This window comes from Moschus berezovskii, chromosome 12 (genome assembly GCF_049115385.1).
Source record: "Moschus berezovskii isolate FMDL1 chromosome 12, NW_MosBer_1.0, whole genome shotgun sequence".
Classification (NCBI taxonomy): domain Eukaryota; kingdom Metazoa; phylum Chordata; class Mammalia; order Artiodactyla; family Moschidae; genus Moschus; species Moschus berezovskii.
The window spans coordinates 97,051,744-97,329,495 of NC_142471.1; the positions used below are offsets into that span (position 1 = coordinate 97,051,744).

The 277,752-nt window shown below is 59.0% G+C and overlaps 3 protein-coding genes across 4 annotated transcripts in view; 1 reads left to right on the forward strand and 2 right to left on the reverse strand.

Moving 5' to 3' along the window:
• The first annotated feature begins 28,183 nt into the window (after positions 1–28,183).
• On the forward strand, positions 28,184–182,479 carry INPP5A (inositol polyphosphate-5-phosphatase A). Its single transcript, XM_055424373.2, has 16 exons — positions 28,184–28,534; positions 87,837–87,878; positions 104,665–104,765; positions 108,048–108,135; positions 132,747–132,810; positions 141,811–141,914; positions 146,522–146,574; positions 148,216–148,335; positions 156,871–156,955; positions 167,457–167,552; positions 167,884–167,958; positions 172,273–172,346; positions 177,619–177,730; positions 180,099–180,167; positions 180,932–180,968; positions 181,106–182,479. Exons 1-16 carry the CDS (start codon positions 28,460–28,462, stop codon positions 181,153–181,155), a joined length of 1,245 nt encoding a protein of 414 aa, XP_055280348.1. The 5' UTR covers positions 28,184–28,459; the 3' UTR covers positions 181,156–182,479.
• Positions 182,480–184,156: 1,677 nt separating this feature from the next.
• NKX6-2 (NK6 homeobox 2) lies at positions 184,157–185,535 on the reverse strand. Of its 2 annotated transcripts, XM_055424376.2 has the most exons (3): positions 185,042–185,535; positions 184,782–184,954; positions 184,157–184,562 (listed from the first exon to the last, which is right to left on the reverse strand). In XM_055424376.2, exons 1-3 carry the CDS (start codon positions 185,445–185,447, stop codon positions 184,305–184,307), a joined length of 837 nt encoding a protein of 278 aa, XP_055280351.1. In that variant the 5' UTR covers positions 185,448–185,535; the 3' UTR covers positions 184,157–184,304. The 2 variants fall into 2 exon arrangements, with proteins under 2 accessions (XP_055280351.1, XP_055280349.1); XM_055424374.2 differs by having other exon boundaries at positions 184,157–184,954.
• A 16,394-nt stretch (positions 185,536–201,929) lies between these two features.
• The window catches only part of CFAP46 (cilia and flagella associated protein 46), a 105,622-nt gene continuing 29,799 nt past the window's right edge, over positions 201,930–277,752 (reverse strand). The window contains exons 12-59 of the mRNA XM_055424372.2: positions 272,421–272,649; positions 272,218–272,338; positions 271,454–271,577; positions 271,198–271,328; positions 270,555–270,682; positions 269,566–269,699; positions 268,270–268,482; positions 267,111–267,276; positions 265,457–265,606; positions 264,118–264,225; positions 262,925–263,091; positions 255,420–255,551; positions 254,933–255,095; positions 253,266–253,350; positions 250,180–250,318; positions 249,575–249,758; positions 246,346–246,535; positions 245,375–245,574; positions 243,977–244,114; positions 243,225–243,374; positions 240,046–240,194; positions 238,546–238,644; positions 237,278–237,410; positions 236,451–236,597; positions 234,875–235,075; positions 234,686–234,792; positions 233,451–233,627; positions 232,636–232,771; positions 225,631–225,819; positions 224,766–224,954; positions 223,322–223,453; positions 223,037–223,216; positions 222,442–222,612; positions 218,131–218,228; positions 217,644–217,720; positions 216,849–216,979; positions 216,443–216,567; positions 215,617–215,696; positions 214,904–215,065; positions 206,418–206,488; positions 206,236–206,296; positions 206,131–206,166; positions 205,567–205,669; positions 204,839–204,951; positions 203,859–203,940; positions 203,190–203,326; positions 203,011–203,091; positions 201,930–202,217 (exon numbers count right to left, since the gene is read on the reverse strand). Of these exons, the coding sequence (XP_055280347.2) occupies positions 202,093–202,217; positions 203,011–203,091; positions 203,190–203,326; positions 203,859–203,940; positions 204,839–204,951; positions 205,567–205,669; positions 206,131–206,166; positions 206,236–206,296; positions 206,418–206,488; positions 214,904–215,065; positions 215,617–215,696; positions 216,443–216,567; positions 216,849–216,979; positions 217,644–217,720; positions 218,131–218,228; positions 222,442–222,612; positions 223,037–223,216; positions 223,322–223,453; positions 224,766–224,954; positions 225,631–225,819; positions 232,636–232,771; positions 233,451–233,627; positions 234,686–234,792; positions 234,875–235,075; positions 236,451–236,597; positions 237,278–237,410; positions 238,546–238,644; positions 240,046–240,194; positions 243,225–243,374; positions 243,977–244,114; positions 245,375–245,574; positions 246,346–246,535; positions 249,575–249,758; positions 250,180–250,318; positions 253,266–253,350; positions 254,933–255,095; positions 255,420–255,551; positions 262,925–263,091; positions 264,118–264,225; positions 265,457–265,606; positions 267,111–267,276; positions 268,270–268,482; positions 269,566–269,699; positions 270,555–270,682; positions 271,198–271,328; positions 271,454–271,577; positions 272,218–272,338; positions 272,421–272,649 (6,544 nt within the window). The 3' untranslated portion in view covers positions 201,930–202,092. The remainder of the gene's footprint in view (positions 202,218–203,010; positions 203,092–203,189; positions 203,327–203,858; positions 203,941–204,838; positions 204,952–205,566; positions 205,670–206,130; positions 206,167–206,235; positions 206,297–206,417; positions 206,489–214,903; positions 215,066–215,616; positions 215,697–216,442; positions 216,568–216,848; positions 216,980–217,643; positions 217,721–218,130; positions 218,229–222,441; positions 222,613–223,036; positions 223,217–223,321; positions 223,454–224,765; positions 224,955–225,630; positions 225,820–232,635; positions 232,772–233,450; positions 233,628–234,685; positions 234,793–234,874; positions 235,076–236,450; positions 236,598–237,277; positions 237,411–238,545; positions 238,645–240,045; positions 240,195–243,224; positions 243,375–243,976; positions 244,115–245,374; positions 245,575–246,345; positions 246,536–249,574; positions 249,759–250,179; positions 250,319–253,265; positions 253,351–254,932; positions 255,096–255,419; positions 255,552–262,924; positions 263,092–264,117; positions 264,226–265,456; positions 265,607–267,110; positions 267,277–268,269; positions 268,483–269,565; positions 269,700–270,554; positions 270,683–271,197; positions 271,329–271,453; positions 271,578–272,217; positions 272,339–272,420; positions 272,650–277,752) is intronic.

The following is a 277,752-nucleotide window of genomic DNA, read 5'->3' on the forward strand; positions in this document are numbered from 1 at the left end:
CAACGAGATTACCACTCAGAGTGGGCTGGTGGGGGCACCTGGGCACCCCAGCCCAATCAGAGGGCACGAGCTCCTGCTGATGGGAACGTGCTGCTTCCTAAATGGGAGACACTGAACCTGGTCCAGTGATGCCCGGCCCTCCTCACACCGTCCTCCCCAGGCCCCTTGGGACCCCCTGGCTGTCAGCCTGGAGTGGGGAGCACAGCCCAGCTGGAGGGGGAGCACGGCCTGCCTGGAGGGGGAGCACAGCCCAGCTGGAGGGGGAGCACAGCCCAGATAGTCTCCTCATGTCTTCAAGTGAGGGTCACCCTGTGGGCCTTCTGGAGGGGGCTGGACAGCTGAGAGCAGCAGGAATCCTGGCCCACGTGGCCTTGTCACCTACATATTTACACGTTGGCACTTGAGGTCCACCTCTGCATGGATTACACCGTGAGCCACTGTGGCCTCTGACTTTCAACAGCGCCTGAAGGGGCTCAGGCGGCGAGCAGGACTGAGGGCCTGGGCGCAGGCGGGGATGGTAGGGACCTGGCAGAGCAGGCCTTCGGACGGTGAGGTGTGTTCAGGAGCCGACTTTATGAGCCGGATTCTTCTATCTCCTCCAATCTAGAAAAGCACTAAACTCCTTCACGGTGACACCTGCTCCTCGTGACTCACAGAAGCGTCACAAGACTGGCTGAAACCTGCATGCGTGTGAGCTTGGTGGCACGCACCCCCGTCACCAGAGTCACGTTTGTGCTGACCTCCCCCCGCCCTTTCGGAGCCGGCTCTCGGTCTGCGGCAGTCTCCTGCACTGAAGTTCTCATTTTGCCCCAGATAAAGCGTAACTCCCAGACCCTTCTCCGCCCCCTCGCCACCCCCGTGCCGGCTCTGGGAGCAGCAGAGGCCGGGGGAGTGGGGCTGGGGTCCCTCTGTGCAGTTGTGGGCCTGCCCTCCATGCCCAGGGCACCCAGGGTGGGCAGAAGCCACAGTCCTGGGTTTGCCCCAGGATCCGGGCCTTGCATGTGTCCCTGGCCGTCTGTCCGCTCCCGCCCCAGCTCAGTGCCCCCCATCTCCAGTGGGTGTCCCCCGCCGCAGCAGCGACTGCTGGTCTGTCTTGTCCCTTCCGTGGGGCCCCTGCACAGGACCCGGGAGAGGTGGACACAGTGGGAACAGGACAGCCGCTCCCTGAGGGTCCCTGGGCTCCATGGTCAGCTCCTGTTGGTCCCCAGGACCTGCTGAAGTTTCTTGAGCCCACCCAGCAATGCCCACCCCCAACTAAGCAGGATACCCCCACCTCCACCCCAGGGCTGGGTCCTGGTGGCATTAAGCCCATGGGGCATCCCCAGGTTCCAGCATGTGAGCCAGCAGGCCCCACTGGACTAGTCTCACTGGGAACAGAGGCAGAAGCCGGCTCTCCTGTCCTGTCAGAACCTGGCGGCTTGTGGCCTCCAGGCCCCCAGCCTCCCCTGGAGCCGGAGGCAGGGCTGGGGGGCTGGGGCCTGGTGCTCGGGAGCAGCTCCAGCAGCTCGCGGCCCTCCCACCCTCTGCCACAGAAGGCCTCCCGCTGGCCAGTGGGCCGGGCTTCCATGCCTGCCTCGGGGCTAGACCGTGTCCTGTCTCTGAACGGCGGAAGCCCCTCCCCCGCCGGCCATCAGGCCACTGCTTCCTTAAACGGGGTCGTCTGTCACTCGCCTTTTTCTGTTGTTAGTTTTTAATTGAAATGACTGGCTTTCAGAGGAAGACCACTCTATGAAAAAAATCTGGTCAATACATAAACCAGCAGGAAGAACACACGCGCCCACTGGCAGGAACACGTGTTGTCACCCGAGGGGGTCAGAGTGCGTGGATGGCGCTGAACGTGCCGACTGACAGCTTCTCCCCTGGTCGTGAAGGGGACACACGCACATTCCAGAAGGCTGGATGCCACAGGAATGAGCCAAGCGGGAACCCGGCGCTGCCCTGGAGCGCTGGCTCAGCCCTGAGTCCACACGCGCTTCTCTGGGGTCGTCTCGGGGGCTGTGCTCCAGGTCAGCCCTTCGGCCAGATAAGCGTGAATGTATCCACCATCCAGGAAGGGGGAAAACGAGGATGAGCAGGGAGTCAGGAGACCCTGGTCGTGGCCTTCCATTCTCTGTGAGTGGAAGTAAACGCACACTTCAGCGAGAGCCTCCATGGGGCAGGGCCGGTCCTTCCCAGCTCACAACCTTTGCAGGAGCTGGGCCCTGGGCATAGCCCTGCCTTGGAGGGGGCCGTGGGCTTGTGCGGTGCTTCTGCCACCAGGGTCTCAACCACGGGAAAGGTCCTGCTGGAGCTGGGACAGACAGGCTGGCCCTGAGCCCTGGGGTCCAAATGCAAAGGGTGGGGGTGAGGGTGGGGGGTGAGGTGCAGAAACGCACCCGCAGATCTTGCCAGGCCAGGAGCGGGAGAGGACGCTAAGCAGCCTGGCTCTGGCTGAAGAGCCTGGGGGCGTGGGGAACATGCTGATTCATTTCTCATTTGGCTAAAGCCTGTCTTCAGGGCCGCTTGGACAGCGTTATGAACCTTATCACAATCCTTATCATTGCCCTTCCTATACTGATAAGTAAAATACATGTGGTTTTATCAATAATAAAAGTTATTGTTGTTTTCTACCTTAGGGATAGTGTAATAGCTATGTTTGTAAATTTGATGGGTGTGCTTGCATGCGTGGTCACTTTAGTCATGTCTGATTCTCTGCGACCCCAATGCCTGTAGCCCTCCAGGCTCCTCTGTCCATGGGATTCTCCAGACAAGAACACTGGACTGGGTTGCCATGCCCTCCTCCAGGGGATCCTCCTGACCCAGGGATCAAACCACATCTCTTATGTCTCCTGCATTGGCAGGCAGGTTCTTTACCACTAGCGCCACCTGTTTGATGGGCAGCGGCTTGGTGTTTGCAACGTGCTGAGGCAGACTGGATCGGGAGTCATGTTACCGCTGTGCTGCCCAGCATCCTCTCCAAGGGACATGGAAGGTGTCCTCCACCAGCGGAGCGCCTGGACGCTGGCTCCTGCTTCTCTGCGGACAGTGGATTTGGCGCCTCAGATGCCGGACACTTTGTCCCTGGACTGGTCGCTGGCCCTGGAAAGATCCCTGGGTTTGCTCTTCACACGCAGGGTCTTCCTGGCTGAGCGTGCTTGTCCCCTGCCCCGCTGGTCCGCCCTCCGCACCGAGGTTTTCCGCTGAAGCCTCCTGACCGGCTTCTGCTGCCTGTCTTTCAGCGCGGCTGTCTGGAAGGCGTCTCCCACCCCGGGTGGGGCTGGGCCTCCCACATCCTGCTGTGAATGTCAGTTCTCTTCTTGTCTTCTCATCTTCAGAATGACGCTCCGTCTCCTGTTTTACTCTTTCCCCGTGGTCCCCTAAGACCCTCACTCTGCTAGGGGCTGGCCAGACCACCGACGGCCCACCCCAAGGTGAGGGGGCCACAGAGCCTCCTCCTCCTTGGTACGGGCCCCCCGCCCCGCCTCCTTCCCACCACATGGCGCTGGGCTGTGACTGTCGCTTCCCCTGTCACCCCCACCCTTGGTCCCCAGTTCCGTCAGACCCAGGTCCATCAGCCAACCCCTCCCCGGGGCCCGGGCAGGCTTGGCGCTGCCTCTGCAGGGTGACCGTACTGAGCCCTGATCTCTTCCTGCCAGCCATCAAGAGCCTCCCACACGGCGTGGCAGTCTCAGAGCAGGCGGGTGCTGGGCACCTCTGCGGAGAGTGAGGCTCACCCACCTCAGGAACCTGCCTTGGTCCGGGGGCCGGGCCCGCGCCAGGAGAAGGCTGGGCACAGAGTGGGGATGCCCACCACTCAACATCTACGCTGCCCACCTCTTTATGTTAAAATAAAACTCAGATACAGAAAACCACACCAGGAAGACACGCGGCTGAGTGAGCGTCAACTGGGCATCCTCAGAACAATCACCCCAGTCAAAGCAGGATGCAGCCGGCCACCCCTCAGGCCCGGGAAGTGCCCTGCACCTCTAGGACCCCCGCCCCAGGACACAGGGAGGGAGGCATTCCGAGCACCAACCCTGGCACCTCGTGATGGGCTCGTGGTGTTACCAGGACTTCGGGAATAGGGTGGTGGTTTGATTCCAGGGAGGTGCTGAGGAAACCCACTCCTGGGGATTCGTGGGCCTGGAGACCCAGGGAGGGGACACCTTTCGGGTCGCTCCTCAATTGTTGCTTCTTCAGAAAGGCCATGCAGACCCCCAGCCAGGTCACATCCCCCCACCCCTCGAAGAGTCCCCTGCAGCGGGGACACGCCCTGTGGGGACACATCCTGTGGGAACATGTCCTGCCATGTGGGGACAGGTCTGGAGCTGGTCCCATCTGGCTGATCTGGTTTCTTAGGGTGTCTGGGAGCATCGTCGCCCCAAGAAGCTGGGAGGAAGGTTCTCGTTCCTCCCGCCCTCCCCAAGGCCACACACCAGCTAGGGCCCGTCTCCTCCAGGACAGACAACCCAGGCTGAAGCAGGCACCCTCGGAGTGAGCTCTGTGGTGGGTCCAGGCCCCGGATCAGTTCTGCTTTCCCACAGTTACCCTTAGGAGCCGGGCAGGCCTGGTAAGCAGACGGCTGGAGCAGCCACAGACTGTCACTCAGGGAGCCTTCGTCCCCCTGTGTGGGTGGGGAACCTGCCCGGATGCCCCCAGCAGGCCTGGCTGCCTCCTCCCCACCCAGTGCCCCCTTGGGAACTTGGGCTCCACCCTGGCCATGTCTGGCCCCACACATACCAGGGCCAGAAGGGGACCCCCGCTGGAACCCGGGAGCTCCTGGAGCTTGAGTTCTTGGAACTTGAACAAAGATGTACCAAGTGCACGCACGTCCTGGGTGCAGGGTCGGGGGGCTGTTCAGAGATGAAGTCAGAGGAGGTCTGTCATCCCAGCCACGCCCGGAGCCTGCACTGCAGAGACAGTCGGTCAGTGTTTAGGGCGGGTGGTCCCCAGAGGGCAGGTGTTCCTGTTCTGGGTACGAAATGTCCTGAAAAGGACGGTGGTGACCATTGTGTGTATCTGTGAACACACCGAAACCGTCGAACTGTACGCTTCAGACGGATGAAGTGTGTGTGCTGTGGGTTACAGCCCAGGAAGGCTGTCTTATTCATTTCTTTATTTTGAAGACAGCATTCCAATAGAATTTTCTCAGCAGATGTTTCTAAGGGCTGGCATTGTGCAGACAGGATCCCAGGCCAAGACCCAGCCTTGGCACCCTGGTGTGGAGAGGCTGGCCTGCGCCCCCGTGGCCTCACCTGCCTGGCCTTCCACTGAGGAGCCCGCTGCGGACGGGTGGCCGCAGGGCGCTGGGCCCGCCTGGAGCAGGCAAACCCCTGCTCCGCGCGTGCAGGAGTCTGTGGACTCCGGGTGTGGACGACAAGAACAGTCATGGAAATTTCCCACGATATTTAGGCCAAGATGACTCAAAGGCAAGGGAAACCTTTTTTTAGCTTCATCCCTCCTAAGGATGACTTGAAAGGGCCATTGTTAAGGATATGCACAGATAACGTTTTTTTATGACTCTCACTCAGAGTGAGCTTGTTCTCAGCCTCCATGTGAGGACTGGGAAGCAGTGTGTGTGTGTGTTGGGGGTGGCACTTATCTTTCATTGTTAAGAAGAGTCTTCAGTAATGATTCTGGGGGTTCTGATTTTCCTTCCAGGAAGGCTTGGAAGTTTCCAGAAAGCAGCCTCTCCCACAGCAGCGCTTCGGATACAGGGGGTGGGGGCTGCCTGTCTGTGTGCACTACCCTGGTGGGGGAGGCTTCTGGCTGGACCTCTGGGGATGAGGGCTCCAAGACCGCGGGCCCCCCAAGTGGGCTCCAGGGGTAGACTGCCAGCACCCCTGAGGGGTCCCCGTTGTGACCTCGGAAACCAGCCCTTTAATTCTTGGCCTCCCTTCCCTGGGACACCGTGTGGTATGGGGGCTTGGCTGGCCTTGCACACACTTGCCCCAGGAAGGGCCCAGCCCAGCTCAGGTCTGCGGACGGAGGGTGCGTCCCACGTGCTGGCCAAACCAGCTCCGGGAGCTGCTCAGGTCAAGAGTGCTACTGCCCTGGGTTCAGAAGACACAGCAGCTGACACCCCCTCCCCACGGACCCCCACCCCCATCCTGCCTGCAGCCCTGGCCTGAGAACAGCCACTGCCAAGTGGACGTTTCCGGGGAAGCGTGCCACCAGCGTCCAAGGCCCCGTCAGTGCAGCCTCGGAGGCTCGGGCCTGCCCATGATGCGGCGACACCCACAGGCCCTGGTGGCCCCGGGCTTCCCCAGGGCTGGCCGAGGCTGGTCACCCGTGGAACCCTCTGCCCAGGCAGCCCGTCTCTCAGAGCGGGGGTCCCGGGAGCCGCCCTGTGGGCTGGACTCGAGCTACACGGCTCATGGCGGGGGGGCCCTTTTGACGGATGGTGAGCGGGTTCAGGGGCTGTGCCCTCCCCAGGAGTAGTCTCTGCTTTTGGAGACAGTGGGAGCTTGTTCTCGGTGGGCATTCTCTGAATCACCAAACGCAGGTAAGCCGTTGTGTTCAGGCTGGTGAGCATGGCTGGTGGAGCTCGGGGCCTAGAGTGCGGCCCAGGCTCACGGCCACCACCCCCTGCAGCCCGGCTGCCTCCTTCCGAACCGGGCTGTGCCCATGCGGCCTTCTAGTGTGCGCCCTGGAAAGGGCCACCTCTATGCTCATCCCTGGTCATCCCTGAGCCGGAGGGGCCGTCCTCACCAGTGAGCTCACACACACACCTGACCCTGGAGGGGCTTGTGTCCATGAGGAGGGGGTCGGGGCCGTGAGGGCTCAGGCTGGGACGGGGCCCTTGCGCTGAGCTGAGCCCCGGGGTGTCTTGCTGAAACCCCTGGCCCTTGGCTCTCTCGTGTCCCCCAGGCCCAGCCTCTTCGCATGCCAGGCCAGGCCAGGACCAGACCCCTGCCCCCGTCCCCACGTTAACCTGGGGCTCGGGGCCCTGGGTCCCCGTGGGTCACACCCAGAGTGGACCAGTCACAGCAGAGAGTGGGCCTGGCCCCAGCATGAACTGCTGCCCGAGGTCAGCACCCCTGGCATGACCACCGAGCCCCTCCTGATGCGGAGGCGGCCGTGCCGTCCAGGGAGCAGTCCTTCCACCGAGCAGGCGGTGTGTCCCGGGCAAGACTGTCCTGATTGTAAGTAGGTGGCTCACATTTCAATTTGGCAAGAATATTACAAGACGTCCCAGAGGAGGCCGCCAGAGGCTGGGCAGGGGAGCTGAGGCTCTGAGGAAACCCTGGGAAAGAGGGCCACGGGGTCTCCTCTGGTTGGGCAGGGCCGTGCTCTGTGCATCCAGGAAGGCCGTTCAGGGCCCCCACAGGCTGCAGCAAGGCAGCAGCAGGAGCATGAAGCCTGCGGCCCTGCTGGGGTCTCCTCCCCTGAGGGTAGGTGTGAGAGCAGCCTCTCCCAGCCCCTCCCCAGAGTGGCCTGGGGCCCTCGCCTCACGGACAGAGCAGCCTCGTGTCCCCAGAGACCCACCTGGACCTCGACCTTCCAGCTGGCGCCTCGCTCCAGGCCACCCGTCACCTCGAAATGGAGGCTCTGGCGCTGCCCTGGGGGGCAGATGGCGGACCTCCTGTCCTCTCCTGACGACCCTGCGCCATCTGAGTTGACTGAACTGGAGTGTGAAGTGACTCCAGGAAGGCTAGGGGAACCAAAGGGGCCACAGCGAGGGGGGCCGTGGTAAGGGGGGGCCCTGACGTCAGCCAGTGGTTGGGCTCCTGGGGCCTCGGGGAGGCGTGAGGAAGGCGTGAGGGTCCTCCACGGGCAGGTGTGAACTCCTCTCAACTGTCGTCATGGGCCCCGGGCTTTGTCAGAGAGGGGGGCGCTCCCCGGAGATGGAGAAATCCCGAGTCTAGGTCTTGCTGCTCCGGGGGGGCCCCGGCATTAGCACTTCTATGAAGGGGCCCTCGTCCTCGGGAAGCCGGACACCTTGCAAACTGACACAGATGCCCACACCCCGACCATGCCAGAGCTCCGGGCCTTGTGAGCAGCCGGTAGCCTCTTGGGTCACCAGGCCGAGTCCGGCAGGGCAGACGGGAGTTCGAGGCTCGAGGCGTCATGCAGGCCGTCTGGCAGGGCCCCACAGCTCAGGCCTCGGAAGCCACTGGATTCTCAGAGGCCACTTCTAGGCCCAGCGCCCCAAGAACCCATCTCATGTACCTGCCTGGAGCCGACACCGCAAAGCCCAGTCCCGCCTCTGCCCAGCAGCCCCAGGCGGTCCTGGGGAGGCTTGCCGCAGGCCCAGAGGTCAGAACCGGCTGGCCCTGCTCACCACCTGCCAGTCCTGGCCAACATGAGTTTATAGTTTACTGTGCAAACCAGGAAGAAACCCTCAGAAGGGTCAAAAGCGTCCTGAGTCAGCATGCGAGGGGACCGTGGCCACCTGGAGAGATGGGCCTCCTGGTGGATCAGAAGAGGTCAAGCTCTAGACAGCGACCAACCACACCTGGGTCAGCAGGGGCAGAAACCAAAGCGCTTTCCACGTTCACTTCCTCGAGCCTAAGGGCTGAGACGGGGCGTGCCCTTGGGGTGTCCTTGGGGATGTGAGTGAATGGCCCCAGCCCTCTCCATAGGAAGCGAGCTGAGTCCCTGGCAAGACCCTCAGAGGGCGCAGCAGAGCCCGGACCTGCTGCCCTGGCCGTGGACGCTGGTGGGTCAAATGGGGAAGGGGAATTCCCCACCGGAAGACCGGGGGCCTAGGGGCACACCGCTCCCCTGAGGCACGTTCGCAGCCCCACCTGACCCTGAAGGTGGTCAGCCTGCAGACCCCTGGACCCTTCGGGGCTCCAGACTCTTGTCGGCAAACTGGGATCCAGTCAACAGCTCTCCTCCACGTGGAACTGACCTCCCTTCTGGAGCCCCCGGGACAGTCTTGGCCCCATGCCTCACCCGTGGGGGCAGGACGCACACGGGGCAGATCCAGTCCTGCTGGGACCAGCCGCTCCCAGACATAGGGGCCTTGCCCTGCTCTCGGGGCCCCAGGGAACCGGGAGGACAACGGTTGATTTTTTTCTGATTTCATAGTCTTTTCTTCTGGAGTGATCTCCCCCCAAGTTTATTTTTAAGTTTATTTTACTGCTTCTAGATCTTCAGTCTTATTTAGAACAGCAGCATTTAGGTCCATCAGTTTCCCCTGCGGATAGCTGTTGGCACCTCTCAGAACTGCGACAAGTAGTGTTTTCCACTTCACTGTGTTTTACACACCCTGGGGTTGTGGTTTTGCTGGTCTCTTTGACCCAAGAGCTACTGTGGGGGATTCTCTTTAATTTCTAGCTGCTGGGGTCTCCATGTGAGCTGTCAGGGTGGCCCAGTCCACCAGGGAGGAGGGCTCAAAGCCCAGCCCCGCCTTATCCTTGGGTGGCTCTGGTCTGGGGCCAGGCCCCTCCGTCCCTTCTCCTGGGGGTGGGAGGCACCGGGGGTCCCTTCTCAGAAGTGACGGGTCAACATACCTGCAGCCTGGCCCCAGTGCACGAGCTTAAGCTACTTCACGGCTGTTATCAAGTTGTCATCTATGTCTAGTTCATTTCCTTGCAGGGAAAATACATGATCTCTGTAAAAAGTTCTTTTTGGAATTACTGAGGTCTAGCAGGTGGCACTGGCTTCCCTGGTGGCTCAGAGGTTAAAGCGTCTGCCTCCAATGCGGGAGACCCAGGTTCGATCCCTGGGTTGGGAAGATCCCTGGAGAAGGAAATGGCAACCCACTCCAGTACTCTTGCTTGGAGAATCCCACGGACAGAGGAGCCTGGTAAGCAACAGTCCATGGGGTCGCAGAGAGTCGGACACGACTGAGTGACTTCACCCACTAGCAGGTGGCACTAGTGGTAAAGAACCCACTTGCCGATGCAGGAATCATGACATGCGAGTTCGAACCCTAGGTCGAAAAGGGGCCCCGAAGGAGGGCATGGCAACCCACTCCAGCATTCCTGCCCGAAGCACCCCGTAGGCTGAGGAGCCCGATGGCGGCCATCCATGGGGGTCACACAGAGTTGGACATGAATGAGCGACTGGACACACGCGCAATGTACAGACACAGTTTAGAAAGCGCTCAGTGTGCTCGCAAGCGAATCTATTCTTTACGTGACACGTGGCATTTGGTGGAACAATTGGTTCTACTTCGTTATTTAAATGTTAATCTCCCTCAGTGTCATCATCTCCCAGAACAAACGGGCCCTGTAGCCGTCTTACTTGATACGTTGCTCGAACCCAGGGCTTCGTGCCTTCATGCTCCACCAGGTTCTGTTACATCCTGTCTCCACTCACCTTGCCGGCTCCTCCTCCTTCATGGAAACCAGGGCTCCCCTGGAGCGTACGGCCTCCCCGACTACCTGCAAGTCATTTGACTGCACAGATTTGTTCTTCTGAGTCACGAGAATGGTGGCGTTGTGTCTCCTTATCCAGGGCTATGGTGTGAGCTCTCTGACGTGTTTGTGTGTTGTCAGTGGTGTGTGACGGTGTGTGTGTGTGCCGTGTTGTGGGGGGCCCACCAGGTGCCGTGGGGCTTTGCGTTCCTCGCTGTCTTTAGGGGTCTCTTACTGGGACGTTTAAGAGAACACCTGAGGCAGCGAGTAGCAGCCAGATGTTTTTAATGGAAGCCTTTTCTCCAAGTGATTTTGAAGTTAATGAAAAACAACACAATGTTTTCATTCTAGAAAATGGGTTTCATAAATCTTTCTATTTTCTGTTGCTTCATGAAATACACACTTAGAAATTTTTAAAAAAAGATTCAGAATCAACAAGGTATAATTTCCTGTTATTATCCATCTTTAGAAAGCAATTTCTTCCCTAAATATAACAGCATCCTAACACTTGAAGCAGGGAAAAGAACCCGCAGACCAGGCGAGGGCTGTGAGTCCAAGGTCAGAAACAGCAGGACCGTCTCTTGCTGACCTCATTCTGGGAAACACAGGACCGCGCGCCTGCAGCTGGACAGCCCTGGGCGGCGGGGGGGACCAGCAGGTCGATTGGGCCGGGGCAGGGCCTCCGCCTCCTGGCGTCTGCTTCTCATGTTTGCTGAGGCAAAGGCAGCCAAAACCACAAGGAACTGCTGGGAAGTTTCAGAGTCAGGGCTTGTGAGAACTGCCCTTTCCGGTCAGAGGGCTCTGGGGTCTCGGTCCAGCTCTCCACGTCCACGCTCACTCCCAGCTCCAAGTGGCCGTCGGCTCAGGCCCCGCCCAGCACAGAGTCGCCTCGCGCCCCGCCACTGACGAGCCCTGTGCTCCCCCAGAACTGCTGCTCCCGCCCCACGCAGGCCCTGGTTTCAAGTGGTCCTCCTCTCCCCCTCAGCCCAGGGGCACTGGGAGGCCTGGCCAGCAGAGTACTGGCCGTGCAAACCTGCTGTGCGGGAAGAGCCAGTGAGGGGATGTCCCGCAGGCTGTTTCCCCTGGCCCAGAAGATGCTGAAGAAACGGCAGTTCACTCCAAAGGACCAAAGCACCCACACACATGAGTGAGCACACACACGTGTGCACAGCATATACACATGAGGGAGCGCACAGTGTGCACACACATGCCTGATCATGTACACACGAGCACACACACGTGCACGCCCAGCGCCCTCCCCCCATTCCACACACGCGTCCCCCGGGAGGGGAGGGGGATGCGCCTCCACACCATCCAGGCAGTCCAGTGACCCAGTGCAGGGACAGGAGGGAGGCTTCCCGGCTCCCCTCCGGCCAGGTGACCTGCTCCAGAAACCCTTCCAGTAACAAACCTCCCGGCCTGCCAGGCTCACACAGAAACTGGGCTGTTGGGGGCAGGACCAGCCTGGGACACTCGGGAGGCACCTCGGGTGCTCAGCGCCAGGGAGAGATTACCAGATGCCGTGCGGCCAAGGCTTCCCTGGGGGCTGGGGAGTGGTAGGGGTGGGTGGCCTCCAGGACTCCCAGAGGCCTGCAGGGAGGGGGGACTCAGGTCTGGCCCCCGTGGGGCTCTACGCAGCTCCGCAGGAGGTGAAGGTCAGGTCACGTTCTTTGCTGAGGCTGGAATTCTGACATCAGATTTTCCATGCTCTGCTTGGGGGAGGAACTGGCAGTGCAGGGCGGGAATAGCGGGCGGGGCGGGGTGGGCAGGGGCCCGGGGGCTGCCAGGCACCCACAGCTCAAGGCCCGAGGGCTCCGCTGGCCCCAGCCTGACTGTGCCTGAGCCTGGGCTGCCCACGCTCGGCTGCCTACACTCGGCTGCCTGGTGCATCCCGGCCATCGGCCAGCTTGCGACTTTCTCATCCTAGCAGGGACCTTGCTGAGTCACACGGGGCTGTGTTAGGGACTCTAAAAATAGCTTGATGGCCGGGCCAGTGCAGAAGTTATTAATAGGCTGGGACAGAGCCCCTCCTCCCTGGGGGCCTCCCTTCTAGGGGCCGGAAGAGCTGGCCGTCCCGCCCTGCATGCTTGAGCCCATCTACCCCTCCGGGGCCAGGGCTTGTTGCTCCTTCACCTGAACACACCCCCCCGACACCCTCTTCTCCCCCTAACCCCACAGCGGGCCCTGAGTGTGCTCTCAAAGCTCAGAGTGCCCCAAAGCACCTGCAGACGGGGGAGTCCCTTGTTCAGATGATCGGGGATCTCGGAGAGAGCCCAGAGCTGAGGAGCTGCCCCAGCTGTGGCCATTCCAGGATGGGAGGGGTCTGGAAGCCCCAGGCCCCAGATCGTCACCACACCGGGGCAGGGGGTTCCCTAACAGCCAGGCTGCCGTTTGTTCCCACAGGAAAAGCAGCTGGCTGGCAGCACCTCTCAGGCCCCAAGCTGTCCCTGTGAGCCCATGGACCTTGGTGTGGCCAAGTCCTCCAGCGCAGGAGCAGGGACCTTCCCCCCCGCCGGATGCAGTCTGCAGGCAGACCCCAGAGAAGAAGGCTGTGCTCCAAGCCCCTTGCTGAAGCTCGTGGACTGAGCCCCCAGACAGGGGGCTGACTTGAGGGCAGGCTCGCCGGGCCTCCTGCGGGCCAGCCACTGCTGGGCAAGAGGACCACTCCCAGGCTCCAGACGCTTCTCCCTCCCCCCTCAGTCACCTGCCATCTGACCTGGGACTTTTGTAACCGGAGGCTTTGGCAACTGGGAAAACCCCAGTGCAAAATCAGCCGCCGCACCGCCCATCCTGGGGCCCCAGGTGGGGCGCCCACTCCCAGGGCTGGACTCTGGGACACTGGGGGGGGCACTCGCCCCCAGGGCTGGACTCTGGGACCCCCCCAGAGGAGTGCCCACCCCCAGGGCTGGACTCTAGGGCCCTGGGAGGGGTGCCCGTCCCCAGGGCTGGACTCTAGGGCCCTGGGTGCCCACCCCCAGGGCTGGACTCTAGGGTCCTGGGAGGGGCACCCACCCCAGGGCTGGACTCTGGGACCCCGGGAGGGGCGCCCGCTCCAGGGCTGGACCCTGGTCTGGCCCCCAGCAGGCCTGCCCTGTCCCACCCACACGGTCATTGTGGGGCTCACGCTGCCTGCAAGCAGCGGTGCAGAAAAGCGATCGTGCACAGAGTGGATCCCTGGACATGGCAGGGCGGAGCCGACAGCCAGGGGCACAGCCCTGTGCTCCGTTTCCAGAGAGAAAAGGAGTGAGGTCCACGGGGCTGGGGGGGAACCAGGAATCTGGGGTCTGGGCGGGGCCTGCTGTGACTTACAGATGCTGACAAGGGGAGCCCCTCAGTCAGGCTGCCGGAGAGGGGCTCAGCCACCCCCAGGGAGGCAACCTCCAGGGAGCCCAGGACAGCACCTGTCACACCTGCGGAGTCATCCCCAAGTGCCCACGGCCACCCCGGGGTGAGACACAGGAGGCTGAGGGCGGGGCGGGCCCCACGCTGGTACTGTCCTCGCCCCACTCCCATGCTCAGCCACGACGCACAGTGGGGCCTCCCGGCGAGCCGATGGGCCCTTCGACCTTTCAGAAGTGAGCATTTCCACACTTGCCTCCCAGACCTGGCAAACGCGAGGCTTTTCCTCCTGAAAAAGTAATTTACAGCCTGAAAGGGGGTGCGAGCTGCCCCTGCCATCCCCGCACCGGGCCGTGAGCAGTGCACGTGCGGGGTGGCTATGTAGCCCCCACCTCAGCTAGCCCCCTGTCCTTGGCAGGGACCCCAGGGGTTGCAGCCACTGCTCTGCGGGCAAAGGTCACTGTCCACGTCCCACCTGGGCTCGTGAGGCAGAGGATTGGAGCGGATGGGATGAGAACAGGTCTGTCCAGGGGCCCAGGGCTGCCCAGGGCGCGGGGCACCCACCTGCGAAAGGCTGTCGTCACTCCCCTGCCATCTCAGGGCATCGCCAACCACAGCGTGTCTTCCCAGAGGTGGAGGGGATGCGGGGGCCCTGCCCCTGGCTTCCAGCCGGTGTCCACACGGGGCCACCTTCCCACGCGTCCGGCTCCACCCAGCACCCTGTGTCCCCCCGGCTCTCAGCCTGAGTGGGGACCTGTGGCAACAGAGACCCTACAGGAGGGGGACCCTGCCACGGACATCGCCCTGCGTGAGTGGCACAGCCTCAGGACCCGCAAAGCCAGCACCCCAGGCTGCAGTGCCCGTGGTGTGGGAGCCCGATTTCGGACGCGGACCTGCCCACGCCCGCCCTTCCAGGATCATGGGCGGCTCCCCAGAAGGAGCCGGGTGGGTTCTGAGCCCGCGGTGGAGGAGGGGTGGGCGGCCGGGGCAAGCGGGCGTCTTGCCCACATGCCCACAAGCCTGGAGGGAAGATGGAACATCCACATCCACCTATTTGATCAGAGTAAGTGCTGCCCTTGGAGGGGAGACTTCAGGGGAAGAGAGGCCTGAAAAGGGGGCAGGTGGGACACCCCCTGCTAAGGTCAAGGTCTTGGCCCAGCAAAGGGAGGCCACAGAGAGGAAAGAGAACAGGCCGGGGCTGGGGCCACCTGCCCGCGGGAGCTGGGAGCCCCAGGGGGCTGAGGGCCTCCCCGGCGGCCCTGATACCCACCACGCATCCAGCCCTAGGGTCCACTGGCCCTGCCTCGCCAGCCAGTCGTGGAGAGAGGAGAGCGGATCGCAAGGGCTGGTCCTCCTCCAAGAAGAATCGGAGGGCGGGTTGGGGGTCGGGGTGGGCTTCTCCTCAAGCTTTGGGGGAGGGTCATCGTCCCGCTGATCTGGAAGTCTGGGGCCACGTGAACACGGGCATTTCCCCTCTCAGCGCTGGATTCTGTTTTAGAAATCCTGCTTGCAGATGGACTCCGGGAGGGCCGCTTTCTCGAGGAGGCCAGACAGGGCCCAGAGGGTTTGGGGCGGGGGGCGGGCATGGGAGGCTGAGACCTCGGAGACCCGGGGGCCGTGGGGGCCCGTGGGAAAGCCCAGGAGGAGACGGAGCAGGACAGGAGGCCACCCACTGAGCGGTGTGCCCTGCCTGTGTCCCCCCGCCAGGAGGGGGCCTGGACCTCGGAGCAGGGGGTGGCCAGGCCCCGGGGCTCGAGCTGGGTGGGGCAGGGGGCCACTCAGCAAAGAGCTGCTGCCTCTGGGGAGGCGAGAGGCTGGCAGTCAGGCCCATGGGGGTGGGAGGGAGTCCAGTGCCTGGGGCCAGAGACCCCTGGCCCAGGAGAGAGTGACCACCTGGGGTTGGGGTCCCACCGGCCCCGAGCCCCTCAGTGAGCACAGCTGAGTAGGACCCAGAGATGGGACCCTCGGCACCGACCTAGCCCTGGATGTGGGAGAAGGGTGGTCTGGGGACCTGCAGTTCCTAAGGCCTCACCTCCCAAGCCCCACGGTCTGCATCGAGGTGTCCAGCCCCAAACACGCTGGATGAAACGTGGCCATTGGGGACCCTGCAGTGGTGTGGGGGACACACAGAGGGAGCAGGTGGCCGAGGATGCAGGCGCCTGGCGGGGGAAGAAGGCAGGAAGGGTTCACAGACCCCACTGGCGACCGCAGCTGCAGCCTGAGGCATGGTCCAGGGGAAGGTGGAGCCACTGGGGCCTGGCCGGCCCACAGAGGGTTGGGGCAGGGCTGTGCTCTCTTTCCTGAGTCCCAGGGTGGGGGCCCACTGGCCACTCCTGGCCTGGCCTCGGTCCAGTGCCCACGCTGATGAGCCACTGCCCCTCGGCGCTGACGGGCCTGCCAATACGGGCTGCCTGCCGGCGTCTGGCCACACCACACACAGAATGGGGTTCCCGCAGAGTCTGGACGCTGGGCTGCTCGGCCGGTGGACGGGCCTGCAGCTGCGCCGCCCCAGGACATGGACGTGTTCCTAAAACTGCTCACACTGCAGCTGCTTTTACTTTTAGGCCTGTGCTTAAAATAGCCTGGATCGGGCCCCTCTTCAAGGTGGAAAGCTGTCCACTGTGCAGGCAGAGGGGAGTCCGCGGGGAGGCCTTCTTCTCCTGTGGCCCGCGGCCGTAACACTTCCAAAAGTGGGTCTGGCTGGCAGGTCGCTTTCTTTGATGTGGACAGAGGGCCACGCGGGGCAGGGGCCGGGGCGGAGGCTGCTTCTCCCACACACTCTTTCAGCTCGGACCAGGGATGGACCCACACTCGGCCTGGCACCTGGGCCGGGGGCTAGCTGGGCCCTCACATGCCATCGCGTCCTTGCGGTGGTTGGGGCTTCTCTGCTCTTTGCCAAGGTCCCTCAGGGGCTGAGGAAGACACCCAGAGGCCCGTACCTCCTGGTCTGGCCAGGACCATGTCTCTGTGGGGATGTCCCAGGGGGCCACCAAGCTGCACCTCCTCTTTCGGGGAGGGCGCAGATCTTCCCATTGACCCTGGAGAAACAGGCTGCCCACAGGGCGCCGCCAGGCTCACCCCATGCTGGGGCTCACCTCCCAGGGGAGCCCAGCAGAGCACTCTGGGGTCCCTCAGGCTGGGCAGCCCAGAAGTCTCTGCAGGGGCAGTGGCCACTGAGCTGGCCCCCTCGGGACAACGTGGGCACCAGCTCCAGTTCTGCTGGTCGCCAAGGAGACTCCCCAGGCCTGCAGCTGAGGGACAGCCAAGGCCCAGTTTAAATCAAGAAGGTGCACCACAGGGTGCCTGTGAGGGTGGGTTCAGGCCCAACCAGCGGCTCCGTGCCACCAGCCACACAGGCAGAGAATCCCTGCAGGGTGCCTGAGTGTCCACCCAGGGTCCCCCCCGCGAACCCCGGCTGGAGGCAGGCGGCTCTGCGTCCCCTCCCCGCCCATCCACTTCCCTTTCCTTCCTGCCCTCCCCGTGGCCCTGGGCTGACCGCACCCAGGTCTTTCCAGGCCATCTCTGGGTCTCGCCCCCTTGAGTCCTGCGGCTCAGCTGGTGGTGCTGGCAGCTGCAGACCCCGCTGGGCCTACCTGCTGTCTCCCCTCACTCTGCCCCCCGGGCCAGCCCCCTGCCCTGGCTAAGCCTGCTGGCTAGGGCCCCCTCCAGTGGGCAGAGAGCCCGGCCTGCCAGGAAGAAGAGACGTGGTGTAGACGCAGTGTGGACTGGGGCCCCGGGGGTCCTTCCTGCCCGTCTCGGGGGACCAGGCACCGCTGAGCAGAGCCCCAAGAGCCGTGATATCAGAGGATCGCTGGGAGCCCATGGAGAGCGTGGCACCCCCGGAACCCGGGTCACAGCGCCGGAGGACCTCAAGGGTCCCTGCGGAAGGGGCCTGGCCTCAGGCACGTTGCTGCCGGGTGAGCCGGGACCTTGAGGGCAGGTCCCAGGCTCCGGGCCTGGGCCCGCCCCGCGGCAGGTGCAGTTGGCCTCCTGGTCGAGGGGTCTGTAGGGAAGTGAAGCATGGAAACTGGTTCTGGGAGTCTGACCTGTTGTCACGTGCGAGGGAATGTGAGCCCGCCCCAGGGAGGAAGCCGGCCAGCGGGAGAGCCCATTCCCCCAGAGCTGCTCGGCAAGGACCCCTGGGGACTGGAGGGCCCCCAGAAGTGAGGCCTGGCCGCTGAGCCGGAGGACGCGGGGTGCAAACCTGGGCTGTGGGTGTGCCCCCTGCTCACACTTGGGAGAGGCCTTATGAAGGACATCGGGGCAGGAGGGGACGCTCAGTCCTCATCTCCCTGCTGCGGCTCAGAGGCTGAGAGGCTGAACTGAGGCCTGCCCGCGGACCTCTGCTGCGTCCAGCCTGTGGGCCGCCCCGGATACGACGACAGGGCCCTTCTCTTTGCCCATCCTTCTCCCCCCCTGCAGGACCGGTCACCTTCTGTGCCCAGGCCTGAGGGCTTCCTGGGGGACCTGAGCTGAGATCCCAGCTACACGTCCTGTGCGTTGGCACAAACGCGGCTCATCCTGTGAGCAGGTCTCCTCCCACGATAATTCCATTCTCATGAAGGCTTCATCTCTGCTCGCATGAATATTTCATTCTGAGCTTAGTTAACGTCGCCCTTTGTCTCCGGACAGAACGAACCGAGCGGCTCCTCGATGCGCACCACAGCCCAGCCCTTCTGCTCCTGCTTTTGGTCTCCAGGAGGAGCCTCACAGTCGCAGTCACTCAGGCCAGCGGTTGGGAGCCTCGTCCCTGCTCCCCAGACGTGCATGTAGGGCCCCGATGTGTTGAGGGTCACCCCTGAGACCCTGCCCGGGTGGGTCCTCCGAGGGGTTGGGGCGAGGCTGACCATGGTGGGCATCTTGCTGGACGGTGCCTCCTGGTCTGGGTGCTGGCGTGCTGGAGCTGCTGGTGGGTGGCTGGGGCTCCAGCCCCGCCCGGTGACGTCTGCTGCCCGACGGTCTGTCTCTGCCTCTGAGGCGCTGGCTGTCCCGGGCTCCTGCCTTCCTCCCTGTCACGGGGAAGTTTGCAGAAGCGGCTCCAGTCCATCTCGTCCTCCCGTCTGGGGACGTGGAGCCCCTGGACCCTGCACTCCCACGAGAGGACAAGCGCAGTCATTGACACGAGCAGAACAGGAGAGGGGGCCCCCAGGGGAGGGGGCCGGCAGACCCTGCGTCCTGCCAGCCTCGAGGGGACGAGTGAAGGGAATGGGACTCCGTCCTGCAGACCAAGAGCAGGCAGGGCACCCAGAGGACCGTGGAGGGGGTCCCGCCCCAACTCACGCCCCTTGGAAGCCAGGCTGTTCAGAAATCAGCCAGGAGGTGTAGGGGGGCTTCCCAGGCCTGCTGGGAGGAGCTGGGAGGAGCCAGCGGACTCTGAAGGATGACAGACAGAGGGGTCCAGAGGCCATTTCCCTGTCCCTCCCTCCCCAGGCCAGGCCCGGCGGGCGCCCACGAGGCCAGGGTGGCCTCTCTCTCAGCGCCCTCCGAGGCTGGGGATCAGCTGCGTTCTGTTCCTTAGAGGAGGAGCCAGGTCTGAAAGTCCTGCCAGAGACACACGGTGGTGCTCGGTGCCAGGACCTGGGTTCTCTAAACCACTTGTGTGTTAGCAGAGTGGGCCTCCCTCTCCGCAGGCTCAGACCCAGCCCTGGGAAGACCCCCTGCCGCCCCCCACAAAGCAGCCCGCATGACCAGAAGCCCGCCGCCCCGCAGTCTGGGTCCTCTGGGGCAGCCTGCGGTCCCACCAACCCTGGGCATGACCGGCTCCCCTAGGCCTCCCAGCAGCACCGCTGGCCCCAGTGCCTGGATGCGGGGAGCGGGGGGTGCGGGACCGCTGCCCCAGAGCCACAGGGGTCAGGGTGGGAGTCCTCTGTTTCCCCAGAGTTTCAGGGGCGCCTGTGTTTCCTGGACCTTGGCTGGAAAAGGCAGGATAAGCCGCATTTAAGCAGGCTTTCAGTTTTGAATGAATCTTGTAACTAGCATGATGGTGAGCTGGCCCTGGACTCCCTGTCAAGGCTGGAGGGTGAGGGTGCCTGGGGTAGCCATACCCTCTGCACTCGGCCAAGTTTGGGGCAGCTTCCCCTGCCGGCTCAGAGGTCACCCGCAGAAGGTGGCTGCTGAGCTGAGCACGGGCAAGCCAGGCCTCAGGCTGGCCCTGGCCCCACCCCGCGCCCCCGCCCCTCCAGCCTCCGCCAGGCCAGTGGGACACTCCAGCAAGGTCTTTCTTCTGAAAGAGTTGCTCGGAATGGTTTATTACTCAAGGAAGGACATTTAACACGTTATGGTAGGACACGTTATAAAGTAAATATTTCACTGGGCTCATTTCAAAAGCTAAACAGTTTAATTGAATCTATTTATGGTTTGAAAAACTATCTGTCACGTCTTTTCCATCCTTGGGGGATATCGTAATTTAGCTTTAAATAGCATTAATGCCAAATCTGTCCATGTGACTGCCTGCCTGAAAAATCCAAGAGAATGTCTAATAAGTAACTAAAGAGAGAAAACCAGAAGCAGTATTTTTAACATTTTAAGTGTATATTTAGACTAGGTTAATGTTTCTGTTTACAAACCACACCAGTCTGACTATGTGACTGAGGCTGTCACTTTGCTAATGACAATGCAGAAGATTAAAATACCCGGAATAAGTTTAAGGAGTAAGCATGATGCGAAAATTTAAAAAGGACGTTATACAAAGGATATATACGAATCCTTGCATTAATGGGAAAGCTTGTTTTTTATATTGACATATTTTAACTTTATAATTAAGACGATAATAAAAACATCTTACCAAATAAAGCAATACATTGTATGATATCAGAATACTCTTAATATTACTAATGATATATTTAATAGAGGAACCAAGAAAACATAAATACATATAACAAGAAAATGAAATATCTGATCTTCAGTAATTTTTCTTCTTAGACTTGAGTTTCCCTAAGATATGAACAAACGGTCATGCAATGATCCAGGAGGTGAGCCTGCCTTAATTTTATTAATATCCAGACAGCCCTGTTATTAGGTGTGAAGCTGTTTCAATATTGCCAGCGATAAATAAGTAAATACTCTAAATGAAAGAAGGCTTGAAGACACACGGCCTTTGTAACAAAGGTGAGGCCAGTGGCTGGGGTCACCCTAAAAGGACCACTTGCACTGGGAGGACGCTGGAGTGATCTTCAGCCTTGAGAAGGTAGAGTCTGAAGTGACTGAACTGTCCTGAACGGGTGGAAAACTGTTTCAGGGGTCGTGGTGACCAACTCTTTTTCTTTTTCTTCCCTCTTTCCTCCCTTCCTTTTGTTAACTCAGAAAAACTAGCTCTAGAGTGCAGCCCTGCGATGCTGGCCTGCATAGGAGAGCACTCTCCCCTGACCAGAGGGCGGTGGAGGGGCTGCCCTGCGCTTCCTACCATTTTCCTTAAAACCACAGGCACAGGAAGTGATTAAGGAGGATCCAACAAGAAAGGTGTAGTGGGCTGGCGGAAACAAATCACCGAGAAGCTCATTTTAATAGAAACATGTAACCGTCGTGAGAAGTGAGGTTTGAGATGACCAGGCCACTGCTCCAAACGATGGCAGCATTTAATAGGGTGGTGTCGTCTCGTTAACCCAGCCCCACCTGGGGGCCCTTTACTCCTGTGCTTGCCTGCTTGTCCACCATCCATCCACTTCCATGGCTGCCCTGGTGGTTCAGCTGGGAGAGAACCCACCTGCCAATGCAGGAGACGTGAATTCAATCCCTTGGCTGGGAAGAGGCCCTGGAGGAAGAAACGGTCCCCGACTCCAGTATTCCTGCCGGGGAAAGTCCATGGACAGGGAGCCTGGCGGGGTGTGGTCCATGAGCTTGCACAGAGTCAGACACGGCTGAGCGACTAACGTCAGCTTTCACTTCCATGCAGGGCCCCGTTTCCACGCTGACAAATAAAACCAACAGGACCCTCTTTATACAAAGCTCAGAAAAACAGGGAGAAGAAAAAACAGAAGAGAAGACAGGTGTGCTCACAGACTGCTGTTGATTGAGGGCTCAGCGACTTGTGGAGGGTTTTATCCTATAAAATAAAGTTAGGGCATTTTTGAAGGGAAAACGGAGATGAATCTTCATAAAGCTGATTTCATAAATACAAAGTTGCAAAATAGAAATTACAGTTGGGCTGAGAATCCTTAAAAAGTCGAGGCTGTGAATGGCCCTTTTGAGCAGTGCTGATTATCAGAGGCGGAGTCTGCGAGTCTTCAATGCCTGGTCAGCGGGAGAAAGAACAGCCTCTCTTTTTACCCTCAAAAGGAGCCGACGCGCCAGGAGCTCTGACACCTTTAAAGGCGTTGCCAACGCTGACACAGATTTTCCTCAAACAATTTGTCTCTGTTATCGTTCAGGATTCAGCGATTCTGGAACCAACTTGTCCTTTGACTACAGGGGGTTAATTAACCCTGGCTGGTGGTCTCTTGGCCTGGGCAGCAATACCCTGGGAGCCCACCTGACGGATGTGTGAGCACTTGCCTGCTGGAATCACAGAAAGGCCAGCATTTCTGTCTGCGTAATTTTATGTAAATAACTTGGCCCTGTCAGCCATCTGTTTCTGCCAAGGGGGCGGAGTTTAACCCTCCCTAGACAGCAGGCCTCGCTGAGACTCTGCCTTGAGAAACCAGGGTTCACTCTGATTCCCCCTAAAGTCAAGTGCCAGGCTCACCCTTAGGTCAGGCCACAAGGGGAAGGTCAGGATGGGTCAGCATTTGGGGGTGAGTGGCCAAAGGGTCCAGACTGAGAGGCCTACGCCAGCAGGTTGCCCCAAATATTAGAAGTTTGAGAACGGTGATGGCATTATTAATTTTACGGAGCGGACGAGAACAAACCAAAAGGAGGCGCTTCAAGGGCCTCTGAAGTCAGGACAGGCTCCCAGATCCTCCTCCCAGCCCTGAGGGGTGCGTCCTGCGACGCTGGAGCCCGGGGTAGCGATCCCCTTGTTTGGAGGCTCCGTTTCTTTAGCGGAGCTGTGCTGTTGACACTGCTTTGGGCCCCAGGCTGGTCTCACAGCCAGGTGCCCCTCCGCCCCCCACCCCCAAGGTGCCTGCAGCTCCTCGGGCTCTGATCTGATCAGACCCCTGGGAGGCTGGGGGATGGGGCGGGTGGACAGACAGCAGCCTCTTGCTGTTCCTTTTCCAGAGGCTGGAGTGCATTTTCTAAGGATGAAGGTGCAGGTCTGAACCGGTCTGTCTTCTCAGGCGCTGTCACAATTCAGGCTCCATATCTCTCACCCAAAACCCTTGGGACCAGATGGAATTTAGGTGCAGCTTTTAGAAAGATTTAGATTTCTGCATACCGCACATATTGCGCAGCTGGAAAAGCAGGGGTGGGAGACCCACGTCCGCATGGGAGACACACAGAGGGATTCTCAGCCTGGGAAGACTCCAGCTTGCTGTACTTTCCAGGGTATGCCAATAAACAAATTAAAGAAGAACGTACCAGTTTTAGAGGATTTGGGTTTATGTTATCGTGCGTAAGAAATTGCAGATGGGACTTGCCTGGAGGTTAGGAATCCGCCTGCTGATGCAGGGGACAAGGGTTTGACCCCTGGTCTGGGAAGATTCCACATGCCGAGGGGCAACTGAGCCCGTTCGTCCTAGAGCCCACGCTCTGCATTTAAGAGAAGCCCCTGCTCTCCACAGCTAGAGAAAGCCTGCCTGCAGCAGCGAAGACCCAGAGAAGCCAAAAATCAGTAAATTAATATAATTTTATTAAAACAGTGAAAATCTTCAAAAAAGAAACTGTAGATGTGCATGATCATAGCGGCCAGTCTATTTTCCTTCCCAAATGATTCAGATCCCCCTTAGTGAAGTTTTCTTACCGTGAAATGCACGCGTGTTCAGTGGACAGTTCTGTGAGTTTCACAAATGTATACAGCGCCTGTCACCACCACTGCAGTCAACATCAGGGATGTTTCCTTCCCCCAGCAAGCTCCCTCGTCTGCCCCTGGCACGCAAGCCTCTCCCGCCCTGAGCCCCGCAGCCACTGGTCCCCTCTGCCACGGGGGCAGAGGCGCCCTTTTCAGACGCCACAGGAGGAGTGACTCCGTGCGCGTGCGTGTGCGTCGGGTGCAGCTGGGCCCGCCTGTGCCGCCTCTGTTACTGAACATCATTCCGCCGTGTGTGGGCACCAGGATTCTTACCCTGCCCATTCTGACGGACGCTGGAGCATTAAAAGGGTGCCTCTTTCCATTTCATCAGCATTGTTTCTCAAAGAGCACAGTTTTAAAATTTTGATAAAATGCACTTCCTTTTCTCTTTCGTTTACAAGCAGTGTGTTCGGTGTCCTCTCTAAGAAAGCCTGCACAGCTCCAAATCTCAGAAATACCCTCCAGTGTCCCTGGAAACTTTAGCTGTTGTGCTGGGTCTATGATCCATTTCGAGGTTACCTTTGATATGTGCATCAAGCTTTATTTTGCCTCGTATGGATGTCCGATGGATCCCAGAACCGTCAGTTGAAAGGACAATCCTTTCCCCATTGATCTGGCTCCTTTGTCTAAACTGATGACCACACAGATACGCGTTCTCTGTCCTGCCTTCTGACCGACGTGTCTGTTCTTCTGCCGACGGAGCTGTCTTCGTGTCGGTAGCTTCATGGTCAGGCTTGAACCAGGCAATGTGAGGACCCCAGCTCTGCTCTTTTCCACAACTTTCCTATCTAGTCTATTTTACCTTTCCATATATATTTTAGAAGCAACCTGTTAATTTCTAAAGAAAATCAAACAAAAAAACTCTTTCTGAGGTTAGAGCGGGATTGCATGCAATCTGTGCATCAGTTGAAGAAAACTGACATTTTCACATCTCAGAATTTTTCAACTCACGAATACGGTGTATCTCCCCATTTACTTAGATGTTCTTTAATTAAATTTTTTGGATGTAGATCATTTTTAGAGCCTTTGTTGAATTTATTACAACGTTGCTTCTGTTTCATGTTTTGTTTTTTTGGGGCGTGAGTTGTGTGGGATCTTAACACCGCAACTAGGGATCGGCGTTCACCCCCCATTTACTGGAAAGCGGAGCTTCAGCCACTGGAGCTGCAGGGCAGCCCCGGACCTTCCTCACAGTTAATTCTCGTGTTTCACAGGTTTCTTGTACACCTTTTGCTACATTTATTCCTACACATTTTCACTTTTCCACTATTATAAATGGAAACGATTTAAAATCTTATTCCTCCAATGTTCATTTCTGATATATAGCTATACAACTGATTTTTGAATACTGACTTGAATTCCATGAACTTGTTAAATTCACTTTTTCAGTGTCATGTTTTGTAGATTGTTGACGATTTTCTATGTAGATGATCAAAGGCAGAAAGCAAAGGCAGGCGGGCCAGTCCACTCCTGAAACTTGGCAGAACTTCTTTCTCCTCCTCCTTCTCCTTATGATCATTACAAACGTGACAAACACAGAACAATGTTCAAAAGGCAAAGAAGGGCATCGAGCAAAATCGATTTCACAAATGTGGCTTCTAACACGGGTGGTCGCCCTTCAGCTTCACTCTGGAGGTCGGGCAGCACTGGGCCGGGCACGGAGACGACGCCTGTGTGTCATCGACCCACGCGATGCGTGTTTCTGGAGTGCTTCTCTGTGACAGGCTGTGCCAAGTGGTGCGGGAGGGGAGGCAGTCGACAGGCCAAGGGGACCGGAGAGTCTGGTTTCCATGGTGAGGTGGGTGATGTGATGTGGATGTGAGGGGTGCGGCGGCAGGGCTCAGAGGGGTGTGGCAGCAGGGGTCAGGGGGTGCCATAGCAGGGCTCAGAGAGGTATGGTAGCAGGGGTCAGGGGGTGCCATAGCAGGGCTCAGAGAGGTATGGTAGCAGGGGTCAGGGGGTGCCGTAGCAGGGCTCAGAGGGGTGCAGCGGCAGGGCTCAGAGGGGTACGGTGGCAGGGGTCAGGGGTGTGTGGCGGCAGGGCTCAGAGGGGTGCGGCGGCAGGGCTCAGAGGGGTATGGCGGCAGGGGTCAGTGGGGTGCAGCAGCAGGGCTCAGGGGGGTGTGCCGTAGCAGGGCTCAGAGGGGTGCGGCGGCAGGGCTCAGAGGGGTGTGCCATAGCAGGGCTCAGAGGGGTGTGCCGTAGCAGGGCTCAGAGGGGTGTGCCGTAGCAGGGCTCAGAGGGGTCTGAGGCAACCAGGGGCACTGAGAAGTCTGATGAGCCGGAAGAAGCTGGTCAAGTCACCCCTGGGGCACATGGTCTGGACCCCGCCATGGTCGCGGGTCCGAGACAGTGGGAATCAGGAGTCTGTGGCCACATGCTGGGTCTGAGATGGCCCTGTCCAGTGAGGCACCCAGGCACATGGCTGAATTAGGAGACCGTGATTCACAGTGAGGGTGCCTAGTATGCTCTGAGGGCCTGGGAGGGAGCAGCCCACTGGCCCTGGGGAGAGATGGCCCGACTCTAAGGACCGGGTCTGCAGCAAAGGGAGCGGACAGAGGGAAGGAAACAGTGACTGCAGAGCTGGCGGAACCACGCGGGCGGGGCGGCCAGAGGGAGAAGGAACAGGTGCCAGAGGCCTGCTGACCCAGTGGGAACACCTCTGACTACAAATCCTCCCCTGATGAGGGTCAGGGCAGCTCTGGGCTGGAGGACCTGTTGACAGCTTGGAGCGGGAGGGGAAGGGGTGCCAACTTGGAGTGATGGGGGCACGAGCGGCCAGAAGGCCTGGTGTTCAGCGTGGACCCCTGAGGTCGGTGCGATGTTGGCTGGGGGCACGGGGTGAGTCTCTCTAGTTTTCCCTAACCTAGGCACAGGCTCCGAGTGAATGTGTGCGGGTGTGCACACATGCAGTGGGGTTTGCTCCTGGACTGCGGTGAACTGGGGCAGGAGGGAGAAAACAGCTGAGGTAGGGGGTGATGCCACTGCCCAGGAAACAGGCTGTGGGCGGCAGTGAGGCTCCAGACCAGCTTCTGTGAGGGTGCCCTCGGCATGGGCTGCTCCTGTCAGAAAGTACGAGAGACACAGCGTCAGTCAGCTCCCGCTGCTGAGCCCGAACACCACAGCCCTGCGCCTAAGTGACAGCGATTTCTTCTCTTCCAGTTCTGTTTCTGGTTTGTGGACGGCCACCGGCAGGCTGTGTTCCCACGCCCTCTTCTTATTTTCTGTCCAAAGTGGGAGCTGGTGGGGGGAAGCGAGTGCCCTGGGTCTCTTCTTATAGAAGCAAGGCCGTTGAGAAACAGTCCCACCTTCATCACCGCCTGTAACCTTAATTAACCTCTGGAGGCAGATCACACAGGCGGCCACACTGGGAGTGGGTCTCACCTGGGGACTTTGGGGACACGTTCGGTCCACAGCCAGCTGCCCCAGGGACTGGACAGGCTTTATGCAAGCAGGAGGGGATGCCTTCCCCACAGGGCCACGCCTTGCCCTGTGTCCCCTGGACACTGTTTCCCTGGACATGCTTCCTGGACACTGTCCTCCTAGACACTCCCCTGGACACTGTCCCCCAAGATACTCCGCCTGGACACTGTCCCTTGGACACTGTCCCCTGGACACTGTTCCTCCTGGACACTGTCCCCCCGGACACTACCCCTGGACACTGTCCCCCCTGGACACTGTCCCCCCTGGACACTGTCCCCCCGGACACTACCCCTGGACACTGTCCCCCCTGGACACTGTCCCCCCGGACACTACCCCTGGACACTGTTCCCCCTGGACACTGTCCCCGTGGACACTCCCCATGGACACGCCCCCTGGACACTGTCCCTCTGGACACGGCCCCCGGACCCCAGCGCCACGGGGAGGAGGCCGTGCGGGCAGGAGTCTTCAGAGCCCCGGAAACCACGCGGGACCCGCGTCGGCCGCGCGGACGGCGCCCAGCGCGCCTCCCTGCCGCCTTTTCCCGCGTCCAGTCTCCTCCGCGGACCGCCGGGCGCGCGGCGTGCGCTGGGGGACACCACTGGCCCGGCACGCCGGCGGCCCTCAGCCCGCGGCCCGGCGGCCCGGCCTCGCCGCCCTGCTCTGCGCGGGTCCGGGGCATTCGCACGGGGCCACGCGCTCCCGCCGGAAGCCGCGCCTGAGGGCCAGGGGGTCGCGCCGGGCAGCAGCCACGAGCAGCGCGCGGCCCCTTTAAGACGCGCCCCGCGGGAGCAGGGCCGTGACGTCACGGGCTGCGGGAGGAGTCTGTGCGCAGCCGCGGCGCGGGGGAAGGCGGGGCGGCCGCTGACTGACAGGAGCGCGGCGGAGGCTAACGGCCGAGCGCCCCCCTCAGACCCCGCCCTTCGGGCCCCGCCCTGTTTCCCTTGCCCCGCCCCACCCATGACCTCCCCGCCCTCCGCTCAGTCCCCGCCCCTTCCCCGCCCCGCCGCCCTCATGCCCCTCCCCTCCAGTGCCCGCCCCGCCCCCCGCAGGCCCCGCCCCGCCCCTTGCACCCTTGTTCCTTCTTCCTCAGGCCCCGCCCCTCGCAGCCCCGCCCCGCCCCCAAGAGCCCCGCCCCGCCCCTCGCACCCCTGTTCCACCTTCCGCAGGCCCCGCCCCGCGCTCGCCCCGCCCCGCGCTCGCCCCGCCCCGCGCTCGCCCCGCCCCGCGCTCGCCCCGCCCCCGCCCGGGCGGGCCTCGCCTCTGCTCTCGGCGGCTGCGGCGCTGCGGGAGCTCCGGCGGCCGCGAACCTAATGGCTGCGCCCGGGCCGCGGTGATCGCGGGCGGAAAGCGTCGGGCGCGGGGCCGCGGAGATCAAGAGCGAGCGCGGCCGGACCCCGGCCCGGCCCGGCCCGACCGGCCGAGCCAGCGATGCGCGCCGGGGCCGGCCCTCGGCGCAGCTGACGCCGCGGCGCGCGGAGACCCCGCCGGCCGGCTCCCGAGAGCGGCTGCCCCGGCCCAGGCCGCGATGGCGGGCAAGACGGCCGCCCCGGGCACCGCGGTGCTGCTGGTCACGGCCAACGTGGGCTCGCTCTTCGACGACGTAAGTGTGGCGCCGGACCCGGACCGCGGACCCCGAGCCCCGGGACCCGGATCTCCTTCCCGAAGCCCGAAGTCCCAGGACCCAGACCCCGAGTCCTGAGCCCGGGACCCCGGGACCCGGGCCAGATCCCTGGCACCGACTTGAGCGCCGGACCCGTGAGCCTAGCCCCGTCCCTGGAATCCTGGTTTCCAGGTCCAGTCTTCAAACTCCATGGGTTGAACCCAGAGACCAGTCCCTGAACCCAGGTCCCTAAATCCTAGTCCTGATCCCTGTCCAGGGTCCCCAAATCCTGACCCCAAACCCCAGTTCGAGGGCCCCACACCCTGGTACCCAGTGTTGACCCAGGAAGCTTGACCCTGAACCCTGGTTCCCAGACCCCAGCCCATGTCTCCTGGGCCCCAACCTCTGACTTCTGGCCGCTGACTCCCAACCCTCCAGTCCATGGCCCTGGCCTCTGCTGGTCTGCCTGTCTCCCTGCCTAGCGTCTCCCTGCCTAGCCGCCTGTGGCTGCCCCCAAGTGTGGGTGCCCTCATTTTACCTTGTAACTTAGTATCTGTCTAGTTCTCAAACAAGGGGCTTCTGTTGGAAGCCTGGAGGACTTTATGTTTCTTGCCTGTTAAAAAGAAAGATGCGAGAAGCTTTTCAAGGCCAGAGAAAGGATGCTGACTGTCCAAGGCCTTTACCTTCTGGGGCCTCCCACCCGGCACCCGAGGCCACTGGGAGAAGAGTCAGCCAAGGCCTGGTGCTCCCCCGGCTCCGGAGGCAGGCCCAGGCTGACCTAGTTCGCGTTGCAGCCGCGGTGCCACCCCGCTGTTGGTACTTACACTGCCAACCCAAATAAAGCAGAGTGCGGCTCCAAGCGGCGTGCTTGTTTAAGAAAAGAGGGTGATGGCCCAGATGGAGTCCTAGGCACCCCTGAACTACACCCCCCCACCCCCGCGGAGGTGAGCGGTGGAGCAGCCCCTTGACCAAGCAGACCATGGGGCAAACATGCCTTCCACCCCTGCCTTCCTTTGCTGGCTGGCAGTGAGCATCAGTGAGGTGTTTCTTAGGCTAAGTTCATGCACAGGCGAGCAGTGATTTTATTAATCAAAGGTAGGCGCTATTTTCATTTTAGCTTCCAGGCGCGGTGTTTTATACTTCCCTGCGGGAGGTGAGCTGCTTGCTCTCTGGCATGGACAGGACAGCTTTATCTAGTTTCACGTTTGATCATTTTCTACAAAAGTGCCTGGTCTGGGTGTGTGTCTGTATATTTAGCATTCTATTCTTGGCTTTCCAGTAACATCCACTCTAACATGGTTTTACTCATATGATTCAGATCCGTTAGCTGTGGCTTCAGAGCCTCAGAAATGTCAGGAAAATTAAGCACGGTGGGGTATTTCAGTCTCAAAGGGAAGAGAATTTTGCTGTGCAGACATTCTTCCCAATAATTTTTTGATTCTGAGTTCTAGTGTTTTTGTTGTTTCAGTTGTATGCACACGCTTCCCTCTGTGGACGTTAAAGTGGCTTACTTGGTTTACTTTTGGTTAGCACCAGACTCTCTCTGACTTTCCCTTCTTCTGAAAGGCTGTGTGGAGTGCTGCATCTTGTTTGTTTCGGGAAGGAACCTTTGTTTTGGTAAGCAGTGCACAGGTTAATTCTGCTCGGTGGCTTTTGACTCAAGGGCCAGGAGAGACGTATCTGTCCTCACCCACATCTTTCTTAACATGCGCAGCTTGGCTGGGGACCGTCCCTCCTCAGCGGCCTGGAGAAGCAGGGGTGGGTGTGGACCGGTCCCCTGGTGCCTGGCCGGGGAAAGCAGCCGATGCCTGAGTAAAGGATGTGTTGACGCTTCGGTTCGTAGGAGGCCTCAGGAGGGCTGCTCTGCGACTCTGCCTTGTGTGGCATGCACCCTGCGCACTGACTCTGTTCAGATGGCCCAGTTCCATCATCTGGAAACCAAGCTCCACCGTGTGGCTGGGCTGCACAGTGGGCGACATAGGCCCCCTCCTGGGGGATGTGGGTGGGTGGGGGGATGGCCCTGCTGGGGTGGGCACATTCTCCTTTCGTGCTCAAGCGACAGGTGATTGTGTTTGCTTGTGCAGCGCTGTGGGCTCCCCTGGCTACCCCTCCCCGTCCAGCAGTGACCCTATGGAGCGCTGGATGTGGACTTCCATGTGGCTTGGCCCTGACACCCTGCAACCGGCAGAGCATCCTGTCTGTGGTCGGCTGTGTCCTCGCCTACCCCCGGGCTCCGTTGGGTCTGGGATGGCTCAGCACCTTGTCCCCGACAGGCCCTCAGGTTGCTCCCTGGTGCAGTGCTATACACCAGGGGTGGACAGAGTCCACAGTATAGTGGTTCACAAACTTTTCCCTTAATTATGGAGAGCCCGAAGAGTCCTCGGTCAGGTTGATCATAACCTCCAGCCCCTACCGGTCAGTCTGGAGAGACTGAGGATGGCGGAAACTGAGACTGCTGCAGGTGCTCTTAGAAGGAAGATGTCCTCGCACGTCACAGCCCTGGTAGGCCCTGCCGGTCATGCAGGAGATGGTGGGATGGAGCATGAGCCCTCGTGTTCTGCTGTGGACAAAGCTGGGACCTGCCGCTCTCCTGGCCCCCAGGGCCTCTGTCCTGGCTGGGGGCGAGCCTGCAGCAGGGCTACCCTCCGGCTGGGGCCTGGCATTGGCTGCGCGGCCCGCCTGTTCTGGGTGCCCCTAGGGAGCCCGGGGCTCTCTGAAGTCGCCAGTTGGACTCCTGCTGTTGCCAGCCGCTTGCTGGCAAGTGCTCCTCACCTGACTGCTTTGCTTGAGATGGCTGGTTTTTAGACAAGTGAGGTTGCTAGGTTTTGGTTGTTTATGTGGTGGGCTTTTTTTTTTTTTGCTAGAAGTTAGCTGGGAAGGTGGATTCTTGCAGCTGTGGCTTCAGAGCTCGGTCCCACCCTTACATGGTAAGGCTGCTTCTGGGAGGGAGACAAAGCCAGCAGCGGGGTTCTGAGAGCGCGGCTCGCTCCTGGGTGTCTGCCTGGAGCGCCGGCCCTGCCGTGCCTTCCTGGTCGCGTCAGCCCTGAGCCGCTTCCCGTCTCCCCTGGTCTGCTCGGGAGCAGCCCTCTCTGCGCCTGGACCTGGGGCTGCCGCCGGCTGTGCATCGGGGTCTGGGAGCCCCTGCGCTGGGCTGGGCGCCTCCGACACTTACGTGTCTCCCTCCAGCACCGTCCGTTTGCCCTGTAGCCCCATTCCCATTCCGTGCTGAAAGCCCCCTGCCCTGGGTCCCCCTCCAGCTCTGTCTCCCCCACCCCAGCCCTGTGTGCAGGGCCGCCCCCTCCAGCCCAGGGCGCGGGGGGCCTATGGGGGCCTCGTGCAGGGCCGGCCTTGGTCCTGGCCCACTCGCTTGCTCTGACGGGGTGGGTTCTCCCACTTTTTCGAGGAGTTGCATTTGGCAATGACTTCACCAAGGCGTCATTCACGTACACGGACCTCACTCCTGCGAGGTGTACAGCCCAGCGGTTTCTGGTGTCACACAGTGGTGTGACTGTCCCCACAGACAGTGTAAACTTGTTTTCTACCTGGGAAGGACACTCCATACGCCTTAGCGGCCCCCTCCCCCTAATTCCCTCAGTCTCCCCGGAAACCCCCGGCCCCTGGTCACCGCCTGTCTCTGCCTGTCCCGGGCATCTCACGTGAGCTTGTAAAAGCAGTTGGCTTGGTGTTTGCAGAGCTCAGCAGTCGGATGTCAGTGTGTCAGTCACTCTGGTGGCCGAGGACCATTCTGCCGTCCAGCTGTGTTTGTCCCCCGCCGGCGCTGAGTGTCCGGGCGGCCTGCTGTGCATGCTCTGCCTCTCCTGGGCCCGTTCCTGGGACGGGGGTCAGCCAGTCCTGTGGTGACTCGCGTTGAGCCTTTTGAGGAACTGCCGGCCGTTCTGCAGCGTCGCCTGCTCTGTGTCCTCACCAGCCCAGCTCGAGGGCTCCGATTTCTCCACATTCTCCAGCGCCCAGCATTCCCTGTCATTTCTCAAAGTCTTGTGCTGGGCCTTTTCCCCGCCTCACAGGAGCTCGCCTCTCTGGACTCTGGTCTTTAACGAATTCTCTACACGGACGCCCAGGAGGGAGGAGGAGACCCCGACCTCAGGGACGGTCCGGAGCATTTGGCCAGAGCTGAGGACTGGTGGCCAGATCGTCTCAGTTTCAGAGGCCGTGCTTCCTGCACTGTCCCTTCAGCCCCGAGGTCCCTGAGGGCTGTGGCGCCAGCCAGGGTGAGACTGAGCCCCGCGCCTCTCTGCAGACCTCTCCCAGCCTCCCGGCAGCATGGGGACGGCCATGGGGGAGAGACGGCCAGCGGGAAGGTGTCTCCACGTCCTTCTGGCTTCACTGCCTCTGACCTGGGACCTCCGCGTACTTCCCCTGTGGGAATTTGGTCTGTGTGCCTGAGTTTGGGTCTCTCTGTAGACAGGGTCCCGCCTGGCTCCGGGGTGGTGGGGTTCAGCCTGGTGGGGTTTTGGGGTTGCTCCCCCAGGTCAGGAGGCTGTGCCTGCACTACACACCACCTCGCGGCTGTAGCGAGCTGCCGTCCCACCGCCGCAGTGCGCCTGGGGTCTGCAGCCCATCGTCCGTCCACAGGCGCCGTCCCCGGCTGGCTGCTGCCCTGCACAGTCACCTGTGGCCTTTCCTGCTTTATCAGCGCGGCAGACGCTGGGGGAGGGCGGAGGCTGCTGTGGTGGAGACACTGTTGAGCTTTAACATCTCAGATGTTTTGTGTGTTTTGAACCCAGTGGCGTGAGCCCTGCAGGGCAGCCGGGGGGACAGCCCTGAAGGATGGGCTGCCTCTCAGGCCACGTCCCTCTGCGTGGTCAGGCTCTGGGCTCACGTCGTGCACTCCGTCAGCACATGGACCGAGCCTTCCGGGGAAGGAGGGGCTACCGCTGCTGACTGGGGTTGTCTCCGGTGGGCGTTTGCCTCTGGGAAGGGAGCCCCCGCTGGGGGCGATTCCACGATGTGTCAGGTCTGATTCGGAAGTCACAGAACTCCGACCAGGCCTGCCCCCCAGGAGATGGCCCTCGTTTGTGGAGCCCGCCATCTAACCCAGGAGCAGGGATGAGGAAGCAGGGAGGCTGCCTGGGGGTGGGGGCAAGCCTTGCTGAGGAGCCAGGGCAGGACGGCTCCTTCAGTGTGGACCCCCAGTGCCTGCCCCAATGGGCAGGGGGCGGGAAGCGGGGCAGCAGCATCTACTGGGGGGGTGGGCCCGGTCCAGGAATGGGGTCTCGTGGGGGGCAGTCAGCACGGGGCCAGGAGGCTTGTCCGAAAGGCGGTGGCAGGTCTGAGGGGCGTCTCAGCCCCCATGCTCTGTGTCTCCTTGGCCACGGCCCTGCTCACTCCGTGTGTGCGGGGCGAGGGCCCCTTCCCACCTGAGTGAGTTTCAGGGGGGTGGTCGTGGGCCCGGGTAGGGGCGAGACTGTGGCACGTTCCCCAGTGGATACGGAGGTGGCTGCCTCAGTTAATTGCGGTGCAGGACACTCCACCGATGAGCCCGAGGGGTGACTAGACATGAGCTCTTGTGCCAGCTGGGTGGGCAGTACACCCTCAGAAAGGCTCTGAGCTCACGGGATGGCCCACCCTGGGGGACACGGGCTCTGAGCTGTGGGACAGCCCACCCCCAGGGGACACTGCGGGGGTCGCCCAAGGCGATGCGTGCAGGTGAAGGGCAGGTCCCCGGTGCGGCTGAGACGCGGGGTCAGCACAGGGCTGCCGGCTGTCGGGGCGTCACCGGCACTGTCGCTGTGAGACGGTTTCTGTAACTCCAGGGCTGGAGGGTAGGGGTCGCCGGTGTGTTCCTGAGCCTGTGGGGACACCCTTCCTTTGCCCGTCTGGGTGCGGCTGGGCACGCGTGGGCCTCTGTCTGGGGAGCACCCCGGATGTCCTGGGATCTTCCAGACCCTTCTTGAGTCACGGTCCCTGCATGCCTTTGGTTCTGGTGGTGAGACCTGTTTTCTAAAACAGGCCGTGAGGACAGCAGGTTTCTTTGGAGATGGAGGTGGTGCTGGGCCAGGGGTCCCTGCGGGCCACTGTGCGTGCGGGGACAGGGTGGCGTGGGGCTCAGGCTGCACCGCGGGAGGAGGCGAGCGGGCTGAGCAGCGGGGGCCGCGGGTGTGGGGGCACCCTGCACCTGACCCGGGACACTGCCTGCTCAGCGCCAGACCCTGAGCTCCTGGAGTGGGTCGCGGTGGGCAGCCGTGCACACGGCGAGGGGTCCTGACCATCAGGTACACACGCGGCGAGGGGTCCTGACCGTCAGGGAAGCACGTGGCGAGGGGTCCTGACCGTCAGGGAAGCACGCGGCGAGGGGTCCTGACCGTCAGGGAAGCACGCGGCGAGGGGTCCTGACCATCAGGTACACACGCGGCGCTGCCCAGGCTCACGGAGCTTTGCTTTTCCCTCGAGTAAGAAGCCCAGCCATCTTGGGAGCAGGGCCTTGGGTCAGCCTGGGTCCTCGTGACCCTGGACTGTGTGCGCCTCAGGCAGGGAGGAGGGACAGTGGCATGGTGGCTGCCGGGGGTCGTGGGGGGACAGACGCCTCGGCGGGCGTGGGGCCCTGGCTCTGGCCGGCACCACGAGGCCTGAAGGGCCGCAGCCCCGTCCTTGCCCGTGTCCCGGGCTGGTGGGCCTAGTCTTCCTGGCAGGCCCCTCAGCACGGGTGTGGCCAGCAGAGCGGCCCAGCCGTGCCCACACGCTGCTCCCAGGGGCCCCCAGGGGCGCCTGCAGCGACACCTCCTCTCCTCCGGCAGGACGCGCCCTCCCGTCTCCGTGCTTTGGCATCGGGCCAGGAGTCCCGGCCCCTGGGGTGGCAGACACACGCCCTCTCGGCACGGGTCGCTGTCCCCAGCTCTGTGCCACCTTCTCTGCCCCCCGTTAATTACAAGCTCTGGACTTTTGTCAGGTTTGGGGGTGATCGGGTGTGCTGGCCTCTGACCAGCGGTGCGGGGCCAGGATTTGGGGTCCTGCCCTGATGGCTGTGGAACCAGACTTGCAGCCAGCCTACTGGCCAGCAGGACCCCATCAGAGCTGGGCAGGGGCTGAGTTGGGGAAGATGTGTGCCCTCCTGCTTGGCACCTTGCGGGCCCCAGGGCCCAGCGTCAGAGCTGTCCTTGGTGGTTGATGGACAGGTGTGGCCGTCAGGGCATACAGGACTCGCATTTCCGGTGGCTCGCCCCGCGAGAGTGGAGCCCCGGGTCTGAGAATGAATGTTTGCCGCTGTGCAGCGGTCCCCACTGTCCAGCCTGAAGCCCAGCCCTCCTGGCCATCTGCAGGGCTGAGCTCCCAGCTGCTCACCCCCGAGCTGCCATCACTGCGGGTCCCACGGCTCAGGCCGTCTGGGGTCCTCCTGCTGAGCGCTGCTCTGCTGGGTGAACAGACCAGCTGGCATCCCAGGTGGACAGTTTGCCATGTTTCACTGATGGTTTTTGGCAAACTGTTGACTGTGTGGTCGGCAGTGGATCCTTGGGGGTCGCCCTTCTCAATCCCTGGTAGAGGAGCAGAGGGAGCCGGAATCCCCCACGGGAGGCCTGCTTTGCCCAGACAGCAGTGGGTTATGACTGGGACGCCCCTCTGAGCAGTGTCTTATGGGGGCACAGGGCCACTGTCTGGGGCTCTGCTGTGGCTGGGGGTGACAGACAGCGCCCCTCCCTATGGGGCTGGCGTGCTGGCCGTGTCCCGCGCCCTGCCCGGGGACGGGCTGCTCAGTCTGTGCGAGGGGAGGGCCCGGGCGCTATCCCTCCTGCTGACCCCGATGTGGGGCACACCGCCCCAGGTTAGAGACTGACCCCCACTCCCGCCCCGCTGCCTTCTCTCCTGGCAGAGGGACTGTGAGCCCAGCGTGGCCTCGGGTCAGCTCCGACTGGCCTGCGGGTGCCTCGCCTGCCCCTGGGGTGCAGGGTCCCTGGGAAGCTGCCCCAGGGGCAGCCCCGGGATCATGTCGCTCCTGCAGGCAGTGGCCATGCCCGTCTGGGCTTGAGGGCCAGGAGAGCGATGTTGTGCAGGGCAGCAGGGCACGGCTAGGTGCCCGTGTTTCTGGCCACTTGGTGCTGGAAGAGCGGGAGGCGGCCCTGGGGCCTGTGCCCCCTTTAGGGACAGCGTCTGCCTCTGGTCCCCGTGTGGGGGCAGGTGTGCAGGCTCCAAGAGGCCTGCCCCCAGCCCGGCCCGGCCTCTTGCCGTCTTTGTCCGGCCCGGTGGTCATTTCTGCTCGTTGGGCCTCTGTGGAGGCCTGTGGGGTACGGCGGTCCCTGCTCAGGCCTGCGTCCCCGGGGAGGGGTGCTCTGGGGTCCACCTGGGCTGGACCAGAGGCCTGAGACCCGTGCTCCAAGCACCTGTCCTGCCTTCAGGGGCTTCGGGGCAGCGTCCGCATGGGTGGTGGAGAGCTGGGCGGGGTTGCTCTGGCCCCGCGGTGACCCCGGGCGTGGGGGCAGCCCCGGCTGTAGCTTCAGCACTGCCAACACCCTCGTGGGCTCCTCCCGCAGCGTCGCTGGGGCCCCTGCCCTGGGAGACCGCCAGGAATGCCCCGGGAGGCCCACCCGCCCTGGTTTGCCTGCTGGCGTCCCGGGCCCTCTCCCCTGCTGCGTCTCTTCTGCCCAGGGCTTAGCTGGGGCGTCTTGGGGGCACACGCCCGGTCCAGTGCAGGGCTGTCTGCCCCGCACCGCAGGGCGGAACGCGCCGTGTGGCGGCTGTGCTGGAATTCGCGGTGATGTGGGCTTTCCTTTCAGTTGGGTTCTCTCTGTCGAGAGCGACGTCTGTCCGAGTCACCAGCGCGTCTGTGGGGACGGCTGTCTTGCTTTTGTTTTTTTTCTTCTCCATCTCTGTCACAGTTTGCAGATCTGTTGTAACTTCCTGTTTTTGCTGAGGCGCGGTTGCTTTTCTCCCGGCTGCCCGCAGGGCGAGCGGCCCAGGCGGGGGGCGGCAGGCTGGCGGGGACGGGATCGTGGTTATCAGCGCAGGTGGCAGGACGCGGGCCCATGGCGGGAGCTGGCTGGCGGGGCAGACGCAGGGCTGTCTCAGCAGAGCAGGTGGCGGCTCGCCTCGGTGGCCGAGCAGCGGCCCCTGGGACCTTGGCCTTGCGTGCGTGGCCCCGGGGACATGGGGGCTGCTGGGGGCATGGGGCAGGGGTTGCAGGCAGCTTGGCACTCCCGGGCCTTGGGGCCAGCCTCCACCGAGCACAGGGACGCGGTGACAGCCGCACTGCAGTGGCTCGTGTTTGAGGGTGGTTAGCACAGCTGCCCACCCAGGGGAGCTCACTGGGTGCCCTGTAGGTGGGCCCCTCCTCCAGGGCCTGGGCCTGAAGGCGGCGCCCCGGGCCCCCTCCCCACGCCATACTCCCCCCAGCCCGACCCCCAAGCCTCTCCAGCGCCTCTGAACTGGCGGCCTCCTGTGAGCTGCCCCCGGCCCGACACCCCCCATGCCTGCCCCTCCCGTCCTTGGCTGACAGAGCAGGGGTCTGTGGCCCAGGGAGAGGCTGGGCAGGTGGGGGCCTGGAGGGGCAGGGCCTGGGAGAGGCGTTCTGGGAGTGGGAGGGGTGTTTGGAGCAGGTTTCTGGGGGTCCCGAGGCTCAGGGTCCAGGAGGCCCTAGGAGCCCTTGGGTCTGCCTGCACCTAGCCTGCGGGGCTGGCACGTCCCCCGGGCGTTGCCCTCTGGGTCCGGGCTCCCGCCGCCCTTTGCTTACAGGGCAGAGGGCGCACTGCCCTGGACCCCCGGCTCACGGCTTGTGCGTGGTCCCAGGCCGCCCTTGCTGCTGAGTGTGAGCCGGAGACCTTCAGGGGCCTCGGCAGCGACTCGCTCGGGAGACGGCCCAAGCACAGAGACCACGGAGCACCTCCTGGGCCGGGACGCAGGGCTGCGTCCCGGAAACTCTGGGACTCGGGAGTCGGCCGGCGAGCTCAGGTGGGGTGGCCACTGGGGCCGTCGTGGACAGGAGCCGGGCCTGCTGGGGAGGCCACGTGGCTGGCAGGTGGTGTGGCCGGCATGGCCTGGCCTGGCCTGCGTGGGCGGTGAGCTGGAAGCTGGCGCTGCAGGATGGTCTGTGCACCTGATCGTGCCGGAGCCTGGTCCTGGGCCCCAGGCCCTGCAGGGGATGCACAGGGGCCAGGCCTCGGTGTGGACGGTCGGCTCCCTCCTCCAGGGAGCTGCCTGTGACCCATCTGCTTGTTTAACAGCTGATAAGAGTCGGCGCGGAAGGGGAGGATGCGGGAACTCAGGCCCGGGAGGGCACGCGCTCTGACCGCTCGGGGGTACCGCTGGAGACTGCCGGCCCCTGGAGGTGCGCCAGGTGCAGGGGGTCCCTCCGGAGGGCTGCCCGAGGAGCCCAGGGTGGCAAAGCGGAAGCAACAACGTGTGGCCTCTCCACTCAGAAAGTTGAGAATTTATCCTGGCTTCCAGGAGGAAATTGACGTCTCTGCACCGTGATGACCCTGAGAGTTTGTTTTTCATGGGGATGGTCGCCTGGCGAGCCCCGGAGTCCCCTGAAGCTCCGCCTCTGCTTTCTGCAGGGCACTGCCTTCCAGCCGCCGGCCCAGGCGGACCCCAGGGAGACTTGAGGGTTTTGGGCAGCTGCTGCGTCGTGGACCTGTGCTGTGGACACACAACGAGGTTCTGATGATTAGTAAGAGAACAGAGCTCTCACTGCTGGGTGGAGCCCGCCCGGTGGGGCCGTGGAACTGGGGCCCTGTGCTGGGTGTGCGTCTCTGGAAAGGGGTGGGCAGGTGCGGTACCCCGTCCACAGCCTGTCTGCGTGTCTATTCATGTGTCCTGGCAAGCGGAGCTGGGGTGGAGGCACCTCCGGGCCAGTCCTGCCTTGTTGCGGACGGGCTGCTGAGTCCCTGGGCCTGGACTCGAGCTTCTGGTCTGTTTGGAGGTGGAGTGGGTCCTGGATGGCACGTCCTCACAGCCCGGTGCCCTCTGTCGGCCGAGTTCTGGGCACTCGCAGGGTCCCTCCAAGGTCCACCCCCCCCAGGGCCCCGGCCGAGGCTCTGCGTGTCATCGCGGGGTCCCCACTCCCGGGAGGTGCCAGGGCCCACAGCTGCGTGACCTCGCAGGGAGCAGGCACTCAGCATCCCCAATGTGGGGCCTCTCCTTGCTGCCCCTTCAGCCCCAGCCTGGCACCCTCGGGCCCCCGAGTGGCCTCTCCTCCTCTTGGGGTCCCTGATAAGGACCTGGTGAGGTGCTGCTGAGCCAGAGCGGGTGGTGGGGTCCCTCCTGGCTCCAGAGGAAACCCGCTTAGCACGCCTGGGGCGCTGTGCTCTGGTTTTTGTGCTTGCTGTTGATGGCCCCTTAGGCCTGGACCCCCATCCGGGCTCGCCCCCCCGGCTGCAGCCCACATGTTGTCAAGTTTCCCTACAGCAGGAGTCCATCATTCCGCTGGGGTGTCTGCACTGGCTGTATTCATTTGCTGTTATTATCATCCATGAGAAGGACATGGCCGCCCACTCCAGCATTCCTACCTGGAGAATCCCAGGGACAAAGGGCCAGATGGGCCACAGACCGTGGGGGTCGCAAAGAGTCGGACATGATTGAGTGACTAACACACACACTCGTTATCATCTAAACGTTGAGACAAACTTCAGACACTGTGAGCCTTGCTCTTCTTGAGCCTCCCGCTCAGCATTTTCACGTATTCTACGGGCTGAGCAGCCGCCACACTCCCCTGTTCTTGGGTGTCTCACTGCCCGGGAGGCATGCGGCACCAGCGGCGGTCACTCCCGCCCCCCCATCCCCAGACCCTGGCCTCCACTGGTCCACCCCGTGTCTGTGGATCGGCCTGTTCTGGATGCTTCCTGCACGTGGCTTTGGGCACCTGATCTGACTCCTCTTTCCTATCCTGTGGTCAGGGCTCATCCACGTTGTGCATGAAGCAGAACCTTCCGTGTTCACGACTGAGCGCCACCTCGTAGAAGCACAGACCACAGTCCGTCCGTCCAGCAGTTGATGGACGTTTGACTTTTACGAATCGTGTGGCTGTGAACATGTTTTAGATTCCCTTGGGTATGTATCTAGGCGTGGAATTGCTGAGTCGTAGGATAGCTGTATATAACTTCTCGAGGAAATGCCAGACTGTTTCCCGGAGTGTCTGCACCATTTTGAATTCCCACCAGCAACGCACAAGGGTTCTGGTTTTTCCACATCCAGAAGCAACACTTGTTATTATCCGTCTATTTGAGTCTAGCCGCCCTGCTGAGTGTGCAGCGCATTGATCTGCGTTTCCCTGACGACTGATGACCCTGAGTGTCCCCCTCCCCCTGCCCTGTGCTTCTTGGGTGTTTGTTTGTTTGTTTCCTACTTTGGAAAAACGTTCATTTGAATCTTTTTCCCACTTGGACATTCGTTTTGATTGTTGACTTTTTCTCTGTGCTTCTGGGTGCAGACTCGCATCATCCTCGCGGTTTGCAGACGTTCTCTCTCTGTGTGCGTTCTCTTCACACCCCTGAGAGTGTCTTTCTGAAGCACCGGCGCTCCAAACATTGATGAAGTCGTTTGTTTGTTTCTTCTTTGCTTGAGCTTCAGATGTCACATCTAAGAAGCAGTTGCCAACCCTTCTCCACTGCCAGGGGGAACGTGAACTGGTCTAGCCCCTGTGGGGAACAGTGTGGAAGTTCCTTATAAGTTAGAAGCAGAGCCACCGAGGGCCCTGCAGGTCCACTCCTGGGCATGTACCTGGAAAGATAAGAGCTCCTCAGGCAGAGGCCTGCACCCTGGCGTCATTCACAGCATAGTGTTCACAGCAGCCAAGACACGGAGGCAGCCTGTGTGTCCATAGACAGATGAATGGATAAGGAAGGGGCGGTACATACATACGTGGGATACGACTCAGCTGTAACAGAGAATGAATCATCCCACTTGCAGCAGCCTGGATGGACCTCGAGATTCACATGCTGAGTGAAATAAGTCAGAGAAATACACATATTTCTCATCTGTGGACTCTACAATGTGGTACAGACGAACCTCTCTATGAAACAGAAGCAGACTCACACACACAGAAAGCACAGTTACGGGTTACGAGGGGCGGGGGCGATGTGGGAATTTGGGATGAACAGGTGCACACTGCCGAATACAAGGCTCCCCAGGGGCTCAGCGGCAAAGAGCCGCTGGCAACAGACGCAGGGGTGCGGGTGTGACCCAGACACCCTGAGGAGGGCAGGCAACCCACTCCCGTACTCCTGCCTGGAGAATCCCGTAGACAGAGGAGCCTGGTGGGCCACAGTCCACGGGGCCGCACAGAGGCACTGAGTATGCACTGCTGAATATAGAAACATAAAACAACAAGGCCCTGCTTGCAGCCACGTGGACTAGATTCAGAATTTTATTATAATCTCTAACAGAAAAGAATGTACACACACACACGCACACGGGCTTCCCTGATGGCTCAAACGGTAAAGGAAGTGAAAGTGTGAAAGTGAAAGCTGCTCAGTCGTGTCCGACCCTCTGTGACCCCATGCTCCATACTGTCCATGGAGTTCTCCAGGCCAGAATCCTGGGGTGGGCAGCCTTTCCCTTCTGCAGGGGATCTTCCCAACACGGGGATCGAACCCGGGTCTCCCGCACTGCAGGCGGATTCTTCACCATCTGAGCCACTAGGGAAGCCCAGATGGTAAAGAATCTACCTGCAGTGCAGGAAGCCCACAGGTTCAATCCCTGGGTCTGGAGGATCCCCTGATGAAGGGAATGACTACCCACTTCAGTATTTTTGCCTGGAGAATTCCATAGACAGAGGAGCCTGGCGGGATATAGTCCAGGGGGGTTGCGAAGAGTTGAGCATGACTGAGCGATTAACATACACACACACACGCACGCACGCACGTAACTGAGTCATTTTGCTGGACTCCTGAGACAGTGTCAACCAGCTATACTTCAGCTTAAAAAATACAGGGAAGACGAGGGAGAGCGAGCAGGGAGGGCAGAGCCCATCGCCAGTCCACGGTCAGGAAGCTTTATTCCTGTCTTTCTTCTAAAGCCAGTAGTTTTAGCTCTTCCATGCAGATTCTAGATTCACATTGACTTAGGCGGCTCAGACAGTAAAGAATCCACTTGCAATGCGGGAGACCTGGGTTCGATCCCTGGGTCAGGAAGATCCCCTGGAGGAGGGCATGGCAACCCACTCCAGTCTTCTTGCCTGGAGAATCCCATGGACAGAGGAGCCTGACCGGCTGCAGTCCACGGGGTTGCAGGGAGTGGGACGTGACTGAGCACACACAGCACGCGGCTCCTGGATTCATCCTGACTTCGGTTTTGTACGTGGAGTGAGGTGGGCGGCGGCCTCATTCTGGGGCGTGCGCGTGTCCCACTGCCCAGTGTTTGCTGGAAAGACTGTCCTCCCCGTTGCTCCGCCTCGTTGGCTCCTTGTGACTCTCCACCTGAACTGACCGCGACGCAGACGTTTCCTGGCCCCTCGTGTCGCTTTTCTTCTCCTCTTGTCTGTCCGTGTGCCGGGACCAGAGGGTCTTGGTAACTACAGTTCGTAGCGAGTTTTGAAATAGGAGGCGTGTGTCCTCCAGCTTCGGTGTTTTTTCAAGTTTCTTATGTCTGCCCTGAGTCTCTGCGTTTCCACGTGAATTCTGGGCTTCGTTCGTCCCCCGAACTGGCATTCTGATGGTGGCTGCTGGTGGCAGCTGGTTCTGACTTCAGGTCCCCTTCCTGCATGAAGAGCTCCGGGCAGTTTTCCTCTGCGCCTAGCCCCGGGCAGGGGGCCCTCCCTGCAGTTTGCTGGCTGTGCCTGCTGCTCGAATGAATGCAGAGCAGGGCCCCCTGCACACTCTGGCGTCCCGGGCCCCACGCTGGCAGCTCTGAGCCCCTGAGGGTCATCATGGGCTCGCTTCTTGGTGGGCTCCCTCTCTGACACAGGCAGGCACAGTGTGTCTGGGGTCGTCCGAGTCGACCCCAGGGGAGTCTGTCCAGACTCCTGGTGGCCTAAGGAGATCTCCGACTGGGAGGAGCCCACGCGGCTGGCTCTGGGGGCTGCCCCTGCAGCCAATCCTGGTCCCCCACGAGTGCGGACACCCTCCACCTCAGGTGGTTTCCTGGAGCCCGTGAGGACCAGAGGTGGCCTTGAGCCCTGCGGCCATTGCCCCGCGTCCCAGGAAGGAAGCGGCTTCTCACAGCCACACAGGTCTGGCATCATCAGTGTGAGCAGGGGGTTGATATGAGAAACAGCTTCCCGTGGGACTCACCAACCCCACATGCCCCCCTCCCCACTCTCCCTGAGGCTGTTGGAGGCCCCCTGCTGCCACTCAGCCACCTCATGGTTGCCCGGAGCCCTGAAGGTCAAGGTCATGGTTCCCAGGACAGAGTTGCTTTGGGGGGACCCAAGAGAGTCTCAGCTCTGGGGCTTGCTGGAGTGCTGGGCTGGCTCTCGCCGACCACACTCTGGACCCTGCCTGGGTGGGAAGAGGCCTGCCTTGGCCTGAGTGGTCGGCCTGGCATCCACGCCGAGCTCACAGGGTCCTTAGGGGTCCATGGAGACTCTTCCATCCCCGCAGAGACTGAGCTCTGTCCTGGCTCTGTCTGAGGCGAGTGCCGGGCCCTCCCAGGGGCGGAGGCTGCTCTAGAGGTGGCGTGGCCGTGCTGACCCGGGTCTGAACCCCACCGTCTGGTGGCAGGGGACCTCGGCCGGGTTACCCACTGTCAGCCCCGGGTGCAGGCACCGGAGGCAGAGCTGGTCTTGCTCGTCTGAGCGGAAAGGGAAGTTTAACAAGCAGGCGGCTCCTCTGGGCCGAGTTCACCCTCGAGCTGCTGTGGGGCAGAAGGCGGGACGCAGGCCTGCCCCGGCGGCCTGGGGCAGCAGGTCCTTGGCCCCGCCCTTGCCGAGGTGGGCGCTGGCCGGCCTCCTTGCTCAGCTCCGGGGTGGGGCCTGGGAGCCGCCGGGGCCCTGCCTGGCCGGGGCGCTGTCCCCCGGGCTCGCCGGCTGGTAGGTCTTCACACGCCCCATGTGAAATTCTGGTCACTGTGAACAGCAATACTTTGGCCTAAAATATTCTTTTCCAGCAGCTTGTCATTAGCAGCCTAAAAAACGTTTTAGTCTAAAACAGAAAAGGAAGAGCTATTAATAGAACGAAGGGCAGGAAAGCCTGGCGCGCTGCAGCCCGTGGGGTCGCGGAGGTGGATGTGGCTTAGTGATGGGACAAGAGCGTCAGCAGAGGGAAGGCTGTTCGTGGCTCCTTGCTCGCGGCTGTGCCTGAGCCGGTGACCCCGGGTGAGTGCAGGGCTGGGTGCTTGGGGCCAGGGCCGTGAGGGCCTGCAGGGCCCAAACTTGGAGCTGCCCTCCTGTCTCCTCTGCCACTCCAGCCGCTTGAAATCTGTCTGCGACGGGACATGGCGTGTTTATCTGTTTTCCTGGAGAATTCTTTTTTAAATGGCCCTTGCTGGATGTTTATGGCTCTGAGATGGAGACCACGTGAGTGTGTGTGTAGATCTGACACGTCTGTATGTTGACAGGCGTTGTCATAACATAAACCCCCTTCCGTTTATTGCTCCTTCGCAAACACTGGTTTTTAGAAACACAGGAGCAGTGAGTGCTGTGGTCTCTGTTGACTTTAAGGAGGGCGTTGACCACACAGGGCCCCTTTCCTGAGTCTGAACTGCAGGGAGGAGCTGCTGGCCAGGGCCTCGCGGACACCGTCCTGGGTTCAGACACGGCCCGGGGACTGCATCTGAGCGGCGGGGTCTTAGACGTTTGCCCGGGCCGCTGACCGTGAAGGAAGAGGGAGGCCCCCGTGCGGGTCAGGGTCTCTAGGCGCAGCAAGGCCCCTGCAGGACCGGCCCTGTACGCGGGCCCTCCCGGGACCGCCACAGACGTGGCCCCCAGCCCCACACCCAGCGCCTCCAGGCCCTCTGGTCCTCGAGCCCGAGACGCCTCCCTGCATGTCCAGGCGTCGGGCGGCCGTTGCCAGCTTAGACGCCATGGGAGGGACTCGGGCTCATCCCGCTGCATGTGCTGGCCAGCCTGGATGGTCTGCCGCCCACCCTTGAGGCAGAGGGCAGAGACACCCTGGTCAGGAGGGGACAAGGGGTGGTGTCCCTGAGGAGCAGGGCCCCACGGGGCTGTGCCGGCCTCAGTGCACTGGCTCCTCTGAGGTCTGCCGAGGCTGACCCACTGCCGGCCGCCCTGGGCCTTTCTCAGCTACGAGGGCACCCACCTGCGGGCTGGCCCTGTGGGCCTGGCACCGTGCTGCCCGTGCGAGTGCTGGGGAGGCCCTCAGAGGCTCACCCAGGTCTGCCGGGCGGTTCCCAAGCTCTTCACGCCTGGCAGTGCCGTTGTCGGCGGGGGGTCCCGAGCCACCACGGCTGTCCGAGGCGGACAGTGTCCCCCTTCCCCTGATATCCACGGAGATGCAGCTGTGTGGCGGAGGCTCCCTGGCGCTGCCTGGGCTGGGGCTGAAGCAGGGCTGGGGACGCGGGGGAGTCTCGGACCCCGGCCACAGTGATGGGGCCTGTGTCCTTGTAGTCTCTGTGTGTCTTCTCTCTGGACCTCCTTTGGCCGTAGGAGCAGGGGTGACGGGGGCCGTCGGAGCAGGGGTGACGGGGGCCGTAGGAGCAGGGGTGACGGGGGCTGTCGGAGCAGGGGTGACGGGGGCCGTAGGAGCAGGGGTGACGGGGGCCGTCGGAGCAGGGGTGACGGGGGCCATAGGTTCAGGGGTGACGGGGGCCGTCGGAGCAGGGGTGACGGGGGCCATAGGTTCAGGGGTGACGGGGGCCGTAGGAGCAGGGGTGACGGGGGCCGTCGGAGCAGGGGTGACGGGGGCCGTAGGAGCAGGGGTGACGGGGGCCGTCAGAGCAGGGGTGACGGGGGCCATAGGTTCAGGGGTGACGGGGGCCGTCGGAGCAGGGGTGACGGGGGCCATAGGTTCAGGGGTGACGGGGGCCGTCGGAGCAGGGGTGACGGGGGCCGTAGGAGCAGGGGTGACGGGGGCCGTCAGAGCAGGGGTGACGGGGGCCATAGGTTCAGGGGTGACGGGGGCCGTCGGAGCAGGGGTGACGGGGGCCATAGGTTCAGGGGTGACGGGGGCCGTCGGAGCAGGGGTGACGGGGGCCGTAGGAGCAGGGGTGACGGGGGCCATCAGAGCAGGGGTGACGGGGGCCATAGGTTCAGGGGTGACGGGGGCCGTAGGAGCAGGGGTGACGGGGGCCGTAGGAGCAGGGGTGACGGGGCTGTTGTCTGAATTGGGAGCCTGGCGGGACCAGGCAGAAGCATGAGCTCAGTCAGAGTCCAGGCCGTGAAGCCCCGGGCCCAGAGCTGATCTCGGGCTTGGACCTCGTACTGGGGTCTCCTCTCTGCCTCTTTGGTGGCCCCTGACCCCCAGCCCTGGACTAGGCTTCTGGTTCTGGGATTTCCACCGGGCGAAGCAGCCCGGGACCCCTGTGAGGCCCAAAGTCAGGCCCTCCCTGTGGGGGCGGCTCCGTCTTTCCTGGTGGATGAGGGCTCTCTGGTACGGATGCTGGCTTCGTATTTAAGCCAGAAATTAACAGGCGTGTGTTCCTGTTGGCGAGTTTCACAGGAAGGCTCAGGTGTTGTGTGTTAGTGAACGAGCGTAAAATGGGCACAGGCAGGGACGCGACGGGAGACGCCCGCGGTCTTAGGGGGCCGCCGTCACACACCGCGTGGCGAGGAACTGTAAGATCAAAGGCCTTCTTTCCTCTGCGCTGCTCCTGAGAAGCAAAGTGTGAGGGGTGTCCCTCGAAAGAGGCCGCAGAGCAAGGAGCGGAACGAGGGAGACGAGCACAGACCCGCAGCGGGCGGCTGGCCGTGTGGCGCCACCGTGGCTGCTGCTCGGGCCTGGCCCGCGGGCTTCAAGTGTCCAGTCCTCACCACTCCGTGTTTCGGGAGGCAAGGACGTCCATCCCCTTGACGCTCGCCAGCCAGGGCCCCAGCACAGGCTTGCAGACCCCGTCTCGAGAGCCGGCGGGCCGGCCGGGCACAGTGGCAGGGCTCCCGCCGCCCCCGTGGGCTCCTCCGCCATGCACCACGCCCCTTCAGCTGGTGCCCTGGAGCCCGTGAGCCCGTGAGCCGCAGCCGGAGAGTAGCCCCACCTGCTGCAAGCAGACAAGTCTCCACAGCAAGAGAGACCCAGTGTGGCCAAAATAATGAATAAGTGGATAAATGAAGTAAAAACGGGGCAGTTAGCAAAGTCAGCAGTGGATGGCCGGGGTGAAGAGGGTCCAGGCTTCTAGGTGCCCAGCACAGCTGGCGGTGGGGTGACTCCCCTTGGGACCCGCCCCTTCCAGCCCGCGAGGGGCTCCCTTGGGGTTGACTCCCGTGGAGTGTGTGTACCGTGTGCCCGCCGTGTTCTCGGCCCTGTGCGGCCCAGGGGACGGTGCCGGTGGGTGAGCTGTGCTCGGAGGCCTAGCTGGCCGAGCCTCGCGGGCAGCCCCCGCCCTGGCCCTGCTCGGTGGGGAGCGGCGTGGACACCCACACCCCCACGGCGTGCCCTGCAGCCTCAGCCGAGTGTGATGTCCCCACACGTTTGTGTCATGCGGTGCCTGTTTGAAGATTTATTTTCATTCCAAATCTAAAAACTGAAGAAGTGAGCCAGACTTTCCTTTAGGCACCTTTCACCTCTCCGTCTGCGGCATCCAGCCCGCTGGCGTGGACGACGCACATGGTGTTCATGGTCTGCCATGATCTGAGCACCCGCTTCGCAGGCGCCCCTGGACTTGAGAGTTGCATGGGGGCGCGGTCGGGGCTGGGGTGCCCGTCTGGCCCGCGTACAGCTCCTCCTCCTAGTCGCGGGGCTCTGAGATTGAGCCTGGGTTGTGGAGGCAGCTTCAGCGGGTCTTGGGAAAGGGACACGGCGGTCACTGGCCTCGTGGGCAGTGAGGCCGCGTCGTCCCGGCCGGCCTCTGGGAGCAGTCATGGCGTACCTGTCATCTGCCCACCAACAGTGACCCCCTGAGTTCCCCAAGGGCCCTATCAAAAAGAAAACGTCTTTAAGGTGTTAATTTATTCAAACATGTCCAAATAACTTTGAAAAAACTGACGAAAGGGATAGTTTTCTAGCAAAATATATGTGACCACGCTGATTCTGGAGAAGAGAGAAAAGCGGAACCGGCCAGTCATTTGAGCCAAGAGATCAGCGGGCTTGTGAGGGCCCGGCCCTAGGAGGCTCAGGCGCAGGTGTCCTGGAGTGGGCCCCGCCGGACACTCCGGGAGCCCCACCTGCAGTTCCACCTGAGCCACCCACGAGGCCCCGGGGCCATGGAGGCAGTGCCAGACTGCTGTGGGTGGGCCCTTCTGCCCTGCCGTCGGACGGCCCTGGGTTGGGGGTGGTCAGCAGCAGATCAGGAAGGTCAGACCCAGAAAGGTGGGGCTGGGCAGTTGAGCTTATTAGAGTTAATAGTTTTATTAAATTACTGTATTTATTTTAATTGGAGGAAAATTACAGTATTGTGGTGGTTTTTGCCATACATCAACATGATTGGCCGCAGGTATGCATGTGTTCCCCAGCCTGAACCTCCCTCCCACCTCCCTGCCTATCCCATCCCTCTGGGTCATCCCGGAGCACCAGCTTTGTGTGCCCGGCTTCATGCATCAAACTTGCACTGGTCATCTGTTTCACGTATAATATACATGCTTCAATGCTATCTCTCAAATCATCCCACCCTCGCCTCTCCCATAGAGTCCAAAGTCTGTTCTTTACATCTGTGTGTCTTTTGCTGTCTCGCATACAGGATCATCGTTACCATCTTTCTAAATTCCATACATATGTGTTAGTATACTGTATTGGTGTTTTTCTTTCTTACTACTTCACTCTGTATAAGAGGCTCCAGTTTCATCCACCTCATTAGAACTGATTCAAATGCATTCTTTTTAATTGCTGAGTAATACTCCATTGTGTGTATGTACCACAGCTTTCTTATCCATTCGTCTGCAGATGGCATCTAGGTTGCTTCCATGTCCTGGCTATTATAAACAGTGCTGCGATGAACATTGGAGTGCATGTGTCTCTTTCAATTCTGGTTTCCTCGGTGTGTATGCCCAGCAGTGGGATTGCTGGGTCGTATGGCAGTTCTGTTTCCAGTTTTTTGAGGAATCCCCACACTGTTCTCCGTAGTGGCTGTCCTAGTCTGCATTCCCACCACCAGCGTAAGAGGGCTCCCTTCTCTCCACATGGAGTCAATAGTTTATCAGTAGGAAATCCCTTAGTGGGTCGCCTCCATAGATGCTAAAGCTATATTTGATAAAGCTCAGCGTCTCTTGATAAAATCCAAACCAGTAGCTGTATCCTTAATATGATTTTAAAACATGGAATTCAAGCATCTCCACTAGATTCAGGGAGTAAGACAAAGATATTTGATGTCAGCATGATTATTTGGGGGTTCCCAGGTGGCGCTAGTGGTAAAGAGTCTGCCTGCAGTGCGGCAGACACGAGAGATGCGGGCTTGATGCCTGGGTCGGGAGGACCCCCTGGAGAAGTGAATGGCAGTCCTTTCCAGTGTTCTTGCCTGGAGAGTCCCGTGGACAGAGGAGCCTGGTGGGCTACAGTCCATGGGGTCTGAAGAGACGAGCATGAGTGAACACACAGCCACACGCACACACACGATCATTTAACATGTTCGAGAAGCGCTGGCTCGTGTCGTCAGCAGGTGAAGGAGAGGAGCGTAGCTGTCTCAGTGTCAGCGCGGACTCGGTGATGCATGGCTGGAAACACTGGAGAACCTTCTGAAAGCCTCCAGTACACAGTAAAGGCGTTCAGTAGTGAGTGCAATGCCTTCTTATCCATCCAGACAGGGAACAGAGGCGGTCCTGTGTATGACAAGGAAACACACAGGACCCAACTGTCACGTCGGGGCTTGACCCCAGTGGGACCTCGTGCCATGATGCTGGCTCCTGAGTGAGCCGTCTGTGGGGGGCTGACCCCGGCAGGACTTGACTCCGTGATGCTGACCCCGTCTCTGGGTAAGTTGGTGCCGGCGTCTCCCCATTGTCCCATCCTGCCCTGCTGGTCACCGGGTGCCGCCCACTCCCGGGGGCGTCCACATGTCGTGTCTGAGTTTCTCCTAGTTCTTCCCGTTTGCTCATTGGTTCAGCTGTCCTTTAGCGTGGACTCACGGGCTTTCATGTGGTTCCTGAGCCACAGCCGTCACTGTTGTGCGTAGGGGTGCCGTCACTGTTGTGCGTAGGGGTGCAGGTGCTGGCTGCGGGGAGTCTTGCAGCCGGCTCCGCGTTCATGCCCATCCTGCTGTTTTCTGAGCGCTTCCTGACTTTGGGCCCAACGTGGTGCTCCCAGAAGCTCATCTTGGACTTTCCCTGCCCAGTCCTGGAGTTGGCCAGTTCTCCAGAGTCTGGCTCTTTCCTTGGAGACAGGGTCTGGGTGCTTATTCTTGGGGGTGTCACGGGAGACTTCCTGTCACAGACAGAGCCTGCCTGGAAGGCCCCCCGGGCCTCCGGTCTTGTCCAGACCGTCCAACTGCTCAGGCCAGCTGGCCTGCTTACAGGGACCCGGGGCCACTCCTGGGTGGACACGTTTGCCCCTAGACCAGCAGCACTGCTGGCAGGTCTCCAGGTAGGGCACCTGCAGTGGCATCCAGGACTGCTCTCAGAGGGGTGAGCGGGCACTCAGCTGCTGGTGCAGTGGGGCACACGCCGGGGACTCAGGCAGTTTGGAGCCACCGTCGGGAGGTGTCAGGCGGCCACGGTTCACACGGCCGTGTTGTAGACTTGAGCGCTGCCAGCAGAGTCGGGGTGTGGAGGTTAGACTTTGTCTCACGGGGAGAGGCGTGACCCTGTGAGCTGAGCGGTCAGCGCCCCTGCTGCAGTGGCCGTCCTGCTCCACAAACAGGTGTCGGGTCCTCACCTCGTACCCCTGAGAACGTGTGCGACACGCAGTGTCCATTACGCCTCCAAGAAGCTGGGGACAAGGTCTGGGGCACAAAGAACCAGGAAGACCCAGAAGTGCACGCAGACTTACCCTCCGAGCCAGCGGGGCTCTGCAGTGTCCACAGCGGCCTGGCGGCCCGCGAAGCGCGGAGCTGAGTCACACCGACTGCCGTCCCCAAGCCCGAGAGCGTCTCTGGGGCGGGGCACCTTCACCTTCTGCGCTGAGTTCTCAGGAAGGGCCCAGGAAACCCCTGTGGAGGGTCCCCAACCGTGCCCTCGCTGAGCAGACGAGAATCAGGCAAGTACCAAGGAAGTGAAAGAAAGCGAGAGCCGCTCAGTCGTGTCTGACTCTCTGTGACCCCAGGGACTAGACGGTCCATGGCATTCTCCAGCCAGAGCACTGGAGTGGGTAGCCTGTCCCTTCTCCAGGGCATCTTCCTGACCCAGGGATTGAACCAGGGTCTCATGCATTTCAGGTGGATTCTTTACCAACCGAGCCATCAGGGAAAGTACCAAAGTGAGCCTTTAAAAAATCCAGGCATAGAGAAGACCTTACTGAGTAGCACGCACACATGAGTACGTGCCAGCACACACGCGCTCTGCACACACGGGCTCGTGCACACACTCTCTGCACACACACGCTCTGCACACACGCGCTCGTGTACATACTCTCTGCACACACACGCTCTGCACGCACGCGCTTGTGCACACACGCTCTGCACACACACGCTCTGCACACACACTCTGCACACACTCTGCACACACGCACAGAATCCACAACCATCTTCGCACAGGTCAGAACGTCCGTCCTACCATGTTGGCCTGTCTGCCCTGCTGCAGCCTCGCCCTAGGCTCTGGGGAGAAGCTGGTGAACAGGACAGAGCAGACAGCCCACGTGTCCGAGCAGCTTGCTTTCCAGCCAGCGTCTGACTGACGTTCATGTTCAGAGTGTTTGCTTCCACTTAAGGCGGCCTCGCGAGGTGATTGCACAGCCACACCTGCTCCCCAGGCCCTGCCGTCTGCCCCGAGGCCCAGCTGACCGTCCCCCGTCATCATTTCACTGCCTGTTTACTGATGATGCGTTATTAGTTTTCTCTAAATGCAAAGCTTGTTGTGATGTGTATTATGCTCCCCACTCTCTTGTCATCACACGATAGGCTAGTGCTCAGTGACAACATCTGGAAGACATTTCTGTAACTTCTGGTGAAAGCCCAGCCACTCTTCCTCGTGTTTGCTCTCCCTGTGCGAGGTCCAGATGAGGTTTTGCATGCAGACCCTTGCGAAGACCACTTTCGTCATCGCTGATAGGGAGGTCTGTCCTGGAAGTTCAGAAGTGTGTCTGGCAGCCCCATGAGAGCAACAGACTTTTCAAACGATTTTAATTAACCCTCGAGCTTTCCATTTCAAGCAAATCTTTATGAATTTTGTGAGACAATGGAAGCTTAGTTAATAAAGGTTGAAATTTTATTGCCAAAAACAGTAAATGTGAATTCATCACATATATTTGCAAAAATAAACATAGATTGCAAGTGATATGTGTATGTTTTGAAGATTCTTTTCAACACTGGGCATCCAGAAATGTCTGATAAATTCTGATCATGCAATAAACAGTGTTAAGTTCAGACACTGCATCTTTTTCTTTCAGATTGTCATTGACTCTCTGAGGTTAAAAACAATTTCAGTTTTACTTAGTTCAGTTCAGTTCTCTCAGTCGTGTCTGACTCTACGACCCTGTGGACTGCATCCTGCAAAGCCTCCCTGTCCAACACCAACTCCCGGAGTTCACTCAAACTCATGTCCATCGAGTCAGTGATGCCATCCAGCCATCTCATTCTCTGTCGTCCCCGTCTCCTCCTGCCCTCAATCTTTCCCAGCATCAGGGTCTTTTCCAATGAGTCAGTTCTTCGCTTCAGGTGGCCAAAGTATTGGAGTTTCAGCTTCAGCATCAGCCCTTCCAATGAATATTCAGGACTAATCTCCTTTAGGCTGGACTGGTTGAATCTCCTTGCTGTCCAAGGGACTCTCAAGAGTCTTCTCCAGCACCACAGTTCAAAAGCATCAATTCTTCGGCGATCAGCTTTCTTCACAGTCCAACTCTCACATCCATACATGACCACGGGAAAAACCATATTTTTGACTAGATGGACCTTTGTTGACAAAGTAACGTCTCTGCTTTTTAATATGCTTTCTAGGTTGGTCATTAGCTTTTCTTCCAAGGAGCAAGTGTCTTTTGATTTCATGGCTGCGGTCAGCATCTGCAGTGATTTTGGAGCCCAAAAAAATAAAGTCTTGTCACTGTTTCCACTGTTTCCCCATCTATTTGCCATGAAGTGATGGGACCAGATGCCATGATCTTAGTTTTCTGAATGTTGAGTTTTAAAGCCAGCTTTTTCGCTCTTCAGTTTCATCAAGAGGCTTTTTAGTTCCTCTTCACTTTTTGCCATAAGGGTAGTGTCATCTGCATATCTGAAGTTATTGATATTTCTCCTGGCAATCTTGATTCCAGCTTATGCTTTATCCAGACCAGCGTTTCTCATGATGTACTCTGCATGTAAGTTAAATAAGCAGGGTGGCAATATACAGCCTTCACGTACTCCTTTCCCAATTTGGAACCAGTCCATTGTTCCGTGTTCGGTTCTAATTGTTGCTTCTTGACCTGTATACAATTTCTCAGGAGGCAAGTAAGGTGGTCTGGTGTTCCCATCTCTTAAAGAATTTCCCACAGTTTGTTGTGATCCACACAGTCAAAGGCTTTTTAGTGTAGTCAAAGAAGCAGAAGTAGATGTTTTTCTGGAATTCTCTTGCTTTTTCAATGATCCAGCAGATGTTGGCAATTTGATCTCTGATTCCTCTGCCTTTTCTAAATCCAGCTTGAACATCTGGGAGTTCTCAGTTGATGTAATGTTGAAGCCTGGCCTGGAGAATTTTGAGCATTACTTTGCTAGCATGTGGGATGAGTGCAATTGTGTGGTAGTTTGAGCATTCTTTGGCGTTGTCTTTCTTTGGGATTGGAATAAAAACTGACCTTTTCCAATCCTGTGGCCACTGCTGAGTTTTCCAAATTTGCTGGCATATTGAGTGCAGCACTTTCATAGCATCTCATCATCTTTTAGGGTTTGAAATAGCTCAGCTGAGTTTTACTTAAATGTCTTATTTTAAGAGGCTAACTTAGGATAGTCTTGTAAAGGCTGCTCATTGAGCCCCATTTGCACCAGTGCGGTAAGCCGTGGCAGCCTGGACCCCCCGGGACCCAGGGCGGCAGGACGCCCCCTGTGCCCCTGGCCGTCAGCACAAGCTTGGGGACTGGTGTCACTGGGTGGGGAGGGTCCCTCCAGATTCTGTTCAGAGACTCTGCCTGGTGCCCGGCGCTTCCGGGCAGTGTCGCTGGCTGCAGGGTGAGACTGGGGAGAGGGAGGACCCCTGGGGCTTCTCAGACCCCGCCCCACGCACTTCATACTCGTACACGTCCTTGTCTTTCTGAGCGCCGACACCCTTGCGTTTCCCCCACTCCAGAGCACTAAGAGCAAACCGAGGCTCCAGCCGGAGCAGCCGGAAGGGCAGTGACGGTGGAGTGGGGCGCGGACGTGGGACTGCGGGAGGCCGGCTGCCTCGGCTCTCAGGACAGCGCAGGGCTCGCACAGCCGTGCCCGCGGCCCCGGGGGCAATGGGCGTCCCCGTCCCTCTCAGCCAGGCGGGGTCGAGGCGCTGCCTGCTCTGCTGAGGGTGGCCGCGTGGGGACCTGGGTCACTTCCTGGGTCAGTGGAGACGAGTGTCAGCCCAACTGAGTCTGTCTGAGCGCTGCTGTCCGCAGACGGAGCGGTGGACGTTGAGCTCGTGCTGGACGTGGCCTGAGGGGCGCTGTGCTCCCCTCTGATTTAAACGGGGCTGTGATGGCGGCTTCCGTCCAGTGCACTCAAAGCTGCGGACTTGGGGGTAGGGCAGGAGGGCCGCCTTGCTTTCCTGGCAGGGAGCCTCTTGTCTGGAAGCCTCGCCGCCAGGCGACGATGACCAGTGCAGAGCACGACTCAGAGGCTCGGTCCGTGGACAGGCGCCGACGCCGTCTCCGTGTGACCCGGGCCTTTTCTCTCCAGCACGTCTGCCACAGAAGGGGTCTGCTCCCGTGGGGCGGTTTTCACGTTAACTCACGAGGGGGTTCTCGGGCTCACTGCAGCCGTCTGGGCTCTTCCGTGAGAAGGCCCGTGGTCTCCCTGCCGCCCGGGGCCTGCATATCTCTTTAGGACTGCCTGATGCCTGCCTGCCCAGCTGCAGCCTGTGGACGGTGCCTGCTGTCCTCCTGAGTGTTGGTGCTTCTCCCTGACCCCTGGCCCCCCTGCAGACGCCTTCTCCGGGAGCTCCCTGGGCTCAGAGCAGGTGGGCTGCACAGGCAGGAGTGAGCCAGCGCCCTCCACAGACCCACCGTCGGCGCGTCCGGGGGCTGGACGCTCAGGCGAGTAACCACATCCAGTCATGTGGAACCAGCGAGAAAGGGAAAGATCGCACCGTTCACTTCCTCACCAGACCACAGCGGGCGTGTATTTACTTCTAGGCTTTTTCCTGCAGAAATCCGTTTATTTGAAATTCTGAAAGCTGTGTTTACACTGGCGAGGAGCGATCGAGAGGGAACTCGAGCCCGTGGCTTGCGGGGGCCTCCGCCGTTGGCCCTCAGAGTGGCCCTCCCTGCAGCCCCGCCCGTGCCTGCACCCGGGTCCCTGGGGGGAGCCTCTTCTTGTTACTGTGCTGGCCTCAGGTCCCCCGAGGACCTGCCCTACTGTGCTGGTCACGGTGACGGAGCTCTGGGTTTGTAGGGTTTGGATTCTGTTTGCAGGGTGAAGGGTGGGCTCAGGGTTGGGGTACGGACGTTTCTAGCACCTAGTCCTGGGGGGATCGGGGGTCCTCCGGGGATGCCTCCTCCTCCTGCCCCTCCATTCCCCCCCGCCCCTAGCCGAGCCCCGAGCCTGCACTGCACGATGTGGACACCTGCCTTCCACTCTGCTGGCTGGCAGTGCGCCTGTTGGGATGTTAGCTTGGACCGTCCGTGTTGCTTCCAAGAGCTGTGTTAGCTGTTGAGATCACGGGGCCCCCTTGACAGGCCCAAGCCCCGCTCCTGCTGCCCGGAGTGCACGCTGTCCTCTCTCTCAGCCCAGGGCCTGGGGGAGGCCTGGCCAGGAGGTGGACTGCACTCCCCAGTCGGTCTCAGAGGCCCTGTCTCCGAGGGCAGGGCGGCGTTCCTGGCAGGTGTCCCGGACGCTGGGCGGCTCTCCATCCCCCCCGTCCCCCTCAGGCTCTCCCCTCTCTCTGGTTCATAGGTCGCTGTTGAGCTCCTGACAGGGGAGAGAAGCGTGGGCTTTCAGGCCTTTAGGGGCTCCGGGGCTGCTCCCTGGGCGAGCTCCGCAGGGCGGGCAGTGAGCGACTGAGATGTTGAGGTTTCTGGGTTATTTTAGTTGTGGGGGTGTTTGCTGAAAGTCAGCAGTCTGGCCTCAGCATCTGTTTTGAGATTAGACTCAATATTGAACTTGCATCAAAAGCAGAAACTAGAACCCTCAAACTAAATAGAAGGGGAGAGCTTTGTACCCCTCAGGGGCTGGTTATACCCATGGCAGAACAGGCCTGCGCGCACACTCGGCTGCGGTGGGCAGGCCAGGCCCCCCGACCTTGTGTCTGTCCTCAGCTCGGTGGCACGGGACCCCTCCCGCCCCAAACTCCGCCACTGCACATTGTTAGGGTGGGCTTCGCAGCACAAACAAAACCTCGTGGAGGTGCATGTGTGGGGTACGCAGGGAGCATGGGGGGCTTTGGTTCCCTGCTGGCCTCTGGATGCCACAGGGAGTGAGACCTGGTGGAGGGGCCCTGCTGGGGCAGGGTGCAGCCTGTCGCCCGCCTCCCAGGGAGGTGCGCAGAGAGCTGGACGGCAGGCCCCGCGAGGGTGGGTGGCAGCGGGGGCCAGGGGTCCGGCAGGGTAGGCGGTGTGGGACTGGCCCAGTGCGAGGGTGCGGCCGTGGGGAGGGTCTCCAAGGCTGCGGAGGAGCCCGAGAGCCACCGGGCCTGTGGGGGTCCCTGGTGATAGTGTGACGGTGGGGTGTGAGAGGGTCGCTCTGGAGTGAGCTGGTGGGAAGGGGGTCTCTGGGGAGGGCACCCGGGGGTCAGGTGGCCTCCAGGTGACCTTGGGGAGGATGGAGACTTGCAAAGGCGAGAGACCCCGCAGGCCTGCGGCCAGGTCACTGGAGGTCACGCCTTCTCCTGGGGGGGGGTCAGCAGTCCTGGAGGGGCAGGGTCTTCTGCAGGAGCGTGGAAAATAGTGGGAGAGGCTGCTGTCCGCAGAGTTGTCCGGGAGGTCGGGTGGCAGGAAGCAGAGGGAGGTGCTTGATGGTTGGGGGTCGTGAGGGGCCCCATCGTGTACTGACTGTCTGGTTCTTTGGGAACGACACCGTGATTTGGGGAAAGCACAGATTGTTTTCCAGGCCTGTGTTCAGAGCCGGACGGGGGGAAGCCAGGTGCTCGGGGTTGCTCGCTGCCGCTGTGTCCCTGTGTGCTGGAGGCCGGGCCGCCGCCCCCGCGAGGATGATGCGGGCAGAGACGACCTCCCACGCTTGGGAGCCCCGCGGGGTGGGCCACAGGAGACTGGGAACCCCGGCCCGCACGCCAGGGACACGGCTTCGTCCTCGCCAGGCCTCAGGCTCCTGGCTGCCCCCCGCCTCAGTCAGCAGCGGGGCACGTGTGTTGGGGGCAGTGGGAGTCTGTGTCGGCTGCGGGCAGCCTCATGTGGGCCTGGAGGTCTGTCCGCTGAGTGCCGAGGGCCCCCAGGTACTGTGGCTCTGGCTGCGGGCAGGGCAGGGGACGGGGCCCACGAGGCACTTGGGTCTCAGGCTCCCTCACAGGGGGCCGGGGACAGGGGGAGGGCGGGGCCCTTGGCCTTCGGGGTCAGCCGCCTTCCAGGCTCTGTCTTCCCCGGGCACACCGCTGGCGCCCACCCTGCCAGCTGGGCTGGGGGGACTGACTGGTGCTGGTGGTGGTGGGGGGCATCTCCACGCCCCTCAGCCTGGCCCCCGCTCCCTGCGCCCTGATCCCTGCCTGCCACGCACGCGCATGTGTGTGTGTGTGTGAGCCAGCCCTGCCTCTGTGTGTGTGTGTGTGTGTGTGTGTCTGTGTGTGAGAGCCAGCCCTGCCTCTGTGTGTGTGTGTGTGTGAGAGCCAGCCCTGCCTGTGTGTGTGTGTATGTGTGTGTCTGTGTGTGTGTGAGAGCCAGCCTTGCCTCTGTGTGTGTGTGTGTGTGTGAGCCAGCCCTGCCTGTGTGTGTGTGTGTGTGAGAGCCAGCCTTGCCTCTGTGTGTGTGTGTGTGTGTGTGTGAGCCAGCCTTGCCTCTGTGTGTGTGTGTGTGTGAGAGCCAGCCTTGCCTCTGTGTGTGTGTGTGTGTGTGAGAGCCAGCCTTGCCTCTGTGTGTGTGTGTGTGTGTGTGTGAGCCAGCCCTGCCTTTGTGTGTGTGTATGTGTGTGTGTGTGTGTGTGTGTGTGTGAGCCAGCCCTACCTCTGTGTGTGTGTGTGTGTGTGTGTGAGAGCCAGCCCTGCCTGTGTGTGTGTGTGTGTGTGTGAGAGCCAGCCCTGCCTGTGTGTGTGTGTGTGTGTGTGTGAGCCAGCCTTGCCTCTGTGTGTGTGTGTGTGTGAGAGCCAGCCTTGCCTCTGTGTGTGTGTGTGTGTGAGAGCCAGCCTTGCCTCTGTGTGTGTGTGTGTGTGTGTGTGAGCCAGCCCTGCCTTTGTGTGTGTGTGTGTGTGTGTGTGTGTGTGTGTGTGTGTGTGTGTGAGCCAGCCCTACCTCTGTGTGTGTGTGTGTGTGAGAGCCAGCCTTGCCTCTGTGTGTGTGTGTGTGTGTGTGTGTGAGCCAGCCCTGCCTTTGTGTGTGTGTATGTGTGTGTGTGTGTGTGTGTGAGCCAGCCCTGCCTGTGTGTGTGTGTGTACATGTGTGTGAGCCAGCCCTACCTCTGTGTGTGTGTGTGTGTGAGCCAGCCCTGCCTGTGTGTGTGTGTGAGAGCCAGCCCTGCCCGCGTGTGTGTGTGTGTGTGTGTGTGTGAGCCAGCCCTGCCTGTGTGTTTCTGTGTGTGTGTGTGTGTGAGCCAGCCCTGCCCGCGTGTGCGTGTGTGTGAGAGAGCTAGCCTTGCCCATCCTGGGAATCTTGGGGGACCCTCTCCAGGGCTGGGGCCCCACGGAGCTTGGGGGGCGCTGTGATGCCCGGCACTGCTCAGGGGCTAGCTCCCTCACAGTTGCCAGTGAGAAGGAGAAGGGAAGCTGGAAAGATTTCGAGTGTGTTTATTTTGCAGGGGCCCTATTTTTAGACTTCAGTTATTCTGGATCTGAGTTTTACATTTTTCAGAAGTCTCCCGAGGCGCAGAATTAGCGCGTCTGATGGCGGCAGGATGCTCTGCTCGTTGCTCCCTGACCCTGCCGGTCTTCCCGTGGCTCCTGCCTCCAGTCTCCTGCTCGGTCCCTGCTGTTGAGGCTCGCAGGGCCGCTTGCTGTGTCCCCCAGCCTGGACTGTGGGGGGCCCCCTGGCAGGAAAGGCCTCCCCGCACCACGGTGTTCTCCTCCTGCGGGGACTCCGTGGCTCTGGGGTTTGGGCTGGGTCAGCTTAAGGCCGTGGCCTGCGGGTCCTGGGGACAGCAGGTCTGCCTGCCTGCTTCAAGCAGAGAGGAGTTCTGCTTGAAAAAAAGCAAAGCAACGTCTGCTTCGTGGCGGAAGTCACAGAAAGGACCTCGCAGACCGCCGGCTTCAACCCTGTGTGTTTTCTTTCAAACTCGTTCCCAGCGTTTTACGGTAAAAGTGCCAGGAAGAGAATCAAGTTGAAAGAACCTTATCGTCAGCACTTGTGTGCCACCCGTCTGCACGCTGTCGCGACCGAGTCGCTAGGCTTCTGCCGCGCCCTCCTGCTCGCCGTCCCCGTCCTCGTCCCTCTCGCCGTCCCCGTCCCCGTCCCCGTCCCTCTCACCGTCCCCGTCCTCGTCCCGCTCGCCGTCCCCATCCCCGTCCTCGTCCCGCTCGCCGTCCCCGTCCTCGTCCCACTCGCCGTCCCCGTCCTCGTCCCGCTCGCGTCCCCGTCCTCGTCCCGCTCGCCGTCCCCGTCCCCGTCCTCGTCCCGCTCGCCGTCCCCATCCCCGTCCTCGTCCTGCTCGCCGTCCCCGTCCTCGTCCCGCTCGCCGTCCCCGTCCTCGTCCCGCTCGCGTCCCCGTCCTCGTCCCGCTCGCCGTCCCCGTCCCCGTCCTCGTCCCGCTCGCCGTCCCCGTCCTCGTCCCGCTCGCGTCCCCGTCCTCGTCCCGCTCGCCGTCCCCGTCCCCATCCTCGTCCCGCTCGCCGTCCCCGTCCTCGTCCCGCTCGCGTCCCCGTCCTCGTCCCGCTCGCCGTCCCCGTCCTCGTCCCGCTCGCGTCCCCGTCCTCGTCCCGCTCGCCGTCCCCGTCCCCATCCTCGTCCCGCTCGCGTGTCACAGCCGTCAGGTGGTGGTGGTTCCGGCGCTCAGTCGTGTCCGCCTCTTTGCGACCCCGTGGACTGCGGCCCACCAGGCTCCTCCGTCCGTGGGATTCTCCAACTCACTGGAGTGGGTTGCCATGTCCTCCTCCAGGGGCTCTTCCCAACCCAGGGATCAAACCCGGGTCTCCTGCATTGCCGGCCGATTCTTTACCAAGTGAGCCACGAGGGAAGCCGCCCTCTCAATACTTCAGTAGGAATGTCATTGGCTAGAGTTCATTATCGGTTTAGTTCTTTCTCTGAGACAAAATTTATGTACAGTGAAATGTACACATTCAGGCATACATTTGCTGAGTTTTCAGGAATGCTTATGTTTAACCCAAACTGTTATCATAATATAGAACCCGACCATCACCCTGGAAGGCTCCCCTTCCGTTTCCCTGGCTGCCCCCCCACCCACCGCCAGGCCCTGGACTCTGATTGACCGCTTGCGGCGAGTTCTGCCTGTCCTAGGATGTCCTGTCTGGGGTCCTGCCTGTGTCCCTACTCTGTCGGCCTCAGCCCATCGGGGAGGGTCTTGACGTTGGCTGAGGGTTCTTCCCCGTCTTGGCAGTCAGATGCCCTGCCCAGTGTCCCGAGTGCTGCAGTGGCTTTGGCACGTCAGACCTTATGGGAACAGCTATCGAACCCGCGTCCCCTGCGTTGGCAGGCAGGGTCTTAACCACTGGGCCGCCAGCCAAGTTCTGCTCGAGCCCCAGGAGTTCTCACCATCCTCAGTCGTGAAGACGGACTCCTCGCTTCTTTTAGGAACTCTGGTTTTGCCGTCTATATTTCAAGGCTCCGTCCTTCGCAGCTGAGTTTTGTGTGCGAGGTGAGCTGGGCTGCGGTGTGCGGTCCACCACCTACTGTTGTGATTTCATTTCTCCGGGCATCGCTTGGCACCTTTGTTGAAAATCACTCTCCGTGTGGCTCTTTCCGGACCCTGCCCTGCCCCGCTGGTCTGCCCAGTGAGGTTTGCTCCTGGACCACCTGTCGACGAGTGTAGCCTAATGTCGGCCTTGGTGTCGGGGGCGGTCCCCCCACTGTTACTCCTACCGTGGGCATTAGAGGCCTGCTGCATCTCCAGGCACGCCTTGGAGTCAGTTTGTCAGTTTCTACAGATCATCTGCCGAGATAATGGCCAATGTCACACTGGATCCACAGGCCAGTGTGGGGAGAACTGATGTTTCAGTGATTTCATGGCTTTACTTTCGGACGAGACGTCACTTCCTTTATTTAGGTCTTTAATTTTTCCCACAGCATCTTGTGGTTTCCAGTGTGGAGGCTCGCGTGGCTTTTGTTAAACGTATTCCTGTGTAATTTGCTTTTTTGGATGCTGCTGTAAATGGTATTTTTAAACGTTTCATTTTCCCATTGTTTGCTGTTGTTAAATAGAAATGCAAATAAGGTTTGTGTATTAATCCGGTGTCCCGTGACTTTGCTAAACTGTAGCTGTTCAGGGAGGTCAGGACTCTGTGTCGGCGTCTGCAGGCAGGCCTGCTGTCCATCCCGTTCTCGGCCTCCCTGCCCGCTCAGGACCGGCCACGCCACGGCAATCAGGCAGCGAGTGTGGGCCGCCGAGCCTCTCAGGCAGATACTGACTAGCCCATCAGTAACTGTGGTGGCAGCTGGAGGGCTTTTTCCTCCTGTTTTCCATTGTCCTTTATCAGACTGAAGACTTTGCCAAGAGGCTGGTTTTTGTTTGGCCATGAAAGGATGTCGGGTGCTGTTAAATGCTTCTTCTGCAGCTACGGAAATGAGCCTATAGTTTTCTGTCTAGTCTGTGAATCGGTGGACCGCGTCGCTTTCAGACGTGAAACCGAGCGACTGCGCTCCTGGGCTGCGCACTTGGCCACGCCACGTCCCCTTCGTGCATTTCTGCATTTGGTTTCCGTATGCATTCGTAAGAGACGCTGGTCTGCAGTTTTCTTCCTCTGCCTGCTGTTAACGGCTTTGGGCGTTAGCGGCAAGTTGGCTTCTTAGAAGACATTGGAACGTGTTCTGTTTTCAAAGAACGGAGTGAGCTGGGAGTGTTTCTTCCTTAAGTGATCAATGGAGCTCGCTAGTGCAACCGTCTGTGTTTTGTAGGAAGGTTTTGGTGCACACCCAGTCTCTTTAACAGATAAAAGCTATTGTTTCATCCTGAGTTGCTTTGTTTTTAAGGCGTTTGTTGGTGTCATGCTCACGCTCTCCTACCGTTTGGCTCACGTCTGTGTTGACAGCCGCTTCCTGATTCTGGCGCTGGTCCGTCGTGTCCTCTTCCGGCTCCTCGGCCCAGGGCTTTTCAGTGTTGCCAGTCTGCTCCCGCTGCCCTGGCCAAGGGTGGCGATGGTGGCACAGGGGGCCATGGGGCAGCCTGTTTCCGCCCAGGGCTCCACGGCCCTGTGGGGTCGCTACGCCTTAGTAGGTTGGGGCGGAGGGTCCCAGCCCCACTTGAGCGTTTCCCGTGTGCGGTGCGGCCTGCTCACCAGCCAGAGTGCGTCCAGTGCTAGCCCTGGGTGTGGCCTCCCTGCCAGCCCACCTGTGGTCGCTCCCAGGGGCTGTCCTGCCTCCTTGCAAGCGTCTGTCTGCACTGCGGCCTGAGCTGCAGGGGGCTGGTGGACAGGCGCTGGCTGGGCCTCCGCCCAGGCAGGGCGAGCTCTCTCCTCGCGCTTCCCCGTGGTCCTGGGCTGCGATGTGTCTTTAGACACCCGCGCTGCCCTCCCCGGAACTCGGCGTCTCTGCAGTTCTCCTAGGACCACGCTCCTCTTGCTGTGCCTGTCTGCACCCGCGGGCCTGCCGGTGTCGGCCCTGCCCCGCAGACGGTGGTGTGTAGTTGTGGGGCGGTATCGTGGGCGGGAAGGCCTGTCCCGGGCAGTGGAGCCTGTCCTTCGGGCTCTCCCACAGAGGTGGGCTGCCGCGCAGGGCCCTGAAGGTGGGGGGGCGCCGTGGGCTGCAGAGCTCCTCCTTCCTGCACGTCTCCCACCCTCCCAGACCGTCTCCGCCCCTCACTGTCCTGGGTCCACCCAGCAGGGGTGCAGGGCACTCTGGCTACTGGAGGCTGCTGCGGAGTCCTGCCCTCGCGACTGTTCCCTGGATGGTCACCTCCGGGAGAGGCACCTGCCTGCCCCGCAGGGAGAGGCACCTGCCCGCCCTGCTCCCACCTGCTTGTGGCCCTGCACCCCCCCACCCCGAGCCAGGTGGGGGCCCCTCCCAGCCCTGCCCGGCGGAATGCCCATCGGTCACCTGTCCCCTGGGCTTGGGAGGCCGCCTGACAGAGCAGCTGCAGTGGATGGCCAGCTGGGAGGGTGGGGGCCCCAGAGGGCGGCAGCTTGATTGTATTTCTGGGCCCCCTCTTGCTGAATTTCCCCCAATTTTTGAAACGAGTGTGATTCTCTTTTGAAAAGAAACCTCTTTTTAGATTTTCTTTGAAGTTGCCAGTTTTATTTAAGACTTTACACATATCTGAATAGTTGGTTAGAAAGGAAACGTTCACCATTGTAGAGGCGCACAAATAGGGAAGGTAGTAGCTGGCTGGCCAGATTCATGTGACGTGAGGCCAATTTCCTTAAATTAAAAAATATCTGAGTTTTGGAACCCGGGGTCTAAAAATAGTGCTTGGAATTAATCCTGTTCTCGGAGTCATGGTTTAAAGAAGTCACTACGTTTTATTTCTTGATGCTGTAGATTTAACAGCGTATGGGTTGAAGCGTGTATCTTCTCGCAGGGGTTGGACATCGAAAGCAGTTCACATGCGTAAACTTAAACACGAAATGCACACATTCAGCTATTATGAAACTTGAAACAAATACAAACTTTTTAACTTTCCAGAGGGGAAAAACAGCAGTATTAATAAAGAGTGGTCTTTTGCATCATTTTCAAAAATTCTTCCTGCTTTACTTCTCCACCCCATCATGATCAGCCTCATCAAGCATTTCCTGAAATTCTTCCCCTCGCTCCTTAGCAACCCTCTTGATGTTGTGCGGTGATACACTTCCTGTGTCATCATCATCAAACAATGTGAAAGCCTTCCATAGTTCACGCTTTTCACTCATTTTTACACTCATTATTCCCTGGAGGAGGGCAGGGCAACCCACTCCAGTGTTCTCGCCTGGAGAAGCCCATGGACAGAGGAGCCTGGCGGGCTGCAGTCCGTGGGGTTCCAAGAGTCGGACACGACTGAGAGACGAAGCCACAATCTTCAAAACTGATGGTGCCACTTCCTTCCTTGTCAGTCTCAGCTTTCATCTTTCTAACTTCTTCCTTCTTTGGCTCAAATCCGAAGGCCTGCATTGCAGTCATGTCCCCAGCCGGCGCCCCGGCCGGGACCTCCTGACTTTACCCGCCTGCCACACTGCCCAGCGGTAGTTCACCGCCCGCGAGCCGTTGCTCAAGAAGCGTCTTTATAAGTCAGACAGAAAGGCATTGGTGCAGCTCACGCTTCTCCCCATGCGCCCCCTCAGGGCTTTTCCCGTTGCCCTCCCGTGTTTTTGGGGCCTGGGCTCCTGTGAACTGCAGTCCCGGGGACCCAGGCCCCACAGGCACGGTGTCCTCGGCCCAAACGTGTGGCCTGCTCTCCTCTTGTTTCTCCGCCTTTTTCTTAGAAAAGAAGCGGGATCAGTGTAAGGAAGAGAGCACGTGCAGGTCTGGAGAACAGGGCGGGCATGCTGGGCGGCGGCTTGGGTGGGTTCCCCCGCGGATGCCTGCGATGGGGCAGGACAGAGGCAGGCCTGTGGGGGCAGGGTGGTCTGGGGCCCAAGGTGGAGCCCACCCCTCCTCTGCCACCCCTGGCCCGGGCGGGGGTCTGGCACACCCTGTTTGCTGTTCCATCCTGAAGCGAGGTCATGGAAGGACCTGCGGGGCCAGAGGGAAACCTGCGTCCTGGGAGGAGCGCCCAGGCTGAGGTCTGCGGTGCTGACACACTAGGATAGTGAGACTCGGTGCGTTTCCACGCTGACCGTATACCTGCCTCCGATGGTGGCCGCCTGTCAAACCTGTTTCCTTCTGCATCTGGTGCCAACGGTCCAGCTGGACAGGCCTCTGCTGAGAAATGGGCTCACACCTGGTCTTAGCCCTGGTGGCTGACTCAGAGATGGATCATTTCAGTTTTCATAGGCTGTCATTTCTAAGTTAAGCTTGCTTTGTTTCCCGGAATTTGACCCTGTTAGATGAAGCGTCTGTCCTTGCGGGTGCTCAGTCGTGTCCAACTCTCTGTGACCCCATGGACTGTAGCTCACCAGGCTCCTCTGTCCATGGGATCCTCCAGGCGAGAAGACTGGAGTGTGTTGCCATGCCCTCCTCCAGGGATCTTCCCGACCCAGGGGTCGGGCCTGTGTCACCCATGTCTCCTGCATTGACAGGTGGATTCTGTACCAACCACACCTCCTGGGACAGTTTGCCATTTAAATACATGCCGTCCAGGGCGCTCTTTAGTGGCAGATGTCTATTTTGTCATAAACGTCGCCGGGCCGTCCATCCCGGTGACTCAGGTTCTCGAGTCCCAGGCCTCTGTGAGGGGCTTGGGCAGCGTTTGTGGATGTGAGCTGGCTCCGTCTCGTTCTTCATTAAAGAGGGGGGTGCTGCTGGGCTATCTGTCGTGGGAAAGCCTCCCTCGCTGTTTGATCCTCATCTTCTTCCTTATTGTCATCTTTTCCTTATTTTCATTTTTTTCCTTTTGTTCTTTCATTTTTAAGCTCTGCAGGGTTTATCTAAAGGCCCAACATGCAGAGAGGACAGGCGTACTTCAGGACACGCTCCCCGCCCGCCGCGCGGCGTGTCCCACCGATTGGTGGCCGGCCCACCGGCACTTCCTCTGCAGAGCTATTCTTAGCCTGCACGTTTGTGCCTCCAAAGACAAGATTTCCTTTCTCGGGAAAGGAAACGGTTTTCCGTAGGGATAAGCGTGCAGCGCAGGGCAGGATTTCCTGAGGAACCAGGGCAGCTCAGTGCCCAGAGGCCTCGCTGCGGACATGGAGCAGGGAGCCTGGGGTGCCTGGGGAGCCGTTCCTTTTCAGTAACCTGCCCTTGGTGGCTTTAGAGTGTATTTGAGAAAGATGAGCGTCCGTCCTCATGTTCACGGTCCTGCGTAGTCACTGTTGGCCTGGAAGGAGGGTGCACTCACCTCCCTGGGGGCCGGGTTTCTGCCTCCAGGACCCTGGGGCTTTGAAGACCCTGACTCCGCATCGCCCCAAGCCCAGGCTCCAGGCCACAAGGCCGCTGGGCACCCTGCTGTGTCCCAGGGCAGCTCCCTCAATCCCAGAGCCACCTTCCACAGATGCTAAAAGCACATTTTCCACATTTTTAGCCTCTGAATTCAGACTAGGCTTCAAAGTTTGAAACCTTATGGGATGGCTGACACAGTGCCTCTTGGACGTCTGAAAGGGATGGTTATCGCTGGTGGGAGTGTGACATGCTGAGGGGCCTCTCAGCGCTGGTGGCCGTCTTCTGGGGCCTGAGTCTGACCTTCAGGAAGAGGTTCCTCACTCCTTTCCTGGTGGGGACCCTGGCTGGGGAGCCATGCCTTCCTGGGGCCCTGCAGGGAGAACTGCCGTCAGCCCTTGGCTCCCCGGGCAAATTGTCTCAAGTACACTCTGTCGTTCACAGTCTGGTTCCCTCCAAGAAGCGGGGCCCTGGCCCACAGAGAACAGGAGTTTGGCCCAGGCCAGTGGGAAGCAGGCACGTTTGCCTTGGAGTGCTAAGTGACGTGGAGCAAAGGCTAACAGAGCTTCGCCGAGAGAAAGTGAAGTGAAAGTGAAAGTCACTCAGTCGTATCCAACTCTTTGTGACCGACCCCATGGACTTTGTCCATGGAATTCTCCAGGCCAGAATACCGGAGTGGGTAGCCTTTCCCTCCTACACAGGATTGGATCTTTCCAACCCAGGGATCGAACCCAGGTCTCCCACATTGCAGGCAGATTCTTTACAAGCTGAGCCACAAGGGAAGCCTAAAAATACTGGACTGGGTAGCCTATCCCTTCTCCAGGGGATCTTCCCAACCTAGGAATTGAACTGGGGTCTCCTGCATCGCAGGCAGATTCTTTACCAATTGAGTTGCCAAGAGAACACACTGGTTATAGCAGACATTCTCTTTCAACAACACAAGAGATGCCTACACATGGACTTCACCAGATCGTCGGTACCAAAATCATTTTGATTATATTCTTTGCAGCCAAAGATGGAGAAGTTCTATACATTCAGCTAAAACAAGACCTTAGAGCTGACTGTGGCTCAGATCATCAGCCCCTTATTGCAAAATTCCAGCTTTAAATTGAAGAAAGTAGGCAAAACCACTAGGCCATTCAGGTATGAGTGAGTGACAGTTGCTCAGTTGTGTCTGACTCTTTGAGACCCCATGGACTGTGTAACCTGCCAGGCTCCTTCTTCCATGGAATTCTACAGACAAGAATGCTGGAGTGGGTTGCCACTTCCCAAATCTCTTATGATTATACTGTGGAGGTGATGAACAGATTCCAGGGATTAGATCTGGTAGACAGAGTGCCTGAAGAACTGTGGATGGAGGTTCAAAACATTGTATAGGAGGTGGTGACGAAAAGCATCCCCAAGAAAAAGAAATGCAGGAAGGCAACGTGCTTGTCTGAGGAGGCCTTACAGCTGAGAAGAGAAGCAAAAGTTAAAGGAGAAAGGGAGGGACGTACTCGCTGAATGCAGAGCTTCAGAGAATATCGCGAAGAGGCGAGAAAGCCTTAAGTGAACAGTGCAAAGAAATGAAGGGAAGCAGCAGAGCGGGAAAGACTGGAGGCACCAAGGGAGCGTTTCATGCGAAAGTGGGCGCGATACAGGGCAGCAGCAGCAAGGACCCAACAAAAGCAGAGGAGAGTAAGAGGAAGAGACGAGAATACACAGAAGAGCTGTACAGAAAAGGTCTTCATGACCTGGGCAACCACGACAGTGCTGTCACTCTCCTAGAGCCAGACATCCTTGAGTGTGAAGTCAAGTGGGCTTTAGGAAACATTATTATGAACAAAAGCTAGTGAAGGTGATGGAATTTGAGCTGAGCTATTTAAAATCCTAAAAGAAGATGCTGTGAAAGTGCTACACTCAATATGCTAGCACATTTGGAAAACTCAGCAGTGGCCACAGGACTGGAAAAGGTCAGTTTTCACTCCAATCCCAAAGGCAATGCCAAAGAATGTTTGTATTACCATACAGTTGCATTCATTTCATATGCTATCAAGATTGTGCTCAAAATCCTTCAAGCTCAGCTTTAGCAGTACATGAACTGAGCACTTCCAGATGTACAAACTGAATTTAGAAAAGGCAAAGGAACCAGAGATCAAATTGCCAACATTCGTTGAATCATGGAGAAAGCAAGGGAATTCCAGAAAAACATCTACTTCTGCTTTTTGACTATGCCAAAGTCTTTGACTGTGTGGATCACAACAAACTGTGGAAAATTCTTTAAGAGATGGGAATAGCAGTCCACCTGACCTGCCTCCTGAGAAACCTGTATGCAGGTCAAGAAGCAACAATTACAACTGGACATGGAACAACGGACTGGTTCCAAGTTGGAAAAGTGTGTTAAGTCTGTATGTTGTCTCTCTGCTTATTTAACTTATATGCAGAGTACATCATGCAAAATGCCGGGCTGGATGAATCACAAACTGGAATCAAGATTGCCAGGAGAAATATCAACAACCTCAGATATGCAGGTTCAGTTCAGTTCAGTTCAGTCGCTCAGTCGTGTCCGACTCTCTGCAACCCCATGAATCACAGCACGCCAGGCCTCCCTGTCCATCACCAACTCCCGGAGTTCACTCAAATTCATGTCCACAGAGTCGGTGATGCCATCCAGCCATCTCATTCTCTGTTGTCCCCTTCTCCTCCTGCCCCCAACCTTTCACAGCATCAGAGTATTTTCCAGTGAGTCAACTCGTCACATGAGGTGGCCAAAGTATTGGAGTTTCAGCTTTAGCATCAGTCCTTCCAATGAACACCCAGGATTGATCTCCTTTAGAACGGACTGGTTGGATCTCCTTGCAGTCCAAGGGACTCTCATGAGTCTTCTCCAACACCACAGTTCAAAAGCATCAATTCTTCAGCGATCAGCTTTCTTCACAGTCCAACTCTCACATCCATACATGACCACGGGAAAAACCATAGCCTTGACTAGACAGACCTCTGTTGGCAAAGTAACATCTCTGCTTTTTAATATACTAACAAGGTTGGTCATAACTTTCCTTCCAAGGAGTAAGCGTCTTTTAATTTCATGGCTGCAGTCAGCATCTGCAGTGATTTTGGAGCCCAAAAAAATAAAGTCTGACACTGTTTCCACTGTTTTTCCTTCTATTTCCCATGAAGTGATGGGACCGGATGCCATGATCTTTGTTTTCTGAATGTTGAGCTTCAAGGCAACCTTTTCACTCTCCTCTTTCACTTTCATCAAGAGGCTTTTGAGTTCCTCTTCACTTTCTGCCATAAGGGTGGTGTCATCTGCATATCTGAGGTTATTGATATTTCTCCCGGCAATCTTGATTCCAGCTTGTGCTTCTTCCAGCCCAGCGTTCCTCATGATGTTCTCTGCATATAAGTTAAATAAGCAAGGTGACAACATACAGCCTTGACGAACTCCTTTTCCTATTTGGAACCAGTCTGTTGTTCCATGTACAGTTCTGACTGTTGCTTCCTGACCTGCATACAGGTTTCTCAAGGGGCAGGTCAGGTGGTCTGGTATTCCCATCTCTTTCAGAATTTGCCACAGTTTATTGTGATCCACACAGTCAAAGGCTTTGGCATAGTCAATGAAGCAGAAATAGATGTTTTTCTGGAACTCTCTTGCTTTCTCCATGATCCAGCGGATGTTGGCAATTTGATCTCTGGTGCCTCTGCCTTTTCTAAAACCTGCTTTGAACATCTGGGAGTTCACGGTTCACATATTGCTGAAGCCTGGCTTGGAGAATTTTGAGCATGACTTTACTAGCGTGTGAGATGAGTGCAATTGTGCGGTAGTTTGAGCATTCTTTGGCATTGCCTTTCTTTGGGATTGGAATGAAGATTGACCTTTTCCAGTCCTGTGGCCACTGCTGAGTTTTCCAAATCTGCTGGCATATTGAGTGCAGCACTTTCACAGCATCGTCTTTCAGGATTTGAAATAGCTCAACTGGAATTCCATCACCTCCGCTAGCTTTGTTCGTAGTGATGCTTTCTAAGGCCCACTTGACTTCACATTCCAAGATGTCTGGCTCTAGGTCAGTGATCACATTATCGTGACTATCTTGGTCGTGAAGATCTTTTTTGTACAGTTCTTCTGTGTATTCTTGCCACCTCTTCTTAATATCTTCTGCTTCTGTTAGGTCCATACCATTTCTGTCCTTTATCGAGCCCATCTTTGCATGAAATGTTCCCTTGGAATCTCTAATTTTCTTGAAGAGATCTCTTGTTTTTCCTATTCTGTTGTTTTCCTCTATTTCTTTGCATTGATCACTGAGGAAGGCTTTCTTATCTCTCCTTGCTATTCTTTGGAACTCTGCATTCAGATGCTTATATCTTTCCTTTTCTCCTTTGCTTTTCACTCTCTTCTTTTCACAGCTATTTGTAAGGCCTCCTCAGACAGCCATTTTGCTTTTTTGCATTTCTTTTCCATGGGGATGGTTTTGGTCCCTGTCTCCTGTACAATGTCACAAACCTCCGTCCAGAGTTCATCAGGCACTCTATCAGATCTAGTCCCTTAAATCTATTTCTCACTTCCACTGTATAATCATAAGGGATTTGATTTAGGTCATATCTGAATGGGGTCTAGTGGTTTCCCTACTTTCTTCAATTTCAGTTTGAATTTGGCAATAAGGAGTTCATGATCTGAGCCACAGTCAGCTCCTGGTCTTGTTTTTGCTAACTGTATAGAGCTTCTCCACGTTTGGCTGCAAAGAATATAATCAATCTGATTTCGGTGTTGACCATCTGGTGATGTCCACGTGTAGAATCTTCTCTTGTGTTGTTGGAAGAGGGTGTTTGCTATGACCAGTGCATTGTCTTGACAAAACTCTATTAGCCTTTGCCCTGCTTCATTCTGTGCTCCAAGGCCAAATTTGCCTGTTACTCCAGGTGTTTCTTGACTTCCTACTTTTGCATTCCAGTCCCCTATAATGAAAAGGTCATCTTTTTTGGGTGTTAGTTCTAAAAGGTCTTGTAGGTCTTCATAGAACCGTTCAATTTCGGCTTCTTCAGCATTACTGGTTGGGGCATAGGCCTGGATTACTGTGGTATTGAATGGTTTGCCTTGGAAATGAACAGAAATCATTGTGTCATTTTTAAGATTGTATCCAAGTACTGCATTTTGGACTCTTTTGTTGACCATGATGGCTACTCCATTTCTTTGGGACGGGAGAGCCTGGTGGGCTTCCGTCTATGGGGTCACACAGAGTCGGACACGACTGAAGTGACTTAGCAGCAGCAGCAGCAGCCCACAGTAGTAGATATAATGGTCATCCGAGTTAAATTCACCCATTCCAGTCCATTTGAGTTCACTGATTCCTAGAATGTCTACGTTCACTCTTGCCATCTCCTGTTTGACCACTTCCAATTTGCCTTGATTCATGGACCTAACATTCCAGGTTCCTATGCAATATTGCTCTTTACAGCACCGGACCTTGCTTCTATCACTGGTCACATCCACAACTGGGTATTGGTTTTGCTTTTGCTCCATCCCTTCATTCCTTCTAGAGTTATTTCTCCACTGAGCTCCAGTAGCATACTGGGCACCTACCGACCTGGGGAACTCCTCATTCAGTATCCTATCATTTTGCCCTTTGTTACTGTTCATGGGGTTCTCAAGGCAAGTATACTGAAGTGGTTTGCCATTCCCTTCTCCAGTGGACCACATTCGGCTGTGGTCCATGTGATCAGATCGACTAGATACGCAGATGACACCACTTTCATGGCAGAAAGCAAAGAGGAACTAAAGAGCCTCTTGATGAGCGTGAAAGGAGAGTGGAAAAGCTGACTTGAAACTCAGCATTCAGAGCATGAAGAGCATGACATCCAGTCCCATCACTTCGTAGCAAACAGCTGGGAAAAGTGGAACGGTGACAGATCTTATTTTCTGGGGCTTCAGAATCACTGTGGACAGGGACTGCAGCCATGAAATTAAAAGACACGGCTTTGCTCCTTGGAAGAAAAGATATGACAAATGCAGACAGCGTGTTAAAAAGCAGAGACGTCACTTTACCGACAAAAGTTGGTGTAGTTAAAGCTACACCATATAGAGTCGTACTGTAAAGAAGGCTGAGTGCCAAAGAATTAATACTTTCGAACTGGCATCACCAACTCGATGGCCATGAGTTTGATTAAACTCTGGGATCAAAGTAATGGTGAAGGACAGGGAAGCCTGGCGTGCTGCAGCTCACGGGGTCACAAAGATCGGACATGACTGAGGGTCTGAACAAGCTAGAAGCAGAGGCCCCTCCATGGGCGCCAAGGGGACGCTGCGTGGGCTGTCGAGCACTGTGGGCAGCATGAGTCTTGGAGACAAGTGCTCTCCCCCAGGCTGGCCAGGCGGGGAGCCCTCGGTGAGCACAAGGGTCGGGGTGCTGCGGGCTCTGGAGACCCGCTCACAGCTCTGCCATCTGGGCCCACGCACCTGCTCCTGCCCGCCTGTGCCTTCCTGGTCCGGCAGCTGGCCGCTGACCACCGTCCACAGCCAGGCCCCTCCTGCGTGCAGAGGGGCTGTGGGCCGGGGTCGAACCTGTCTAGAGAGGAGGTGGCAAACAGCCTGCCTCCAAGGCCAGTGCCCGTCCAACCACTGTGGGCTTTGCTGCCACGAAGCTACCGGTTGGACTGAGTCCCATGGCCCAGCCTCTCCCACGTGTTGCCTTCCCCAGTTTCCCCGTGGGCCTGGGGTCACGGTTTTCTCTTTCAGCCCTGCCCCACCCCTGATCCTTCTGCCGCTGACCATCCTGGAGGCTGGTGTTCTGCAGGGTGACTGCTGTGTGGGTCCCTACGTGCCCCCCTTTGGTTTCCAGTTGGACTTTGGGGTCCAGGTACCCCCCTGCCCCACCTTGGGAGCCCGGCCCCTCCAGTCTAGGAAGCAGGCGACCTCTCTCCCACGAGAAGTTAGTCAGATGTCTTTTCTGTGATGCTTTTGGGTTTTTTCGTATTTTGCCTTTTTCTCCTGGACTTTAAATTTTTCTTCAAACATTAGGAATGTAAGCTGTTCGCCTCTGATATATGTTACAAATATTTTCAACCGGTTTCACAGTTTTTGATTTTAGTAATTTTTTTGCCATGCAATTTTTAAAAAATTGTGGTTGAACACATGATTCTCTTTAAAAATGGTATTCGAACTTTGAGTCATGGTGGACTTTAGAACCGCTTATCTGGTGGAGCTGGGTGGGGTGGGTGGCTCACTGGGGGACCAGCCCTGACGCTTCGTCGGAGTCAGGCTCTGAGGACCGCGAGGCGCTCTGGTGACTCACGTCTGACTCTCGTCTCTGCCAGGACTGTCTTAACGCTTTTCTCTTGTAAAATTGTCACATTTTGAAGTTTATTCCTCGCTGGTGCCTCTTCTTATGCTGCTGTTATAAGCGGGGCTCTCCTCCCCACGCGCCTTCTCTCTGGCTGTGGCCGTGTTTATGGCCGCTGTCGGGTGTATCCTGCCATTTTCCCCGCGTTCTTCTGCCGTCTGTCTCAGCTTTACCACGTGCTCTGGCCGCTGTCGGGTTTTGTGCGTTCATCTTTGTATCCTGCCATTTTCCCCGCGTTCTTCTGCCATCTGTTGCAGCTTTCCACCTGCCCCGCGGGTCTCCCAGACGCACTCACGCTCTGCAGAGTGGGCAGCCTGTGTCCCGTTCTGCTGCGACGCCTGTGGCTGCTTCTCACGTGATGCCATCCTCTTGGGCCCTGGTGGTGTGGACGTGGGAATGGTGGGCACCTTGCCAGGTGCCTGACCTTTCCAGGAGTGCCTGGCGTGGCTGGCTGTCCGCAGGAAGAAGGGATTGGCTTCAGGATGAGGTGCAGAGGTGTGCGTGCTGTGGCATTTTTCTAATAAGTATACTCTGTGATAGTCAAAGTTGTGATAGGAATAGAAATAAAGAAAACACTTTAGTCAAAATAAAACCCAGAACTATGCCATGAACTGAAGGAACGTGGGAAGGATAAACATGAATCCAAACAGGACCAAGTGAGAAGCAGGAAGAGCCCAGGAAAACAGTGAACTAAGGAAACGTTGTGTTGTTTGTTTGAATATGTAAGTGAAATAAGTATTTGATGAGGCTGATTATTGGAGGGAGAGAGGGAGGGACGCACAGACAGACTGGCCATGCGGTAGCAACTGGGAAGAACGGCGACTCATGCAATTGAACCTTTTGGATAACGCTGTAAATCACATGACTCCAGAGTAAAATCAGAGTGGGGAAGAACGTCTGAAGTAGCCCGGCGTTCATTTTACTGTACACACACGTGTGTTTGTGGGTTTTCCCTGCTGTGTGTCAGGCCATCGTGGACTTTGGGTTAGCTCAGCGCCTCCCTGTGTCCCTATTCTGCAGGGTGGAGGGTGGGACACTGAGCTGGGTCCCCTTCTCGGGGACTGCCTGCTCATCTGGAGCCCCCAGGAGGGACAGGCTGCGGGTCAGCTCCCCAGCCTGTACAACTCACGGCGTCTTGCTTCTTTGGGGCGGCAGAGGAGAGGGAGATCCTTTGCTTCCAGACTCTGACCCTTAGACCCTTTAAATGACTCACCTGATACCAGATAAGGTCAGACCTACCTGAGATAATCCCCCTTTTGATTAACTTGAAGTGAAGTGAAGTGAAAGTCACTCAGTCGTGTCTGATTCTTTGCAACCCCATTGACTATACAGTCCGTGGAATTCTCCAGGCCAGAATACTGGAGTGGGTCGCCTTTCCTTTCTCCAGGAGATCTTCCCAACCCAGGGATCGAACCCAGGTCTCCTGCATGGCGGGTGGATTCTTTATCAGCTGAGCCACAAAGGAATTAAGATCCACTAATTTTGGAATTTCATGACCTCTGCAGAATCCCTTCCACCTTGGCCATGTGTTAGCCAGTTGGGGGACTGGCATCTTACAGAGTGACCCCCGCCCCATGCGGGAGTGAGCGCCCAGGTGGGGCCCTTGGAGGCTTGTTGGAATTCTGCCTGCTCAGGAAGCACTTACCAAATCCTGGTTGGTTATGATTTTATGATAAATGTCGCTTCTGCTGAAGAACTTTTCAGTTAATTTTTTTTTAGCCTTCGTTTCTGTCTTCCCCTTATTTGACCCCCTTGCTTTATGTACCCGTATGATCTCTTTCTCCCTGAAAAGCTTCTGAAGCCACTGCTTTCAGGTTCCCATGTGCTGGTCATGAATCTCCTCGGTTTGGTTTGTCCGAGGTTAAGCCCGTCTCCCCTTTGCTTTTGGAAGATAATTTTGCTGGGTGCGTCCCTCTGGGTTGGTGTCTGGTTTTTCCACCACGCGAGGCCCTTCGGTTCCCTCTCCCTGCTCGTGTGCTCTTTGCCAGGTTCCCTGTAGGTCTCGTGCCGGTTCCTCTGTAGATTAGGTGTGTTTGTTTCCTTGCTTATATCAAGGTTTCTCCTCGTCTTTGGCTTTCAGCTGCTGCTGAGTCGCTTCAGTCGTGTCCTGCGCCTAAATGTCTAAGGTGAGGCTAGACGTTTCAGTGTCTGTGCCGCTTGGAGCTCCGTAAGCCCTGGGGGTCTGCAGAGCTCTTGGCCGTTGTTTCTTTAAACTTCCCGCCCGCTCCCTCCCCTCTCTCTTCCCACGTCGCTGTTTTATGTACATTTTACCTTTTGAAGTTGTCCTGCACTTCTTGGATGTTGTGCACTTTTTTTCATTTTTGTAGTCTCTGCGTTTCCGTTCTGGAAGCTTCTGTCGCCACATCCCCGCACTCACTGTCCCCGTGGCTGTGTCTCAGCTGCTCATGAGCCGTCGAAGGCAGTCTTAATTTTTGCTAGTGTCTCTGATTTCTAGTGTTTCCTTTCTGTTCTCAGAGTTTCTGTCACTCTGCTTATCTTACCCATCTGTTACTGAAAATTGTCCACTTTTTCTGTCACAGTTACGTTTAATTCCCTTTCTGATAATCCCAAAACCTGTGTCATAATTGAGTCTCATTCTGATGCATTTTTTAAAATGTCTTTAGGGAATTCCCTGTAGGTCCGGGGATTAGGGGGCCTTCCCTGATGGCTCAGCGGTAAAGAATCTGCCTGTGATCCAGGAGTCTCTGGTTTGATCCCTGGGTCGAGAAGATCCCCTGGAAGAGAGCATGGCATCCCACTCCGGTGCTGTTGCCTGAGCATCCCATGGAGAGAGGAGCCTGGCGGCCGCAGTGCCCGCAATCACACAGTCAAACAGGATTGAGCGTGCGTGCTCGTGACCAGGACTTCGGGCTTCCAACTGCCAGTGGCCCAGGGTCTCCCCCTGGTTAGGGAGCTAAGATCCAAAAGCTGCGTGCTGCAGCCAGTCGATAAATATAAATCAGTCAGTCAGTCATGTTAAGGCTGATTTTTCTCTTGCCTTGTAATTTTTGTTGAAATCTGCACGTGATGAGTTGGGTCATAAGGACTGAGGTCTACAGTGTGGGCTGGGAGTGGAGCTGTGTTTACTGTCAGCTCTGGCTGTGACATCAGAGGGTTTGCCCCCCACCCCCCAGTGTCCTGGTTTGGGGGGCCCTGTGTCTTGGGTTTGCCGCCCGTGTCATGGTTTGGGGGCCCCTGTGTCTTGGGTTGCCCCCCACCCCCCATGTCCTGGTTTGGGGGCCCCTGTGTCTCAGTTTGCCCCCCTACCCCCCATGTCCTGGTTTGGGGGCCCCTGTGTCTCGGGTTTGCCACCCATGTCCTGGTTTGGGGGCCCCTGTGTCTTGCCCTCTCCTGTCTGGAGTCCACGAATGTTGCCCTGGAGCCTCCTCGTGTGGGGGAAGGAGGGGCGAGGTGATCTGCAGTCTGTGGTGGCGTCTCTCTCTGCTGGGGGGGCTCTGCCGCTGGGCTGTGACCCTCACGTGTGTCATCTCCCCCACCCCCATCCCTGGAACGAGATGGGAAGGCTCACAGGGGAGGCGTCCGTCCACAGGTGGCGGGGCTCCGGCCAAGCGCTTCCTCTGCCGAGTTTCCAGGTAACTTCTCGGTCACTGTGGAGATTTGCTTTCCTTCATTTCGTTGGTCTGTTGCTTTAGAGGCTTTCCTCACACTGAACTGTCCGTTCCTTTGTGGTTTATTGCCCTTAGTTCTGACTGTGACTTTTCTATCTGCTGCTGCATCTGCAAGACGGGGCGTTTGCACTGCTTTGTGGGATCGACGTGAAGCTCCCCCGCTTCTGTACAGTGTCTTGCTCTCCGTTCTGTCAGTCAGTATTATATGCTTTTTTCATGATAGACCTCAAAGTTTTTCTTCCTTGTCTGTTATCCAGAGCTATACTGTCTAGTAATGGCTAATTACATGTGACTCATACTGATTTAATCAAAATTAAATAAAAACTTAAATTCAGTTATTTAGTCACAGCAGCCCATTTCAAGTGGAAATTCAGCTGGTGCAAATAGAGAACGTTCTTATCATCACATACAGTGATTGGACAGTGCTGGTCTTGAGTCAGAGAAGTTTCCTGTGTTGATGGAAACGTTCTAAAATCTGCTCCATCCAGGCCAGTGGTCACTGGCCACAGGTGGCTTTGGGCAGGTTTGTATTTGTGGGGTGTGTGTGTTTGTGTGTGTTATGTGGTGTGTGTGTGGTGCGGTGTCCGCGTGGTGCATATGTTTGTGGTGTGGGGTATGTGTGTGTGGGGTGGGGTGGGTGTGGTATCTGTGTTTTTGTGGTGCGTATGTGTTGTGTGTGTGTGGTGTCCGTGTGGTGTGTGTGTGTTTGTGGTATGATGTATGTGTGTGTGTGTGTGTGTGTGTGGTGTCTGTGTGCTTGTGGTGTGTGTTTGTGGTGGAATATGTGTTGTGTTGTGTGGTGTGTGGTGTGGTGTGTGAGTTGTTGGTTTTCTGACTTATTTTTGTGCAGTGATAAACAGATGAGCCCAATACCTTTCATATAAGCTGCGAATACTTTGCTCTGTTTGTCATTTGCCTTTTTTTTTTTAATTGTTTATAGGGAATAGTGGTTGTTTCAAATGTTGCCAAAGTATTCTGAGAGCTTTCATTGTTTTTCTCTTCCTCAGGCTTTTAAAATTAAGAGTTAAAGATATGAAAGTAATGTAATTATAAGCATATTAAAAAGGACATAAAAGAAGGAGAACTTTCTTCAGATGCGGCCACGCAGAACTTTGGTGCTCTTTTCCCAGTCTTTTCATTCTGTGCTGGAGAGTTTAAAGCTCAGCTGGCCAGAGCGCGCCCACAGCTGCCTTCACGCAGCCCTTCACTCCTCGTGGACCGCGCGGGCTGCCCAGCTCGGCCCAGGGGAGGCTGTGGTGGGCGTGGGGGCCCGGTCTGCAGGGGCTTCTCAGCAGGCGGGTGTGCTGTGTGCTGGCCTGGTCCTCGCTGTGGGGCCTGTGCATGGACATGGGTTCGTGTGCGCTCCTTCCATCTCCGTTAAGGTAGAAACTGCTTCTGTGTTAATGTGTGCTCATCAGATGTTGTGTAATTTTTTTTTTGGTAAAATACACCTTACCCTTTTAGCCTTTTGTAAATGGCGTTACATCCCGTTTGCGTTGCTGTGTGAGCAGTACCGTGTTTGTCAGTCCAGTTCAGTCGCTCAGTCGTGTCCGACTCTCTGTGACCCCGTGGACCGCAGCACACCAGGCCTCCCTGTCCGTCACCAGCTCCTGGAACTGCTCAAACTCATGTCCGTCCTGTCGGTGATGCCGTCCAGCCGTCTCACCCTCTGGCGTCCCCTTCTCCTCGTGCCCTCAGTCTCTCCCAGCATGTTTATACTCAGGACTTATTTACCATTGCAGGAATTTCTTTCTGTTGCCGCCTCCTTCCTTTCCGCAGACGGCCCACGTGACTTTCTTTATTGGTGAACTCTCTGTGGTATTCTTAACTGTAACTCTTATAAATAATGTCATCGTGAACTTCTTTGTGTGCAGAGCATTTTTGTTGTTTAGGATTACTTTTTTCTAGGATCGACTTCCAGAAATAGAATTTCACATTTGGGAAGAATGAGTGTTTTTAACACTTCCCAGTGTGCTGTGACGGGGAAGGCAATGGCAAGCCACTCCAGTACTCTTGCCTAGAAAATCCCATGGACGGGGGAGCCTGGTAGGCTGCAGTCCGTGGGGTCACTAAGGGTCGGACACGACTGAGCGACTTTACTTTCACTTTTCACTTTCACACATTGGAGAAGGAAATGGCAACCCACTCCAGTGTTCTTGCCTGGAGAATCCCAGGGACAGGGGAGCCTGGTGGGCTGCCGTCTATGGGGTCACACAGAGTCGGACATGACTGAAGTGACTTAGCAGCAGCAGCAGCAGCATGCTGTGACAATCTCTGCTGTGCAGACAGGGTGCCTGAGAGCTCAGGGCGGCGTGTGCTTTCTGTGAGCGCACAGAGCCAGCTTGGCCCAGGCTTTGGGCTGAAAGGAGAGCATTTCTCTAAGAACCAGTATGTGTGTTTATCTGTTATTCTTACTTTAGTGGTTTTAGAAATAACCTGCATTAGCCAAAGACAGGCTGCAACTATGGGGAGGCCTCCAGACCTGGCCAAGGGCAGCTCCTGGGGCAGAGGCGAAGGACAGGTGGATGGAGGAGCTCGGGAAGGGCAGGGGGGCGCAGGCATGTGTGAGGGAGGGCATGCGTGTGTCAGCGTGTGAGTGTCTGTGGGTGTGAGCATGTGTGTCTGCGGGTGTGAGCATGTGTGTCTGCGTGTGCACATTTATGAGCTTGTGTGTGTCTGCGTGTGTGTGTCCACATGTGCACATGGGAGTGTGTGAGCATGTGTATCTTTGTGGGGCTGTGTGAGCCATGTGCCCACATGTGCACATGTGTGTATGAGTGTGAGCATGTGTGTATCTCCGTGTGTGTCTGTGTGTGAATGTCTGTGTGTGAGTGTGTGTGTCTGCATGAGTGTGAGTGTGAGAGCATGTGTGTCTACATGTGTGTGAATATCTGTGAGTGTGTCTGCACGTGTGAGTGTGAGAGCATGTGTGTCTACATGTGTGTGAATGTGTGTGTGTCTGCATGAGTGTGAGTGTGAGAGCATGTGTGTGTGTCTGTGTGTGAATGTGAGTGTGTCTGCATGAGTGTGAGTGTGAGAGCATGTGTGTGTGTCTGTGTGTGAATGTCTGTGTGTGTGTCTGCATGAGTGTGAGTGTGAGAGCATGTGTGTGTGTCTGTGTGTGAATGTGAGTGTGTCTGCACGTGTGAGTGTGAGAGCATGTGTGTGTGTCTGTGTGTGAATGTCTGTGTGTGTGTCTGCATGAGTGTGAGTGTGAGAGCATGTGTGTGTGTCTGTGTGTGAATGTCTGTGTGTGTGTGTCTGCATGAGTGTGAGTGTGAGAGCATGTGTGTGTGTCTGTGTGTGAATGTCTGTGTGTGTGTGTGTCTGCATGAGTGTGAGTGTGAGAGCATGTGTGTGTGTCTGTGTGTGAATGTCTGTGAGTGTGTCTGCATGAGTGTGAGTGTGAGAGCATGTGTGTGTGTCTGTGTGTGAATGTCTGTGAGTGTGTCTGCACGTGTGAGTGTGAGAGCATGTGTGTGTGTCTGTGTGTGAATGTCTGTGTGTGTGTCTGCATGAGTGTGAGTGTGAGAGCATGTGTGTGTGTCTGTGTGTGAATGTCTGTGAGTGTGTCTGCACGTGTGAGTGTGAGAGCATGTGTGTGTGTCTGTGTGTGAATGTGTGTGAGTGTGTCTGCACGTGTGAGTGTGAGAGCATGTGTGTGTGTCTGTGTGTGAATGTCTGTGTGTGAGTGTGTCTGCATGAGTGTGAGAGCATGTGTGTGTGTCTGTGTGTGAATGTGTGTGAGTGTGTCTGCATGAGTGTGAGTGTGAGAGCATGTGTGTGTGTCTGTGTGTGAATGTCTGTGTGTGAGTGTGTCTGCATGAGTGTGAGTGTGAGAGCATGTGTGTGTGTCTGTGTGTGAATGTCTGTGTGTGAGTGTGTCTGCATGAGTGTGAGTGTGAGAGCATGTGTGTGTGTCTGTGTGTGAATGTGTGTGAGTGTGTCTGCATGAGTGTGAGTGTGAGAGCATGTGTGTGTGTCTGTGTGTGAATGTCTGTGTGTGAGTGTGTCTGCATGAGTGTGAGTGTGAGAGCATGTGTGTGTGTCTGTGTGTGAATGTCTGTGAGTGTGTCTGCATGAGTGTGAGTGTGAGAGCATGTGTGTGTGTCTGTGTGTGAATGTCTGTGTGTGTGTCTGCATGAGTGTGAGTGTGAGAGCATGTGTGTGTGTCTGTGTGTGAATGTCTGTGTGTGAGTGTGTCTGCATGAGTGTGAGTGTGAGAGCATGTGTGTGTGTCTGTGTGTGAATGTCTGTGTGTGTGTCTGCATGAGTGTGAGTGTGAGAGCATGTGTGTGTGTCTGTGTGTGAATGTGAGTGTGTCTGCACGTGTGAGTGTGAGAGCATGTGTGTGTGTCTGTGTGTGAATGTCTGTGTGTGTGTCTGCATGAGTGTGAGTGTGAGAGCATGTGTGTGTGTCTGTGTGTGAATGTCTGTGTGTGTGTGTCTGCATGAGTGTGAGTGTGAGAGCATGTGTGTGTGTCTGTGTGTGAATGTCTGTGTGTGTGTGTGTCTGCATGAGTGTGAGTGTGAGAGCATGTGTGTGTGTCTGTGTGTGAATATCTGTGTGTGTGTCTGCATGAGTGTGAGTGTGAGAGCATGTGTGTGTGTCTGTGTGTGAATGTCTGTGTGTGTGTGTGTCTGCATGAGTGTGAGTGTGAGAGCATGTGTGTGTGTCTGTGTGTGAATATCTGTGTGTGTGTCTGCATGAGTGTGAGTGTGAGAGCATGTGTGTGTGTCTGTGTGTGAATGTCTGTGAGTGTGTCTGCATGAGTGTGAGTGTGAGAGCATGTGTGTGTGTCTGTGTGTGAATGTGTGTGAGTGTGTCTGCACGTGTGAGTGTGAGAGCATGTGTGTGTGTCTGTGTGTGAATGTCTGTGTGTGTGTCTGCATGAGTGTGAGTGTGAGAGCATGTGTGTGTGTCTGTGTGTGAATGTCTGTGTGTGTGTGTGTCTGCATGAGTGTGAGTGTGAGAGCATGTGTGTGTGTCTGTGTGTGAATGTCTGTGTGTGTGTCTGCATGAGTGTGAGTGTGAGAGCATGTGTGTGTGTCTGTGTGTGAATGTCTGTGAGTGTGTCTGCACGTGTGAGTGTGAGAGCATGTGTGTGTGTCTGTGTGTGAATGTGTGTGAGTGTGTCTGCACGTGTGAGTGTGAGAGCATGTGTGTGTGTCTGTGTGTGAATGTCTGTGTGTGAGTGTGTCTGCATGATTGTGAGTGTGAGAGCATGTGTGTGTGTCTGTGTGTGAATGTGTGTGAGTGTGTCTGCATGAGTGTGAGTGTGAGAGCATGTGTGTGTGTCTGTGTGTGAATGTCTGTGTGTGAGTGTGTCTGCATGAGTGTGAGTGTGAGAGCATGTGTGTGTGTCTGTGTGTGAATGTCTGTGTGTGAGTGTGTCTGCATGAGTGTGAGTGTGAGAGCATGTGTGTGTGTCTGTGTGTGAATGTGTGTGAGTGTGTCTGCATGAGTGTGAGTGTGAGAGCATGTGTGTGTGTCTGTGTGTGAATGTCTGTGTGTGAGTGTGTCTGCATGAGTGTGAGTGTGAGAGCATGTGTGTGTGTCTGTGTGTGAATGTCTGTGTGTGAGTGTGTCTGCACGTGTGAGTGTGAGAGCATGTGTGTGTGTCTGTGTGTGAATGTCTGTGTGTGTGTCTGCATGAGTGTGAGTGTGAGAGCATGTGTGTGTGTCTGTGTGTGAATGTCTGTGTGTGTGTCTGCATGAGTGTGAGTGTGAGAGCATGTGTGTGTGTCTGTGTGTGAATGTCTGTGTGTGTGTCTGCACGTGTGAGTGTGAGAGCATGTGTGTGTGTCTGTGTGTGAATGTGTGTGAGTGTGTCTGCATGATTGTGAGTGTGAGAGTATGTGTGTGTGTCTGTGTGTGAATGTCTGTGTGTGTGTCTGCATGAGTGTGAGTGTGAGAGCATGTGTGTGTGTCTGTGTGTGAATGTCTGTGTGTGAGTGTGTCTGCATGAGTGTGAGTGTGAGAGCATGTGTGTCTGCATGAGTGTGTGCATGTGAGCACGTGTGAGTGTGAGAGCCGGGAGGGCAGAGGAGCCCGAGGTCCAGTGGCCTGGGGTCATGGTCCTACCCCTCAGCATTCACAGGGGGCTGGGGGCTCCGGAGTTGGGGAGGCCGTGAGGAGCGCTTGTGAAGGGAGAGGGACGTCCCCATGTGGAGGTCAGGGGTGAACGGACAACCTCCAGGGACCCAGAAGGGCTGAGGGGCCAGCAGTCAGCTGGGCGGGTGAGATGCTGGCCAGGTAGTGCCCGGGTCGGGTCAGTGGGCGGGTCAGCGTGGCCCGATGTGCAGGTGGGCTGGGTTCTCTGGCCACTCTCGTCCCCTGTTTTCTGTTCAGAGCTGCCCTTTAATTATCCCACAGCCTCTGGAGGCCTCTCTAAACATAAACACTGGTGTATCTTTGTTTAAAGCACTTTTATTAGGACTGATGGGTTAATGGTTTCGGGGAACCCACAGCCGCCTGGGTTGAGAGTCATACTGGTGATCTAAGTGAGCTGGTGACCCAGAGTCCAACTGGAGGAGCCTCACGTCCTGCCGCCCCTTCCCAACGTGGCCGCCCTGCAGAGCGTCCCTGCGCTGCTCTTAGGCCATTGACCTGGCAGGACTGCCCCCGGGCCGTGGGCCTGACCATGCATGGAGGGTTCTGATCCGTTTCACAGGCCTCAGCAGGGCACCCAGATGACTTACAAGCTGCTTGGGTCCGTGGGCCCCTGGAGCAGGTGGGCTTCTGTGTGAGCCACTGTGGAGCACACTCTGGTCAGTGTGGCCAGGACCTCCTGAGCGGTGGCAGAGTGGGCACCCACTTCCAGAAGGCTGTGCACCACTTCCAGAAGGCTGTGCACCACTTCCAGGAGGCTGTGCGCCCACTTACAGGAGGCTGTGCGGGTCTGTGATGGGGGGAGGGCGGGCCATGAGCCGTGCTCTCCGTCCCCACAGGGCCAAGTCCAGTTGGTGGTGTGTGTACACATGCACATGTGTGTGCACTCACGTGTCTGCATGTGGGTGTGCATGCGTGTGTGGGTGTGCACTCGTGGGCACGCAGGTGCATGTGTGTGTGTGTACTCATGCGTGCACATGTGGGTGGGTGTGCGTGTGGGAGTGTGTGTGCTCTCCGTGTGCACGTGTGCTGTGTGCACATGTGCGTGTGCATGGCTATGCAGGATCTGGCCCAAGTTCTGAGTGCCCGGTAGGGATGGTAGGTGCAGAGGCCTGAGAACCGGTGGCTGCACTGAGGACCGAGCCCAGGCCGTGCGGAGAGACCTGTCGTCTCGGCCCCAGGGCCTGTGCGTGCGGTTGCCATTACAGAGAACACCGCAGGCCTCTGTCCCCACATTGATTCCAGTCAGCGCCGTCCAGAGTCATGCAGGGCAGCCCACTTTGTCCACATGCCCGTGTTCTCCTGGGGACCCACCGGGCAAGTGCATTGCCTGCGGCCAGAGTCCAGCCTGTCTTGGGAGAGGGAGGCCCTCCGGCCCCAGCGCTTCACTCAGCCCTTCCTCGGTTCAAACATGGGGGCATTGCACCCCCAGTGCGGCGTGAGCCTACCTGCTTTCGGGGGCCTGACTCCCCCTGCTCTGTGCCCACCCCAGGCCTCTCCTCCGGCTCCAGACTCGAGCCCCCCACCCCCACCCCCCTCCTGTGCAGCAGCTCTGGGGCGCCTCCTGGAGGGAGTGAGCCCCGGGTGCCCGAGGTGGCAAGCTCAGGTTTAGGAAGGTGGGTGGTCCTCGCCCTTGGAGACTTCGCGGGCCCACCTGGGCAGTCATGTGGGTTGGATTCTGGGCTGGGGACAGGATGGAGGGTCCCGGTCACGCCTGTCCTGTGGGTCGATTAGGAATGTGGTGAGGGGTCTTAAACAGCAGCAGTTCAGCTGGTCCTAAGGCCTCCCGTCTCCTGCCGAGGGCTGCTTCCTGCAGGGTTTTGGCGAGGATGTCGTGGACACGTGTGTGTCAGGCAGGGCCGCGGAGTCAAGTGCAGGAGTCTCTCCTTCCTCTGTCTCCAGGCCGAGCCCACAGGCGCTGGTGTGGAAAGATTGCTGAAATGCTGATGGGGCCCTCTGCACCCCCAGACCAGCCTCTTTGTCCTCAGTCAGGACTGGGGGTGGAACTGGGGGCCTTGCCCTGAAAGTCCTCTTGTTTTGATCGCTGCGGGGCCCGAGGCCACCTGACCGTGGTCCCTGCCCCTGTGCTGGGTCCCTGGCTCGGTGGGGTCAGAAGGGTCTGTGGGAGAGGGGCCACACTTCAGTGCTGCCCCTGCTCTCAAAGTGGAGCTGCCCTCCCCGTGGTCAGTGCAGACCGGCTCCACCCCCCGGACACCGGAGCTGGCAGCGGTCTGCCCCATCTGCAGACCTGCCGGCTCCGGGCGCTGTGTAAGCTGCAGTCTGGCCTCTCCCACTGAGCACGGTGTTTCTGAGGCCTGTCCACGTATGGCCCGTGTCCATGGCTGCCGTGGAGTGTGACCACGTGCCTCATTTCTCCATCCCTGAGCTGATGGGTCTCTGGGTGGTTCCTGCCTTTCGGCTCTTGGTCTGCTGCTACGAGTGCTCATGGCTCTATCTCTGTGGATGAGCATTTCCGTGTCTCGTGGGCACATCGCCGGGCCACAGGGCAAGTCCATGCTGTCTGCCATGGCGTCTGCACCCGCAGCTGTGCCAGGCTGCCCGCGCTCGCTGTTCTTTGCCTCCCGAGGACGCAGGCCGCACCTCTCGGCTCAGACGTGCGTCTCCCTGAGGCCCAGTGGTCGGCATTCAGCCTCTGCCGAGGCTTCTCCGGGCTGCTGGCCTCCTGCTGCCGTCTCTTCGCTCACCTATGGGGGTGGTGGAGGGGGCGGGGCGTGCCCCCTCACTGTTCAGATGTGAGGCTGGGGGCCTGGCTCCCAAACCTGGCCTTGAGGACTGGAAAGCCCCACGCCTGGCTGGACTGCGGCCGCGTCTTTGTCCGGCCGGTGCCTGGGACGCCCTCCGCCCCCTGCTCTGTGGTCTCTGAGGCTCTGGGTCTGCAGCCATTTTTTCTCTTTGTTCGTTGATTTGTCCACAGTCCACTCTTCCTGCTTTTCGGGACGTGTGGAAACCTCCGCTGGTGGCAGCCCCTGCCTGTGGCGCTGCTGCTGCTGTGTTGGGCCCGGCTGGGGTCAGCCCGGCCCCTGGCTCCGCCCGCAGCCTCAGTGCCCAGAGCCCTGCTTGGATCCGGGGTGTGAGTCCCGGGGGGTGCTGGGTTGTCCGTTTGTTCTGAGTTGTGGCGGATGACGGGCGGCGTCAGATGGAGCACGTTCCCCGTTTCTGAGTGTGGCCCAGCGGCGCTGGACATTGCTACTGTTGTCGCCAGCTCTCGGGGGCTTCTTGTCTCTAGGGTCTGAAGCTCTGCACCACCTATTAAGGGTCCCTGTGTGTCTCCCGTCCCCATCTCAGTGCCTTGACCATGCTGGCTTGGCTGGGGCCACATGCCCCACTCGGCTGGCTGGCCTGAGGGTCCAGGAGCCCGGTGGGATGTGTGGGAAGAGGCGCACCCCCATTTTCTCAGGGACCCTGTGCCAGCTCTTTCCCAGGGCCTGCAGGCCCAAAGCCGACACTTGGGGCCACGCAGCTCTTTGTCCATTTTCAGGCCAGTCCTGGGACCCCATGCCTCTGGGTCTTGCCCGATGCCCTGGCCTGGCTCCAGGAAGCCCTTCCAGGGACCCCCCACTGCTGAGGATGAGCAGGGCTGGGGTCAGCTGTGGGTCCAGCTCCAGTGCCTGCCCCTCATCCCCGCTGAGTGGCGGACCAGGCCCCTGTGAGGAAGGGGCCCCCACCCCATTGTGCCCCAGCCCTGCAGTGAGCACGCAGACAGGCCATCACGTTCGCCTCTGCTCGTGGCTGCCGGCCTGTGTCTCAGGCCTGACCATCTTCTTTTTTGTCTTTAATTTACAGCCAGAAAACCTCCAGAAGAACTGGCTTCGGGAGTTTTATCAGGTAAGAGCCAGGTGACAGCCGGCCCACGTGAGGGAGCAACTCAGGCTGCTGGAGGCCCGGGTTCACCCTGCAGCCTCGCTGTCCTTGGGGTGTGGGGCGGGGGGGTGTGGGTCAGGGGACACGGTGGGGGGGTTCCCACTTGGGGGTCCCCCTGGGAGGGGGTCCCAGGGAGGGGGAGGGGCTGCGGCCTCGCTGTCCTCGGTGGGGAGGCGGGGGGCGCGGGGGGATTGGGGTGGAGGGTCCCCCTGGGAGGGTGATCCCACCAGGGGTGGGGAGGGGGTGCCTCCCACTTCCTGGTTCCTCCTTGGAGGCCCCTCCCTTCTCAGATGCCCCTGGCTGGGGCTCTGCTTGTCAGCGGGGACCTTTGGGAGGACCTGGGGTGCAGGATGGAGGCAGTGAAACCTGTGTGCGTCCCGAGGTCTCGGCAGGATGCATGCTGACGCTGGGCTGGACACTGGCCGGAGGCTCCAGGCGAGGCCTATTGGGCGAGCTGCCCCTTCCCGGCCCCCTGTGGGGCCCTGCGTCTTTGCTCAGCTCTCTCTGGGATGTCGGGGTCAGCTCTGCAGGGTCGACAGAGGGCTCTGCTCCTGGAGCCTGTGTTCCCCGGGTGGGTGATGTGTGTGGGACCCCCCTTGGGGCATCCGAGAGGCCACTGTGAATGGGTGGGCGAACGGCATCCTGCTCCACCAGGGCTGCCGGGGGACTGTGGCCCCTGGAGGCTGGTGGGGCCGCAGACCAGAGAGCCGGGCGGGGACAGCGTGGCCGACGGTGCGGGGCACTTCTGCGGTGGGTCTGCGGGGTGGGCGCGGGTGCTTTGAGGGCAGGAAGAGGTGCGGGAGTTGGGTGGCCCCAGGCCGCTGAGCCGCAACAGGTCCACTTGGGGGCCCTCTGTGTCCCGCTGTCCCCTGCCTCTTGCCATCCACGCTGGCGCTGGGGGCAGCTGCTTGTCCAGTCTGCTGGTGTGGGCGGTCCACACCCCTAGATGAGCTGGCCACAGTGAGGGCCAGGGCGGGGCAGCAGGTCTTCCCTGGAACCGAGAGGCCCAGGGTCCAGCAGGAAGGGCCTGGGCTGTCGGAGTGGGTGGTGGTCTTGGCCAAGGGGGACAGGTTCCCACCCAAGGCCCAGGAGGGTTGGGAGGCTGTGAGGCTCCAGGGGAGCATCTGGTGGGGCGTGGGCCTTGTTCCTGTCACGAGGGGTTCTGAGCCTGTCCTTCCCCACATTTCACATGCCCAAGTGGGCACCGGCCGAGCTGTGGGCTCAGCTCCTGGCAGGCAGCTGGCCCAGTGGGGTGGGCGAGGCCCCTTTCCTGGAGAGGGTCACCTTGGCGGCGTGCTCAGGCCCCAGTGGCTGCCCGGCCTGACAGTGGAGTGAGAGGCCCTGGCGTATGGAGCCTCTTCTCTGCCGTCTGCTCCCTGCCCTCCGTCAGGTTCGGCCAGAACCGCTGCTGTGTGTGTGGGTTTGCTTTTCATAGCTGGCCCTGGCGTGTGTGAGACGTGGTGGGAGCACGTCGGGGTGGTGGTGGGTGGCGGGCCTGGGTCTGGGCTTAGAGGGGTCCTGGTGGTGACGGCCCCACAGGAACAAGGGGGAGGCCTGTGCAGGCACGGGCTGCCATCCCAAGAGCCCCCGGGGACCGCTGTCCCGAGAGCCCCCAGGGGCCGCCCTCTGCGAGAGCCCCCGGGGCGGGCGGGAAGCAGGCTGGAGGCCTGGGGCTCACGTCCGACCTCCTCTGCCTCCGTTTCACTGACGACCTAGAGTCACCATCAGCTCAGGACGCTCAGTGTCTGGTGGTCTGGGGGGCGTTCAGAGCCAGGCAGGTCCACTCCTCGCAGCTCTGAGCCCAGAAAGTGTATATAAGAAACACTGGTTTTTAGATCTCAAGCAGTGGGCAGCACAGGACAGTGTGGCTGAGGGGATCTGAGGCCAGGCTGTACTGGCCACAGTTCAAGCCCGAGAGGATGCCCAGGCTAGTGTCCAGTGAGCTGGAATGCACAATTTGATGTTTACAACCAATAAAAAAAATGAGCAGGCAGGCACAGATGCAGGGACATCAGACCCTTCTGTCAACGGTATGGTCAGAGGTTTACCAGTTGTATGACCTCAAAAGCAGGACAGCCTGCTTTTGACTTTATTGATTCTGTCAGTTGCTTTCCATGTTCTTCTCACTGTTTTCTGCTCTCTGTTTTCTTCCTTTTTCTTGATTACTTTCCATTTAATTTGATCTTCTATATCTAATTTCTGAAAGTAGAAGATAAGAATGATCAATTTCAGAAATTTGACATTGGGGAATGGTCACTGAAAATCCTGCAGACAATAAAAAGATAGTAAGGGAATTATCATGAACAACTTTTTGCCAATAAATCTGGATACTTACATGAAAGGAAGATGTTTTTGGAAAAGCAAAGGAAGCTAAGTCGAGAAGAAATAAACGAGCTCTTTATTAAAGTTTTGCTCAACACTGATAAGTTCTGTCAAAAGTCTAAGCAAGACACACTGATGTTTGTCGAGCTTTTCAAGAAGGTTGAAACATCTGACGCTGTGATGCAAGCAGTGCACTGACAGCAAAAGCAGACAGAGTCGTCTCAGTGAAAACACAGGTCTGTCTCCTGTGTGGAGTAAACGCCCAAGTTCAAGGAACTTCAGCAGATCAAACATGTAAAACTGTTCATGTGTGTAAGAATGCATGCAGTACACACGCACACACATGCACACACAGACACACACGGGGACACATGCATGCACTCGCGCACACACGCACACACATGGGGGCACACGCACGCACTCACACGCACACGTGCACACACACACGCGCACACACTTAGAAACAGCGGCGTATCAAAAAGTTATGCGTGAGCACCAAGGGGTGCAAGCCTGGCTCAAAATTAAAGAATCAATAAACACGATCACCCAAGTCAACTGACTGTGAAGAAAAAACACACGATCATCTCCGCAGATGCAGGAAACCCGTTTGCTGAAATTCTGTAACCATTTCTGATGAAAGCTTCCGGCAAGCTGAGTGGAAGGAGCTTCTGTAACGAGCACTCATGCCCCAAACCTGACGGTGCAGCTCCTGGGAGGTGAGATGCTTTCCTGCCAGGACCCTGGAGTGGGGCGGGGGCGCAGGGCCTGCCTGCGTCCTGCCCGGCGGTGAAGGTTCTTGCTGGTGTCGCTGGCCAGAGAGGAAGTAGAGTCCTACAGACTGAAGGGAGGGAGCCGGCCTGCGTCTGGGCAGAAGGTGTGACGGGCTATTCAGGAAGCCTTGAGGACCGCGCAGCGATGTGATTGTTAACTGATGTAAGGGAATGCAGTGTGTGCGACACACGGGCACCCTGAGAGCGTCGTTTACATTACATGTGAGCACACACGGCGCCACCAGAATGGAGAAGTGGCCACTCAGCTGATGAGACAGCTCAACGTCTGTGCGCAGGCCGGGTTTAGAGAAGGCAGGAACCAGAGATCAAATTGCCAACGTCCATCGGATCATGGAAAAAGCAACAGAGTTCCAGGAAAACATCTACTTCTGCTTTATTGACTCCGCCAAAGCCTTTGTGTGGATCACAACAAACTGTGGAGAATTCTTCAAGAGATGGGAATCCCAGACCATCTGACCTGCCTCCTGAGAAATCTGTATGCAGGTCAGGAAAATACAGTTAGTACTGGATATGGAACAACAGACTGGTTCCAAATAGGAAAAGGAGTACGTCAAGGCTGTATATTGTCACCCTGCTTATTTAACTTATATGCAGAGTACATCATGAGGAACACTGGGCTGGGGGAAACATGAGCTGGAATCAAGATTGCCGGGAGAAATATCAATAACCTCAGATATGCAGATGACACCACCCTTATGGCAGAAAGTGAAGAAGAACCAAAGAGCCTCTTCATGAAATTGAAAGAGGAGAGTGCAAAGGTTGGCTTAAAGCTCAACATTCAGAAAACTAAGATCATGGCATCTGGTCCCATCACTTCATGGCAAATAGATGGGGGAACAGTGGAAACACTGACAAACTTTATTTTTTTGGGCTCCAAAATCACTGCAGGTGGTGATTGCAGCCATGAAATTAAAAGACACTTGCTCCTTGAAAAAAAAGCTATGACCAACCTAGACAGCATATTAAAAAGCAGAGACATTACTTTGCCAACAAAGATCCGTCTAGTCAGGGCTATGGTTTTTCCAGTGGTCGTGTATGGATGTGAGAGTTGGACTATAAAGAAGGGTGAGCACCATAGAATCGATGCTTTTGAACTGTGGTGTGGGAGAAGACTCTTGAGAGTCCCTTGGATGGCAAGGAAATCCAACCAGTCCATCCTAAAGGAGATCAGTCCTGAATATTCATTGGAAGGACTGATGTTGAAGCTGAAACTCCAATACTTTGGCCACCTGATGCAAAGAAATGACTCATTTGAAAAGACCCTGATGCTGGGAAAGATTGAAGGCGGGAGGAGATGGGGACGACAGAGGATGAGATGGTTGGATGGCATCACTGACTCAATGGACATGAGTTTGAGCAGCTACAGGAGGTGGTGATGGACAGGGAGGCCTGGCGTGCTGCGGTCCACGGGGTCATAAAGAGTCGGACACGACTGAGTGACTGAACTGAGCTGAACATCTATACAGTGATGAGAGCAATCAGGAAAGGCCTGAGGAAGCAGGGAGGTGTCCCTTTCCAGGGAGACCAGAGGCGGGGTCCCCGCTGCTCTCTTCATCAGCCTCTGAGTAGCCAGGCTCATGCCCTGGTTTGCTGGTGTGGGGTGTGGGGCAGGAGGGAGGTGTTCCTGCGGGATGGAGGCCGGGCGGGGAGGCAGGGGCGCAGGCAGTGTCCCGTCCCCTCTGCATGGGGCCCGTCCGCGCCTGCCACTCTCTGCTCTGGGCTCAGCCTGAGTCTGCAGCTTCCCCCTGTGCCCAGCCTCCTCCATGTTGGGGTGTGAGGTCCTCCCTGCAGACCCACCGAGCCCGCGACAGGCTGCTGACACTGCTTGTCTGTGCTGTGCCCGCAGACGGCAGCCTGCCCTCACGGTGTGTGAAGAGGGCACACTTCCCGGGGGGCCATGGGGGCCCGATGACAACCCTCACTGGCCTCGAGGAGCTGCTTGCCTGCCGGGTCAGTGTGGTCACGTCTAGCAGCACAGCCGGGCGGGGATCAGGTGTGCCGTCTGCCCCAGACGCCCCGAGTTGCCCCTGTAAGTGCCCGGCGCACTCGAGTATCACATCTGGGTCCTCGGACCCCCACCCCCACTGCAGCCAGAGCCGCGGCTCCATGTCTGCCTCTGATACGGAGGGAGGTGGGCCCCCCGAGGTGGATACTGGGGGGCTCGCTCACACCCATGTCCCCCCCGTGGTGGATACTGGGGGGCTCACTCACACCCACGGGGCCACCACGGCCCAGCCCCTGGGTGGGATGGACCCTGAGTGACGGGCAGAGCTTCGTGGTGCTGTTGGCTGTAAAGACGTGAAGGAGCCACGGGCTCCAGGTGACCGTCCACCGTGGCTGCCGTGTGGCAGGATGAGGAAAGGGAGGTGTACAGGCTCCAAGACCTTGGGGCGCGCTCGTGGGGCAGCATCCCGCCCCTCCTGCTGAGCTAGGAGAAGGGGACCTGGGGGCACGCGGCCACGGGAGCGGGCTCAGGAGGTGCTGCAGCGGGTGGGGGGACGTGGGGCCAGTGTTGGAAGCGGGTCTGGCGGCCTCCCTGGCTCAGGACCGGGGAGGAGGGGCTGAGGGTGCAAGCGGGTGGGTTCCGTGGGAGGGGCACCACAAGACAGCCTGTGCGTGGCAGGGAGGGCGCTGCTGCGTGGGTGGGAGGCGTGGGGCCCCAGGACCCGGGGTACGAGGCTCATTCAGGTGCTGGCCCGAGGCTCAGTGACTGGAGTGAGCACGTGGAGGCTGGGAGCCACCCGGGGCCCGCGGGGAGAGGAGGAGGGCCTCTGGGGGCCGCGGACTCAGAGCTCAGGGTCCCCGTGGGATGGGGGCCCGGGGGGAGACAGCCTGCAGGGGTGGCTGAGGGCCGGAGCTCTGAGGAGCTGCCGCGGTCAGCGTACACAGGGGGTGCTCTCGGCAGCCTTTCGGCCCGTGGTCACCGTGTGCATCCCCGTGCGCTGGAAACCACCCTAGGAAGCGGGCGGATTCGGGGAGGAGGTTCCAGGGCTGAGACCAGGAAGCTGTGGCTGCCAGCTGGCCGCGGGGTCCGTGGGGAGAGCCAGGCGGTGGGGGGCACCCCGTCGGCTCAGGACCTGCTTCCATCCTACTTGCCCCTAGGCGGGGAAGGTGCTTCTTAAATGAAAATCGAGTCATTCTTAGAGACCTCTGATGTCCCAAGCAACAGGCAGTATTAAGAGCAGACCAGGCTCCGTATTTCTGCCCCTTTGAAAGGAGCAGTCTCATGTTCGTCTGTCCAGATCTGGGGTAAAGCCACAGTTCGCCTGCTGGACGCTGCTTTAGCCTTGCGGTCGGCGGTCAGGCACGCCTATGGGTGCCCAGGGCCAACAGTCTCACCAGGAACCCTCCAGCCTCAAGGACTTGGAGCGGCCCTCCTGCCCACACAGGGCCCGGGAGCCGCCCTCGCTGCTCAGATGGCCAGGCCCCCTGCCTGCTGGCGAGCTCACGGAGCCTCGTGCTGCCCTGGGTGCCGGCCGGCAGCGGCTGTGGGGCCTGGGCTCTGGGAGCGCGTCCGGTTGGGGCTGCCAGGAGCTGAGCCTGGGCCCTCTCGGGGGGCAGGCCCCCGCCTCCCCCACACCATCCTGGGGCGGAGGGCGGGCGGCTGGGCACCCAGAGGACCCCCGCCTCCCAGGCTGAGGGTCACAGACGTCTCTGCAGGGTGTTCTCAGGCGTAGCTGGTAAATAGCAATCTTGCTTCTGGAGAAATTCCTTTGTCCCTTTTCGGCTCCTTATCTCGGCTCTGCGGCCTGCACTGGGTTGTTTGTAGGATGTAATTCCTTTTTAGGTAACTCTGATACTTGTCTTTGGAGGAGGCCTAACAAGGCCTGGCCGCTGCTATTTTTAGCAGGGCCGGGCGGCTCTGCGTGTCCTGAAGGCCAGGGCCGCCCTCTCCCACCACCTGCACAGCGTCAGCACAGGACCTGGCTTTGTTTGCCCGGGTGGTGTGTTTTTGTTTTTATTTTTAATTCCCTCAGCTCTTCCTTGCCAAAATTTCTGGTTCACTCTTTTCCAACATATTTCTCTTGAGCCTTCCTATGAGAGAACCCACGCATTCCTATCAGTTGCCTACGTCCCCCCCAGAGTTCGCAGAAGCTCCTTTTTTTGGTAAAGAATGTTGGCCCAGCAGATGTGAGCAGCCACCCTGTCTCAGGTGGGCAGGATGGGAGCCAGTTAGAGCCCACTCAGCGGAGGCCCCGACCCCGACCCTCCTGGAGCGAGGAGCCCCCTGCCCGGCCAGCTACTGCTTCTCTGAGCTCCTTCCCACCACTCGTGGCCTGAGCTCACTGCCCACATCTTGGAGGGACTTTCCCGTCCACCCTCAAAACAGCCATGCCATCCTTCCCGAAGGGCTGTCCGTCTAGGCTCCTTCTCAGAGGCAGGGGAGGTCTGCAGCTCTGACCTCAGCGGCCCAGAGAGCTCCAGGCCGGCGCTTTCACAGCAATTCCCGGGGTCCCCTGGGTGACAGCTGGTCCTGCCCTGGCGGCGTTTGTGATGGTGTCGAACGGACACGCTGTCAGGTGCTTGCTCTGCATCCGTCCTGATCACAGTGACCGGACAAGGCAGGCACGCGCGGAAGAGGCACCCCGAGAGCCTGGGCAGAGCTTGTGGTTCAGCAGCGAAGTCGTGTCCCACTCTTTGCAAACCTGTGAACCGCACGACACCAGGCTTCCCTGTCCTCCACTAACTGCTGGACTTCACTCAAACCCATGTCCGTCGAGTCGGTGACGCCATCCAACCGTCTCATCCTCTGTCGTCCCCTTCTCCTCCTGCCCTCAATCTTTCCCAGCATCAGGGTCTTTTCCAATGAGTCAGCTCTTTGCATCAGGTGGCCAAAGTGTTGGAGTTTCAGCTTTGACATCAGTCCTCCCAGTGAATATTCAGGACTGATCTCCTTTAGAATGGACTGGTTGGATCTCCTTGCAGTTCCACGGGACTCTCAAGAGTCTTCTCCAACACCACAGCTCAAAAGCATCAGTTCTTCAGCACTCAGCCTTCTTTATGGTCCAACTCTCACATCCATACATGACCACGGGAAAAACCGTAGCTTTGACTAGATGGTTTGTTGGCAAAATGATGCTTCTGCTTTTTATTACAATGTCTAGGTTTGTCATAGCTTTTCCTTCAAGGAGCAAGCGTCTTTTAATTTCATGGCTATAGTCAGTATCCACAGTGATTTTGGAGCCCCTCAAAGCAAAATCTGTCATTGCTTCCACTTTCCACCTTTCTATTTATCATGAAGTGATGGAATCAGATGCCATGATCTCAGATTCTTGAGTATTGAGTTTCAAGCCAGCTTTTTAAAATCTCTTTCACCTTCATCAAGATGTTCTTTAGCTCCTCTTCACTTTCTGCCATTAAAGTGGTGTCATCTGCATGTCTGAGGTTGTTGATATTTCTCCTGGCAATCTTGATTCCAGCTTGTGCTTCATCCAGCCCGGCGTTTCACATGATGTACTCGCGGAGAGTCGGACACGACTGAGCGACTGAACTGAACTGAACTGAACTCTGCGCAAGTTAAATAAGCAGGGTGTCAGTATACAGCCTTGTTGTATTCCTTTCCCAATTTTGAACTACTCAGTTGTTCTATGTCTGGTTCTAATCATTGCTTCTTGACCTGCACACACGTTTCTCAGGAAACAGGTAAGGTGGTCTGGTACTCCATCTCTCTAAGAATTTTCCACAGTTTGTTGTGATCCACACAGTCAAAGGCTTTAGCATAGTCAATGAAGCAGAAGTAGATGTTTTTCTGGAACTCCCTTGCTTTCTCCATGATCCAGTGAATGTTGGCAATTTGGTCTCTGGTTCTTCTGCCTCTTCGAAACCCAGCTTGGACATCTGGAAGTTCACGGTTCACATACTGTTAACCCGAGCTTGAAGGATTTTGAGTGAACCTTATGTGAAATGAGTGCAATTATACAGTGGTTTGAACATTCTTTGGCATTGCCTTTCTTTGGCATTGAAATGAAAATTGACCTTTTCTAGGCCTGTGGCCACAGCTGAGTTTTCCAAATTTACTAGCATTCTTGAGTGTAGCACTTTCACAGCAACATCTTTTAGGATTTTAAAGAGCTGAGCTAGAATTCCATCACCTCCACTAGCTTTGTTCGTAGTGATGCTTCCTAAGGCCCACTTAACTTCACACTCAGGATGTCTGGCTCTAGGTGAGTGACCACACTATTGTGATTATCTGGGTCATTAAGACGTTCCTCGGAGAAGGCAATGGCAAGCCACTCCAGTACTCTTACCTGGAAAATCCCATGGACGGAGGAGCCTGGTAGGCTGCAGTCTGTGGGGTCGCTAAGGGTCGGACACGACTGAGCGACTTCACTTTCAGACATTGGAGAAGGAAATGGCAACCCACTCCAGTGTTCTTGCCTGGAGAATCCCAGGGACGGGGAGCCTGGTGGGCTGCCGTCTATGGGGGTCACACAGAGTCGGACACGACTGAAGCGACTTAGCAGCAGCAGCAGCAGCAGGACGTTCCTCTGTGGTTCTTCTGCGTTGCCACTTCTTCTTAATCTCTTCTGCTTCTGTTAGGTCCTTCTGTTTCTGTTCTTTATTGTACCTATTCTTACATGAAATGTTCGCTTGATATCTCCAGTTTCCTTGAAGAGATCTTTGGTGTTTCCATTGTTGTTTTCCTCTGTTTCTTTGCTTTGATCGCTGAGGAAGACTTTCTTATCTCTCCCTACTATTCTTTGGAACTCTGCATCCAGATGGGTGTGAATGCATCTCCTTTCATTTCTCTTCTGTCCTCAGCTATTTGTAAAGCGTCCTCAGACAACCATTTTGTTTTCATGGATTTCTTTCTCTTGGGCATGGTTTTGGCTGCCTCCTGTACAGTGTTACAAACACCGTCCATAGTTCTCCAGGCGCTCTGTGTACCATATCTGATCCCTTGAATCTATTTGTCACCTCCGGTGTATAAACTTGCGGGGTTTGATTTAGGTCACACCTGAACGGCCTAGAGGTTTTCCCTACTTTGTTCAGTTGAAGGCTGAATTTTGCAATAAGGAGCTGATGATCTGAGCCCTAGTGAGCTCCCAGGCTTGTCTTTGCTGACCGTGTGGAGCTTCTCCATCTTCGACTGTGATCCCTGAAAGGCCAGGCAGCAGCCTGTGGTTTGTTCTGTGGCGTAGCGATGGCCTTTTCTGCCGAGTGGGCCGTATGAGAGGGTGCGCCCCACGTCCGTGCTGGGCTGTCTGTCAGGGCAGTGTCCGCACGCGTGTATGTGTGTGCACGCACGTGTGTGCATTGCCATCACTGGCCGTGTACACGTGTGCGTCTTCCTTCCGAGCCCCCTGTGGTTGTCCTGTGCTCTTCGTCCTCTGGAGCCCCCTCCGCTCACTGAGGCGCCTCCCCGCCCCTGGGGCTCAGGCAGCAGCGTGGCCTTGTCTTGCAGAACCTTCCTTGGTGGGCGCGCTGCTCTGTGCTGTGCGGCGCGGCCAGGCAGCCCTGCCGCTCAGTGCCGCCCAGACCGTGAGCGTTCCACGTGGCAGCGGTGCGGCAGGTCTGGGGCTGCCGTTGTGTTGCCTGTTTACACCTCCTTGTTTGTGCCTTTGTTTTCCCATTTCTGCTTCCTTTTGGATTGTTTCTCTTCTCCTCTCACATCCATTTGAAGTTGTCTACTGGCGTCTTGCCTTCCATGAAGTGTTTTCCTGGCAGCTGTGGGTTTTGCGTCGCCCGTCTCTGGTTGGCATCCTGCTCCTTCCGTGCCACGTGGGCACGCTGGGACCGCGTAGGTCTCTGAGCAGCATGTGCTGTCCGTCCGCCTGCACTGGGGACTCCAGCCGGCGGGTTATGGTTGCTGTAAACTGTGATTTGGAGATCGATCCTGGGTGTTCATTGGAAGGACTGATGCTAAAGCTGAAACTCCAATACTTTGGCCACCTCATGCGACGAGTTGACTCACTGGAAAAGACTCTGATGCTGGGAAAGGTTGGGGGCGGGAGCAGAAGGGGACGACAGAGAATGAGATGGCTGGATGGCATCACCGACTCGATGATGAGTTTGAGTGAACTCCGGGAGTTGGTGATGGACGGGGAGGCCTGGCGTGCTGTGATTCATGGGGTCGCAAAGAGTCGGACACAACTGAGCGACTGAACTGAACTGAACTGAACTGATAATTGCTCCTTTAAATCAAGGGTCGGCACCCCGTCCCCGCCCCTCCCCTAGCCGGTCCGACCTGCCGCTTGGCTTGCAGTCAGGTTCCCAGGGGCAGCCTTGGCCCCTCGCACGGCCTCCACACCTGCCCAGCGGCGTTGCCTCGAGGCTGCTGGCTGCAGGGCCTGAGTCTGCCCTGGTTCCAGGTCAGTGTCTGCCCAGCCTGCTCTAGTGGAGCTCCACGCGGGCTTCGGGGACAGAGCCTACCTGAGTTTACTCATGAAAACGCCCTCTCTGGCTCTGACGTTTGAAGGACAGTTGGCTGAGCTGTGTGATTCTTGGCTTATGCTTGGTCGCACTGAGAATTTTTATATAAGGTGGTTCTGCCGCTGCTCCACTTAGACGCTGGTTCTGGTGTGGGTCTCTGGCTCTGTTTCCTGGGGGCCTGTCTCTCGCTGGGACGTGTCTGGGAGCCCGTTGCTCTGGGGTGGGTCTCTCTGGTGCTCAGACGCCCCTCGGTGTGGGTTCAGCTCCCCCGGCCTTGGGAGGTGTCCCTGGGCCCCGCGTTTAGACGTGCGCTCCGGGCCCTGCCTCGCCCTCTCCCCTGGGGCCCGGGCGCAGGGTTTCCCGCTCCGCCCCTGCCCTCTTCCTGAGGCTCTCTCCACTTGCTTGGGTTCTTCTGGCCCGTGTGGCCCTTGCTGAACGTGCCTCGCAGTTGGCTCTCCCTCGGGCAGTCTGCGACGTGCTCGTCTTTCCTGCGACGATTTTGTCCTTCTCCCCGTTTCTGTCCTGAGGTTGACCCTGCGTCTCTTCCGAGTCCGTTTCTCATCTCGTTCTGTGTTTCCAAGCGTTTCTCCTCCCCTGGGCGCCTGCTTGGATGCAGGAGGCTCGCAGTGGGCTGTGCCTCTGTCGAGGGCGGGCCTCTTCCTGGGGGTGCTCTTTCCTCGCTGGCTGCAGCCCTGCAGGGACGTGCCCTTCCTCTGCCCGCCCCCAGCGGCCTCGGCGCAGGTCGCATTCCTGGCCTCACAGCACCCTCTTCTGTCCGTCAGGCAAAGCTGTGGGCGAGGGGGTGCCTCCCCTCCGTCTCAGAGCGCCTGCCTGCCCCCTGCTCCCCCGCTCACATTCCCGCTCCAGCCCACCCGTCCTCCCTGCGGCCCTGCTCTGCAGAAGCGGGGCCTCCTGACGCCCTGCAGCCGGGCCCGTGGACCCCACCGGGCTGAGCATTTCTTGCTGTCACAGCCGCCTCGGGCCTCCCCTGCCCAGGGCCGGGGTGTGACTGTGCCATGTGGGCTGGTCGCCGGGCTGCCTGGTAGATCCAGCAGCTGTGAGCCCAATGACCTATACCCCGCCCTCCCGCCCCCTCACCGCCTGTGTCTCCAAGTTCAGGCTGCTTCGGATTCTGTCTGGGTTGGAAGTTGGTTTGGGTTTTCGCACGGGGGCCTCCCATCTCGGCCGGAAGCCCTGGGTTCCCATGTGGCCGTGTGGAGTCTAGTCCTGGAGCTTCTCCTCCGTTTCTTGGCTTGACATTTCCCTGAGGGGGGCCCGCCCTCCCATTTCCCCTGAGACGCAGGAGGTAGGGAGGGCTTCATTCTCTTCATCCACCGGTTTTCAGAGCAGTGCCCTGACTCCACTCTGACTGGTGCGGGGGGCCGGCGGTTAGCATCGTCATGAACTCGTGGATCTCAGTGTGTGTGTGTGTGTGGCCTGTCCTGGGTGGAGCGGGAGTGCTGGTTAAACTGTGACGTGGCGTCAGGCTCCTCTCCTGCTTCCTGCAGGGCCCCCAAACCCCCTGCACACCCCCACCCCGATGCTCCTTGCGGAGGCCAGGCTCCTCTGAACCCACTGTCTCCCCCGAGCCCCGTCCCCGGCTGTGCGTGGGAGAGCCTCTGTGGACCCCATGGTGTGCAGGGCGCATGGTCTGAGGTCTGCGGAGACGGGCGCGCAGCTGCTCTCCCTGCTCTCCCAGCGTGCGGGCCCTCCCCGCGGCATCGTCACTTTCCTCCCCAATTGCTTCGTGATGAGGACCCATCATTTCAGCGCCGTCTTTCTCACGCAAGACATGCCTTTGTCTCCTGCTGTCCACTCCTGCATGAGCTCGTCCCAGCGCCTCATCGTGGCTTTTGAAGCGCCCTCTCCCGTCCTGTGTGTGGAGGGGCCTCCCCATCGGACCCTGCGGCGGGTGTGCTGGGCCTGTGGGCCGCCGGGGGCTCCGCGATGTGTAGGGGGGCGTCGGTGGGCTATTTTTGGATCCCTTATTTTTTTGAGATTTGCGGGGTCAGAGTCAAGTGTTTGAGGAGTTTGATGTGATGTGAATAGTGAATTCTGTGCCTTAAAAGGCCACTTCAGTTCAGATCACGACAGGGTGAGTGGTCTCGTGAGGGAGATGCATGCGGGCATGAAGGCAGGCAGCAAGTCCCCACCCAGAGGGACCCGCCCTGCCCGAGGTGGCTGCTTAGGGCGTCACGTCCTGGCCTCCCTGAGTCGCTGTGGGGCGCCCCTGGAAAGCGCCACTCGGCCCTCCCTGGGGACTCGACCATGGTCCCTGCCACACTCTGGTGACCCACAGCCTCTGTGCACGGCGTGGCGGTGTGACCTGCAGGAGCCACGCAAAACCCCTGCCTGTCTCTGGGGTCCTTCTGCCCTTCCCGCCCCCGGACTGGAGCTGAACCTGAACTGCAGGACAAGGGGGGCTGGGCCCAGAGGAGGCAGCCCTGAGCAGGGTCGTGAGCCGACAGCTTCCTCGGGGTGGCCTGCGCGTGTCCACGCCCCTCCCCGTCTGTGCAGCTCCCAGCGTCCCGGGAGGGTGGAGCCCTGGGCCCCTTGTGAAGGTGCCAGATGCGGTGGGTGACAGCCGCACGCATCACGCAGCTTCTGGTGGTTTTCACACGACTGCGCTGTCCTGTCACTTGTTCCTGGGCCTGAGGCCAGGCCGTCTGGGGACCTGACCCAGGCTGCCCAGGGGCCCCTCACGCCCTTTGCAGCCCCGGGCCCAGGCCCGGAAATCAGCCTGCAGTCTGCCCTGGTTGTGGAGGTGATCTGCTGCCCGAGTGCCTGGATCCCTGCCCGGCTGTGGGGTGTTGGGTGAGGCACCCACTGCGAGGCATGCCACCTGGTTCCCCGAGCCCTGAGGCTGGAGTCCAGGAATGGGGGGTCCGGGCCTGTGTGAGGGGGCAGTGAAAGTGCCCTGGTGAACATCCTGTACCCTGCTCAGACAGAGCGCGTGTGTGAGTCGGGTGTCACCGCGTGCCCTTCCCTGAGAGGGCACGCCCGGGTCCGGGCACGCTCCCTGAAGCTGGACGTGCCGCCTGCCACCTCGGCTCAGGGGGCAGCTGCTGCCGAGCAAGGCTTCCTCCTGCCCCTGCCTGGCACTCTGCGCTCTGCTCCAGGGCCTGTCCCCACGTCCCTCCCCCGGCCCTCTCTCTGGGCAGCTGGCTGAGCCCTGGGTGCAGTCCCTTCCCATCGGGCACCGCACTGCCCTTGTGCCCAGAGGAGCCGTGTCTCAGCCCATTGACCACGGCCTGTCCGTCCACGGCTCACTGGCCTCTGGGCAGGACACAGTGGCGGAGGCTGGGTGTGGGCGGTGTGGGAAGTGGCACTGTGGCCCTGGGCGTGGGTCACCCGCTGCGGGAGGCCAGCCTCTGTGATGGTGGGCAGGGGAGGCCAGGTGGCTCCAGGGTCTTGGTGAGTGCTGCCGGGCCGGCCGTGTTGCTGCGCCAAGGGAAGCGCAAAGCAGAGGACAGGCGAGGCGCGGGTGTGGACAGCCGGGGGCCCTGCTGCTTCTCCAGTGCCACCCTCACTGTCCGTCCCAGCCACCCTGCCCTGGCCGTCTCCCAGGGGCCTACCCTGGCCGCTGCCCCCGCCCATCTATGTCCTGGCACCACCGCTCGCTCCCTCAGCTGTGGGCGCCCCGGGGGGTGGGACTGCAACCTCCGGGTCCCTGCGTGAGCCCATATGGGTCCACACCTGCCCGGGTGACCTGAGGGTCGCTCCCGACGCCCAGTCTGTTTCAGGGCCTAGGGGAGATGCAGGTCCGGGCTGCTGTCCGTGTCAGGACCCCGTGCGGGGAGAGATGCAGGGCGGCCAGGCTGCTGGAGAGCTCCCCCTCAGGCTGGCTCTCCCCTCTGGCTGGCTCTCCCCTCAGGGGGGCTCTCTCTCTCAGGACGACTTTCTCCCTCAGGACGGCTCTCCCCCCATCAGGACGGCTCCCCTTCAGGATGGCTCCCCCTCAGGATGGCTCTCCCTCACAGGACGGCTCTCCCCCTCAGGAGGGCTCTCCCCCTCAGGAGGGCTCTCTTCCCCTCAGGACGGCTCCCTCAGGACGGCTATCCCCTCAGGACAGCTCTCTCCCCCTCACAGGACGGCTCTCTCCCCCTCACAGGACGGCTCTCTCCCCCTCACAGGACGGCTCTCCCCCTCACAGGACGGCTCTCTCCCCCTCACAGGACGGCTCTCTCCCCCTCACAGGACGGCTCTCCCCCTCAGGAGGGCTCTCTTCCCCTCAGGACGGCTCCCTCAGGACGGCTATCCCCTCAGGACAGCTCTCTCCCTCAGGACGGCTCTCTCCCTCAGGACAGGGCTCCCCCTCAGGAGGGCTCTCCCTCTCAGGACGGCTCCCCCTCAGGACAGCTCCCCCTCAGGGCATTTCCCCTTCAGGACTGCTCTCCCTGATCAGAACAGCTCTCCCCCCATCAGGAAGGCCCCGTCTCAGGATGGCCCTCTCGTGCTCCCAGCAGAGCCTCCAGGCTGCCTGGCCGCAGCTCGGAGGACGACTCCGTGGTCGAGGTCTATTGACAGGAGGGAGGCCCAGCTGGGCGCCGGCTTGGGGCCAGTCTGGTTGGTGCCTGGGGGGGACCCTGGTGACCAGCAGATGCTGCGGGCCTGGCCCCGGGGCCTGGGGCCGAGCCGCGCCTGGAACAGTGGGCCCACCGGCTCTGCCACCTGCCCCTGCGTGGCTGCATCCAGCCATGCTGACCGCTACAGCTGTGTCCACCTCCGCAGGGGCTGGGCTGGGGCTCCAGTGCATGTCGGGCGTGAGACAGCGCCCGCCCTCGTGGCCAGCTTTGCTCTCCTGGGCTGTGTCAGTCGCTCAGGCATGTCTGACTGTTTGTGACCCGGGACTGTGGCCCTCCAGGCTCCTGTGTCCGTGAGATTCTCCAGGCAAGGACACTGGGGTGGGTCGCCATTCACTTCTCCAGGGCATCTTCCCGACCCAGGATTGGAACCCAGGTCTCCTGTGTTGCAGGCGGATTCTTCACTGTCTGAGCCTCCAGGGAAGCCCTGCTCCCTCCTGGATGGTGGGAAACACACACACGTGTGCACAGCGCCAATACACGCATACATCATGTGTGCACTTGCACCCCCGTGGGGCCACGGCACATCAGGATGGCTGTCTTCTGGGCTCTGCCTGCTGCTCTGTGGCTGACGTGGGACCTCCCGTCGCGGGGGTCGCCAGTGTTCCTGAGAGACCAGGAGCTCCCTGGGGACCACGCCCCAGGGTCGGGACCGTCCTGACGCCTGCCTCTGCTCCACAGGTCGTCCACGCTCACAGGCCGCACTTCCTGGCCCTGCACTGCCAGGAGTTCGGAGGGAAGAACTATGAAGCGTCCATGTCCCACGTGGACAAGTTTGTCAAGTAAGTCTGGGGGCAGCTGCTGGCCTCCGCCTCCTCCCGGGCGGGGGTGGGCATGGCTGGGGGCGGAGGGCTGGGGTCGGCGCCCTGCCAAGGAGGTGGCGTGGCCCGGGGTGCGGGTGCGGGGCTTGACGGGGTGGCTGCGCCCCACGGGGATTGAGGCAGTGGCACCTGTGGGCTCAGAAACGTCAGCCCCAGGTCCAGGCCGAGATTCCACCATGTGGCCTGATGGCTGTGAGCCACCTGCTGCTGCTGAGGACAGACAGATGGACGGACCGATGGACGGATGGACCGGGTGTCCACTCAGAAGCTCACAGCTCGTTGCTCGCAGTGGGATGGGCACAGAGCACCATCGCCTGTGGGAGGCGTGCCCCGTGGCTCTGTGGGAGTCAGGCCCACCCAGAGCTGCCCAGCGCCGCCCGGGAACAGGGACGCAGACCCAGGAGCAGGACGCAGGGGTGGGCAGGAGCAGGCCGGACAGCAGGCGCCTCTCTGCTCTGTGTCCCCTGGGGTGGGTGCCACCCCCGACCTGGACTCCAGATGCCGTGACAGCTCCCACTGGTGGAGGGGGTGGTGACGCCTCCGAGGCAGCTGTGGGGGTGGGCACCGGGCCGGGAGGCGTCCAGGCTGGGGCCCAGCCCGAGGCCGAGCCGCGCAGCCGCCGCCTCGGTTCCCCTGTGGACGCCGTGAGTCACTGTGTTTTCAGCTGCCACGCGTTGTGCAGTCATTTGTTAAACACACAGATTTTTTAAAACTGCCAGATTTTCCCCAAATAACCTATAACTTAAAGCAATTTCAGTCAAAATGTTTTTTCAGCGCTGAAACTACTAGAGTCACCATAGAGCAGAGGGTCAGGGCTCACCACAGTAATTCTGCAGCTCAGCGAGGCGGGCATCCTCACTGCCCCGGCCCGAGCCCCCTGGAGCAGAGGGTCAGGGCGACACCCAGTGGGCTGTGCAGGAGCCCCCCACGTCGCCCCCTAGTGGCCAGTGGCAGCTGGGTTGGGAGGGCACCACAGGGTCCTGGGCCAGGAAGCCGTGAGCCTGGGTCCCCTCCCTGCCCTGGTACCCCCGCCCCGCCTGGGCTGAGTTCCAGCTGTCCCAGAGTGAGGGCTAGAGGCCTGAGGGTGGTCCAGTGGTACGAGGGTGAAGTGCAGGAGAGCATCCGGGCAGAGGCTTCTTCAGAAGGTGCACAGGTCCAGCAAAGGAAAGACAGACAGGTTGGGCCATGGTGACATTAAAGTCTTCATCAAAAGACAATATAAACAAAGTCCAAGTTTAGCCACACTTGGGAAAAGATATCTGCAATGTACTTGACTGACAAAAATTGTCAGTGTTTAAACATCTAAAGAACTCAGGTCAACGAGAAGAGAACACTTTGGGGAAGCCGGGCATTTCAGAGACGAGCAGACGTGGCTGCAGGCTCTCACCTCCACGTTCACGCCATCATGTGCTCCTGGTTCCCTGCCCCCCTCCTGCTGCTGTTCAGTTCAGTCGCTCAGTTGTGTCCAACTCTTTGCAACCCCACGAATCACAGCACGCCAGGCCTCCCTGTCCATCACCAACTCCCGGAGTTCACTCAAACTCATGTCCATCGAGTCGGTGATGCCATCCAGCCATCTCACTCTCTGTCATCCCCTTCTCCTCCCACCCCCAATCCCTCACAGCATCAGAGTCTTTTCCAGTGAGTCAACTCGTCGCATGAGGTGGCCAAAGTATTGCAGTTTCAGCTTTAGCATCAGTCCTTCCAATGAACACCCAGGATTGATCTCCCTTAGAATGGACTGGGTGGATCTCCTTGCAGTCCAAGGGACTCTCAAGAGTCTTCTCCAGCACCACAGTTCAAAAGCATCAATTCTTCGGCGAGACATTTATTCCTGCCCAAGTTGTGCGTAACACGTGCGTTGCTGTTTTTGCTCTGACGCAGTCAGCTTCGCTCTTCACAGGTTGAAGGTGCAGGCATCCCCCCGCCCCGTGTGGCCACCCCGGGGCCCGGCCTTGTCTGCACTGTCAGCTGTCTCTCCCCACGATCTTCCTTCGACCTGAGAACGTTGACATTTATCTCAACACAAGTTGCTGCTGATCAATTATCTCAGCTTTTGTTTGTCTGAAGAAGGTCTTTGTCTTGGTTTTTGAAAGATGTTTCTGTTGTAAACAGAACTCTAGCTTGTCCATTTTCCCCCTCAGTACTTTAAGGGCATTGTTCCATTGTCCTGTGTGTGGCCTGTTCCTGAGCAGAACTGGCCGTTGTTCTGGTCTTCATCTTCTGTATATAGTGTGTCTTTTCCCCGACACTGAGTTTGTCTTTCTAGCTGGTGTGTAGCAACTTGATTGTTTTGCTTTAGTTTGATTTTCTTTGTGTTTGTTTTGCTTGGAGTTCTTTGAGCTTTCCCAAGCTGTAGGTCCCTAACTTTGCTGAAATTTCAGGGAAGCCTGTGGGTTGTTCCTTCCTGTCTCTTTATCCTCAGACTCCCGCTTCTGAAGTTAGACGGCCGCGCAGGTCTCTACAGCACTTTAGGATGGTTTCAGTTCGTATTTTTCTTCTTTGGTGCAGTTTGGATAGTCTTGTCTTTTAGTCACTAATCTGTCCTTTTTTTTACATTTCAATCTGCTCTTAGGTCCACTCAGTGAAGTGACTTCTGCTGCTGTAATTTTAGCTCTAGAAGCACCATTTGTGTCCACCTTTTCCTTTAAATCTTTGGTTATACTTATAGCAGCTCTTCCGAGTTTCCTCTCAGTGAATCGCATCGCTTTTGTCCTTCCAGGGTCCGTTTCTGTTGACTTCCCTGTGGAGCACGGGTCCGTTAGCCGCTTCTCGGCGTGCTGACTTGCGGGGTGTCGTGCCTGCACCCTGCCTCTGCACGCGGGCATGCTGGGGCTTGTCCGGCAGGCGGCCGGGGCTCGGGCACTCGTCTGACCCCCTCAAGACTCGTCCTCCCTGCTCCTTCCTGCCTCCTGTCTTCACTTCTCAGAGCTGGAGCCCTCTTCTCCCCACCCCGGGTGGAGGGCCAGTGGGTCACACGGCATCCGTGTACCCTCCCCTTGCCGGGCGGTGTTGGGGTGCAGCCTTCAGGGGGTCAGGCACCCCCATCCATCCAGAGCCATTGCAGACCCAGGGGGTGCGTGCAAGCTGCACTCCAGGCCCGTCTTAGACATGGGCCGCCCCCTCCCACGTCCTCCTCCGCTCCCCGCGGTTTCCAGGCGGCCATTCCTGCCCCCATAAGCACTCCTGTGGGACAGGGAGCCGCCTGTGTGAGGTGTGTGAAGACGTCCCTCTTCCTTCCAGGGAGCTGCTCTCCAGCGACGCGATGAAGGAGTACAACCGGGCACGGGTCTACCTGGACGAGAACTACAAGTCTCAGGAGCAGTTCACGGTGAGCGCGCTCCTCCGCAACGCGGGGCCACCCTGTCCCGGGCACGGCCGAGCGCGAGTCCCACGTGACGGTGGGGGGACCACAGACACCAGCCCCCGCTGGCCTGACGGCCAGGGCTGTGCTGGGTGTGGGGGCAGGTGGGCATCTCGGAGCAGCAGAGCTGGGCAGCTCTGGGTGGCTGTCACCGCTTCAAGGGTCCCCGTCTGGTGAGGAGTGGCATCAATTGTCCATTGTCGGTGGACGGGGCTGTGGTCCTCAGGCACAGACGCCGTGGCCTCAAGAAGGCTGGGAGGGCCCGCCGTCTGTCCACCTGTCTGTCTTACACAGCCCTTTGGAAGTTTTCCGTAGTTTCTTGAAATGCTCAGTTTTCTAGTTCTCTGTGGTCTGCTGTGCTGATGCAATAAGTGCACTTCTCCAGCCAGATGCTTGGTGGGGTGAGGAATGGTTCACGGTGGAGGCGCCTGGGGGCTGACTCAGCTCCACCGTGGTCTTGCCTCGTCCCTGGAGGTTTATCTCCAAAAGGGATTTCTCAATTTGCAGCGGAAAGCAGAGACCTGCAGCAGAGCATTTCTGTCACTCAGCAGCTTCCCTGGAGGAACGACCGTCGTACAGACGGTTGTGTGTAAGGAAGGTTATCAAAAATTATTTGCCACTGAAAACTGGAAGTAATTTTAAGTACCTAGAATTAAACATTTTTACACTGTGGACGAGCCCCTGGCAGAATAATCTGCAGCCGCTACAGATGACGTGCCGGGAAGACCCTGCGGTCCTGTTGGGCTTGAGGTGTGGAGGCCATGCCCCTCCTGTTCATCGGGGCCACCGGCTTCTTGTCCAGTCCGCTGAAGGCGCAATCGGGCAGGGCCATCCTGCTTGGTTTCAGCCCGGGAAGGCACTCGGGGTGGCGCCTCCTTGGGCAAGACTGACCCCACACGGGACACCAGCCTGGACATGGGGACAGCCCCGGTCTGAGGTCCCTGAGGCTGTGTCCCAGGGTCCGTGGGACCGGACAGGGTCTGGAGACGAGGCCGGAGGCCGGACCTGCCCGAGGCGTGTGGGGGCCCCGCTCCCTGCCGTGGCCTGCTCCCTCCCAGCGCCGCCGCCTGCAGCCATGGTCCTGCGTGGCCGTGTCTCCCGGGAGGGAATGCCTACAGGGCTCCACACCCCGATACGGACCTCGCTCCGGACGTGCTGCCTCGGGGCAGGCGTGCGTTTTGCAGCATCTCCCCGGGACAGGAACCGTCTGAGATGAAGGCCTGCCTGGCCCCGGCCCTGCATGCCGGTCCACTGCCCCCTCACGGTCGTGCGTGGAGCCACCTTTGCCGGGCCCTCTGCCGTCCTGGTGGAGGGGCCTCTGCGCCCCTGCGGTTCTGGGCAGGGCTGGGCAGCCATGTGGCCACCTCCTCGCCCCAGCCTGCTGGCCTCTGCCTGTCAGAAGGAGGGAAATTTCATTTTTACAAGATTAATGGCGTTGGAGTAATATTTTTAGCTGAGTGTGGTTCAAATAATAGGCCGTTAATTGAAAAAGGAAATTGAAATGAATTTATCTTATACATAAATGCTGTCACAGGTATTAATAGGGATCAGAAAATAGTAGCCTGTTCCCAGAAAGGGGGTGAACCTGCAGCTGCCCCTGGTGATGAGCATGAGGTGGGGGCCCCAGAGGCCGCAGCAACAGTAAGGAGGGGTCTGCAGCCTGGGGGAGCTGGGCCCTGGGGGGGGCTCTTGTTGGGGGGCGGGGGAGCTCTGAGGGGGTGCAGCCTGCGAGAGCTGTGCCCTGGGGGAGTTCTGGGGGGCAGGGGTGCTGTGGGGCGGGGCTCTGGTTGGGGGCAGGGGAGCTCTGGGGGGGTGCAGCCTGGGAGAGCTGTGCCCTGGGGGGGGCTCTTGTTGGGGGGCGGGGGCGCTCTGGGGCGGGGCTCTGGTTGGGGGCAGGGGAGCTCTGAGGGGGTGCACCTGCGAGAGCTGTGCCCTGGGGGAGTTCTGGGGGGCAGGGGTGCTGTGGGGCGGGGCTCTGGTTGGGGGCAGGGGAGCTCTGGGGGGGTGCAGCCTGCGAGAGCTGTGCCCTGGGGGGGCTCTGGGGGGGCCGGGCTCTGGTGGGGCGGGCTCTGGTTGGGGGCAGGGGCGCTGTGGGGCGGGGCTCTGGTTGGGGGCAGGGGAGCTCTGGGGGGATGCAGCCTGCGAGAGCTGTGCCCTGGGGGGCTCTGGTGGGCGGGGCTCTGGGGGCGGGGCTCTGGTTGGGCGGGTGTAGCCGCTCAGCAGGGGCCTGCCGGTCCTGGTCTTCACCAGGAGGTGGCGCCAGAGCAGCACTTCCCATCTCAGCCGGAGCTGCTGGAAGCGCAGAATTTAGACTTGAAATGATAAAGCTAAATTCTGTCTGCTCCCGAAGACCATCCTGAGTGACCACTCACTGAAGCGGGTGGCTCATGTGGTCCACTTGGGCCTGAGGAGACAGCGCGTCCCCCACTGGCCGTCCCAGGCGGCTCCGCTCCCTCTGACCCTGCCCACTGGCCAGTCCCCTGGCCTGCCTGTTTTCTTCTGGGAGGTCTGCTCCTTCTGAGGTGCCCCAACCTCCCATCAGCCTGTCCTGCTCCTGAGAACTTGCTGACTGCCCTCATGGCTGAGGGCCCAGCCCTGGGGTGGACGCAGCCATGCATGAGCTGGACGGGTTGGCTGGAGCCCGCAGTCTGGCCCAGCCCCTGGACCCTCGCCTCGGTCTGCGGCCACCTTGCTGGGCTCTGTGTCGGCCTTCGGCCCTCTGCGTCTGCCACTTGGACCCAGAGTCCGGGAGCAGCAGGTCCGTCCATGAGTGACCCAGGGCTGGACCTGCTTCAGCACCTGCTGGCTGCTCGGCCGACTGTCTGAGCAGGTGGGCAGGGCCCGGGGCAGAGGGCCCGGATCTCAGTGGTCACGCTTTGCGCACCTCGAAGGTTGGGTGGGTTTCCCCGGTGCAGGGAATCTGAGTCTGGGGCCTCCACTTTGGAGTTGGGGAGACGGAAAGCTCATGCGTAGTTGGGGAAGTGGGGGCTGGGTGAGCTGGAAGCTATAGGCAGTGGAAGGGGCTGACCCCCCAGGTGCCCACCCTCCCTGGCCCTGATCCCCGCCTCGGTCTCCCTGAGCGGACGTGGGCGTCTCTGTGCCCAGGGGTCTGGACAGGGCGCTGCTCTGGGCGGGGAGGGGGCTGTGCCACTGACCCCATCCTGGACGGCTTTGCCCCAGCGTTTTCTGTGGTGCAGTGGAAAGCGCCCTGGGTTTCCTGGCCGACTTCCACACCGACACCCTGGTGGTTTTGTGTTTGTCTGGAAGAGCCAGGATGGGCCAGTTTTCATCCCCCATGAGGCTCAGACGCTGGCTCTGTCCTCGCCATGCCAGGTGTGCCGTGAGGGGACCCCGGGAGCCCCTTGCAGTGTGCCTGGGGGCCTGAGGCCCTGCCCACCCGCTCCCTGCTCCCAGAGCCCCTCCTGTGGCGGCTCCCAGGCCCTCCCTGGCACCACCTACTGGGGATGAGCCTGGTGGGGGCCGCGAGGCATTGGGTGAAGCCGGTGGCCACATGCCTGGCAGGTCCTCAACTGCGCCTGCAGGGCTTGGCAGAAGCAGGAGACGGGGCGGGGCGGGCGGGGCTGACCCTTCTGGCCCGTGGAGATGCCACGTGGTGGCCCCGCCCACCACAGGTGCCGAGGCCAGGCTCCTGCAGGCTCTGCTCCGGGCTTTGGCAAACGCGGTGTTGCCCTAGCACTCGGAGGCTCTGACTTCCCCTCAAAGCTCTGGAAGTGGGTTCCATGTGGACAGATGGGTCAGTGTGCTGGCACCTGCCTCCCGAGTCCCTGGGCTATGCAGCAGGGCCTGGAAGATGAAGGCGGCGCTGCCGTGGCCTGGCCAGCCCCACTCCCCCCACCAGCCTCCGTTGTCCCCACCGGCCTGGACCCTGGAAAGAGGGGCACTCTTGGGCTTCATCTGTGGGCGAGAGTGTGGCCAGGCCAAGTCCCACTGACACAAACTCGCGGTTCTGGGGGTCTCCTGGGACTGGGCCCTGTTGGCAGGGGGAGGCAGTGGACGTCGGGAGAAGGGCTGTCTCAGTTCCCCCAGGAAGCCCCATCCCTCCCCGCTGATGCTGTGTTCTGTAACCCGCCGCCCCCGGTCACAGGGCGAGGAGTCCCCCATGGCCTGATTGTGTTTCTCCCTCATGGTCAGACCAGGAGGCCCGGGTCAGGCCCTGGTGCCCGCGGTGGGGGTCTGTCCACACCGAGGGGTCCCTTCCTGCCCTGGGGGGCCTGCCGTGCCCCCACTGTGGCTGGTGTCCACTCTGGCGGCCCCTGGGCAGCAGGTCACCAACCAACCAGCTCCTTCCTGTCCCCTCGGTGCTGTGACTGGGGGCTCCTTCCCCTCCTCACGGGGGCGCACAGGCCTTGAGGGTCTGCACTGGCCCCATGGTCTCCTCCAGCAGGATCTGGGCCCGTCCTCCAGGCCAAGGCACCTGGAGGGCACCTGCTGGCAGGGGTGGGGTGGCACTGGCTCTTTTCTGCCCTTCCAAGGGGTCACCCGGCTCCATGGCCTCTTCCTGTCTGCTCTCCTGGGTAAGACTTTGGGAGAGATTTACGGAGAATTGATGGTGTTGGCTGCAGCTCTTTGGTCCAAGGAAAGGCAGGAAGGCACCGGCCTCTCGGATGCAGGACAACGAGCGTTAGCCCCTCCGTCCCCACCTCCTGCCCCGCCCGCAGGTCCAGACAGGCCTGATAAAGTGAGAGAAGCAAGATTGGTTTTCCGAGGGCGCGGGGCTCTCGGCGCTCAGCTAAATCACTGCTGCCGGCCTCGGGGGCGGGGGCGGCCGCTCCCCCTGTGGCCAGGCGGCCCCGCGGGACACGGTGATGTGCGGCCCAGCAGCAGCAGGGCTGAGGGAAGGTGAAACTGTCATATCGATCTTTTTAGCACTAAAATATGAGCCACTTTACTCTGCTCCCCGCTGCTGTGATGTGAAAAATAATAACTTGGGTCCAAATTAAAAATATTGATCTCTGGAAGGTGCTGGAAGTAAATAAACACCTTCCGAAGTTTTCGGGTCAGCCGAGAGACGGCACTCGGCAGTAAATGTGTCCGCGTGTCAGAGTCCAGGGTTCTTGATCTGTTTTTTCTTTAAATTGATTTTTCATTATTTACTTCCTAAAAGTGTTGGAATCTGGTCCTCCACTGTTAAATCCCAGTGTTTGGGCAAATCATTTCTTTGGGGCTTATAAGGTGCGCCTAATCCACTCCTCATTGATTGATTGATTTTTGACTCAATGAGCGTGCAGGCCCAGTCTTACTTAGGGCTTCCGTCATAATTTTTTATGCATTTAGGCTCGACTTTTTTATTTCCCTCTAGCGGACGAGCCACGTTGGGCTAGCCAGCAGGGAGGACAGTTGCCACTGTGTTGGTTTGCCTCCAGCTGGCATCCCGCGGAGCTGCGTGTATCCTGGCCGAGGGCTCTTGGCAGGACTGAGCCCTCCCCAGCCTCTGAGTGCCCCCTTGCGCACAGGGGTGACCCGGGGGTCGGAGAGCCTCCTAAGACTGCGCGGGCACCTCTGCGATGCCGTGGTCCCCGGGAGACGCCCAGCCTGGTGCTTGGGCGCGTCCGGGTCACCGTGCGGCCCGGACCCTGGGCCTGGCCGGAAGGTGGGAAGGTGGGGGCCGCTGGGACGGACAGGAGGTGTTGTGTGGCGCCTTCTGCGTGGCCGTTGTGGGATGAGACCGCGCCTGGGAAGACCTGGGACTTACAACAGGGCACCTGGCTGGCGGCATGTCCGGCTGCCCTGAGAGCCAACGACCGTGTCTGTCTGGAGCCCGGGACGGGACGCCGCCAGGCAGGGAGCTCTCTGGGCCGGGCCGGGGCGGGGGCAGGGAGAAGGGGCGCAGCGCTGGGGGCTCTGGGGGGGCTGGTGCAGGCCACCCCTCACTCTGTGTTCTCGAGGTCTCCACACGGCCCTCATGCCCAGAGAGCCCCTCGCGCCTCCCCGTGCCGTGAAGAGCAGCGGCCGGAGGTCCTCGCTGCTCTGCGGTGTTGGTGACGCTGCTGAGACACGGGAGCCACGTGTGCGGGGCTGTGTCTGCCCCTCAGGTCCTCCAAGAAGGCGCCTCCCAGCTCCCTCACTGGCCCACGGGCGCCCTGAGTGGGTGGAGGAAGCCAGTGGGGACATCTCTGCCTCACCTGGACTCGAACCCCGACCAACAGGCCACTTCAGAGCCCGGTCTGAGTGCCCAGGGTCCTGCCCCGCCCAGGCCAGGGCAAATTGGGAGGATGGGCGGACGTTCCCAGAGTGGCTGGCGTGCTGGCCAGAGGTCAGGAGGGCCACTGGCTCAGGCACTGGGGTGTTAATGGCTCCTCAACAGAGACCAGAGCCCATGGGGGTCTCGCAGCCTTGTTGGGAGGGAGGGGCTGCTTTTCTTCTTCATGGTTTGGAGGCTGTGGAGGGAGGGGGATGCAGCAGTGGCTGCTGGACCCACATGGGAGGGGCAGGGCCCCGGGGCAACGGTGGCTTGCCGCGGTTTGGGTGGGAGGCAGGCGGAGTCCGGCCACCCCAGACATGAGGCCAGCTCCCGGGAGGCTGCGGTGACCCCTCCTCAGCAGGGCGCTCGTCTTGAGTGCCACCCACCCCTGAGTGTCCAGTCCCGGGTCATGTTTTCTGGCTGACGCCCTTTCCTGGATCACCAGTACCCGCCCCTCGCCCTGGGCACCACCTCCCCTGAGAAGCCAGGTTTCGGACGAGAACTGGTGTGCCCATAAGGTGTGCCCAGGAGGCTTGCTGGCTGCAGGAAGAAACTCCGGGTTGCTGCCCTCCATTTCCCACCAAAGATCAGAGGACTTCCCCGGGCAGCTGCAGAAAGGCCCACACTGGCAGCTGCAGCCCAGGCCCCACTTGCACCGGGTGGGTACGGAGCCCAGGCCACAAGTACCGCCTCCCGAGAGGCGGGTTGGCTGTTACCAGTGGGGGTGTGGTCCAGCGTCCCAGGCACCAAGGTGCCATAAAGCCATCTGTGTGGCCACAGGACACGCGTGTTGTACTCCGTGTGCTGGACCTGCTGTGGGTGCCACGGATGCAGAGGCCACAGGCCACCTACAGCACTCACACTCTGCCCTCTGGAGCTTGCACACTCCAGTGAGCACAGGTGCAAACACACGACACTCAGCCTGCACGTGACGCAGACACGCCACACGTGACGCAGACACGCCGCATGTGACCCCTGCATGGGATGCAGGCACAGTGCACGTGACCCCTACCTACACGTGAGCTGACACCCTCAACTCTGCTCTGGTGGAGCTCGCAGAGTCCAGGAGCAAGCACACTCTGTGGTTACAAGATTGAAAGAGCGGGTGTGAACCTGTCCACTGCCCAGTACCACCCGCAGGCCTCTTGGAGATGGGAGTGGAGACCAGACTACTCCGAGGAGGCCACGTTTAGTGGGGCCAGGAGGGCGTGTGGGAGTTGGGTGGGAAGGGCAGCGGGCAGGTGGTCGTGTTTGCGCGAGGCCACGGCAGATGTGGAGATGGGCCACAGACTCCTCCGGGGATGGCATGCTGCTGGCCATGGGCACATGGTCCTGGACGACCTGCCTGCGTGCCGGCCCTGAGGCCATTACTGCTCGGGGAGCCCACCCCGGTGACTGAGGAGGGGCGAGGGTGTGAAGACCCAGCATGGAGGCCTCACGGGGGTGGCTCTGAGAGGGCAGAGGAATGGGCCAGGGGCAGGGCCCTGGCAGTGCCCGCTTTTCCCAAGGCCACACTGACAGGCAGAAGACAGACCTCAAGCTCTGGCATGCCAGAATTCCCACCCAGAGTCCCACCCGGCAGCCTGTGAACGTGCAGGTAGGAAAAATGAGAATTGTGTTTCAGACACGTGAGGCTTTCACAGTACGGCCCTGGTGCCTTGGTCAGGAAACTGTGGTGCTCAACCCAAGGTCCAGGAAGCCCGGGACACAGGGTTTTGAGCAGCCAGCTCCCTGGAGGTGGGGGCAGGGCCCAGACACGGAGTGGGTGCCTCCAGCTGGAGGTGTCTGCCAGGCCCTTAGTAGAGGCCGTACCCGGCTCCCTGGGCATGAAGAGTGGGTGCCCTTGCCTTCAGCTCTGCAGACACTGATGTGTGCCCCCCTGTGCCAGGCCTGCCTCCCTGCTCTCAAAGGAGCCCCCAGGTCAGTGGTGAAAGAGCTCCCGGGGGAGAACCGTGTACCCCGCGGGAGCAGTCGGCTGGCTGAGTTTCTGAGAGTCTCCAGGAAGGTGAGACTGATGTGCAGAAGCACTGAGATGAGGTTTAGACACTGTGAGTGAACGTGATAAACGCGTCTTAAAGATCTCAGTTAACAAAAAGGAGGCAGAATGAACTCCAGGAAAAACAGAGCTGTTCAAGAGGGGAAACGCGTTGCAGTGTAGTAAGTGGTTCTGTGGTGAAGAGCATTTTAAAGTGATAATGATGTGAAAAGACTGATTATTAGTTTAAATAAACATGTGTTTTTATCCCGAGGATGGGGCTCAGGGACTGTGTGTGTGTGTGAGTCCGTGTGTCAGGCATGTGAGTGAAGGAAGATGGTATAAAGGGATTAAACCCTCGCTTTCCACAGCAGAGAAGTCAGTAGTTAATATTGAAGACTAGGAAATCAAGAAGTAGCATTGTAAGCTTTAGCAGTGTGGAGGTAAATACCAAAAGAAAACAATTAAAAGAAAATAATGGCCACTGGGGAGTAGAAATGTTCTATTCAGTTCAGTTCAGTCACTCAGTCGTGTCCGACTCTTTGCGACCCCATGAATCACAGCACGCCAGGCCTCCCTGTTCATCACCAACTCCCAGACTCCACCCAAACCCATGTCCATTGAGTCGGTGATGCCATCCAGCCATCTCATTCTCTGTCGTCCCCTTCTCCTCCTGCCCTGAATCTTTCCCAGCATCAGGGTCTTTTCCAGTGAGTCAACTGTTCGCATCAGGTGGCCAAAGTATTGGAGTTTCAGCTTCAACATCAGTCTCTCCAATGAACACCCAGGACTGATCTTTAGGATGGACTGGTTGGATCTCCTTGCAGTCCAAGGGACTCTCAAGAGTCTTCTCCAACACCACAGTTCAAAAGCATCAATTCTTCGGTACTCAGCTTTCTTTATAGTCCAACTTTCACATCCATACATGACCACTGGAAAAACCATAGCCTTGACTGGACGGACCTTTGTTGGCAGAGTAATGTCTCTGCTTTTTAATATGCTGTTTAGGTTGCTCATAACTTTCCTTCCAAGGAGTAAGCGTCTTAATTTCATGGCTGCAATCACCATCTGCAGTGATTTTGGAGCCCAAAAAAATAAAGTTAGCCACTGTTCCACTGTTTCCCCATCTATTTGCATGAGGTGATGCAAGGAGATCCAACCAGTCCATTCTAAAGGAGATCAATCCTGGGTGTTCATTGGAAGGACTGATGCTGAAGCTGAAACTCCAATACTTTGGCCACCTCATGCGATGAGTTGACTCACTGGAAAAGACTCTGATGCTGGGAAAGGTTGGGGGCGGGAGGAGACGGGGACGACACAGAATGAGATGGCTGGATGGCATCACTGACTCTGTCGACACGAGTTTGAGTGAACTCCGGGAGTTGGTGATGGACAGGGAGGCCTGGCGTGCTGTGATTCATGGGGTGGCGGAGAGTTGGACACGACTGAGCGACTGAACTGAACTGAACTGAACTGAAGAAAGTAAAATCAAAGCGGGTCACTACTTCTGATTTGTAAAGTATTTAAAACCTAGTCATGTAGTTACAGCTTGTAAGCTGTCAATTTGTAAATGATTTAGGTGGAAAATGAAATTTAAATGATCTTGTCATTTATAGTAGCATCAAAACATGAAGCTAAAGCCGATGTGGAGAAGCGTACCCTGCTCGTGGATGGAAGGGTTTCGTTTCTCCCTGATCTATGTGAAGATTCAGTGCAGCACCAGGTAAAATCAGGGCAGCCTCCTTTTCTTACAGAAATTAACAAACTGGTTCCAGAATTTATATGGAAATGTTCAGAATCTAGAATAGCTAAAACAACTTTGAAAATGAACAGATTGAGGAGTTACACTGCCTGATTGAGATTTATTATAAATCCGCAGAACTCAGGACAGTGCAGTCTTGCTGTGAAACCAGAGAAATAGATCGTGCACCAGAGTGAGAATCTAGAAACAGATCCCCCACTTATTTTTGGTGAAGGTATTGGGACAGCTCAATGGGGAAGACAACCTTTCCCTAAATGGTGCTGTAAGGAATGGCTGTGTACAAGGGAGCCTCGACCCTCGCTTCAAAACTTGTGAGAATTTAGCTCTGAAACTGTAAAACGTCTGTAGGGACACGTAGGAGGAAATCTTAGTGACTTTGGCTTTGGCAAGTGAAAGTCGCTTAGTTGTGTCCAACTCTTTGTGATGCAATGGACTATACAGTCCATGGAATTCTCCAGGCCTTTGGTTTTGGCAAAGATTCCTTAAATGTGACACAGAAAGCAAAAAGTATTACTAAAGAAAATTTTAGCTGTTGCGCTTCATCAAAATCAAAAACACTTGTTCTTCAAAAGATACAAAAATATAGTTTACAGCCAAAAGAAAACATTTGCAGAAATCTGTGATGAAGGAATTTATCTTGAGTGCTACATGTAAAGATCTATTACTAACCAGACAACTGAATTCCTGAAAGTTCTGAACAGACCCTTCACCAGATGGAGTACAGGAACGGCACATGGGCTCAGCACCGTTCCTCAATGGAGCTAAAGCAAAGGAAGAGCACGCTGTTCACTCAGGACCACAAGGGTCCAGTCTCGGCTATAGTGAAAAGACCGACCATATGCATTGCTGGCGGGCGTGGGGAAGAGCCCGACCTGTCAGATGTCGCTGGGAGGACGCGTGGGGAGGTGCCTGAGCAGTTAAAAACACAGCAACCGTGTGACCTCACCGTCCCACCTCCAGATGCCCGCCTCGGAGAGATGAAGGCGCATGTCCACACGGGGCTGGACACAAATGTCCGAGGCCGCTTCACCCCCAGCTGTGGACCACGAAAGCATCTGCCAGCAAGTCTGGACCAGCTACAGGACCAGCTCAGCGCCGCCAGCAGAGGCAGGGGAAGACCTGCTGAGACGCGAGGGTGCGGCGGGCATCAGCATGAGGCCGCCCTTGGAGGACGCTGTCTGTGGTCCCGTCACGTCACCCTGCACGCGCTGCGACCAGTTTGGTGAATGTCGGTTGTCCATCCATAGCGCTGTGAACAGTTCTGTGGCTCATGGCTGAGAGGCAGTCTAACTTTAAATTACTTAACTGAACAAGAGCATTGCCAGTATCAGCTGACTCCATGTGAAAGCCACGCAAACTGCTGTGTGTGTCTCATGGTCAAGGAAACCGGACGCTCCGGAAGTAGCAGCAGAGTGTGAGTAACTCTGTGCACTGTGCAGGTCTCATGAGGGTAAAAGCCATTCTTTAGGTTAAGTAAGGCTGTCTGGGTCTTGGGTGTACCAATTCTCCAACTCAGTCAAATAGTTTTCGCTTCACTGCGCGTTTTCTCCCGACCTCAGGCCGGTGGACGTGGTCTTCTGGCGTGGAGTCATCCCATTTGGTAATCATTTGCACTCGAGCCGTGGGCTGCAGTGGGGGACTGGCAGCCCCGTGGTGCCAGGAGGGGTCCCCATGGCAACCGGCAGCTGCTGCCATCCCCGCGGGCAGATCCCGCCCCACCCCTGCCCGCTGTGTGTCCCCAGGCGGCCCCCTATGGTGCTGACGGTGTGCAGGGGGCTCGGTGCCGGGCCCCTGCCTTCACCCTGATCCCTGATGGTGGCCTGTCTCTGACCCCACCCCTCAGGCCCCTCCTGCGCCCTCGGCCAGCTGTGCGAGAGGGAGCCAGGCCTGGCCAGGCTGTCGGGCAGTGCGGGGCCCGAGCGGTGATCGGTCAGATGCAGACAGGTGTGATGGAGCGTGTGTCACCCGTGCCTGGAAACAAATGCAGCCCGGGAACGTCCCGGTGAACAACTGAAAGATTGTAAAGCTCTTAAGGACTTTGGTGCTTGTTAGCATTTTCTGACAGGAAATCAGTGAGGCGGTAGACGCAGAGTGGCCCTGTCGACTCGTGTTTACCTCGCTGTCCTCTCAACCGGCCTGAGTGGCGTGTTCCCCCCACCCCCGCCCCCCCAGCCCTGAGCTCAGCAGCTCCCCCAAACGCAACCGGGGGCCTCTAGGAGCCCCCAACCCGAGTGGACACCTCCTCCGACGCTGGCCGCTGGCCGGGAGATGTCAGGAGCTGTGGGGACCTCGGGCTTCAGGGCCCGCTCCCATAGGAAGGCAGGCATGGGGTGCCGTGAAGGCTGCCGAGGAGGGCCTTCCCCAGGCAATGGACACCGGCCAGCCTTCTGTATGGACGAGGCTGCATCTCTGAGGTGGGGCGGGGTCCTGGCGGAGACCGGGGCGGTGTGGGGTGGCCGGGTTCTGCCTTGGAGACTGTCCACGGCCCGTCCACGGGGCCCTGGCTGTGTGGCCTCCGGGAGAGGACGCCTGTGCCAGTCGCAGGGGCAGGGCTGCATCCGCCGTCCAGCGTTGGCCCCAGCCCTGGTGCCCCCTCTTGTGGCTGAGCGGGTCCGGCCTCCTGTCCTCGCCCTGCGGTGCCCATGCATTTTAACCCGGCGGGCAGGGGCCGTGGCCTTCACGCTCTGCCTGTCGCGACGTCCTTTCTGGGCCTGTGTCTGTGGGGTCCACCATCCACATCATGCCACGTCCTGTGTGGGCCAGCGCCGTCGGCCAGAGGGCCGGGAACGGTGTGGGCTTGCCCGGTACAGGGGTCCTGACGGGCCCTCCCCTGCAGCAGGCGTGAGGCTCTGACGACCCGCAAACCGGGGTCAGAGCCCGCGGTCCTGGCCGGGGGCCGGGGCTCTCCTGCCCCCCGGGCCGAATTCTTGTCGGAACCTCGGAAGCCCGGCTGCACAGCTTACCCATCTTTCAGGCGGAAACGGCTCCACTTCGCTCTTCATCCTGATATTAATGCTTGGCTGTCAGCTTCTACTGCTGATCTGATGGACGGGGCCCGAGACTGGCCGGCGTGCCCTTGGAACGGCCCCCATGGACTGGGGCCGCGGCCCCCTTTTTGCACCCCATCCCCACCCCCAAGTGGCTCAAGTGGAAAAGCACCTGCACAGGAGACTCGGTCAGACGGGCCGGCCGTGCTGCGCGCCCAGCGCTCTGGGTCACAGCCGGGTAAAGGTGATCTGCTGTTTGTTTGTCTAATTCTCTTTCTATTAATCCCCTCACTCCCACCCACCACTCAGGCAAACAATGGCTGGACACAGCTGTCCGAGCTGGGACCAGACCAGCCGGGATCGGGTGAGGCCAAGGTTTCTGTGTCGGCCCCTGGGACCTGGGAACGTGTGATCTGATTGTGCTGTCTAAGCGCGGTGGCCCGAGCATGCGGAGACGCCCCACTGTGACCCGGCCCAGCGGGGCTGCGGCCCCACCGGGCTCAGAGCCCTGCTATTCAATAAACGCAGGCCCTTCTTCCAACCATCGAAATTACCTAAAGGGTTTTACGAAGAGAGAGAACAAATCCAATCAAATCATAACTGTTGTACCTCGTTCCGGAGTTAAGTGTATTTTCTAAACTGTGGGCCTGGTACAGAATCTCCTCCTAGTTTTCATCTATTATCACAATAATTGAGTTTGTCACTGGAATTAGATTTATCAAATTACGTTATCCTCTTCAGAAATTGTGTAGGTAGCCTGGCAGGGTGCAGCAGAGTTAATCCGCTTTGCTGAAGCCCCCGGTGGCTCCGCGCGGCTGGCGGCCGTGGCTCAGACAGCTTCCTGTCACCCTGGACACCGTGTAATTTCTCCTCGATCCCTTGTGCAAATAATGACATTTGAATCAAGCATTAACAGGCTTAATTACTTTAAAATTGTCATTTTAATTTACACTGATATAGTATTGATCATACAAGCAGAGATTAAGCTGTTCAGTGGAGCGGATGATGGGGAATTAAGCAGTAAAGGGCCCTCCAGGGGCCGCGCACTGCCCAGCGAGTGCGGAAGAGGGATGATGCTGGTCGGTGATGAACCGGCGGCATGCGGGGACATGAATCTCGGCTCCGGGAGAAGCGGGAATAATAGGGTTTGGGCGGCATCTGCGGGTTATTTATTCGCTGCCATGCACCAATTCTCCGGTGATTCATCCGCCTCGCCGACATTTATTTATCCGGCAAATTCCGCGCTCTGACCTTTTGGCTGAGCGCATCGACCAGAAGTTGGAGCGGGGATCTTCCAGGTGTGACTTTTGTGTCTGTTTTGTGTCTCTCGGTCCCAGCCCACAGAAGCCTCGGGTTTGGGGATGCTCTCGTGTCCAGGCCGTGCGGTGACCGACCGCGGGAGGGTGGTTCGGGTAGGTGTCGCTGGCGCCTTTTAGATGAGAGGACCTGGGGGTCTCGCCCGTTTCCCGGGACGTCGCAGTCCTTTGTGTCCTTTGGGTTCATCTCCCAAGTTCTCCTACAGTCAGAGCAGCCCCCGCTGCCCGTCCAGGCGCCGCAGGGGAGACAATGTGTAAATGGAGCTGAGACCGCCCCTTCCAGGGGGAGCATGTGGACAGACTCCTCCCGCCCACGTTGGAGCACCTCCAATAGCTTAACCTCGGACCGTTTCCCTCTGAGGAGGTTACGTAATAAAAACTCAGCGTGATTGATTTTATGGCTCAACAGGGAAAAATGGAATTCCCGGCCGCTGTCCTAATGGCTTATTGTAAGCAGCATCGGCAGGGTTAATCAGAGCGTGATGGGGGCGGGGGGACAGATGCGGCTCCCGCAGCAGGTGGACTCGGATTCCAAGGGCCATGTGGGGGCCACGGCGTCTCTCCTCGGGGTGACCTCAAACCTCGCTTTCCGGTTCGCTTGTTCCTGCCGGCCTCGTGTGTCCTCACCCCTGACGGCAGCACTCGCTGGGATGAGCTGTGTGCTTTTGGCAAAAACAGCCGAACGGAGGCGTCACCAGCTCTGCTGCCTTCATTGGGCACCTGCTGTTTGCCAGGATTGTTTTGAAAGTCCTTCCATGATCCCACTCTTTAAGGCTGGGGGCCTGGGGACAGAAAGGCCCAGAGACACTAGTGACCAGACCTGGTGGGCCGTCTGGAGGGTCACAGGCCTGGCCTCCAACCTGAGGCCCTCTGTGGCCCTGCAGGCAGACGATAAAGAGGGGACACACACACATGCTGTTCTTTCTGAAAAGTGTTTAGCTCATTTGGCGGCGCCAGATCCTGATTGCACCACACAGGATCTTCGGTCTGTGCTGAGGCGTGGGGGGTCCAGACCCCTGACCGGGGGTGGAGCCGGGCCCCTGCACTGGGAGCAGGGAGTCTTAGCCTCTCAACCGCAGGAGAGTCACATGTGTCCTGAACCCTGCGCTTTCAGACCTGCCGGTGCATCCTTCCAGAGTAGAACAGGCTAGCAACCCGGGTTCATTCTCGACAGGACGCCGCCCAAGGACACTCCTGGGATGGGTGACCATGCTCCCGCCGGCCTGCTGGCTTCAGGAGTGGGGGCGGCCTCTGGCTGGGGAGGGGCTAGGGGCGGGCTCCCCTGGCTGAGGTGGGACTGCATGCTGCATGCACTTTGAGACATCGCGGTGTGGGGGTGGCAGGCTCGCAGTGCTGGGATCTTAGCCTGAGCCCCGAGCAGCTGTTCACATTCCACGTGTCTTCCCCCGGCTGGGGTGGTGTCTGCAGGATGCACCCTGGCTTCGCGCTCCCAGATCATTCAGTGTTGCCTGCACACAGGCAGCCCTCACAGCCCCCAGCAGTGCCTCCCACCCTCCCTGCAGTCTCTCCAGCTCCTAAGCCCCCTGACCCTCCAGACCACCCAGCAAACCCAGCCTCACAAACCTCCCCCCAGGATGCCTTCTCTCACCACTGAGGCCTGGAGCTGCCTCTCCCCGGCCTGCCTGCGGCCCCTGGGCCCCGTGTCCCCCTCCCACCGGCAGTGCACCCCACCACATCAAGACCCTGCCCCATGTGGTTCTGCCACTTGGGGGGCAGCTCTGACCAGTGGGCAGCAGGACACAGGGGCCCTGGTCCCTGAGGAGAGGGTGCGCCTGGGCCACATGAGCCTGTCCCAGACTGTCCCGGGCATCAGGCTCGTGGCTGGGACTTGGCGTCCCCCAGCCTCCCAGCAGGGACCATCGGAGCCCCCCACCAGCGCCACTGGCCTTCCCCATCAGCAAACACAGGCCGCTGTTTCCTCTTTCCTGGAAAGACGCTCCTGACCTCCTCTCTCCTGGGTCCTAGGAAAACACGGCTTCTCTTACTGTCCTCTCAAAGGACACAGAGCTGAGTGTGGCCAGGGCTGTGGCGCCCGGGGGTGGGCAGCACCGGCTCCCTGAGCCTCGGTCAGTAGGTCCCACCCGTGTTGGGGTTGAGGGCCGGGAGGAGGGGCGTGTCTGTCACGTTGTGGCCCTGCCCCCGTGGTGTGGGCATGGGGTGCGTGGGCACCCCCGCGTGTGCCTCTGTTTGGGTGGGCCCGGCGGAGGGGCGGAGCTCCTGCCAGGTGGGCGGCCGGGCTTCACCCTGCGAGGGGCGGGCGCCTGTCCTGGCCGAGCACCTCCTGGCCTGCTGCGCCGTGTTGTCACGTGTGAGGCCGGGCTCTGTCCCCCACCCTGGCGGGGCCCCTCACCTCTCATCGGGCTGGCGGTCCACTGATCCAGCTCCGCCTGGGACCGGAGGGGGGCAGACCCCGCAACCACCTCCCCAGACAGGAAGAGCCGGTGCAGGAGGTGAGCTCAGGCTTCTGCTCCGGAACCGAGGTCTGAGTTCCCTGTGCCTCTCGGCCCAGAAGACAGCTAGGGAGGAAGGCGGGCCTGAGCCCAGTGTGGCGGGGGACGGTCGGGTCAGGTTGGCCCCGGGCATGGAGCACGGAGGACTGCAGTGGGAACTGGCGTGCCCTGACCCCAGGGGGACCGCGGAGGTGCCGTGCGCCTTCCTGATGCGTGAGCGGCCCCTCGAAGACCTCCGAGGGTGGGTTGGACCAAGCACCCCCACCAGGGAGAGCCTCTGTGTGTGCCCAGTCTCGGGGCTGGAGACTTCGGAGTGGAAGACACGGAGCGTGGACACAGGCGGCCGCAGAAAGCGTGAGAGTGTCTGGAAGGACCCGGCCGTGGGACAGAGGTGAGTGCCCGCCATGTGGCCCCGCCGACGTGGCCGAGGGGACGCCACTCTCAAGAGAAAATAGTGAGGGTTTCCCAACGGACGAGGGACAAATGCACAAGCTCAGGGAGATAAAAAATCAGCGCCCAGAGAGGTCACAGCAAAACGGAGCAGAGCCCCGGACCAAGGGGCCCCTTGGAAAGCGGCCGTGGGGAAGATGGTCCCTGAAAGGGGCAGTGGTGACCACGATGTGGAGGGACGCCCCCCAGCCACAGCCACGCCCCGAGGGAGAGGCCAGCGGAGAGTCCCGTCCAGGATGCAGGGGGAGACCAACTTGTTATTCAGACGAAACCGGAAAGGAGTCGGCTGCAGCGCCCCGGTCCAAGGGGACACATCCTGAAGGATGTTCTCCTCGCAGCGGGGAGCGGCCGCCAGAAGGAAGCGGACACTGCGGGCAGGAAGGACGGGGGAGGGTGGGCGTGGCGGGGCCAAGCGGCGGGGAGACAGCCTGCGGTGTCGACGGAGGCGCGAGACCCACCAGCAGTAGGGACGGTGGTGCCCCCGACTGCCAGGGTGAGGAGGGCTGAGGGGCTGGGGCCGTGAGCCGTGCCCTCTGCGGGTGCTGCTGTGTTAGCATCTCTGTGGAATGGGCGCGGTGTTAGGTTATTTGAAGCAGAGGTTGGCAGTTTCCAGTGGGGTCGGAGTTTGAGAATCGGTTAAACCTTCCTGGTCGCGTTTACCGCGCAGGTGTCTCCACGGCACACGCATCTTGTAAACAGCGTTGCCTGGTGCAGGTGGCCCTGAGGCGCGTTTTCCCTTAACCGTCCTCTGTCTGTGATGCCCGTAGCCTGTTTCTCCAGAGCACTCGTTAAGAATGAAATTGTAATTGAAAAGCTAATGATTTTCAGAAGACGAAAGATGAAGTCCGAGCTGCTTTAATTATGATGGAAACTCTCTGCGTAATTTAATTGGCATAAAAGTTTATCGATTTGCTTTGCTGATCATTTAGACATGGGGAATATGACAACGAATCTCATAAACAAGACTAGTCATTTTAAATAAGTCTGATGTTTTTCTTTGCTTATTATCCAAGCTTTCCGTTTGCCCAGTAATACTGAAAAGAGCATTCATCCTGCAAAGAACTCTCATCTCGAGAGGATAAGATGGTGATGCGGGGTTGAAGGGGGTCTGGGGTGCTCGCCGAGGGGCTCCGGGTCTGCAGTGTTCCGTCGCCTGGGAGGGAATTCTGTCTCGTGGACAGGTTTACTTTCCCACCTGTGGCCGGGCGGCAGCCCCTGGAACCTGTTAAGTCAGGCAGAGTCAGGAGCCTTTCCCTTCTGAAAAGGAAGGTCCAAGATACTGTGCTGAGTAAAGCGAGTGATTCTGCAGGGGGCGGGCTGGGCCATGGACAGGACAGCTGAGGTGTCCCCGGGTGCCGCATGGGCCTGGGGAGTCCCAAGTCCCCAGCCTGGGCCACGGGCTGCGAGGAGCTTCTCGAGCCGGAACTTCCCGTACGCTGCCCCTGCCCCCGAGCTGGGCCCAGAGTTGGTGCCCCTCCCCAAGCCCTCAGTGTCCCTGCACCCTGGAGACTCTGCTCCAGGGCACCTCCTGCCCCGTCCTGCCTCTTGCCCACCGTGCCTGACCCCCGCTGACCCCTGCATGTCCCTGAGGGCCGCCCGTCACCCCTGCCCGCCCCCGCCCCCTGGGCCCTCACCGACCCTGCCCTTTGCCCCGGCAGTGCAGCACCTTTGCTGAGGACTCTGCACATGCCAACCACTGCGTCTGCATTGGGGCCAGACCTCTCTCCTGGACTCCGGGCCTGCAAGGCATCCTGGGGCCATTTCAGCCTCAGCTCGTCCAAAGCTGGATGCATCCCCTCTGAGCCGTCCCCACCTCAGACCATGCAGCGTCCACTTGCAGCTGCCAGCAGGAACCCTGGGCTCGTCGCTCAGGCCCCGTCTGCTCTCAGGACGTCCCGGGGACAGTGCCCCTGCTCAGAAGCTGGCCTTCCGTCCAGAGTCCTGGTCGCCGTCCCGGGCCTCACCCAGCCCACAGGCTCTCAGGCTGGACTCCTCGCTGCCCGAGTGGGCCCCGGTGGTTTGCAGGGCGGGTGCCTTGGCAGGGCCATCCTGGCCCGAGGGGGCCTTGCCCAGGCAGGTTGAGACCACTGTCCCGCAGTCTGGGGACCCAGTGACAAGCCCTCTCCGTGGTCCGTGTCTGCAGGGCCTGGTGACATGTCGGCCTCCTTGCCGCAGTGATCAGGCATGTCAACGGCGCGTTAACCTCGAGGGACCTGCCAGGGGCAGCGGATGCTGAGTGGCTGTTGCCCCTTCTGGGCAGCCTGAGTGGGGACAGCGGGGCCGGGCTGTGACAGGGTTCAGCGCACGGCGCACGCTTTATAAAATGCTTTTTAATTCAGCAGCAGAATATCATTAGCTTTGTACATAGATGAATACAATGGACAGCCAATTTGATTAACTTCTGATGCTGGCCGTTGGGCAGGAGACAAAATGAAATCACATGCGTCCCTGGCGTGGGCGGGCCGCGGGGAGCGGGGCTCGGAGGTCAGCGGGGGCCCGGCCATCGCTCCAGGGGCTGACCTGGACAGTCGGTACTTTGTGAACAAGTCAGTTCTCATTTGCGAGGGTCACAGACCAGCTCTGCGGGGCCGGGCGCCTGTGACAGTGACACCTGTGTGCAGCCTCTCCTGCAGGCCGCCCCCCGGTGACGCAGGCCAGCATGGGCAGTCAGGATGCCCCATCCAATTAGGCTGGCCATCCTCGAGTTTATTATGCCGGAGATCAATGAAGCTCTGCACTGATTGAAGCAGAAGCCTTGTTTCATTTATTATAGTTTATAATCTAATGAATGTTGCAGTAACTTTGCTTTGATTTATTACTCAATCTGTTAAATTGTTTTAAAACCAGGAGCCTGGGAGCTTCCCCTTGTGAGAGAGAGGGCCGTTCCTCTTGTTGGTAAAGGCGTGTGACTCCGTGCATCGTGCTTGGCTTCTCGGAGCTGCGGTGAGGCCGGGGTTGCTTGTCCTCCGAGACCTGTGGCGCACTGGCTCCGAGCCATGGACCCATCTCCTGGGGAGGTGGGGGATACGCCTCTGAGTCTCACCGTGCAGTGATTCCTGCCACGTGCCAGGCCTTGTGCTGGGGACTCAGAGGTGACCAGGCCCCCTCCAGGAGCTCCCTCCCCTCCTGGTGAAGTGAAGTGAAGTCGCTCAGTCATGTCCGACTCTTTGCAACCCCATGGACTGTCGCCTACCAGGCTCCTCCATCCATGGGATTTTCCAGGCAAGAGTACTGGAGTGGGTCGCCATTTCCTTCTCCAGGAGATCTTCCCAACCCAGGGATCGAACCCGGGTCTCCCGCACTTCAGGCAGACACTTACCGTCTGAGCCACCAGGGAAGCCCTCCCCTCCTGGTAGAGAAGAAAATAAGCACACAGCCAGAGTGGGCAGCACCGCAGAAGGGCGGGGCTGTGCGGGGGCTGCAGTCTGGGAGGGCTGCTCAGAGGAGGCAGCGTCTCCATGGGAATGTCAGCATCAGGGCTTGCGTGAGAGGATGGTGGCAAAGCAGGAGTGCCTGTGGTGGCGGAGCGTGGCTGTCCTCAGGCTGGAGGCCAGTGTGGCCAGAGCTTTGCGAGCCGGGGGTCTGTGGTGAGGGGGTGACCGGGGGACAGGACCAGGCTTCTGGTGGCCCCGCAGCAGACGGGGGGAACGGAGGGTGTGCAGTGCCATGAGCATCAGTCGTGCGGGAAGGGGCCGTTTGGGGAGGGCGTGGTGGTGGGCATGCCCCATCCAGGGAGGACCAGGGTTCTAGCAGGAGACGGGGCGATGCTGCAGGGTCCCGAGTCCAGGAGGCCGGCCCCCGTGGGACGTGCGCGCAGAACTGCGTGTCCCACACCCGAGGCTGACCCCGGCGGGGCACCACACTTGAGCTGGTGTCTAGGAGACAGAGCCTGTGCAGCCGCCCGTGGAGTCAGAGCGGGCCCCCGGAGGGGCTGAGAGTGGCGTCCTGCGGGGTCAGGTGTCCACGCTGTGGGGAAGCCGAGGGTCCAGGGAAGTCTCGCTCTAACTCACAGGTGGGCCGTCACAGACTCTGCTCAGCGAAGTCACCAGGTGGTGAGGATGAGGACCAGGCGGGGAGCAGTCGAAGGCCCTGGACGCAGTCCAGCCGCCAGGACCCGAGTGTGAGCACGTGTGTCTTGATCAAGCCAGCCTGGGGCCAGGAGTGCAAGGCTGGCCTGACTTTTTAAACCCTCTTAGAGCAGCGCTCCGCTTTAACGCCCTATAGACCAGACCTGAGTGTGGTTCAAGGCGTGTCGCGTTTATGCGAAGGAAGGCCGCGTGCCTTGAAGACGCCCGCTGTCCCCAGGGCAGTCTGTGTGCGGTCTTCTCCCCAGCAGGATGTCTGCGTGTAATTTGGCAGCTGTTGGGGGAGTTTCACTTTGAAGTACAGAGGGCCAAAAATAACGAAAGCAGTTGTGAAGAAAAGCAAAGCGGGGCATTTATCTCTGCTACTGAATATGAAGACTTATTATAAAGCTAAGCTAGGAAAAAGTGCTGTTAGAAATAGACCGATGGGAAGAGTCGAGAGCCCAGAGAACAGAGCCCTGAAGAGATGGGAGTGCGGCCTTCACGTGAACGACGGGGAACCACGTGGGTGGAGGGGCGCCTGTGCTCTGCCCGCAGACACATCCCCGGCCTTGGAAAAGGCAGCCTTACGCCTCTCCCCTGTCAGCCCAGCCCTGCCCCCGCGCTCCGGTCACCCCCTCACCACAGCCTCTTTGGCTGCGCTGGCCTCCAGCCCGAGGACGGCCATGCTCGGCCATCGTGGGCATTACCTGCTTGGCCAACCTGTCCTCACGTGGACCTGGATGCTGCCGGTTTCCAGGGAAAGGCTGCCTCCTCTGAGCAGCCCGGGTATCAGGGAGCGCCGAGACTCGTCATGGAGTCAGAGAGAACTCTTGCCAAACAAAACATGGAAGCCTAAAACCGTGAAGGAGATGTCGCCTCATTTGACTTCCTTAAAAATAAAAGCTTTACAAAAAACCGACGAGGTGAGCCGAGGCATGGGAGAAGTTCCTTGCTGTGCAGGTAACAGACACGGGGGATAGGAAACGGACACAGGGTGAGAGCAAGGTGCTCAGGAGAAGCCCGCACGGCCGCTGTCCTGGAGGGAGGTGCTCAGCTGCTCCAGAGTAAGGGAAACACAGCTGAGATGCCTGGGGGGCCGCCCTGCGGGCCTGCAGCCACTGAGGGTGACCAGCTGGTCTGCCGGTACCAGGTCCGGGCAAGGGGGTGGGCAGTGGGCACCGCTGGGCAAGGAGCGGGGTCGTCACGGCACTGTGTAGAAACCTGCGTGGAAGGGGCCTACACAGTGTGACCCAGAAACTCCAGCCACGTGTCCCACTCACGTGCACTTAATACACGCGTGCAGGGATGGCATGTCTCTCGTGTGTGCTCAAGAACGCCGCGCAGTGTTCCCTGTAGCATCAGCGCTCGTGGTGAACGCCTTGGACACATCAGTGTGTGAGGAGACGTGTGTGTTTCCCTCTTCCGTGTGTCTGGAGGCAAACATGCCCCTGTGACTCCAGCGCTAGGGGCCGTCTCTTCCCCAGGAAAGCCAGCGATCCGACACAGAGGCAAGGGCGTCACCCCGAGATGGCGGGTCCTGGAGCAGCCGATTCGTTTGCCAATAAGAGGCGGTGGATGCACATCCGCGGGCTGGCCCCTGCGGCCACGTCGGCTTGCACAGCGAGTGGGCAGCGGCTTATCTGCGGGACCCTTGGCAAGCCTGCGCTTTGCGTCTGCTGGACGTCTGCAGACGCGTGGCTTCTTGTCCAGTGTGGGGAGCGGTCTCCCCGTCCCCTGACCTGGGGAGAGAGGCTCGTGGTCCACAGCCCTCAGCCCCCCAAAGGCAGACGAGCACCTAGGTGTGGCCCTGGTCCCATCAGCTGTCAGCCGACTCAGTCGCTATGGGAGAGACTGTCTTCGCAGCATTTGCAGATCCTTGAGGGATCTTGCGCTGCCAAGCGGGTGTAACCGGGGCCCTGGACCACGTCTCCTGCCGTGCTCACCCCTGGTGCTCATGTGGGGGTCGCACGGCCCTGGATCCAGGCTCACACTGCATCCGTTCAGAGCCCTGCCCCGAGAACTCCGGCCGCTGGATCCCCGTACCCTCGGGGCAAGTCTGCCCCCAAGACCATGCTGCTGCTGTCGGTCAGGGCTCCTGCCCCATGCCTGAGCTCCGGTGGACACAGCAGCAGCTGGCCTGCTTTTCACTAATGGAGAAAATAAGCACTCCTGACAGTCAGGTTTATAAATATGTAAAAAATATTTTAATTGTTTCTAGCAAAGCAGGCAAGGAGTCAATACTCTCCGACATGATGAACACTGTTCTGACAGTTGCGGGGTCAGAGGACCCACGGGCCGGCGCCCGGCGCTGCTCGCTTCCCTCCAGACATCCTCGCAGCTGCTGACAAACGGGCCCTGAACGGCATCGATGGGGTCAGTCAGGTGTCAGAAAAGTTGGGTGGCACTTTGACTTGAAATACTCATTAGAGCTAATTATGGATTTTCTGACTCTGAGTTACAGTTTCTGTCCCTCATTGGCAATTTATTTTCCATTTATCATAAACTTCTTAATATTATATTAGCTTTATTGCATTCAGTGAGGCAGTAGTTCGAATGTTTGCAATCACGTTTCTTTACTCAGGCTTTTTCTGAGTGCTCACTCTCCGCACAGAGATGAAAGGGTGCCCATTTGCAGGCCCAGTGAGCGGAACGGCTGTTAGATTCACCGGCGGGTGTGGTCCTCATGCTCCTGGGGTCCCCGCGCTGCCCGAGTCCGCTTCTTGGAGGGGCCACGGCTGTCCGAGTTCAGAACAGAAAGCAGAGGCCGGGCCTCGGGCGTGCGCATGGAGGGGAGGGTGCAGGGCAGCTGGTGACGGCTGGGGTCGGGCGAGTGGCACGTGGGCTGTTTGTTCTGTGCCTGCCGAGCCCCAGCCACTGACCACATGCCTGAGTCCCCGTCACACACACGGACACACGCACGCGTGCACTCACACATCCCAAGTGAAGTTTGAATTCCAGGTAAACAAATGACTTCTGGCTTTGGGTGCCCCGTCCCGCCCCGCCCAGGCCCGCACTTGGCCTCCTGAGCGGGGCGCTGGGCCGAGCTGGTCGCCCAGAGCCGCTCCTGGCGCCGGCGGGTGGCTGGTGGTGCTGCTCATGGCCGGCGGCTCAGGGGCAGGGTGGCTGCAGCTCCGTCCTGCAGGGTGGGCCCCGCAGCGGACGTGGGTAGCGGGGCGGGCACAGGGGCCTGGCTTAAGGCAGGAGCGCAGGGTGTCCGGGTCGGGAGGTGTCGGCGCTGGCCGCTGAGGCTCAGGGGCCGTGCCTGGCCACCACGAGCTGGAGTCGTGCAAAAAAACCGCTGTAGGCGCGTCTCACACCGCTCACTTGGTTTCTCTTTTTGCTCTGCAGGCGCTAGGAAGCTTTTACTTTCTTCACGAATCCTTAAAAAACATCTACCAATTTGACTTTAAAGGTAAGACGCCACGCTGTCCTTTACGTCCTCTGGGATTTTCTGTCCTGCTGGACCCTGCCCGCTGCCCTATGGTCTGGCTTCTCCCTGCCCCTTCCGCCCAGTGTCCCTGTGAGAGGACCACAGGTCCGGTTCGATCGAGGCTTTGCTGCGGTGACTAGGCAGGGACTTGGGAGGACGCCTGCTTTGTGTCTTCTCTGAAGCCTAGATGGTCAGCCCACCCCGGACGGCTTCCCCTCTGGCCCCGGCCAGCCCAGGCCTGGGCCACAGCCCTGCCACCCCTCACGGCTAAGGCGGGGACTCTGGTTTTCCTGTGGTAGAGTTAAGAGGAGAAGGGGATGGTTCGTATCTGTGTGCCTGTCCAATGTGAGAAAGTGGGAAACAAATGGAAAACACAGCCGGACAGCGTGTTTCAGGAAAGAGCAGGCGAGAGCGTGTCTGTGGCGGAGCGGACAACACCGCCTGTGCTCACTGGGCAAACCCCGTGCCTTTCCCGAGGGCCCCGAGCACTCACGTGCTGAGGCCGTGCTCACCGGGCAAACCCCGTGCCTCTCCCAAGGGCCCCAAGTGCTCACGCGCTGAGGCCATGCATCTGCCCGGGTCTGAGGGCCTGCCACCCTGGCCGCCCGCAGGATGCGTGTGCGTTGACCATTTGGGTGGGCTCGACTCCGCACATTGAGTATCGAGAGCTCTTGAGCTGCACCAGGGCCGTGGAGCCGGATCACAGGCCTCTGCGATGCTTCCCAGGTATGAGGACTGTGGGAGCCGCCTGCCTCGCAGTCTGTTCAGAGGAGTCCTCTCTGCTCACTCCGGAGACAGGGCGCACCCACAGGCTGAGAAGCAGTGATTCCATCAGCCTGAGAACAGGGTCCCAGCAGCAGGTGTTCACCAGGCCATTGCCTGCGGATTCTCTGCCCCGCCAAGGGACTGAGAGCGGCCTAGCAGCCTGGTGGGAGGCAGACTCTGGACATTGTGTGGAGTCTGCGGCCGCGAGTGGGGTGGTGGGAGGATGCAAACACAGCAGCTCCCGGCGCAGCTGCCACAGACGGGCTTTGCCTCTGGCCCTGCAGGCGCCGTCTCTGTTGAGCTTCTCTTTTCAAGTAAAAGCCTTTGCAGAAATGCTGTATTACGACAGCAAAGTCATCATGAAGCGCCTGGCCAGCCCAGTCTGTTTACGGCTGTACCTTAGATGTATGCTCGACTCCAGCAAGACCTCCACATTATCAGCGACAAGAACTGTGATAACACGGGCGGTGGTCCTGTCCTGAGCAGACAAGCCTGGCGCCGTGCAGCCGGTGTTCCTGCCAACCCACAGCGGCAGGTGCAGCCGGAGTCTCGGGCAGGCGTGGCCACCGGCCCCCACTCCCTGCTCTTCAAGCTTTGCATTTCTTCCTGAAATTGAGCTTCAGCAAAAACAATCCAGACCTGTGCAGTTTGAACACACTTTAAAGAACAAACAGGCTGGATTTTAACAGATACTTTCCTACTTAGAAAGTTGAGATGAGACAGATGAAAGGGGTTTCGGTTTCTGGTCCGACACGTGACGAGTGAGGAAGTAGTCACTTCGGCCTTGCAGAAGAGACAGTCCAGACCAGCTGAAAATAGGTGACTCTCCGTAGACCCCTCAGAGGAGCAAGGTCACAGGACAGACTCCTGCCCCTCGAGCTGGGGAGTTGGCCAGGCAGGCCAGAGAATCAGAGCCACTGAGCAGAGACCACTGTGCAGTCAGGTCACAGCTGGGAGGCCACGCGTGGTCATTCTTAGGGCCCCCCTTCGTGGGTTGGCCTCCAGGATCCCCACCAGGTTCTCAGGATGAAGATCAAGGGAAATCCCTGCTTGCCTCTGGCAGGGGAGGGGACAGTAGCAGTTCTGAAACGCCCAGAGCATTCTGTTCCTCCCAGAGGCCTGACCTCAAGGAAAACCCTTGACTAGAGTCCAGCCCGCTGGGGTCTGATCAAGGCCCAACCAACGGGGAGGGAGATAGACAGTCCCAGCCTCCCCTCAGCTGCCTGTCACACCTGGGCACGCAAGAGGAGCACGTTAAACCCAAAGTAAGTACAAGAGGAGAAGCAGCGCCACTCGGAGCACAGAGCAGTGGGACTGAGGGTGGACAGCACGCAGACCTTTAGCCAGGCTGGCAAAGGAAGGCACGGGTCCGTGTCAGAAACAAGAGGGGCCATCACTGCTGACCCAACGGGTGTTAAACGGATAACGCAGGAATACTGTGAACAAGTCTGCACCTGCAGATTTGAGACTCAGATGGCCCACTTCCTTGAAAGATACAGTCTATCAAAACTCATTCAAGGAGGAGTAGATAATATGAATTATCTGTTAAAGGAAATTCAGTCAGTACTTAATAACCTTCTAAACAAGAAAGCATCAGGCCCAAATGATGTCACTGGTGAATTCTACTAAACATTCAAGGAAGAAATTGTACCAGTTCTTTAGAATCTCTCCCAGAAAGTAAAAGCAGAGGGAAAACTTTCTAATTCATTCTACGTGGCTAGCATTACCCTGAAACCAAAACTAGATAAAGATATTACTAAAAAGGAAAACTACAGGCCAGTATGTCTCATGAACATACAAAGCAAAATTCTTGACATTGATAGTATTAGCAACTCAAAACCAACAACATATAAGAAAAATTACACAGTGTGACCAATTCAGATTTATCCTAGGTATGCAAGCCTGATTCAGCATTCAAAAATCAATCAATGTAATCCATCACATCAATAGGCTAAAAAAGAAAATCACATGATTATATCAATAGATGGAGAAAACAATTGATAAAATCCAATGCCCGTTTATAATAAAAAGTTAGGAAGCTAGGGATGGAGGAGACCGTCCTCAACTTGATAAAGAACAGCTGCGGAGCTTCCGCACTTAATCACACTTAATAGTGAAAAACTAGATCTAGATGCCTTTCCCCGAAGGCCAGTAGCTGGGCTGGGGTGTCCACTCTCGCCGCTTCTCTTCCACATCACACTAGAAAGCTTGGCTGGTGTAATATGACAAGAAAAGGACGTAAAGTCTAATTGATAGGAAGGTGTGACTTGTTTATATAGAAAATCCTAAGGAAGTAACATCAACAGCGGTAGCAGCAGAAGCTAGCACCAGTAAGCAGGGTTGCAGGATATGAGGTTAATAAGCACAAGTTAAGGGCTTTCACTGATAGCATTTAACAGGTAAAATTCGAAATTAAGAACATAATATCGTTTACATTAGCACACATACCAAAAAGAAGTACTTGGGGATAAATCCAACAAAATATGTGCAATATTGGGGTTTCCTAGTGGCTCAGTGGTGAAGAGTCCTCCTAACAATGCAGGAGACACAAGCTCAACCCCCGGCCTGAGGTCCCACACGTCACGGAGCAGCAAAGCCTAAACGCCACACCTGCCAAGCCCACGCTCCACAGCCCGGGAGGTGCAACTGCTGAGCCCCTGTGCTGCAGCTGCTGGAACCCACACACCCTAGAGCCCACGCTCCACAGCCACAAGAGGCCTGTGCCCCTCAACCAGAGCAGCCCCCACTCACTGCAACTGGGGAAAAGCCCATGCCGCAATGGACACCCAGCACGGCCATCAGTAAATAGATTATTTTAAAGAAATACGTGCAGTATCTCCATGAGAAAAACTATGAAATCTGCTTAAAGGAATCAGAGAAGACCCGACTAAGTGGACAGTCTGTGTTCATTTATAGGAAGGTCCAGCATTGTCACGTTCTTCCCAGCGTGATCCATAGATTCAACACAAGCTTGTTCTAAGTCCCAGAAAGTTGTTTTGTGGGAACTGACCAATTTATCCTAAAGTTTATACGGAGAGGAGGCAAAAGACCCAGAATAGCCAACCCAGTATTGAAGGAGGAAAACAAGATTGGACACTACTCAACTTCAAGACTTTCTGTAAAGTTACAGCAATCAGAACAGCATGATGCTGATGGAAGAACAGACAAATAGATCAAACGAAATAGTGGGGGCAGAAATGGATCCTTACGTACAAAGTCAACTGATGTTTGACAAAGGAACAGGAGTGATAAAATAGCGCAAAGACAGTCTTCTCAACAAGCGGTGCTGGAATCTGCCCACATGCAAGGAAAATGAATCTAGTCCCAGACCTTGTACCTTCACAAATATTAACTCAAAATGAATCAGAGACCCAACTGTGAAGCGTAAAACTCTTAACGCTCCTGGACAATAATGCAGGAGCAAACGTAGGTGACCTGGGGTTTAGTGACGCCTCTTTAGATCTAAGAGCATGATCCGTGAAAGGAATCATGGTCAGCTGGACTTTATTGGAGTGAAAAACATGTGCTCTCCCTGTTAAGAGAAAACCAGCCACAGGCTGCGAGAAAATATTAGAAAAGGCACAGAAGGACTGTGATCCAAATAAAAAAGAACCCTTTAAAACTCAGTAATAAGAAAACAACACAGTTTAAAAGTGAGCCAAAGAATATTCAAACTACCACACAATTGCACTCATCTCACACACTAGCAAAGTCATGCTCAAAATTCTCCAAGCCAGGCTTCAACAGTATGTGAACCAGGAACTTCCAGACGTTCAAGCTGGATTTAGAAAAGGCAGAGGAACCAGAGATCAAATTGCCAACATTCGTTGGATCATAGAAAAAGCAAGAGAATTCCAAAAAAACATCTACTTTTGCCTCACTGAATATGCCAAAGCCTTTGACTGTGTGGATCACAACGAACTCTGGAAAATTCTTAACGAGATAGGAATACCAGACCATCTCACCTTCCTCCTGAGAAGCCCGTGTGCACGTCAAGAAGCAACAGTTAGAATCAAACATCAAACAACAGACTGGTTCCAAATCGGGAAAGGAGTACATCAAGGCTGTATATTGTCACTCTGCTTATTTAACTTCTATGCAGAGTACATCATGAGAAGTGCTGGGCTGGATGAAGCACAAGCTGGAATCAAGACTGCCAGGAGAAATATCAATAACCTCAGATACGCAGATGACACCACCCTTATGGCAGAAAGTGAAGAGGAACTAAAGAACCTTTTGATGAAAGTGAAAGAGGAGAATGAAAAAGTTGGCTTCAAATTCAGCATTCAAAGAATGAAGATCATGGCATCTGGCCCCACCATTTTATGGCAAACAGATGGGGAAACAATGGGAATAGTAACAGGCATTATTTTCTTGGACTACCAAATCACTGCAGATGGTGACTGCAGCCACGAAATTAAAAGATGCTTGCTCCTTGGAAGAAAAGCTATGACCAACCTCAGTTCAGTTCAGTTCAGTTCAGTCGCTCAGTCATGTCCAACTCTTTACAACCCCATGAATCGCAGCACACCAGGCTTCCCTGTCCATCACCAACTCCCGGAGTTCACTCAAACTCGTGTCCATCGAGTCGGTGATGCCATCCAGCCATCTCATTCTCTGTCGTCCCCGTCTCCTCCTACCCCCAGTCGCTCCCAGCATCAGAGTCTTTTCCAGTGAGTCAACCCTTCGCGTGAGGTGGCCAAAGTATTGGAGCTTCAGCTTCAGCATCAGTCCTTCCAATGAACACCCAGGACTGATCTCCTTTAGAATGAACTGGTTGGATCTCCTTGCAGTCCAAGGGACTCTCAAGAGGCTTCTCCAGCACCACAGTTCAAAAGCATCAATTCTTCGGCGCTCAGCTTTCTTCACAGTCCAACTCTCACATCCATACATGACCACTGGAAAGACCATAGCCTTGACTAGACGGACCTTTGTTGGCAAAGTAATGTCTCTGCTTTTTAATATGCTATCGAGACAGCATTATTGGAGAAGGCAATGGCAAGCCACTCCAGTACTCTTGCCTAGAAAATCCCATGGATGGAGCAGCCTGGTAGGCTGCAGTTCGTGGGGTCGCTAAGGGTCGGACACGACTGAGTGACTTCACTTTCACTTTTCACTTTCACACATTGGAGAAGGAAATGGCAGCCCACTCCAGTGTTCTTGCCTGGAGAATCCCAGGGACGGGGGAGCCTGGTGGGCTTCCGTCTATGGGGTCACACAGAGTCGGACACAACTGAAGTGACTTAGCAGCAGCAGCAGACAGCATTATTAAAAAAAAGCTGAGACATTACTTTGCCAACAAAGGTCTGTATAGTCAAAACTATGGTTTTTTCAGTAGTCATATATGGATGTGAGAGTTGACTATTAAGAAGGCTGAGCATCGAAGAAATGGTGCTTTTCAACTGTGGTGTTGGAGAAGACTCTTGAGAGTCCCCTGGACTGCAAGGAGATCAAACCAGTCAGTCCTGAAGAAAATCAAGCCTGAATATTCATTGGAAGGACTGATGGTGAAGCTGAAGCTCCAATAGTTTGTTCACTTGATATGAAGAACTGACTCATTGGAAAAGACCCTGATGCTGGGAAAGGTTAAAGGCAGGAGGAGAAGGGGACGACAGAGGATGAGATGGTTGGACGGCATCACCAAATCGATGGACGTGAGTTTGAGCAGGCTCCGGGAGTAGGTGATGGACAGGGAAGCCTGGTGTGCTGCAGTCCATGGGGTCGCGAAGAGTCGGACGAGACTGAGTGACTGAGCAGCAAAAGATTTGAACAGAATCTCACCCAAGAAGATCCACAGATATGATGAAAAGCTATCCAACCTCATACGCTGTCAGGGAGATGCGGGTTGAACCCCACACCCTGTGAGAATGCCTGAAATCTGCCGGCATGCTGGCGGGATGTGCGGCAGCAGGAAGTCTCCCTCTTTGCTGGTGGGGAAGCAAAACGGTCCGGCCTCTGTGGTTTACAGCTCGACAGTTTCTTGCAAAGCTGTGCACACTCTTATATTTCTTGGCATTTGCCCAAGTGGAGAGCTTAATGACAACGCATAAACTTGTACAGAAGTGTTTATGGCATGTCTTCTCATAATTAGCAAAAACTGGAAGTGAGCAGAGTGTGTCCTTCATAGACGGAGGAAGGCACAGACTGGGGGCCGTCCAGACTCGGAATATCTTCCAGCAGCAAAACGAAATGACTGTCAAGACACAGACACTCACGGAGCTCAAACATGTGTTCCTGAGGGATCGTGGCCCGCTGGGGAAGGCCACCCACAGTGGAGGCAGCAGAAGTGAGGCTGGCTGACCCGGGTTGGATGGGGCATGGTTTCAGGGCCACGGAAGTGCTCTGAGAGGCTGCAGCGGTGGATACGTGCATTTGTGATGTCTGCGTTTGTCGGGACCCCCAGCGCGGGCGAGCCCACCAACGCAGGCTGTTGGGAAGGTATGAAAGTGAGTTAGTCACTCAGCCGTGTCTGACTCTTTGTGACCCCGGGAACTGTAGCCCACCAGGCTCCTCTGTCCTTGGGATTCTCCGGGCAAGAAGACTGGAGTGGGTGGCCATGCCCTTCTCTGGGGGATCTTCCTGACCCAAGGACTGATCCTGGGTCTCCTGCAGTGCAGGCGGATTCTTCCCTATCTGAGCCACCAGGAGGATGGGACGCTCCACTTTCAGCTGAATTTTTGTAATCCCCAAGGGGCTTCCCTGGTGGCTCAGAGGTTAAAGCGTCTGCCTCCAATGCAGGAGACCCTGGTTTGATCCCTGGGTCGGGAAGATCCCCTGGAGAAGGAAACGGTAACCCACTCCAGTATTCTTGCCTGGAGAATCCCATGGACGGAGAAGCCTGGTAGGCTACAGTCCACGGGGTCACAAAGAGTCGGACACGACTGAGTGACGGAACGGAACGGAATGGCAAGCTGCTCTAACAATAAAGTCTTACTTGTTTAAGAAAGACAAGGCCTTCTCCTACCCACCCCTCCCCAGTCTCTTTCCTCGAGGGACCCCGGTTTCATCTCAGCAGAACTGCCTCCTGCCACGGCCCCAGCCCCGCCCGCCTTCCTGCGAGCCTCGGGGCTGGACCTCCACGTGGCCTGTGCCCTCCGCAGGTGGCGTGGAGGCCCAGGCCGCCCCTGGCCCCCCAGCCGGCTCAGCCCCACCCTGCTCCGCGGGCTCCCCGACCTCCCCCACTCTGACCCCACCCGTCCTGCTCACTGGCTGCCGTGCTCCCATTCTGGAGCAAACTCCTCCGTCCTGGCGGCTCGGGCCTCTCTGGGCTCTTGTCCGTTTAGCCTCCCCCAGGTGCCAGCTCGTGGGCCTTGGGAGGTGGCGGTGTGGGGAGCTGGGGGGTCAGTTGAGGTGCAGAGGCGCCCGTCTGCAGGGGCCCAGCTCGCTGGTTTGGGGACAAGGTCAGAGGCGTGGCGGGCCCTGCGCAGCCCTGCCCTGGGAGGGGGGCTCTTGTCACGTCCTGTCTCTGCTCCCTGGGCTCGCGGGGCGGGCACTGCTCCACAAAGCACAGCTGGGGCTGCTCGCAGGACACGGGGCCGGACCCCGACCCCAGGGGCCCTCTGGCAGGACGGCTCGTCCTTCATCCGAGCACCCCAGGGCCCTCCCCCCGTCCCCCCCGGAGCAGGGAAATCGTGATGCCCCTGCAGCCGGTGGGGGCTCCCCGGGGTGGTCTCAGCAGGCTCTCTTGCTGCCAGGCTCCCTGCTGGCGTGTGGGGGGGCACACAGCCTTCTGCCCCACCAACCCAGTGAGAGTGTGCGTTTAGCCCCACGGTGGACGCAGGGACAGTGGTCTGTGAAGGGAGTGATCCTGGCCCGGGTGTGTAGGAGCAGACGCCCTGTGTGTGGGGTCAGCCAGATACGGGGTAGAGGGGAGCGGGCCCAGAGCTCCCTGCCGCCTTGCCTGCGCCCCGCTCCCAGTCTCACAGGAGGAAATCAATGTTATTAAATAAATTTGCCTTGAGCGTGAGTGGACAGTAGCGCCACAGCCCTTTTAAATGCAACCATTTTTCTCAGAGGAGCCAATTAGCTCCTGTAAACCTTAGGCCAGCTACTCCGAGGGTGATGAAGTCCAGGGTCAGGGTCCAGCTGCAGGGATGGGAATTTATCCGGGGTCACGGCCGTCGGCCCGCACAGGGCTGCCCGGGTGGGACGCGGGACCCCGTGGCCCTGAGCCGGGGGTGGGGTGCAGAACTGCAGTCACTCTGGGCCTTCTTCCAGCCAAGAAGTACAAGAAGGTGACTGGCAAGGAGATCTACTCAGACACGCTGGAGAGCACGCCCATGCTGGAGAAGGAGAAGTTCCCACAGGACTACTTCCCCGAGGTGGGTCACCACCAGGGCAGCCCGCCCTGGCCAGCCGTGAACGCGTCACACTTCGCGACAGGACCCCCCCACCCCATCCCCACGCTGCCATGCCCCGGCGTCCTGCTCTGCTGGAGGTCCTGACCCGGGTGGGTTTGGCGGGGCGGCCTCGGGCGGGGGCTGGAGGACCTGTGGTTGGCACCAGCAGGTGAGTCCTCCAGGCATCAGAAGACGCTCCCCCAAGCGTGCAGGAGGACTGCCCCTCGGGGCTCCCAGCAAACCTCGCTGTGCGTGTGGGTCTGCCAGTGACACCCCGGACGGAGCGCTGGGGTGTGGGGGCTCTCCCCGTCCCCAGGGTGCTGACCAGCCCCCACGCTTCCACAGGGAGAGCCCTGGGGTGTGGTTCCCCCCACCCCGGGTGCCTGCTCCGTAGAGCTCCGGAAGCACAGGGAGCCGTGGGTTGTTCCTCACCGCTGCTCGGACACAGAAAGCCTGGGTGCGGTTCCTGTGGGTTTCAGCCACCTTTGTACAGTTTTGTTGTTTTTATGCTGCCATTACACTGCGCACACAATTTTGGATCCCAGTACTTTTAGAGAATGTTGTAATAACCAGCGTCTCTGGAGCCTCCTCACGGTGAAATCCACAGGTTGACCCAGACGATCACCTTCCCTGGGGGCCTGTGGACACAGATGGGACATGACCCGGTGAAGCTTGGGCGGGTGTGGAGAGCTGGGCACCGCCCCTCCCCCTCCCCCGACTCTGGAAGAGCATCACCCCCGCACCCCCCTGCCCTGCACCGCACCCGGCACTTGATTTCAGCAAGGCCATGGCTTTATTAACTTGCTTTATGACCCGCTCCTGCAGTGAAGGAATTGTGGCCGCTTCCATGAAGGATGAGCCCCTCGTCCGCCAGGCACAGCTTCCCCATCCATTGTCCCCACCAAGGACTTGATGTCAGGGACTGCCTCCCAGCCCGCTGCCCCACCCGCCGCAGTCCCTGCCCCAGGGACTGTCCCTTCTGCCCTGCGGGTTGGAGAGTGCATGGCAGGGGAGCTCCAGAAGCTTCCTTCCTTGGCACCCCCTCCCCTGACCCCGACTCCCCCTGAAACCCAGCTGGTGGACCCCGCAGACCCCCCGGGCTGCTGGCCAGAGCTGCATTCAGCAGGAGGGTGGTTGAGCTTCCCGGGAACAGGGCAGGGGCTGAGAAGTCAGCTGGAGAGGTCGGGTCATCTCCTGGCATCACCCCCATCCAGACTCCCCCTGGCTCCCCCACAGCCAGCATTGGCCCTGGCCTGAGAGTGACCGGGGACCGCAGTGGAAATGATGCCAGCACAAGGGAGGCTGGAAGGGGTCTGCAGGACCACAGGGAAGGTCCTGGCCTCTGACAGCAGGAGGGCCAGCTTGCAGGGGTCCGGGGGGCAGTTAAGGGACAGCCCTGAACTGGCCAAGTAGGAGGCTCTGGTATTTCAGCCGCTTCTCTGCAGGGGGGACCCTGACACCCCTGGCAATGTCCGGGGTCCGTGCACCCAGCAGGGAAGGCAGGGCACCTCGCCTGGTCAGGGCAGGGGCTGGACGGCCCGCAGGCAGTGCTGGGCCCAGGGCCTCATGGGGCGAGGACTCGAGGGCCGGGTGGGGAGCCTTTTCCCCACCCAAGCAGCTCGGTTTCTTTGTTTGCAACTTTCTCCTTTAATCAGCCCTCGAGCCCTGAATCGTGACGGGCTGAGGCGAGTGTGGCCCCTGACTGGTGGGCACCCAGGCCGGCAGGCAGCCTCTGCTGGTGCCCAGCCCGCCGGTTCCCTCGCGGCGCCACTGCCCCAGCCGCTGCCCCATGGGGGCTGCCCGGTGTCCAGGATGTCATCCCACTCCACACCCACCAGGGCCGGGATGCACTTGGTGACCCGGCCCGAAGCGGACGTGCGTGGTACGTCCCCGTCACCCCGGAGACTCAGCTGAACCCCCAGAGCCCCTCGCCCCCGTCGCTCGCAGCTGACTCGGAGGTTGGGGCCCTCTCACTGCCCTGTGGCCTTGGAGCCAGGTCGCCGGAGGCTTACAGCCGGGGACTGTGGCAGTCCTCAGAGAAGGTCATCCGTGACGGTCACCGTGTCCTCCTAGGTGGGCCGAGGAGCCCCACAGACAAGACCACTCCCTGCAGGGAGGCCCGGCACCTGACCCAGAGCCCCTGCGAGCCCAGCCCGCCCCCTGGCCTGCACCCCTCCCGGGACTGTGGCCTCTTCCGAGGGTGCCTGCACCCCTTACCCTCGGGTTCTGCTCTATGGGGCACCCTTTCCAGGCCCCAGTGTGCCTGGGGTCCCCCTGTCTCTCTACCACCAGGCCCCGGGGGCGTGACGGGGGCTAAGGCGGGCGGGTGGATGGGTGGGCGCGTCAGGGGTTAAGCCGTGGTCCCGCACACACACACCCTCTGAGGGAGGGGCTGGCAGGGCTGCAGGCTCCGCGGGGCCCCCCTGCCCGCCACAGGCAGAGGGCAGAGCGTCTCTGGAGGAAGGAGGCTGGGTGCCTCTGTGGGGACCCAGATATCTGCACCGCGGCTCTGTGTCGCTGGGACGAGGTGACCCCAGCCCGGGGCCCCCGTTCCACCCCACAGAATCGCCCATGTGTGTGGTCTGCTGGGCCTGACGTCTGAGTTTCCAGGACTTGTTCGTTTTCCTTTCTTCTTGATGAATTCGTGGGAGGAAAATCTTATTGAGGAAAACACATGTGCTTCTACTGTTCTGTCGATAGTCTGGGATTTCTCAGGTGTGAGAAACCCCAGGGCCACGTGTCTAGTGGAGGCCCCCTCCCGTGGGGTCAGCCAGCCCCCGGCAGGCGCTCCTGCTGTGCGGGTAGGCCAGCCCCGCCACTCTGTTCTCACACACTTTGGGGGAGGGAATCAGTGTAAGACTGATTTCTCTTTCTTTTATTACCACCGCTTAAGGATAATCTAAATGTAATTACCACGATGGAGGCATAATGCCACTCCAAATAATTACAGCCCTCCACATCTAAAACTAACAGAACTCTCCCACTGATTTACGCGTTCTTTTGGCTCGACACGCGCTTCAAACACTACCTCTGGGAGCAGCACTTCAGATAATGCGAGACCATTTTTAAAAAGCAGATTTGTGTAGTCGATTGGGGCTGAGGCATTTTTTTTCCCTCAAGCTCGTAGTGAGAAATTGGTTGTTGCCATAGATCACGGAGCCCGCTCCGAGCTCTTATGAAAGATGAATTAATTCCGCTAATGCTCCGAGGCGGGCCTTTCACGGGGGCTGTGTGCTGATAACCTCCTGCAGCCTCCCTTTTCTCACCAAGATTTATGCCGTCTTTTAGTAGATGAAGCCGCCTCTGCTTCCAATCCATCTGCTGGTAAAGGAATCCTATTAATAGAGCATCTGAGCGGGGACCTGATATTGTCAGCTGAATGACGTGCCCCCACCCCTGACCGCCGTGGTCTCCTCTCCAGGGGCGAGGGCCTCTCCGAGAGCCAGGGTGGGCACCGGCGAACAGCCAGCCACCCCCGGACGCCTCGGGGGCTGGAGAAGGCGGCAATGGCCAGGGCGCCCAGCAGGGTGGACGGGACAGTGCAGGCAGGGGAGACCCCAGTCCCGCCCGTGCGCCCAGCCTCCGTGTGTAATAAGCATCTGAGTCTAGAAGCTCGTGCGCGGATGCCCCGGCCACCTCCACGTGCGTGCGGACCGCAGGCCACTCCAGGGGCCCGGACCCTGGCTCCACTTCCGAAGGCTCGCCCTGAGCCCAGAAGCCGGGTCTCTGAGGCAGGGCCACTCTGCACTGCGGCTTCTGGTTTCCCAGCGTGCCTGAGGGCAGCAGGGTGGCAGTGACCACCTCCCATTCTCTGCAGGGGCGGTGGTCCCAGGCGGAGGGTCAGTCACTGGTTCTCCGGAGAGGCCGCCGGAGGGCAGGGGAGGTACCAACCTCTGGTGCACCTGGAGACCCACCTCGGCCTCCCGCTCTGATGCTAGGAGAGGACTAGGGGCCCCCCGAGGACGTGCCCTGGCCCCCCGGCCCCCACGGGTGACCACTCCCGTGTGACCCTGGGTGCCATTCTCAGCCTCAGGGTCTCCCGGGTCCCGCAGCAGCCGCGCTGACCGGTGAGTTGGTTCTAACCAGCTGTGGTCAGAGAGAAGGCCAGTGAGACGGCGTCCTGACAAGGGCTCGTGCAGACTCCAGGCTGCTGTGACTCGGCCAGCCCAGGCTGTGCAGAGGGCAGGGGCAGCTGGAGTGGGCGTGGGAGGAGCCCCTTGTCAAGTCTGGCTATTAGGGGGGTGGGCGGGGACAGGGCTGGTGAAGGGAGGCCCTTGGGCTGGGCATCCACGCTCAGCGAGCCCATGGCCAGGCCGGAGTCCCTGACCGCCCTGGACGCAGTGTCGGGACCACACGAGCCCCCACCCCGATCTGTCCCCATGGGCTCTCCCCACACCCCTCCTGGGCACCAGCCCTGGCTTCCCTGGGAGGGCAGACGTCCCAGGAGGCCGTGCCGGCGTGAGGCTGTGGCCTGGGGGTCAGGAAGGACCCTGCGTGGCCGTGTGGGTCAGAGCTGACGCCGCTGCTGTGGCCCACGGTCCCTGCACAGTGTCGTCACCGCTGCTGACCACGGCCTGTTTGCCTTTCAGTGCAAGTGGTCGAGGAAAGGCTTTCTGCGGACGCGGTGGTGCCTCGCGGACTGGTACGTCCCCCACAGCCCCTGCTGCCAGCCGTGGCGCCCCCCCAGGCAGAACAGGGCTGGTGGGCCCTGCGATGCCAGGGACCCCGAGCGTGGCCAAGGGGCCCCGGCTGCATCCCGGCCCTCACTGGTGGCCCCCTTGGCCACCGCCAGCAGCACTCTAAGCGCGGGTGGGGGGACCCTCGGGAAATCGGGCGCGCCCGCCCCTCTGCTGGAACGGGGCACCTCGAGGAGCCCACGCTCCGACCCCAGCGTGTGCTCGCCCACCTGGCTCTGCACTGCGAGTGCTCCACTGGGTGACCGCTGTGGCCCGTTCTTGGGACTGCCCTCCACGTCCACAAAACCCCCTCGCTGGGGCCGCATGCGGTTCGGGCGTCCCCTGGGTGGGGGTCCCAGAGCTCTGGGGCGGGAGGAGCCGAGACTGTCACAGCCTCCTGACCTGGCCCCCGGCTGCTGCCCACGGACCAGGGAGGGGTTCAATGGTCACCTTGCGGCCAGAGCAGAGCTAAAGCTTTCTCCATGTGCTCGGGCAGGGGGTTCATGCTGTCAGGCTGGGTCTTAGGGCCTGGTGGCCCCAACTCCGCAGGGGGCATGGAGCCCTCCCACCTGCTCTGCTGTGAACCAGACAGGCCCCAGTGACGCCCCAGGGCTCCTGTGGGTGACGGGTCTCCCAGCCTCCCCACGCCCCTGCAAGCCCACAGGAGGCATGGGCCGCGTACTTCCCCAAGGCTTTCCAGGGGCTGTGAGCTTGGGGCTGCTTCTGCAGAGTGAACTGAACTCCCAGTGCCCCCAGCACGGGGACCCCACAGAGCCCTGACCCACACGGGGGCTTCAGGCTGCACGGCCAGCTGCGTGGGGAGCTGAGGCCTGGGCGAGCGCCCAGCTCCCCCCGCCCTCCCCTGCTCCTCTGTCCTGAGGAGAGGTCCCAGCATCCTCTGTGGGTCCCTTTGCCACTGGTGGTGACCTTTGTGTGTGGGTCCTTCCTGCGTGAGGACTCGCACGCGTGAGTCCAGTGTGTCCCCTCCGACCACACCTCAGAGGAGGACTTGCCCCGGGCAGCCTGGCCGCACAGGGGACCCAGCAGCTGCAGCCGCAGCCTGGCCGCACCTGCCCGGGGAGCTGGGTGTGGTAGCAGGGGGCCGCCCAGGGGGCCCAGCAGCTGCAGCCGCAGCCTGGCCGCACCTGCCCGGGGAGCTGGGTGTGGTAGCAGGGGGCCGCCCAGGGGACCCAGCAGCTGCAGCCGCAGCCTGGCCACACCTGCCCGGGGAGCTGGGTGTGGTAGCAGGGGGCCGCCCAGGGGACCCAGCAGCTGCAGCCGCAGCCTGGCCGCACCTGCCCGGGGAGCTGGATGTGGTGGCAGGGGCCGCCCAGGGGACCCAGCAGCTGCAGCCGCAGCCTGGCCGCACCTGCCCGGGGAGCTGGGTGTGGTGGCAGGGGCCGCCCAGGGGACCCAGCAGCTGCAGCCGCAGCCTGGCCGCACCTGCCCGGGGAGCTGGGTGTGGTGGCAGGGGCCGCCCAGGGGACCCAGCAGCTGCAGCCGCAGCCTGGCCGCACCTGCTCGGGGAGCTGGGTGTGGTGGCAGGGGCCGCCCAGGGGACCCAGCAGCTGCAGCCGCAGCCTGAGCTTCCTGTGTCTGTCCTGCAGTGCCTTCGACTTGGTGAACATCCACCTTTTCCACGATGCGTCCAACCTGGTTGCCTGGGAGACCAGCCCCTCCGTGTACTCGGGGATCCGACACAAGGCCCTGGGCTACGTGCTCGACAGGTGGGTGCTGAGGCCCCGCCTCTGCAGAGGATCGAGGTGGGTGCTGAGGGCCCCGCCTGCCCGCCCAGCAGAGGATCGAGGCTGGCTTTTCACCCTGTCCTAGCTTGCTTTGCCCTGTTTACCAAAAATACGAAACTGACACATGTCAACCCAAGGATAAAGCACAAGCCCCAACCCCTGTCCCCTGCACGCTGACCCCTGACCCCTGCCTGCCGAGTGCCACCTCCCTCCCCGCTCTGCCCCTGCTTCCCGGTCAGAGCTTTGGGCCCCTGACCTGAGGCGAGGCCACGTCGGTGGTCTTCAGGCCGGGGGGCTCCACCTCCTGCCCTGGCTCTCGGCCCCGTCAGAGCCGGTGCGCAGGGCCCCCACCTGGGCCCTCTGGTCCTCCTCTGTCCGCAGTGATCTCCCGTGACCTCCACCGCGTCGGCACTGACACGCTGTCGTCTGGGCGGGAGAGGTGGTCTCCCCGGTTAATTGGCCATTTGGGCCCGGCCTGTTAACCTCCCCCACACAGCCCCCGCTCTCAGGGGGCCCGGTCTGCCTGGCCTTGGGGAAGCATCTCCGATTTCCCCAGGGCCCTGCTGGCCAGCCCGGACCCCAAGTCGTGCTCTGCTGGGACGCGTCCTGGATGGAGCGGTAGGCCAGGGGCCTGTGCCCTGGGATGAGGCAGTGGTCACCAGCTCACTTTCAGGGTCCCCGAGGTCCATCCGTCACCCGGTCTGAGACCCCGCACGGGGATCTGCCTGCCCTTGCCACATCCACAGCGGGCACTCCTTGGGGCTGGGTGTCCAGCTGTGGGCTGAGCTGGTTGTCGGTCACCGGAAGCAGGGACAGCAGGCTGGACCCGAGCCTTCGCCGCTCAGGGCCGGGGTAGCTGGGTGTTAGCACGGCTGAGTTGGTGCCGAGGGTCTGGCCTGTCACCCCACAGGGGCATCGGCCTGCAGCCCAGCTGGAACAGGCTGCTTGGTCCAGGGGAAGGGGGACGGGCGCGTGCGGCCACGGCAGACTCTGGAGCGGCTGGACAGGCCTCCCAGGCTGCCTTCAGGGCAGGGCCGAGCTGGCTGGGGAATGGGATGCTCTTGGAGGCTGCAGTCAGTCGGCAGAGGCGAGTGGCCTCAGGGCCTGAACTGCTGCTGCTCCGCAGCCCCCGGGAAGCGGCCTCTGCGTTCCCATGGATGGCGTCCGTGGGGCGCCCAGCCAGCCGCGTCCAGACCTCCCGGTGCGCCCGGCGCCCGCACAAAGGGCTGCTCTGTGGCGGTGAGTGACGGACGCCCTTTCATCGGGACTGCTAACCTTTTGGCAGCCACCAGCAGACTGCATTCTGCTCTGCCGACGGGAGCACAATGCCACGCTGGCCCCTGAATGGACGCTGCCACCAAGGGGGCCCCATTCAGGGCGTTGGGAACCTCTGGGAACATTGTCTGCGGCCGACATGGACGCAGAGAGGCAGCGCGGGGGTCCTGGCTTAACCTCCCCGGAGGGCCTCAGAGGCCCGTGTTTCTACCCGGGCGCGGTGTCAGGCCCGGGGAGGGCGGCCCGGGACCCACATCCTGCCCCCCGCAGGCTGGGCTGGGGGACCTGGGTTGAGACCGAGAGGCACCTCGTGCCATCCTTGCAACTTTCCTGGACTCTAAGATGGTTTCTAAGTGAAAAGCTAACTTATGAAGAAAACGCCCAAGACGAAGACTGGTCCGAAGTGTGTGAACTTGCAGACGCGTCTGCTCTCCTCTCTGCGAGGGGCTCTGTGGGGAGGAGTCACCCAGAGACCAGAGACCAGAAAATAGGGTTTCCAGTGTTACTAGAGGGTGGGTTTTATGGCAAATACTAACTGATGTTTTGCCCAGTAATTTCTTGCTTGAAATCTCTTGTTCTGAAAGGTTAGGAGGAGACAAACCTCCAGTTAGGGAAGCGTACCAGGCTCTGAGATGCAGGCATGGCGGTGTTGGGGCCTCTGCGTGGGGCTGGGGTCCCATCCGCTGGGGGGTGGCTCGGACCCGCCCGGGTCTCTGGGGGCTGCATGCGCCTTATACCCGTAGGGGTCCCTGTCAAGCGCACAGCTGCACCATGTGGGGCTGGGGTCCCATCCGCTGGGGGGTGGCTCGGACCCGCCCGGGTCTCTGGGGGCTGCGTGCGCCTTTGTACCCGTGGGGGTCCCCGTCAGGCGCACAGCTGCACCGTGCTGTGGAGTGCTCAGGGCGCCAATCCAGCGGCAGACCCACCCACACAGCCCTTCCTGGCCTCTCTGAGCTCTCGGCCATGAAATGAGGTTTTTCCCACAAGTGACAGGGCTCCTGTGTCTCCCTTTGCAGCGCGGCCTGGCCAGGTCCGCAGGAACAACCTTACATCACAACTGTGAAATCCGGGCAGAAAGCGTGCCTTTGTCCCAAGCGTCTTCTCACAGATACAGTCCATTGTCCCAGTGCTGAAGTTAATTTGGTCAACATTGGGACATTTAACTTTTATGTCCGGTCAAAAGAGTTGTTTCATGCTCATTTTGGGGCATTCAGAGAAAATGATTGCCAGAAAAACAAAGCTGCCCAGGGCGACTTCGAGCAATTAGTTCCCAGGGAGCGGCGGTGTGACGCGCAGCCACACAGCCGCCTTTGTTGCCCTGCGGGCGGCCATCCGTCAGCTGTCAGCTGCTCAAAGGCCCGCGTCCTGGGGCTTCTCTCCGGGCCGTTCCCAGAGCTCACCCCACCAGCCAGCCAGCAGAAAAGAAAGCCTCTGGTCTCCAGGCAGAGGCAGGCCCTTGCTAAGGATGCGGGTCACTGGGACGCCATGCACGGTGGGCCCCCCGGGCGGCCGCTGTCCCCGTGTCAGAGCCCAGCGCAGATGAGGGCGTCCCAGGCCTGACAGGCAGCCTCCTCACCGCCCCAGCTCCTCCTTGGCTGGAGGGCAGGTTCCCTGCACGTTCCTGGTGTCGGGCAGGATGGCGTGCGAGGTCCCCGGCCATCCAGGAACGAGCTGCTGTCCTGACAGCGTGGGGCTGTGAGCCCGTGCGTCACAAGAGCCGAGCACAGTGCCAGCGGAGGCGAAGTCAGGGCCCCTGCTCAGCACGCCTGTGCCGCCATTTCCGTGTCCTTCTGCTCAGACGGAGTTGAGGGTGCCGCCAGGGCTTGTGCTCGCGCTCTGAACTCTCGTCCTGCGCTGCCCTCCCGTCCTGGTGCAGGGTCGTTCCACCCCATCCAGGGACCCCCTGCATGTTCTGGTGCGGCCGTGAGCATTCACACTGTGCAGCGTTGTGCGTCCCCGTGGTGTATTTGCATCGTCTGTGTTTGTGGGGTGCGGGCTTCCACGTGCATCCTTGGTAACGTCCTGGACCGCCACATGAACGGTGCACAACCCTCTCTCTGTGCATGTCCGGGCTCCGGCAGGTCCGCCTGCAGCTCAGTGCTCCTCGGGCGGCGCCCTCCGTGCTCATCCACCCGCCAGCCTTGCTTACTTTGCCGCCATTTAGGATGCTCGAGCCCTCTTTCTCTGCTGGACTGGGGCCCTGCCAGCCCGCGTGCTCAGCCAGGCTGGGCCGCACGGCAGTCTGCATTTCCCAAGGGCCGATGAGGTGCAGACTTGCTGCCCACGTTCGTGGGTGTTGAAGGTCTGAAAGGTCCCCTTCCTGAACCCCCAGTGCTTCTTTCCTGGGCTGCGCATGTGGAGCCCAGCGGCCCATGGAGGCAGGGGAGTGTCCCTGCTCCTTGCCCGTGGTGGCGTCCGAGCAGAAAGGCGCGTGTGATGTCACCGTGCTGTTCAAAGGGTGAGTGACAGAGAATGCGAGTGGGCAGTACGCCCGGGAGGCCCACAGGAGGCCTGGAGCAGCCCGCCCCAGAGATGCGGACACCCCGCAGGGATCTGACTGAGAAGGGCCTGCAGCCCCCGAGGCAGCCCCGTGGCTGAGCCGGTCTGTGCACAGGTGGAGCTCAGGCCAGGAGCTGGAGCGCTGTGTGCATCCCTGCGGCTGTGGGCTCAGTCAGGGTGGCCGGCTCTGAGGAGGCCCGCGTCCTGGTTGGACGGCGCTGGCCACCTTCTTGCCACATCCTCAGGACAGAAGCAGCCACGGGCCTCTTCTCTCATGGATAGCTGTCCTGTTGAATCTGGGCCCACCTTCATGACCCCATTTGACCTTAATTTTCTCCAGTACCATCTTGAGGGGACTGGGGCCTCAACATACAAACTGGGGTGACAGCCCAGCACCTGGCAGGGCCTCAGGCCTCGTGCTGGCCACCAGCTGACTGAGTCTAGAGGGGGCGTGTCAGAATGGGGTGCAGCCTCCCGGGAGCTCAGCGGCTGGCCCAGCACTCTTTGTCCTGCTACTCTGGGCCGTGGCCTCTCCGGGTCCGCCCCACACGAGGACCAGGGGCTTGGGTATCTCCAGTGCCGGGACCCTAAGCGCGGCCCCGGGGCTGCAGCGATGGCTCGGCCTGGCTGCCCGCTGCGCAAGGTGTGCACCCCTCATGGCTTCCCGGGGCGCCTGGCCCGGGAGACACTGCCTGGGGGAGCTGGTGTGGCGGGCAGGTCCCTGGGGCCCCTCGGGCCTGTGAACTGCAGGGACCTGGCAGACACCCAGGGGTGGGCGTGTGGGGGGAGCTCGCCCGCCCGGCTCTGCTCTGCCAACGGGAGGGTCCTTCCCCAGTCACCGTGCCCCCCTTCCCTGCCCCCACCCCAGGCTCTGTGTGCCAGCAGCTGGCACACCAGGGACAATCCCTGGGGCTGCAGCCCCCCCAGCCCATGCCAGAGACCATCCCCGGGGCTGAGGACCCCCCAGCCCACGCTGGGGACCGTCCCCCAAGGCTGCGGCCCCCCAGCCCATGCCGGGGACCATCCCCCAGGGCTGAGGCTCCCCCCAGCCCACGCCAGAGACCATCTCCAGGGCTGCGGCCCCCCAGCCCACGCCGGGGGCCGGCACACCCACACAGGGCAGAGTCAGCGTGCAGTCCCGAGAGTGGCTTCCAGGAAGGTCAGTCTGTTGAAGGCGGCTCAGAGGGAAGCCTGGTTGTCAGAAGCTCCCACTGTGGTGTTTTGCTGTTCAGGTTGTTCTATCCGAGCATGTGGCCTCCCCCAAATCTGAGACGAGCCCAAGGTTGGTTTCTACCATGTTCAGCAGCTAAAACTAACAAAAGAGGCCCCAGCGTCCAGCTGAGCTGGTGGGCCCAGCACCCCCCTGCCCCACCCAGCACCCTGCCCGCGGCCTGAGTATCACGCAGTGAGCTCACCCGTCAGCAGAGAAAGCCTCCATCTTCAAGGCCTAAGCCATTGATTTTTATGGCCTTTCTTGTGACTCTGCTTCTGAATTAGGCACACGGTATTGATGTGGGCACACTTTTTAATCATAATAGCTACTGACAAGGTAATTAATTTTAAAACAACTCTTTTTCTTGCTGGTCCGAACGGTGCTATATTGAGATTAAAAGCGCAGGCCTCGCTCGCTCCCCGGCGATTGCCTCGGCAGACAGCCGCTCCATCTCGTGCCCACGCTGCGATTATTGATGGGCGCAGGCCATTATGGCAGAAAGAGCGGGGCACGGAAATATGATAAAGTTTAGGGTTTTAATGATGGAATTACACGACGAGACAAGCTGATGAAATCTGTCACCAGTCACCACGGCTGTCAGGAGAGAAGCCGCGGGGCTGGGTTCCAGGAAGGCTGCCCGACGCAGCCTCTCTCCCTGCAGACCCCCGAGCTTCTCAAAGTTGATTCAGTCCGATAGTAAATCTGAAATCTGTTATTTTGTATAAAAGGAAATTACCCCCAAATGGGCTGGCCATCCGCCTGCCCGGTTCTGTGTCTGCCGTTTAATCCACTTCTTGGTCCCGGGCCCGTCTGTCCCCCGGTGGCGACCCCCAGGCCCGTCTGTCCCCGGGTGGCGAGGGCCGTCGGCCAGGCTCCTGCTTCACCAGCCCTTCCGTCATCTGCTCCGCACCTGGGGCCTCCGGGGAAGCCCCCATGGGGACCGGAGCCCACACCCGGGCCAACCTGCACGTTCCTCTGACCCCGGCCGTGGCCGCCTCCCGCCCCCGGGAGCAGGAGCGGGCTGTGGCCCCCCAGTGCCACCAGGCCTCTTCCGGAGCGCGGGGGTCCCAGGAAGCATGGCAGCCTGGCCTTTCCCACTGCAGGGAACAGGGCAGGTTCTTTACAAACAAGACTGAGCAGAAACACTGGCTGGAGGGCATGTAGGATCCGGGTGCCCTGCCCATGTCCCTGCGTCTGAGCCGTGTCCGTCGCTGTGCTCGTGTGTGACGCGCAAACTGACCCGGCGGCGGGGCGACACCCGAGGGCAGCGGGTTTGCCTGAGTTCAGGGCTTTTCTCGGGGACCCTGCTCCTGGGCTTCTTAATGAACAGGGTGACAGACCATCAGGACAGCGCATGTCGGTGTGACATTAAGGTGTGTCTGCCTCCTCCCTTCAGCAGACCAAGCGGAAGCTTTGCCTCGGCTCGGTTTTCCTTAAAAAGTTAATAAAAGTGGCATGAGGTCGTGTGTTGGCGGGAGGTGGTCCCAGGTCCCTGCGGGGGTCCCAGCTCGCTGCCGGCCCCCTGATCTGGGACCCTGACCCGGACACCCTGACCAGGGCACTGAGGGTCGCCCCCAGGTCTCCCTTTGGAGGCAGCCCCCCTGGGCGGGGCGGGGGTCAGAGGCCAGAAGCTTACCCTGGGGGCCTCGGGGCCTCTGCGGGGTGGTGGGGCTGCCCAATGCGAGGCTGGAGGGCACGGGAAGCCCCTGTCTCCCCCCAGCCTCGTGCAGCCAGTGGTCGAGGCAGGGACTGGGGGGGGCGCTGCCGTGAGTGGAGCAGGTTAGGGGCTTTTTAAAGAGCAAGGTGCTGTTTCCCGTGGGCGTCGCTACCAGCCGCCAGCTGGCTCTGGAGGCAGGGCTGGGGGGGCCTCGCCACCTCTCCTTTCCTGGGGAGGGCGGGCTGAGCTCAGGACCCCCCCGGAGGTGAGCGACCCGAGGGGCACACCCCACGTCCTGAAGGGGACACCACAGAGGTTCTCTGAGGGTGTTCTTCTGAAGGCGTTTAACAGCAAACGAAGATTAACCGTTTCAAGATGGCTCAGGTCAGCTCCTGCCGACAGTCTGTGGGTGCCCGCCGTGTGGGTGGAGCAAGGGGTGAGTCTGGTCCCGGGCGCAGGGCTACCCGGGGCTGACCCTCTGGCCTCCCCGGGTTTTCATCCCTGGAGGGTGTCTCCTCCACAGAAGATTTAACTTTAACGCGAGAAGCGACATTACTGCTCATCTGCACTGTTAGTAACAATCTGTTAAAATATGTCCTCTCTCTTCAAACTCGTATGTGTGAGAATCAATCCAGTTAAACTGGAAAACAAGACTTTTCGTGGAATTCAGCAACATGATACAGCAGTTAATGTGCAAGAAAAACGTGGCAACAGCTGAGAAGGTTTTTTTAGAAGAATTTCAGTGAGAAGCGCATCTGTCACGAAGTGCTGTTACTTAAAGTGACAGGAACAGGGCAAAGACGTGCAGGAGAGCAGAGTCTCAGAAGACCCGGCCGTCGGGGACTCTGCACAGACTCGGGCGGGGAGGGCTGAGCATTTACTGAAGGGTTAGGGTCAGTCGCAGCTGGAGAGACCAATGGACTCAGATCCCGTCCTCCAGAGCAATTCCAGATGGATTAAAGGCCGCCGACTCTGCCCGGAGAGGAGCCAGCCTGGGGGAGAATGCCCGAGGTCCAGCAGGGGGAGGTGGGCGTATTTCATGCGAAGAACTCAAGGTTCCCCCCCAGGCAGTGCTGGGAGCACAGGGCTCACGGTGCACTTTACAGGGAAACTCCTGGGACTCAACGCAGGAGGCAAGGGGCCAGGCAGGAGCCGTGGCAGGGAGAGCGTGGGCCCGTGTGAGAGAGGCCACCACCGGTCAGCCTTCCTGGCAGGGGGGTGGGGCGGATGGACGGGGTTGGGGGAGATGGGCAGAGGGGACAGGTGGGGCCGCCCACTAGGTGATGGCCCCCGCCCAGCGCCATGAAACGGCGGTAACACTGCTCCTGTCACCCCTTCTTTCTCAGCTAACGAGTCCCTGGGAGGGGCCGCTCCTGGGGGCTGCCCTCATCCTGCACGCTGGGGCCCGCAGGGCTGGCAGCCCGGTTGCGGGGCAACAGGGTGGACGTTTTTGAGTTGGTTGGGGGTGAGTGGTGCTCCCTGGCTCTGCCTGCCGAGACACGTGCTTTCTCAGAGTCCACCGCGGGCCCAGGGGGCGCCCCGACCCCGGGCCCAGGGGCCCCGCTGTCCCCTCTCAGTGGGGGTGTCCGTGCAGCCATGGCTGGGCAGCAAGCCTGGGGACCTGGTCACCGAGCTGCCCTTCCCTTCTTCTGGACACACATCCGTCCTCGGGCAGTCCTGTGAGAGACATTTCTCGTCCTGCTTGGAGCCCGAGGTGACTGGCGCAGGCTTCCTTCACCGGCAAGGCCAGCGTGGCCAGGACGCCTCCCGTACCAGCTCCGCCGACGGGATCGTGGCCTCTGGGGCACAGGGCTGAGGTCAGGCGTGGCGGGCGGGCTGCATCTCAGTGACGCCTTCCCTCCTCTCCTCCCAGGATTGTCGACCAGCGGTTCGAGAAGGCATCCTACTTCGTCTTCGGCGATTTCAACTTCCGACTAGATTCCAAGTCCGTGGTGGAGGTAGGTTGCGTGGGCAGCTCGCCCGCGTTCGGTCGTGTTGTGTAAACAGCAGAGCCCGTGGTCCTCCACGGGCACATTCCAGCCCTCCCGCTCGCTGGTTTGGTTATGGCAGAAACGCCTCCTGAAGAACACCGTAGTGTCATTGGGGGGGCCGTTATGAAGCGGGGGCAGGAGGCTGCAGTGAAGACGCGGCTCCTGGTCAGCGGCTCACGCCCAGCGCCCCCGCTTCCCCGAGCATCTCCTGAGCCCTGGGGCCCTGGTGAGGACCTGGTTAAGCAGCAGGCACTGATGGAACCAGGTCAGACCAGCCGGGAGGTGCCCGGGTCCGTCAGGTCCCGGCTGGGGGAGCTGGTCCTCAGCTGCCATGTTTCCCGACTCGTGGGTCTGCAGGCTGACGGCAGCACCCACGGGGCCTCGAAGTGGGGACTCTGCAAGTCACAGAGCCTGCCCAGCATGGGCCCACCGAGCAAGCATGTGGGTGGCCGTGCCCCCGCCGTCGCCCTCTGGCCTCTTGGGTGTCAGTGGCCCCCCCTTGCAGAAGGCTTCCTCTGAAATCTGAGCGCTGTGGGGGCAGCAGGCACGTGGGTGTGGTGAGCGGCCATCCTCCCCTCCGGCATCTTCCGATGAATGAAAGCCGCGTTGGCTCAGTCAGCGGCAGGACCCGTGATCCCCGGGCGTGCCCCGTGTGCATGCGGCGCTGGGAGGAGCTCGGGCCCCGGTGCCCACAGCTGCACCCTCGCCCGCAAAGCCTCTTTGTGGGTTGAAAAGCCACACTATCCCAACTTGAGCCCCCAAACCAGGGCATGTCTGGCCGGTACTTGGGCCCGAGGAGCCTGCTGTGCCCGGAACAGCCCCTCTGCTGGCCCGAGGCCCCATGTGAGGCTGTGGCCAGACCAGGGCTGGTGCCCGGGGACCACTGAGCTGGGTGCTGGGAAGGGTCAGGAGGTTTCCAGAATGGCCTTCTCTTCCCCAGAAGGGCAGACCCCACAGAAAGGGCAGCAGCTCCAGGACCGGGCGGGACTTTGCAGGGACACAGGCACCTGTGTCGGTGCGTGGCCCCCAGGGGGAGGGGACGGCGCCAGCCCGGGGGCAGGGGTGGCGGGCAGCACAGTTAGGGACTCCTGCAGCGCCGTCCCCTTTCTTACCAAGTGGGAAGCGGAGGACACGGCCCTGGGCGTGAGCAGGCGTGTGGGGCCGGGCCGACCACACCCCCATAAAATGCGCGACCCTCCCCCTCCCCAGAGCCACTTCTCCTGTTGTCTTCAGACCTTGGCTTGATCTCAGGGACCCGCCTGTCACCATAGAGGAGAGGCTCCCACCACATAGTGACCACCCGGATGGCTGGTGCTGGCCGGGGTCCCGGGGGGCTCTGGATGGGGTTACAGGGGACTCTGGATGGGGTCACGGGGGTCTCTGGATGGGGTCACAGGGGACTCTGGATGGGGTCACGGGGGTCTCTGGATGGGGTTACGGGGGACTCTGGATGGGGTCACGGGGGTCTCTGGATGGGGTCACGGGGGACTCTGGATGGGGTCACGGGGGGCTCTGGATGGCGTTACGGGGGACTCTGGATGGGGTCACGGGGGGCTCTGGATGGGGTCACGGGGGACTCTGGATGGGGTCGCAAGGGTCTCTGGATGGGGTTACAGGGGACTCTGGATGGGGCTACAGGGGACTCTGGATGGGGTCACGGGGGGCTCTGGCCCCGGTCCCGGGGGGCTCTGGATGGGGTCACGGGGGACTCTGGCCGGGGTCGCAGTGGGCTGTGGCTAGGGGCGGGCAGGTGCTGCCCATGGCAGGGCTGCTCTGCCCTCCTGTGTCTGCCCTGAGCAGGCAGCCTGGCCTGCCCAGCCCGGCACCCTCGGGACATCGGGGCCCCACGTCCCTGACCATGAGGGAGAGGGGGGCAGGGACCAGGCGGCTCGGCCGGCGTGGGGGTCGTGAAAGCCGCGCTGTGGGATTGAAGTGGGCCCCCCCATGTTCAGACGGCTGCCTGCTCTGGGCATCTGCAGTGAGACCCTGAGCACCGGTACGCTGTTCTAAAGGCCCCCGAAGCCCCCGCGGTCTCTAAGGCCGCAGGCCCTGGGTTTCAGGAGGCCCCCAGCCTGCTCCTCCTCTCCTTCCCAGAAGGCCCGGGGGTCTTCATCTTGGGTGCCATCCCAGCTGACTTGGACGAGAAGCGACCCGAAACGCTGCTCTCTGTGCACAGCTCTCACCGACGGCCGAGTTCTCGGTGGAGCAGAGGCACACGTACAGACCTCCCCTCCCGGCCCCGCGGGTCCCCCCGGCCTCCCCACCCTCAGCCTCCGTGGCCCGGCCGCCCCAGGGACTGCCCCCGACCCCGGTGCCCTGCCCTGTGAGACAGACCCAGTGCCGGCCAGGCACCCCAGGAAGGCGGAGGCCGAGGACGCTGAGCACCCCACCCTGCCTGCCTCTTTCCCACCGCGGCCACACGAGACGGGTGCAGGGCAGGAGCTCGGCCGCTGAGTCGTAGACACCCTGCCCGCCCATGCCCCTTCCTCGGGAGGTCAGTTGACAGGCAGTGAATCAGCTGTGAGCTGCAAGTTAGGCATTTTATGTCTTCATCAGAAGCCCCGCTGACTGCGCTGCGGACCCATGTCTGTGGTGGTGGGGCTCCGGAGGGACCCACGCAGTGACAGATCTGGGGCCACGAGGGCCGAGGGGCTGCCCGGCGCAGGGAGGCGGGGGCCGAGGTCGCCCAGTGAGGGGCGTGGCCAGGACCATCTTAGGGCCAAGGAAGGTCCGGAGGGGCGTGGTCGGGGTCCCCCTGCTCCCTGGCCAGACGTGGTTGTTTGAGCGACAGCTCTTTGCAGCGGTGCCTGGTTCCAGACGGTGCAGCTGGGTGCCCTGGCCTTGGAGAAGCAGGGGTCCCATGGGGTATCGAGAACGCATAGCATGGCGCGTGGCGTCAGGCCCGCCCCTGTGTCCCATCCAGTCGCCATGCCGCCTTTGGCCCCAGATGCGTGCAGCCAGCCGGTCAGGAATGTCAGAGCGACCCCGTGTGTCCTGAAGTTCCTGCTGAAGACGGCTTTGCCTGGTGGCACCTCCTGGGCGCAGCCCCAGGCCCCTGCAGCGGCGTCTAGGGGTTCTGAACTCGGGGGCTCCTCCCGCCTCATCAGCTCCGGGGGCCCCGGCACCCCTCAGCCTCCGCTGGTCCTCGCAGGCTCCCAGCCTGCTGGCCCCCCTGCCCTTGTGCGGACAGTCCAAGCGGATGCGGGCCACCCCGAATCCAGGGGGAGCTTGGCGGGAGGGCCGTGACCAGTCACACCTGCCAAGGCTGGGTGCACAGCGAGGCTGCCGCTGAGTCTGGTGGAGCTGCCGCCCTCCTGCCGGAGTGGGCTTGCTCTTCCCGCCCGAGCTGATGCCATCGGTAACTCAGAAAACATGCTTGTGGGCATGCCTGGATCTAAACAGTTAGCTGAAGACGACCAAGCTCCCTCTTTTGGGTTAACTTCAACAGCTTTCCTACTAAGATCTTCAACTTCCACCTGCCGTGTTAGCGTCTCGTGGACTGATGGCGTCTGCTGGCTGGCAGGCTGTTTTGAAAGGATTTCTAGTTGTGGAAGCCACTTGGAGAAACTTGTAGAAACCATAGCAAGCTTCCCCAGGTTTTCCCGAAAGGCCACTGGGCAGAGGGGAGGGCTTCCCGACGTGAGCAGCAGCATGAGAACCAGGTGCCAGGCAAGACTGCCGGGACTTCGCTGCCTCAGGGCCGCGGCTGTTACCGGGGAGCCGAGTGAGGGTGGGGGCCTCTGCTTGGGGCTCACACAGCCCCGGGGAATGGGGCTCCAGGAGGAGGGGGCGGGGCTAGAGTGCCTCGCTGAGGACTGAGCCCAGGAGGTGTGGCCCCGGCCCTTCGCCTCCAGACGGCAGGCACAGTGCTTGACCCGGGACCCTGGCCCGGGACTGACCCTCCCCCCAGGTGTGGGCGGCCCCAGCGGCAACCCCCGAGAGACGCCCGGGTCTGGTCTGCAGACCAGGTCCTGGAGCAGCAGAGACCACGCTGGCCTCAACCCATGTTCCGGGAAAGGCCTGTGCCCACAGCTGGCGGGTCACCCCACAGACGGTTTCCAGATGAACCAAGGTCAGCGTAGCGCCCGAGGCAACCCCGAGCAGCCCAGACCGCACTGCAGCCCTGCAGATAAGAAGGGCAGAGGAGACACGGGCGGACCACACGGGGCCTCCAGCATCTTCTCGCCTGGACGCGACAGGTGGACCCCCCCCAAGAGGGACACCCTGGGCGCCCTCTGCCGGCCCAACAGAAGCCCGCTGGTCGTGGCTCTGGTTTCCATTGCTGATCCCTGGCCCTGGAGCGGCAGGTGCATCCTGGCGTGCCCAGGGTGTCCTGCTCCTGGGCGCTTACCCCACCAACTCCTAGGGGAGCCCCGAGGTGAATCAGATCCTTCCCAGAGCAGCGAGGGTCCCAGGCAGCAGTGAGGCGGGGGCAGCAGCTGGCTGCCCTGGGCTGCAGCGGGCAGGGCCTCTAGGAAGACTGGCCGGCCGGGGGCTCCAGGGAGGTGGAGCCCCACTGGCCTCTGCAGCATGGGGTTTCAGGCGCCTTGCTGGGCACCAGCCTCAGAAAGACGTGCAAAGTGAAAGGCTGTCCCCCCCCTGGAACTAGAGCTTCGCATCTCAGATGCAAATTAATACGAACAAGCTCACAGAGCAGAACCGAGGAGATGGTCCAGCGATCAAGCTTGGCACCGCCGAAGCTGTAATTAAAACATACACGAAAGTAAACGCAGTGATCACGCACCATCTAATGGGCTGTGCGTCTCGAACTAATTAATGACACTCAGCCCTGCCGGCGAGATTGCTCAGAAAGCATGTTCCGTGCCTTGCGTGGTGGCAGCTGGCAGCTGGGCGCCCAGCCGGCCAGTGACAGAGAGAGAGACAGCAGCGCCAGGCACTCCCGTCTCCGCCAGCCCGGCCGCTCCCACCTGCCGCGCTGACAGCCCCAGTGGCGGGTGCGTTTTCGGAGGCTGGCGGCGGTTTTTAACACCCGGCTCTTCAGAGACTGCATCCTTCCCGGCACTCACAGTCCCGGGGCCCCAGGCCTCGCCCCAGCAGCCAGGGCAGGTTCCCACGCGGCCGGGAGGGGTGTCACCCCTGGTCATCAGCCAGGCTGGCCCTTTGCAAGGCCCCGCGAGCCCAACCAGCCTGGCTGCATATTCTTACTTCTCTGGTTAAATTCATTCTCTGGAACTCGGGGAGGGCGTAGGAGGCTGTTTTTATGCAAACTAGAGGCAGGTGGAGGACGTGGCTGGGGTCTGTCCCGGGAGGCCCTGGGGCATCCTGCTCGGTCACAGAAGGAGACGGTGAGGGTCTTGCTCTCCCTCCTGCCCTGTCCTGCCCCTGCTGCCCCGCAGGCCTGAGCCCTGCCGTCTGGGGAAGGCCGCACCAGGCATGTGGCAGGCCCCCCGGCCGGACTCACGGCCGCCCAGTCCTGGACACGAGCCCAAGCTGCTTCCCTCCAGAAAGGACAGCTGCTCCCCCCTGGTTTGCCCTGCCGGCTGCATGCGGGCACTGTCCCCTCGCAGCGGGCAGGTAGGGAGTCAGCCAGCATCTTGGGGCAGAGATGAAAGGGTCTTTATGGGGGTTGTTTTCTTGAACAGCTGACAGCACAGAACAAAGAGGGTGCAGGCAACTCTGACGTGGGCACGGCCGCATAGCGGGGCCTCCGCGGACCGGCCAGCCGCTCTCGCCTGCGGGGTCCGTGGCTTCGGGCCCTCGGAGTCTGCGGCTCTCAGTAGTCAAGAGCTGTCCCTCCTCCCAGGACCCAGGGCTCTGCCAGGAAAACCTCTGGAAAGATGGTGTTCACTGTGAGGATCAGAGTGATGGTGTGGGCATGTGAGGAGGCGGCTCCCTCCAGACGCAGGGCGACCACCGCCCCCCGCCGGTGCTGTCCAGTGAGGACCACGTGGGCGCCGCTCGGCCTCTGATCCTCGGCCGTTCCGGGACGGTGCCCTCTGTCTGTCGGGCAAGCGGCTGGACCCTGATAGCCAGGGATTTGTCACCAGAGGCGATCCCTGCAGGCGGGGTCCCTGCCAGGCCCCTCTTGCAGCCTCACACCCCAGCCCGCACCGTGGAGGAGAAAGGGATTGTGTCACATCCTTGTTCCTGGGGCGCCTGCTCTGGGCCCCACTGTGCAGCTGAGCGGTGGACGCTGCCCAGGGATGTCAGTCTTCACAGTGTGAGTCCCCCCGGCCCCCAGGCCACAGATCACCCGCCCCTGCCCCCACCAGCATGGTGGCCTCCTGGGCCTCAGGCCGGTCCAGCCACCCAGGGGGCCCTGCGCCAGCAGGCGAGGCCCACGAGGGCTCCTGCCTTATAAGCCGTGTCCACGTGTGCTGTGTGCTGTGCGTCCGTGTGCACATGTGTGCGTCCGTGCGGTGGGGAAGGAGGCTGACAGGACATCCGTGGACGCTGGCGGCCGGGACCCGGGCCCTCCCTGCTGGGCAAGGCTGTGCCGGTGTCCCTGACCCGCGGGGCCGCTGGCCGTCGGCGTCCGGCACTTTGTGCTCTGTGAGGCGTCTGTAACCAGTGTCAGGCCCTGAGCCCCCACAGGCCGGCCTTCGCCCTCCACCCTGAGAGGTGGGTCTGGGTGGCAGGCTCGTGGGGCGCAGGGGCCGGTCCTCCAGAGCCAAGGCCCACGTGAGCGGCCGGAGCCCGGGGCCTGCGAGAAGGCCGCGTGTGCACACCTGTGTCAGGGGGCTCGAGGCGGGTGGGGGCTGGGCGCCGACCAGGCCGCTTGGACCCGAGAGGAACACAGAATGTCTTCTGAGGTCTGGACCTCTGCAGCTTCACTCCCTGCGCCTGGAATGCTGCCCAGAGCAGCCGCTCGCTCCCAGAGCAGCTCCCAGAGCGAGGTTGCTGTCCTTACCCAGGTGGGGTGGGGACAGGCCTCCCTGTGCAGCGGCCCCCAGATGCCAGTGGCCATGCGGTGGGCGGCCCGCTGAGGGTCCTCACGCTGCGGGCACCCCCTTTAGCGCCCTCGGGACGGGCCTCCTGTCCGAGTTCTGTCTCCTGCAGCCCCTCGGGCCGGCCCTGGAGCGTGCTGGCTGCTGGAGAGGGGACGCGGCCACGGCCAGTCGGCCTCTTTGTGTCCTGGCTTTGTTTCCAATTTCACGCCATCAGGGGGTCTGCATGTTTCCTGCGTGAGGTTGTCAGGGGATGAAAGCCCCAGAGTGGGGCGCACAGAGCCCACCCACCAGCCCAGCCCCGCAGCAGCCTCCCCCTGCCCAGCCCCGCAGCAGCCTCCCCCTGCCCCGGCCCCGCAGCAGCCTCCCCCTGCCCCGGCCCCCGCCTCTGAGTGTCCAGAGGACCGGCCTGCAGTAGGGACCTGTGCTTTCTTCAGACCAGCGTCTTCCTCTTCCCTGGGCGAGCAGGAGAGCCGTCCCTCCGTGGCTGAACCGTCTAGAGGGGCTCGCCCGCTCTCCACAGAGCTGGAGCCAGAGCAGAGCAGAGTGGGGCGGGGCAGGGCAGGACACGGCAGCCCTGCATTCTCTGGACACACAGCTCCGTTTCGGGCAGTGGAGGGCAGCTCTGTGGAGCTATGTCCAGTCCGTGGGCCGCAGAGTGCGACTGGCCTCCCAGGGGGGCTGCTGCTGACCTTCCTGTGCGTCCACATCCAGGGGGAGCACCCGAGGCCCTGCCGGGCTGTGGTTCACAACTTCAGGAAGCCACTGTCTGGTAACTTTTTGTTTGAAGGCCAGTTTACTTTCCATTTAATGGGAGAAAGGTTAATCCCCGAAAGTCTTAGAAGCCGAGTCATCTGGGCAGAGATGAGGACCCTGTGGGCGCGCCTCCCACACCCTTGACAGGGAGAGGCCTCCATCACCGGCAGGCGGGCCCCACCGGGAGGGTGCTGGACCCGTGGGTGCGCCAGCCCCTGTCTGTGGTGACAGCGTCCCCACGCACCATGTCCTCTGGGTCACACACGAGCAAACAGAGAAGGTGTGGGGAAGGAGCTGGAGCCGGGGCTGCTCTGGGGCCAGGCTGCTTGGTGGCTGCTCTGGTTCGTTTAAGCCCTTGCCCCCCTCCGGGTGGGGGGGTGCCACAGGGAGGACCCTGAGCAGGTGCGGGGGGGCAGTCACACCCCCTGCCCCCCGAGCCTGAAACAGCCTCCCTCTGGCTCTAACACCGGTCTGGTCAAGATAAGTTGGGGACAAAACTGTCCTCTGAGCCCAGCCCCCTGGTGTGCGGTCCTGCAGGGCCCAGGGGCAGGGTGAGCGCCCTGGTCTCAGCCTGCGAGGGGCCCCTCCCAGGCTCCCTGCTCTGTTAGCTCCATCACGGTCTCCCCGACAACCCCAGCCCCAGGCATGCCCCCTGGTACATGCTGCATGTTCCGGACGCCGACCGCAGGTGCCCGCCTGCCTGATCTCTGCGGGTCCTTTGGAAACTTGGGGTACGGAGGACCCCCTCCTGCGGTCCAGTGTGCTGGGTGCAGACAGAAGCAGGGCCTGCGGAATCACAGCCTTAACTGGTCTAAAGCCTGGCAGGCTGTCATAAACACAGACGGAGACGCTGTTTCAACGCCCGCTGTCTCCTGGAGAGCACGCAGGAAAGCCTCACCGCTTTTCCTCACCACCGGGAAACTCAGCAGTTGCAGTGAGGAAACAGCTGGTGTGCCTCTGACCTCCGCACACCGAAGCTTACTGCACACTTTTCCCAAAAAGCGCTTCTCGACCTGTAACAGAGATCCCCCCAGAACAGAGACCCCCCCAGGTCAGACGTCACTCTGACCGGGACGCCCCTGACCAGCTCCTGGCTGACCCCAGGGTGGTGGGCCCCCATCCTCGGGTGCGGGGCTGGCTGTCCGTCTCTCGCCGCCTCGCCTCCGTCTGGCAGAGATCAGAGCAGGTTCTGTAAGGCCACACTCACGGGCTCACCTCTTGGGGCCCGAAGGGGCTCCGCCTGCACTGAAATTCGGACCCGTGGTGGGGTGGGGGACGCATTTGTGCCAGGGAGGGGAGCGGGCCAGGCGCACAGGAAGAGCCCCGCAAGCTGCCTTTCCGGCCCCGCCGTCCTGGGGGCCCTCACGGTGCCCCTCCTTGGCAGTGGCTGCATCACCAAACTCCAAGCGAAAAGCCTGGGGCCCCAAGTCCCAGTAAGACATCCTGCGTCACCCCCCAGTGCCTCCACGCGGCCACTGATAGTGAAATAAACCTCAGAGGGCTCTTTAAAAGCAGCATTTGGGGGATTTTTTTCTCCTTTGAAAAGAGGAAAATGTCTCTGTAAGGCGAGCCGGAAAGGCGCTGCCCCGGGCTTTCTGCTCGAGTGGTCACGGCTGTGACTGAAAGGGGCGGCCTGGGTGCCCTGAATGAGGGCCTCCGGTGGGTGTGGGAGCGGCTGAGCACGAGGGGCCGGCCAGGCAGATGTGTGTCCGCTGGGAGCCCATGCGAGGGGGAGAGAGAAAGCGGTTTTTTAAGAAGTTTGCAGCAGCCGCCTTTGGGCAAAGACTATGCACTTCCTCCGAGTAAGCCGTCTGCCCGCCGGGCCTCCCCATTCACCGCTCTTAAGCCCCTTAGCGCATTAGCATCTGGATGGCGCGGCCTCCTCTCAGCCAGCGGGCGTGCCCAGGCAGGGTTGCTGGGGCCCTTGTTCTAATCCGGCCATTTGAAGGCGGCCAGACTGATTTGTGACACATAAGTCCAAAAGCCAGTTTGGGGGCTTGACCTGATTAGCTGTGTGTGCCCTGAATGTCAATGCCTCCCCTCGCACAGTGCAGGCCACCCCGGGCCGGCCTGAGCCCGCGCCCCACCGCATGGCTCCTTCCCGCGGGCTCCTCGGGTGGGTGGGGCCCTTCACGCCAACATTAGTTGTTCTGTCAGGGCACTTTCTTTTCTTTTTCATAAAAACCATGAAAGAAAAAAAAACAGAAACGGTTCTATCGAGGTATAACTTACACACAAAGCAAAACCCGGTTGTGGCCCCCGCAGCCTCTCTGGACCCTGCGGACGGACTTTTTCAAAGGGAGCTCCGTGGCCCCGGATCCTCGGCAGCCCTTCTCCAAGCCCAGCCGTCTCTCAGCCCCTCCCGAGCGGTTCTTTCTCTCCACTACACGTGGGTCTGGCCAGTGCTGCCCCGCCGCCCCAGGCCAGGCTCTGGGTTCATCCTGACTTTGGGGAGGGGCCCTGTTTACCTTCCTGCTGTGGCCTGTCCTTGCCCCATGCCATGGGGGGGGGGGGGAGCAGGACCAGGTGTACCTGCTGGGAGACCTGGCCCCCTCCCAATGCCCCCACCATGGCCTCTGCCTCCCTGCCGCCCTCCAGGTCCTGCCTAGTTGCCCTTCACCGTCATGGCCATGGGGGCCTCCTGGGCCCCTGGGTCCACAGAGCAGCCTGGACGGAGGGCAGAGGGGCCGGCCGGGGGCTCGGGAGTAGTGAGCCCCCAGCCCAGCTGGACAGCGAGGGTGGAGGGACTGGCTCGGGTGGCCAGGCGGCAGGTCTCGGACCGAGTTCTTCCATGTCTTTCCTAGACTCTCTGCACAAAGGCCACGATGCAGACCGTCCGGGCCGCGGACACCAACGAAGTCGTGAAGCTGATATTTCGTGAGTCAGACAACGACAGGAAGGTGAGCGCGGAGGGGGCGGCAGGCTCCCGGGGAGGGCCCTGCTCTGACGCCCCTGTGGCCCCGCCCCTGTGGCCCCGCCCCTGTGGCCCCGCCCCTGTGGCCCCGCCCCTGTGGCCCCGCCCCTGTGGCCCCGCCCCTGTGGCCCCGCCCCTGTGGCCCCGCCCCTGTGGCCCCGCCCCTGTGGCCCCGCCCTGCTCTGACGCCCCGTGGCCCCGCCCCCTGTGGCCCCGCCCTGCTCTGACGTCCCTGTGGCCCCGCCCCGGGGAGGGTCCTGCTCTGACGCCCCTGTGGCTCCCGGGGAGGGTCCTGCTCTGACGCCCCCCGCCCACAGGTGATGCTCCAGCTGGAGAAGAAGCTCTTTGACTACTTCAACCAGGAGGTTTTCCGGGACGACAACGGCACCGCGGTGAGTCCCGCTGTGGGGGGTGTCCCGCTGCTGCTCTGGGCAGGGCTGACCCCCGGCCCTCCCACCACTTCCGTCTGGGCGCTCCCTGGTGTGTCTCCTGCCTCTGGCCAGGCTGAAGCCACCTGCCTCACTGTCTTTGATGGGCAGCATGGCCCTTAGCCCTGGGGACCCCCCAGGTGAGAGGCAGAGGGCTGACAGCTTTGGGTGCAGACCTTCTCTTCAGGGTGCACCCACTGAGGCCTGGGCTTCCTTTGGAAAGAGGAGAGACAGTCTTGAGAATTTGAGGGGCATCCTGTGCCACCAGCACCCGTGTGTGTGTGTGTGTGTGTATGTGTAGTGAATCACGCGTGTATGTGCAGAGTGAAGGACACGTGTGCATGTGTGCATTTGCAGAGTGAAGTTTATGTGAACAGACCCCTGCAGCTCACACCCGCCCCGGTGGGCAGGTCCCTGCACAGACGGCCTGCACACGGGCAGCGGGACGCTGGGCTGGGGCTGCCCCGCGTTGTGAGTGTCAGCCACACCTGCTTTGACCCATTTCTCTGGCACCTGTGTGTTATCAGCAGGTCAGCGACGCCTGCAGGCAGCCTCCCCCGCCCAGCCGTGCCCTTTGCCCCCACTTCCAGCGGCCCTGGCTGCCCCCACCCTGGTGAGGTGCTGTCTGTACCACGGTCCCTACTGTTAGCTCCCGGTTACTCCACCAAGACCACTGTGACCTCTCAGGGCTGTCTTAATCCCAAAGGCCGGAACCATGCGCAGATTCAGGCCCTGTCTGTCCCTCTGCCCCTGCTCAGCCCTCTGTGCTTCGGGCGCCCTGGGCGGCCAGGTCACCTGCGGGGTCTGGGCAGCTCCTCTGCATCGCATCTCCTCAGGCCCCGCGGGGGCTTCATGCTCTCTGAGCAGGGTCCACCATCTGCACCCAGAGGAGGGCACGTCTGTCTGGATGGGGGACTGTCCAGCTGTCTGGCAGACACTGCCAGTCCCGAGGCTCCCCCAGAGCCCCCCGCCCTGCCTGCCTGCCTGCCCCTGGGAAGCCCCCGTCACCCGCCGGGACCCCTCACCTCTCCTGTCCATTGGCTTTGGGGCCTGGACTCTCCACCACCCAAGTCTGCCCCCCAGCCCCCGCCTCCGCCTCCTTCCTGCACCCCAGCCCCTCTGTCCCCACCCAGCCTGGAGCTCAGCCAGGCCCAGTCACAAGGCCATCTGCTGAGGCCCAGCTTTGAGCCCACCGTGGGGAGCCCAGCCCTCTTCTGCAAGGCCGCCTCCCCCGCCTCATGGGTGCATCCCAGCCCCAGGCACTCCTGAGCCTCCTCTGCCGCTTCCACGCACCTGGTGTCCTTGGACACTCGGCCCACGGCCTGTGCACAAATGGCTCCTCGGGGACCCTCTGGTCCCAGGGAAGTGGGCTCTTCCTACGTCCCACAGCGTGGGTGGTGGGCAGAGGCAAGGCGCCCCTGGGCCCAGAGCCCCGCTGGCCACCCTTACTGCCTGGGAAGTGTGTCACCATCTGGAAACAACAGACATCACCTTAGATGTCATTTTTATTTCCGTATTAATTTAGCCTGTGAAACTGTGCCCTTTCAATGTGGAGGTAAATTAACTTGAATATCGGGGAGAGGTTTGAGTCTGCCCCTAAGATGAAAGGACATGGTGGAGTCGAAGCAGAGACGAGGCCTCCACGTGGGCTTCTGGGGGCCCCTGGGCCCCTGGTCGGGTCAGGAAGCTCAGGGGTGGAGGCCGCATGCCTCCTGGTGCAGGGCCGGCTCCATAGTGACTGTGGCCCCTGCAGGAGGCGGGCATGCAGACCCCCAGGGGCCTCCGGACATGCGCTCACCTTCAGGGTGAGACGCCCACCAGGATGGATGTGCGGCTCAGCCGCGGCCCCGGGTCCATCGCATCCTTGATCAACCACTGGTCTTGTTCCCGCCTGACAGAAATTTAATTCAAGCTGGCTCTGAAAATAATTATTGTATTTTAAGAGTAGTAATCATTGGTCGGGACATGATTGAATGTGTCCATGCCTATTGACTTTTTCTATGATTTATAGCTTTGTTTAGTCGATATTCCCATCGAAATTGTATAATTAATTATAAGTGTGGCTGTCAGGGCGGCAGGATGGAGTGCCCTGGTGAGGATTTGGAGAGATTAAATTCTCCACGGCTGTCCCAGGGCAGGCGCGGGAGTGTTCCCGGCGCTCGGCCCGTCGGATAGAGATGTTTTCTGTGTGTGTAGCACCTGCTCCGGCTCCACCACATCGATTTTCCAGCCTCTTCCCTTCATCAGCACCACGCCGCTGCAGCAGCAGAGGAAGGCACGCGGCCCGGACCGCGCCTGGCGACACGGCCGGCCGGCCGCTCCATCACTGTCCACACACACCCTGCTGTCCCTCACTTTGTAATCAAGAAGAACGTTTAAGATACATGCGAAATTGGTTATCAGGCTGTGAAAAATCTCAAAGAGATACAGATTACCATTTCTACAGAAATGCAATATCATTCCTGAAACATGGCATGCCGGCCTCCCGTTGACGCGGGGCAGCGAGCCCCGAGGGCAGCAGCTGCGCACGAGCAGGAAGCCCTCCACAGTAGTGAGAGCCCAAGAGGTCAGAGCACGGAACGCTTGATAAAAACTCTGAGACCATAAAGGAAACAGGAAAGAATCAGAAACATAAACACCATACGCTGAAAAATCCAGGCGGATGAAGATACACAGCGGCTCTCGCAGCATCCAGGGACAGGAGAGTCTGCCCCGGGAAGCAGAGTGCCCGGACGGACGGAGCGAGCCTAGCATGGTGCTCGTGTGGCGGGTCGTGGGCGGGACACGGGAGGCATGCTTGGAGCTGGCGGGGGTGGAAGGCGCACTCCTCAGAAGCTCGGAGCATCCCAAGCAGGACACCAAACGCCAAGACTGAGAGCAATCCCAGCGCTGGACCCCCCACGGAAGGAGGCTGGTGGCGGGCCTCCGGGGCAGATGAGCCAGCAATGGTGGCAGACTCCGTGGGGGTCAGGGCCGTCCTCCTCCTGAACTGCAAAGGCTGAGCATTCATGCTCGGGAGGCTGTGGATGACACGCTTGCCGCCTCCCTGTGGGGGCGCGTCCTGCGAGGGTGCTGTGAGGGTGTCTCCAGGCACCTGTGTGTGCAAACCTGTGTGAACCCAGAGCTGGTCCAGGCCCCGGCCCCACGCTCATGCTTCGTCCTCCCTGGAGACTTGCTCCCCACCCCAGGCACCCTGAGACAGCGACTCTGGAACCTTCCAGAAGCTGTTTGGCCCCAGCTGCTCCCTGGAGGTGGGGGCAGGAGGTTGCTTGTGCCTGGGAGCTGAGGAGCTCTGGCCCATGCCCCCACCCTACACAGCCCCTGCCCTGCGCTTCCCCCGACACCCTCTCTGTGCCCCCTCTGGCCCTGCACTCCTAGGCCCCAGCAGGGCTGTCACGGAGCTTAGTGGGGCGAGGTGCTACTGGCACCTCTTAACAGCCAATGTGGGCTCACGGCGGCAGCTGTAGGGCCCAGCCTCCCGCCTCACCAGGCAGGGTCGGCGCTTGGTGACCACTGGGATCAGGTGGCTGTGCCTGAAGCGTCCTGTTTATGCAAAAGGAGCCTCAGTCCCCCCACCCCGTAATCACCCCCAGGACCTCCTGCTGGGAGGTGTGTCCAGCCTGCTTCCCTCTGACTCACCCGAGGAGAGCAGCCTGGCTGAGGGCTGGCCTGCTCGGGCTTGGCTGGTGGCCCGTGTGGGTGGCTCAGGTAGAGCCTAGCGCCCAGGGTTGCTGCACACACGGCATGTGGATTGCAGGGCTGAGGTGGCGGGAGGAGAGGGGGCCGTGTGGCCTCAGGGGCCTGTGTGATGCCATGCTCCCCCAGGCTGCCGAGGGCGTAAGCAGTGACCATGTGCCCAGGGCACGCGTGGCTGCAGGGCCTGCCTCCTGGAGGCGCAGTGCGTCGCGGGTGTGGCTCTGAGGAGCCCATCAGGTCAGTGCTGTTTGTGGTCCTCCGGGTGAGGCCCACACTCAAGTGTATCTCCACTGGGGCAGAACAGTGTCCCTGCAGCTGGACTCTGCCTTCGGGCAAGGGCACCTCGGAGTGACTCCAGCGCGGCTGTGGCCATACCCTGCGCGCTCAGTGGGGCGAGGCGGCCCCGGCTGGTCACCCCAGGGCCTCACCCCGGGGCCTGCAGGACCGTCCGGTCACACGCCTGGGCGGCCCTTGCTCGCAGCCTGGGTGGTGTGCAGGGCAGGTGCTGGGTCCCTGCCCAGGCTGCCCGGTGCCCTGAGGAGCGCACGCCCAAGTGCCTCTTGCCTTCTTTCTTTTCCCCAGCTCTTAGAATTCGACAAAGAGCTGTCTGTGTTTAAGGACAGACTGTATGAACTGGACATCGCATTCCCTCCCAGGTAAGGACCGCCCACTTGCCGGCCCGCAGGGAGCCTCCTGTCCCTGCTTCTGTGCCCCCCGTGCCTCCTCCCGCCCCCTCCCCAGCCTGGAGAGCATGGCAGGGGCTGCCCTCCTCGGTGCCAACACGGCCTCCCAGAGGAGCCTGCGAGGGGCCGCTGAGGCAGCTCCGAGCTCTGGATCTTTCTGGGGCTGTTGGGACGTGGGTGTTGGTTCTGTCTTTCTCGGGTACGTGAGCTTTTGTGGTGTTTTGCTCTGGTGTTTACAGAATCTTGAAATCCACAGCAGTAGCACCGTGCTCCTCCCTGACCCACCTGGGGCCGCAGAGGGGCTGGGTGGGGGTGTGGGGAAAGAGAGCCGATTACGAAATTGCCTCGGACACCCAGCCCGCTCAGCCACCCCAGGCCCATCTGGAGGACACGGATGGCCCCCACAGCTGTTTTCTTACAGAAGCCAAGTGGGAATTCTTACCACTTTGGAGAAAATGGGCCTTGGGCAGGTTCGGGGAATCGTCCACAGGGAGCGGGGCCGCTGGGAGCCGCTGTGGGTGGGGCTGAGAGCGGCGGCAGCCCCCCGCACCCCCGCCCCCCGTATGTAGCCAGGCTTTGCGGGAGGAAAACACGTGAGATCCCGTCAGAGGTCCCCCCGGCTCCCGGTGACGCTCACCTGAGCCTGACTGCAGAGGTCAGACGTCTGCTGACCTGGGGCTCCCTATGAGTCCAGACTCTGACTGAGGTGTCTGGGCACCTGCCACTCACCGTCAGCGCCCAGACCAGTGATTCGAGATGCAGGGGCCAGAGAGGCAGGGATGTGGCCCCTGGGGGCCTGGTGGGCGCCCAGCAGCAGCTCCGACGCCCGGGAGCCCATGACTCGGAAGCTGGGCCCGAGTGGGTGGGGTAAGCAGCGAGTCCAGGAGCTGCCCCGCCGCGTCGTCCTCGGGCTCTGACGCTGCCGGAACGACATAAAGTGTGCGGTGATTCGTGCCGCCAGGGACCGCTGGAAGCTGAGGCTGTCCTGAGGGACTGGCCTCCCCCCGCCCTCTGTGGGTGGTGCCGGGGTCCCGGGCATCTCTTCCGCTTGATCAGGGTCCACATGCCTCTCTCAGGGCTGCGGCCTGGCCAGGAGGAGGACCTGTGGACATACACATCCCAAGCAGCCCGAGCAGGTGGCCGTCCCTGGGCTTCTCCAAACCCCACAGCCTGGACGTTCAGCCAGGCACAGAGCGCAGAAGGCACTGGGGGACGGGCCCTCCAGGAGCCCTAGGACCTTGTGGTCTGCTCGGGTGGCCGAGGGACGAGCTCGCATCCCCTGGACAGCAGAGAGACAGGCATGTCAGGGCTGGGAGGGACCCGTCACAGACCTCGGGTTCAGCCAGGCCCCAGGGGTGGGCTCTGGGAAGGGGCGTGGCCCCCAGGAGGGGCGTGGCCTGGCCTGTGAGACCCTGCCAGTAGGTTGAGGGTGGGGATACTTTGGTGCCAAGTGGGAGGAGCTCCAGGGCGGTGCCCACGCTGTGGGCACCCGGAGGCCACCTGCCCTCTGGGGCTCACCTGCCTCGGGACTGACGGGCCCGTGCGGCAGGAGAACAGCCTGAGGTGTCCTGCCCTCACCCTGGAGCCATGGACTTCCGGCCTGTGCGTTAGGGCCGCGCCAGCTCTGCAGCACCGGCGTCTCCTCCCTGCAAGCAGGCCTTTCTCTGGCTGGAGGCGGGGCCGCCCCCTGAGGGGAGGTAGTCTGGGAGGGACAGGGGGTGGGGGCCACTGGGAGGCCCTCGGTCTGGGGTCAGACTTTCTCCGTTTAACTGGGAAGTAGCAGTTCAGGTTTTCTGAGGTGGGAAAGGTCATGGTTTACAGACTAAGCTGTGGGCTCCCTGAGCTGAGGGTCCCTGCTCACAGCCCCTCACCTCCCAGCCTGCATGCAAGGCCCGAGTCTCCAAGGCAAGGCCATCCAGGCCATTGCCCGTTTCACCCAGCCCCCACCACATCACGGGTCATTAATCCCTCCCCCAGTGCCCGGGTCACCCGCCCCTCCCCCACTTCCCAGGTCACCCACCCTTCCCCCACCCCTTCCCCAGATTCCAGGTCACCCGCCCCTCCCCCACATCCTGGGTCACCAGCCCCTCCCCCACTACCCACCTTCCCCCTCTTCCAGTGCCTGGGTCACACCCATCCCCTCCATTTTGTTCCCTCATGTTTGAAACCATGTTCCTGACCATTGGGTGGCACTCACAGCCCCATGTCTGGAGAGCTGTCCCAACACTGGCGATGTGTCCGCAGGAGCAGCTGCGGGGGGACGTGGTTAGAAACGGTGGCCGTTTGGTGCCCAGATGTGTTCTCTGACTGCCAGGACATAAGTGACCCCAGGAGTGCTGCCTGTGTGTGTGCAGGTGTGAGCTCTGTGCACACGTGCGTAGGGTGCGTGCATGCTGTTTCACTGTGTGCACTGTGTCAGCACGTGTGCCTGATGTGGCCCCGCGTGGGCGCGAGTGCACACGTGTGCAGCCTGTGCGTGTGTGGGTGCATGTGCAGGATCCATGCAGTCCGGTTACAGACTAACTGCTTGTCTGCATGTGTGCATATGGCATCCATAGTGCACGGGTGTGAGTGTATGTACATGGTGTGTATGCAGACACACTTATACAGGCACAGGTGTGGATATGTGGGTATGTGTGCAGGGGTGTATGCAGTGTGTCTTGTGGGTGTGGGGTGTGGGTTGTGTACGCACATGTGCATGGTGCATGTATACCTGGGCCTGTGTATGGTGTGTGCATGTGAGTACATGTGTGTGCATGAGCTCCGTGTATACAGGTACATGGTATGTTCACATATGAGCAGACAGGTATTGGCATGGGTGTAGATTTTTATGTGGGGTGTGTGAATGATGTGTTCATGAGTTTTTGTGCATGTGGTACAAAAGTCATGTGTGTTGTGTATACATGTGTGTTTCCTGGGTGTATGCATTCCCTGGGAGTGTTACCTGGGTGTATGGCTAGGGTGTGTACCTGGGTGTGTGTATTACCTGGGTGAGTGTGTTGCCTGGGAGTGTATCTGGTGAATGTGTGCCTGGGTGAGCGTGTACCTGATGGGCGTGTACCTGGAGGCTGTGTACCTGGCGGGGTGTACCTGGGTGTGTGTGTGTGTGCCTGATGGCTATGTACCTGGTGGCTGTGTACCGGGGTGGCTGTGTACCTGGGTGTGTATTATTACCTGGGTGAGTGTGTTGCCTGGGAGTGTATCCAGTAAATGTGTGCCTGGGTGAGTGTGTACCCGGAGGCTGTGTACCTGCTGGGTGTGCTGCCAGGTGTGCGGGGATGTCCTCAGGCACGTCTGCCAGCTCAGGGCACCCTGTGCCTGGGCTCCACCACGCTGCCCTCTTTGTGGTTAAAAGGCGGAACCTCCTGGCTCTGTTGCCTCTGTTGTGGCTGAGCCTTGGGGGATCTGTCCAGAAGCAGTGCTGGCCAGGGAGGGAGACCACGTCTGGGTGTGTCCACGTGGCCTGTCACAGAAAAGGACCGCGCCCACTCCTCTCCACACTCCCCAGGCCGGCATCATCCTGACTGTTCTGTGAAAACGACTCCTCCTCCTGCTTGGGCCAGGTGGTCAGGACAGAGGCTCATGGCCTCCGGAGCTGCAGGCTCTCAGCATTTGTGGAGACAGCCTGTGCTCCACTGGCTGCCCAGCTTCAGCATCTCCTGGGGACAGGGGGTGGTGGACAGTGTCTGTTTGAGGGACAGTGGCCATCCCAGGGCATCCAGCCTGTCAACCAGGGAATTACGTGCCATGGGCATTGCTGCTGCCAGCAGACAGGTGGTGCTGTGACAGCAGGGGCTACTAAGTGGCATTCTCTGCCTGGCACACCTGGTTTTCAGAGCCTCTCTGCACCTCTGCCCTCATCATCCCAGCTGTGAACACACTCCAAGTCACACTGTCATTGGCTCGAAAATAAAGATCCAAGGGTGTGAGTGAGACAGCTTAGCGGGCGCTCCCACCGAGGCGCGGCAGTGGCTTCCCGTGACGCGGAAGGCTCTCCTCGCCCCGCACGCAGCCCTGTCCAGAGCCCTGCCCTTGGGACAGCCCCTTCCAAACCTCCCTTCCCTGAGGTCTGAGGGTCCCACCTTCCACATGCTCCCCACTCCTCCCACCGACTCCTAAACCGGGTCTCACAGGCTCGAGATCCAGTCCAAGAATGATTCCTGTGGCCTCTGCCTGTGTGGTGTGGGGCGGGGCCACACCAGCACCGTTGACAACAGCGGGTAGCATGTCTGTGTGACCATGAACACGGAGTTTACCTTCCAGCCCCCAACAGGGTCTTGGGTCCCGGGGGATCCACTCATCACAGCCAAGAGCTCCCCAAACCTAGAAGTAACCAAAACGCCTCCAACAGTGGATAGATGCTTGCTGCTGAAACGGGTCTGGGAGCAAATAGGAAGCAGGGTCCCGGGCGGCTGGCTGTGGTCGGGCGTCCGGGCTGGGAGCGGGCTCCTGAGCCCCCTGCGCAGGACTCTGCCCAGGTGTGTGCCTCGGGGTGACCGTGACCAACACGCCGGGCAGACACACACCTCCTGGCTCCGCCCAGGCAGTGTGTACTCCCCAGAGGGGCTCATCCCTCCCCAAGTATGGACGAGTGCTCCACGTGGGGAGAGATGCTTTTACAGGACAAATTATTAAGGGAAAAGCTCCAGGGTTCACTTTTGTGAAAAACAAAAGTGCGTGTAACACAGGGACAGCATGCATCGCACAGCTGGGGCAGCAGGGGCCGCCTCCCTGCGGTGGACAGGCCCACCTTTATACTGAAGGTTAGGAAGCGCTTCTTGGACTTCTCCGTGGTCCCTAATTCAGAGCTGGACAATGTGTAGGTTCTTGTCTGTGATGATAAATATAAAATGGTGACATTCGACCAAGAAGGCTGTGTGCCCATCCAGGACTCTTGTCTGTCCAGCTGGTCCAAGGCTCCCACACAGCGGGGCACAGGACATGTACTGAGGGGAGGAATGGTCTGTCAGGGGCCGACTATAGGCGTCTGTGCAGGTTTGTGCTTTAGGCTGCGTCCAGAAGCAAAACCAAGTTGAGAAGACGAGCTGCGTAGTTGGGGGTTTATCTGAAGTGCTGGGAGGGACAGTGCGGGACTCGGTTCTGGAAGCTTCTGTCGCCTCTCCGTCCCCTGGACAGGCTGGGCCTTTCTGGGGTGCGGGGCCCGCGTGGCCTCACCCGCGTGGAGGAGGGGCTGGCGGGGGTCTGGTGGGTGACTGCTAACCGCGCCGCCGTCCTGTCTCCCCAGCTACCCGTACAGTGAGGACTGCAGCCAGGGCCGGCAGTACATGAACACCCGCTGCCCCGCCTGGTGTGACCGCGTCCTCATGTCCCCATCGGCCAAGGAGCTGGTCCTGAGGGTGAGTGAAGCGTGGGGGGCGGCCCGGGCTGGGGGTGGGGCTGACTGGGGGTCGGGCCGGGCTGAGGGCGCCCTCCTGCCGTCCGTCTTAGGGCTGAGACGCAGCCCAGGTTCTGGAGTCAAAACAGCTTCAGTGGTGGGTCGCCGGGGCGTCAGGAGTCATTTCAGTTTATTTCGTGCTCGGAGAAGTCAACGGGTTCTTGTCCTCGAAAGAGCTCCTGATCTATGAAGTCGCCCTATTTCCTTAAGTTGTAAATCTGAGCTGAGTCCCACAAGCGCTAGGAATTGGAGGCTGTGTGCAGTGCTGGGGCGGGGGGCAGGGGGCTGCAGTTTCTGTAGCTGCTCGATTCCTGGGGTTTTTCAATGCCCACATTTAACATAAAAGGGCTGTTCTCAAGAATCAATATCTGCACTGGTTTTGTCAACGCCATCAGTAAAAAAATACGATAATGAAGTGCATTGATTCATGAGGGCAGCAGTCCAGCCTCTGAGTGACATGGGCAGCCAGTCAGGAGAGGGCGGGTGGTCCTCCGACCTCAACCCAGGACGTCCAGGGCTCTGGTCACCACCCTGCACGGCCCCTGCACTTGCTATGAGTCCCGTCTGCCCCCTGGGGCCCAGACCCTCATCCAGAGACGCAGCTGGGAGGGCGGAGCTTCGGGGAGGAGCCAGGTGCACGCCGACCTTCACCAGTGGCCCAGTGGCGCCCCTACAGAAGATCCTGCTGGCCTTTCCGGGGCGGGCGGCCCTGGACACCCTGCTGTGAGCCAGCTCCCGGGGAGAGACCTCCTGGACCAGGCTGGGTGCATGGGGCCTGCAGTAAGCACGTTGTGACGGGGCCTGGGGGCCAGCCGGACAGCTGGCGGGCAAGCCCCAGAGCCCAGCACAGAGGATGGGCCTTGGGGTCTCCCACAAACAGGCTTCGCGACGTAAGGCACACGGGACAGACGGGCCCTGGCCGCACAGACGCTGCACGCACGTGTGGCCTCAGACTCGGCCCCACACTCTGCTGGGCCTGCCCCCGGGGCTCCGCGATGGGACGTGAGGAAGCGGAGTGAACAGTGGGCACGGTGGGCCGCACCCGCTGGCTCTGAGCACACTGAGCCGGCGGAGCCCAGAGCTGCGGCCAGAGCAGGCACCTCGGGGCAGAAAGGAGGTGAGGGTCGTCTTCCAGGGAAAAGGCACCTTGTGGTGAAGCCACCAGGACAGCCGGAGCGCCTGGCGTCAGGAGGCGCCCGGGGCTGCAGAGTGTGGCCTCATCTCCACTCCAGGTCCGGAGGTTTGATGCTGCAGACTCGCAGAGACGGAGCCTGGCTGGGTGGCCCATCGTGGGGCGGGCCCGGAGACTTCCTGGCTTGGGGCCCCCGTGGTGGTGGGCGTCGCCGGCCCAGCAGCCGCCTCGCTGCGTTTCCAAGGCGTCATCTGTCATGCCATGCTCGGTCGGCTCGGCGTCATGTCGGTTCTGCTTCCCGCCCCGAACACGGAGGGGGCGGCCCCCGTGATGGATGCGCAGGGAGGTGTGCGGAGCCCGCTGTGATCTGTTTATCTGTCTTGTGATTATGTACTTGGAAATCCACAATTTTATGCTGCCTTTGTAAATTACCACGTGGCGTTTGATGAATGCTTCCCACTCCAGGGAGGCGCTGTGGCTGCCGCGGGTGTGCAGGGGGTCTGTTGTCGCAGTTCCTGGCAGGCGACCACTCTGGAAAGTAAAGCTGACCTTACGCTTCCTGCTGCATTAAGGATAATTCAGTTTATAGTCTCAGAGGCTTCAGCCACGGCAGTGAAAGCCCTGCCCAGCTGGAGCCGGAACTGACCGCCAGCGGCACACCCTGGGCAGCGCCCGCAGGCTGGCAGGCAGAAGGCCTGTGCACACGGCCCTGCTCGAGTGGCTGCTGGGTGCAGCCCCATGGCGTTCAGGGGCGTCTGTTCTCCTCTGAACAGGGAGTTCTGGGTCAAAAACAAATGCCAAGGGGGAAAAGGGAGACCCGGTGGGCTTCCTTGGTGCCAGGGGCACAGCTGGAAAGAGAGCTCCCGTCTGCCCTATGGCCGTGAGCAGAGACCCCGCCAACACCCGGGGAACACTGCCTCCCGTCCCAGGAAGGGGGCCGCCCTCCCGAGGCCGCAGCCCTCCCACCCTGCGAGCAGGGGCCAAGTGCTGCCCGGCCGCCTCCAGCCACTCCCTCCTGGGGGCAGCCGCTCCCTCCTGGGGGCCTGCCGCTCACTGGTGGTTCTGAGCCGGCTGGAGCCCCACGGAGGAGTGGGCAGGGTGGCGGAGGGTGGCACAGCCACAGGGGCTGTCTCCGCTGCTCCCCAGGAAGCCCCCCCATTTCCACCTCCACATCTCTTCCTCTGTTTGCTTTTCCCAGTCGGAGAGCGAGGAGAAGGTTGTCACCTACGACCACATCGGGCCCAACGTCTGCATGGGAGACCACAAGGTGACTGACTGGTGCGGGGGGCAGTGGTGGGCGGTGGGAGATCACAAGGTGACTGACCGGTGTGGGGGCGGTGGTGGGCGAGGGGCTGTCGGGATGCTTCTCCTGACCCCCTTCTCCGCCTCCTGGTCCGGCTTCACAGACATGGCCGAGTCAGTGTTTAATTTCAGTAAAGCGCCTGCAGGTAGGTAGCGGGGTGGTGAGGCAGGCAGGTAGGAAGGCAGAAGAGACTGGTCTCAATGAGACAGAGTTCGTGTCTGCCAGAGGAGACTGTATCATGGTCCCTCTGGAGGTGTTTCCAAGCCTGCACCTGAGCATCCTGCTGGCCTGCCGCCCGGGTAGGGGGAAGATGTCTGTGTCACCGCCCCGCTTCAGGGAACCGCCCAGTGTTCTGGGACCAACCTTGGACGTGTGACTCTGCCTGGCCCCCAGCCTGCAGCCCCTCCGAGGGGAGTGGGGCCACGGGTCCTGTGTCCCTGGCGGCCTAGGAGAGGTGGTCACCACTGCCCCTTCTCAGGCCGGCCACCCACACAACCCAGCGGCTGGATCCCAGGCCAGGCAATGTCCTTCCCCGTGTTCTCGGGGCCTGAATCACGGCTCTGAAGTGAGCTTTTCCACCAGTTTCCATGTGGAAATAATGCCGTCTCTATGGAGCACGAAGGGCCTCTGCCTCCCGCCTCGGGTCGCCCAGGGCCAGCTGCCCAGGACAGGGCCCGGCGCTGGGCCTGCTAGGCGCTCGGCCCTGACGGCCTCTCTTCTCCCTGCAGCCCGTGTTCCTGGCCTTCCGCGTCGCGCCCGGGGCAGGTAAACCTCGCGCACGCGTGCACAAGTGTTGCGTGGTGCAGTGACGTGGTGGTAAATGCGCCTCCTTCCCGCGAGTTCACCTTTCTGAGCTTTTCCCTGGTGTGTGTCCCCGCAACCCACGCCTGATCCCACGGCAGGGGGGCGATGCCAGCGCCTCGAGGGGACCCCCGGCGAGACCGCCCCGTAGCACGCGGGCCCACGTCCTCCGACAGCTGCGTCCAGACCCGCCCGAGTGCCACCGCTCGACGGCCGGCCCCACAGTCTGCCTCAGCCCCGGACAAGCCTCACATACCTCGCCGTCGTGTCTGTCCATGTGGCGTCAAGTAGAAATATTGGGTTTTTTTTAACGAGTCACAGTCCTGTTGCCAAAACTCTAATAGACAGCAAAAAGATCTGTATTTTAGACGTCACGGTTTTCAATTTTTAATCATTGTCAGCGTGGAGGAGCTTCTCGGGCACAGAAACCCTGCGGGGCTTGAAGTCGCCCTGCAGCGGGGGCTGAGCGGGCCGGCCGGGCTCCACAACCTGGGGGCACGTGGCCCCCGCTTTCACATCTGGAGGCCCCTCCCTGTTAGTCACTCTACTGCCATGTTACATGGTTTTTGAATCACACTGCAGCTGCTTTCCATTTTTATATATATAAATATATATAAATATATACTTTTTAAAAATAATTTATAAACCTTACCAAAACTTACGCTAAATATACTTTCCAGTATGAATGCTTGAGTGTCATATCAGCAGTAGAACCAAGTCTAGGAGCTGGTCACCTGCACGTCCACACACAGAGCTGTCAAACCAGGACTGTGCCCAGCGGCGCCGTGGGGCTCAGACAGCCCGCCGCTCTCACGCGAGCAGTCAGACTTCTAGGCCTCCTGCTGTGTAATATTAAGAACTGAATGTGAAGTCTATAGCTAGCTCGGGTGTACCTTTCAAGAATTTTGTAAACCGTTTTGTCCGTCTTTTGTTACTGTTCTATGGTGCCAAGTATTCTACATAAAACAATAATATCATGGGAGAAATAACAATAGCCTAGTCTGCTTCCGATAGAAACCGCTTTTAACGTGGGCTGTGTATAAACTATAGAGACTAACTGTACGCCTCCCCGGCTGCCGCGCCTCCCACGGCCCGTCGTGCCCCTGCCGCACGCCCTGCCCCCGACACCTGGCGCGGCGGTCAGAGGCGGCGCCCAGCCCGAGGATCAAGCACAGATGGCGTTTATTGATCTGCTTTCACACTACAGAACTCCCGGGCTGGGTGCAGGTGCTGGGGGAAGCTCGGTTTAGGTGAATCACTACCATTGCCGGCGGTCTGGCGTCCACCGGCGGAGTCCGCATCCGGACAGAAGGATCGGGGCGTGTGTCACGCTGTGGCCACTCTGCCCGTGTGCCAGACGGCCGTTCCGGCCCACGGTGATCTCTGTGTAGCAGGGTTTCAGCTGTTGGTCACTCTGGAGGCCTTTGGAAATGACCGCTCTGGTCCCTAAGCAATAAAATTGATCTTGGTGAAAACACCGTTTGATTGTGTTCCCTCCTCCGGGGCTCCGGACCCTTCGCAGGCTGCAGTCCAGGTCACCTCGTCCCCGACCCGGGCCCCGTGTCCTGTCGGATTCTGTCATAGAGCTGAGCCGCAGCAGGGAGCAGAAAGAACGTCTTTTGGACTGTTTACTGCAGAGGTACCTACTGGGATTTACCCCTCAGCATTTTTTAAATGAAATTACATAAATGCATCGCTTTCCTCAAAACTTTAAAACTGGAAATTCCTTTGCTCCTAACTTAGAGCTGAGAGAATAGTTTTTACGCACAAAAATTTCTTTTTAAAGTTCTCTTTTAAAAAGAAAACCAGTCAGTGGAAAGCATCTGTTTTTAAAATTGGTGCAGTTGTGTGGGAAAAATAAAACCTCAGCCTTTTACTCTTTTAACATTTCCAGTAATGACTTCCAAGATAAATCTTACAGTAATGTAACCCTTTATATTTAACTTTTAAAATTAACACCACAGTCATGCCCATGAAGCTGCAACCATGGGGAGCATCCAGTCTGGGGCCGGGGGCTTCTCCTGTGAACCAGAGAGATCCAGGCTGTTCACCAGAATCCTCGCCTCTCAGGCGGGGGTGAAGAACAGGCCAGAGAGGAGGGCTTCCCTGCCTCTCCGTGGTGAGGCCTGGGGGGGATCTGGCTGGTGGGGGCACCCTGGGGTGCAGGCCATGCTGCTGGGGAGGGGGACAGAGCTCAAGGGGCCTCCAGACATGCTTCCGCTGCAAAGCCCAGGGCCCCCAGAGAACTTCAAGCTGCTGGCAGAATTACTTAGTTTGGGCTTCTCTTTGTAGTCCTTTGAATTAAATCTCACTTTCTACCCATAAAGTATCTTTGTAGTCCTTTGAATTAAGTCGCACTTTCTACCCATAAAAAAATCTAAATAATAGTAGCAGATCAGCTATGGTGCTGATGAGTTTAAAACCTGATTTATTTCACCCAATATTGAGTTTAGCGCGACTTCCGAAGTCTGCAGCTACTAAGGCTGGGCGGGTTGAATCTACATAATCAGACCAGAGCCGGTGGGCAGGAGCCGGGGCCCAACAGCGCCCTTCACCGACCACCCACCCACCCACAGCTACCGCACAGGGTGGGGCGGGCACCGGGAATGTGTTTAAACCTGCCCAAACCTCATCCATCGGAGCCGCGAAAGGAGGGCCCTAGCCCCAGGGTACCCGGGGTGGGGCGGGGAACAAGAGGCCCTACCTGCTCCCTGCTCCGCCCCGCGCCGTCGGCTCCGCTCCAGCCCGCCGAGTCTTGGCTCCTCGCGGCTCCCGGCCTGGGTCTCCCCTTCCCTCGGCGGGCGGCCCGAGGGTCCGCGGGGCCGGAGCGCCTTCCCCCCGCGCCGGTCCTCTCGGCGCCCTCGCTCCTGCGAGCTGCTGCCGCCCGGGCGCCCGGGACGCGGGGCACCCGGACTCCGTCGGGCCGCAGCCGAGCCCGGCCCGCGCCAGCCCCAGGCGCCCTTCCAGCCGAAGGCGCGGGCTCCGCGGGCCTGGACACTGGACAGCGGCCCGGCACGGCGTCCCGGGCAGCAACTGAGGCCGCCTCGCCCGCGGCTTTCCGAATGGGAAGAAACAGGCGAAGGGCCTAGGGAGCCGTGGCTCCGACCGGGACGTGTTAAATAATTTATTGATTATACAAAGTGATTCCACCGGGACGCGGGGCGGCGGCGGCCCCGACGCCAAGCCCGAGCCGGGCCGCCTATAACTTATTCTGTAAAAATATATACACTGCGGCGCGGGTGGCTGGCGAGGGCGCCGGCCCGCGTCCGTACCCTGGTTGTCCGGCCCGGCCCCGCGCCCTCACGAGGCGTCCCCCGCGCCGCCGCCGCACGGGCTGACCAGCGCCAAGTTCGGGGCTCTGTGCTTCTTGAGCAGCCGCGTGATCTTCTCGTCGTCCGAGTTGGGGTCCAGGGGCCGGTTGTACTCGTCGTCGTCGTCCTCCGCGTCCGAGCCGCCCACCTTCAGCTTCTCGGCGTCCGAGTCCTGCTTCTTCTTGGCCGACGCCATCTCCGCCGCGTGCCGCTTGCGCCACTTGGTCCGGCGGTTCTGGAACCACACCTGGGGTGGAGGGTGCCCATCACGCGGGGCCCCCCGGAGCACCCGCCGGCGGCAGCTCGGCCCCTCGGCGGCCCGGGCCAGATGCTGCAGCCGGCGCGGACGCCGAGGGCCGCCCCTCAGCCCCGGCCCCAGCCGCGGGGCGGCCGCTCGCGCGCCTTTCGCAGGATGCGGGGGAGCGAGCGGCTGCAGCCAAGCAAGCCCCGCGAGGCGCCGCCTCACCTTGACCTGGCTCTCGGTCATGCCCAAGGAGTAGGCGAGGCGCGCGCGCTCAGGCCCCGCCAGGTACTTCGTCTGCTCGAAAGTCTTCTCCAGCGCGAAGATCTGCTGGCCCGAGAAGGTCGGCCGCGAGTGCTTCTTCTTGCCGTCCTTGTCCAGGACCCCGCCGGCCTGGGCTGCAGAGGGGGCTCGGTGAGTGCGGCCGGCGGTCCCGCCCGCGCCCGCCCGCCGCCCCACGCCGAACCCGCGCACGGGCCACTTACCCGGGCCGGCCAGGCGGGGGTCCCTCCAGGGCGAGCCCTGCACCACTCCGGGCCAGAAGATGGGCGGGCGCCCGGGAAGCTCGGCCAGGGGCTTGGGATAGCCGCGCGCCACGGCGGCCGCAGGCCCGAAGTAGACGCCAGCCGACGAGGCCAGCCCGTTGAGCCGGGGCAGGCCGCCCAGGAGGCCGCCGCCCGCCGCACCCACCGGCCGCCCCAGGATGTCGCTGATGCCGTGTGGGGTTCCAAGGGGCAGCTGCGCGCCGAGGCCGCCCAGCGCGGGCGCCTTGAAGCCGGCCGGACCCTGCAACGCATATGGGAACAGCGACGTCTTCATCTCGGCCATGTTGTGCAGCGCGGCCAGCGGGGCGCTGCTCAGCACGAACGCGCCCGGGCGGTTAGCGTCCATGGGCGCCGCCGCCGCCGGCCCGGGCGCCCATCCGGGCCCCGCCGCCGCCGCCGCCCGCCGGCCCGGGAAGTTTGCGCGCGGCCCGGGGGAGCGCCGGGCGAGGGCGCCGACGGCGCGGAGCGCGGGCGCGAGGGCGGGTGGCGGCTCCGGCGCAGGACGGGCGGCGGCGGGGGCGCTCCGGGAGGCGGCGGCGGCGGCAGCCCCGGGGCCGGTCGGAGCGGCGCCGCGCGGGCCGGACGCGCTGATAACCGCGGGGCCCCGGCGCGGCGCGCGCGCTGATTGGCTGTGGGCGCCCGCGGCCCGGCCATTGGCCAGCGCCCGCCGTCCGCGCGCCCCCGCCGCGCACTCCATGAAGCGCCCATTAGCGCGGCGGGTCCCTCCCGGGCCGTAAATTTGCCCCCTGATTTATCTCCCCCGGGACGAAATAAATCCCGTTGGATGGGAGTTTAGTTAGGCAAAGGTTTTAATGGGAAATCAGGAAAAAATACGAGAGCATATTTTATCATCGAGAGAATGCAGATTTGAGGATCCACTCGGCACACGCGGTGCGCCCTGTTCGGTGCAGAGGCGCCGGCGGGAGGGCGTGGGAAGCCGGCAGGCACTCTCGGGGTCGCGGCCCCAGGTTTGAGGGAGGACCGAGAACATTTCCGAGAACCTCCTGCTCCAGGACGCAGAGGGCGCGAGAAGCGGGACGTCAGCGTCCACGGGCCGAAGGTTAGACTTGGCCCGCGAGAACCCGCTCTGTTTCCCCACCCAGTGGCTGGCACCTCGGCGAGGCCTGTCCCGGGGCCGCCGGGTCGCGGGTGGTGGGTATGGGACCGGCTCCCGGTCCACTCCCGGCCCCGCGGGGCTGGGTCATTTCCCGGTCGCGCGGTGGCACCTCACTCCTGGGAGGCTACGCCGCACGGGACCTTACGCGCAGCCGCTCCCTCGCGAAGCGCGGCCGGAGCCTGGGGTCTGGGACCCAGGCAGACTGAGTCTGGGTCACGGGGCGTGTGGGGCCGCGGGCAGAAGCGCGGCCTTTTGACGGGCACGGCGGGCGCCTGGTGTCGTCCTCGGATGAGAACTCCTCCCACCTCGTAGATGGTTCTGCGGGATTCAAATAAGACCGCAGTAAACTGCGGAGAGCAGGCGCCAAACAGGCGCCGAGTACAATCGTGGACGTTGCCTCCTTGGTTCTCTTGGGTGGTGTCACATATTATTAAGTGAAGGTTTTTACTGTTATTCGCTGCCCGTTGGGAACGTGTACCAACCGACGGCCGCCGATTCGTTGTGGGGGGCGCGGGTTGCGGTGTCTGCCAGCCGGCCTCTCTCGGGCCTGGTGCGGCCGGTTAGCAACGACTACCCCGTTTCACCGGGGCCGCCAGGATTTCGGTGGCACAGACGACAGCAGCCCTCTCGGCTCTGGGCAGGAACCCAGCGTCCCCTGGTACCGAGATTTCCAGGGGTCCATTTTCGTTTTGGGCAGTTCTAGGGGTGTGGTGCTGCGAGTCCCTACGCCAGATCGCCTCTAAGAAAGCCACTGGCCGCCGGGCCTGGGCGGGCGTTAGGTGGCCCCCACTGCCTGCGTGTGCGACCCCCGTGCTGTCCCGGGCGAGGCGCCAGCGCGCGTGATACCGGCCCGCTTCGTGAGCGGTGCAGCCCGCGCTCAAGGGAGTTTCTCTCTTCCCGCTTGCGGGCCGGGCCGCACTCGCGGGATCCGGGTGCGGCTGCCCCGCAGGCGATCCGCACCAGCCGAGCCAGACCCCGGAAACCAAGCTTCTCCGCGCTCACTATGGCGGCTGGGCCCTGAGTTCCTCCCCGCGTCTGGCTTGCGCCCCTTACCTCGGGCACAGCGTCTGTGCACCGAGAGCGCAGCCGCGTATCCTTTTCTGCCGGGTTTGGGCCCCTCTGGGCTCCTGGAAGGCGGCGGCCCGGCCTCCCAAGCCTCTGATGAGGGCGGGAGGTCAGGACTTGGGGGAGGGACCAGAGGGACTGGGGCGGGGCCACGTGAGGGGCCGGTCGGCCCCCTTCTTCCGACTCTGCCCCGGGGAGCAGGTTCTGGATTGCTGCGGCCGAAGTCCTCTTGGCTGGCCAGGAGTGGCGCGCCCGGACCGTCCACAGGACGCGTTATCCTCCCTGAGACCTTGCTTCGGTGGCAGGAGGAGCACTGCCGCTCTGGGCGCCGCGCGCGGCTCCTCGAACCCCCAGGCTCAGGCCTCTGCGTCCTCCTTCCCTCCAAGGAAACAGTGCCGACCCGCTCCCCTGCGTCCCGGGGGAGCTTGCGCCCCGGGGCCCTCCCTGGGCCGTGGGTGCGGGATGGGGGGCCGGAGCGCCATTTGGAGGGATCAGAGTGGGTTGGGGCGCCGAGGGCGGGGTGAGGGCAGCTGCTTCTCCATGCTGTCTGGCGGAGGGTGTTTCGCTGCCCTCTCCATGCGCCCTGTCCCGCCCCGCGCACGAGGGTTCTCAAGCCCCAGACGCCCGCCCGCCTACCCTTCCGGACGCGGTGGCACGGGACAACCCCCACCGCCACCCCCGACCCCAACCCCGCAGTTCCGGGTGTGTAGGCTCAACCTGTTCCACCTGTCGGCCCGCCATCTCCGGACACTCCGGGGCTGCGTGCCTCCGCTTGGCGCCCGGCCCCCGCCCCCCGCCCCACCTTCTCCTCCGGCGCTCCCGGGAGCCGCCCCCCGGGTAGGACCGAAGGAAACACCTCCCCGCCCCAGGGTGGGCCAGGGGAGGGAGGGTCCTGCGGGGAAGCAGCGCCTCGGGTCGCACCGCCCTAGCCGATTCCGCCGGAGCGGACGGGTCCGCCAATGCCCCCTCCTGGTGCCGAAGGAGAAGCCCCGCCAAGGAAGGTGGCCATGCGCCTCGCCGCGCTCTCACGTTGACGTCGCGGGCACGCGCGGAGCTCGCGGCTTGGCAGAGATCTTGACTTAGTCACGTTTATTTATCGGGTCATGCTCCGTGCCAGGCGCGCTCCGGGAGAGCCACGTGAACAGCAAGCGCCACCCTGCACCCCGGCGGGCACGACTGGGTGTTGTTCAGTCGCCAAGTCGTCGGGCTCTTTGCGGCCCCATGGGCTGCAGCAGGCCAGGCTCCCCTGTCCTCCACGGTCTCCCGCAGCTGTTCGGATTCATGTCCATTGAGTGGCTGATGCCATCCAACCATCTCATCCTCTGCCGCCCTCTTCAACAATAAGCAAAACCCCGCAAGTCCGTGCAGCAGAGGAACGGGACCAATGATCGCTGTGAAGAGGGAGGTCAGGAAAGGTGGTCCCTCAGAAGGGCCAGCCGGTGTCCTAGCCTGGACTGGGTCAGAGCCTGGCAGGCGTGGGGCCGAGGGACGGAGCGGAGGAAGGGGGTTTGTCTCTGGAAGGAGCTTGGATCCCGTCTCCAACCACGCAGGTAGCCCTGGAATTGGCAAACGGATGAAGATTTGCCATTTTGAGGGGCTGGTAAGCCGTGGAGCTGCCCCCTGCCCCAAGCACTCCCCTCGATGTCTTCCTGCAGAGAGCACAGGACCCGGGCTTTGCCCTCCCACGTGGGACCAGTCCTTGACCTCCGGGAGCAAGAGGAGGGACCGCACCTGGGGCGGAGTCAGGGGGCTGCTCACCAGGGGGTGGTGGTCAAGAGAACCAAGTGCCTACCAGCTGGGGGCGCAGGGATGTCGGGGTGGAGGCGTGGCCCCCGGGGACCTGGAGCCCTACAGGCCACCTGATGGGCACCTGTGCTGCTGCAGGGGCTCCCAAGTTCTGCAGACGCTGAAGGGAGCTGGGTGGGCGCAAACCCCACCCCTCCGCCCAAACATCCCCGCAGGGAACGACCGGACCCCCGCCTGTCCCGCTGGTGCCCTCGCCTGGCCGACCCCGGAAAGGCAGCTGGCGGATCCCCTGCCGGATCCGCTCTGCTGACCCCCAGCGCCACCCACAGGGTGACTGCCTGAAGGGTCACCGCGGGCTGAGGCTGCGCCTGGGCCTGGGGCGGGGGGGGGGTTGGGGACGGGGCCACGAGAGGCCGCCCAGCGGGGCGCCGGCCCGACCTCACCCTCTCCCCCTTGCTTGTAGCCCAGTCCTGCCCCCTATACTCCGCTTGAGTCTAATCCCCATGAGATGACCAGTGAGCCTCAGATCCAGGCCTCCAGCAGCCCCCTCCCCTCTGACCCCACACCGGTCCCTCTGCTGCCGCCCTGCCCTCCATCACCCCCCGGACCACCGTCCGCTGGCTCTCGTCGTCCTGAGGCTCACTCTCTGCTCGGTCCGCTCTGAGCCCCTCCGCACTGATGTACCTGCCTTCAAGTTTGCACCTGGCTGCAAGGGCCCCTCATGGCTCGGGCACCCAGAGGGCTAAGTGCTACAGTGTCAAGAAACGAACATGAACCCAGTTCCAGGCTTCAGAGGGTTTTCCCAAAGCCTGGGATCCCCCAGGGAAATCCCTGTGCTCAGGTGTCAGACACCATGGGCGTGTGGGGCTCCCTGAACGGGACTTTCTGAGCCAAGCACCTTCCCTGGGAAGATGCTGGCAAGACGCTTGGCAGGTGGGAGGGACCCAGCAGGTCTGTAACGGAAGCAGCAGAGGCCCGGGAGCAGAGGCCGAGAGGCCCGGGCTGCCCGCCCCTTCCCAGCAGGAGGCGGCTTGGACAGCGGCCAGGGCTCCCGGACCTGCGGGGAGCTCCCACCCCTCCCCCTGCGCTGCGGGGCCGGGCATCTCTGGGCTTGAAGCCCCGCCCCCTGCCAGGGACAAGTGGACGCCTCCCCCTGCAGAGCCCCTCCCCCCGCCGCAGCTCCGCTTCTCCAGCTCCTGTACTTCTTTCAAAGTTGTGCGTCTTGATAGTCGTAGGAACATCCCCAGAGCAGCGCACAGAACCACACTGTTCTTGTCTGCAGACCCCCGCCTCTCTCGCCATGCTGTGTGCGGGCCTCACCTTCCTTCTCCTGAGAGAAGCACCCAGTCGCCAAGTTGAGATTGTTCGCCCGTCCAACAGAAACGGGGCGGCTGTGACCACGTGGCCTCCTGGGACCTGAGGCTGTGCAGGGCCGCCGCCGCACGGTCACCTGACCTCACGACTCTGGGTCACTCCCTCCCGGGGGCACATGGCCGCAGGCCTCTCGTGCCCGCTGGGAGGTGCCCACGTATGAACAGACGTCCACCCTCCGCTGACGTGGGCCCAGTTGTTTCCAGGCTCTTCTCAGGCAGCTTCTTAAAAGGGCGGCACCTTGCAGTCTCCATGACTGGCACACCTGGGCTCAGCAGGGCAGCCCCATCTGGTGGGCGGCCTGGCCTCGCTGCCCCCGCACGTGGGCGGCACTGGCCACACCCCGCCGCCCCGCCCACCGGGGCTTCCTCCCGCCCCGGGGCCCCGCCCCCAGGCCCGCTACCCACCCCCTCACACTTTCCATGCGAACGACCAACGGGCACCAAGGCTGGGTCATCCCCTCATTTAAAAGGTCCTGCAAGGTTCTTGGTCCAGGACAGGCTCCGACCCACCAGGGGCCCAGGCTCCTAAGAGCTCGAGTGAAGCAATGGCTGGATGAACGCCTCACCAGCCAAGAGGAAACCGCCCATGCGGGTCTGGTCCAGGCCAAATGCATGGACAAATCTTCCCCTCAACCTCTCCCCCTTCTACCTCCAGGCCCGCGAGCTCCCCAGCTCCGGCACCTTTCTGGGATTGCCATTTTGCTCTGCTTTCTGCTTCTGGGTGATGCTCGGCTCTTGTTTGGAGACCTGTGGCCTCCAGTCCCTCGCAGCCACATCCAGGCTGGGCCGGGGAGACTCCAGCCCCCAGGAGTGTGGCTCCCACTCCCTCCCTGGAGGGGTCCAGCTGGGGCACGCACCCCGAATGTTCTGATATGAGCTGGAAATCACTCCCCACCCCATGCCTGTGAAAACTGGAGCCAGGCAAAGGGGCCCCGAGGAGGAGGTGCAGCCGCATGGCTCCTCAGAATCGCTCCTCGGGGTCCCAAGACTCGCGTCTCCTTCAGGAAAGGACAAAGACAGCGTGGCCATAAATCAGCCCTAAGCTCATCCCAGGCCCCCCGCCCCAGACCCCCGCACCAGATGCGCAGTCGCGTAATGATCTCTCTCCGGGGCTGTTCTCCCGGGGGTCTGACCGCGTGCCAAACGCGCTAATTGGGCGCTGAGCGCAAGATTTGTGTTAGGGCATCGGCTCCAGCCTGTTCGCTGTGCTCCCAGGATGGCTCGGACAGCGCTGGCCAAGTGGACACATCCGGAAGGGCTTCTGGCTGCATTCCAGGCTGCTCTGGACGCCGTGGGGGCTTGCTGGAGGGTGAGGGTCCAGCTGTGCTGTGACCAGCGTCGCCCCCACCCCGGGGCCCTGCCGCTGTCATTGGCCAAGGCGGGGGCTGCACTGATGCTATTCCCTGCTCCCGCCGCAGGCGGGGTCTGGTGCCCAGGACAGAGCGTCCATGTATCCCCAGGTCTTTATTAAAATGCCTCTTGGGGTGGAGGCGGCAGACAGGAGGCCAGTTAACGACGGAGCCGGACAAAGGCACGTTGGCGTTATTGACAGGGTGACCCCTGCTCCGCACTGAGGGCGCCCAATGGCTACTCGGGGGAGGGCCTGCTTCCGCGAGACCCGTGAGGGGGCGGGAGCTGGGGCAGGGCCACCCCAAGGACCATCCCAGAAGGTGGGGGTCATCTCCAGGGGAGGAGCTGCCGCTGATGGGAAACTATTCATACTTTTAAAGGGTCACTGGGCTGGCGGCTGGCTGGACCAGGAGGGGTTTCAGGCAAGCACGTTGAGGTCCCCGCCCAGTTCTGGGGTGAGGGGGCGGCAGGCAGGGGTCCTTGGTTGAAGGAAAGCCTCTCCCACAGGCACACAGGTCAAGGCTGGTGTCTGCCGCAGGCTGGCACCTTTCCTCTAGGCTCCTAAACGGGGACAGCCGGGCTGCAAAGAGTCCCCCTGACTTTGCAGAGCACGTCTGCCCCGGGAAGCAAAGAGCACCACATGCCTCCTGCAATGCCCAGGGGGCTTCCGACCCCCGGCCCAGGCCACCCACTTCCTGTCCACCCCCCGTCTGGGAAATGGGTCTCGCAGGGCTGGGGAGGCAGTAAGCTGGGCCCAGAGGCTGGTCTGGCCCAAGCACCCCAAGGGTTTCAAAGCTGCTGCAGCTGCCAGGCTGCCAAACCCCTCTGCCATGGGGTAGGGGTGCAGGCACCCCCAGGGGCTGGTGGCCTGTGACATCAGTACAGAGTTTGGTCTGCGGGACCCGTGAGCTTGCATTTCACGGCCTGGTTGCCTCTTCCTACAAAGGGCCCCAAGAGGTCATGCCTAATTTAATTCAACTCAGGAAGTTAATCCACCTTCCCGGCCAGAGTTCCTCCTGCCTGGCCCATGAGGGTCCCAGGCACACAGGGGGTGTCCCGGGCACAGGGGATGTCCTGGGCTCATGGGGGAGGAGGTCTGAGACACACAGGGGGAGTCCTGGGCACACGGGGGGTCCCAGACACATGGCAGGTGTCCCGGGCACACGGGGGTCCTGATCCCGGGCACAGGGGGGCTCCTGTTAGGAGGACGTTGGGAGGGTGTTGGGCGCACGGGGTGCAGGCCGGGTGCTCCCTGGGCCCCGTGGGCTCCGGCCGTGGTGGAGACTGACTGACGGCAGAATTTGGATACTTGTTCTGCAGTCAAGGTGTCCTCGCTGGCCTCAGGCCAGGGCGGCGTCCCTGACATCTTTGGAGAAATGACAGCTGACAAAACCCTGGGTGGAAAGCAGTTTTGTCTCCAACAGAGCTTTTCTTCTGGCCACAAGGGTGACAGACACGTCGTGAAACACTGAACCTGATGAAGACGGCTCAGTGCCCACCGCGCGTGACCGCCTCCTTTCCGCTCACGCCTTCACTCCCTGCACGGCCGCAGCCTGAGCGCCCGCAGTGCCAGCACCGCCCTGGTCCCCGGCAACACGACCCCTAAGCACCGAGCACACAAAGGACGCCACGTGGGCGGTCGCTCTGTGTAAGACCCCCACCCAGAATCACCACACACACTGTCCAGTCCAGGCCCCTCTGCCCACCCCACGGCTGTCCCGGCACCCGCAGAGCACCGCCGGGCAGGACCCAGGATCGCGAGCAGTTTCATGGGTGTCCTGCAGTCTACGTGCCAGCGCCTTAGGTTTTCCCAGTTGTCCACCTTTAGCAGTCGTACCGGGAGGACTGAGGGGCACATGTACAAAACCTGATGACTGTGTTGGGATAAGTCCCTCTGAGCCCCTGAGCAGATCTGGAGGTTCTCGAGTTCATCCTGCCAACAGGCGTGGTTCAAGCAGTGCCGCTGGTCTTCTGTTCTCTGACGTGCTGTGTCCTGCCTCCCTTCTCACCTGTGGTTCCCCCAGTTCTTCCCCTTTGTCATCCAGTCTGCTTTTCTGCTTGTTTAGTCTTCCTCTGGCCAGGACACAACATGGAGACCCAGGGGCTCCTCCAAGAGAACTGCGAAGTCCAGGTGAGGAAGGTGGGGGCGTCCCTGCCAACCAGGCAGTCTGCAGGTGACCTCCAGACGTGTGTGGACAGACTGTAAGGCCTCTGAGGTCCAACTCAAACCCACAGTTGATAACAGTGGAAGCTACAAGCTGTTCTGAAGACAAACCTGGCACCAAAATCCTTAAAAGTTAAAAAGTGACAGAAATGCTCAAAGAAGCAAAAAGAAACCAAATTGTGGTCGTGAACCTTAACTCACCCTCCTTATCCATGATGGCCCGAGCCAGATGTGGGGACTGGAGAGCTAGATGATCAATGCTGGGATCTAGTAAATATATTGAATTCTCTGTTCTGAAAACAGAGACACGACCAAGTTATGGGAGCGACCCTACAGTATTCACAAAGCAGGTATCAATAGTTTCACCAAAGTAAGCAGACTGCGTGTCTCCTGGGAGAACAGTAACCCGAGACTGGGCTGTGTGTGAAGTGTGAGACATCCAGGAAGACAGGATGGGGGAAGCCTGCTATGGCAGCATTTCTAGCATAATAGCACTTGGGGAAAATGTGCCACCATTTCATTAAATAGATTGTCATTTCATCATTAAATATATGGACACTTATCCAGAGAAAAATCTCATAAGTAGCCATGGCACCAAACCCTGCCCTGGGGAGGAGCCTGCGCGGGAGGGGGAGGAGCCTGCGCGGGAGGGGGAACAGCCTGTGAGAGGAGGAGGAGCCCGGGTAAGGGGTGTGGCTTGGGGAGGAGGGAGAGGTTTGGGGGAGGGGAGGAGCTTGTGGAGGAGGGGGAGGAGCCTGCGAAGGAGAGGGAGGGACTTGGAGAAGGGGCGGAGCCTTGTGGGAAGGGGAGGGACTTGGTGGAGGGGCGGGGCCTGTGGAGGAGAGGGAGGGACTTGGAGGAGGGGTGGGGCCTGCGGAGGAGAGGAAGGGACTTGGAGGAGGGGCGGGGCCTGTGGGGGAAGGGGAGGGGCTTGGAGGAGGGGCGGGGCCTGTGGAAGAGAGGGAGGGACTTGGTGGGAGGCGGGGCCTGCGGAGGAGAGGGAGGGACTTGGAGGAGGGGCGGGGCCTGTGGGAAGGGGAGGGACTTGGAGGAGGGGCGGGGCCTGCAGAAGAGAGGGAGGGACTTGGAGGGGGCGGGGCCTGCGGGGAAGGGGAGGGACTTGGAGGAGGGGCGGGGCCTGCGGAGGAGGGAGAGGTCGTATGGTGCCTGCCCTTCTTCTTGCAGTGTCCACTGCGTTTCCCTGTGTTTCCTGTGTATGTGATTCCTTTTATTAACTCAGACATCAAAGGTTCACATCCTGGGAGCTGACTGGCCGTTGGTCAGGACGGATGAGGCCGCGCTGCGTCTGTTCGAGCTGGAGAACTGTCTTCTCCCGCCCTGTTGACGCGACACGGGAAGAGGAAGCTGGAGCCCCAGGGGCGGCCGCGCGGTGCGGTCAGCAGGCGAGGTGGCTCTGGCTGTGGGGTACTCGTGACGTGCGGGTCTTCTGAGCAAGCCCCCGTGACTGCACCCGAGGGCCCCAGACCTGCCGGGCCGCGGCCCCGGGCTCATGCAGGAGCGTCTCCGCTCTCGGCTGGGGCCCTCCACCCCGCTACCCCCATGCAGGACGTTCACCGAGGGGCCTGCCTGGGGTCCACGGAGCGTGCCAGGACTTGGGGCTGGTCCCTGCAGCAGGACAGCCTCCTCGGTTACTGCATGTGCCTGGAGAGACTGGGGAGTACCTGCGGGCCAGCGGCAGAGCTCTGGCCTGCGGTGTTGGGGGCCATGTGAGCAGCGACGAGCCTCCTCCAGGGGACTGCAGAGTTGGCTAGAGGGGCAGGCTGAAGGCCACGAGGGGCAAGCATGGAAGCACCCTGGTCGTGGGGTTCAGGGCAAGAAGGCTGCAAGGGGGCAGGACCGGGGCACACAGGAGGAGGACAGCCCCCTGGATCTGGCCCCTCCATGCCCTGCCTGGGGCAGCTCCAGTCAGGACCAGGCTGCTGTCCTCCAGCTGACTGGAGCCCTGAGTCTGGGCAAGATTATTTGTTTTTATCTTAATGTCTCACTGCATATCCAAACTGGCTCCGGAGCCAGCAAGTCAGGGGGTGATTGGGAGCTTTATAATACTGGCCCTGCAACTGGGACCCCTGGGTGTTCAGGGGACTCAGATGCTGAGGCCCAAGAGCCCTGGAGCTTGGAGGACATGGCCAGGCCAGCAGAAGGTGGTTCAGGCTGCAGGCAAATCTTCTTCCCCCTTTTACTTAAATGCTGAGATTTCGGCCCTAAGGAAGATGTCTTCACTCAGTTTTCGGGAAAATCCAACTAGCCTGCTGTGAGCGGCTGGAGGGCTGATAGGCAGCCAGGGTGGGAGCCTCCGGAGGGCAGCCTGCTCCAGGATGCCAGCCCTCAGCAGACGGCCGCACCTGTGGCCACACCTGGCTCTCTGTCCTCACTTGTCCCGGCTCCTGAAACTTGTCCCCATCACTCCCGGGTCAGGGGTCAGGTGTGACGGCTTCCACCACTACCGACATCCACACGGACATCATCCTGACGTGGTCCCCAGCTGCAGCGGCAGAGGTCAGACAGGCCCCCTCCCCAGGCTTGTCCCCCTCCATGCCCTGCCTCCACTGCCTGCCTGGGGCCTCTGTCCCCACTGTACCAGCCCCCGCCCAGAGCCTTTCCCACTCTGAGGAGGGGCTCTTGCTGGCCCAGCAGGCCCCTGGATCCTCTGGACGGCAGCCACCCCATGTCCGCATCCAGTGTCCTCCACCAGATATTATGCATGACTTAAATGGTTCAGCTGGTGAAGAATCCACCTGCAATGTGGGAGACCTGGGTTCGATCCCTGGGTTGGGAAGATCCCCTGGAGAAACACATGGCAACCCATTCTAGTATTCTGGCCTGGAGAATTCCTTGGATTGTGTGGTCCATGGGGCCACAAAGAGTTGGACACGACTGAGTGACTTTCACTTTCACTTAAATGTAACAGTAAACCAGAAGTCTCTCTGTAGAACATCCACTTGACCCTGTGGAGGACAGACGCCTAGGCTCCCCAAGTTCACCTCACCAGGTGTTCCAGCAGAGCTCCCGGGGAGTCCCTGCCTGCCGGCTCTATGCCTGCCCTCCGAGGCAGAGAACAGGAGACCCAAGTCACCACAAGATACATGAAAAGATGGCCAACTCACTGGTCAAGGAAATTCCATCCAAACTGCTCCCGAGACGCTGGCTCCCAGCAGCCCTGAGTCTGGGGTCTCAGGCCGCAGCTTCTTCCAGGGGTGGTTCTGAGCCCGAGAGCTGAGCAACCTGTCAGAGCATGTTTCCAGGATATGGGGGTCCTGGGGCTCAGGCAGGAAGGCCCCTGATCCCCCCAGACTGTTTACCCCCAGAACCACTATCCCAGACCCTGGCTCAGATCAGGTGCCCAGAAGAACAGGGAGGGGTGGGGCACCCCGACCCCAGGGCGCTGGGCTCAGATCAGGTGCCCAGAAGAACAGGGAGGGGTGGGGCGCCTCGACCCCAGGGCCTGGCTCAGATCAGGTGCCCAGAAGATCAGGGCGGGCGTGGGGCGCCCCGACCCCAGGACGCTGGGCTCAGACCAGGTGCCCAGAAGAACAGGGCGGGCATGGGGCGCCCCTGTCCCAGGGCCTGGCTCAGATCAGGTGCCCAGAAGAACAGGAGGGCGTGCGGCGCCCCGACCCCAGGGCGCCGGGCCGAGGTGGCTCCTCCTGATTTTCCTGACGCCGCCTCTCGCCGTGTGTCACAGAGAATTAAAATCTGGAAAAAGAGAATTTAAGAGCTCCCCATCAGCTCCGTCCCGGCCATGAGCCAACGCACGGGGTGTTAATCTAGTCATCTGCCTCTGGTCTCAATGAATTGTGATAAAAACGTCAAACAACTAGATTATCCTGGCAGCCAGCGCCCTTGATTGAGTGGCAAGGCAGGGCGCGTCCCTTGAATCACCCTGACAAAGGGGCTGCTCACTGCAGGGCGTCCCCCGGCCCCTCCGATTCCACGTGGGGGCCTGGTCCGTCCAAGGCCAACATGGGTCCTGGGAGCAGGGCTGTCTCTCAGGAGACCCCCTTCTGGGCGTGGGGACCCGGGGGGGCCAGACTGATGCTGGGGGGAGGGGAGGGGCAGGCAGCCCCCTCCCCTCCAGGACCACCCCCAGGAGGCGAAGGTCACATGCCCCTCCCAGAGACCCAGAAGGGCTGCCCATGGAGAAGCCCCCGGTCCAGGGGAGGACCCCGCAGTTGGCCCACCGCCTGGAGGGAGTTTGCAGTGGCCACTCCCCAGGAACCACGCCACCTTCTTCTTTGTAAGGGCGGAGACGCGCTGAAAATTGATTTCTCTGTTGGAAATGGGATAATGAAACTGGTTGTTTCTATCTCCATCATTGTCATAATAAAATGAGAGGACGTGAAGTGATATTGTATGTCTTAATGCAAGGGAGCATTAATTGAATACAAATGGCCTTTCTTGAAGTTGCTGGGTTATATTTCAGACATATGGGATAATGATGCCAGTTAATCATTTTTACAAGATATAAAATTACTGGCTCCTCCAGGAAGATCATTAAGGAAAACAATTGTTCACAGCAATTGAAAATAGAGTTTTAATTATTTAATACAGAAATTAAACTATTAGAGACCAGTGTTGAATGAAGGAACTTAATAGAAATTTATATACAAGCGTCTGTGAACACTTTAGCTTTATTAACCCACCTAATTTCTTAATCCCGATCAACCCAGAAGGGCTGTTTGAGCTGTGAGAGGGAATTAACTGCTGGGAGAGGAAGGTAGGCCCAGGCGCCGGAGGCCCCGGGGGACAGGGGACCCAGCTGGAACCATAGGCCTGTCCCCGGAGAGGACCAAGGCAGGTGCCCTCGCACAGAGGGGCGAGCTCTGGGCCAGGACAGACGGAGGCCTGGGTCTCCCTCGAGGTGAAGGCAGGGGCCACGTCCTGGGAGATGGACCTTGGTCTGTGCCTGGTGATGCTGTTCTGTGGGATTCCATGAGGAAAAGGGTGCTGCCTGGCGGGGGGTGGGGGGTGGGCGGGGAGCTGGGACCACCCCTGGGGCAGATCATAGGAACGGGAGCCCCTTGCCCGGGCTGGCCCGACTCCACAGCCCACAGCCCCCAGCCCCCCAGTGATGAGGGGGACCCTGGGCTCCTCACCCATTCAGAGATCCCCCCAACCCAATGGCCCTCATCCCAGGGCACTGGAACTGTGGAGTTTGCAGGCAGCCTGTCTGAGGGTGGGAAGGCTTTGAGCAAGATTCTGACTAACATCTCGAAATGACAAGGCCTTTACCAAGTGTGAAAACACCAGGAGCTCGCCGTGCGGAAACAGAAGGTCAGTGCTCTCCTCCCTTTAATTTCCCCTTAAATTTCCTACAGTAAAGCACACTGCTAAAAGGACCTCCGTATTTTAAAAATATGGAAACCACTCTTACCAAAACGTAAATTCAGAAAGCAAGTTGAACTTTGAAGCAGGTGACTGACTAGCAGAAACCAACTGGTCCCATCCCCGGCTGCTGCGAGCAACCCCTCCCCTGCCCCGTCCTGGGTGCCGCACTGTCCGGGGGAGGCGGGGGCTCCAGGACGACCAGCTCAAGGTCGGGGAGCCTGTCTGGACTCTGGAGCTCAGCCTGGCCCTGAGCCAACTGCTGCTCAGGAAGGGGAGACTGGGCGGGGGCAGGGCTGGGATCTCCAGGGGATGCTGCCCCCGCCCCCGCGCAAGGGCGCCCCGTCACCCGCCTGCGTCCCTTCTGGAGCACTCACAACTTGCAGATCTGGCCACCCTTTCTCAAAGGGCTGTGCACCATTGGAATTACATTTTCTCCTGTTATTGCCAATAAATTCCAACTGGTCTTTTCTCTCCATATAGTTTTTAGGGTTACATAAATTTCACCTACGCGGTTTTTCATGCTCGAATATATTACAGAATGCCACTTGTGTTACAGCAGCTAATTGATACTGTGATTTGTCATGTTGCCGGGACATAACTCAGAGGGCAACTGAAGCCCCGGCTGCACGGACGGCACTCACATTTCTCACAGGAGAGACACGGCGCCAGGTGAAAAATGGGGCGCTGCGCGGATGAAGTATTTCCAGAAGCTTTTATCCTTGTTGTCTGGGTGGGTGCCAGCATCTTTCTAGAGGGAAGCTCGTATTTCCAACGCTGCTCCATTTGAATTTATTCCCTGGTCATTAGTTAGCGTTTTTTTTTTTAAAAAAAAAAAAAAAACTGGAACAAATATGTGTGTATGTTTGAAGAAAAGAAAAAATCAAACACAAAAGAAGGGAATCATCACCTCAATACAGTCAAAGATGAGCTCTTAAAAAAACTTCTGGTGAATTAACTATAGATTCACAGGAGGCTGCAGAAACACCACAGGCGAACCAGGCGCCCCGCTGGCGCGAGTGGGCGTGGCCCTGGGTCTGCGGCGCCACCTCCGCAGGGGGCGCGTCTGTGTGATGCGTGTCCGTTTGGGTCTCTGTGTCTGTATGTTTGTACCTGTGTGTCTGTGTGTGTGTGCCCGTGTGTGTGTGCACGTCGGTGTGTCTGTGTTGTGTGTGTGTGTGCATGTCTGTGTGTTGTGTGTGTGTTCGTGTCTGTATGTGTCTGTGTGATGTGTGTCTGTGTTTAGGTTTCTGTGTGTTCGTGTGCCTGTGTGTCTGTGTGTGCGTGTCTGTGCGTGTGCGTGTCTGTGCGTGTGCGTGTCTGTGTGCGTGTCTGTGTGTGTCTGTGTGCGTGTCTGTGCGTGTGCGTGTCTGTGCGTGCGTGTCTGTGTGTGTCTGTGTGTGTGCGTGTCTGTGTGTGATGTGTGTCTGTGTGTGCGTGTCTGTGTGTGTGTCTGTGTGTGTGCGTGTCTGTGTGTCTGTGTGTGTGCGTGTCTGTGTGTGGGCAGGGCACGGTGCAGTGTTCTCCTGCGTGTAGATGTGTGGCACAGTCACAGCCAAGGTGCAGAACCTGGCTTTGTCCCACGGCTTCCGTGGGCCCTGCTCTCCTCTCTGCTGCCCTGTGCTTTGAGGATGTTATATGAGCGACACCACAGCCAGTGACCTTGTTGGTGTTGGCTTCTCTGCTCAACACGATGCCCTCGAGGTCCAATCCAGCCACGGGTGGCTTCCTTTCCATCATGGGCGTTCCAGCAAGTAAATGCACTGTCTGCTTAACCACTCGAGCTGGAGGCCTTTGGGTTGGTTCTAGTTTTTGCTCTAATGGAGTGAAGCTGCCAGACACATTCATGCAGGTGTGTTTGTGTGAACCTAAGCTTCCATTCCTCTGGGACCCATGCAGAGGCTGGCTCGGGTGCCAACCACACACGCAGCTTATGAAAACCTGCCAAGCTCTTTTGCAGAAGGGCTGCACCACTTTAGATTCCTTCCAGAGACACATGGTAGACCAACGATTCCTGGTGTGTTTGCTTTGCCATTTCCAGTCCCTTGGTTTAGGGGAAACGAGGTCTTGGCCCCAGTCTCCCCCTGGTTCTTCTGTCTGCCCCTGCCACCAGCCTGTCCCCTCCTGGTCCCCACAGCCCTGCAGAGCTGGGTCTGCCCTGCAGTTGTCGGAGCGCAGACCAGGCCGCCTCTGACACAGGGCTGGGACATCAGGGCTGGCAAGTCCCACGCCGGCCACGCCACTGAGAGGCATTTGCAGCGGACATCCCAGCCCTTCCCATCTCCTTGGCAAAGCCTCACGGGGCCAGTAGGTGAGGTCCCAGGCTGGGCCCCTGGGAGTCCTGAACACATGGTCACCTCTACCCAGGATGTGAATCCCACCCCCGGGTGGAAAGCTGGGGCAGGGAGGCCAGGGGGCTCAGATCATGTGGCCATGCCCTCCCTGTGAGTTTGGAGGTGCTGGCGTCTGTGCCAGGCCGGGGGCAGAACCAGGCTGGTCCCTGCTTTGGGGCACAGAAACACAGCTCAGAGGTGATGAAGCTGTTTATTAAAGCACTTGGACAGACCCGTGTCCTCATTAGGAGTCAAGGCATGGAGGCCTGGGGCCCCAGGGAGAGCCTGGAGAAGCAAGGGGCCCGGGGTCCAGGCAGCTGTGGCGTGGGCCCAGGTACCCCCACCCACCCCAAGACTGCCCCCTCCCCCCACGGGGCCCTGGCTTCACGGTGGAGACGGGCAGGAACCGCCCTGGGCAGAATGGGGTGGGGGCTCAGCTGGGCAGCCTGGCAGGGGTCTCAGGAGGAGGCTGAAGACCCCGGGGAGCGGGCTGGGCTCCCTCACACAATGGCCTGGTGTGGCAGCCCGTAGAGGACCGTGTTGAGGGTGATGGGGAGCCGCTCGGAGCCCTGCAGCTGTGGCCACAGGGCTGCCGGCCGGTCCCTCCAGGCGTGCAGGGACTCGTCTGGAGAGAGGGAACAGGAGCGCGATGTGGGTTCACGGGATGGGGCCAGCCCGAAGGAGGGGATGGTGCTGCAGGCCCTGCCTCTGGCCCCGCCCAGGTGTGGACGCCATGGAGCCACAGGCCACCCTCACCCGCTCGCCTGCACGATTGCTCCCTCACTCACACACCCTCACACACCCACTCACTCACACTCACACACCCGCTCACTCACACACACACTTATGCACACACACACTTGGCTCACTCACACTCACTCACACACACACTTATGCACACACTCACTTGCTCACTCACGCACTTGCTCATTCAACAAGCATTTATTGTTTGGCAACTACCTCCCTGGCACTGTGGACTGTGGGATTTTAAACTCTAAGCCCCTTCTGCGCTCTGCATTTGAAGATCTCATGAGACAGGCTAACCCTTTCTTTTTACGGCAGACTCTCACGTCAGCGTGCTGCTCAACCTACTACTGTGTGCCACACCTGGGTTTTTCCCCCAGAATCCCCATGGGCGCTGTCGCTACGTGTGGACATTAGGGTTTCATTTGTATGGGAGGAGGGGGTGGGTTTCCCCACCAAGAGCACCCCTGGGAGCTTTCAGGGTTTGAGGACTTGAGCCTTTTGAAGATAAAGATGTTCTAGTCATTTGCGAGCTTCTCCCTAAAGACACTGGATCCCAGATTTCACACGGGCTGTGGGCTGTAGGAGGCTGAGGGTCCCCGGAAAGAGGAGAAGTGAGAGTCCCCCAACCCTGCGCCCGAGGGACTGGAGGAGGAGAGGCCATTTCCAGTTACCGTGGTAGGCAGTTTCACTGGCTCCCTCCTCCTGAAGCAGGCGGGTTGTTCTCCCAATTGGCCTGCCAACCGCCAACAGATCTAGAGAAGAACCAGCCCTGAGATGGGCCGTCCACCCCGCGCAGGCCCCAGGCGGCTGCGTGGCTGCAGGACTGGGCGGCAGTGCCGGAACCACTCACTCTCCCACAGGACCCGGGCCCGCATCGCGTTGTCCTGCAGGACCGTAGGCCACTGGTTCGCCACGATGCTCCCAACCCCCACCAGGCTCAGGAGGATGGCGGTCTCAACTGGCTCCTCCAAGGACAGCTGGAGTTCACTGCAGGGGACCGAGAAGATCGTGGGCTGGCACGAGGGGCCCGGCCCGAGCCTCCCTGTCCACAGCCCGAAGAGCACCAAGTGTGGGGCCGAGTAGATGGACTCTCCAGCCTTAAACTTCTTGAAAAGTCAAGATTCTACCCGCCCACCCACTGTGAGCCTCCCCACGTGCACAATTAAATGCCATTTAGCAAGAAAAGTCATTACAGGGTTCCAGCACATCTCTGGATGGCTCCCTGCGTGGGGGGAGCTGCGAGGGGAAGCACCCCCACAGAGGGTGGGCTGCAGTCCCGTGGCCACAGCCCCTGGGGCGTGTGTGACAGGCGATGCGGGGCGCTGGGGCCAGGTGTCCTCCCCACTGCCCCTCTGTCTCCAGTCCCAAGCCCAGCTGCCTGAGGCTCCAGCCAGGCCTGTGGTCTTGGGGCAGGTCACGGCGGCCCAGCTGCCATGGGGGACAGGGCCCCCCAGATGGACATCCACTGCTCACATGCCCCCCAGGTCTCCCGTCAGCTTCCAGAGGGGACCCCGGGCACCTCCTGCTCTCTGAGGACTCCGCGTGGCGCCGCACACTCTCGTAGGACTGGGCCAGGTCCAGCAGCACCACCATCTGGCACTCTGTGGTCACAGGCAGGGCTCGTTGGCAGGATGCCCGGGGTGTGGGGAACCCTGTGGGCAGGGTGTCACCCAGGGCACAGGCAGCTGTGGAAACACAGCCCCCTCTGCCCGAGGCTCGGACTTTGGTCCATTTTCTGGGCAACCCAGGCAAGCTGGTCATTTGCCTTAGGGGCTCCACACCTTCATAGTCTCCTTAGGCAACCAGGCCAGGCAAGGAGTGAGGGGCGGGAAGTCCACCAGGGGGCCTACTGCAGCTCCCGACCTGCAGGAGGGGTGTAGGCTCCCAGCTGCCCCCACGAGGCGGTGGCCTCCTGTGCCCACTGAAACAGGGCCCGTGTTGGAAATGCAGCACTTGGGTGCGGGAGTGAGAAAGCCCCACGGACGGAGGCCGACCCCCAATTCCCCGCAGCAACCTGACTGTGGGCCAGCCTCAGGGGCCATCCCCAGTGGGAAACCTCCGGCTGTGAGCACAGGCTTGGCTGGGGATGGGGGCAGGGGGCGGGGGATGGAGGCACCTGGGTGGGGCGCGGTGATGCAGGTGCCCGTGGACAGTGAGAAGGAAATGGGAAAAGGGACCAGAGCCTGCAGTTCAAGCAGAAGAACTGGGAGCCGGGGAGAGCTGTGACCAGCACCTTCCAGAAATGCCGGCCCAGCCCTCCTGGACTCTGCATGCCCAGTCCTAAAGGAGGACCTGCCCCAACTCCCGAGCCTGGGCTCTCAGAGAAATGGAGGAGGGGGACGGAGGGCAGGAGGGGCCTCAGCCCCACCCCCAGGCCCTGCTGTGCAGCCCTAAAGCCCCCAGCCCTTCCGCAGAGGGCGGGAGACACCTAAGACACAGGGGCGTGCTCCGTCCTTGTGCCGGTGGGCCTGACAGAGAGGCGGGCCTCCGAGGTCTCACCTTCCAAGTTCATGGCGGCCAGCCTTTCCACTAATATGTGCGACAAGAAGTTCTCCATCCCGTAGAAGAAGCAGCCTGTGCAGCTGCCCAGAAGCTGCTCCCACTCGGCCTGGCTGCCAAGGCAAGAAGAGGGAGAGCGGGGGCGGGGAGGCGACGGGGCTTGGGCCAAGCACCCTGTGCCGCGGTGCGCTCCAGCCCTCACCCGGGCGGTTACTTTGAGAAGCAGCAGAGGGACCTCCCTGCAGCCCGGCAGCCCAGGTCCCCGAGGGCGTCGGCTGGGAAGAGCCCGGCCCATAGCCGGCCCCAACCTCCCAGGCCCCGCCCCGGCCCCGCCCCGGCCCCGCCCCGGCCCCACCTGCTCTCTCAGGCTCCGCCCAGACCCCGCCCAGACCCTGCCACAAGCCCCGCCCCGCCCTCCCTCCCAGGCCCCGCCCTCCAGGGCCCCCGCCCCGCCCCGCCCAGGCCCCCCAACCTGCGTTTCCCAGGCTCCGCCCAGACCCCGCCCCTCTCAGGCTCCGCCCTCGCTGGCTCCGCCCCCGACACGCCCCTCGGCGAGACGCCGCCTGGAGGCCCTTGAAGCCCAGCGCGTGGGCGCGCACCCTGGGCCCAGGTCGCAAATGGGCGCCGGGGCTCTAGGCGCCTCCGGGCAGGGAGGAAGGGACTGAGGTAAGAAGGGGGTCAGGGCGGGAGGGAGAGGGGTCTCCCGCGGGCGCAGCCCAGAGGCCAACCTGGGAAACTGCTTGTTGCCCAGGTGCCCCGTCCATTTCGCAGTGAACGTGTCTCGGAATCTTTCCAGAATTTCCCTGGTCACGGAGACAGGAGTCAGCATTTCTGCAACCAGAATGGGATGGTGGCAAACGGGCGTGGAGCGTGCAGCCACAGGGTGGCCCTCGGTGCGCGGGCGCGCGGGGCCTGGCTCTTCCCGGGCAAGGCGGCCCGGGGGAGTGGAGGGGTGGCGCTCCCTCCCTCCTCTGTGAAGACACTGAAAACCAGCTCAGCCAAAGAGCCAAGGAATCGTCCCAGAGCCGCGGGGGCGGCCCTCTGCCGCAGGTCCACACCTGGGGGCGGCAGCTTGCCGATTCAGGGGTCCCTGTCACACGCTATTGATCTGCCCTGGCTGCAGACGAGAGTGAGGGCGGGTCTCGGAGCACACGGCCACCGTCCCCCTTCCCCCGGGCAGTGTAGCAAGAGCTGACCCCGGGCCACATGGAGGCAGGGCAGAGGCTCAGAGGCCAGCACCCAGGCCTCGATGTTCCCAGTGCTGTGGGCCGTCCCTGGCGGGGAGCACTCACCTGGGCCTTGGGCCTCCTCGTAGGGGTCCACGACGACTGGGCCTTGGTTAAGGAGAACAAGGCCCCAGGATCCGTGTCTGGGGCAGGTGGAGCATCAAAGGATACACTTGAAGCTGTCCGAGTCGACGAGGACGCAGTGGGAGGGGACGATCCGGGGCATGCTGCCCTGTGAAGACAGGCAGGAGCCCCTGGGGGTGCGGCCTGCGGGCGGAGCTGACCCACTCCAGCCAGGGGCCGGGCCTCGGGCTCCCCAGGCCCTGGGGCTCAGTGGGGTCTGGACCACCTACCTTCCCGGCCTTCCGTGTTGTGCCTCTCTTCTTGGGATCTTTGCCTCTGCTCTCCTTCTTCATGTTCCCGTCTGTTGAGACAGTGACAGGAAGTGGGATCATGGAGCTGGACAGAGGCAGAAGGACTGACCGCGCTGGACGCTGCCGAAGCGCTCACTTGAGAATGGCTAATTTTATGTTGTGTGAGTCTCCCCTCCGTGTAAAAACAAGTAGTGAGAACAGTCGGTTTTAATCTTGGTAAATCGGAAACGGCAGTAACTTCTGAGTAAAAGGCTCCCAGGGTTGGGAAAGGCCTGGGCCAGGAGGTCTCAAGAAAGGAGCCATTCACACCCCACGCTGGGCATCTGCCAGTGTGCATGTCACCTGGCCCACTCACCGCGGGCGGGGCACTGCTTGCTGGCTGCTCTGCCTCCTGAGAATTTACACCGTCCGCTCCCTGCCCGTCCCTCTTCTGGTGGAGGGAACTGACCTCTGCGGAGGCCTCCAGCTGAGCACAGATGTAAGCGCTGACATGGGGGCTCTCTGCCGAGTCCTGACTTTATGGGGCACACGGGAGGCAGCCTGCACCAGATTCAGATCAATTCCTCCATCAAGGTGAGGCATGCAGTCCACTCCTGGCTTGCTAAGAATTTCTGTTGTGAACACATGCATCATCTGAGATCTTTACAGGTTCATTTTCCCTTTACTCTTTTCACCTGTGACATCTGTAGGTTTTAAGGTCAGACGGGGTGATGAAATGTTGTGTTTTTCTTTATTTCCTATTCTTAAGCAGTTTGGGTGTCAGGGTCGCCACTGACCAGCAGAAGATAGCCTTTTTCCTTCTACCTGGGAGATATGTACAGACTGACAAGAATGGTTTCTTGGAATTTTGGTAGAATTCAACAGAAAAAAAAAGGTAAAACTACTATTTTTGTGGGGGAATGTAAATCTGTTGATCGTTCTTTCTTGGCTATAAGACTGTTGGGGTTTTCTTTCCTTCTTGAGTCTCGAGTTCTTTTTCCCTACGATGTTGTCAAAAATTTGCCTAAATTTTTGAATATATTGCACAAGTTGTTCACAATATTCTATTATCTTAAATCTCTGATGCTTTTTAGAGTTTGTGTTTCTTTTATTTCTAATATTGTACATTTGTGCCTTTATTTTTTCTGGATCATTCTCACAAGGATGTGTCTGTTTTATGGGGTTTTTTATTTTCTCAGACAACCAATGTTTATCTTTGCTTCCAGTTTTGTTGGTGTCCATGTATTTTTTGTAGGCTTTCCTTTGCTTTCTTCGTTTTTTCTTTTTTGTTGTTTTTGCTCTAACTTCCCGAATTAGATGCTCAGCTTAAAGCCTCCAGCCCTTTTCCTAACATAAAGGTAAAAGATCCTTCTCGATTCTGCTATAATCCAGTCTTTTTGACATTTCTATGGTCACTTCTTCTGAGTCCCATAAGCTATTTAGAAGTCACTGTTATAAAATTTCTAAAAGTATGGGGATTTTAAAAAAATACATTTTGGGAATTGATATCTGACCCAATCACACATGGTCTCAGCCTATTTCTCTAATTTCTAGACTCAGGGCCCACGTGTCCATGAAGCTGAGTTTGTTAACTGTGTTGCTCAAATCCTGTCTGTGCTCCTGACCTGCAGTGCTGGAAGCGGGCTGGGTCATCCCATCTCGAGCGTGGGCCCCACAGTCTTGCCCTAGGTTCTTGCTACTTGTGCTCCCCACGTTTGGGGCTCTGTGGTCACTGAGTGACGGCCCTGCCCTGCGGGGGCCCGAGGCTGTAAAGGTGGCCCTGCTGCACACTGAGAAGGTGGCCCCTTCAGCAGCATGTGGCTCTTAGCTCTTCCTCTGCCTTCCGGCTGCCGTGGCTCCTCTCTGGTCAGGAGTCATTGCTCAGATGGCACCTGACTGGCATGCTCTGGCTCACTCTGCCTTTAGTGGCAGGTGGGGCCCACTCGCCTTTTTGGCTCACGATCTAATGGGCGGGTCCCGGCACCTCGCCCCCCTGTTCTGTGTGTGGGTCTCCACTTTTTGGCTCACGATCTAATGCACGGGCCCCGGCACCTCGCCCCGCTGTTCTGTGCGTGCGTCTCCATCACTGGCTGCTTGTAACTTGACTGGGGCCTTGGTTCGCTTGTTTCTCTGACTCATTTCCCCACTTTATTGGTTTGGAATTTATACACCAGTTGTGTTCTTTTCTGGTTATCTTTAAAGGTTTGCCGTGAATAACTAACACTCAGTGAGCACTCCTCCAGCCTGCAGGCTCCAGGCTCCGAGAACCCCTCACTCTGGGGCGCGGACTCTTCTTCCTACCCCACAAGGCACTGCTTCGGAAAGATGGCTCACATTCGTGCAGTGTGCTTGCTACTTTATGGTGAGAGTTTGCGTTAGTGTTGTTGCTGCTGTAACAAATTACCACAAACGCAGGGGCTTCAAACAACAGTTCCAGAGGCCAGAAACCGAAAGGGGTCCCACTGGGTTAAAACCAAGGTGTGGGCAGGGCCAGGTCCCCCTCAAGGCTCCAGGCACAATCGGCAACCTTGCCTTTTCCAGTCCCTCCATGCCCATCCCCCTGCCTGTTTTCAGGACCCTGGTGATGGCACAGGGCCACCCGGACAATCAGGACAGTGTCCCCATCTCAGGATCCGTCACGAATCGCACCCGCGAAGGCCCTTCTGTCATGTCAGGCCACATCCTCTTGGGGCCTGGGGGTCAGGAAAGGGACATCTCTGGGACATTGTCCTGCATCAGCGCCGGATGCCCGCAGGAAGGTCTGCTCTTCCAGACAGTGCTAGCAATGCAGAGCAGTGCAGACAGCTGGGGCCTCAGGCGCAAAAAAGAAAACGAAACCTCACCTCACACTGCACACAAACAGCAGCGTCAGGTGGAAGGGAGGCAAATACATGAGAGCTGGAAAACAGACAGGACGTCACAGGAGACCTGCATGGTCTTCGGTCAGAAAACGCGTGTTTTATTTTAGAAGGCCTCATAAGCACGAGGTGTTGAGAGAAGATGGATACACTGGGCTATACTCAAATACTTCGTTCATGGAGAGGTACCAGGTACAAGAGTGAAGAGACCAGCTTGAGAGGGAGATCAGTTTAGACAAGTGATCAGAAAATGTATGCAGACCTAGTGAGCAAAACCTGGAAAACCCAAGGCAAAAACTGGTGAAAAGCTAGAACAGATTCTCACAGCGAGGACATCAAATAGCCCGTAAAATGTGAAAGGGGCGGGACTCCCAGCAGCAGGGGGTGCAAGTGGGCGGGGCTTGTGCCAGGCTCCGCCCACCCCCACTCCGGCTCCTGTTCCTGCTCAGGGTGGGCCAGGCACCGATGGTCTCTTCCATCCTTAATTTCTGGCCCATTAGTGTCCTTTGGTTTAAGCTGATTTCCTTAAAGACGCATGTTTGGGGCCAGGCCTTGTATTTCCACTCAGGGACGGGATCTTCACCTTTTGATCTGGGAGCTTTGACCTTGCACGGAGGCTGGTTATCGGTGTGTTCGGGTGCAAACACACCACTTTGCTGTCTTATTTCTCGCTGTCCTGTCCCTGCTTGGCTCCACGTCCCCTCTTCCCGGCCCCCTCTGACCAGCGCTGCTGTTTCTGATTCCGTTTCATCCTCTTCACCGTGTACCAGCCACACGTCTCTGTCTCTGTGTCCAGTCACTGCGCTGGTCGCTGGTCACTGGCCGGTCATCACATGACCCTCACCCCCCAGCCTCTGCTGCCCCACACGTTCCATTGATATAATGCTGTAAACCCCACCACACATTTCTATTAATTTCTAATGTCAAAATCTCTTAAAGAGAGTTTAAATTAAGAAAACAGTTTTCATGCCCACCCACCCTTTTCCAGCTTCTGGTGTTTATTCCTTTGTGTAGACGTGGACTCCCACCCTTTTTTCCCTGCCTGGGGAACATGCTCAGCCTTTCTTGTGGAGTAAGTAGGCCTGCTGGGAAGAATTCAGCTCATCACCACTGTTCTTGAGAGTTATTTTTGAAAATATCTACATTGATAGATATTTCTGTAATAATTTAGAGACGTCCTTCACTACCTGTGTCATTTCAGTTGAGAAGCCTGCTGTGCCTCTTGTATTTGCTTCTTTATACACAAGGTGTCTTCTCCCTTTCAGTTCAGTTCAGTCGCTCGGTCGTGTCTGACTCTCTGTGACCCCACAGACTGCAGCTCACCAGGCCCCCCTGTCCATCACCAACTCCCGGAGTTCACTCAAACTCATGTCCATCGGGTTGGTGATGCCATCCAGCCATCTCATCCTCTGTCGTCCCCTTCTCCTCCCACCTTCAATCTCCCTGAAGAGATCTCAGGGTCTTTTCCAGTGAGTCAGCTCTTCGCATCAGGTGGCCAAAGTATTGGAGCTTCGGCTTCAGCATCAGTCCTTCCAACGAATATTCAAGACTGATTTCCTTTAAGATGGGCTGGATGTGCAGAAGCTTTTGATTTTAATTAGGTCCCATTTGTTTATTTTTGCTTTTATTTCCAATATTCTGGGAGGTGGGTCTTGGAGGATCCTGCTGTGATTTATGTCGGAGAGTGTTTTGCCTACGTTCCTTCTGCACAGCAAAGGAAACTCTAAGCAAGGTGAGAAGACAACCTTCAGAATGGGAGACAATAATAGCAAATGAAGCAACTGATAAAGGATTAATCTCCAAATTATACAAGCAGCTCCTGCAGCTTAATTCCAGAAAACTAAGTGACCCAATCAAAAAATGGGCCAAAGAACTAAACAGACATTTCTCCAAAGAAGACATAAAGATGGCTAATAAACACATGAAAAAATGCTCAACATCCCTCATCATCAGAGAAATGCAAATCAAAACCACAATGAGATACCATTTCACACCAATCAGAATGGCTGCTATCCAAAAGTCTACATGCAATAAGTGCTGGAGAGGGTGTGGAGAGAAGGGAACCCTCTTACACTGTTGGTGGGAATGCAAACTAGTACAGCCACTATGGAGAACAGTGTGGAGATTCCTCAGAAAACTGGAAATAGAACTGCCATATGATCCAGCGATCGCACTCCTGGGCATACACACCGAGGAAACCAGAATTGAAAGAGACACATGTACTCCAATGTTCATTGCAGCACTGTTTATAATAGCCAGGACATGGAAGCAACCTAGATGTCCATCTGCAGATGAATGGATAAGAAATCTTTGGTACCTATACACAATGGAGTATTTCTCAGCCATCAAAAAGAATGCATTTGAATCAGTTTTAATGAGGTGGATGAAATTGGAGCCAATTATACAGAGTGAAGTAAGCCAGAAAGAAAAACATCAATACAGTATACTAATGCATATATATGGAATTTAGAAAGATGGTAACCTGAACCCTGTATAAGAGACTGCAAAAGAGACATAGGCATTTAGAACAGTCTTTGGGACTCTGTGGGAGAGGGTGAAGGTGGAATGATTGGAGAGAATGGAATTGTAGCATGTATATTATCATAAGTGACCAGTCCAGGTTCGACGCATAAATTTTCCTCTGTTCATTTCTTTGCATTTGTGCTTTTTTAATAAAATTCTTTTTTAGATATAAAAAAAATAAAAAAAAAAAAAAGATGGGCTGGATGGATCTCCTTGCAGTCCAAGGGATTCTCAAAAGTCTTCTCCAACAGCACAGTTCAAAAGCATCAGTTCTTCAGTGCTCAGCTTTCTTTATGGTCCAACTCTCACATCCATACATGACCACTGGAAAAACCATAGCCTTGACTAGACGGACCTTTGTTGGCAAAGTACTATGTCTCTGTCTTTTAATATGCTATCTAGGTTGGTCATAACTTTTCTTCTAAGGAGCAAGCATCTTTTAATTTCATGGTTGCAATCACCATCTGCAGTGATTTTGGAGCCCCAAAAAATAAAGTCTGACACTGTTTCCACTGTTTCCCCATCTGTTTGTCATGAAGTGATGGGACCGGATGCCATGATCTTAGTTTTCTGAATGTTGAGCTTTAAGCCAACTTTTTTACCTTCCTCTTTCATTTTCATCAAGAGGCTCTTTAGTTCTTCTTCACTTTCTGTCATAAGGGTGGTGTCATCTGCATATCTGAGGTTATTGATATTTCTGTTGGCAATCTTGATTCCAGCTTGTGCTTCATCCAGTCCAGCGTTTCTCATCATGTACTCTGAATATAAGTTAAATAAGCAGGGTGACAATATACAGCCTTGATGTACTCCTTTCCTGATTTGGAACCAGTCTGGTGTCCCATGTCCAGTTCTAACTGTTGCTTCCTAACCTGCATACAGATTTCTCAAGAGGCAGGTCAGGTGGTCTGGTATTCCCATTTCTTGAAGAATTTTCCAGAGTTTGTTGTGGTCCACACAGTCAAAGGCTTTGGCATAGTAAATAAAGGAACTCTCTTGCTTTTTCAATGATCCAATGGATGTTGGCAGTTTGTTCTCTGGTTCATCTGCCTTTTCTAAATCCAGCTTGAACATCTGGAAGTTCACAGTTCACGTATTGCTGAAGCCTGACTTGGAGAATTTTGAGCATTACTTTGCTAGCATGTGAGATGAGTGCAATTGTGCGGTAGTTTGAGCATTCTTTGGCATTGCCTTTCTTTGGGATTGGAATGAAAACTGACCTTTTCCAGTCCTGTGGCCACTGCTGAGTTTTCCACATTTGCTGGCATATTGAGTGCAGCCCTTTCACAGCATCATCTTTTAGGATTTGAAATAGCTCAACTGGAATTCCATCACCTCCACTAGCTTTGTTCGTAGTGATGCTTCCTAAGGCCCACTTGACTTCGCATTCCAGGATGTCTGGCTCTAGGTGAGTGATCACACCATTGTGATTATCTGGGTCATGAAGATCTTTCGTGTATAGTTCTGTGTATTCTTGCCACCTCTTCTTGGTTCTTTTCCCCTTGGCTGCTTGCACAATACTCTACCACTGGTTTTAATCACTCTGACTACAGTGGTCCCTTTGTAGTTTTGTTTCTTGTGTTTGGGACTCACTGAACTTCTTGGGTCTGCAAGATTACAGTTTTCATGAAATTTTGGGGAAAACTGGTCATTATGAACTGAAATACTCCCCCAGAGATAACTCCTCTACAGGCATATTTAGTTCCTTTACCTTGTCCAGCAGCTCACTGCTGCTCTGTTCTCCCCAGGTTTTTTGTTCTGTTTTTTTCCCCAGTTTGTTTTTTTAATCTCTTCAAGCTCACCAGGCTGCCCTCCTGCTGTGCCAGGCTGCAGCAATGCTGCCCAGGGCATGTCTGTCCTCAGCAGAAGCTCAGTTCGGGTCCACTTCCCGTCTGCACGTCTCTGCTCACCACACTCCACCTCCCACCACCTCCCGACACTCGGGCCACAGGTCCAGGGCCTGCTTAATGGTCTGCTGGCTGACTCTATCACCTGCGTCCTGTCTGCTTCTGCTTTTGATTGACTTTTCTTTAGGAGTCTTTGAAGGCAGGTACTTTTTGATTGGATGTCAGACATTTCAAATTTTACCTTGTTGGGTCCTGGATTTTTTTTAATTTTGAAATTAAATTTAGTTTTAATTTTTAAAAAATTTTTGAAACCTTGAGACGCAGTTAAGTTACCTGGAAACAGTTTGATGCCTTGAGGCTTCTTTCAGCTCTGGAGGTGGGACTGAAGTCGGCAATGCCCTTGGCCCCTGTGCCTGATGCCGGGGACCATGAGCTTCTGCGTGTAGTTCCCACACACACCTGTGCTGACGGGCTCGCAGCTGGGGATGGAGGGGACCCACTGTGTGTCTCTCCTCCCAGGGTCGCCGTGTGTCCCCAGCGGGCCTCTGCTCACCTTGGGGAGACCGCTGGGCTCTACCTGGGCCCCCCTAACCTGCTGCAGCCTGAGACTCTCTCCAGGCAGAAAGCTGGGGCTCACCTGCCTGTTTTCCTCCCTTGGGGATCACTGGGCCCACTGCCTGGTTGCCAGTATCTGAAAACTGGTGCTTCATGTATTTCTGTCTGGGTTTTGGTTGTTTCAGCTAGAAGGGCATATTTGCTCTCTTTCACCTCATCTTGGGTGAAAATAAAAGTCCAATCTCTTTATTTTTAATGTAATTTGATATTTATCTTAGTGAAGCATACATGCCAGAAACCACAAGGCACAAACGTGCAGCCTGGAGAATGTTCACATGCCCTGCACACTCGTGACACAGAATGTGACCACGGCTGGCTCCCCCGCCCCTGCCCAAGCCAGGCCTCCTGGTTGCCTCCCGTGCTGCCTCTCACCATCTAATCGATGACCAACTGTATCGTTGGCTGGTGACCACCAGTCCCCTCCTTAGAGACAGAAGTTTGTGAGGCCAGGAGGGAAGTTAGGGTCCTGCCTGGGGTATGTTGGCAGCTGTCAGAGCGCTGGCTCATGGAAGGTGCTCCCTAAACACCTCCAAATGCACCAGGGCCCTGAAAAGCGTGGCAACTTTGATAACTGCCTTTTGACAAGAGTTACACTCCCTTATCATGAAAGCCATCTATGCATTTTAGGTGTCCGCTGGGCTTTCACCTGGCTCCTCTCTGCGGAGGCGATTGCACAGCATCTGGAGAGAAAACTCCCGTGACAGCGAGGACACCAGCCCATCGTCGAACACAGAGAGCCCTTCCAGCGGCAGCTCCAGCAGATGCCTGTCCGCGATCAGGATGACGTCGTCTGCGACCTCAGGCTGCACTGTGGGGGGATGCCGCCGCTACCGCTCCCTGGCAGCACAGACCCTGCCCCTCACCACCCCCACCCCCACCCTACGAGGGACTTGGGGAGGAGGCTGAACTGGGCACAGCCAGGACCTGGACACTGCCTGGGTTGGGGGACGCCATGTCCTCTGTGGTGCCAAGGGCCGCCCACGCTCCGTGGGCACTCCTGAGGCAGGTGCTGGAGCCTCGGCTCCTTCCACCAGGGAGCCCCTTCAAGGGACGGGCAGTTGCGCTAGCCCCCCTCCCCGAGGACTGTCCAGAGGGGGCCTTGGCCACTGTGGCAGCTCCATTAGAGGACGGGTAGTGGTGCTCCCGGGACCCCACGGCCACTCCAGCAGTCAGCCCCCGAGGGTGACGGTGATGTTGCCGTGGTCTCTGTCCCTCGGTCTGCCCAGGCACCAGTGGGGGTCCTGAGGGCGGGGTGGGCAGTGGGGGGTTGCACATGGCCTGCCAGGGCACCGATCAGCACCGTCCAGAGCGGTTTCTGCCAGCCTCCATCCCACAGGCCAGGCCCCAGGCCCCACTCACCCTGGGACAGGGACGCTTTCCTCTCCTTGTCTTTGCTCTTGGTTTTTCCAGAATCTGCAACAACCATGGGGATCGGAGCTCTGAAAGCAAAGGCAGATTCATGTTGAAAAAACCTGTGAACACCCCTGAGAAGGGGCGGTGAGTCCTCCGGGCCGAGTGTCTCCAGGGCAGCATCAGGGCACTGGGCTCGCTGCGGTCCCTGCTGGGGGTCCGTCTCCCGAGACCGGGGCATGGATGTGAACACGTTGGAATCAGCACGCGCTGACCTGCTGGCCAATCAGGGAGTCCATGTGCTGACCCCCCCAGCTTCCTTCCCCACAGACCCAGATTCACGGGGCTGGGCCCTCTGCCAGGCTCTCCCCTCCCACCACACCCAGACCAGAGGGCAGCAGGGCTCCACGTCGCAGGGACGTCCCCAGAAAAGGTCTGGGGCGGGGCCAGACTCCCCCCCCCCCCCCCGAATGGCAGGCGGGCGGAGCCCAGCTTCTGTTTCTGAGGGCCCGTGCTCTCTCCAGGTTAGTCCGCTGCCCGATTGCTCACAGAAAGCAGCCCGGGGCTGCGGCCTCAGGGTCTCCAAGAGGACACAGCTCTGACCCTCCCATGCCCACAGCCAGCTGCTCAGCTCGCTGCAGGGCTCAGGGGTGGAGGCTGAGCTGGCTTTTGCATGGAGCCCCCCGCCGCCCACCCTCAGCCTGGGCGTCACGCTGCTTGGGACCTGTGCATACCTGTGGGGACTCAGGGGCCCTGGACCCCCCGCCCCCAGGGTCCCAGCAGTCCAGCTGGAACTCGGTGCCTGAGCCCTTCAGGAGGCAGCCCTGGGGAGTACCTGGGCTCTGGGGGGCAGCTGAGCAGCGGGAACAGCGGCTGCAGGTACTGCTCCATGGCCTTCAAGACGGCCTCGAGCCTCGGCAGAGCGCGGTCCTCCCCCGTCGGGCACACGTCTTCTGAATCCTCCTCAACCCAAACAACCGCTGAGGTTACAAGGTGTCAAAGCGGACCCCCTGGAGCCCCCAGGAGGCCAGACCCTGCAGGCAACCCCCGGGAAAGGCCTTGCTCAGAGCCAGGGCACCCCAGCCCGCCGCACTGCTCTGCCAGCACAGCGGGGGCATTTGCACCAGGCTTGGCTCAAGGATTCAAAGCAGAGTTGGCGCCGGGTCTGGCCAAGGAGCCTGACCTGGGGTCCGGCAGTGTCGGGCAGTGGTCCCCGCCCTGCCCGTGGGCTTGGGTCTCACCAGGCCAGCGCTCAGGGCCATGTCCTCACTGTAGGCCTTGGCCTGGGCCTGCTCCCGGAACTGCTGGACCCTGGCCAGCAGGCGGGAGAAGTCGGAGGGGCTCACGGCCACCCGAGCCACCTTGCAGAAGCCTGCGGAGACAAAGGCACGTCCCCACGCTGGGCCTCGCAGACTGCCCTTCAGGCCGAGAGCACTGTGGATGGAACACTATACCACCGGACTTGATGGGGGCATGGCAAGCTATGAGCTAAGCTTTGGGACCTTCCCCAGAAGGAGTCAGCGCCAGAACCCCGCTGGAGGGGAGACGGCTAGCGAGGTTGGGAAGGAAGGCAGATAGAAACTCAGCATCTGCCATGTGCCAAGGCTGCTCTGCAGACACAGGGAGGAGTCAGCAGGGAACGGGGGGCCAGTCCCCCGGCAGGAGACAGGTGGGTGGTGTCATGCCTGTTGATGTTCAGGAGCAGAGGCAGGCCCTCGGGGCACCAGGAAGTAGCCAGGGGGTCCTGGGACAGAGCAAACGGCTCTCTGTGGTTGTAAGTGAACGGGCAGGTGGAATGAAGTGCTGAGGCTGAGGAAGGAGCCGGAGAGGGGATGTTGGGGGGTCTCCCCAGTGGGCGGCGCATGGGCCAGGCTCTGCTGCTTCCGCCTGGTGCCCCCTCCCTACCTGGGAAATATGCCTGGATGGGGGCTGGCAACCCGGGGGGAGGGTGGGTGGAGAAGTGTCAGGTCTCTCTCTGCCCTGTCCCACCAGGGATGCCCCTACCCCGCAGAAGGCAGTGCTATGGCATGACTCACCCCCGGTCTGGAGTATTTTGCCTTTGGCCGCAGGGATAGACTTGGGTTTGTCGTAGGAGGCGCCGTACAGACGGGTCCTGTTGGCAGGACAGGGTGGGGTCCCAGAGGAGCCCTGAAGAGGCGGACTCTGTGCCACCCCCTCCACATAAGCCCCTCCCTTGAACCTCAGACAAGTCAGGACACGGAGTCACACAGCAACCCCTTCCCGCCCCCCCCCCCCATGGCACTCTGCAGGGTGGCCAAGGATGGCAGACCAGGGGTTCTGCTGCACTTCAACCATGCCCTTTAGACCAGGGCTGTGTGCTGGCAGGACAGGGCACTGTGCCTGGACCCCCGCCGTCATACCCGTCAGCCTGGGCACCCTGGCAGAGGGACGGTCCACCCACCCCATCCCAACGGGCAGCCCACCCTGGCCCGTGCTGTGTCCACAGGGACCGCTGGAGCAGGAGGAAGGGGAGCAGCAGGGGAACAGGGGAGAAGGCCTCACCTGTCCCTGGAGTGGTGCAGAAAGATGATCCGTATCGTGGGAGGAATGTCATTCAAGAGGTTAAAGTGCTGTTCGGTGACCCAGAGGTTTTGCCAAGCCTGCGGGTGACACTTGGGGTCAGTCCGGGCCGGCGGCCGCCGCCAGGGGTCAGCAGAGGCACGCAGACCTCGCCGTGGGCACCGCCGGGGAGGGCAGGGACCCAGCCCCGCGGAGGGCCCGGCGTCCCCCGACCCCCAGCAGACGCAGGCCGGGAGGCCTGCGATCAGTTTCCCAGCCCACAGTTGGTGCGGTTCGCCCTGACGCCCCGCTCTTTTCTGCGGGTCTGCAGCAGGAGCCACAGGCAGCCCGCAGACCACCCCCCGGGGGGAGCCGCCCACACCCGCCCCCTGCTTTCTGATGGAAACAGCTGCAGGTTTGAGGCGGCTGACCAGTGTCCGCGCTCAGGTCCACTGCGGGGGGCGCGCGGAACGCCTGTTCCAGCGGAGCAGGCGGAGACCGTGCTCCCCAAGCTGGGGGATGGGTCACAGGGGCCAGACCTCCTCAGCTCCGCGGCCACCGCCCAGCGTCCGGGGTCCCTCCAGGCTGGCACCCGCGGCAGCTGGCCCTGTTGCCCTTTTTGCCTGCAGTGTCCCATGGGGAAGATACGGCCTCTCATCCGTCTGTGGCCAGTGAGCACGAATACTGCTGTGACGTCTGTCCTTGGGGACCACGGCCCGCAGGGAGAGTTGCTGGGTTGAACTCACTTCCGAAGGGGCTACATGTGGACGGACCCTACCCCACCCCCACGGGGCCCTCCTCCTCAGCCCTGGGTGCCTTCCGCCCCTCTGCTGGATGTCCAGTAGTACTCGGGTGGGGTTTTAATTTCTGCATTTCTCTGATGACCAGTGGACCTGGGCATCGTTTTAAAAGTTTACTGGCCGTTTGGGTATCTTCTGTGACAGTCCAGCCTTGTGAATTTCCTCCACTGGATGGTCAGTCTTTCTCTTCCCGAGTGGGCCACCTCCTTTCTCCAGACAGGATTCCAGCTCCCGGTCACCCCGGGAGTGTGCTGGACCTCCTCTGAGGTTTGCCTTTGACTCCCGGGCTGCAGTTCTGATGAACAGAGGTTCTTCACGTCCGTGCAGTGCAGCGTGTAGTAGTTTGTACCTCCTTCCTGGTGATGAGGAGGCTCGTCTCCAAAAGCGTCCTCCGCGAGCTCCACTGTGTCACCTTCTCGGGGAGCCGTCACCCGGGCAGGGCCGCACCATCCTCCCCCCCCCGCCCCAGCCCGAGTCAGGCGTGTGCGGTGGGCCTGTTCCTGGCCTTTCTCTGTCGCCTCTTCCGCCGCTTCAAGCAGGTTCTGCTGTCTTGCTTCGGAAGCTGGCACTTCCTTACAGACGTGCTCACACAGAGGCTTCCTTCCCCAGATGTGGCTCTGCCTCTTATCGGCCCTTTTTGAGTTTTCCTTAGAGAGGTTTGTGGTTTTGGGGGTAGAGATCATGTCTTTCATTAGATTTTCCTTAGGTGTTTGATTGGTTTTGATGTCACTGAAAATGGTGTGATTCAGACACTGTCGCCACTTGTAACTGGCGTGTAGAGGTGCAGGCATCGGCACAGCCCTCGGCCGAGGCCTCCCAGCGTCTGTGTCTCAGAGACGATGGCTTTTAAGGCCCACAATCATGTTGATTGTGAATAATCAATTTTACTTCTCCCTTTTCAATGCTTCTGCCCTTTATTCCTTTTTCTAGTCTAACTGTTCTATTCAATAGAAGTATGATAGCTTTCTTGTGTCATTTCAACTCTAGGAGAAAAGTTTGCAGAATTTTTCTGAAAATTAATGTATAGTATGATCTTTGCTATAGAGTTTTAGAGATATTCTTTATCAGATTAAGGAAATTATCTTCTTAGTAACATGGAAACATACATTACCATATGTAAGCCAGAGAGCCAGTGGAAACCGCTGTGTGACTCAGGGAACTCAAACCAGGGCTGGGTAACAGACAGCCCAGAGGCGGATGGGGAGGGAGGTGGGCGGGGACGTGGGTAAACCCATGGCTGATTCATGCTGACGCTTGGTGGAGACCAGCTCATTACCGTAAGGCAATTACCCTTCAATTAAAAATAAATGAAATTATCTCCTATCTTGATTTTTGGGCTGGTGTTGAATTTTGACAGTTTTTCTGCATCTATCAAGATGGCCTTACGATTTTCTCCTTTTCCTCCTGTTAATACGTTGGACTATATTGAATGAATTAAAATACTAGATTGCATGGTGCACAGCATCTGATCCTTCTGCGTTATCCCTTTCACAGTCCCTGGGTCTTCTTGCTGATATTTTGTGTCCACGGTGATAAGAGAGTTTTCCCACGTTCAGCGTGGAGGCTCATGGGCTGCTCTGAGGAGCGTCAGGGACTGTTCCTGTTGCTCCTGGTCCCTGAAGGATCGTTTCTTCCTTCAGTGTTTGGGGGAATTTGTTGGTGAAGCCAACTGGGTCTGGAACTCTGTTTGTGATGCTGTTAAGGCTTCACTTCTTGAAGAGAGATTAAGTTATTCAGATTTTCTATTGTCAGCTTTGGTAGGTTATATTTTTTGAGGAATTTGTCCATCTCGCTCAAATTGCCAGATTTATTAGAGTGAGGTTATAAACCAGTCTCTTTAGCTTTTTGATGTCCGAAGGATCTCACGGTGTCGTGTTGCCCATCCTGAAACGTCTGTCTCCCCTCTGTCAGGTCTCCCTCAGCGTTTGTCAGTTTCACTATAAGCGGTCTTCCCTTGGAACCCATTCCTGCTGTTATTGATTTCCTCTGCCATAGGCGTGATTTAATTTCATGGTTTCTCTTGTTCTACCTCTCATTTGTTTTTCTTTTTTCTTAGATGTTTTTATTCTAGCTTTTTGAAATCAAAGTTTAAATCACTGTTTTTTTCAGGCTTTCTTTTTGTACTCAAGGGTGTATATTTTCCCCTAAACCCTGTTTTAGACAAGTCTCCTAGGTTTTCATATATAGTATTTTTATTGTCAATTTAAAATATTTTGTAAATTCCATTATCATTTCTTCTTTGACCAATTGATGATGATAGACATACTGTTTAATTTCAAGGAAATTTCGTGGTTTTTTACATGTATCTTTCAGTTATTGATTTCTGTTTTAACTTCCTTGTGGTTGGAAAACAAACTGAGTGACTTCAGTGCTTTGGCATCTGCTGAGGCATCCTGTGGCCGATGATGGCCTGCTTGGTAGAGGTCCCGCTCCCTCCCGGTTCCAGTTCCGTGAACGTCTGGCCACGTCCGGTCAGACCTCCTGCGCTCGGAGACGCTCCCGCACACTTCTGCAGGCTGCTGCTGGCTCATCTTCTCTTTCTACCAGGAACTTAGAGGATGGGTCCAGCCTCCCCGCGGAGCCGAGGACCTGTCTGCGGCTCCTGTTGGAGTCGGTTCTGTTCACACGTTTGAAGTTGTGTCACTGGCGCTCACGCGCTGGGGACGCGGGTCCCCGCTGACTGGCCGCTCGGTCGTCCCCTCCGGTACCACGTCTCAGCAGAAGACTGCCGGGCTTTCCACTGATGAGTCTTCCCAGGGTTTACAGACCACCTCTCACCTCCTCCAGGCTGGCCCCGCCCTGCAGGAGGGGGCATTCCTATCCCTGGATCACGGCAGGGCTCTTGGCCTGGAGACATTTCTGGGGTGTCATGTGGGAAGGCGCTGGAGGCCAGGGCTGCCGCTAACACCCCCAGCACACACAGGACAGCCCCGGCCAGAGAGTCGTCCCATCCCTACTGGTCAGAAGGAGAAAGGCAGCCTGGATTGAGGGGTACGTGGTCGGCCCACACCAGCGGCCATGGAAGCCCCACGGAAGAGGAGGGTGGCCTTGATCAGAGGCTTCTGGCCTGTTTTCTGTATTCAATTTCATCAAGTTTAATTTCTTTAAGTCTCCAATACATATCTGCTAGTCCAAATAAAAGAGGAGGTGCTATTAGCTACCACGCTCTGCAAATTTCTTCCAAAATTAAATTCTAAGACTTGGCTGAATATGAAGTGCTTCCTCAAACGCAGCGTGAACTGAAAGGACCCCCCGAGAGCCCCGTCCTCCCCGCTCCTGTTCACGGCCATCGCAGGCCTGGGTGTCTGTGATGTGAGCCCGTGGGGTCTCGCCGATGCCGGACGTGGGCCCATGAGAAGCTGCGGCTTCGAGAGGGTGCGTGGGCCCCAGAACCACACGGCGGTGGCGGCGGGTGGGCGGCTGGGCTGCGGGGCGGGGCAGGCCTGCTCACCTGGGATGTGGCGGGGCAGGCTCGGGGGCGGGGCAGGCCCGGGGGCGGCCTCGGCCCGCTCACCTGGGATGTGGCGGCCAGCCTCTGCTCCACGCTGGCACACAGGTTGGTGGATGTCCTCTCCTGGCGCCTCAGCCTGTCCTGGAGCTGCAGCAGCGCGGCCAGCTGTGAGCTGCTGGTGTTGGCCGTGGCTGCGAGCAGGACATCGCGCATCCTCTCAGAGGCCGAGCAGCTCTGAAACAGACCGCAGAGGCTGCCAGGGGGCCCAGGCACCGTCCACGGCAGGTGGGCACCCAGGCGCTCCCCCAGGCCGCTGGCACAGCCGAGAGGCCGGGCGAGGCGGCCTTCACCGCTGAGCCTGCAGGCCTGCCGGCTCAGGACGCAGGGAGGAGAGTGCTCTGCTCTCCCCTGAGCCCGAGGAACAGAAGCTTGGGGGCTTCCGCTGCTCGTGTGCCCACAGGAACTGAGATGGGGGGGCCAGAACCCCTTCTCCAGGTACCCAGGGTGCCTCCTCCAATGAGCACTGTCCTTAAAGTGGAGCCTAGTTTCAGCCTGGCCAGCGAGGTCGCCGGCAGAGGGAACACCGGGGTCTCAGGGGACCTCCCTCTCCCCAGTGGCCAAGGGGGGCCTTGCAGCAACAGCCCGGAGCAGAGCACACCTGAGACAGCGCAAGGAACTGGCAGGCCGTTGCGGGCTCCAGGATGCCCGTGCACTCCACCATCTCCAGGCTGGCGGCCGCGGCGACGTCCAGGAGGTTGCTGCCCAGGGCCCCATGCAGGCACTGTAGCAGCACCTCGGACGCCTGGGCCAGGTACTGCTGGGCCAGCACCACCCTCCTCTGCAGGGGGAGCTCAGACTCAGGTAGGCTCCAAGGGCCGGGCGGCCTCCATGGGCCGGGCGGCCTGGGGCTGGATGGCCTGGGGCTGGGTGGGGGCCAGCGTACCCTCTGATCCCAGCCCTTCCTCCGCTCCTCGGGGGTGGCCCTGAAGGATGGCAGTTCACTGTAGGGCCCTTCATGTTCCGGGTCCTCCTGGTTGACCTCCAGACCCCTGAGGCTGCTGCGCTCAGCGCCTCCCTACAGACAACACACCTCCAGTCAGAGCCTGGGGCAGTGTAGACATGTCTCTGCAGGACCCCTGGGGGTGGGGCACGGCAGGCCCCGCTGCAGCCCATCCTTTGCTGATTTAGGTAACCGGTGGGGGCATGGCAGAGAAGCCAGCACCTGGCAGGTGCCGCAGGGAGGAGCCTTGGCAGGCCCCTGGGGATGGCCTTCTGTGCCGCACCCCTTCAGGCCTCTCAAATCCCCTCCCTCGAGCACTAGGCCTGGGGAAGCCGGGTGCCCATCTGCCCCAGGGGCCCAAGGGCCAAGGCACCACAAGGCTCCTCTTGTCTCCTCTGCAGGACAAGGCACCCTGAAGGGGTGGGTCCTCGGGAGGCCAGGGGGACCTGTTTGGGGGGCAGTGGGCCCAGGAGACTCAAGGTGGGGGAGCCCTGGGTCTGCAGGGATAAGACAGAGGCAGGCAGCCCCTCCGAGCAGGGGTGTGGTGAGCGCAGCTTCCTAGACGGACGCCCGCTCAAAGGAGGGCCACACGTCCCGTCCAGGTCTACCCAGTTCAGAACCAGCTTTTCAGGTGCTCAGTGAATGATGGTCGAATGCAGGGCCAAAATGCCACCAATTCACCCAAATGTGAATCACGTCTTAGGGCCTGGAGACCCGGACAGCCGCCACTGGGCCGACCCCAGGGCTGTACACCCGGCCAGGTCCCTGGGGCCGGCCTGGCTGCACCTGGGCAGGTGCCTTCTCGCATCTACAAAGGTGTTTAAGACGACGACCAGGAGCTCCCACGGGGGCGGCTGTCACCAGAATCCCTTCCTAGGGGCAGGGGCTTCCTCAGGGGCACCAGGCCTGCAGGGCAACCTGGCGGGGGTGGGTACTGGAGAGAAGAAGGCGGTCCTGGGTGCACTGGCATGGCTGTCGGGAGGAGGGCTTCCCTGGACCGCGTGGGTGGGTGGGGGCAGGGGTTGGGGGGTAGCAGCGAAAGTGTGCAGGACTGATCCTTGGGTGGGGCAGGGGCCTGGTCCTCAGGCACAGAGCTGCTGGTGGGGGAGGCGCCAGGAGCCACCGCCCGGGGACACCCCCATTTGGGGTGGGGTGCCCCACTTAGGACGGCCTGTCCTGCTTGCCCCTCCTCCCCCTCCCATTCTTCCTCCGGGGGTCAGGCCTTTGGCCTGCCTTTTCCTCCCTCCACAGCCCACACCACGCTTCTTGACCCCGGACAACTCAAAGCCTGTTTTCTACCCCAGTTCTTATTAAGATCCAGTGAGCTCTAAATATATTCTTGTTTTTTAGGCCTAAGTTGTCAGTCTGGGAGCCGGCCAGGACGCACCCAGAGGCTCTCATCCCAGTAGCTGGCGGGGAGCAGGAGGTCCCAGTTCTCAGCCAGCAGGTGCAGCGCCTTCCCGGCCAGGCCCAGGAGCCACGGGTGAGGCTCCTCGCAGTCCGCGCTCAGCGACTGCAGGCTCCCCAGCTGTGCCAGGACAGTGTGCGCCAGGCTGTGCTTCAGGTTGAACCACTTCTTCAGGGACACAAACCACCTCAGTCACCCAACAAGGGCCACCGCTGCTGCCCACCCAGGCCCCGCCCTCCAACAGCCCTGCAATGTCGCTAGGGTCTCCGAGGCTCAGGTGCTGGGAGGTTCTAGAATCTGCGGAGGAGCCTCAATTTGGGGCAGGTTGACAAGGATGGGAGTTGGTGATGGACAGGGAGGCCTGGTGTGCTGCAGTCCATGGGGTCACAAAGAGCTGAATGTGACCGAGCTACTGAACTGACCTGACAAGGACATGAGTTTGTATTGAGGTCCATTTAGGACTCATTTGGTTCTTTGGTCAGATTAATTGGGTCCACACTTGTGGAAATCTAAAACAGTCTAAGAACAGAACATGTTTTCCTCAGAATCATTCTGCAGACATAACTCATCTTTTTAACAGACGGCAGCTCACCTTTATGGACGCCTTCCTGTGGCGACACAGCCGTCAGAGCACTCCCTTGGGAAGGGGCACCTCCCCCAGGAAGACCCCGATCTCCATTAGCCAATCAGACGGGCCTTTTGGGGGCTGCTGCGAGCTACCGGGGCAGGAAACCCCTCAGCTCAGAGACTTCGGGGGACGTTTGTGAATCCCGACCTCCTGGGTTCCCAATGGCTGGTCAGGCACACGGTGGGGGGTCCCCCAGCGCGTGTCCAGGGACGTTACCAGGCCGACAGCGCTGTAGTCACTGGGGCTCTGCAGGAAGTCAGACAGCAGCTTGTCGGTGGAGCTCTGCTCCAGCTGCCGCCGCCGGGCGTCCTCCCAGGTGAGCTGCAGCGTGTCCAGACAGCCCTCCACGAGGCTGAGCCTGAGGTGCCGCAGTCTTCGCATCACAGGACTGCTGACATTCTGTAACTGAGGGGGTGCGACCATCAGGGCTGGAGCCACCGCCAGGCCAGCCCACCCGCGGCCAGGCCCGGCCCGGCCCGGCCCCGCCCCGCCCGCCCCGCCCCACTCCAGGCCACGCCCACCGCCAGGCCACGCCCCTCGCTCCATCCCACCCGCCACGCCCTGTGCATCGTCAGGCCCCGCCCACCGAGCTACGGCCCTCCCACCACCAGGCCCTGCCCCTCGCTCCATCCCACCCGCCACGCCCCGGCCACTCCTCCCACCCACGCCACGCCCACTCACGCCCGGCCCCGTCCGCCCGGCCCCGCCCACTCCTCCCACCCAGGCCCCGCCCACTCACGCCAGGCCCCGCCCGCTCCCTCCGCTGCCCCTCCCTAGGCGAGCCTCCTCCCGCCCGGTCCGACGGCTGCTCGTCCGCAGAGCACGCGCTCTCCGCCGGCCGCGTCCATCCTGGGAGTCGTTGCGGCGCGCAGCCGTGCCAGACCCTGTGCAGCGCGGGGCGCGCGTCCGCGAGGCCCTCAGGCGCACGGGCTGCGCTCTGCCGGGGCGTCTGCCCCTTGCTCCCACACCCCCAGCCTGGGGCGGGGCCAGCAGCGCTGCCGAGCGCGGTCCGCAGGCGTCTGCGCGGGGCACACGCCCAGGCGGGCGGGCTGGGCCACACGGGCCGGGCCCTCCTCTGCTCGAGCCGCCACGCCGGTCCGAGCTGGCCGCGCACGCGGCCCCGCCGCCAGCGCAGGGGGCTCGCCAGCTCGCTCGCGTGCTGGTAACATCTGGTGCAGCTGGTCCTTCAAGTTGTAGCCGTGTTAACAGTTGTGTGGTGGTTTTCCCTGACTCACTAATAAACTTGCCGTCTTCTCTTGTGATTATTTACCATCCACGTATTTTCTTTGAAGAAATGTCTGTTCAGATGTTTGCCCAGTTATTATTGGGTTGCTTATGTCTATCGCCGAAGAATTGATGCGTTTGAACTGTGGTGCTGGAGAAGACTTTTGAGAGTCACTTGGACTGCAAGGAGATCCAACCAGTCCATTCTAAAGGAGATCAATCCTGGGTGTTCATTGGAAGGACTGATGCTAAAGCTGAAACTCCAATACTTTGGCCACCTCATGCGACGAGTTGACTCAATGGAAAAGAGTCTGATGCTGGGAGGGATTGGGGGCGGGAGGAGACGGGGACGACAGAGGATGAGATGGCTGGATGGCATCACCGACTCGATGGACATGAGTTTGAGTGAACTCTGGGGGTTGGTGATGGACAGGGAGGCCTGGCGTGCTGTGGTTCATGGGGTCGCGGAGAGTCGGACACCACTGAGCGACTGAACTGAACTGAACTATGTCTATTTTGAAAGTTCTTTACATTAATGTAGTCTAGATACAAGAACTTTGTCAGATAAATGATTTGTAAATATTTTCTCCCAGTCGGCAACTTGTCTTTGCATTCTCTTAATGGTGTCTTTTGAAGAGCGGAGTCCAATTTAAAAATTTATAAATTTTTTCTTTGATGGATTATGATTTTGGTCTCATGGGTAAGAAAGCTTTGCTAGACTTTAAGGCTGCAGAGGCGTTTTCCTATGCTTTCTTCTTAAGGCTTCAGTTTCAGCTCTTACATGTAGCCCTGTGGCCACTCGGGAGCCGGCTCTCACGCACGGTGTGGGGCGTGGATGGAGGGTCACCCCAGTTGCTCCAGCAGCTTTGCGTTAGGGGCGAGCCCTTCTTCACTGAGCTCTCTTCGCACCTTAGCAGAAAGCCACTTTTCTTTCTGTATCCGTCCATTTTCAGACGCTCTATTATGTTCCACTGATGTGAAATTTTACATTAAAACCACACTATCTCCATTCCCATAGCTTTACAGTTCAGCTCAGTCGCTCAGTCGTGTCCGACTCTTTGCGACCCCATGGACTGCAGCACACCAGGCCTCCCTGTCCATCGCTAACTCCCGGAGTTCACTCAAACTCATGTCCATCGAGTCGGTGATGCCATCCAGCCATCTCATTCTCTGTCGTCCCCTTCTCCTCCCTCCTTCAATCTTTCCCAGCATCAGGGTCTTTTCCAAAGAGTCAGTTCTTCGCATCAGGTGGCCAAAGTAGTAAAGTTCCACTTCAGCATCAGTCCTTCCAATGAATATTCAGAGTTGCTTTCCTTTAAGATGGACTGGTTGGATCTCCTTGCAGTCCAAGGGACTCTCAAGAGTCCTCCAACATCACAGTTTAAAAGCATCAGTTCTTTGGTGCTCAGCTTTCGTTATAATCCAACTCTCACATCCATACATGACCACTGGAAAAACCATAGCTTTGACTAGACGGACCTTCATTGGCAAAGTAATGTCCCTGCTTTCTAATATGCTGTCTAGGTCAGTCAAAACGTTTCTTCCAAGGAACAAGTGTCTTTTAATTTCATGGCTGCACTCACCATCTGCAATGATTTTGGAAACCAAAAAAATAGTCTGTCACTGTTTCCCCATATATTTGCCATGAAGTGATGGAACCAGATGCCATGATCTTAGTTTTCTGAATGTTGAGCTTCAAGCCAACCTTTTCACTCTCCTCTTTCACTTTCATCAAGAGGCTCTTTAGTTCTTCTTCACTTTCTGCCATAAGGGTGGTGTCATCTGCATATCTGAGGTTATTGATTTTTCTCCTGACAATCTTGATTCCAGTTTGTGCTTCTTCCAGCCCAGCGTTTCTCATGATGTACTCTGCATAAAAGTTAAATAAGCAGGGTGACAATATACAACCTTGACGTACTCCTTTTCCTATTTGGAACCAGTCTGTTGTTCCATGTCCAGTTCTAACTGTTGCTTCCTGACCTGCATACAGGTTTCTCAAGAGGCAGGTCAGGTGTTCTGGTACTGCCATCTCTTGAAGAATTTCCCACAGTTTGTTGTGATCCACATGGTCAAAGGCTTTGGCGGAGTCAATAAAGCTGAAGTAGATGTTTTTCTGGAACTCTCTTGCTTTTTTAATGATCCAACGGATGTTGGCAACATGATCTCTGGTTCCTCTGCCTTTTCTAAATCCAGCTTGAACATCTGGAAGTTCATGGTTCACGTATTGTTGAAGCCTGACTTGGAGAATTTTGAGCATTACTTTACTAGCGTGTGAGATGAGTGCAATTGTGCAATCATTTGAGCATTCTTTGGCATTGCCTTTCTTTGGGATTGGAATGAAAACTGACCTTTTCCAGTCCTGTGGCCACTGCTGGTTTTCCAAATTTGCTGGCATATTTAGTGCAGCCCTTTCACAGCATCATCTTCTAGGATTTGAAATAGCTCAACTGGAATTCCATCAACTCCACTGGCTTTGTTTGTAGTGATGCTTCCTAAGGCCCACTTGACTTCGCATTCCAGGATGTCTGGCTCTAGGTGAGTGACCACACCATCGTGATTATCTGGGTCATGAAGATCTTTTTTGTACAGTTCTCCTGTGTATTCTTGCCACCTCTTCTTCTTATTTTCTGCTTCTGTTAGGTTCATACCATTTCTGTCCTTTATCGAGCCCATCTTTGCATGAAATGTTCCCTTGGAATCTCTAATTTTCTTGAAGAGATCTCTAGTCTTTCCCATTCTACTGTTTCCCTCTATTTCTTTGGACTGATCACTGAGGAAGGCTTTCTTATCTCTCCTTGCTGTTCTTTGGAACTCTGCATTCAGATGCTTATATCTTTCCTTTTCTCCTTTACCTTTCACTTCTCTTCTTTTCACAGCTATTTGTAAGGCCTCTTCAGACAGCCATTTTGCCTTTTTGCATTTCTTTTTCTTGGGGATGGTCTTGATCCCTGCCTCCTGTACAATGTCATGAACCTCCTCCGTCCAGAGTTCATCAGGCACTCTGTCTATCAGATCTAGTTCCTTAAACCTATTTCTCACTTCCACTGTATAATCATAAGGGATTTGATTTAGGTCATACCTGAATGGTCTAGTGGTTTTCCCTACTTTCTTCAATTTCAGTCTGAATTTGGCAATAAGGAGTTCATGATCTGAGCCACAGTTAGCTCCTAGTCTTGTTTTTGCTGACTGTATAGAGTTCCTCCATCTTTGGCTGCAAAGAATATAATCAATCTGATTTCGGTGTTGACCATCTGGTGATGTCCATGTGTAGAGTCTTCTCTTCTGTTGTTGGAAGAGGGTGTTTGCTATGACCAGTGCATTCTCTTGGCAAAACTCTATTAGCCTTTGCCCTGCTTCTTTCCGTACTCCAAGGCCAAATTTGCCTGTTACTTCAGGTGTTTCTTGACTTCCTACTTTTGCATTCCAGTCCCCTATAATGAAAAGGACATATTTCTTGGGTGTTAGTTCTGAAAGGTCTTGTAGGTCTTCATAGAACTGTTCAACTTCAGCTTCTTCAGCATTCTGGTCGGGGCATAGACTTGGATTACTGAGATATTGAATGGTTTGCCTTGGAAACAAACAGACATCATTCTGTCATTTTTGAGATTGCATCCAAGTACTGCATTTTGGACACTTTTGTTGACTATGAGGGCTATTCCGTTTCTTCTAAGGGATTCTTGCCCACAGTAGTAGATATTATGGTCATCTGAGTTTAATTATTCACCCATAGCTTTACAGTAAGTCTTAAAATCAGGTAATATTAGGCCTCCAACTTTGTTCTTTTTCAAAGTTGTGTTGGCTCTGTTAGGCCTTTTAAATTCCACATAGATTTAAAAATCACTTTGTCAATTTCTATTTTTAAAAAACCCTGCAGAATCTTGATTAGGATGGTAGATAATTTAGGGGGGAACTGACATCTTAACAATGTCAAGTCTCCTAAGCCATGAACTTAATATACCTTTCCATGTGTTTAGGTATTGGTTAATTTTTCTGTCAGTGTTGTGTGGTTCTCAGGGCACGAGTCTTCACTTTCTGGTCAAATTCCGCGTGTGTGCTGTCGTGTTTAACACACAGCTGGTCAAGTCTCCTGAGCCATGAACTTAATATACCTTTCCATGTATTTAGGTATCGGTTAATTTTCTGTCAGTGTTGTGTGGCTCTCAGGGCACGAGTTTTCACTTTCTGGTTGAATTCCGTGTGCGTGCTGTTGTGTTTAATACACAGTTGGCCATCATTCGCATGTGGAGACATGAAGCTAGTGTTTGCATGCTGTTCCCGTGCCGTGCAACCTCACCAAGCTCACTGCTCCGTCCTAGCAGCTGCATTGTTCTGCAGACCGCACAAGGGTTTCTACACAGACAACCACGTTATCTGTGAACAAAGACAGTTTTACATGTTCGTTTCTAGTCTGGAGGCTTTAGTTTCTTTGTCTTGCCTTATTGAATTGGCTAGAACTCCAACAGCATTCTGGATCAAAGTGGTGGAGGACACATTGCTGTCTTATTCCCCATTTTGAGGAAAAAGCATTCAGTCCTTCAACATGTGAGCTCTAGTTTTTTCATAGATGCCCTTAGTCAGACTGAGGAAGATCCCTTCTATTAACAGTTTGCTAAGAGCTTTGGTTTGGTTTGGTTCGGTTTTTAATCAGGAATGGACGTTGGATCTTGTCCGATGCTTTCTTCTTGTACCTGTTTTTCTGTCTGGTTGCTCCGGGTCTTCTGTTGCTGCACACAGGCCTTCCCGAGTTGCGGCGAGTTGGGGTTACTCTCTAGTTGTGGTGTGTGGGCTTCTCTTACTGCAGAGGCTCCAGGCACACAAACTCCACACACACAGGCCAGAAGTTGTGGCACGTGGGTTTAGCTGCTCCATGGCAGGGGGAATCTTCCTAGACCAGGGATCACACCCCTATCCCCTACACTGGTGGGTGGATTTTCATCTACTATACCACTAGGGAAGTCCAATAATGTTTAATTTTTAAAAATATCTGGTGAACCAAACTGATTGACTTTTGAATGTTACACAAGTCCTGGGATCAACCTGGTATATTATCCTTTTTACACATTGTTGGACTTAATTTCACAAATTTTGTTTAGAATTCCTACATCTATGAACATGAAGGACTGTCAATAGGGTTTTTCTTAGTATCTTTATCTTGTTTTGGTATCACACCGACACCAGCCTTACAGAAGAGTAGGGATGTATTCCCTCCTTTTCAATTTTCCAAAAGAACCTGTACAGAATTATTTTTTTACTTAAATTCTTGCTGGTATTCTCCAGTAAATTCATATGGGTCTGACATTTTCTGCATGGAAAAACTTTTAACTGCAAATTCAATTTATTTAATAAGTTGAGGACCGTTCGCATTATCTATTTCTGTCTGACTGGGCTTTGGTCATTTGTGTGTTCCAAGGGATTTTCCATTTCCTCTCCACTGTCAAACACATGGCGTAAAGCTGTTTATGATATTCCCTCACTGTCTTTTCAGTTTGAGGGGTCTATAGCGGTGTTACGGCTCTTGTTTCTGGCGTTGGTCATTTATGTCCTTTCTCTCTTTTTAAGCAATCTGACTGGAAGTTTATTGATTGATTGATCTCCTTAAAGAAACAGCATTTTGCTTTACTGGCCTTTCCATTTTTCAGTTTTCTATTTACTGGTTTGCACTGTGGGCTTCACTTCCTTTTCTTCTACTTACTTTGAGTTGGATTTGCTCTCTCTACTTCCATGTTGGGAAAGTGATTGGGGGTTTTCTCTTGTCACACGAGTGTTTGGTGCTACAAAAGCTCCCCTGAAGCGCTGCATCGAGATTTCTTACACATTTTGATATGCGCCCCCCCCACCGCACACACACTATAGTTCAAAACGGTTTCCCTTCTGATTTTTTTCTCTGACCCACAGTTATTCTGGTGTATGCTCTTTACTTTCCAAATATTTGGTCATCTCTCCCATAGCTTTCTGGTATTTTTTTAAATTGAAGTAAAATTCACATAATGTCCTTACGTCGTGAAGGGACAGTAAGCTCTGAACACTGAGAAACAGGTCCGCCGCTCCAGCCACGGCTCTCTGGGCCAGGTCGTACGCTTCCAAGTAACGAGCAGTTTTCTGCTCTTCGCATTTCTCACTTTGGGCAGACAACCTTTATCAGGAGAAGAGTGGCATTTAGAACAAAGCCGTCGAAGCTTTGCATTGTCAGTACTAAAAACGTGTAGCATGTAATTTTCATGGAATTACAATGAATATTTCATTAGCACTTTAAATCTTACAATTAGGTGTTTTACCTGAAAAGAGCCTCTCAATCTATTTGGAAGAGAGATGGAGACCTGGAGGACCGCATGTGCAGTCTGAAGCTGGTTTGTGGGTGCTGTGGCAGCACTGCCGGGGGGCTGGGTGGGCCCCTCACTTCTCTGCCTATGTCTGAGTGTCCCCAAGCCCTACAAAGACCCCAGCGGCTTCGGTGACCACAGCAGCTAGCTGGGGGCTCCCCGGTGGCGCGTGCCTTTTCCCTCACAACGGCTACTTATAACGCCCGGCTTTGGTTTGCTTGCTGTGTTTTGAACCCCTGCATGGACCCCACGGTGGGGTGGCCCTGGGTAGGCAGCAGGGGACGGGCAGAGGACGGGAGCAGTCAGGGGAGGGGACGGCGCTGCTGGCGGTGCGCAGCTCCTGGGCTCTGAGGTGACACCCGTGTGGCTGAGTGTGAAAAGGTGTGCGTGTGTACGCCTGCGCGAGACGTGGAATGCCGCTCCATGCCCCAGGCTGGGCAGGAGGCTGCGTCTGCGTGCTCCCCCGGGGCACGGAGCGCAGCGGGACCCCACCTCTTCATGTAGGCCCGTGCCAGCTGAATGTCCATGCACTGCTCCTTGCGGCCGATGCTGACAAACTTCTCTTCGACCTCCAGCAAGCGGCTGTCTATTTCCAGCATCAGAGACAAGTTCTCCGTGGGGTCTCCATCCAGCTGCTCCTGCACTGCTTTGATCTGGAGGCTCACACACCTGCGGGGGCAGGGGCGGGGCGCGCTGCGGCTGATGCGCGGGCCGCCCGCCCTGGGAAACCTGAGGAGCACCTTCCGGACAGCACACTTCTCTCCACCTTACAAGCCACGCCCTTTGGTGACCAGGCCAGGAAGTTAGAGACTAACCTCTCCCCACCCCAGGTGCTCTACATCCCTCTGAAAATTCAGGCCCTCTCTTAAGGAACTCTGGAGAAGAGAAAACCAGGTGGAAAAAAACCAGCCTGTTCCCATGTCAAACCTGCAGCTGGGGGTCCAGGTGCATCTGCTGGGGGGGACCCGGGGGCCCCCAGAGGTGGGGACAGAACAGCCATGAGAGCCCGCTCCCAGCACAAGAAGAGCTCAACAGAGGGCAAGGGAGTAAAGAAAACCCCAGTCAGGCAAAAGCTGAGGCGCTCTGGTCATGAAGCAGAGCTCATCTGTGAAGGCGGGACCTGCAAGTTTGACTTAACAGACAAACCTCGGGCTGGCTCTGTGCATTCCGAGAAAGAGGCCCATGCAGCTGGAGCTGAGACCACGGGGAGGTTGCTTTCCAGAAGACCAGTGACCAACCAGAAGGACCGCCCAGGGACAGACTGCCCGTCTGAGCATGCGTGTTCCTGCCTGGAGGCTGTCCTGTGGCCTCCCGCCCCTCGGGCGTCTGCAGACAGCTCGATGCTGTGTCCGCAGAGACCAGACGCTCGGGCCAAAAACTGCAGGGGAGAGCAGCAGGCAGACTGACAGACCCCGAGAGAAGGCAGCCGCCTGGGGCGCCCACACCGACTGTGGGGGGAGGCGTGGCCGGGCCTTCCCCGCTTCAGAGGCTCCTTGGGCTTTGAGCCACCTCTGAGGAGCGAAGAGTGCGGGGACAAACACGCCACCAGCCCGCCCAGTCCTGTGAGAGAGACTGCCAAGGAAGGGATGCAGGAGGCGGCTGCGGACACAGGGCCTTGTCCTGCGAGTCCTCTGAACTTCACAGGCTCGAAATATGACTTAGAGTTAATGGTGGAAAGAAGTATACCACGACTTTCATGGCGATTAACGTCTTCCTCAGAGAGTTACCTGGCTTCCAGGTCTGTGGTCATGAATTCCAATATGGGCATTCGGTTTGGTCTCTCCTTCTTGAGCACGTTGAAGGTGTCTATGAGTTTCTGGAACAGCTTGCAGACCTGGGACAGGGCCGGCGGAGTCACCGTGGCCCAGCCACACCCCCACCCGCAGGTCCCCGCCCCACATGCAGCAGCCCCTCACCAGGGTCTCTCTCCTCTCGCCCTCTGCGGACAGGAGTGTGTCCGCCAGGGTCAGGGTGGATTGGTACCAGAACTCCTCACTCCCTCCCAGGCGCTGGGCCTGCTCCACCATCCGCTGAGCCTGCCCGTGCTTCTTCTCCTTGTTGGCGAGCTGTGCCAGCAAGTGCAGGCATCTGGACTGTGCATGAGGATCGCCCAGCTCCTGCAAAGGAGGTGCGTGTGGACTGAGGCTGGGCTGGGGGAGTGGGCGAGAGAGACAGAGGGACACACAGAGACGGAGACAGCCAGGCACAGAGAGAGAGAGAGGCCCTCCGGGTGCCTGTCCAGGGACGAGCCTGCAGGACCAGGGCCCCAGCGCTGAGCTCAGTGCCTGTGCCTGTTAAGACCTGCTCCACGGAGCCCACGAAGCCCCTCCCGGCAGCAGGAGGGCCGGGCGGCCACGGGGTGGAGGTGAGGACAGTGCATGGGGCACTCTTCCGTGGGTCTGCGGAACGCTGGCCGGGAAGGTCCCGGATGCTCAGGCGCAGGCTGGGAGACGGGGTCGCGGCGCCCGGGGCCCATGGGTGCCAGCTTGCAGCCCCGCCTCCTCCACCTCCTGCGCCCCTGCGGGGCCCTTCCGCGCCCCCAGGGCCAGTCCTGGCCGACCCCTCCACCAGTCACACCCTCCCTCCCCTGGCCACGCTATCCCCCTGGCCTGAGACAGAGAGCTAGAGATGTTTCTCGTGAGGGTTCTGTTCCAAAGAAGGGCCAACTGGAACAGTTCTGCAACCTTGCCCCCCCTCCCGGGGAACAGTCCTGAAAGCCAGGCCAAAACGGAGCTGCCGGTCAGGGGCCCCAGGAGCCGCTGACGTTGCAGCCCAGCCGCCCCCTTGGGGAGGGATGGACGCTCCATTCCCTGCTGGGCCTTCCCAGGGCACCATCCTTGTGGGGATAGGGCCGAGGGAGAGGGTCTCAGTCCAGCTTGGGAGAGGAGGCAGGAGCCGAGGGGTCCAGGAGCTGACACAGGAGGTCTCTCCCGTGGGAGTGGCCGAGCAGCCTCAGGAAAGCCAGCGGACAGCAGGGGCCTGAGAGGCTGAGCTGAGGGCTGAGCATCCACACTGAAGTGAGCCTTTCCGAGGGGGCCTGGCGAAACCCAGGCTTCCAGGGAGACCTCCGAGCGGCCACAGACACCTGCAGGGCCCACACGGAGGACCAGACAGAGCTCCGGAGCAGGTCGGGGCCCTGGAACACCATCTGCCTCTGAGAACAAACCGAAGCCCCTGGCCTCTCGAGGGCCCCATCGCCCACACGCACCGTGAGGGGCCTGCTCAGAAACACACGTGGCCCTGCAGCCCAGGAGGGAGACAGGCTGCGGCACAGACCCGCCGCTGTTACAGGAAATGGGCTGTGATGAAGCCAGAGGAGCAGACAGACAGAGCACATGGACAGACCTCCACAGCCAGATGGAGGCTCCAGAACAGGCTTCAGCACAGAAGGCCCCTGCCTCCCAGAGGGCGGCCATCCTAGCAGGGGGCTGGGGGGCTGCTTCTGGGGGAGGAGGCCCCACAGGTGCAGTGGGCCCGGAGGTGTGGCCTCACCTGGAAGGCCAGGTATGCCTCTGACAGCAGCAGCCGCGCAGGCTGGTACAGCTCCATCTCCAGCAGGACTTCGGCCTTGAGGGTCCACAGCAGCGGGAAGGACGTTCCGTCCAGGCCCCTGCCAGTCTCTTTGTTTAACTTCAGGATCTATAAGATGCGCACGCCCACGGGGGCCGTGTGGGTGCAGGTCGGGCGCCGTCAGCGTGGCTGCCCCCTGGCCCCGAACGCCTGAGCCCAGTCCCTGCTCCAGGGCCCGTGGCCAGGCTGTCCCCTCGGGCTGCCCGTCCCTGCTCCCAGCCAGGCCGAGCAGCGCCGGGTGCAGGGGGCCGGCCAGGCCCGTCGTGCAGGAGACTCTGCACACTCCGGGGTCCCGGCACCTCCCACCACAAAGGGAGCCCCAGGGATGGCACTCCCACGGTGACAAGCGACCTTGGAGCACACGTGGGATGGTCATTTCCTTTACAGGCAAGCCCCTAGAGGCAAGCCCACTGCAAGCGGGGAGGGCAGGGGGCACTCAGGCCTCCCAGCTGCTCCACACCCACTGCGAGGGATCACCCTTCTCTTCCTGTTGGTGTGGGAGCTCCCACCCCTCACTGGCTACCCCCAGCCTGTCCTCTCTGAACCACAGCTCAGACCCTGCAGTCTTGTCTTCCCTGAGGGCCGGAGGGGCAGGGACACGCCCCACCAGTCCCTGGATTTCCCGGGAGCCGGCACAAGGATCAGAAGGCCTTGGCCGCTAGGACAGGTCCAAGCAGAGTGGCTGGAGCTGGGCCTGTTGCCGCCCCCACTGGGCCAGTGGCCAAGCAGCTTCTGCAGAGCGAGGCTACCTTATCCTTTGCTACGAGAGGCTTCATCTCTGCCTGCGGGGTCGAAGCGGGGGGCTCATTCAGTGTTGTCAGGCTTTCTTCTAATAGAGGTTCCTTATTTTTCTCCTTTTTCGAGGCAATTTCTTTTCTGCAGCTAATACAAGCAACATGAGCATTATGCCAAAGCAGAAATACAACAGCCAGAGCACCTGACAATGTCCAGCTTCAGCAGCAATCAAAGAAAGACAAGACAGGCAGCTCTCCGCACACATGGCCACAAGGTTGTTTTTAAGGTCCCCTGGTTTAGGAGCACCGTGACGCCCAGTTTTCCACACGTGGCCCATTCTCTCTCCCACTGTAGGCTCAGGAACCAGCTACTAATTTGACATCCCAACCTGGGTGTTTAACAAGAATCTCACGCTTTCTCCAGCCAGAACTCCAGCCCATCCACAAGGCAGGCCCTCCTTCCCTGCTGGGCACCAAACGTGGAGTCCTGCTGGCTCCTGCCTCCCGGGGGCCCTACCTTCCCCGCGTGCCAGGGACAGCACCTCCCTCAGCTCTGCCCCACCCAGACCCCTGCACCAGCCCCTCATCTACCGCACACGGCCCTGTCCATGGACAAGGGACCCAGGAGGGCCACTGAGTAACGACCTGCCCCTGGGCCCGGGGCGCCCCCACACCCTGCAGTGGGAGATGGGTCCCGGGGCCCGAGGAACTGCAGCTGAGAGCAGGGCCCAGGGACAGCACCTCCCTCAGCTCTGTCCCACCCAGACCCCTGCACCAGCCCCTCATCTACTGCACACGGCCCTGTCCATGGACAAGGGACCCAGGAGTGCCACTGAGTAACGACCTGCCCCTGGGCCCGGGGTGCCCCCACACCCTGCAGTGGAAGATGGGTCCCGGGGCCCGAGGAACTGCAGCTGAGAGCAGGGCCGGCGTCGAGCCCAGGCACAGGGTGGGGGTTCCACGCCACAGTGGGGGGCACACGCTGGGGGCTGTCAGAGCAGGGGGCCTGCCACAGTGGGGAGGGGGAGGGGGGCCCTGCCTCAGTAGGGGCGGCCCTGCCGCGGTGGGGAGGGGGGCCCTCCCGCAGTGGGGAGGGGGCCCTGCCACAGTGGGGAGGGGGAGGGGGGCCCTGCCTCAGTAGGGGGGGCCCTGCCGCAGTGGGGAGGGGGCCCTGCCGCGGTGGGGAGGGGGGCCCTGCCACGGTGGGGAGGGGGCCCTGCCGCGGTGGGGAGGGGGGCCCTGCCGCGGTGGGGAGGGGGCCCGCGCCAGCCGCAGCGGCTCACCTGGCCTGCTCCGCGTCGCAGATGTAGGCCTGCCCCACTGCCTCCTCGTGGTGCGTGGCCGCCTCCCTCAGCCTCAGGTCGGAACAAGCCAGGGCAAGTCTGGGGTGAGAAGAGCGTCAGCCCTGAGTCGGGCCACCCTGGGCTCAGGGGGCGCGACGCAGGCTGGCAAACGGAAAAGGAGCGGATAATCTGAGGGTGTTTTTAGTGACCTTTAAAGCTAGGCCAAGTTACTAGGGGAGAATAACAGATGCCGTCATCACATTTCTCAACACATTTATAGTCCAGGGGTCTCTGGGTCACCTCCAGAGGTGGAGACAAGGCATGGTGGGGCTCTGACCCCATCACAACTGCAAGACAACGAGCTCTGCTCTGACTTTTGTGCAAAACACTCTTATTTTGAAATGATCTGAAGCATCCAGGAAAGTCACACAAGCACCAGAGAGAACGGAGGAGCCCCCTTCATTGTCCGGGGTCTCTGTCTCCAGACACGACGATGGAAACGTTATACTAACGAGTATACATGACTGCACACACAAACTTTATACGTAGCTTAGGAAATAATCAGAATTATGTGTGTGTAAATATGATTGCAGCCATGAAATTAAAAGACGCTTGCTCCTTGGAAGGAAAGTTATGACCAACCTTGATAGTATATTAAAAAGCAGAGACATTACTTTGCCAACCAAGGTCCGTCTAGTCAAGGCAATGGTTTTTCCCGTGGTCATGTATGGATGTGAGAGTTGGACTGTGAAGAAGGCTGACCGCCGAAGAATCGATGCTTTTGAACTGTGGTGTTGGAGAAGACTCTTGAGAGTCCCTTATACTGCAAGGAGATCCAACCAGTCCATTCTGGAGGAGATCAATCCTGGATGTTCATTGGAGGGACTGATGCTAAAGCTGAAACTGCAATACTTTGGCCACCTCATGCGACGAGTTGACTCACTGGAAAAGACTCTGATGATGGGAGGGATTGGGGGCGGGAGGAGAAGGGGACGACGGAGAATGAGATGGCTGGATGGCATCACCGACTCTGTGGACATGAGTTTGAGTGAACTCCGGGAGTTGGTGATGGACAGGGAGGCCTGGCGTGCTGTGATTCATGGGGTCGCGGAGAGTCGGACACGACTGAGCGACTGAACTGAACTGAACTGAAATATATGAAGTCTGTACATATATGTGCACTTCTTTCATGACCTATTTGCGAGTAGGTTGAGGACACAATTCTCCTTTATTTTGCTTATTCTACTTCAGCGCGTACTTCCTTGAAATAATGATACTCTCTCAAAATCCAGGTAGAAATTTTAAAATCAAAAATAGTTTTATGTTTAAGTATTTTGATGTATTTGACTTTACAAATCTGAGACTTTATCATTTATATAAATAGTCAACCACGGAATTAATGTTTTAGGATCTGGTTTGTCTCTATACTGCTTTGGGCAAGTTTTCGCTTTAGCCACGTAAATGTCCGCCAACTTCCCTGAGATACAGAGGAGCACCCACCGCAGGTGGTAGAGGTCCGCGAGGCTCTTGCTTTCAACCACAGAGGCCGCGATGAGCAGCCCCAGCTGCAGGACCGGGATTGCGAGCTCGTGAAGGAACATCTTCTGCAGGGCCTCCACCAGGCGGTCCAAATAGTACAGACTGTACGTCTGCATCGAAACACAGCAAACACGCGAGGTCAAAGGGCGCGGAGGACCAGGCCCCGCCCACAGGGTCCTCCCCAGGAACTCTGTCCTTCATGGAGCCACACACACGGGGTGTTGGACTCCCGTCTGTTGGGGGAACCAGTGACGTGCTCTCTGCCTCCTCTGCTTCATCATTAGCTTTCATCTTGTCATGTGCAAGATCCTCACGAGAATAATCTACCTGCTTTCATTCAAATTAGAGCCTTTGTTTTGTTTCTTTATGTATCCACCAGCTGCTTTAAAAGTAAGTATAGGCAGAGATGCACTAATACTTCTTATACTGTTGGACTAGGTTTGATAAAGCAATTATTCTTCAGAGAAAAGTTTAAAAATACGGATGAACGATTTAAAAATCTGCTTAAAGCACTGAGGAGTGAACAACTGACTGGGCCACAGCGCGCACGAAGGGTGTGCAGATGTGTGGCCCCAGCGCGGCGGGGCTGTGACCCCGACTAGAGAGCCTGCCCGGCACCTCTGACTTTCCTCTGTCGGGCGGAGGGGAGGGCCCATCGAAGGCTAAATGCTCCGATCAGGTCCCAGAAGTCTGCGTCTGAGCCTTAAGGGCAATGAAGTAAAACAGCCATGTCACAGTCAAGCCCAGTGGCGTTTGGGTGGCCTGGAAAGCACGTGGCTTTTTGAGGGACCAATAATTGATCATTCCTGATGAGGCCGCTCAAGGAAGGGGGTGGAAGGAGACAGAAATATTTATAGATTTAACAGACACTAAAAAGATAATAACAGGATATTAAAAACAACATTATACCAGTAAATCTTATATTTTATAGGAACTGGAAATATCCTAGAAAACTACAACCCACCAAAATTACTACAAAAAAATTTAAAAATCTAAAGGGTTCTGTAACTATTAAATAAAGTGGATCCATAATTTAATATCTTTCCAAATAGACCTAGGCCCGGAAGTCTTCACCAGGGAATTCTTCCAACATTTAAGGAAGAAATAATAGCTAATTTTATACAAATTCTTCTCAAGAAGAGCTTAAAAAAGGAATACTTTGGAATTGAACAAAAGGTCAGTGTGATGCTCTAAGAACATAGGACACACGCGTCTGGTCTTGCTCCTGGTTCCAGCACTGAGCACACAGAACCCTCTCCCCCACCTGCGTTCACACCCACGAGGGGACTCCTGGCCACCCCTGCAGACCTTCAGGAGGCAGGCCAGTGTCCAGAGGGACCAACCACATGGCAGGACAGTGAGACCCTCGGCCCGTCCCCCGATACCTGGGGAGGGGAGGGGCTGGAGGTCAAGTTAGGGACCAACGGCCCACGAGAGGACCAGTCATGCCCTGTCCTGGAACCCACATGATCCCCCTACGGGACGGGCTTGGACAGGTTCTGGGCTGCTGAGCATGCCCACCTGCCAGGAGGGAGGGGCATGGTGGCCCCCAGCTCCTCAGGGACAGACACTCCCGTGTTCGGGACCCTCCAGACCTGCCCCGCAGACCTCCTCGTCGGGCTGTTTGTCTGTATCCACTACAACAGCCTTTACAGCAGACGAATGTATCTGCTGAGTAAGGTTTTCCCAAGTCTGGGGGCCGTGATAGCAAATATCAAACCTGGGGAGGAGCCCGGGACCCCGATTGGTGGCCACACTGGACAGAAGTGCGGTGGCCTGGGGACCCGATGCTCATGATGGGCGTCTGCTGGGGCAGGCCTCGAGGGAGCCCTGATCCCTGGGGCCCACCCTGACCCGGCAGTTAAGTGTCAGAACCGAGTTCAATGGGGTGGTCCCCTAGCTCGTGTCCACAGGGGTGCTGAGAACCGGCTGCTGTGTGGAAACCCACGTGCCTAGGGTCAGAAGCGTTGGGAGCAGAAAACAGCTTGGAGTCAGTGTAACTTCTCACCCCATCCCGACAACCATGTAGTCTGAAAGGAAAACTGAACACCAACTTTTCTCATCAACATAGAGGCAAACACCCCAAACAAAACATTAGCCTGTTGAACCTGATTATAAATGAAATGAATAATACATCTCAACCAAGTTGAAGGAATGAAAGAGAAAAAAATTATCATTTGAATAGATGGAGAAAAATATTTGATAAGAATCGATAGCTGTTTGTGGGGCTTCCCTTGTGGCTCAGCTGGTGAAGAATCCGCCGGCAATGCGGGAGACCTGGATTCGATCCCTGGGTTCCCTTGGGAAGATCCCCTGGAGAAGGGAAAGGCTACCCACTCCAGTATTCTGGCCTGCCTGGAGAATTCCATGGACTGTATAGACCATGGGGTTGCAAAGAGTCGGACACAACTGAGCAACTTTCAGTTTCATAGCTGTTTAAGCTTAAAACTCTTAGCAAATAGAAATGAAGGAACTCGCTTAACCAGTTAAGAATGTCTATGAGCCCCCAGCAGCATCGGTCACACAGAGTCTTGCTGAGACCGGGAGGCCTTGCTGCCTGCGGTGTGGAGCTGGAGGCAACCAGGCACGTAAGGTGCAGCAAGGAACCAGGGAAATGATCCCGAGTTAGGAAGAGGTTTGCCGACGAGAGGCAGACTCTGCAGACACACAGATCAAAACAATCTATGCATAAATAACCAGAATTATCTGGGAGATGAGACGGACACAGAGGAGAAGCCGCATGGGCACAGAGGCAGAGGTGGGGGCCACGCGGCACACGCCTGGGAGCCCAGCTGCTGGCGGAGGCAGGGAGGACCCTCCCGGGCGCCGGAGGGGAGTGCGGCCCGCAGACCCCTCGACGGCAGCCCAAGTTTTGAACCCGTGCCTCCAGAGCTGTGGGGAAGACCCTCCCGCTTCTCGGCGCACTCAGCAGCACCAGATGTCCTGAGGCGCTGCTGGACCACAGGCGCAGGGGTGTGGTCTGCGTGGGGAGCACGCGGCACAGGTGCCTGGGGAGGGGTCTGGGGAGGGCCTGGGGCCCGACACACTCTCTGGACCCATAGAGAGTGTGGACCCACAGAAAGCCCAGCAGGCAGGACGCGGGGACGCAGGCCTGGGGGAGAGGCGCTGGGTCCACTCACCGGCTTCTGGATAGTTGACAAGTTGATGGTAAAGTCGCTCTGATCCTGTCTGAATACAGATATGATTTCTTCGGGGCAGGCATAGGAAGCCCACTCTTCCAGGCTTGAGGGCAAGTCTTCAAGGCATTTGCCAGGAGCAGGGCTCTGGAACTGCAAAGCAAGAAGCCAGGCTATGCTTTGGGAGGTGGAGCTGGAGGCAGACACCCACGGGGCCCCGTGAGAACGGAGGTCGTGTGCCCCGGGCAGGCAGCCCCTCTGGGGATGGGTGTGGAAGGGCTCCCTGGAAACCCCCGAGCCACAGACAATAGCTGACACCACTTCCCACAGCCACTCGGAGCCTTATGCCCTGGACATGCCCCCCCCCGCCCCCCCGCCACATCCCAGCTCAGCATGGCTGCGGGAAGGAGGTGGGATATCTCCCGAGGGTACAGTCCGGCAGGATGGCCAGGGTGGGGGCAGTCCCTCCAGCCAACGAAGTGACACGCACAGGCCCCCACGGGATGCAGAGAAAGTGCTGCCCTGTCCTGCACGGCCAGGGCTCTGGGAAAGCAGCTGGTCACCAGGGCGAAGCCAGACCCTCCCCGTGTCAGCCTCCTGACACCCGGGGCAGGGGCACTGAGGCCACCCCACTTCCCAGAGGAGGAGAGCGGGCAGAGGAGCCAGGCTGCCCCTTGCCCTTTGAGGCCCAGCCTCTGGCACAAGGACCCTCGGGGCGGCTGGGGCGCGGCCCGCCTGCCGGAGGGCACGGTCACCTGCTTTGGGTCCCTCCCCTTGTCCTTCTCCTTGTCTCTGCTTTTCTCCTTCTCTTTTTTAGGCAACAACACGTGTGAGCTTGCTACTGCTGAAATTTTACTTTCTGAAGTGAATTTTCCTGCTGTTGAGAAAGAAACCTGTGAAAAGAAATCCAAGTTTGCAACGTTAATGTCTGACTGCAGCAGTGAAATGAAAAGACGCTTACTCCTTGGAAGGAAAGCTACGACCAAGCTGGACAGCGTATTAAAAAGCAGAGACATTAGTTTTCTGACAAAGGTCCATCTAGTCAAAGCTATGGTTTTTCCAGTGGTCACGTATGGATGTGAGAGTTGGACCATAAAGACGGTTGAGCCCCGAAGAACTGATGCTTTTGAACTGTGCTGTTGGAGAAGACTCTTGAGAGTCCCTTGGACTGCAAGGAGATCCAACCAGTCCATCCTAAATGAAGTCAGTCCTGAATATTCATTGGAAGGACTGATGCTGAAGCTGAAGCTTCAACACTTTGGCCACCTGATGCAAAGAACTGACTCCTTGGAAAAGCCCCTGATGCTGGGAGAGACTGAGGCATGAGAAGGGGACGACAGAGGACGAGACGGCTGGATGGCATCACCGACTCGATGGACTGAGTGAGCAGCTCCGGGAGCTGGTGAAGGACAGGCTATGGGGCAGCGAAGAGTCCGACACGACTGAACAACGACGACAGAAGTGGGTTCCCTGCCCCCACGCAGATCTGCGGGCCGGCTGAGGACCCCAAGGCTGGGAGTGGCCAGGCCGTGAGCACTTGGGAGGCCTCCTCCAGGACTCTGGGCCTGCAGAGATGCATGGCTGACCCTTAAGAAGGCTTTGTCAGTTCCGTAAAATGAATTAATGTCTTTAATGAAGAACACACTCAAGTGACTTTTAATGGTTCTCCTAAAAGAACTGCAACTGCATGGTGGGTAGGGGGGCCTGGGGCATCTTGCAGACCAGGATGGCCTTCCTCGTCCTTCCTGTGGCCAAACGCCAATGGCCCTGTTGTCCCCATCACATGGCTGGGGCGGGGGGCAAACTTGCCCTAAGAAGAGAGGCCTGTCCTGCTAATGCTGTCCTTCTGGGGGTCACAGCCCAGGGAGGTCCCTGAGAAGACGAGGCCACCAGGAGCTGCCCTGGGGGCCCTGTAGACAGGTGGTAGGAAGGTGGCTATGTGAAGGGGCACAGAGAAGGCTCTGAAAGCCCAGGGGCCGTGCGGTGGGAAGGCAGGTGTTGGGGGCGGTTGGGCAAAGGCACTGGCCTGAGTCTTGCAGAGGAGGAAGCCCCATGGAGTCTACAAAGCTGGGGGCGGGGGGCACTGGGGAGGAGGGGAGGGATGTGGTCCCAGGAGAGACTGGGACCCCTGGGAGCACGGCGGGAGGCCTCACCTGCCAGATGCGGTTCAGGAAGGTGTAGGCCATGAGGCAGTAGTCCTGGTGGCCGGCGCTGCTCGGGGTCACCACCAGGGCCAGCAGCGTGTAGGCGCGGGCCAGCGTCTCCAGCTGCCGCACGCTCTGTAGCTCCTGCAGGGAGTGGGGCCCCAGGTCTCTTGGGCCCTCCAGGGCCCCCAGAGTGGACTCCTGCTCGTCTGAAAGAGAGGGCACTGCTGACGTCCCTGCTGACCAGCCCAGTGCCTGCTGGCCCCCAGCCTGGGGCTGGTTCTCTTCCCAAGGGGGCAGCGCCCCGCTCCCAGGGCTCAAGGTCGGCCTCAGGGACAGACCTCCGAGGGCTCCCCCAGCCTGCCTGCAGGGACAATAGCCACGTCCCAGGCTGGGGTAGGGGTCTGGGCTCTGGGGTCTACTTGGAGCCTCCCCCACCCACCATGGTTCTCCCTAGCCAGCTGAGCTGGGTGTGTGGATACACCCAGAAGGGGCTGGACAGCAAGCAGACAAGCCTTTGAGCCTCTAGCTCGTGCAGACAGGAGGTGGCCCCTCTCCGACCCTGAACTCTGCAGGCCCAGGAAGCGGCCGCCTCAGGGCTGGGAACGCCGGCCAGTGGCCCTGGGGCCCCTGCTGAGCGGAGTACCGTCCTCCTGGGGGCGGGGCGGGGAGGGACCCGGGGCGGGACCCCTCCCTCTGGTGACGGCGCTCGCACTGGCCCCCGAGTGGGCACCCAGAGCAGCTGCTGAGCGGCCACCACCCCCACCGCCTCCCCAGAGCAGCTGGCTCAGTCCGTCAGCCGCCGCCCTCCCTCGCGGCGCTGCGCTGGGCCTGCCGGCTGCACCGGCTCTGGTGGACGGAGGGTGGGCACCCAGCAAGCGCGGCGGGGTCCTCACCTCGGCAAGCCCACAGGGAGCGTGCCCAGCAGGGGGACGGGGGGACGGCGGTGCCAGCAGCCCCCAGCCGGAGGCGCCCCTCACCTGTGGCCCCCGCATCCGCGGCTCCCACGCCCGCCGGCTCGGCGACGCCCCGCACGGGCTGCAGCCTCAGCAGGATGCCGATCGCCCACTTGAGGTGGAAGACCACGTCTTCCAGAGGGAACTGCTTGTAGTGCAGCCACTCGCTGAACTCCATGATGTAATCCACCTTCTGCCACTCGCTCTCCGGCTTCTTCGGGACCCAACAGAAAAGGCTGGAACACGCGGCAGCCACGCAGCTGCCGCAAAGCGCACCGCAGGCCTTGTGTTCCCCGCCGCGAGAGCAGAGGGTGCCCACCAGGCTCAGCCAGACCGCCACGGGCAACGGGCAGCAGGGCCGAAGCCTGGCGAGTGTCCGCAGCCTCCGCGCCCCATGGACACCCCACGTGCCTATTCACCGCCGGGGCAATGGCGGCCTCAGGGGCTCCCTGCAGGCGCTCTGACCTCAGCCCGGGGGCTCCTCCAGCAGGTGGCCCGCGGGGCACAGAGGGCAGGGGAGGTGCTGTGCTGAAGGCCTGCCCACACAGACCCGACACTGGTGATCAGTCACTGCGCAGGATGGCAGGCGCTGACCCTCCACCCCTGCCCCGAGGAGCCCGCCCACCCTCCACCTGCTGGACCTCAGACTGGGCCCCAAACCCTGCGCCTAGGAGGATGCACAGCCGGAGGGGCAGGAGTCTGAAGTCAGGGGCACGTGGCCAGGTTGGGGGGCACACAAGAGCAGGATGGACCAGCCTAGGACACTGCCCAACACCACCACGGGGCGGGGGGCTGGTCGGGGCATGCAAGCCCTGAGCAGGTCCTCCCCCTCAAATTAGCACGTGGGCAGACAGCCCCGGAGAGGGCAGCCTGGAAGCCAGGTGACACGTGGCCATCAGCACAGAGAAGGGATCAGATGGGGCCTCCGAGTGGCCGTGGTGGCCACTGGTGGCTTTGACAGGAGCTGTGCGAGGGGGGCGTGGGGACAAGTGGCGTGGAAGAGACGATGACCCTCGTTCCCACAGTGCAGCTGGGAGCACTGGGAGCCACAGACCCATGAACAGAGCAGGGCCGCCCCTCACACCAGACATAAGCCTGAACTCCAGATGAGCAAGGACTTAAACGTGAGAGCTGCAACCGTGACAGGAAACGCACGTGGACTACACTTCGGTTTCTCAGATACAAAGCTAAAAGCACAAGCTACAGCAGCAGAAAAAATAGATTAATTGGACTTCATCAAGATTATAAACTTTTGTGCTACAAATGACATCATCAAGAAAATGAGAAAGCAGCCGAAAAGACAACCTTTGGAATGAGGAAAAATACTTTAAAATCATGTATCTGATGAGGGGCTTGTCAGATACATGATCATGTATCATGTATCCAAAACACACAAAGAATATCTACAATCCAATAATAAGTAAACGCTGGGCTGGAAGAAGCACAAGCTGGAATCAAGATTGCCGGGAGAAATATCAATAACCTCAGACATGCAGATGACACCACCCTTATGGCAGAAAGTGAAGAGGAACTAAAGAGCCTCTTGATGAAAGTGAAGGAGGAGAGTGAAAAGGTTGGCTTTAAGCTCAACATTCAGAAAACTAAGACCATGACATCCAGTTCCATCACTTCATGGGAAATAGATGGGGAAACGGTGGCTGACTTTTATTTTTTGGGGCTCCAAAATCACTGCAGATGGTGACTGCAGCCATGAAATTAAAAGACGCTTACTTCTTGGAAGGATAGTTATGACCAACCTAGACAGCATATTAAAAAGCAGAGACATTACTTTGTCAACAAAGGACCGTCTAGTCAAAGCTACGGTTTTTCCAGTGGTCACGTATGGATGTGAGAGTTGGGCTATAAAGAGAGCTGAGCACTAAAGAATTGATGCTTTTGAACTTTGGTGTTGGAGAAAATTCTTGAGAGTCCCTTGGACTGTGAGGAGATCCAACCAGTCCATCCTAAAGGAAATCAGTCTTGGGTGTCCATTGGAAGGACTGGTGTTGAAGCTGAAACTCCAATATTTTGGTCACCTGATGTGAAGAGCTGACTCACTGAAAAGACCCTGATGCTGGGAAAGATTGAGGGCAGGAGGAGAAGGGGAGGACAGAGGATGAGATGGTTGGATGGCATCACTGACTCCATGGACATGAGTCTGGGTGAACTCTGGGAGTTGGAGATGGACATGGAGGCCTGGCATGCTGCAGTTCATGGGGTCGCGGAGAGTCGGACATGACAGAGCGAGTGAACTGAACTGTGAATAATAAGTGGACAGACGACCAAATTAAAAAATTGTGCAAAGAATCTGATGTTTCTCAAAGACACGCAGATGGCCAATAAGGGCGTGAAAGGATGCTTGCTATTAGTTACTAGGGAAATGCAAGTCATACCAGGATTCAAGTAGTTAGAAAGTCATCACGTCACCTGGCAGTTCACTCCCAGGTATGTGCCCGAGAGAATAACTGTACACGCATCCGTGCAAACTCCTGCACACGTATGTCACAGAGCTAGTAAGTGGAAGCAATGCACATGCCCGGGGATACAACGTCCACCCACAGGACAGAAGGCTGTCCAGCTGCTGGAAGTGAAGCCCTGATGTGTGCCTCCCCAGACAAGGCCCCGGGAGGGTGGCCAGATCCAGAGGACCTGCCTGCCTGCTCCCATCCTTGTGACCCCAGCTCCCTGGGGCTGGCAGGGAGGCGGGGAGGAACAGGGTGCCAACCGACCTGGGGGATGGGGGCGCCAAAGTGTCCTGAAACGGACCGAGACGGGGGCTGCACAGTCCTGCGAATTTAAGGAAAGCTTGGCCAGCGGCCCCGCACCTGGCCTCGGGAGCCCTGGTCTGGCTTCAGGAGCGAGGTACAGGGGCGCCCATGGCCACTTGTCGGGGAGCCAGGCCTCTTCTTGACCACAGGAGCCTGTGCTTGGACCCTTTCCCGGGGGACACCCGAACCCGAGAGTGCTCAAATTGAAGTGCCTGCCCTTCCCCAGATCTCCAAGTGCATGGAGAGGAACCTGTGTCTTAGCTTCTGGGGGTGCGGGCTGTCCCCAAGGACCCAAGCCCTGCAGAGCCCTGTGTCCTCTCTGACCCACTGGCCACCCCGCCGCCCCCCCGCAGCCTCGCAAGGACCACGTCCCTCGGGCAGGAGGATGGCGGCTCAGGCCTGGCTCTGCCCCTGCCCCACTCTCCTCCCGAGGCACCGGGCGCCTCCCCAGCCCGAGCGCGGGCCCCCAGCCACGCCCCGCCGACCTGCAGGGCCTGGATGGCATTGTGGTAGCAGGTCAGCTCTCCGTGCACGCTCTTGGAGTTGAGGGCCAGGCGCCGCCACATGTGGGCCAGGTACTCCTCGCTCTGGTCCCTGAACTTCTGGATCTCCATCAGGAAGCTCTGGCCGAGCTTGGCCTTCACGATGACCATGTGTTTGAAGATCAGGCTGAAGAGACGTCAGGGAGAAGTTAATGCCTGAACGGTAAAAGCCACAAGCGTGTAGAATGCACCTGAACGGATGTGTTTATCCATGTGCCCCCTTACAAAGAGAAGACAGAACAAAAGCTGAGAATCGTGGAGATAGTGCGTTGCGCTGTGTAATCGCTGATTTATCATTTGTGTGTATTGGGTCTTAAATCCCTTCTCTTCTCGTGCTGAGTTCTGAGGAGGGAAATAAGGCACCCGAGGAAAGAGGAGACTGAGGGCTGCGGGGGGCACGCTGGGGGGCGGGAGGGCACGCTGGGGGGCTGGGGCGGGAGGGCATGCTGGGGGGCGGGAGGTCACCCTGGGGCGGGAGGGCACCCTGGGGGGCTGGGGCGGGAGGGCACGCTGGGGGGCTGGGTGGGCACCCTGGGGCGGGCACTCACAGGCGGTGCGCCGTCCGTGGCAGCACCTGCACGGCCTCGTCCAGCACCTTGAGGCCGCCTTCCCAGTCGTCCTGGTCGGCGTGGCTGTGGAAGAGCAGCCCGTAGAGCGCGGCCCGCAGCGTGAGGTCGTCCTCGGTCCCTGCGGTGGGAGAGGGAGCTCAGGGGGGGCCTGGGAACACCAGGGCACCGGGTGAGGGTCCTGGAGTGGGGTGTGAGCAGCTTGAGGCGACCCCACCCAGGCATCTGCCGGACCAGGAGCCCCAGGAAGCACCGGGGACACGGCTGCCAAGGCCGCCTGCCTCAGAGTCGGGCGGCGGGCAGGACTGCGTGTGCATCCGGTCACCACGCGCCTGTGGTCTGCGAGCCTCAGACACGCGCAGGGCTGCCTGCGGGGCCAGCCTCAGGGCAAACGCCTCAGTTCTTTTGGGGGCGATGGCTCAGGGGCCTCACAGCACCCCCTGCCCCGCTGTCCCCCCCACCGCCTCATCTCCACCAGGTGCCCCACTGTGCCCTGCTCCCCTGGCTTCCCCAGCCCTGCAGGCCCGGGTTGGAGGCCGGAACCCAGATTCTCGTGCATCGCTCACGCCACACAGCACGGCGCTGCCTGGGCCTCAGCCCCAGTCAGTCAGCCAGTCAGTTCAGTCGCTCAGTCGTGTCCAACTCTTTGTGACCCCATGGACTGCAGCACACCAGGCCTCCCTGTCCATCACCAACTCCTGGAGTTCACTCAAACTCAAGTCCATTGAGTAGGTGATGCCAACCAACCACCTTATCCTCTGTCGTCCCCTTCTCCTCCTGCCTTCAATTTTTCCCAGCATCAGGGTCTTTTCCAATGAGTCAGTTCTTCTCATCAGGCTGCCAAAGTATTGGAGTTTCAGCTTCAGCATCAGTCCTTCCAATGAACAACCAGGACTGATCTCCTTTAGGATGAATTGGTTGGATCTCCTTGCAGTCCAAGGGACTCTCAAGAGTCTTCTCCAGCACCACAGTTCAAAAGCATCAATTCTTCGGTGATCAGCTTTCTTTACAGTCCAACTCTCACATCCATACATGACCACTGGAAAAACCATAGCTTTGACTAGACAGGCCTTTGTAGGCAAAGTAATGTCTCTGCTTTTTAATATGCTGTCTAGGTTGGTCATAGCTTTTCTTCTAAAGAGCAAACGTCTTTTAATTTCATGGCTGCAATCAGCATCTGCAGTGATTTTGGAGCCCAAAAAAATAAAGTCTGACACTGTTTCCACTGTTTTCCCATCAATTTCCCATGAAGTGATGGGACCAGATGCCATGATCTTCGTTTTCTGAATGTTGAGCTTCAAGCCAACCTTTTCACTCTCCTCTTTCACTTTCATCATGAGGCTTTTTAGTTCCTCTTCACTTTCTGCCATAAGCGTGGTGTCATCTGCATATCTGAGGTTATTGATATTTCTCCAGGCAATCTTGATTCCAGCTTGTGCTTCTTCCAGCCCAGCGTTCCTCATGATGTACTCTGCATATAAGTTAAATAAGCAAGGTGACAATATACAACCTTGACGTACTCCTTTCCCGATTTTGTACCAGTCTATTGTTCCATGTTCTGTTCTAACTGTTGCTTCTTGACCTGCACACAGATTTCTCAGGAGGCAGGTCAGGTGGTGGTCTGGTATTCCCATCTTTTTAAGAATCATCCACAGTTTGTTGTGATCCACACAGTCAAAGGCTTTGGTGTAGTCAATGAAGCAATAAAGTGGCCTCAGCCCCACTGTCCATCAAGCAGAGGCCCCACAGCTTGTCCCAGATGCCCAGGCTGTCCTGTTTTACGTCAGTGGCCATGTAGCTCTCCTTCCTCTGTTTGAATCACTATAGCAAAGAGGAGAACACGCCCAGGACCCTGCCAGCATGTCATCCGGCTGCCGGCTAAGAGGACAGCCGCAGCCCCACCCCCAGGCTCCGAGGGCTCCCTGTGCGTCCCTCCCCTCTCCCCCTCCCGTCAGTGCTGGGACAGAATTCACAGCAGCAGGTGGATTTAGGCTCGTGACCAGATAAACTGGTCAACGTCTGACACGCAGGAACCGTGTGGGGTCTCCCCACACCTCAGCCAGCCCAATGTGGAACCACACGCCTGGCCCGAGAGGGCTCCTCACAGTCAGGGCTATTTGTTACTGCAGCGCGGCATCTCCTAACCTGACTAGTGCAACTACTCAGGTATCACAGAAATGTACCATTTAGCTGCCAAACTGGGTGCAAATACTTTTCCAGTCTTCACTTTTTAATTTCCTGCATTTGTCATTATTCTCTCATTTAAATTCTCATGTATCTGAAAGTGTGCCTTTTTGACCACTCTAAACTTTAGGAAGTAATCTTTCCTCAAAACACTGCTTTGCTCAATTCGAGCTTCTCATTTTCCCTATAATTTGAATTTTTACAGCTGCTAACACTGTGGCCATCTGACATATACTTCAACACATGGAGAAAAGTGCAGTTGGGGTGCTGGGTGTGCCAGGCGGTACAGGTTCCCCCGCAGCCCAGCTCCTCACAGGTCCTGAGCGTCTGGGCTGCCGTCCGTCCCCAGGCTGCACCAGCAAGCAGTCTGAACTGCTGGGTCTAGAGCTCAGCTTAATAATTACACACAGTCACATTCTTGTTCACTATTTTAAATCAGAGTTTCTCTCTCATAGACTCTGCAGTGCCTGAGGGAGTGGCTGCTGCTCGAACCCACGTGTTCAGCCTTCCCAGTGTATACCTCAGTCCCTACGCTAACAAGGATGGGATACTCTATTTTTTAGCAGATAGTCATCTCATCTTAGAAATAAATTATAAAATATTTACTGTCTTAAGATCACTTTTTTTCCACAGAAATGTATCTCCAAGTTTCTATGGCTATAGAAGTGTGAGGTACCTGCCAGAATAACCCAGAAAGCAGACCTCAGGGCTTGGTTTCCTCGTGAGCACAGCGGGGGTCCCTGGTTGTTCGAAAACAGCCCGCTCTGTGCCCACCCTGTGCTCAGCACTGAACTGGCACTGCCTGTGCTTGCGGCCATGACTTTGCCAGCTCTACAGAGACTCTAACAGCATCTAACAGGACAGGCACTCCCCAGCATACACACCTGGGAGGAAGTCCCCTTCTGTCACCGCTCCACTTCGGAAGTCGGCCGTGGGCCACTGGCGCAGAGGCAGTGTTCCCCCTCTCTCCTGAAGTGGAAACAGATTAACAACACGACGTCAAAGCTGCAATTCATCATTTCATCAGTTTGCTTTTCATTTGGCTCCATATCGAATCGTGGAAATCACAGCTAACGTTCTGACATACTAAGTCCCAAGAAGTGGAATCACATTTTGTTCCAGTTCGAGGCTGAGTTAGAATGCACACACAGGCGCACACACATGCACAGACTAGCCCCTCAACATGGCTTATGGCTTTTAGTGATACAAAGCATCCGAGGCAGCTTTACAGCTTTGAATCAACGGGATGGAGAGCACATTAGGAAAACTTACGGGACATGACAAAAGCAGGGCTCGGGGGAGATCACTGCTGCAAATGCCAGCATTGAGAAAGAAGACAGACCTCAGACCAACAATCTAACTTTACATCTTAAGGAATGTGAAAAAGAAAGCTAAATCCAAAGTTGGGGGTGGTTATTAAATATAGAGCACGGAAAATAACAGGAAAAACACAATGCAAGGTAACAAAAAGAACAAGCCTTTAGCTAGACTGACAGAAAGAAAGAAGACACAAACAACAGATCAGAAATGAAAGTGGGAATAACAGCATCGACCCTACAGTGATAAAAAGAGCTGCCGTATCAATAGACTGTCAATCAATTAGCAACTCTATTCCAACAAACTAGATAACATAAAAGAAACGGAGAAATCCCTCCAAACACTCAAATCGCCTAAGCTGACTGACTCAAGAAGAAATAAAAAACTAAACTTCTAACAGTAAAGTCTGAATCAGTAATCAGAAACCTCCCAATAAACAAAATTCTTTGACAAGATGACTTCATGGGTGAATTCTACCAAAGATTTTTAAAAAGAACCACACTGATCTTTCTCAATTCTTCAAAAAACGGAAGAGGAAGGAACAGCTCTTAACTCATTCTATGAGACCAGCATCACTTTGACAGGGGATCCAGATAAAGACATCACAAGAAAAGAAAATGATAGATGAATATCCGTTATGAATGGAGAGGCAGAAATTCTCAACACAATCAGCTGCCGAATCGCAAACTGAGTCCAGCAACATGGTGAAACATTATTCACCGTGGCCAAGTGAGCTCTATCCCAGGAGCACGGGGGCGTCCCACATAAAGAGTGCACGATATTGATACGAGGAGTAAAGGGGAAAACCACCCGGTCGACTCAACTGATGGAGAAAAGGCACTCGACAAAATCCAAATAAACGTCATCACATCTTCGAGAAAACTAGGAGTAGGGGGAGATCCCTCCACATAATAAAGCTATGACAAAGTCACAGCTGGCCTGGCGCTCAGTGCGGGTCACCGAAGCCTCTCTCAGGTCGAGGGCCGTTCCCTGGCCGCAGCCACCCTCCCACACGAGGCCCGGGCAGCGGGCGGCTGCGCCCCGAGGGCCCGGACGCCTTCCCTCCCTCGGGGGCCTCCGGGGCCCTGGGCGGTCTGCGCCCCCGGCCTGCCTCCTCTCCCGTCTCACACTGGAGCTCTCGGCGCGGGGCGGGCCGGGGGAGCCGCGTTCCTCGCTCCCTGGCTCCGCGGCCCCGCCGCTCCCCAGACGCGGCAGGACGGGAGGCGCCCGGCACCTGCTTCCCGGCCTCCGTCTTGTTGATGATGCTGACGAGCCTCTGAGCGGCGCTCTTGCACTGCTTGCGGCTGCGGGCGGAGGACAGCAGCGGGAGCCAGGTGTTCCAGCAGTGCCGGGCGGCCAGCATCACCAGGGCGCTGCTCCCTGCGATGCCTGCAAACCTGCGGGGAAGGCCCGGCCGATGCTGGCGCTGGGGGTGGGGGCCCCAGGTCAGCTCTGCAGGGCCTGGACGGGCTCCTCCCCGGCAGCCATGCTGTGACCACTCACTGCCCTCCATTCCCGGCTTCTTGGGCCCATCCCAGTTCAGCCGTTCATGCCACCCGGGACCCTAGGGGTGGACTGGGGATCACTGCACAGGGCAGCAGACGACCCTGGCCACAGGGCCCCCGGGGAGGGGCGGACCTCGGGGACAGTCCCCACGGAGCACCATGCGCCGTGGCCCCAGCATCCCCACCCCCGGTGAGTGGCCCTCGAGAGCCCAGCACCTGGCGCTCTCGATGAATGCCTTGGCGGCCGCCAGGCGCAGCTGCTTCCGCCCCTTGAGGTTCTCCATGATGCTCCTGCCCTGGATGCAGGCAACCGAGCTCAGCATCTCCGCCAGCAGCTGAACCTCCACCCTGGAGACAGACAAGCACCTCGGCTCACAGGAGGCTCCGCGGGGAGGAAGGTGCTGCAGAGGGGGACAGCTCCAGGAACCGCCTGGGTGGCGGAGGGTGCTGGGGGCATCCAGAGCACGCCCGCGAACGCCCGGAACCGGAACTAACCGCTGAGCCCAGCCAGCCCGCAGAACCATGGCGCAGAACCATAAACTGATGTCTGAATGACTACTTTGCAGGGCGTCTTGCGCCGGCAACGTGGACGGAAGGAGGCCCCACCCCAGGTGAGGTCCGGCCCTGCGGGAGCAAGGGGGCCCTGTCCCCAGTGCCGCCGAGCACGGCTTGTTCAGCAGCCTTGGCGCGCCACTGAGCACTGAGAGCCCTCAGTTCAGACTCTGCAGCACCAGGTGCCACGAGCAGTCTCCTGTGTAGCTCCTGCACTCACAAGACGCGCATCCATGCAGCTTGGCCCCGGGGCACCAGACTCACTCCAGGAGAAAAGCACTGGCTCCCGGGGAGACCCACCTCCCCACGGCAGGGACACCCCGAAGCCAGGGACCTGACTGCAGGAGCCACCAGCTGCTCGGCTACCCTGTCCGTCAGGAGTCCAGGGGAGGAGGAGGCTGCTCCTCGGCCTGCAAGGATCAGGGTCTGCAGGGCCCGGTCAAGTCCACTCTAGGGAAGAATGGCAAGCCGGTGCCGTCCCCCCGGGAGGTGGGGGAGAGCCCACCCGAGTGAGCCCTGGAGTCCTGGAGACCTGAAGACCAGGACAGCGTCCTTGGGGAGAGCCGGTCGAGGACAGTCGGGTGACCTGCCGAGTGTTCTTTTGTTCTGTGCGCCACTGGAGAAGCACGTTGAAATCTACAGCTGTAATTGTGACTGTGTCTAAGTCTTTGATTTTTGAAGCTCTGCCGTTAAGTACATACACACTTAGGATTTTACATTTTCTTGCTGACTGAACCCTTTCTCTGATCACACTTCCTCCGGCCCCACCAGTGCTCTCACACCCGAGGCTGGCAGAGTCCGTCTTCTGCCCTTGAACTATCCCTCTATGTCTTTGCATTTGGAGAGTCTCTCCTGAAAATGGCTTCCAGTTGGGTCTTGCTTTTTGTATCCAGTGGGATAGCCTCTGCATTTTACCTGGGGTGTTGGTCTGTTTCCTTTTAATACCTTTTTTTGATGTGGTCAGGTTCAATCTTCCACTTCGCTGTTCTCCTTTTGTCTCATATGCTCTGTTTCTCTCCACCCCCTTCTGGGTTGATTGACTGTTTTTAGTGTCCGACTCCACCTTCTCTGTTGGGTTTCCCATTACACGCGTCTGTCTTCTCGTGTTTGTAGCACTTGCTGCAGTGCTCACGGTGCGCAGCCTTCACTGGTCACAGGCCGGTAACCTGACATCACGGCACTGCACGGGTGACAGGAGACCGCCGCACGCGCGCGTCTCTCTCAGGCCCATCTCTGTGCAGTCACCGCCACACTTTACCTCCACATTTGTCAATAATCTCACAGCACAATATACATTTGTTTTAAAACAGCACGTGCCTTTTAAGGGCTTCCCAGATGCTAGCGGTAAAGAACCTGCCTGCTAATGCAGGAGATGGAAGAGATGCGGGGTTGACCCCTGGGTTGGGAAGATCCCCTGGAGGAGGCAATGGCAACCCACTCCAGTCTTCTTGCCTGGGAAACCCCATGGACAGAGGAGCCTGGCAGGTTACAGTCCACAGGGTCGCAAGCAGTCAGACGTGACTGAAGCGACTTAACACAGCACACAGTCGAGTGTCTTTTCAGGAACCGAAGCGGGGAAGAGCTGTGCACACTCAGCCGCGCGTCCACCACTCAGGTGTTTGTCACTGCGTTCTGAGCGGGTCTCCGTCAGGGACCACCCTCCTTCAGGCAGGACAACCTCCTGAGCACACTGTGTTCCGCGTTGGCTCTTCTGGGGATGGAGTCCATCAGGTTTAATTAATCTGAAATGTCCTGGTTTTGCCTTCATTTACTGAAGACTATTTTTGGTGTACATAGAGTTCTAGATCAACCAGGCTTTTTCTTTTTTGCCGCTTAACATGGGCTACATTGCTCGCGATGGGAACGTGGGTCTCAGCCCTGGGTGTGACGTGTCTGTTTCCCCCCCACCCTCCTTTCAGGGTCTTCCTGTCCCCTGTGAGTGTGCAGTCCAGCGATCTGACTACAATAAACACAGGTGCGGTTTCCTCTATATGTTTATCCTGTTTGGGGTTCACTGAAAATCCTGGATCTCTATGCTGATATCTGTAGTTCAGTCTGAGACAACCTCCACCTTGCTTTCTGGCCTCTGACCTTTCAAGACCCCTCTTGCGCTTGTGCTGCTGCAGCCCCCTCCCCCAAAGGCGCTGCTGCTGATTTTCAGGCCTTTCTTCCTGTGCTTCGGTTTCCATAGTCTGCTGAGCAGTGCCCAGACCCTCCCAGTGATGTGTCCATGTCAGAGATCATACTTGTCACTTCTAGAATTTTCCCTAGTTCTTTATTATAGCTCCCATTTCTTTGTTGAAATCCCCCACCTATACACTAATTTGTTTATTAAAATCCTTTCTTTCTTTCTTGTATCTATAATCACTGTTTGAAGTTCATCGTCTGCAAACTCCAACACCTGTGTCACGTCTGAGTCTGCTGACTGCTTTTTCTCCTGGGCCACACATGTTCTCATTTTTCCACGCGTCTAGCAACTTCTGCTGCTATGCTGGGCACTGGGGGTGGGGTGCTGTATTGTTCAGAGCATAGCTGAGATAGCCTCCTTTAAAAGGAGATTGGGTTTCACTCCGGCAGCCAGGAGCCAGTGAATTTCCTTGTGGCTCAGCCTTATCCGACTGAGATCTGGGTCAGGCTTCTGCTCCTAAGGCCTGCTCTTCCTAATAGGAGAGGTTCAGTGGGCGCTCCCTGACTTCTGGGTTGGCACAGGGACTCCATCTCTGTCACTTGCTTCCACCAGGCATGCTTCGTGCCTTCTCTCCCCAGGAACGTCCTCTTGCCCCGTGTCCTGTGGGGTCCAGCTGCCCCAGCAGCCCCCGGCTTTGATCTCCGGCCCCCTCGAGCATTTCCTCTGTCAGGGCTCCTCCACCTCCCTGTCCCCCTAACCCCAGGCAGAGGCTGCATGTGCAGTTCACATCTGATGGTCTCTTCCTGCAGGAAGTGCTGCCTTGGGCCACCTGCTGGCCAGTGTCTGGAAACAGACGTTTCATGTATTTTATCAAGTTTTACAATTTTAATAGCACAAGCATATGAGACCCATTATGTGTCATGGCTACAACTGGCAGAAAAAGTGACTTAAATTCATATAAAGGTCCAACAGTGATGATGATTATGTTAAATAAAAATGCTAAACAAAGCAGAAAGGTAACGTATGTTGGTTTACTTTAGGGATCTATGTGAAGTTTATATTTTACATTAATAGTATAAACAGGAAACTGATTCTGGTAATTACACACTTGCCCTGGAGGAGGGCATGGCAATTCACTCCAGAATTCTGGCCTGGAGAATGCCATGGACAAAGGAGCCTGGCGGGCTGCCATCCATGGGGTCAGAAAGAGCACAACCATATGATCTCCATTGTGTGTCATGTGTCCATGTGAGAATACTAGTGGACTAGTAACTACACCATTTGTCACCAAGACCTGAAAACTATTTGCACTATTGTTGTGAAATGCTATCATAAACATTACTCTGTGACCGATTCAACACTAAGTTTATATAACTTGCAAAATAGAAAAGAATAGCATAAAAATTTGAAGTGTGTGTGTGTGTGTATATATATATATTTATATTTTATTTTTTTAAGGTGAATCGCTTGCAGTGCATGCCACAGGGCTGAAGTTGATTAGGATCTTGCTGACTAGGGCCAGGGGCAGGGCTTTGAGCGGCCAGCAGGACCATGTGAAATGCGGCGCCCCCTGAGGAGACCACTGGCCTCTGCCTCTCCGCCTCCCAGCGGCCAGCTCCAGGCCTGGACACGGCCGGTGCTCAGTGTGGGTGAGAGAGAGGCCTAGTCCGTGGTCAGGCCCCGGGAGGGGTGACCCCACTGCATGCAGTGACACCAGCCACCACTAGAGGACAGCAGTAGGCCACAAATGAGTTCTCGAAGGTCTTAAGTGAAAATCAAACTTTCAGTCTCATATGGCCTGCCCTTTATTGCGATACGTAAACATTCATATTTATAGCCTATTTTATTAGGCCAAGAGTTGCTGCTTTAAAATAAAACTCAATTTAAGAATCACGGATGAAACAAAGGTGGACCTGCGCCCTGCCACTCTGATCCTTGACAAGCTCTGCTGTGCCTGCAACAAGCAGTGACGTCAGCCTCATCAATCACAGAAGACAATGCAGCACTGACTCTTCCCCTAGCTTTTTCTTTCTTTTAAAATTAGCTTCTGAATGTTCATCAAGGCGGCACCCACTACATGGTTAAGAACTTCCCACCCAGCTCCCAGTCTGCTTCCCAGGAAGAACTGACCCCCAGTCTTCAGCTCTGTCTTCTAGTGGATACATTTTTCTCTCCAAGAAGAGGCTTCCTTCTTGGTTTCCCGGTTTATGAATTTTACACACAACCGACAGAAGCCTCACCATGGTGAACACGGAGTGTGGCCTCCTCAGACCGTCCTTCTGCCCTTTTCCCGACTCACTAACACAACTGGCCCTGGCTTTGCTTTTATTTCCATTTATTATCTGTGTACCTCGGAGTATCCTGTAGACCCTCAGGTGACGTTCCACTACTCAGCTTCCCCGAGGCGGGTCTTACACACCTGTCCTCTCCCTCTTCCCACTGCTAAAATACATTGGCTGTGCTTTCACTGTATTTTTGTGCTGTCAAAATTGGTAACCCTTACATTTTATTGGGTAACCATGGATATATCTTCTTTGCCAAAATGCTAATCCTAACACAGAAATATCAATAAACCCCATGACAATGTCGACGTGCTTCACTGAGAGTCAGGCTGTGTATTACCTTCGTGCTTCCTGGCATCTCCAACCACCTTTTCTCCCTTTTCCTCTTCTGGTCCTGCCCCTACATCCTGGCTGAGGTGGCCCTCGGCCAGCAGCACAGCTCGGCAACTTCTCTGCATTGAATCTCTTAATTGCAGCATCCGACATCTTTTTCTTTTTTGGTTTATACCCTCGTTTTTCCAGAGTGTATGCTCAAGTAACTTTCTAGAAACAGATGTATGGCAAATACGTTTTCTGTTTAAAAGTAACTTTACCCAGATGCCTGAAAGTTTGGGTGAATCAGAATTACATGTAGAAATCTACTTCCACTTAGACCACTCCACTTTCTTTTATCTTCAAGTGATGGTTCCGGAGAAGACTTGCGTTTCTATTTCCTACTTCTTTGCAGATGGCTTCCTTCTAAAAGCTATAGGATATCCTTCTTTTGACCTGACTATCCTGTGATGCATTTGGATGTGAGTATCTCTTCATTCTTCTCACTGGTCACAGGGTTGCAGAGTCAGTCATGAAAGGGTGTCCCCTGCTCAGGGAACTCTCCTGCGCCACTCCTTTCTTAATCCCGCTCTTAAGAACCCTTTCCTCCCTCTCCCTGTAATCCCAATAGTTGGGTGTTGGATCTCCAGTATAGTTCCCACACATCCTCTGGCTTCTGCCATGTTTTCTGTCTGTCCTTCTTTACATATTTTCTGAGAGATTTCCTCACACTTCATCTTCTAGTTCTTCACTGACTTTATTTTCAATTTCAGAAATTACCTTTCTCATCAAGAGCTCTTTAATCCTTTTCCTTTTGCTCCTTATTCCTTTTCCACAATACTACATTTTAATTTTTAAATGTAAAATTTTCTCAAGATATTGGAAGCTATTTACTTTTTTAATGTTCATTCAGATCATCGTGTGACCTGTGGAATGAATCACACAGGCTCAGCCACAGCTGAGTTGGGCCAGGCCTTTGGTGGGGGGGGCCCGGACCCCCCACACACCTCAGTTACCCCAGACGGGAGGGCGCCCCCACACCCCTCAGACAGAAGGGGGCCCCCCACACCCCTCAGACAGGAGGGCGCCCCGCCACGCGGCCCAGACAGCTGCCTCCACTTACTGTCCAGATGGAGGCAGAAAACATGCCTCCACCCCTCCCACCCTCTGACAGCCCAGCCAGTAGAGACGGTCACAGCCAGCCGAAAGGAAGCCTTCTGCACTTCAGATCCCCAGTCCCACCAATGACTCTGGTCACTGCAGGCCTTCCTGACACCGCTTTTCCATACAAAAGCGAGCTCCCTTCCTTGTTTTCTGGACTCTCTGTCGTCCACCACAGTCTGCATTTACCACAGTGCAATTCTTCTGCGGGTCCCTGAATGAGCCTGCCCCCCCGGGAGACAGCTGGTCATTACATTGTTAGGGCGCTCTCATCCTAAGCAGCTTTCCCTATTTCTTCATGGTGGTGTTCCCTTTAAAGCTGAAACCTTTTCAAAACTCTGAGGAGCCTCCATTCACGCGTGATGGATGTGGCTTATTTGCTGATGTGCACAGGTTTACAGTGGTCAGCGGACACTAGTGTCTGGGGGGAACCCCAGGAAGACTTCCGAGAAGAACCCCAAGTCCCTGCCAGGTGTCAGATGTCCCGCCAGGCAACTGGGACTGTGTGCTACCCCGTGCCGTCTCTGTCTCCCCACACTGGGCACCTGGGCTGGCCGCCCCGTCATCTTCCCTCAGCCCTTGGCCCCATCTGATGCACCTCACCCTGCAGTGAGGCCAGGGCGCGGCGTCTGGAAATCTTTCCCGAGCAAAGTCTTGGATCCAGCCCTGCACTACCAGCCTAGCCGTGCTGCCACAATGGGAGACTTCCTGACTGGGGGTCCAGGACGCCTTCTTTTAGGAAATAAACTCAGGGAATAAGTTGAAGAGAAGAGCCTCAAGGAAAACAGTCTTTACAGCAGAAATACTCATGATAGCAAAGAGGGAAAACTTGAGTGCCCTGACTACCTATGAGCTGAAGGGAGCCTGGGGCACAGGGCCACAGCGAGGCTTCGAGGGAGCGTCTGGACAGCACGGGGGCCCTGGAGAGCCAGCTGCGGGCAGCACTCAAGTGGAGAGGAGCCAGGTTGGGGGTGGGGGACATTTTCCTTTCACTGTAATCACCATTTAATTACTTCTGAATTTATCTGGCCTCCTAAGTCACCGGCTCAAAACCACTTTAAACGAAGCTTCCTCTCTGGAGCCGTGGCTTGAGCTGTGAGACCCTTTGCACCTCTCTGCCCCCAGGATGCTGCTGAGCACGGCTTCCCAGGGCCCCTGGATGAGGTGTCGCCCTGGCAGACACGGGGCTGGGAGGGGCGAGGCAGCTGTGGGGCCTGTCTGGTGGGGGTGAGCCCCGGTGGAGGTGCGTCACCACAGGGGCACAGGTCAGGCCCGGGGTGACTCACGGGTTGAAGGTCCGAAGGTACTTGATGCCCATCTGGATGGCCTTCTGTGAGCAGGCCATGGTGGCCTCGTGGTCCCGGGACATGTAGGTGAAGTGGGTCAGCCGCATCAGGGTCTGCAACTCCACCAGGAGGTCTGACCAAGTGCACTCTGAGGCCATCTTCACCAGCTGCCCGCATGGAGGAGGGGGTGTCCGTGAGTGGGGATGTCTCTGCTGCCAGTGACCCCGGGTCCACTGGTCACTTGGTCTTGGCTGAGCCACCCATGAGGGTGAAGTGCTAGCTGCCAACCTCAGCCAAGCCCGGGCGTGTTGGCAGGTCGGGGACAAATGTCCCGGTGTCCACACTGCCTTCCTGCTGTGCGGGCGGCCCTGCCCTGGGTGGAGTGTGGAGAAGCACAGACAGAGCCCTCAGGAAACCAGACCTGGAGGCCCTGAGGGAGCCTCGGCGCCGCCGGGAGGCAGGTGAGTGCTATGCTGAGCACATCGGTGGGACTCTGGCCACAGGCCTCGGCCCTCTACCAGGTTCCTTGTCTCAACAGCAGGATTCAAATAAGCACCCGGAGTCAGGTAGGTTTGTCAGGGCACAGCCCCTCTATATGCCCACCAGACACCTAGTGACACCGACCTGGGCTGGGGGGAGGAGGGGATACCCGTGGGGGAGGGGATGCCTGTGGGGGAGGGGACACATCTGTGGGGGAGGGGATGCCTGTGGGGGAGGGGATATCTGTGAGGGAGGGGATACCTGTGGGGGAGGGGACACCTGTGGGGGAGGGGATACCTGTGGGGGAGGGGATACCTGTGGGGGAGGTGACACATCTGTGGGAGGAGGGGACACCTGGGGGGCTGAGGGGACACCTGTGGGGGAGGGGACGCCTGTGGGGGAGGTGACACCTGTGGGGGAGGTGACACATCTGTGGGAGGAGGGGACACCTGGGGGGCTGAGGGGACACCTGTGGGGGAGGGGACACCTGTGGGGGAGGTGACACATCTGTGGGAGGAGGGGACACCTGGGGGGCTGAGGGGACACCTGTGGGGGAGGGGATACCTGTGGGGGAGGGGACGCCTGTGGGGGAGGGGATGCCTGTGGGGGAGGGGACACCTGTGGGGGAGGTGACACATCTGTGGGGGAGGGGACCTGTGGGGGAGGGGACGCCTGTGGGGGAGGGGACACATCTAGGGTGGGGGGATACCTACCTGGGCTAAGGGGGGCACAGTGAAGTCCATGAGGCCCAGCCCGTTGCAGGAGTACATCTCCAGAGCGACAAGAACTCTGGTCACAGAGTTGATGTCCTCGTTGGTGCTCTGGGGGAGGAAGGCACAGAGGGCCCGTGAGGCTCAGGGGATGGAGGACTTGGAATACTTGGGACATGAACCCTGTGACACAGCAGCTCTTCGGTGACAATAGGAGCTATTCGTGTGAAAGTCTGTCTCCAAGATGATTTAGTCGCTAAGTTGTGCCTGACTCTTGTGACCCCGAGCCCGCCAGGCTCCCCTGTCCACAGGATTCTCCAGGCCAGAATACTGGAGTGGGTTGCCATTTCCTTCTCCAGGGGATCTTTCCAACCCAGGAATCAAACCCGGGTCTCCTGCATTGCAGGTGGATTCTTTACCGACCGAGCTACGAGGGAAGCAAAAGATCTAGCAGCAAGGCGAGCCACAAGGACTTTGGCTCAGCTAATAAAGAATCCGCCTGCAATGTGGGAGACCTGGGCTCGATCTCTGGGTTGGGAAGATCTGCTGGAGAAGGGAAAGGCTGCCCACTCCAGTATTCTGGCCTGGAGAATTCTGCGGACTGTATAGTCCCCGGGGTGGCAAAGAGTCGGATACGACTGAGCGACTTTCCCTTCCCTTCTTTCCTTCCTGTCTCCAAGTTATCTTTTCATGAGATAAACGGGAGCAGGCACTGCAGTTCCTAAAGTGGTCGGGCAGCTAGTTGATACAGCCAGACGTGGAGGGCAACTGGCCAGGCACAGCAGGTGGCCCTGTGCCGGCGGGCCACTCCCTTGAACCGGCTCCAATCCATGCTCACTCCTGCCAAGCTTAGACACCCCTTCCTGAGGGCCACACTCTCGCCAGCCCCACTTCCCACCTGAACCAGTGTCTCCTGGTCCAGCTGGGCCGACGGAGCCTCCCGTGGGCTCCATCTGTGTCCCGGCCCCATCTGCTGGGTCCTCGGCTGCTCCCAAGCCCTCACTCCCGTGGTTTTCTGCTCACGGCTCAGGGGTTGCAGGGCCCTGCCAAGGGGGTGTCCCCTCTGGCCTGGAGGCACCTCCAGATAAGCCAAAGTGAGGTGTTACAGTGGGTGGACAGTGTCCCAGAAGCCCAGCACTCTTGGTGGACAATTAGAACCACGGCCATCGGCTGGAGGAAGGAGGGGAGGCTGCGGCCAGGCAGCTCGAGAAAGCCTTCTGCCCCATCGCTAGGGGTGGCAGCCGCAGCCAGGACAGAGGCTGCTCCTGCCGGGAAGGCTCCGAGTGCGGCCCCGCCCCGCCCGGCCCCCAGCACTGCCCCGCCCCCAGGCCGCTCACAGCACCTGCTCCTCTGTGCCCAGCCGTGGCCCGATCTGCTGCTGCAGGAGCTGCTTGCCCTTCACCCACGTGGCAATGAGCTGCTGCCGGGCACTCACGGGCACCACCTCCTTGGGCTCCATCCCGTTGGTCAGGTTCAGGGCAAACTCGCAGATCTGAAATGGAGGGGCTCTTGTTCATGACACCTGACTCCAAATAGGGAACCCGGGCTGAGGTCCCATCTGCTAATAGAAGCGGACCCGGCTCTCGGTCCAGCCGGCAAAGCGGGCCAAACAGGCCGAGTCCCGAAGCGATGAGGCGCGGCGGTTGTGGCCACGTCCCCTCGTGCCCTCACCCCTCAGCGAGCCCAGCCCCTGGTGTTGCCATCAGGTCCCCACAGCACCGCTGGTCCCCACGGACTGCAACACAGTGGCTGATGTTGGTTCTGGGGGCTGCACGGTAAGGACTGAACTCCCTGCCCTGCCTGCCATGAGTGAGGCCTTGGTTCCCCATCTTTCACTGGAGGTGGAACCCCATCACGTATCATAGGCTTGGCCCCTGGAGCCACCATGCAGGGCACTAAACATGGGCCCCATTTTCTCCATGTTTTCTGAGGTTTCATTTTTCCCCTAAAGTGTAACATGAACACTTGTCTTTCGTGAACCGCTCAGGACCCTTCAGCTCAGAAACCCAGGGGGCTGACGGGCCCACCCCTGCTGTTCCTCTGCGCAGCCTAGCTGAGGACACCCCTTTCCAGGGCTAGCCTGGGAAGACCCCTTCCCATCAGACCCCACAGCAGAGGGCATGGTTGATCCCAGGTCCAGTCACCTGCCCTCCGTGGGCATGCTGGCCTGTCCCTTCCTGCCAGGTGCCCAGCCACAGAACAGTTGTGCCTTGTGCCCTGCTCTCCTGGACGGTCTGGAAGCCACCAGACGGGCGCCAGCAAGAGCAGCCAGGCTGGCGGGATCCCTAGGGGCCTCACAAGTGGCTGCCCTCTGCCCTCTGCCCGAGCCCTCACCCACCCCACCCAGCTCTGCCACCCCTGCCAGATGGTGCAGCCGGCCTGGCTTGCAGGGGCCCAGATGGCGCAGCCGGCCTGGCTTGCCGGGCCCAGGTGCCCCTGCAGCCTGACGCGGCAGCTCCTTTGTCCCTTCTCCCTGTGCTGCATCACGGCCGGGCCCACAGTAGGGGGCAGAGGTGGTCTTTGTACCCCACAGGAGGTGCTGCTCTGGCCCAGACTCGGGGCAGCCGCGGGAATTCACTTTTCTTCATGTTGACTAGGGCAGGGTGATGGTCACCAGTGTTGGTCAACGCCATCATCACCCATCCTACTTGACCGGGGTGGCTACCCAGAATCCATGTCACTGGGAGGTAACGTCAGGAATAAACGTCCCCCCACCCCGGTCCCTGTGGAACTGAGTGTCCGGGGTCTGCATTTTGTGCTCGGTTCTGCAGTGTCCCACTCTGAACCGGCGCCGGCCCTGTTCTCCAGCCTCACGTCATCTTTTTCTGCGATCTGGGCCATGCAGGGATGTCCCTGAACCTACAGAGTCCTCATTTTTAGAGAAAGCACATCCTGCCCAGCCTCCTGCTCTGAGCCCCATTTCCGGGCAGTTGAGAAGCCCCCAGCCTCATTTCCTCAGCTGCCCTCCCCGTGCCACCCCACCTGCCGGGTGGTACCTCCACGGCAGCCCTCACTTCAGAGGCGGCCTCGGGGTCCAGCGGCGTGTGGAGCAGGTTGGAGCGCGCCTGCTTCCTGGCCTTCTCCGGCACCAGGGGTGGGATCCAGTGGATGATCAGGCCTCGCGCAACCGCGTTGCACAGCATTGCCAGCAGTAGCGAGTCCCTGCAAGACAAGCACGTCCAAGCCAGGCTGCCCCAGGGGGAGCCGTGGCGGTGCTGTGACAGTGTGGCCGCGGCGGTGCTGTGACAGTCTGGCCGCGGGAGACCTCTGTGCTGCGTGGGCGGGACCCCAGGGAGTACGCAAGGCCTGGATGCACAGGTCTGCCTGGCCGCGTGCCCACCACTGGGCCGTCCAGCAGGCCCTCCATCAGGCTCCAGGTAAGTGGGCTTGGGCCAGAACCTCCCTGCTTCTCTTTGAAACGTCTCAGTGCCAGAACCGTCAGAACCGGCAAACACGCCTGATCTGCACGAGCACAGATATGGACGCCCGCCTGAGAAGGAGAGACATGCCCCACCAGCACCCCCATGGTCCCGGGGACCCTGCCGGGTCTGGTGCCCAGAGGAGAGCTGAGGGCGCCAGGCAGGCCCCTGCCCCACGGCCAGCTCTGGCTGTGCGCTCGCGTGCAGACATCTCTGGGTCCTGATTCACTCAGCCTTGCTACTTCAGGATCTGTCGAAAACCTTCAAATCTCAGTGTTTAGACTAAAAGCCAAACCAACAAAAAACACAAAGAGGGCTTCAAAAGCTCATCGTGAGGGAAAGCTTTGACCTCCGACCTGACCTGATGCTTTCATGTTTCTCCCCTGGAGAAGGAAACACAGGGACCCAGGTCAATCTCCAGCCCTGTCTCTGAGAGACTCCGGCCTCTGCCAGCCTTTCCCAGAATCCCTCTGCTTGGAACGGATCGGGACAGGCTGGGAATCCGACACACGGATCACCTGAGCAATCCCCCGTGCTGCCCTGTGGCTCAGAGAGAGCGCGTGTCTTGCCTGGTGTACACAGCCAGGGAGACAGAAGCCCCATCAATGCTGGGCGCTGGATGCCAGTGGCCCCGCATGCTCCTTCCCTGAGGGGACACACGTCTGCCCCCCGGCTCCCAGCCTGAAGCCCAGGGTCTCTGGCAGCAGCAGGATGGAGCCTGGGCAGCCTCACGTACCCGCTGTGGCCCACGGCCTTCATGATGCCCAGCAGGTGGTACAAGGCGTCCAGGAGCTCCCGCTGCCGCCCGGCCTTGAGGAGGTGGTGGTTGTGGTTCAGCACGTAGACCACGGCATTCTGCACGATCCACGGCTCCTGGATCTCCTGCCCGATGTCGGCGGAGCGCAGCCAGCAGTTCATGGCGTACTGCGAGAGGCCCTCTACCCAGCTCCTGTGGAAGGCCAGCATCAGGCTCTCCGGGAGCCAGACTCTGCCCAAGCAGGCACTCAGACGCCAGCCAGAAGCCCTCCCTGGAGCCGGGGCTCAGAAGGCTGCCCTGTCAGGGGCTGCCCGTCGTTCTCACTGAAGGACAGGCTCCAGGATGGAGCCTGGGAGGAGGGCTCCTCCCGGCCCTCCCATCTCCCTGCCCATCCCTGTCTGAGGCTGGACCCCCGGCCAAGGCCTGCAAGCTGCCTGTCCACCTCTGCACCTGCCTGTGCCTGGTCTCCCCGGCCCGTCACACACAGGCCGCCCGCCTCGGTCCGTGTGGACGCGGGACCTGCTCGCCTCAGACCAAGGCCTGGTGAGCCGTTATCGTAAGGGCCAGGCAGCAGGTACCCTGGGGTTTGACAGCTACATTCCCCTGTCTGTTGTGTCTTTTTTGCTATTGAGCTTCACAAACTAAAAACTGTCAAAACCACTGTGAGTTGGCGGGCTGAACAAACCTGAGGGTCAGATGCGGCCTGGCCCCCTTCCAGGCGTGGAGAGCCTGGCCCTAGCCCCGGGCTGTGCTCTGAAACCTCCAGAGAAACGCTGTCTGCACAAAGTCGGGGGCCTTCCCTGAGCCCTTCCCGGGCAAAGGGCATGCAGGCCCCCCACAGCGGGCACGTGTGAGGGCCCGGCCACTGGGGGAGCCAGTGGAGCAGGCCCGTCTCTGCGGTCAGTGGGCAGCGCGAGCCTCGGCTCCCGCGTGGCCCCATGGACGGTCGCTCACTGCCACGCTCACTTCACGCTTCGCTTCAGATGAGGACAGAACACTGCGGCTGCGGCAGCGCCTCGCTCTCCTGACTGAACGGCACTTGTCTCTCACGTGGACGAGGCTTCTGCGGGTTCCCTGAGGACCCGTGTCCCGATCACAGACCTCCCGGGACAGCTTCCCCGGTGACCACCTCCTCCCTCATTTCCCGTTTCCACTAGTAACAGGGAAGACTGGCCACACGGGCGCCGGTGTGAGCCATGAGACACGCCAGGCAGCGGCCCCTGCCTCACAGCGCGGAGCTCAGCCCAGCCCCCGCCCTGCGGGCAGCGCCCCCACCGGTATGTGATCCACTCAGCGTTGTCCTCTGGGCACTCGGGTCTGTAGCCCATCGGGTGCTGGCTCATGTCCTCGGGCGGCGTGGGCCGGTCATTCAGCTGCACGCCTTCCGACTGCAGCAGGTGGACGGTGGCCTGCGGAGGGCGGAGCAGCCAGAGGCCCCTGAGCAGGGGCCGGCACGGTGCCCACAGGCCTTCCCAACCCCGGGCCCTCCCTGTCCCAGGGGACATCTCCTCCCCCCACACCTGTGTCTCAGAGACGCAGCCCCCCAGGACCCACATGCCCCTCACGCTGCAGGGCTACCAAGGCCTGGTCCCTGTCCACTGCGGCCATGCACGGACGCCCCGGAGGTGGCCGAGGCCACTGGGCAGGGCGACGGGACTGAGGATGGGGGCGGCTGCCTTGCCTGGCGCCCTGGGCCCGCTCACCTGCCCCCATTTGCAGCACTGGCCCAGCCCTCAGGAATTGCCCCGCAGACCCTCACTGAACAAGCCCCGGAGCGTTCTCTCTGGGTTATGCCGGGTTGCTCCCTTGACCTCCAAAACAAACCACCCCAAGTGGCCTCACCGCTGTGTGCACTTGCATGCCCCCCGCTCCACCACCCGGCTGGCCTGGGGTCTCTGTGTGCTCATGGAGGGAGCCGGGCCCGCTCTGGGGGCTGGTCCCCAGCAGCCTCAGCAGCCTCCGAGATGACATCAGAAGCCAGGTTTTTCTCTCACACCTGGCTCAAAGTGCTACTGAAGCTACTCGTGGGCCAGGACACGTGCAGGTCCAGTACCAACCAGCCCCTGGAACCCACATTACTGGGGACTAACAGTTCAGACACTCCTTCAAAGGACAATTAACATCAGCACTGCTCACAATACATTTTGACATATTTTTCTTCCAGAAAACCTCCCAAGAATGCAGGAAAACTTCTGTAAGCAGAGGCCACTGGGGAGCAAGGCTGGACGCTGAGGGTCACGTCTGTGCACAAACGGGGGACGCACCTCGGCGCTGATGAAGCCCACCTCCGCGAACTTGCGCAGCAGCGTGGGGGACACCTGCTTCTGCAGGGTGGCTTCCGAGTGGCCCCAGGAGTCCTGCCCCGGGCCGTCCCAGCCCTTCTTCTTCCTGCCTGCAACACCAGAGTGCCTCCCGTCAGAGCCTGACGTGCTTCTCAGGGATGGCACGGTCCCTGGGAAGGGGGTGGGGTGAGGGGGAGCATCTCTGGGAGGCAGACCTCCCCAGTGCAGGGCCCTGGGGGCGGCGAGGGCTCCCTGGAGCCAGCTTGGCCGCGGCGAACCTCCAGCTGCTTCCCCGACAAGACGGCTGAGCTCTTGGTTTTGCACGTGCTGTTCTGCCCCTCAAGAAGCCCCCATTGCTCCCGCAACACCAACACCTCCGCCCCCTGGGAACCCTGGCATGCCCCCGTGTTCTCACCATCCCCAAGACCACCGCTTCCAGGGACCTGCAGGCTGGACTCAGCCGGACTCACCAGGGCTCATGGTGGAGGGCCACCCCGCCCAGCCTCTGCCTGCAGGCTCCAGCCCCATGACCCCTTCCTGAGCTCTGATGGACCTCACAGTGACCCCCCAGTGTCTGGGAAGAGCCTGCTGGCACGGGCGCCTGTGTGTAGCTGGAGGGACCCACCTCGCTTGAACTTGGCTGGCTTCTTCACCTTGACGCTGTCGTACAGGAGGCAGAAGCGGCTGGCTGTCCGGCACACGTCCCACACGTTCTGCTTCCGGGCCACTTTGGCCAGCTCCGCCCAGATGTGTATCCTGCACAGACGTGCAGGCCACACCTCGCTAGGGGAGCCGGCCAGGGGCCGCCCGGGTAGGGCGGGAGGGTGGACCGGCACTTCACCCCCCCAGACCCGAGGCCCGGTGCCCCCCAGGCCGCTCACCGCTCCTTGTCGTTCTGGCCCCCCAGGCGCCGCAGGTGGCCCACCGCCTTGTCCACGCTGAGCGTGTGGTGCCGCGCCTTGGCAAACAGGTAGGTGAAGCGGCCCCGGGTTTTCCCAGTGGAAACTGCAGGGGGATGGCGGGACGGGGTGCTGACGCGGCAGGTTTTGGGGAACACTCCTGAAACCAGCCCACGCGGGACTCGGGACGGGCGGGGGTGGGGGTGGAGCCTCCCATGGGCGTTTTTTGATCTTTTCATGAAAGTTGCTGCTGCTAAGTCATTTCAGTCGTGTCTGACTCTGTGTGACCCAAAGTTAGGTCTCCCTAAATGTGCCTTGTCCGGTAAGGGACTCCAGGCGCCAAGAGCAGCTGGTGGGCAGAACGACCGAAGCTGCCAGCCTGGCCCACGACGCCCGCCACCCACGCCCAGGTCTTCAGGAGCTGGCTGGTGGGGACCCCGCTGAAGCCCCTGCCCATCAGCCAGCTTCTCCTGCCCGAGCCCTCCCTGGGTGCAGCCCATCAAGCCCTTTGTGCCCGGGGTGTCTGCCCTTCAGGGCCCCAGCCCCTCACACCTGGCAGGACAGGAAGGAAATAGGTGGCACTGCCTCCCCCTGGGCGGGGCTGGGCAGGCCCAGGAGACAGGCTCCCCCGACCGCCTCCGCGAGTCAGGGCAGGACGGTGGGGCAGGAGGCTGCACAGGGGCACAGAGGCCTGTGTAGGCGGACGTCCGGGTGGGCGGCCGCTCCCACTGAGAGCACCCGCGCACCTTTGGCCTCGTTCTCGCTGTCAAGCACGATCTGGAAGGTGTCGGGCGCCAGGGCCAGCCCCGCATTCACCAGCAGCGCCCGCTTCTTGCGCACGCTGTCCTTGGGCATGGCTTTCTTTGCCTGCAGAGCGGAGGCGGCGTGATGAGCGGCCCCGCCCACCGCTTGGGGCGTGCCGGCCGCCCGGGAGCCGCGCCCGCGGCACCTGCTCGATGGCCGTGGTAGCCTTGTCCTCGTCGCGCGCGGGCACCTGGTACAGCGCGGCGCACAGCTGCAGGCGGCCGAGGGCCCTCTCGATCTTGTCCCGGTAGAGGCCCAGGCCGTCCAGCAGCGCGGCCTTCCTGAGGTGCTCCATGGCGGGCTCCAGCCGGTCCGCGTCCTCCTCGATGTGCGCCATCTCCATGTGCACCTGGCAGCGGAGCTGCGCCGCGAGGCTGGGGGGGCAGACGGCATCACGGGGCGGGGCCGGCCGTGGGCCTCCTGCCGCCCCGCTTTCTGGCCCTGCCTTCCGCCTGCCTTGCTGCCAGGACCCAGACAAGGGATGAACAGGAGGGCCCTGCGGACCCCGGGAGATCTCAGAGATCACTGGTGCGCCGGGGCTGAGAAGCAGCAGGTGGGCCAGTGGGGTCCGTGCTGGAGCCGGCCGTAGTGTGAGCGCCAGGGCACCGTGCACTGCGGCCCACCTGCACCATGGGGGCTCCTAGCGTCACCAGCAAGTGAGCTCAGTGCAGCCCGAGGCCAAGGCTGTGTATTGTCAGCCTGCTTGTTTACTTCTATGCAGAGTACATCATGAGGAACGCTGGGCTGGAATAAGCACAAGCTGGAATCAAGATTGCCGGGAGAATTATCAATAACCTCAGATATGCAGATGACACTACCCTTATGGTGGTGTCAGAAAGCAAAGAGGAACTCAAAAGCCTCTTGATGAAAGTGAAAGAGGAGAGTGGAAAGGTTGGCTTGAAGCTCAACATTCAGAAAACAAAGATCATGGCATCTGGTCCCATCACTTCATGGGAAATAGATGGGGAAACAGTGGAAACAGTGTCAGACTTTATTTTTTTGGGCTCCAAAATCACTGCAGATGCTGATTGCAGCCAGGAAATTAAAAGACGCTTACTCCTTGGAAGGAAAGTTATGACCAACCTATATAGCTTATTAAAAAGCAGAGACATTACTTTGCCAACAAAGGTCCGTCTAATCAAGGCTATGGTTTTTCCAGTGGTCATGTATGGATGTGAGAGTTGGACTGTGAAGAAAGCTGAGCGCTGAAGAATTGATGCTTTTGAACTGTGGTGTTGGAGAAGACTCTTGAGAGTCCCTTGAACTGCAAGGAGATCCAACCAATCCATTCTAAAGGAGATCAGTCCTGGGTGTTCATTGGAAGGACTGATGCTGAAGCTGAAACTCCAATAATTCGGTCACCTGATGAGAAAAACTGACTCATTGGAAAAGCCCCTGATGCTGAGAAGGATTGAAGGAAAGAGGAGACGGGGACGGCGGAGGACGAGACGGCTGGATGGCATCACCGACGCGATGGGCATGAGCTTCAGCAAGGTCCAAGAGCTGGAGACGGACAGCGAGGCCTGGCGAGCTGCCGTCCACGGGGTCGCAAAGAGCCTGACAAGACAGGGGCTCAACAGCAGCAGAACAGCCCTTGCCAGGAACAGACGAGCAAACCACTGGCCCAGGGAGGCCACGGACATGAAGACAGATGAAGATCTGTGTGAAGACAGCAGACTCGGAGGAGAGACTCTGCCGCCGCCAAAGCAGGACGAACGGGGTCAGACAAAGAGGACATGAAATGAGTAGTGTTCAGAGTTTCTCTGCTTCCAGCGACGATCGGGTCTCTGCCACGCATAAAGCTGGGCCGAACAGCCCCAGGTCTGGGCAACACGAGCCTGGGGCCCTGGAGCAGGAAACTCAGGAAGGGGCCCATGCTTGCGGCCTCCTGGAGACAGTGTCCTTAGGCACCGCTGGCAGAGTGTGGACCCACGGAGCCGGGGGGAGTGGACCCACGGAGCCGGGGCAGGGGAGTCCGGAGAGGGGGGCCTCTGCTCGGGGCTGGAGCAGTGGGACTGGACCTGGCACCGGACCAGCCGCTGCCGGCCTGCCTGCCAGAGAGGAGCGAGCTGGGTGCTGCTCTCTCACCCTATGTCAGCTGAGACTGCACGGGGCTTCTCCCCAGGGGTGCGGGCCCAGGAAGAGCGCTCTTGACCCACCCAAAGAGGAGGTCCCGTCAGAGACGGCAGAGAGCACGGTGCAGGCTGGAAAATGCCGTGACCTTCCAGATGCAGCCAAGGAAGCACGGAGCCACCTCACAGCCAGTAACTGAAGTGCCCACGAACGCAAAAATCAACACTTTCCTAAAAGGCCACAGAATCCAGACTCCACAGTGCAGCAGCCACCACGTGCAGCACACAGTGAAAACCTACAGTTTACGCCAGGAAACAGGAAACGGTGACCCACAGTCAGAATGCAAGATGGACCAGACGCTGGGTTTAGCAGGTAAACCCTTAACGCAGATATTACAGCACAAAAACAAATATGTACCAAGAGTTGAAGGAAAACATTGCTAATGAGAGAACAGATAGGGAATCTCAGAGGAAAAAAGGAAATATTACAGCAAAAAATCTGTAATAACGGAAATGAAAAAATTCTTGGTTGAGCTTAACAGCAGATTGGAGAGCAGAAAAAGAGTCAGTGAACCTGAAGTCAGATCAATAGAAATTATCCCACCAGAAGAACATATTGAAAAAGCTTTTTTAAAAATGAGTGGAGCCAGGACTTCCCAGGCATCCCAGTGGCTGAGACTTGTCCTTCCAAAGCGGGAGGTGTGCATTTGATCCCTTGTTGGGGAGCTAAGAATCCAACAGGCCTGGCAGCCAAAGAGCCACAACATAAAACAGAAATAATACTGTAATAAATTCAATAAGATTTCTTAAAATGGTCCACATAAAAAACATTCTCAGAAGAAAATGAACGGAGCCTTAGAGACCAGTTAAGATAATATTCAATGTAAGTCACACCCCCCAGAAGAGCAAGAACGAGGCAGAACTATACTAAAAAAGTAACAGCCAGTAATTTCCCAAATTTGATGAAAATATCATCTTACATATTTGAGTATATCAGCAAACCCCAAGAAAGACTTTTTTGTTTAAAAAAAAAGGCTCTAAGGAATCAGTTCTGTTCAGTTGCTCAGTCGTGCCTGACTCTTTGCGACCCCATGGACTGCAGCACGCGAGGCCTCCCTGTCCATCACCAACTCCTGGAGCTTGCTCAAACTCATGTCCATCGCGTCGGTAATGCCATCCCACCATCTCATCCTCTGTCATCCCCTTCTCCTCCTGCCTTCAATCTTTCCCACCATCAGGGTCTTTTCCAATGAGTCAGCTCTTCGCATCAGGTGGCCAAAGTATTGGAGTTTCAGCTTTAGCAACAGTCCTTCCAATGAACACCCAGGACTGATTTCCTTTAGGATGGACTGGCTGGATCTCCTTACAGTCCAACAGACTCTCAAGAATCTTCTCCAACACCACAGTTCAAAAGCATCAGTTCTTTGGCCCTCAGCTTTCTTTATAGTCCAACTCTCACATCCATACATGACTACTGGAAAAAACATAGATTTGACTAGACGGACCTTTGTTGACAAAGTAATATGCAAAATGCAGAAAGCAAAAGTTAAAGAGATACAAATCTGAAAACAGAAGGGAGGGGGACACATTACATACAGGAGAACCACGCTTAAAATAATTCCTGGGTTTCTATCAGAAACTATGAAGGCCAGAAGAAAATAAAAAACCTCTTCAAAGTATTTAAAGAAAAAAAGTCTGCAAATCCAGAATCCAATAACTGGTGAAAATAACCTTCAGAGGTGATGGTAAGGGAAAGCCATTTTCAGGTCAACAAAAGCCAAGAAAATTCCTCACCAGCAGTCACGCGTTACAAGAAGAAATAAGGGAAGGGAAGAGGGAGTTCACAGGGCCTGGACCCCGTCTGAGGCCTGTTCATGCTGATCACGCTCGGCCACCTCTCCAATGCACTCTGAACTCTGTGCTTAGTGCCCATGGGGACTACAGTGGAAGGATAAGACCCCTCTGACAGGGGAATCTTGAAGATCACATCCAGGTCACTCATCGCCTAAGAGAAAACATACTCTAATCACCCCTGCCTCCGGACAGGTCATAAACTCTTTCTGTATCTATAGGAATATAACCGCAGGCTTATTGATTATTAACTGTCTGAACACCTAACACATGAATGATGGGGCCACTGTGATTGTATTTACCTTCCTTTGTTTATGTAAGTCTCAAGGAATTGGGGTGGTGGGTTCAGACACGTACACATGGGGTATGAAAGGTTTTCACAAATGCTGGTCGGCGTCCTTGGCTAAGAGGAGACTCTGCCTTGGGCCCGCCAATGTAATAAACTGCACTCCACTATCTGCATTGTCCTTCTGAGTGAGTTTGTTTCCCGAAACGCATGGCTACAGCAGAAGTTGCTCGGACTGAAATACCAGCAGGCAGAAACCTGGATCTGAGGGTTAGCAGAAAGGGAGAGCCTGCAGGATCACCGAGGGAGTGGCAAATATAAGAGAAGATTGTTTATTTTTCTGTAATTTTCTTTAAAAACAACACCTCCAGCTGCTAAGGGCAATACAGCATTGTAAGATGAACTTACAACACAGTCAGAAGCAAAAGACAAGGCAACCACCACGCAGCGGGGTGGACGAGGGGCAGGCAGAGGGACTTCCCGTGCTGCGTGGGAAGCGCTGACCCCACTGACCCGGCTAAGGGGGTTGCACTGCTAGCCCTACAGCGACGCCCCTCCCGCCCTGCGGCACTGTGGACAAACAAGCTGACCGAACAAGCACACACACTGGCAGAGACTCAAGTCGCCTCAAAGGCAGCAGGGAGACAGCAGCAGCAGAGCACGAGGGGCAGGCGGAGACGGCTGCTGAGACTGGAGACAAGGGCCAGGTTCCGCTGAACCCAGAGACGAAACAATCCGATCACAAGGCAGAGACTGCCACACTCGATTTTAGAAAAAGACCGAGCTACAAGCTATGGATAAGACATGTGTTAAGAGTTGCGTTCTACACTTTATTTATTTCATTTTAAAAAATTATTTAGGTTCTGATTCAGCACATGTATCAAAGGCTAATCAACATAAAGAAGTAAATAAGACATTAATTGGAAGTCTCACATCTCTCTAAATTCTGACCAAGAAATGTCAAGATTGCCACTATTAGCAGAACTCCGACCTAGTCAAGTTCAAGAGAAGCGATTATGAGCGACACGCAGTGTGCACAGACATTCAGAGGCCAGAGAGACGCTGGCACTTGGCTCTCTCCTCTTCCTTGCCGACGTCTTTCCTTGGGACAGTCCACTTCTGCTTTCCACGCCTCGTTCCAAATGAAGTCCAAAGAAGGCTCAGGGTCAACCTGATCCAACACTCTGGAGGAATGCATTCTCAAACTGCTGTGCCTGCAACTTTGCTTTTGCCAGGACGAAACTCAGATCGAGACGTACAATACAATC

Coding starts and splice junctions, on each gene's coding strand:
- INPP5A (XM_055424373.2), top strand. CDS start 28,460: ATGGCGGGCAAGACGGCCGCCCCGGGCACCGCGGTGCTGCTGGTCACG. Junction 87,879..104,664: donor GGCTTCGGGAGTTTTATCAG/GTAAGAGCCAGG, acceptor TCTGCTCCACAG/GTCGTCCACGCTCACAGGCC. Junction 180,969..181,105: donor CCGCGTCGCGCCCGGGGCAG/GTAAACCTCGCG, acceptor ATCCCACGGCAG/GGGGGCGATGCCAGCGCCTC.
- NKX6-2 (XM_055424374.2), bottom strand. CDS start 185,447: ATGGACGCTAACCGCCCGGGCGCGTTCGTGCTGAGCAGCGCCCCGCTG. Junction 184,955..185,041: donor CCCCCGCCTGGCCGGCCCGG/GTAAGTGGCCCG, acceptor CCCCCTCTGCAG/CCCAGGCCGGCGGGGTCCTG.